Raw genomic sequence first — 286979 nt, forward strand, 5'->3', positions numbered from 1 at the left:
GGCGATTCGGCCGCCCCTGCCTCAACGTTCCGCCGAGGGGTTTCCCGGGCAGTAACCGCACGGGCCGCCGCGAGCGCCCCACCGCGCAGGCGCAACGACGCACCGCACGCCCAACCCCTCGCGCCCCCACGTGACCCAGCGCATTATGACAAAAGGCCCGCGTCACGTGGTGGCGGCAGCTCCGCCCTAAGCTCGCCGGGCGCCCCCTAGCGGGGAGCTGTGACCTGCCGGCGCCCCCGCCGTGCCCCGCGGGCTGCTCCCGGTGCCCCGCCACACCCGCGGCCGGCGCTGTCCTACCGCCGCCGCCCGGGCCCTGGTCACCCAGCGCCTTCATCACCCGGCCTCTCCTCCCGCCAACCCCGGAGCTCTCCCAACAGCCCTGGGCCCATCCCGCCCCGCGCCCTGTCACCCCCGGTGTCCGCTCCTGGCTGCAGCCAGCCGGGACGAGACCCCAGCGGGAGATGGGGCGGGATTTGCTGCCTGGTGCCCGGCTGCCCGCACCTCCAGGCCAGCGAAGGGAGGGACGTGGGTCCCTCCTGCCCTGGCCAGGCTGTGAGGGGCTGCAGCCTCCTGCCCTGGCCAAGCTGTGAGGGGCTGCAGCCTCCTGCCCTGGCCAGGCTGTGAGGGGCTCCGGCCTCCTGCCCTGGCCAAGCTGTGAGGGGCTCCGGCCTCCTGCCCTGGCCAAGCTGTGAGGGGCTCCGGCTTCCTGCCCTGGCCAAGCTGTGAGGGGCTCCGGCCTCCTGCCCTGGCCAAGCTGTGAGGGGCTGCAGCCTCCTGCCCTGGCCAAGCTGTGAGGGGCTCCGGCCTCCTGCCCTGGCTGAAGGAAACAGCAGCAGCGTTTCCCTTATTTCCCGTGCCAGTGACTAAATGGCATGGCAGGGCATGAGGTTTCAATTTCTTCTCAGAAGGGGCTGCACCAAAGCAGCAGTTGGGTGAAGCTCCCGCTGCCAGTCCCCCGGTCAGACGGCTGATTCCCCACGCTGTGCATACTGCTGTCCCACTGAGCTAACCAACAGCACCCACACTGGGAGAAGGACCCAGCGGCGTGGGACAGATCTTGGGGAGCACGTTGGCACTTGTGAACAGGGCCCAGAGAACAAAAATCCCTGAGGAAATGACTGCTATTATACCTTTCTGTCTGCATCTCATCATGGGGGGGGGGGGCTGGTTGGACTCTGGAGGTCCCTTCCAACCCCTACAGTCCTGTGAATCTGTAAATCACGTCCCACCAAACCATAAAAGGCTGAGGTTACAAAGCAGTTAACGCCACTGAACAGGCAGCCGAGCATCATCCCATTATCACAGGCATGTCTGACACGGTGACCAATAAAATAAATAGCAGCAGATTTCAAACGGACTGGGTATGTTCTCTTTTTCCATGGGAAGGATGGTTAGCCTGGCCTACAAATGAGAAAGAAATTTATTAGAACAGGGAATGGAACTTGAGGAGCAGGAATAAGGAAATTAAATGTGTGTAAACAGCAAAATAAACCACATGAGGACAGAAAAATCATGATCGTCTTATAGTTTTTATTTTCCAGGCACTGACTGCAGCTTAAAATATCTATTAATGTTTCATTATGCAGATTATTGCTTTTTAGTAAAGGAGCTATTTGGTTTTTTCCACAGATGTGTGATGCACACGTTACTTTCCAGGCATCCAAGTTTTTTACAAGGCAAAGTAATTTATACTGTGCACATTTCCTCTATGAATCCTCATTTTTCCTTTACCAGCTATTTGCCCACTAATCTCCCACAGAAAATTAAACTATACAATTCATATTAGTCACCTTCTTGTGGACTTTCAAACAGTTTCAAACTCACAGAGTACAACCTTTCAGGGTGAAAGAATTTGTTAGTGGTAGTGCTAACAAATCAAAGACAAGTGCATTTTTAAAGTAAAAACAGTGAAGACTAACAGGTTTGGAAAAAAAATCTGATATCTGAGCCCTACAGATAACCTTTAGGGTCTTTCAGGGGGAAAAAGATCGGCATGAACAAGGGGACCATCAGGTATGTAAGGTCTGCAAACTACATAGGTTCTGGGTAAAACAATTTGTCCCTTTTAGAGGTGGGGAGTAGATAGTCTTTGGCTTAGCTTCCAATACTGAGAGAACATCAGAATACCTAGATGACCATTTTTTAAACCAGCTTCCTCATCAGTACCAGGTCTGTGTGCTATGGATCACCTTCCATATCGATTTCTTTTGCATCAGACATGGGCATGGCCAGGCTGATCCAGATGGCACGCTCCACTCTGCATCTGTGCTGCCCTTTGCCTTTTCCTGGCTGCTGGAAGGCAGATACCTGATCTGTGGGTGAAGTCTGCTGGGACCAACTTACCTCTTCAATAAACTTCAGCACAAATTTGTATCCACAGAGTTTGTGCCAGGTCAGCACATGGCACTGCAGAGTCCCATGATAATGTATCCATGGTGGCCGATGGCTTTACACCTCCCAGCTGTCCAAAGCACTGCCCTGCCCAGGGTTAATCCTTCCCCAGAGCCCAGCAGAACCTGCTCGGTTGCTCCCATGAGTGTTTCAGCCAGAATGGCCTGACCAGGTGATGATACACAACTTAGGTGTATCATCCCCTGAGCTAATCCTGCTCATTGGGACCTAAGGGATGCTTCCCACGAGCATCTGAGCTGTGAGACCTCTGGTGAGAGATTAACAGGAGTTTAACAGCAGCCTGGGCAGCAGGAGGATGTGTGACCAGATCCAGACTGCTGGGGAACACTGCTGTGTCTGTACTTGGACAAATTCATCTCACACACAAGGTTTGACATGACCTAAAATGTATGACTACTTTAGGTCACACTCACACAGTTAAAAAAGAGCAATAAAGATAAGCTATTGACTTTAAAAATGGTTTTGGAGTTTTACCATTACAGATAATTAGAGGATGTGTAGGGAACTTCACCTCATTTACCACTTTACTGGTCCAGAACCCCCTTATCTAGGTACAGTTATGATGCGCTGTACTGAGCACCTTTTGTTGAGCCCAGTTGTCCTTGCCACTTTAATTCTGAAGTTCTGAGGGCTGCCTGAGACAGAATTGTCCCTGAGTGTCTGCAAAGTGCCTGTTGTACAACTGAACTATACAAAAAGAAACACAAAAAGCCTCGCCTCAAATCCAGAAAGGAGAAATTATCCTGCTGGAGCAGGTCTGTTGAAAGGAGCAAATGAGCAGGTTGGCGTGGTGGGAGGGTAGGTATTTGCATTTCCTTCATCAGTTTGTTTGGTCAGGAGCAAAGATTAACATTAGCAGTGAGTTCTATGCACGAGAAGAGGACCTTGCCTTGCCACGAGGACAGAGGGCTGGAGCAATCCAGGAGCCCAAACCACCACCTGCAGAGTCAAGATCCCACACAGCCAGTTTTGCTGGAATAGCCACATTGCTCTCTAAAAAGTTACAAAGCTCAGTGTCATCGCCCCAGCTTCTGAGGCAGCACTGCTGCTGTGAGCAGGCCCTGGTTAAAGCTAAGCCTCAATTAAGAATGACAGTCATTAGGACACTTAAAGACCGAAACCAAACCCAAAACTCTGATTTTTATCAGCTCCTGTCTCTTCTGCTTAGCTCCTCTGTGCTCCATGCACATACACCACAGACACATCAAACATCTCACTGTGAGATGTCACACCAACTTACTGCTGGTGGTAACTTACTACATTTTGAGCACAGTGATCAAAACTTGGAGCCTAGAGGGTGGTAAACGAAGGCATTTCATTAGTCAGGAGGAATATTGTTCAAACATCTGCACTTCTGAAGTGCTGAATAAAGGGAGAAAGCAGATCTTGGAACCAGCATGCCAACATCTGCACGCACTCAGCAAGCACATTAGGGCTGGCAACACATCACATTTACCAAATTTCTGCCTTTTACATCATAAGACAGGAATGGTTTACGTCACACCAATGTACTTCCCAAGCGTGCTGTGCCCACAGGGACTTGAACTCTTTACTCAAATGCTTCTGCCTACTGCATTAGAACTCAGAGCAGTGGGAAAATCTCCACCTCTAAGTGGAGGTGCATGATTTTCCCAAGTCCAGTTTCCTGCACGTGATGAAGACACTTCAAAGACTCCAAAAAAAATTTGGGGCTACTCCTTTCTGAAACCAAATACACTTGGACAGAGTGTTTTGGTCTCCCGTGGGGACGTCCTCACTTGAGCTGTGCCCACCCTTTCCTGGTTCCAGTTCCATATTGTAGCTGTGGGATCTGACCTCTGTACATTTCTGTTGATTTTCCCCTCTCACCCACAAGCTTCAGCCTCTGATGATGCTGGATCTGCTTCAACCTCTGATGATGCTGCATCTAAGGCAGCCTCATGCAGCCAGCATCTCTCTTACGCAGTGGGAATCCCAGCTGCCTGCACAGCACACCCTTCCAGCTAACAAGTAGAAAAGCAAACGGATCTTTCTGGTTTTGGCAGAGGACTTGCTCTGAGCACTGCAGAGCCCTTTATCACCTCCTTGCACTTCATTTGGGCTCCTCTCTGGGTTAGAAAGGAGGTTGGGATTTCCAATGGGTGCTTTTTTAAAGCCATGAGAAATTTTCCAGGAGTTGCTGCCAAAGCTCCCTCTGCCATGTGCCTTGTGACAGCACCCCTAGGCTACCTACCCCTCCAGATGATAGCTCCAAATGGAGCTTTGGGTGCTGCCTGGTGAATAGGTGTGAAATGTGCTGGGCTGACAGCCCAGCCAGGGAGCTGCAAATCCTCCAGTTACCCTCAGAACAGCGCAGAACAACTACAGGATGAAGCAGCAGAACTCTCACATTTTGTGCCCTGCCAACATCCCTAACTGAACCACTGGCCCTTCTCCTGGGAGAGTGAAGGAGGAGCTTGGCTGTGATGTTTGTATCCATGCCTGGAAACTGGAAAAAGCTCCTCTGACCCCTGCATTATAGTACACCATGGCTGCCCAGTGGATTGCCCGAGTTGCCCAAGCCTTGAGTCTAGTGACCCTGATGTGGAACTTGGTTCTGCTGACGTTCCTCAGAGCCTTCTCCCCCCACTGCTGTCTGCCAGCCCACCCATAAACTGGGCTGGCAGGACGATCCATCTGACTCGTTTGTGACGGTCCGTGCTGCACCACCAACCAGCCATCTATAAGCAGAGTGATGGCCCTGCACAGAGCTCCATCAGAGTGCCAGCCGGTCTGCAAGGGGGTCTGTCTGAAAGACACAGGGTCAGGCAGGGCAGCCGGTCTGCAACGCGACCGGTCAGCACGATGGCTGGTCAGGGGGGCGGCCGGTCAGGCAGGCAGCAGGTCAGCAAGGCAGCCAGTCTGCAAGCTGGCCAGTCGTGAAGGTGGGCTGTAAACAAGACAGCCAGTCTGCAAGGCGGCCAGCCTGCAAATCGGGCGGTCAGACAGGTGGGTGTCAGGCGGGCGGCCGGTCAGGCTGGTAGCCGGTCGGCTGGTCAGCGAGGCGGCCGGTCAGGAGGGAGCCTGGTCTGAGATGCGGATGGTCGGTAAGGCGGCTGGTTCAGGCCGGTCTGCAAGTCGGCTGGTCAAGCGAGCTGCCGGTCTGCGAGGCGCCCGTTAGGGGAGGCGGCTCTCGCACCCCCCCCCGCCCTCAGCCGCCCCGAGCCCGAGAGCCAAACGCCCGCTGCCGCACGCCCGCCGCCTCCAGCCCGGCCCCCGAAGGCCCGCCCCGCGATACCGCCTCTTTATCTCTCATTGGCCACCCTCTCCCTCCCCTCGCTGCCCATTGGCCAAGCCCGCTGCCCGCGCGCCCGGGTTTATGACGGCGGAGTCCTGGCGGAGCGTCTCCCGTTGCCAGGCGACGCCCCGCCCCGGGCCCTGCCCGCCTTCAGCCCGGCCCGGACACCGCCCGCAGGGAAGCCCGGCCCGGCCCGGCCCGGCGCCGCCTTCGTCTCCGCTCCCAGGGGTCTGTCCGGAGGGAGCGAAAAGCGGGGTAGTATTTTTACCCGCTTCGGTAAACGTGGCAGCGGGGGAAGGCTGCTGCTGGCAGCGTCACCGCGGAGAGCCGGAGCGCCTCGCCCCTTGCAGACCTGGTGCCCACCTGACTGGGCTCCCGCTTGACCAGCTGCCCGCCTCACCAGCCACCCGTCTGACCGGCAACCTGCCTGACCAGCCACCTTGCCAACCGGCTGCCTTGCCGACCGGCCTCTGCCCGACCCGCTGCCCTACAGACCCGCCGCCCACCTGAACGGCTGCCTTTGTTTCCAAAGCTGTTTTCCGCAGCCATCCTGCAATTTGCTATCCAGTTCAAGTTTCTGATGTCTGTCACCTCCCTTAGGCTTGAGGGACGCAGAGCTGAGGGAAGGGCAGGCTGAGGGGAGACCTTACCGCTGCCTACAATGACCTGAAGGGAGGGTGCAGAGAGGTGGGCGATGGTCTCTTCAGCCAGGGGACAGAGATGGGACAAGGGGAAATGGCCTCAAGCTGTGCCAGGGCAGGGGCAGGGCAGATGTTAGACAAAAATTTTTACTGAAAGAGTTTTCGGGGCCTGGAACAGGCTGCCCAGGGAGGGGGTTGAGTCACCATCCCTGGGTGTGTTTAAAAAAGGGGTAGATGAGGTACTGAGGGATATGGTTTAGCACAGGACAGGAACAGTTGGACTCGATGATCTTAAAGGTCTTTTCCAACCTTGTGATTCTGTGATTCTGATTCTGTGAAACTGCAAAAGCTGTGCCAAAACACAGAAACCAAATCCAGAGACCTTCTTTATGTCTCAGGAAGCAAACAAGCAAGTAAACAAGCAAAAGCCCAGCCTGTAATTACCAAGAGGGCCTGTAGGTCCTGGGAGCTGCTCCCTCCACAGCTCTGTTTACACCCTACAACACGTCACAAACCCTACACACCTGTGTAGAAGACCAGTGGAGCTGCGCTGACTCCATTTCAGTGGATCTCAACACTGGGAAGTCCTGCTGCAGCTGAGGAGTGTGGAGATGCCAACCCCCCAGCAGATGATTCCCTCACTCAGCCCCAGGTACCACCACAGCCATGCTACCCTGTACCCAGACAGTTTTGGGCCAAGCTCACCGAGCCCACACGAACCCTGGGGGGACCACGCTGGTGTGTTCACAGGAATATGAGCATAAAAGCCCTAGATGCAAGCCATGACAAATAGACATAAAATGGTACATCTCTCTGGTGCAAGGGCAAGCAATTTTCAATCTGGGCATCCTTTGTCGTGAATTTACAGGATTGCCTGAACTTATTACTCTTTGTATGTAGTAGAAGAAAAGGCACCCTATCAACTAGTCAGTATTCTGGAGTAAAAGCAGTTTTTTCTGTAACATTTAGAGCTAATGTATTCAAGAAACCATAAAAGCCATGTCAAGCCCTTCACTGGGAAGTTTCCCCCTAACAAGCTTACCCTGGGACCACTGCTGCTCACACCTGAAAGCATGCAAGGCTCACAAGACACTGTGCACCCCACAACAGAGACCACCCTCTCAGGGACTATGCCCTCCCTGGGTGATGATCCCAACTTAAAGTGACATCTTCTCTGCAGAGGTTTGTCCTTTGATCCTGTCCCAAAACGCTGCCATGAGCTGAGCTCACCTCTGGGTCTGGAACTACAGCACAGACCTCTGTGACCCGACCACCAGACAAGAAGCAGAGCAGAGGACCCAGTCTGAAAACAAGCACACTTGCATTTCTTCTGAGGCTGGTGGAGCTCAGCCCTCCTGCCAGCTGGGAATCACGGGTGCAGGGAAGGATCACGCTGCCAGCAGGGACATCTTCCCTTCCTCTGGGGAATCCACTGGCCCTGGGAAGATGCCGGCTCATTACCTCGCCATCACTGACGCTGCTCGACACCACCTCTGAACCTCATCCCTGCTCTCAGGGTGGAGAACACCAGGCATGACCTTGCTGCTTAATGAATTTTTGAGTCACTAATTATTTTGCTCAGTGAAGGAAAAGAGGAAACTAACTCATCATTGCTGAAGGAGCCTTTCAGCAATGGCAGCAGTACAAAATGGCTCTTAGAGCTTGCAGCCCTGTTGAGCCTGGGGCATGGCAGCCCATGGCCAGGAGGAGAGGACCTTCACTTTGGGTCTGCCTCTGCTATAAACTCTGTCAGCAGCAGGGTGGAAGTGTCTCTGGACCCTCCCTGGGCTGGGGTTCGGGGTTTTGCCTGCCTACCTACCTACCTCCTCTGTGCCCTTCTGCCTGTTCCTTGACCCCAGAGTTTTGCCATGGGCCTGATGGAGGGGAAGCCCCACTGGGTGGAAGGTGGTGGAGGAGCCCAAAGGTCAGGTTCTCCCGTAAAGGACCATTACAGGGCAACACTCAGAAGATGAAGACAGCCACCCTGTGTGTCCTCAGTGTGAGCTGGCCAGACCTGCTGTGTTTAGCCTGTAGCCATGGCAGTGACTCAGAGCTCTCCATTTCTGACTGAAAGTTGAGGCTGCTGTGATGTTGGGAAGAGGGACAGGCAAAGGTGTTGGCACTTCAACAGCAATCATGAAGTCAAGCAGAATATCTGTTACACCTCGGGTCAGAGACTGCACTCTTGAGCAGGGCTCTTGCCTGCCTCCCACACAGACAGGGACACTTTGCACCCTGTGGGAGACGGGTGGATGCACCAGAGGAAGGATGGAGCCATGCCTCCCACCATGCTGCTGGTCAGTACCAGCCCTTGTGGCACTTGTGTCGGTGCTGGGATGTGTGGCAGCTGCTCCCATTACCTTATTTTCACCCACATCACAGCAGCTCTGGGCAAGGACTTTTGCAACCACCCAAAGCCAAGTTCAGGGAGCAACCACACAGGCCCTGGAGAAGGTGGTGCCTGTCCACCTCCTCCTCCTCCTCCTGCTGCTGTGCCTGCACCTGCCAGGGGCCTGGCTGGCAGGAGGGAACCCAGAGCACGCTGATGCTACTCGAGCATCACTGAAAGAGCTGTTCTTCACTGAAAGAGTTGTCAGGATGTGGAACAAGCTGCCCAGGGAGGGGGCTGAGTCACCATCCCTGGGTGTGTTTAAAAAAGGGGGTAGATGAGGTACTTAGGGATATGGTTTAGCATAGGATGGGAATGGTTGGACTCGATGATCTTAGAGGCCTTTTCCAACCTTGTGACTGTGATTCCCAGCAGACCAAAGCGCGCCAAAACTCTCCCCCACGAAGCGCCCATCAGTCCGGCGGGCAGCACCCTGCGGAGGCACCGCCACGCGGGGCGACCGAGGAGGAGCCGAGGCCGCGGGGCTGCAATGCCTGCGGCAACGGGACAGCGACGGAGCTGGGGCGGGGGAAGAGGAGGGGGGGGAATTGGGGGGTGGGGGGTTCGCACTCTGCCGTCCGTAAACAGAACCCCAGCAGCCCGAGCCCCGAGCCCGCCCCCGCGCGCCGCTAGGGGTCCTTGCAGCACCGGGAAGGGAGCGGCGGCGGCGGGCGGCGGCTCGGGGCCCCACCGCAGGCGCTCGGCGCCCAGCGAAGCGCCCTTTGCAGCCGCAGAGCCTCCCCCCTCGCCCCCTTCTCCGACTCCCAGTGCGGGTTGGCCGGCTGCTGAGTGACCCCTGTCCTTCTGCACCGCCACCGGGCCCGAGCGCCGGTGCCTCTCCGGGGCAGCCGTCTCCTGCCGGGCCGACCCGGGCGCACCCTCGTTATTACGCGCGGGGACGGCTCGTGGTGGTATCGGGATCGGTAACGCGCCGGGCAGCCCCGCGCCTGGCCCTGCCCGGAGCCCTCCTTCGGGCCGGCACCGGGGACAAGGGAGCCTCTCGGCACGGAGCCGCCGTGGCTTTGCTGCGGCATCAAGAGGCTTCCGAGCAGAGAGCAAATGCTGCTGGGCCACAGCGGACCGGGAAGCGGGCGGCCCCTGCACCGTCCCCCAGTGCCACCGTGCACCTCCAGCTCTCTCCATGACAAGTCCCTTCCGCTCCCGGGTCCTTGCCTCAAACCCTTCCCCTCTCCCCTAATCTCTGCCCCCTGTGCAGGCTCTTGGCCACGTCCACCCACACACATCAAAGCAGCCAGAGCTTTCCTCCTAATTCTCAGCTTCGCAATACATTTTAAATCAGAGTTAATTAGAGGGATCAAAGGCCCCTTCTCTGTATCCTCCTGAGCCCTCCTTTCCCAGCCCCGGCCAGGCCTGGCTGGCTGTGCACGACAGCTATCACAAGATCCAGATGCCAAGTTTCAGGAGATGGAGAGCCAACACGGAGCGCTTTTCCTCTGCAAGCTCCCTGCGTGGCTGTGCTAATCACTCAGGAGACGGTGCTGACTTTGTGGAATTGGCTGATGATGGGTCTGTGGTGGTTGACTTTATCCCTTGGATGCTGCCTTTCTTTGAGTCATCTTAGTTCTGAGTCACCAGCGGCCGTTAATCCCTTAGAGATAACAGCCTCATCCAGCTCTTTCTATGCAGGTACTTTTCCCTCTGCGCTTACACTTCAAAAAGAGAATAAATGTGTGAGCTGAGGTCCTGGTGGGAGCACTCCAGGACATGCTGTGGGGTCACACATCACGCCAGCACTTGTGTCACCTTGTGGAGCCAACACCGCTGGAGCCAGGGCTCCTGGCCACCCCTGCTCTGCAGACTCAGGGGCTTCTGCCCCTGCCCAGCAACTCCTGCCTGTGTGGGACCTGGAATGGGAACAGCCCTGTGGGTAAACCCTGCCTCCTCCCCAGGAAGCACAGGTCTCTTCCCCAGCATGGCTCTGTACTGCCAGAACCAGGACTGCACAAGACCCGTGAGCCTTCCTCACAATTGCTACACCACCCTCAGCAGGGGCAAGCTGGAATCCAGCATTGTTTGTATCCTTCATTTTAAAACCTTCTACGCACCCTTTGGTAAAACGTTCCCTGATTAATTTCAGCCCTTGTTAAAACATGTGCTTTATTTCCAGCTCAAATACATCTCAGCTAAACAACTTGCTATACCACCTATTATCAAAGAACTTCCACACACAGGTACTCAGAGACCACAACCAAGTGATCTTTTAACCCCCTCTTTGACAAGACACACAAGCTCACCTCTTTAATCTCTCTCTGTGGCAGATTTTCAGACCTTGAGCAGCTCTTGTAGCTCCTGTCAGGACTCTGCAGCTTCTTAACACCTTGCTGGGAGCGTGGACATCAGCAGTGGCTGCAGGGCATCACTGGTCATACTGGTGCTGTACAGAGAGAACATCCTCTCTGCAGATACTGCTTTGCTATTTCCCTGCTGGTATCCAGGAATCACATTAACTGCAACATCATGGGGATCCCATGCAGCTGATACCTGTCCCGTGCCCCGGAGCCTTTCACAGAGCCACCCCTTTCCCAAACATGCTCCCTTTTGCCCACCCCCTCTCCTAGACACACACCCTCACCCCTCTGCTGCACAACACAGCCCATGAGGCAGCTCCTGCCTCACACCCAGCACAGGTACAGGCAGCACCAACCCCAGGAAACTCTCTTTGCTTCCCTCCTTTTGTCTTTTTGGTACCTGCAGTTAGAGAGAAGCACCTTTCCAACCTCACTGAAGACCCAGATGCAGGAGAAAAAGCTGCATCCTCTCTTGCAATAAGGCACATCTGAGCCTCGAGCACTGCCTGATCCAAACCCAAACCACCTGTGCTTCCCTCAGCACCTCCGTGGTGCTGCTCTGACAGTCCCCAGCCTCGCTGATCAGCTTGGAGGGTGGGAAATCCTCCGCTGCTGGGGCTGCCCTGCAATGGGCTCCCCGGAGCTCAGTTGGGCTGTGCTGGCCTCACCCATTGCTCAGGGATGGCTCTCTGCCTCTGTGCCATTCTCTGTTACCCAGGGAGCAGAAGCCACATTAGCATGCAGAGTTTAAGAGCAATTAAATTGAATTCCAATTATTGTATATTACATATTAGCAATTTCTACCATGCTAATATTAATTGCTAACAAGATGATAAGACCTATCAGGCAGTCATGATGAAGCACGTGTTTGCTTGCTTGGGAGAGATGGGAGGAAGCAAAGTGTCTGGAGTGAGATGCAGAAGTCACTGCAGACACGGATATCCAACAGCTGGAAGCCATCACTTGGCCTGGAAGCACTGGGGTTTGGCATCAGCCTTCAGCCTTCCCAGGGCTGGAGCTCAAAGCAGGCTGAAACTCGCAGGTCTCAGGCTTGACTCAACAACCAGGAAGGTTTGCAAGGTCACATCGTATGCAGCCATGGTTATGTTGAAGACTTGCATGGCCCTCGTCCCCATCTCGGGGTGTTTGAGGGAATCTTGTTGCCTTGGTGGAAATTCAGTTAAAGAAGCCAATGACCAGTTGGTTCTTGAGATCTTGCTGAGATCTTCGTCTCCCTAATGTCTGTTCGAGAGTTGGTCTCTCAAGCCCTTGAAGAGATGCTCCTCCAGACAGTGACAGGGAAGCAGCAGGATGGGCATAGGGCAGGAGATCGAGCTCTTTGTCCCACTGCCATCATGCCTGTCAGATTCAAGGCAGTCGCTGTAGGGACTGTCACCTCTGCCAGGCTGGTGTCACAATTAAAATGCCACCAGTGGCTGTGGGGATGGAGACAGATGTTCAGCCTCAGGTGTGCAGTGGGGCTTCTGTCCTAGTTTAGCAGGACCTGCTTGGAGGTGCCATGGATGCTCTGGCAGGTTCCAGGCTGTCAGAAAGTCCTCCCCCTGTCACAGCCAACATGTTAAACAACCTTACATCACACAGGAAAAACCAAAGAGATCAAAGCCGAGGCAGCTTGGAACAGCCTCTGTGGATAAGCACATCTCTTTGGAGAGTGATTCAAGGACAGAATGAGCCCAGGCAGCTGTGAAATTAACCCAAACAGAAGTCTTGAAAGGGCCTGTGGGAACAGAGAGCTTTTGGCTTGGAAGGAAACCCTTCCCAAGGAGATGGGCTTGGCTGCTTAGCTGCTGCTGTGAATGCTGGTCCCTCGGTGCCCCTGGCAGTGGCTTGCCCCAGGGCTGGGATCATGGGGGCTTCAGGGAGGAAAGCTGGCCAGCCCGGAGAATGGGGATGTGCCTCATGGCCAGAGCAGCAGCTGTGATAAAATCCTCAGCACGTTTCTGTGCCAGGAGGGAGGAGTAGCTCTGGAGGCAGATGGAGAGGTTTGTTGTGCAGGGGTGGCTGCCAGCACACGCTTGGAGCTGGGGCAAAGCTTGGCAGGCAGAAGGGCATAGGCTCCTCTGAGCATCACCCCCAGGACTTGCATTTCCACCTCCCTCAGCCTGCGCCCCTCCTGCCTTGGGCTGTGGGCAGCTGCCCAGAGGGGTCATCCTCAAGCGAGCTCCATTCACCTGCAACAATAATGATTTAATATCAGTTTCCTTTCAATGAGGTAATTTTGTCCCGGGGGTTATTTATCTGTCTATTGAAATAAAACCAACCCCCTGTGTGACTCAGCCAGTCTGCACTACAAACCCATGATAAATTACATTTGGACATATGCTAAATGACATTTACCAATAAATTTATGCAGATTTCTCCTGTAATCCTTCGTCTCCATCAAAAGTAGTAATACTTTCTCTAATGCAAATGCACTGCCAGAGCCTCACCACATCAAACAGGAGCTGCTGCCGAACTGTTAAGAATCCTAAATGATAATCTTCATTGTGCTCATGAATAATCATTTCCTACAGAGGGTTATTTAACAATGCCTGGGAAGAGCCTGAGGGCTCACGCCTGAGCCTCCTTCGAGGTACGACTGCCCAGGTCCATCAGCTCTGACGAACCCTGCAATCAGATTTCATGCTCATTTCCCTTCTTGCTTCATGCATTAGTTGTGTAGCATAAGATTTAATGGGCTCCACTAATGAGCCTGAAGAGGGAGCAGAGCAGCGTGCCCCGCTCTGCAGTGGTGGATTCACAATCGTGCTGGGTCCTGGGCCAACCCCTTCTCTTCACCCAGCTGCCAAAACCTTCCCTCAGAAACCCAGCCCAGCTTGAGGGGCTCTGCATGGGCTCCATCATGGCATCACACTTAATGAAGACTGGGAGGGTCCAACACCTGGCTTAAAACATAACCACGACGTGATGCCATGTTCTCAACCAAAACTTCTGACTTTGTCTGAAGACCCAGTAGCTCCTGCTGCTTCAGCTTCGAATTCAGTTGTGTTTGTCCATCTGGTTACAAGGAAAGGCTCCTGGTCCCTTCTCAGAGCTGCTTTTCTGCAGAGGGCAGGAGAGAGCAGGTGGAAAGGTCAGGGCACCAGACAAGGTCTGGGGGCTTGGTGACATCTCAAGCATCCAGGGCTGAAAGCAATTACTCCAGAAAGCTACAGGGTGCCTGCAGGTTGGGCAGACCAGAGATGACAGTGAAAACCACAGGGTGCCAGCGGATGGCACGCTGGAAGTGCAAAGCCCTTTGCCACTTCTTATCAGTGGGGTTTATATTTTTTAATCATTTTTAAAGATGATCACATTCTGAGCAGCAATGATCTAAGCTAATGAGCAGCCTGTCACTTTGTGGCTCGGCAGGAAAAGTCATATAGCTGGAGTTGTGGGTTGGGTTTCTCCCCCCCCCTTCAATCCCAAATGCAGACATTATGGAAATAAATTATTTCTTTCCACAGTTATTTCATATAATTTTCTCTGTGCTGGGTTTTATGAGATGCTGCAGTTCATTAAAATAATGACCAGACCTAGGAATAGGACGCAGGCGATGAGCAGCAGCAGCTGCTGCAAGCCCTGTGTATGCTGCGTGGATTATATGGAAAGGCTTTGGCTCTCCTGGTGCTCAGCGCTCCTGTCATCAGAGCACTGCTGACCCTGGAAGTCCTTGGGGTGGGCATGAAGGGGTCCCTGTGTCTGCATGAGGCAGCATGGGGACCAGGGGGAGCAGCCCCAGATGCAGAGCTGGGTTTGTGTGGGACCAGCCCCCTCGCATGCACTGCTGAACATGGGTGTAAGCCCTCTGCCCCACTGGCAGTCCACAGCTCACCCCCCTGCCTCCAGGTCTGATGACAATTAGTGGACAATTAGCTCTTGGAGACTGAAAGAGCACAATAAACTGCTGATCTGTAATGCTGGTGGTGGAAGGAGCCGGGACTCTCCTGTTTCTTTGGTCTCCTTGTCTTGTTTCCCTGGGAGACTGCCCTGTGGAAGAGTCCCAGAGCCCACAGGCAGCACCGTGCTGGATGGAGCTGTGCCCAACCCTGGGGAAAAGCTCTAACCAACCAACGAGTGTAAACCCATGGAAAACATGCGGGCTGCAGCACGGCAGTCAGAGGTACCTGTCTCCAGAGGCACCTGTCTCCAGAGGCCACGGAAACAATGCCAGGGCTGGAGCATCTCTCCTGTGAGGACAGGCTGAGAGAGATGGGGTTCAGCCTGGAGCAGAGAAGGCTCCAGGGAGTCCTTGTTGTGGCCTTTTAATACTTAAAGGAGGTTCATATGAAAGATGGGGACAGACTTTTTAGTAGGGCCTGCAGCGACAGAACAAGGAGTAATGGTTTTAAACTAAAAGGGGTGGATTCAGACTAGAAATAAGGAAGAACTTTTTACCATGATGGTGGTGAAATACTGATGCAGGTTCCCCGTACCCCTAGCAGATGCCCCATCCCTAGAAACCCTCAAAGGCAGGTTGGTCAGGGCTCTGAGCAACCGGATCTAGTTGAAGGTGTCCCTGCTCACTGGGGGCAGGGGGGGGCTGGACTGGATGAGCTTTAAAGTTCCCTTCCAACCCAAACCAGTCTGTGCTTCAGTGATCTCAGGCAATAAACAGTAATTGCTGGCCTTCACCCACAGCTGACCCAGGCTAGACTCACCTTCTTGGGAAGGTCCTCCAGGGCCTCTCTGTGCAACCCCACTGCTCTCCTGGGGCCGGACCAGCTCTCTGCATCTTCTTGATCTCTGCTAGTTTTGTCTCTACACATGAAGACAAATTGTTCTAGGGGCAGAGGCTGTAACCACAATCAATATGGGCTTCCAGAGCGGTGGCTTGGCATTGCTTCTCACCCCAGCATCTGAGCCAAACCCCTGTGCCTCTCTGGTGTGTGTCTTGGGAAGCCGCTGTCATGCCCCGTGGGTGCTGGTCTGCCTGAATCACGTTGTCACTACAGCTAGAGGGGACCCAGGGGGTGAGCGGGTGCAGGCAGCACTCAGCAGAACCCAGTTATCACCCGTTGGGGTGCTGGGGGAGGCTCTGCCACCTCACGCAAGCGAGTTCTCTCATCAGAGCCAGCACAATAGTAAGTCTTCCCAAATTTGCCTTTTCCATTGAATAAACAGCCTAAATGCACTCAGTCTGGGAAATCAATCTCATGCTTTCGGAGCAAGTGAGGTAAGGACATGACAGGACTCACAAACAGCACCCTCCCCCTCCCACTGCAGGCAGAGGCAGACTCCAGCCTGCCCCACACAGCTCCCCTCCTGCTCGCTCCGCCGGCCCGTGGCAGCTTCGGTACCGCTGCTGGCACCGTCCTGCTTGTCAGAACTGTCCTGGCACCCAGGGCATCTCCACTAACCTGGGACAAGGGGCAGCGCCAGCGTCTCAAAGTCCCCTGCAGCTCCAATCAGCAGCGAGGAGCAGGGAGGAATCACAGAATCACAAGGTTGGGAAAGACCTTCGGAGTCCAACTGTTCCTTGTCCTGTGCTAACCCAGATCCCTGAGCACCTCATCTACCCATCTGTTAAACACACCCAGGGATGGTGACTCAACCCCCTCCCTGGGCAGCCTGTTCCAAGCTCCCTCTTTGCCTCCCTGGGTGAGCAAAGATGACCAAAAGGCACCTTTTGTGTCCCGCAGCACCGACTGCTGATCCAACCCGCTGCTCACAGGCTGTTCCCATGTGGAGGAGAACTGGGATTTCCACCTTCCTTGGCCTAAAAAAAACCCAAACCAAAATAAAAACCACGCTTTATACAACACATTTCATCCTTTCTTTTAGGATGTTTAACCAGTGCCAAAGGTGATCCTGTATCCCCAGGCTGCCGGGGTTGAGGGTTTGCAGCTGGCTGTTGGGCTGTCAGGCACTTAAAGACCTCACTGTAGCAAGACAAAGAGTTCCTGCAGGGTTTCGTGATCTGCCAGGTTAAAAGGCACTTGAACCCCCAGCTGAAAGCCTCTGGGACAGTGATTTATAGCTCCTCCACCTGCCCACGGCCAGCTTCCTTCCCTTCTTCTGCTTCTATTTATTTTTCTTCTTAGCACTGTGGAATAAATATGAAGAGGATTTAAAATTCGGACTCGTGCCCCAGACCTGCCTGCTGCAAGGGAAGCCCCAGAGCACGGGCAGGCTCAGGGGGGCTCCGATTTACAGGAGGTATTTTCAGTCAGTTTCTGTCAGATAAGTGCCTGCCTGATGTAACTGGATAAAAAATAAGCTTGGAAACATGGAAAAATACCCCAGGAGGGCTGAGGGCAGGGGTGACCCAGCAGGTATTTGCATTTTCTCAAAGAATTTTGCCAGTTTGGAAACTCAGCTCCCATTCCTGCTCCCAAGGGCTGGGGCTGACATGGCTGTGGGGTGGAGAGGAGCTCATGGTGTCCATCCTGGCCCCATGAGCAGCAGGATGCACGGGCAGGAGGACATCAGCCCCAGCCACTGAGTGATAAGATAGGTGCCTGGGGGCTGATTTCCAGTCCCCTGCCAGCCACAGACAAGGGGTCCCAGTTAAGCTGAGCCTCCCCCGACCCCCCCACCCCAAAGCTGAGTTCCTTGGCTGCAGCATGCTGGGCTCTGCTATGAACTTGGTACTTTTCAACCTTTTCCTGCTGCTCCTCAGGCCTGGGGTGAGTGGTCAGGGCTGTGGTCACCCCCACCCCCTGAGGAAAGCCAACACCAAACCTCAACAGCAGCAAGAGCAGAATAATAACTAAAAAATAATTAAAAAAGCAGCAGCAAGAAAGAAAAAGCCCTGTGAAAGCAGCAAGACAAATCGCTGGCGTGGGGGAGAGGAGCCTCAGTGGATTCGCAGAGGAACAGAGCTGGTACAAATCAAAGCAGCACTCCAAGCATTTCCAACTGGCTGAGATCATACCTCTGGAGTCCAGCCAAGACCTGCTCCCCTGGGAGCTAGGAGGAGAACTGCACCTAACTGGACTGGCCGGGAAGATCTCCCACTGCGGATGTACCGCTGCCCGTGGGGAAACCTTCCCCAGTGTCCCCAGAGCTCCCAGAGCACCCATGGAGCGGGTACCCCTCAGCACCAAGCCCACCACCCAGGGCCAAGCTGCTGGGACATGCTGGTTGCCTGCAGGGGCACTTCCAGTGGCCTCCTGCATCTGGAGGAACATTTGGAGATGTCTCTAGACCCACAGAGGTGGAAGGAAATGTCTGACCCAGAGCACATCCCAGCATTGCCCCAGCTATGGGTTATTTCTTCCTTGAGCAGCATCCAGGCTGCCTTGGCCAGAAGCTGTCCTGGCCATGACTTGACCCTGGGAGGGACTGTGTCCTGGCCTCTGGCATGGCAGCTGACACACAGTGAAGCTCACGGGGCTGCTATGGGTGCTTCAGCCTGCCATGAGCTGCTCTGATGTGCTGGGACACAGTGCCCCACTGTCCCAGGTCCCCAGCAGTGCCCAGAGAGACACAGCTAGTATCTGCCTGCTGACAACACGTGCTACTACTGCCTTCAAAAAGGAAGTTTTTAGAGATGCAGGCTATGAAATCTTGCCCTTTGTATAAACATTTTAATTACAAGTTTCCAGGACTTCTTTCCTAAGACAAACACATTTTAATTGCAAATTGCTTCTGCTGTCTTTAACCATCCCCTAATACTGCGAGCAGCTGTTGTTTTTAATGTTTAATGGCATTGTCTTTGGGATGGGCTGGGATGTGGCAGCAGCCCTGCTCTGCTGGTGCAGGGGGTGGGTACCAGTGTGCCCCCAGACTGCACCGGGTGAGCCGAGGCGACAGTCTGGGGCACAGAAGGGCAGCTCCTTCAGCCTGCAGAGCCATCCATAGCCAGGGAACGACCCTGGCACAAGGTACCTCGCTCTTAGCGTGCAGTAGCTGTGACATGCCCCCAGAAGAAAGGACAGGGTCCCCCTGCAACATGTTGGAGCCCACCCAGAGCAGCTCAGCTCTGCTTGCCTTGCTGAACAGGAGCTCATATGCCCCATGCCCCTCCAGTGCTGGGAAGGTCTTTCCAGCCTGGTATGTGCATGGACTTGGGGACAGAGCGCTGCTGGAAACCTGTCCAGCCTGTGGCAGAGGGCTTGGCTCCAACCCTGACAACCAGCCAGGTGCTGGGGTGCTCTGGGGCAATGGTTCCCCCACAGCTGGGAGCAGTTCATGGACTTCACTTACCTGGAATACCATGTCCAGCTTTGGAGCCCACAGCACAAGGAGGATGTGGACCTGTTGGATTCCATCCAGAGGAAGGCTACAAAAACAATCAAAGGGCTGGAACACCTCTCCTGTGAAGACAGGCTGAGAGAGCTGGGGGTTGTTCAGCCTGGAACAGGTTGGGACCTTATAGCAGCCTTCCAATACCTGAGAGGTGCTATAAGAAAGCTGGGTAAGAACTGGCGTGGAACGATAGGATGAGGGGTAATGGTTTTAAACTAGAAAAGGGTAGATTTAGGTTGGATATTGAGAAGAAATTCTTTAATACGAGGGTGGTAGATCACTGGCACAGGTTGCCCAGAGAGGTAGTAGAGGCCCCATCCCTGGGGACATACAAGGTCAGGCTTGATGAGGCTCTGAGTGACCTGCTCTAGTGAAGATGTGCCTGCCCTCATGCAGGGGGGGGGTGGACTAGATGACCTTTAAAGCTCCCTTCCAACCTACCATACTCTATGAGTCTATGACTTGGCCTTGGCCATGGCCACCCACAGCAGAGGGGCTGGGCTCAGCCACCTCCCTACTTGCTTCTCATTGAGGGGCCTCACAGTGACAACAAAACAGCCATGAGCAGAGGCAACACACCCCCTGTGCCACCCCTGTCCCACGACGAGGAAATGCAATTAGCAGTTAGCATGCAGCATCTCATGTGCTCCTGCTTGTAGGTCAGGTCTCTGTGGTGCAAGGCTCAGCCTGCCAGAGCTGGGCCTTAAGCCTTGTGTCTCACAGCCATCAGATTAGCACAGAAAATTGTTCCGGCAGTGACAAGGGCTGTGCTGGCTTGGGAGGGGAACCACAGGGCTTGGGGGCTGTCAGATGCTGAAGTTTGCTTTTAAGCACTAACCTCTCAGGGCTGAGCAGCCCGTGCCAGAGAGATGCTCCTGGCAGGTGCTCCTCCCCACCTGCACCAGCACTAGTGCCACAGGTTCCTGCCCCCATCCCCTCTGTCCTCTCCTGGCCAGCACTGTGGCTGCTCATCCCCCCTGCTGAGCTGCTCCAGCCATACCCCCAGCCTGCGTGCCCCCAGTACACAGCCCCTCTGGCCCCAAACATCTGAAGGGTGGGGGGCTGCAGACACACGTGGCTAACACCACCACCTTACCCCTGCAGCTCACTCAGCCCTCCCTGGGCAAGTTCTCCGCTGCCTTCAACAGCCCCATTGCACCAGCCATGGGCTTTGCACGTGGTGGGGTGACACCAAACCTCACCCCAAATCCCTGGGGCTGCAGGGTGCTAGGACAGGGATGGGAGTAGGACACATTGAGGCTGTCTCCATGACATGGACAGGGGACATCGCTGTGGTTAGAGCTACAGATGACAAAGGACAGGAAGAAGGTGCTGCCTTTGCAGTGCCACCCAGGCAGTGAGGACTCTGACAGCAATATAAAGTAATTAGCTGGCTGCATATTGCTGACAAGGGGCAGGAAATAGGGGCTAATTAAGACTGGGATGCAAAAGGAAATCACATACCTTCTTTGAGCTCCAGGCTGCACAAGAAAAAAAGCCCCCCATTAAAAACTAAAAAAAAAAAAGCCTGCAGTTTTAAATATTTGCTATTTACTTGGAGGTTAGGGAACACTCGTTACCCTTTTCAATTATTTTTGCCAGTTTGCTGCTAGGTTAACTGGCTTGAAATTCTCTGTGAAGATATACGATGCATTTAAAGAGTCTCTGAAAAGCTCATCTCCACTCCCTGGGGCACCGGCAGAGCTCGCTCCTCATTCATCCCAGCTGGTGAAGACACTGCTCATTGTGCTCCCCCTTTCTCCCTGATTTTATAGGTTCCAATAGCAACCCTTCACCTGCTGCCAATTTCTTTCTGTAAGCCTGGGTGAGTCAGGCTCAGCTGCGTCCCCAACACCAGCAGCACTGGGTGAGCTGGGTGACCTGAGACCAGGGGCTCTCCTGCTCTGGGCACTGGCTCTGCAGGGATGCCTGAGGGGCTGGTCCTGAGGGGATGCAGAAGCTTGATTCCAGCTCAGCCCATGGGGTGGGAGCAGGTCCCACAGCCTCGGCTGTGCTCACTTGTCCCAGACCCCCAGCCCCTCGGAGCAGTCGCAGCCAGTGCGATTATCCCTCTCTCCCTGATGCTGCTTGTGCCAAGGCCTCCTTGGAGAGCCCCTTCTGCTGCAAGGGTGGAGGTCACCCATACCGTGACCGCAGGGCAGGTTCCTGCCATGCTTTGGCTGCTTGGGTGTCCCATCCACAGGCTGTCCCAGGAGCCTGGGAAATGCCCCTGTCCCATGGAGTGTGCTGTCAGTTGGGTACAGGGAAACGCAGCTCTGTTCCCCATGCTGCAGGCAGCTTCCCACATCTCCCACCCCCCTGAGCCCCCTTGGGCCCCCTGACTCCTTGTTCTGGCTGCTGCCTTGTCTCAGGAACAGGCTGAGAGGCCAAAACCTGCCCATCAGCGATGTGCATCTGTCCGGTTGGTCCCAGGGACAGCCCTCCCTGGGGCTGCTGGGACAAGCATTTAGTGAGACAGTCATTAATATAACCAGCACCTGCCCACCAACTGCCCTTCTCCCCAGATGGAGTCAACGTGTGCCTGCCACCACCATCACCACCCCCATCCCCATCCCCATCCCCATCCCCATCCCCATCCCCATCACCATCACCTCGCAGTGCTGGCTGCCCGTCCCCAGGGTTCCCAGAGGCTGCGGGATCGCCACTCAGCTCCCATTCAGCCGCAGAATTTATATGGGAGTGTTGGGATCTCCTGCCAAGCTTCATTACTACATATGCTCTCTTTTAAGGCTGGTAATAAAACACAGCGGTCATAGTTTCCATCGATATGCAGGGGGCATCCCCGTCACACAGAGCTGGCCTCCTGGGGAGGCTCTTCTCAGCTGTTTTATCTGTTCCTCCGTGCTGTTCATGAGTAACTGCAGCTGGAGCCGCTGAGCCAGCGGGATTGCTTTGTCCCTGCAGGCTGCCGATGCGTGCAGAGGGACATGCAGCCTTTACACACTCAGCAGTGCAGCACTGGCTCCCCCCGGCAGCCACAGAAGCACCGTGCTCCCTTAGGGGAATGGGCCATGGGCACTCACACCCCCCCCATTCCCCTGCAAGGCTTGGTGAAGGAGTAGATGAGGCTTTAAAGGCTCAATGGAGTATTTACTCTTGGTTTTAATTGGTGAAAATGGATGAGCTTAAATACAGCGCTGTGTTGGCCTTTATTGCAAGCCTACAGGCTGCGCAGGGATTGCTAGGAGTCACCAGGACAGAGCCAGTGATTAAAGGATAATCACCACTTTCATGTTTATAAATTGTGCCCTTGATAGGGAAGAGGAATATTTTGAGGTTGGGAGTTGGTGCTGCAAGCTCCAGCACAGGAAGGGCACTGCTCCTCCAAAGGGAGCATCCTGCAGCACTTACCCCTTTACCAATGCATGGGAGGGGCTTGGAGCAGGCAGCCCACCCGGCAGCTGCTCCATGAGGTGCTGGTGGCTCCCACTGAGACATCGGGGGCTTGGGCTGCTCTTGCTGGACATCGGGACAGCTCTGGAGTTGCATATCCTGACCCTCAGGATATTCTCACAGGGCAAACCCCCCCAGCACCAGCCCCAGACACCCCACCTGGGAGATGAGAGTGGGACGCACGTGCCAGAGCATCAACTGCCTCTGCTGCATCGCCCGTGTTACAGGAGCACGTGCTGGGTGTTCCCCAGACACAGCATGCAGCCCATTGGTGTGGCTGCTGGAGGTGTTTTGCCCTGCTCAGGCCCTTGGCAGGACACAGAGCATCAGAGCAGGGTTTGGCCCCTGGCACTGCACACTCTGTCTGGAGTGCATGGTCAGTGCTCTGGCCACGCAGGTCCTTCACTGTCTTGCTTCAACCCAAGCTGCACAGCCCCACAGGCACCAGGACCATGACCAGGAAACCTGCAGAACACTCCCGGTGTCTCTGCTCAGAAGGCAGTGGCAGCATCCTGCCTTTCTTTTTTTCTTTTTTTCTTTTCCCTTCCATTTTTTTTCTTCCTCTTCTCTCTTCAAATCTTCCTTTGAAACCCAAACTTCCTGTAGTTTGAAACGGACAATCAGGCCACGCCGGCAGCTGCAGCCCGAGAGCTTCGGCTCTTGGCAATAGGATCAGGACTACAAAACTATTTCTTTGAGGCAAATTATGCATTCATCTAGCTCATTTGAAACAAAATATGATTTGCAATTTAACTTTCCATAATGAGCTCCTGCTATTATACCGTTTCCATAATGGCTGGTTTCATTGGAACAGATTGTTGGTGCACATGGTTTACAAAACATTTTCAATGCAAGCCCCGTTTTTTCTTATTTTAAATAGCAACAGCTGCTAAGCATGATAATTATTGTATTTCATCAAAATAAACTTACCGAGTTGCTTCTTAATGCTACTCATTGCAGTTTTCCAATGGACCTGCGGGTTATTAAAGCAGCTGAAACTTCTGCGAAGAGAGAGTGGCCCCACAGGCATCGACTTGGTGCCTGAAGGGTCAGGGTAGGCAGGAGCCAAGTCCTTCCCGGGAATGGCAGGCTCCCCAGTGAGCCTCTGGTGATCCCCCATCCTCCTGTCCCAGGCCAGCAGGACCTGCTGGCCCTGCAGCATCACCTGCAGCCTCCAGACAAGATCTGCCATCCTTGCTGGGGTTTGCCAGCACTGGCTGGCCCTGCCCACCCCTCGCTGAGCACTTGACTGGGCACCATACCCCAACCCACAGCTCGCTCTCGTGCTTGATGCATACCCCCCATGCAGCGACCACCCCCATCTGCCACTGCACGAGACGGCAACTCGTCATCTCTCACCATGACTCTGGCCCTGGGCTGCTCATCCCCTGCGCCACGAGCTGACACAGCTCAGTCCCTGCACACGTGCTGAGGATGCTCAGGTCCATGATGTCCATCACCAGGGTGCTGGGTGGGCACCCTGAGCTTGTCCTGCCTGCAGTGCTCCCACCCTGGCTGCTGTCACTGCTCTGGTAGCAGCAGCTCTGTTGCTGCTGCAGAGCTAAAGCTCCTTTTTTCCTCTGCTTCTAAATAGCTTCTCAGATCCCAGAAGAGTGGCACAACCCCCCTCTCCCCAGTTTGCTATCACAAGCCAGAGGTCCCTGCCTCTGGGCCAGCAGATAGATCCTCATCTGCAAGCTGCCCCTCTCCTTCCTAAAGACTCTGAAGAAGTCTTAATTAGCTCCTGGCTGCCACTGAGCACTGATGAGACCACAGCCTTCACTGGGCAGCTCCGCCCACCACTGCTGTCATGGTGGGGAGAGACAGGAGACACATATCCATGGGGCCAGAGGCTTTGCAAAGCAGGAGCTGGGGCAACGCTCCTGCAAACACCAGTGACAGACTGGGCAAAAGGCCACTGGATCCCCAGGCTCCTTCCAGAGATGTTACATCTCCTGGTAGTTTTGCAACAAGGCAGATGGGGACGTGCATGCTTGCCCCTCGGCATCTTGGCAGGTTGGTCCATGCAGGGCTGGTGGTGGGTGCCCCTTCAGGGCCTGGCTCTCCTGCTCCCTGCTGCTGGCACCGCCCCAGTTGCTGATGGCTCAGGAGACAGCCAATGCTGTGACAGTGGTGTGAATACTAATGAGGCTGGAAGGAATGAGAGTAACTAAGGAAACAAAAGAGGATGGAAAGAAAGTTGCTTAATAAGAGAGCTACAAGCCGCTGCAAGGGGATCAAAAGAGAGAAGAAAGGTGCAGCCAGTTGGCCTTAGGGTGGAGGTTCATAACGCTGAGGACACAGAGTCTTCTACTCACTTAATTTACTGGTAAATTTGATCCTCTGTTCATTTAGACACAAACTTTGCAAGTCAGGTTGTTTGTACTATATATATAATGTAAATTTTTGTCCTTCCTTGCACTACAGCTCAGTGCGTGGTTGCTTCAGGCTGATGCTCTTAGTAGCTGCTGAGCCTGGAGGCTGCTGAACCGACAGACCATCCAAGAACTGTAACAACAAACTCCCCAAAAGATGGGAGGACAGTTTGTGCAATCCCAGCACTATTTGTTGTCAGCCTTGTCCTGCACTAGGCGGGGTGAGAACAAGCCTGGAATAATTTATATCCTTGGCAGGCTCCTTTTGACCAGTGATGGAAACCAGCTGATCAAGAAAAGGACTCTGCTTGATGGAAACAATATCTCACTGGTATCTATGCAAGGTGGCACCTCGGACAAGTGACACATACAAACGCTTCTGTAAATCTGCTCGCTCATCTTGGGACTTGTCACTAACACCAGTAGCTCCAGTGTGCTGTCACTGCTTTGTGGAATCCCAGCAGAGCGAGATGGGGTTTGACAAGTCCCAGCTGATGGACACCAGCCAATGTGTGGCCAGACTGGTGTTCCCCTCTGGGAGCACACACCCACGCTCACAAGACCCTGAAGGGGTTCCTGCAGCAGCGCTGGTGCCCACAGGCTGCCCAGCAGCATGCAATAGCCACCGGGGGTGGTGCTTTATTTGGGGCTGTTTTCTGAAAGGTTTGACCTCCTGGAAGCTCCCAAGACGTGGACAACCTGCTCAAGGGATGTAGCCCTGTGCAGCAAGAGCTCACTGTAAGCCCTCAGCCCCGGCTTAGGGTTTGCCATAGCTGAGGACTCACAGGTCTACAACAAACATCGGCTGCCTTCCTCAAGCACAGGGGGCTGCCAGCTCAACCCAGGGCTGCAGCCACCCCCATGAGTAGACAATGAGAACTGGCAAGAATTAATTGCTAATTGCACTTACTTGCATCACTGTTGCCCATGTCTTTCCCATGGGACCCATCAGGAAGCACCATGGGGGCACCATCAGCTCACTCCGGGGCAGCTCCAGCGATGCAGCCGCAGGCACACAGCACCCGTCCCTCCACTCCTAAAACACCCCAGCTCCTAATGACCTTCTCTAATACAAACTCAGGTGAGCCAAGGAGCCTTTTTAATTATTTTTTTTTAAATTAATGGCAGAGGGACAAGAGTTCATCCGCAGAGACTACTGGGCAAGCAGGTGGAAGTCTTATTTGTTGAAAATTTTCTGGAGAACTTCTGAGAGCTGGGTTTAGCTGCTGTGGTCAGCCAAAGATTTACAGCTGCACAGGCACTCACGGTGGATGATAACTATGCCAGAGAAGCTATTCCAGCCCCTGAATGAGAGGCTGCCCTTTAAAGCATCTCAGCATTTGGATTTAGATGACATATAGTAATGGCACCAGAGAAGCCATTACTGTCCATCAAGTAAATAATAAACATGCGATATAAATTGCTTGGACTTACCTGGGCTTTCATGAGCTATTGCAAACAGTAAAAAAACCCCAACAAATCAAAGGAAGAAAGGGCAAAGGACAATGCTGGGAAAGGAGCAGCCGAAGAGGAGGCTGCTCTGCGGGAACACGGACTGAGGGAGCTTCCTTTGCAGCAAACTGTGGGGAAGTCTGTGTGCTTCTCCTGATGCAGGTTTGGACTTGGGAAAGAGAGGGTGAAAAGAAAAGGTATCTGCTGCAGAAGTGACCCAGCTGACATCTCCCCTCCGCGGTTCTTTGTGCGAGTGCCCGTTTCCTCAGGCTGACAGCAGGCGGTTCGCCACTGGGCTTCTGTCTGGTATAGCACCAATATGGCAACTAAAAACCTCCCTCGAGAGGTAAATGGGGACAGAAGCCCGTGATGACCAGCAAACGAGAGCCCCAGCAATGACTGGAAAGCCATCCCCAGTTCCCCTCACTATAGCTGAGTCCCTTTGCGTCCAGCACCCATCAGGGCTGCCCCAGCACCCAGCCATGCATCCATCCCCTCACACCCTGGTGAGCTGCAAGTACCCGTGGTGACAGCCACTATTTTACTTGGCACTGAAACACTAGTCACTGACCTTAGCAGACCCGTTGGCTGTGGTACCATAAGTGGATAGATGGTCTTTGTTTTGTCTATCCAGTGAGATTGTTCCAAGGGCAATGACTAAATTACCTGAGGTCTTTTGCTCTGGCCAGACAAGCCTAGAAGCTTGCACTCATTTTGCAGTATTTACAGTGATCACACGATGATCTAAAACTGCATAAAGGCATTGTAGGATAAATATAGAGTCGTTCCTGAGCACTGCAGCACCTTTAAATCAGCCTGCTCAGAAGGAAGTGTAGGATTGGGTTCATTTCTCTGATGTGGGTCTGCTGAGACACAGAGGAGGGGGAGTGGGTACATCTGTGCGTGGCACCCAGCTGCTTCACCACCACCCAGGGCTGTCCTGTCTGCATTGGAAGTGGCCATGGGTGTTGGCATGGGGATCAGTGTCTTGGCTTGCCCTCACCTGTGGGCTGGCACGAGATGGCACGGCTGGTGTCGGGAACAGTGCTGGGCAAGGTGCTGGGAGCCACACAATGACAGTGGGCTATCATACTGTTTATCAAGGTCTGGCGGAAAGAAAACAAGGTAATGGGGCATTTGCTGATTCAATTCATTGAATTTGAACAAATCTTTTTAATCTTCCTCCCTGGAGGATTAGAAAGGTCAGGAAATAGGCAGAATGTGCACTTTCAGGTATTGAAATTAAACTTGTTAAGAAATCCATATTGATTTGCACTTCTCTGAAAAATATTGAAGCCTCCAGATTTAGCCTGGGTATTGATTTTCTCTTCCAGGGGAAAGACATCGGCACGAAGGAAAGATATTACACGTGGCAGTAAACACCTTCAATCACTGGCCACCCGCTCTCCCGTCACAAACAAATAGCCAAGCTTTGCCTGGGGAGGCTGCAGACCCATCCTGGCACTGCAGCACGAGGGCCATCAGGCAGTTCTGGAGCTGCACCCGCCCAGGGCCCACAGAGCTACCAGCCCCACATCAACAGTGACCCTGCAGCTGCTCCCTCCCCTCTCCCCAAGTCAGTGTTTGACACTTTGCCCATCTTGGCCGTGTGCCGTCCTGGAGCAGTTTGAGATGAGCACTGCAGCCCTGGCTGTGTACTGACCAGTCCTTCGGCTCCCTCTGTGCATGATGGTTTTGCAGCCCTTTACCCTGCAGTGCTCCTGCTCCAGGTGCCACAGCCCATAGGTGATGTGGTCCTTGTGCCCATGCTGAGCCCAGGGGAGACAGACTCCCAGTCCCTGCTCCGGAGGCTGGGAGGGACCTGGCACAGGCAGTGCTTCGCTCCGCAGCTCCTCTTGCTCCAGATGCTGCTTTGGGATGGGGATGGCATCCTACAATGACAACCATATCCTTCTGCCCATCAGCCCTCCTGCTGCGGAGACTTTTCCAGACAAGGAGGGTGGTATGGCAAGGCATGGTTATGCCACTCTGCTTCCCAGCCTGGTCCCCATCCCATCCCCTGTGCCCTGAACATCCCCCATCTCAGCCTTCCCCCTGTGCTCCTGGGTCCAATAAGCCCTTTTCCATGCCTGTGTTGGGGATGCCCAGACAAGAGCTGGCCATCTGTCCTGCTCAGTGCTTGCAGTGCAACCTGGACAGTGGCCATCTCTTGGGGACACCTCCTGCCATCACCACCAACACCCCCCTCCCCATGCAGAGCTGGCTCGATTGGAAGGTGTGACTTACAGTCCCCATAGCTGAATGGTTCTGTCCGGGAGCTCCTCACGTGGGTCCTGGACAGGTAGCCCAGCACCACAGCACTGTTGATGCAGAAGCTCTCGAGCTCTTGTCGCTCATCTCACCAGCTCCAGGGGTGCTGTATGCCACCATCACTGCAGCAAGGCAGCTGCAGCACCCAGACAAGTCACAGGGGTTTTAACCAAAGAGCAGAGGCACTAGCAGGAGCAGTGGCTGCAGTTAGGCTGCCTCAGAAACAACAGCTTCAGTTCACAGGTTTAGCCCCAAGTTAAAGCAAACAGTTTGCTGTGTGACTCTCCAGCACCCGCCCGCCTCACAGCACCCGGCAGGACACAGGGGGAGGTGCCAGCCAGCACACGTCCTGGGGCACCTCCTGATTCTTTTTGATGGCTTAGGGGATAACTTGGTTAACTTCAGAAAATCAATCCCCTCCTTGAAATGAAGCAAAATCCTTTCCCAGCTGATCTCCTGCCTCGCTGGCCCTCAAGAAAAACACTGGCATGACAGATTGCCCTGAATAGGACTTTAACAACTCCCAAAGGCACTGAGTGTCCTACGTGTGCACAGGACACAGCACAGCAGCATCCTGGCCCCTGACAAAGAGTTGCTCTGATTTACTGCTGCGATGGCAAGAACTATATAGTGAACGGCAGTACTGATAACGATAACACCACTTTCAGTTATATTATCAGCACTTGCCATGCTGCAGAAGTAAATTTATCTGCCGCTGGTCAGGCACCTTCATGGGAACTACCACAAGCAATGTGAGGAGCCAGCCCTGCCCCAGGACAGGGGCAACCACTCCTCTTGCCAAGAAGGGCTCAAACCATGCTGGGCACTGCACTGCTCTGGGGCAAAGCCCAGAAAGGGCCTTGCTGCGTGGCCAGGGCTTTGTTGCTGCTGTTGTGGGGGCTGGTTTTAATTAAGAAACGCCCCTGTTAACATGCCTTGCTTTGCCTCACCAAGACAAACAGGGCTCCTTACCTGCAGCAGACGGTGACTCAGCCAGAGCTTGCTTTCTGGAGATTTAGTTCTGAAAAACCCCCCCCGTATCTTCCCTTTAAGCCACAAAGCACGTGCGTGTGCAGTCTAGAGGTTAAGGATGCCTCTGCAGCTGGGCAAGGCCATCATGCTGCCGCTGCAGCCAGGCTGTGGACAGGGGCTGCTCGGCACAGTGTCAGAGCTGTCGGAGCAAGGCTCCCACTCGCGGCCCCATAACCCCTCATGGGGTCAGCATGGCTGCAGGGAATGCTGCCAGTGTGGAGGGGTGGCAAATAGAGGTCTCGGCATGGCTTTCAACCTGTGCTTCCGTGATCAGAGTCTCTCGTGACCTGCCTAAAAGCGCTGCTCTGGGAGCATCGATCCCGGCAGCCAGCCCATCAGTTTCCTACCTGAACAATCCTCCATCCCCTTGCCTGGTTGGGAGCTGCCATTCCCGGGCCAGGTTCCCACCACTGCCCTCCTGGGAAGCTGCATGGCATGGGGGCTCTGGCTGGGCACGCAAACCTCCTTGGCAAGATTACTGGATTAAATAATAGTAAGGATTTAGTTTTGGATCTTTATCGAGGACAGTCAGAGCTCTGGGGTGTGCTAACACGTTAATCTGACACTGTGCTCACAGGCAAGGCGCCGGTGAGAGGGGCCATGGGCAGGCGCTGGGCACCAGGCCTGTCCAGGCTGGCAGCCACATGCCAGGGGAGTGACAGTGCAGCTCACTCCGTGTTTTACACAGTCAAGCCTCTCACTACTTTGTTTTTAAATATTTCCGTAAGACCGGAGTGCTATGCTTCCTCAACTGTTTTTAATACATGCAATCAGCAAGGATGGCAATTAAGAGGCCTAATTAGCATCTGAATTGGCTTTCTCATGCAAACCCCCTATGAAATAGGAGCAAATAAACTGCAAGGGAGATGAAGGGCGGCACAGAGGCTGCAGCCCCGTGCAGGCGGGACCTGCTGAGGTGCCCATGGCCCTTACTGGGGTTCTTCGAGGTGCCCGAGAGGGATTTTGTTCCAGCACAGCCCCCATTCCGGGCTTCCCGCAGTGACCTGCCTGTTATTTCCCGGAAGGATTAGGACAGGCCTCGCAACTGGCCATGCTCTGGCTTCGGGCAGGAGACCCAGGGCAGGGCTGCTCAAAGTAATACACACCAGGCACCAGATGTTTCCCTTCTGCAGAGAGCATGAGTAAATGAGAGCTCCGCTGCCCCCAAATTACCTGCGGCTGCCTAATGAGCATGCCCCCCCCCCCCCTCCCCGCCTCCAGGCCTCTGTGGGAATCCATCACCTTTTTTCAGGAGGTTAAATAAGATTTCAATTAAGTGACACGCCAAGTTGTAAGACCAGCTGCTCCGAAACCACCTCCATTTAGAAGAGCTCTGCTCTGGCGAGAGGATGTCCTTCGGCATTTGAAACCAAACCTCTGTCTGCACACATACACCTTGGCATTTAAAGACTGAACCCCTCCCTGCCAGCCCACGCTGTCCATCCCCTGGCTGTCACACCACACTGGCAGCTGCCATGGCCCTGCCAAACAGCCTGGAGGGGACAGATACGTGCCAGCACCCAGCTGGCAAACCTCACCAAGAAAGGAGCTCCCCAAGGAGGATTTGCAACTGGCTCCAAACTCAACACTTCCCTGGGAGACGGGGGGTCTCATCGCAACTGCCCCTGAATGCCTGGCTACTCCCAGAGAAGGGAGATCATCCCACACTGGCACCTTTTGGGGGAAATGGCTGTCTGAGCTGCTCTCCCCACAGCACTCCCCGAGTCGGTGCCCAGGCTCGGGGGGCTGCATGTGCGCACACACCTCGCCCCCACCCTGCAGTGCCCGCGCACCCCACACCCCACCAGCCACCCCGCCACACACACCAGGGCAGCACTGCACAGGACAGGAGAGCAAAGCAGGGACTGTGAGGGGGGGATGCCCCCCCAGACCCTTTGCAGCCCCAGTACCCTGACCCCAAACCCCCCCAATACAGCCACGGGAGAGGTTGAGGCTGCCATGAAACACCCGTGGGACACAGCGCGCGGTTTCCCAGCTGCCTGCAGCAAGGTCAGTGTGACCTATTCAGCCAAGTAACTTGCTTGCCAAACTGGACAATTTTATTGTTATTTTTCTCATCGATCTCCCAGCCATTATAGAATCATACACCATCCGCACGCAGCCTGCGGCCGGCGGCCCAGCCATCAACCCAGCTTCTCCTTCAGTACCACCAGGTCAAGCGTTGCCTCCTTGGTTGTGCCCAGACAGTAATTTGTGACTGTGTGTGTATTAATTTCAGGGAATTAATTCATTTTCTTGCAACATTAGGGGTTAATTAAATGCTGGCTAATTGCTACCAGTCATTGGAGGGATTCTGCTCCTGAGTCCTTTTTCATGGCCTGAATGCACCAAAGGAAGAAAAAAAAGGAAAGAAAGAAGCCCTTTCAAGACCACAGAAAATTGCAAAAAAGATGTTTCTTCCAACCCGACATGACAAAATTGAATTCCAAGCTATTTAATGCATGCACGAAACGCCATAGAGAAACCCAGCCCGAGCGCTCCGTCCGTCGCGACAGGGAAAGAGGGTTCGTAACACGAGCACTCACTACAGCACCAACCCAGTGCTTCAAACTCCAGACTCCCAGGCAGTTTCGCTTAAATGTAGCTACCAGATTAAGGATTCTCACAGACAGGGCTATCGCCAGCATTTCCATGGGACATACAGCTACGGTAACACTGCGGTTATGAGCAACATTAACGATGGAGACCTCGGGAAGCCACTGTCCCAGGTGGTGATGGAAGCCCCACTCAGTCTGCAGGGGCACCGCGGCCAGGGTGACAGTACAGCCCCTGTCTGCACCTCGCCAGGGAGGGAAGAGGGGGTGGGGGTCCGGGTCCCACTGTGGGCACAGCGGCCTGGCCTGGCCAGTGGCAATTCAGGACCGAAAAACCAGCCCCGTGGGAAGGGGCCCGGGGAGCCATCTGGGTTTGTCCTTAAAAACAGGATTTCACAGGTTACACCGTCACGAGGATGATGTCATGCAGCCTGACAAAATGCCCCTGCCCGCCTCAAACCGGCGTGGTTCGTCTGTTGGCCGGGTTGTTGTGCAAAGACTCCTTGAACTCTTTGGGGATGGAGTTATGGACCTGTAAAAAACCGTGGTCCCGCTCCGAGTTAAGCAGCGTCCCCATGGTGACCTTGGAGGGATCCCTGGAGAGGGTGAACATGGAGATGTCGGTGGAGGGGATAGTGCTGAACCCCTTGCTGACGGGTGACATGTCCCGGGACCGGGGCTCGGTGGAGCGGGAGCTGGACCGCCGACGGAAGCGGTACCTGTAGGGAGGGAGGCGGGTGAAGGCCGACTTCTTCAGCAGCTCTGAGTGGGACTTGGCACGGATCTGGCGGTGCTTCTCGATGTACATGTGCACGGCGATCACCCCCACCATCTCAGCGATGATGAAGGACAGCGCTCCGAAGTAGAAGGACCAGCCGTAGGAGTAGCTCTTCTTGGAGTCGCTCTGCCCTGGGTCCCCTGCATTGGCTGAGATGTAGACTATAATCCCGATGATGTTGCTGAGACCTTCAGGGAAAAACAAGAGGGAGAGACACTCGCCTGAGTGGCAGGAGAGGGATGGGGGACAGCAGCACCCCAAATCTCCTCCTGGCAGCAAAGGGAAATGGGCTGAAGGGGCCCGGCCCTTTTCCTGCTCACTGTGACCTGAGGGGTGCCTGGCAGGCAGGGAGGGTGCTGGGGACCGTGGCTGCGTTCCCATGGGGCACCAACCCACCTGCCAGCATACTGAGTCCAGAAAACCTCACAGACCTCTGCTGCTATCCCTGCTACACATCTATAGCCAGATACACACACATACTCATGTACATCTAAAGAGCAGGAGGAACAACCAATATTTTGTTTAGAAAAAGGGACATTTCAGGGGGTGGTTTTGCCTTGCAGAGCTGCTCACTAAGCAAGGGACTGCAGGAACCCAGCTGGTGCCGGGGCTGTGGCCAGAGAGAAGCCACCCCGTGGGACACAGAGAGGATGGATCCCTCTGGCACAAACCCTGGCTTGCCACAGCCCTGGGAGCACAGGGAAGCAGGAATGGCTCCGTATCTTTTAATTTCTGGTGGAGCCCAGAGGCTTTATCTGGGACCAGGGCAGTTTTTGCACCACCAGCACCGTGGCAGGGCTGTGCTGCAGGGCTGGGAGTGGCTGATGTATTCCTGGATTTACTTAATGAATCGATTATGTTCTTTCTGTTGTTTTCTCATCTGCATCAGCAGCTCCTGCCAGCCGAAGGAGGGAGAGTAATTTGTCTCTTTGTGGGGAGAAGAAAAACACAAAATAGAGCAGTTCCTTGAGACAAAGACATTGTCATACGATAATCAGTGGAAGCGTTGGGGAACAGTGCACAGAGAAATGAGTAATCCAGAAGGAACAGCCTCTCAAGAGAGAGCGATTTTCCTTGTAGGACTGCAGCAGCCTCTCTGCCTGCTGCCTGGTCCTTGGGGCTGCCAGCACAGCACCAGCCCTTGCCTGGCCCTGTGACCCACTGCTTGGTGGTGATGGAGGGCAGAGTCCCCCCCAAAACTGCCCTGGGGCTGGGTGCTGGGAGCGAGATGGCCATGCTCTGGCAGCCCCTCCTGGGGACTGGTCAGGGCACAGCAGGGCAGACACTTAAAGTGCTGCCCAGTGTCACGACCACTTGCCAAAAAGCTCTGCTGTTTTTTTCCCCTCCCATGAGGATTTTTCCACCAGGACAGGACAGCTCATGAACCCCAACATCCCACCACACCAACAGCCCGGGAGGACACACAAACCATCTCCATCTCCCCCATATCCTCCCACACTTCCAGCACACTGGGAGAGCCACCCTGCTCCCAACCCTGCCAGGCAGCTCCTACCTGCAGAGACAAAGAAGATGCCGGCGCTGAGGATGACGTTGTGTTTGCTCTTGTAGAACTCGCTGGCTGCCACGCACAGGCCCCCGAAGAACAGCAGACCCACGCTGAGGATGGGGAAGATGCTGGATGCTCTCACTGCGCCTGTGGGACAGGGAGTGGGGCAGGGTCAACCCCTGGCATTGCTCCTGCTGTGGGTGCTGCTGGCATCTCCCGTGCCGATGCCAGTGCCCAGAAAGAACTGTTGCTACACAATGCTCAGTTGCTGCCATGAGGGATAGGGGCAGGCCCAGCATCAGCTCCCCCTGTGCATCCTCAGCTCGTCCCCAGGCTGCTCTGCTCCAAGGTGTCTCTGCAGCCCAGCACCAGCCCTGCAAACCCTGTGATTCAGGCCTCCTGTCACAAAACCAGTTTAAACCCTGAATGTTTTTTTTTCCTCTGTGGCTATTTCAAGGAATTATTTCTTGCAGCCTTGTCACACAGTCAGCACTAGCAATTTACCTTACCATTACCAAACACACCACCCATGGGTTTAGGCTATGGACATCACTCTGGATGATGTCAGAAGCCCCCCGAGACCTAACCAAGCTGGCAGCTGGAAAGGAGCAGCACTGCCAACTGCAAGTGTCAGGACCTCATCCCTTGGGTCCCCAAACTATCATGGCTGCTTCAAGAGTCAAGAATTTACAAACTAACGCACCTGAAGTTCAACAAAAAGTTGTTTTGGTTTTTTTCTGACGTCGGGGAGGAACACTGTCAAAATGGACCAAGAACCCAAGACCCCAAGCCCACCACGTGTGATGCTGTGACCCCAGCGCTGGGCTCCATCCCCAAGGGGGATTAGCTCTGCAGGACCTGTCTCTGCATGTTCAGGAGTCACTGACTGAGAGCTGCACAGAGAAGGTTCTCTTTTACATGGCCTATCAGAAGTTCAGCTTCCAAAATGATGGTAGAGAGTCATTAATGCAGCAAATCACTACCTGCTGCACCGAAAATACACCGTGCCTTGGTTTGGGCTCTCATCCCTCTCTCAGGGCCTTTATTAAAAGCACAGAAATACAGAGAAGCCCCATTAAAATGCCATTCTGGGGGGTTTAAAATAGACTTTTTATTTTGAATGTGGGAGGGGGTGGGAGAAGAATTTAAACGCTAATCTACTAAAATTGCAAACCAATTCCATTAAACACATGCCCCTCCAAGATGGGAGAGCAGAGCTGATGGCTCCCTGCAGAGTCAGAAAACGGGGAGCTCAGAGCAACACCTGGATGAGCAGCACCAGGCAGGGCATCAGGGCTGTGCACAGGGGTAGTGGGTGCTGGGGGCATCGCTTCACCCCCAGAATCCCTCTCAGCCCTACCAGCTCTCACCCCAGAGGTGCCAACAGCTCCGAAGCTGGCAGGTGTCCCTGCTGCCTCGTGTTCTTACTCGTCTGAACACTTGGCTGTTGAAGCAAACCTTTTGTCGTGCAGGCTTTATGGTTGTCACAGACGTAAAGCAAACGTGTGTTTGCTGATGTGCTGATGTCCCTGTTGCTCTGCACATCAGGGTGTGAGCTGTTTCTGCCCAGCCTCCGTTGCCCTGCACCTCAGTGCTTGCTCACACTCATGCCTGCGAGGTACTCAGGGGATGATGCTTCTTCTCCACAGGGCCACCCTCACCCCAGCATCAAGTCTCCCCAGATAACAGCCCCACAGTGCTGCCCAGGCTCTGCTGGCCCCTCACACAGGAGGACCCCGCTTTTCCCAGCAGAGCCCCCAGCTCCATTTTCACTGGCTCCCTGCACTGGGCAGCTGGCAGACCGTGTGGCAGATGCTCATCGTGCTTTCCTGGTGAGCACCAGCAAACCCAGCCTGGCGCAGAGACTTGGGGAACACAGAGAGTGGCACTAACACGGCACCCCTGTGGTGCTGTGCCAGGGATCAGCGGGGTCTGTGTCCCTGCAGCCCTCACACTCCAACAAGCTCAGGCTGTCCAGCAGCTGCTGGGACAGGGTGCAGGGACAGCAAGTGCCAGACAAACGCACCATTAATGCTGCTACTGCGGCGTGACGTGGCCACGCACAGGCAAACCTGGAGGGTCACTGCTGCCATGCACAGGGAGCCTGGGGGGCTGCGACCCATCGGCCACCTGCCAGCTATGGGAGGGACCTGCTGGGTGTTGGGGATGGGAATGGGGGTACCAGGGCAGCAGGGGGACCCCCGGGAAGCGCACACAGCCCGGACGCACACAGGAAAGCAGACTCACGGAGCAGATACTCGGCCGTGTCTTGCTCATAATCCGCATCCTCGGGGAAGTGGTCGATTTTCTTGCACACGCCTCGGAAGGTTCCTGGGGAGACACAAGCCAGGAAACCTTCAAATCCCCCAGCACTGGCAGGAGCGCTGCTGGATGTGCTGCACAGCGCTGGCACGGCAGCAGCCCCCACTGCTCAGCCAGAGGCTGGCAGCAACCCCAAACACTGCCCTTGGCCCCCGGCATGGTTTGCTCCCTGTATCCTCCCAAGTACTACTGATTCCCTCTAATAGCTCAGAGTCCCATCATTAACATCACGGCTGAGCTGGGAGGAGATGCCCAATCTGGGAGGAGATGCTGGAGCTGCCATGCTCCCCCTGCAGCCATGGGCAGAGCCTCTCCAAGGTGCAGCTCCCATTCCTCACCCCGGCTGTGCAGCAGTTCAAGGACCTGCCAGGAGCTCAGCACAGCACTGTCTGTGTCCAGTTACAGCTGAGCTTTCCCAACTCCTCCAGTTCACCCATGGATGCAGCAAGGCCGGCACAGCCCCCCTTTTCTCCAGGGGAAGTGAAGCGAAGCAGGGCAGGCACTCGCTGGCTCCCAACACCCACCCGCCCAGGCAAACTCTTCATCTGTTTTGACAGAGAATCGATGCAGCTGTAAATAAACTTTCCCAGCCTTCACGTGTGAGCAACACCTTATCTGGGTGCACCAGGGACACTGCTCCACAGCTGCAGTGCAGGGCTCACTCTGGGGTACCGGCATCGTTGGCTTTCACATCAGATTCCTACTGGGGAGATGACAACAGCACTGGGGTCAGATCCGCTGCTTGAGCAAAGCCCTTGCCCCAGAACCACGCAGCTCAGAGCCTGGTCCTCCCAGCTGGGCTTCTCTGCCCCGGCCCCTCGGCGTGTGGAAGGGCAGCTCTGATGTACTGTGGTGAATGCAGGGCACAGGCTGCTGTGCACACAAGGATCCCCAGTGCCTTTGCAAAAGTAACATCTGGCCCACAGCTCAGCTTCGGAGATGTGGGGTTTTTGGAGGCACAGAGGAGTTCATTTAAACAACTACAGAACGTGTCTAGCCTGCTGACCCTTGCCTGCCACTTCCCTGACTCATGCCCAGGACCCAGGCGGAGGGGGCAGAGGCTGGAGGAGACAGAGTCACCAAGACGACCCGTCTGTACCCCGTTTCAGGCTGCTCTCACAGGGCCCCTCAGCACGCACACGTGTGTGCACCCACTCAGCATCGTGGATAAGCACCCAGCACCCTGGGTGGGCATCGCAGCTGAGCTTGGCACAGTCCCACCAGGACCCCCAACTGCTCCGCACGTGCCACCTTTCCCCTCCTGCTTGTGAGTCCCCAGGGAGCGGGGGTGAGATCAGCCCCACCATGGTGGGCACCAGCAGTGCTGCCTGGAAGGCCTGGGGAAGGAGGCAGATGCTCTGGCATCTGCTGGCCTCCCACTTAGCATTTGGGAAAAAAAGGCTCTTTTTCTGTGGCTTTCTGTTTTGTTTCCTTCCTGCCTCTGAAGCAAACCAAATGCAGTTCTCCTTTAAACGCCTGCCTGTTTACTTTGGCTTTCTCCTCGCTGTGCACTTGGCCTCAGCTCTCTCCTGTGCAATTGTGCCATGAGAGGAAAAAGCCAAGGACGAGTCAGGCTCCAGCAGGTGATGTACTGGGAACTCAGTTACATGCCACAGGATGTGGGGTGAGAGCGGGACGGCACAGCCATGTCCACGGTGGGGGATGCTTATGGGACAGCCTGAAGAAGGGACTGGCTGTGAACAGGCTCTTGCCTCTTCTGCTCATCCATCCACCAGTCCCAAGAGCCTGGCCCATGTGCTACCAATACACAGGCAGAGAGAAATTAAATGCATTAAAAAATAATAAAAGAACCCTGGCTATGCCCAGTTGCACTTATAGATTTGTTGTGATGGATGCAGCCCCGCTGCCTCCTGTGGATGCTGCGAGCCTGCTGCTCGTGGCAGCGCACCAAAATGCTCCATGTCTGCTGGGGACAGCTCAGAGCTCTGCTCGTGCCACGGTGCTGAACGGGAACATGGCTCCTCAGGGCAGCAGCAGCCACCTCTGTCTGCAGGATTCAGAGCCGTCTTCTCCAAAGCAAGCAGAAAGGGCTAATGCAAGAGTAGGCACGATACTTCCTCTGCAATGCTCACAAATGCTGTCCTTGATGTTACAAATAGGGAAACTGAGGCACAGATGGTGACTTCTCTGGAGTGGCAAGGGGCAGGGCGAGGTGGGAGGAATTCCATCCCCCATCCCTCTCCCTGGAAGGAGGACAGTCCCCTCATGAAACCAGTGCTGAAGAACATGGTCAGGTCATGCTGGCTCTGTCCCCTCTCCCATGGGACCAGAAAGGACATGTGGCCAAGGGACAGGGCTCCAGGCAAGAGAAACCAACCCCACAGTGTCCCACATAGCCGAACACTGTCAGTCTGCGCTCTGGCTACGGGCTCGGGGGAGCTGAGCATCGTGACAGGCATCAATTAAAGCCTGGAGATGAAGCTCTGGAGGTGGCAAGCTGTCATCCAAGCGGGAGACATGGCATCTGAGGGAGAACCGCCTGCTCCCGTTGCTTTGGGAACTGCGGGCAAAGGGGAGGCTGAGAACGGGTGCCATGAACGGGGCTGGGGAAGCACTGGGCATGGCGAGGACAGCAGCTGCACAGCCCCCATCCTCCTCCTCCTCTCAGCTTTTGGGCTTCCACCCACCTTCTCTGACCTTCCCCCTGTACCTGCCAGCAGGGCTCTGCCCCACACACCCCAGAGCCGCACCCCACATTTGTCCCTTTGCTCTCCAGCTATCAGACACACGCAGCCAGAGGCAGACCACCCCAAACCACAGCACCCCAAAACACCCCTAACACCCTGATGGACCCAGAAGGATGCATAGAGCCAGCACACACCTGCATGTCTCCAGTCTCACCCCGTACAGGGCTGTCCTGGGACAGTGCTGAGGTTGGTGTTTCCAGCTGGTCTGTAAATGCCCTGTCCTTGTTCTGCCTCAGGGACCCAAAGCCACAACCTGCTCTGGATGGACAGATCTGCCCTCTCTGACTGTCACTGGCTGCAAAGCTGGTGTCAGCAAGGGATGCCGTGCAGCACGCAGGACTTTGCAAGAGCTTCTCCAGAGGCACCGGCTCCTGGGCAGTGCAGGAACATCTCCCTCACAGCCACCTCCCAGGTAGGTTGTAGGACCAGCATTCATCATCTGATTAGCGAGAGGAAACTTTCCCTTGATGCCATGTGGGAAACGAGTTAAGAGACTGAGTCAGCCCATCAGCACAGCATGCAAATGAGTACTCATTTCCTTTGGCTCAACCACTTTGCAGTTCTGCTGAGTCCCCACCGAAAACCAGGACCAGCACCCCCACCGTGCTGAGCAGTGGCTGGGTGAGCCAGGGCACCCGGGAGCCTTAAATCCATGATGTGAAGGACACAGCAAGCCTCGGAGCAGGAGATACCTGCAAGCACAGGGATGCCCTGTTTGGATGCAGACACCCACCCTCTGTGCTGGCAAGGCCAGGGCATGGGGCTTACCTGGGGTGTAAAACACTTGTCTGTCTTTCGACCCAGCCATCCCCCTGCAGCAGCCAGGACCACAGGGATGCTGAGCTGCATCTGCTCTGCCCCACTGGGATCCCCAACGTAACATCCCTGCTACCCCCAAGCCCTGCCTATCCCACCCAGACTCCTCCTTCCCAACAGAAATGGGATGAAGTAAACTGAAACAGAAAAAATGAAGAGACTCTCAGGGCAGGGCAGAGCCTTGCTCAGTGTCACTGCTGCAGCACCAGCTCCCTCCCGCTGCCCACAGCAGAGGGAAGGGCTGAGCAGCCCTGGCAGGCACGGCCAAGCGGCAGGAGTGGGAAATCACGGCGGCATCACTAATACTTGCTGATTGCTCCAACACTGGAGGAGGCAGGGCATTGGGTCCCTGCAGGCAGCCAGTCAGGCAGGCAGTGGGGCTCCAGATGCCCAGTGCCAAGGGATAAGGACAGCTCAGAGATGCCCTGGCAAGGCTGGGGGCTGCACATTTCATGGTGACGCAGCCGGGGCTCATCATGTTCCTCACTCACTGGCCCTTTGCCCTACACCTTGCAGGTGTTTAAACAAAATCTGCCCCCCCTGAAGGCAAAGGAAGCCCCAGCCCGACCAGGCACAGGCAGGGCAGCACCACTGACCACCCCACACAAGGAGGGGGCAGGCAGGAGAGGGCAGCAGGAACTCCACTGCATCTATTTCATGCTCTGACATTTATTTTGGCTCCTTTACTCCCTCTGTTCATTAACCGATGCTCGTCACCATGGCGACCGCTGAGTCACCTGACACACAACTTCCCAGCCTCCAAACAAATACCACTACGAGGCTTAAATCCCCAAAAGCCCCCTTGACCCCCAAAACTCTCCCTGGGGATGGAGCCCTGTCTCAGTGGGGGATGTGGCTGGAAAGGGCTGTGGGGAAGGAGTGGGTGGCCCCCTCAGCCCTGGCCAGGGTCTCGTTCCCCCAGCAGCCAGGCTGCTCACACTCACACCCCACAGCACAGCCTGAGCCCCCAGCACCCAGCCATGGCAGTTGCAAGTCCAAGTTTCCTCTCCAGCCTTTATAGCTGGGCCTGGTGCATTACAACATCACGAGCAATAAGGGCACCTGGTTTTGTCAGTCCTGAACCTCTGGAGCCTCCTTCCCTGCAGAAACCAGACAGGAAGGACTGGCCAGAGCAGGACTCATCGAGACACTGCCCCAGCTCAGCCACTTGCTCCAGGCACCCACAGCCCCCACTGACACCCCTCCTGGGGGGCACCATGCCCCTTGCCAGTATCTGCCTGAGAGCCTGTGCATGGCTCCCAGAGCAGCTTGTGCCATATGAATGGGCAGGTCAGGGGGGTGCTGCCTCCCCCCACAACCACCAGTCCTTTTAGCTGGTGGTTGGGCTCCTCTCACTTCAGAGGAGGAAGGGGAGAGCTGCCAGCCAGGAGCACCCTGGGCTGCTGGTTTCAGCACATTCCAGCTTGCCTGCGAGTAATTTCCCCAGCTGATGCCCATGCTTGCGACGCGACTCCGCGCTGCGTGTATGAGTCACACCACCTTGGGTTTAATTCATCTGCTGTCCGGGAGAGAGAGCACCAGCAAAGGCAGCGTGCTGCTGCGGTTATTCATCCCCTGCTCAGCTGGCTCTGTGGTAGAGGTGGGTAATTTTCTCCCCCTATTAGTGTGAATCCTGGTTAGCCAACCTCGCTTATCGCTGCGCTTCCCTGCCCAGAGCCCGATGTGGCAGCAGCCAGCTCTGCTTACAGCATCTTGTGCTCTGGAGCCTTCTGGCTGGCAGGTGGGCAGTGCCAGGGAGCTGGTGCTGCATCCCCTTGCCTGCCCCAGCACCAGCCAGATTCTCCCTTCACCCTTTTCTGCACTGAGGAACCAGAGCTGCCCGTCCCCTCCTCCAGCAGGGTCCTGCTCAGGAAGATGTGGGATGTACCCACAGTGCAGGGCTGCCAGCGAGCGCAACCTCCCCACCCAAGCACACACCCTGGGCCACCCCCAGATGCACAAGCACGCAGGGACAGCACCCAGCCAACAGGCACCAGCAAGGAGACACAGAAACAAGGGTTTGAAGCAGCTGGACAAGCGCCAGCCGCAAAGCCTGCAAGATAATCCTTTGTCACATTACATGGTCCTCTCATTCCGCTTTCCTCCCCTTCCCTGGGGAGCATTTGTGGCTGCACAACCAGCTGCCACCTCAGTCCCCTCCAGCAGCCAACACTGCTGCCAGCCCCAGAGGCAGGGAGCTCGGGGTACAGCAGCACGGCAGTGCAGACCCCCGGCAGTGGGAAATGCTCCTGCTGTGCCCAGAGGGGGAAGGCACAGCCCCCCAGGGCTGCTCAGTGGAAGTCTGATAAGTCAGCCAACAGCAGTAACATCGACCCGTGTAAGAGCCTGGATGGAGAGGGTGGGAAGCGGGAGCGCTGGGGACAAGCCATGCCTGCCACGGGCAAGGCATCAGTGGTGGTGTGGGGCTGGCCAGGACAAGTGTGTCCTTCAAACACTTGGCTGGGCAGCATGGCACTGCATTCCCTGTGGGTGCTGGATTAAAACCTCCACCGTATCGCTGAGCACTGAGCAGCTCCCAACCCTGCTGCAGCCCAGGCACTTCCAGACTGTGTGGAGGAACAGCCAGGGCTGTGGGACAGCAGCTGGAGGGGCAGCAGCTGGAGGGGCCCAGCCAGGACATGAGCTGGGGGACAGGCAGCTCCTATCCCAGTGCTTGGTCACGATGGACCCACTGGCGTAGGCAGCAGCATGCAGAGTTGCTGGTCCCCACACCCCATGTCCCTCTGCAGTGAGTTAGCTGCAAAAGCAGATCCAGTACCAGAGTCCTGGAGCTCAGGGCACCACTGTCTGAGTCCCACAAGAAGCCTCTTCCTGGCCCTCCCGCCTTGGAGGTGCCAAGGGCAGCCTGCCACGGTAATGGCAGCATGAGTGACCCCAGCTCTGCTGTCGGTTAAGTGTGACCTCTCCTCAGGTGCCTGCTCCCCCCTCATTCCTCATAGCCAACACGAAGCCCCTGGCCAGCAGCACACAAGCATCCATCCACACACTGCTCCAGTTTCACCCAGCTCCGGGTCAAGCTCTTGATTTATGGGTCCCACTTTAATCCAGGGACCACCCTGTGGCAAGTGGCTGGCCCAGGGGCACCCTGAGCACCCTCAGGCACTGCAGGAAAGTCCTCCCCACTCAGCAAATCTTCCTGGGCATGTTCCACATGTAAGCACTGTGCCTGGCAATGGGATCATCAGCCATGGGGCACCTGGGGGGTACCCCTGCCCGGCAGCTCCAGGCTCGCTGCAGCAAGCCCTGCCTTTTAGGTAGCATTGGATTTAATTCGGAAGAGATGAACTCATATAACACATCTTGCATTTCCTGGTTTTGCAAAGGCATCCCTTCCCCTCCCGCAGGGCTGTTTTTCATCCCGTGCTCTGCATGATTCTTCGATCCCTCTCATCCCCACCAGATCAGAGCATCCTCGAGCTGCACATTAAATAACGTGACTAACGCCTGCCTCCTGCAAGTCACCCCTTCTCCCCCAGACAAGGGCTGCCTTACACAGGGCAACATTTCATTTCAGCAGGGTTTTGTCACCGCTGCTTCAGTTCATTTGTATTTCGGTGTACACACTCTGCGCTGCATTTATTGGAGAATGCAAAGGCAATTAATTGATTTGATCTCAGGTCTTTTTCCTCTCAAAGCCCTTTTCCCCAGGGAGGGCTGTGGGGGGTGGGGAGGGGGTTGTGAGGGAAGTACAGTTCTCCTGATGGTAGAAACACAGCTAAGAATATCAATCCCAAACCAGAGAGCCAGAAGACTAAAGAGCTCTAGTTATGGTTTTAAAATCTCGTTACTTTTCATCCTGTGGAACTGGGACTATTCTGGTTGTTACTGCTCAGTGTGCAAGCAGACTGGGGCTGAGAGGATGAGCTAACACTGTTCTCAAATGAGAACAAAATTCCTCTCGCCCTCCACATTGGTTGGCTCAGCCAGGAGGGAGAGAAGTCCTGGGGCAAGGTCACACTGCAGCCCTCAGCTCTCCGCACCTTCTGGTAAATTTGAGTTCTCTCCTGAGTTGTGGTTCACAGTAATGGCCTTCCCAAAGACACCTCATCACACCAAATCCGTTTGGAGGAAGTGGTGGGGTCATTGTGGTTTAAGTTCTTTGAACATGAACATTGGGTGAAGAATCAGAGGTCCAAGCTTAGCTGGCAGTGCTGGGGTACTAGCCTGCGGCACATCCTCAGAGATGCTCAGGCTCTGCACTCCCTTGAGTAACAAGAGCAAGATACCTAAATATCTCCGAGGAATTAAAACTTCAGGGCTCATCTTTTTTTACCTCCCACCCACCTCCCAGATGCTTGGAGAGATGGAAAGAAATTCATCCTTATTCCTTCCCTTCCCCAGCTTCATGCTCTGCAAGGGATCCTGAGGCTCTTTGCATAAGGTCCCTGGTGTGAGATCCCAAAGCTCTGGGGTTTCAGGTCCATGGTTGGCCTGGCCATCACCCAAACACCAGTGGCCACCACATAGGGCTCAGCTCAGCTCTGGAGTGCTGGCACCGAGTGCCTCCTGTGCAGCAGCAGCTCTATCCTGTGTCTCCAAGGTGGTCTCCAGGAAGGGAGACCCCCACAGCTGTGGTCCCAACTGCCCCCCAGCATCTTGATCGCCTCTAACATCACAAAATCTTCGACATCCCAGTTTCAAAGACAACTCAAGCAGCTTAGAAAAGCAACAAGGAGCAGTGGGATGGCTATGGGCACCACAGACCCATGGCTCAGAGCAACCCAGATGGAAGAGCTGCTCGAGCCAAGGACACTGCCAAATCCACCCATTGCTCCTCCCAAAGCCCAGGACGCCTCGAGGAGTCAGGTGAGAGACCTGTCCCGACCATCAAATCTGGTTTGTGACTCCTCAGACCATCAGCCATCACTGCTTTACACACACATCTATTTGCTTAAACTCCACTCAAGAACAGCTAAGTTAAGGCAAAACCTCTGCGTTGGTTTAAACTGCCCCCTCTGCTCCATGTCACTCTCTAGCAGCAGGTCTCTCCCTACTGGGGTGGACGCTGGCAGGATGAATCCTCCTCCCAAGGATAGTGTTCTCCCCCCTGGCACATCCCCACTGCCCCAGCAGACCCACATCAGCTTCCCACCAGGGTACTGCTGTAATCTGGCTCGGTCTCTACTTCACACTCTCTCCCCCTCTCTGCGGTGGTGGTTTGTGTCTGAGCAGAGTCACCTACACAGATATGCCTTTTCTGAAGGGTTTTTTTCCTGTTGGAAAAAAAACCCTTCCACCAAACCCAACCCTAAACCAGTGGAAAAAACCCAAGTGAAATGAAACAAATGCAAGAGTGAGGAGGTGGCAGAGGTGGGCTCTGCAGTGCCAGCACGGGCTGGACGCTGAGGCCAGAGCAAACACATACTCAGCAGTGCAAGAACTGAGTCCTCCACACACATCCCCAACAGCTCAACGAGGTTTGGGGAGCAGCACCCAGCTCTGTGCTGCCCATGATGGGCATCCCTGCTGGGGATGCACCGGGGAGGTTGTGGGTCCAACCTAGGCACTCACACCCATGGGTGGACTGGGAGCTCCTGCCAGTTTTAGGCTGTGAGGTGCCAGTGATCGGCGTGTGTCACAGAGACTTTACTCCCTCAGCATTGCTAAAAGGGAAAAAAAAAAATAAAAAATTTAAAAATTCTACATTTTGACAGTGACTCATCATCTCCCATTCTGGAATCTGTGGGGTTGTTGCAACCTACACAAGGCAGTTCAGAAAAGCAAAACAATTCTGAATAATAGAGGAGGAAAAAAAGTTTGAAAATGATGGGTAATTTCTAGCACTCTGCTTCAAGGGTTTAGCTTTGTTTTTCTCATTATAAAAGTAATCAGGTAATGCACCAGAGCTGCCTTCCAGGGTCTCCCCCCCGCGCTCCCCAGGGTTTCCTTCCTCGCTCCATCCTTCCACATCAGTGGAGCTCATGGCAGGGAAACGCCCTGCCACTAATCTGGCTCCTGGGAAGACACCAGGCTTTCCCAGCCTGCAGGACGGGGTAGGGGGCTGCTGCCAGTGCAGGGGCCCAGCCCAGCCCCTTCCCTGCAGGGTGACCAACATGCTGCCATCCCCTCTGTGGCACCCCGAGGGTGATGGGCAGCTGGCCACCAACACTGGGAGCCCTGGGATCAGGCTGGGAAAGGAGAACGCTCATCAACATGTCTAAGGAAACCATTCCATGTTTTATCTTTAACAGTGAATAAACATTGATTTTTATTTTAAAAGGTAATTGACATTCCTATGATCATGAAATGAGTGCTGGAGCTGCCAGAATCAGTGTAAATAAGCCATGTGCTGGAAATTAATGAGCTTCGCTGATTGAGTTTATCCATTTAAATTAATACAATTCCACCAATTAAACCTCCCCAATAATTTTTTGTTTGTTTGCCTGCTCAGAGAAGTTGATGGTAAGAGATGGGGCAGGAGCAGGAGCCCTGGCTGAGCATCCCCTCGCCCGAGGCACCGGGACCTCCCTCTGCGCAGACGCAGTCCGGGCAGAATCCCGCTCTCCTTTGTTTAATGAGCATTTTAAATCCACTTGGGTGAACTGATGAGCTTCGGGAAAGCGTTTGCCTTCCAGCCTTGTCTTTGGTTGTTGGTAACAGGGGCACCCAGCTCAGCCCCGGGAGATTCCTGGATCGCAAAGCTTTTCACGACCAGGAAAACGTGTGTGTCCTGCAGCGTGGAGCTCTGTGCCCATTTGGGGAAGGAGGGCTTGGAATCCCTGGAAGAATCCCTGTCCTGCATTTCTCTATCCCATCACTGCTGAGAACTGGCACACACAAAAGCTCTCCACAGGGATATCTGTTTCCTCAGGTAAGTGTTTTCCTGCCCATATGCATCCACCTGTCCTCGTCCGCAGCAACCACCACTGGCACTTTACCTCCAGCCAGGCTGCCCAGCAGTCCCTGCCACAGGCTTTGCTGAGTAACCTGGTCCTCTGCTAGCCCTGGGCTACTCAACAGGGCTTGAGAGCATTTTGGGCAGAGCACAGGGGGGCCCTGCTGGCACCTCCTGCCAGAGCCAAGTGGGTAAGTCCAGTTCCCAGCTTTGTTCTCCTGTGAAACTCAGTTTCACACATCTGGAGGCACAGCAATGTCACCTTGAGAAGAGCAACATGGACCCAAGTCTCTTCTGTCACCTTCCCAAACCTCACTTTTCCTGCCCACAGAAGGGTCTAGCAACCCCCACACAGGAGGAGAACCCCCCATTTTCCCCACAGGAAGCCACTGCTCCCCAAGCCACAGCAACCGGGGACGTGTCTGGGAGTAAAGATTTCATTATTGCTTCTTATGTCTGCAGCAAGTTGTCCTTCAAGATCATTCCTGCCTGCCTTACAACAGCTCTTCATTTAACTCGTCAAAACTCATGCCCTTTTTCATTTCTCTTATTTGGACACAGCTTCCATGCACCAAAGGTCTTTTTCTCTCCTTTGTTCTTTCATGATAACAGGTTGGGGGATTATTTGTGTTGCCATCACCACTGGTTTACCCCTAGTCTGGCACCATCACGTTCACAGCCACCACACCCCACTCTGGTCACTGAATAACCTCATGGACACAGCATGCAGAGACCAAGACCTGTGCCCCTTGCCAGACTGCTGATCAGCTCCTCCAAAAAGCATCATTCAGTGTCTGTAACGTCCCTTTCTGCGTCACACTCAGGGTGCTGGTTCTGCGGTCTGGGGAACAACCGAAGTTTCCCATTAACAGGGTCTCTCTCTCACTTCCATGGCCTCTCCCACACAGCACCGTGTTTTGTGTCAGCAGGGACTCACACACGGCTGCAAGACCACCCCAAGAAGGCTGGAGGTCACCGGTCCCATGGTGACAGCTTTCCCCTGCAGCAGCCAGGCAACGTGGAGGCATTAGACCAGTGGAAAAAGAGGAGGGAGGAACCAGGGAACAGTCAAGGATGACATCAAGATGGTGAGAACAAAACTCCTTGAGAAAGCAAAAGGCAGCCCTGCAGATACCCCAGCTGGGCGAGCGAAGTGGGGGGATCCAGACTTGCTCTTTGTTGGAGTGAGTCTGACCCTCCTGGCACTTCTGAGCCCTGTGGAGTGACCTGTACAGCCACGACGCAAACTCGATGGTGAAACCTGCCTGGAAGGGACCAGGAAGGGAAGACGAGGGTCAAGAGCATAAAATCCTGGGATCCTCTGTGTGAGCCACCAGCACCTTGTTCAACCAAAGATAATCTCTAGATACGGATGCTCTAGAACCTGCTTCAAACCCCGAGCTGTGCAGAGGGCCACATCATACCAGCGGCTGCGTAAGCACCGTATTTATAATAAGTAGGAGAGAAAGCTGCATTATGATGGGAAGCTGAAGGTTTCACTTTGCTGGTATTAAAATGTCCTCTGAATTTCTAAAAACCTATAAATGACAATTTCATAGCTCTGAAGCGTGGCATCTAGCACAGGGGAGTGCTATTTTAGAGTCTATGTTGACAGCTGAAGGGGAATGGATCGCAGAATTAAAAACTAGTTGCTGCTCAAGTCCAAGCAATCACGACTTGATTACGCTTCTTATGGGCAAACAGAGGCAAGTCCGAGGCACTGGCATATATTCTTGGTGCTTGGAAAGGTCAATTCACGGCGCGGAAAATGATTATAAGCCAAATCAGTTAGGAGAATGGATTTAAGCATAAAGCATGACTGTGAATAGAGAATGATTTAGGAGTGTTTTACCCCAAAACTCATAACCGAGACAGGAGTTTGCATCAGTTTAAAAACCGCCTGGCTAATATGTAAACAGCTATAAAAATAAAAACATGCCCAACAAAAAGAAGAAAGGAGATATTCATAACTCTGAATATAAATCAGCAGCTAGAAATTGTAGAGCACTGATAAAGGACGCAAACAAACAGCAGAAAAACCATCAAAACATCTTTCCCCCGATGCATTAGTATGAACAACAACAACAGAAAGGAGCAATGCTATCGCCCGTTACCAAACACAAATGGCAGAAGCGTTAGTCACAGGACTGAGAAATGTTAAATAACTGTTATTACAACTGCAACATTTCACATTCAGCATATTCACATCCCGGAGCTTAAAGAGACGCGCTGAAGGAGCTGACTGAGCAATTAACAGTGATGCTTAATGCCAAGAAGTTGTGAGGACTGTGAGGCTGGAGATGCTCGCAGGGCAGCAGCGTGGCTGCCTGCTGCTGCCCACCCTGCCCGGGCTCTGGCACAGCAATGAGTGGTGTCGCTGAATTCCTTGGAGTGCTCCAGGCGCTGGTACCTGATGGCACAAGTGGGGATGAGGGGACGTGCCATGGATATGGAGGGACAAGGCTTCTGGTTACCAAGTTTGCTTTGGTGTGACTAAAGGCAGGCTGTGGGAGTGCCAGTGTGTAGGGTCCGTGCCAGTGAACACAGCCCCCTGAGCTTGGGCTGCCTCACAAGCTACAGTGACCAGAACAGCCAGAAGAGCTAACCTGGTGATGCCCGGCGCTTCGGACTAACAGCTTCAAAGCTCCATTCCCTCTTTCAAGGTGAAGCAGCTGCTCAAATTTGTGACTAATACCATGGTCCATTTTCCAAGGAGGATGTTGATAAAACCAGGGAGGGTTCAGAGAGGTGGAAAGCTTGGAAAGTGTGCTGCACGGTGCCCAACCAGCACGCAAGCAAATCCCTCCGTGCCCTCCACACAGCCCAAGCTCAGCCCAGCGCTGCAGATGCCGAATTGCATCGAGGGCTGCAAAAAGCAAATCACTTTCCAAAGGAGCCCCACAGTGCAGAATATCAAGGCTAAAAATATGTAAATCGCCATGGAAAGCGCTGTCAGAGCTTCAGCAAGGCTCCCAACTTGCCAAAAGGCAATTTCAAATTTCCAAGCTCGCTGCACGAGGCATTAAAAAGGTCACTATTTCTGAAATAAGGATCTTTACAAATAAACACATTTGCTGAGGACTGGGTGAGTCATGCTGGAGCGGAGCACAGAGCATTTCCAACCTAATGCTTCTGACAGGCCACGAGCAGGGTGATCTTTTCATGTTTACAGTTCATCAATAGTTTTTACAGCTGCACAGTCAAACTTTAAAGCACATTTAGCCTGGGAGGAGGCTCGGCACGTTGTTTTCCTTGCGAAAGTGATATTAAATTTATATTTTTTTTTCTTCCTCTCATAGCATTGATTTGAAGGTAAGTATTTGAACTTCAAATAGAGGACTGCCACTCAAGCACCTGCTTTTTAAAAAAGAAAAAAATATATATACTTCTGTCACATCTCCCTAACGATATAAATATTTGAAGTTTTCAGCTGATGCGCTAAAAGGGACTCTATCCATCAAAGAGTATTTATTTCAGGGAATTCAGTGGGCACCGTGCTGCATGTTTGCTGGTGCGGGAGGGTGCTGGGAGGCTGCAGCTGAGGGCTGCCTGCTTTCCCCTTCTCCGACTGGCACCAGGCTGGCTCCGCTCAGTGTAACCCAGGGTCAGGGTCTGGGCCAGCCCCGTTCCCTATCACAGGTACCCGAGTACATCCAGCACCGACGGATTTAGCTCGCTGCCTGCCAGGAGGCAGAGCCGCCTCCTCACCATCTGCGGGAGGGGAAGAGAGCCCCAGGAAGCCGGCTCCAACGCCCCAGATGGGGAAAAGCAATATTCAAGAGCAGCACCAGAGTTTCACTCCTGGCTTTTTTTTTTTTTGGTGAACAAGAAGGGACTATCCTACAGACCAAGCATTAGGAGAGAACTTTGCTGGAGAACGAGGGAAGTCTACCTCCCCCTCTGAGAAACACGAGATGCCAACCCACAGCCTGGTAAGCTTCCCAGAGCTCAGAGCAGTTTCCACAGCACAGCACTCGCTCTGCCCTGCTGCTTTCGGTGGGCCTTTGCCACCTGAAACTTCTTGACCTGCTGTACAGGCAGCGTGCTCCCTGCCTGGGGCAGCAGTGAGGACAGCTACAGGGGGATGGCACATCCTGTCCATCATCCATCACTTTGGGATTTCATGGCACCAAGAGGCTCCAGCATATTGCAGCCAGCTTCCCCAGGCCCCTGAAATGCTCTCCTGCCCACAGGCGGGATGTGGGACTCCCCTGTTTTAAGGGTCTCACTTCTCCTGCCCACTTTGTAACCCTGGCACTGCAGGCTCTGCATTCAGACAACATCGGGGCAGGGAACTGGACTGTGCTGCCAGCCACAGACCTGCTCTGCTTTCACATGGGTCACAGCAAGACAAACTGCCCCTCAGCTGCCCAGACCCTCACACCATTACCTTAGCCATAAACTGGCCTCACCTTCCCCCAGCTTTTCAAATCAGAGCTGAAGTACAAAACACTTTGCTAGAATAACTCTGGGGCTTTGAAATGACCCCAGCTGCCAGGCAGCTCTGCCCTTCCAGGAGGCAGCAGCAGCCAAACAGAGATCTGAAGGCAGAAAGGAGGAAGACTTAAAGGCCCCAGAGATGGATGGGCAAGCAGAGAGCTTCGCAGCTCGTGCCAATGCTTTCCATCTCCTTCCTGTTTTGCATTAAATCACACAGACAATCCCATCCTGCTGCTGTTGAAGCCAGGTGATGTTTGCTATTGGCTTCAAGGACAGCAAGGCTGTGCTCCAACATTCAAGCACAGCCAGCCAGAGGGGCTGTGCCTGCCAGAGGCATGACCCTCCCTAAGCATGCAGGATGCCCCCCAGGACACACACTGCTATACCTGCACAGCACCGGCTGCCGGTGCTACCCTGGTTCTGCCCACACCAGACCCCCCCCATCCCCACAGCACTCACCTGGTGCTGCTCCCGTGGGCACGTCCCCCCATTTTCAGCTCAGGCACACGGTGCATTGCTTTCCCCTAGGCACTGTGGGTCCCTACAAGGAGCTCAGTGCCCCACTGCAGCCCTTTTAATGGGTCTGCCCCAGCTGCAGCTCAGCATCCAGCATTGTTAATGCTCATGTCACACACCTGCCTTCACACTTGATGATGCACCTAAGGATGTGGGTAAAGGACATGATGACAAATGCTCTGCCAAGGGCAGGGCTGTGGGATGGGGTATCTGTGCATCTTGGTGCCAGCTCCCGTGTATGCTGGGTTACCAGTACCGACCACGCTATTGCTCCCCACCCCTCGCCTGCTCCCACCTCTTCCAGTTCGCTCAGGGCATGGTGATTTCTGTCAGATCCCTGTTCATCATTGGTCCCAGCCTCACTCCCCTCCCTGCTGCACGGAGGGAGCTATTCCCCCACATCCCTCAGCTCCCGCTCCGGCAGCGCGGGACAGTCTCCTCCGGCTCCCATGCTGTGATGGGGCAGGGGGCGTTATCCCTGATTTACAGACGGGGAGCGGAGGACTGGAGAGATGCAGATCAGACGTGTCTGCTCATTCTGGGTGCTCAGCTGGAGCTGCATGCAGCCTGGGATTTCACAGCCCTCAGCTCAGCCCTGGAAATAGGCTCTGTGCGGGAGGTGACGGCGCTGCCGCCCGGTGCGCCGAAAGCGCTGCCAGAGCCTGTGCTGTGAGCAGGGTGAAGTACGATGGAGCCCAGACCCTGAGGAGCGAAGCGCCTGGGCGCTGATGGGACGTTCTGCTTCTCCTGTCTTCTGGAAGACTCTTCCCCACCCTGGGCGAGGGGGGATCTCTCCACAGTGACAACGCAAATGATTTCTAAACGAGTGGCTGAACCCGTGTACCCTGCAAAGCCCTTGTGTAAAACACGGGGCTGCTTCTGAGATCCTCTGGTGTGCAGCGCAGACACAACCCCCAAGGCACACGCTGTGACAGAATCACAGAATCACACAATTGTAGGGGGTGGAAGGGACCTCAAGAGATCATCGGGTCCAACCCCCAGTCCTACGTATGCAGCGCTCATGCAGGGGATGGAGACCGGCTGACATGTACCAAGCGCCTGCGACACACGTGGCCACTGCATGTTCATACAGATGGAGAGAGGGCTGGCCTGTCGCTGCTGCCCCAGCGTGCTGTACCGTGCTGTACAGCCCTGTACCATCCTGCTTGCTCGCCGGGCCGTACCGCGCTCGCTGCCTGCAGACGGGCTGTGCGGCTCAGGGGTGGAGGCGCTGACACGTCTGTCTCTCACTTCAGCCGTGAGCCAGCTAGGACAAACAGGAACGCCGTACGGCACATGTCGGCAGGGATGGAGGGGAGCTCAGCCAGGAGGGTGCCTCTACCCTGAGGGGACAAACCCTGGAGCAAGGACCTGCCCTTCTGCTGCTGGTTGAGGCTGGAGGCAGCAGCACCTCTTGTCCTTCCGGCAGCAGTGGGAATCGGAGCAGGTTGGGGTGATATGCAGAGCAGAGCTTATTTTAAAACTATTGTTGTTTTAAATTATTTCAGACATGCACACCTGGCCCCAATGCCACCCTGGTGCCCTCGCTGGAGCACATTTCGACTGCTTGGTGAGGGAAGCAGAAGACCCAGTTCCTGCTTCTCCCTCAGCTGAGAGGTTTCACACCCTGGGCTGCAGCTTTCCTGCTTCCTCTGGAGGGCCTGATCCCTCTCGTCCTTCCTCAGCTTCTCATGTGGGAGCCAAGGCCAAAGACTAATGTACAGAAAACACTTCCATCCTCGGCTGAAACGTACTAAGGAATGACAAGAGATTCTCCCAGCACGGAGGGAGTAGGAACCTCAGGGCTGCAAGAGGCTTCCAGACCTGCTGCAGGCTTGCACCGTGGGCTGGCAGGGGGGGAGCAGCAGGTCCCTGCCTGGAGGGGACCCTGCTCTGCTACCTCACCGCGGCCCTGTTTCCCCAGCCCGCTCTGCGGCAGCGTCACCGGCTGCTCAGCAGTGAAGTCGTGCGGCACAGCTGCTGCGCTGCGATAAGGTTTGCTCAGCTGAGCGAGGCTGTTAAGGCAAATGGAGGATTTGGCAAGGATGCTGCGCAGCCTGGCAGAAAGGACTTGCCGCGGCTGGCTGGTACGGCAGAGCCGGAGCCGCTGCACGCTCAGGACGGCTGGGAAAGTCGACGTGAGAACACAGCCTGCCCCACCAAGTGACAGTGACCTTTCCCAGCTGGGCAAGCGGCCCTGGGGTTGGGTAGGAGGCAGTCCAGGGTGGGGGGAAAGCAGCTGCGGGCTCTCACAGCCCTTTGCAGTTGTTCATGCGATGACGTCATGTGATGCAACTGATGATGCTGATGCATCAAAGCACTCTGACAGTTGCAAAAAATAGTTCTAAGTTGGTCTTTAACATCCGTCTGAGCATCAGCCAGCCTGTCCTGAGGGGTTCCTGCTCCCCTGCTCAGAGAGAACAGAGGTGCAGGATATGCCTGCACTGATTTTAAGGAGCTAAAACCAGGAACACTTAAAGTGTAGTAGACTACTACCAGGTAGTCACTTGTTGGCAGCCTCTTTGGGGTTTGTTTCCCCTCCCTTTGCAATTCTAGGTGTGAACTGAGAGCAAAGGTACAATTAAGGGACAATTATCACCAATGAAATACGACTGATGCTTGCGAGGCACAAACGTCACCCTCAAATGTTCCCCCTTTTGTCACTGCTCCCCACTGCCTGAGTCCCATGGGGTGTACTGCCAATGCCAACATGCCCACAGGCTCCCAGCAGCCCCCTGAAAGGCTGGAGGGGGTTCACATGTCCATCCCCGCTCCCTTCGGGGTCCTCTCCCAGCCCAATACAAACCCCTTGGCACAAAAAGCAAACACAGGATGCTGTCGGTGAGGGTGGTGGGATGGCAGCGAGGTGTTTCTCCTGCCCCCACCCTGCCCTCTGCCTTCCCCTGCCTGCCTTATCATTTCTGTGTGACTCTGTTCGTCTCTGCACGATAAAACAACACGGTTCCTAATAATCTGACGTGGGAACAGCTAAACCATCCCCTGCAGCCCAGCAGCTCCAGGTTTGTCTATACAGATGGTGGTGTCAGGAGATAAGAAACAGGCAATATCTGAGAAAATCATCATGCAATATCACCCGTCCAGCAGCCACAATCATTTCTCCTGCCTCTCCACACGATGACTATGAAAAACCCTGATGCTTTCAAGCCTGTCAAACGCAGTCACTCACCCGGTGTGCGAGTGATTTCTGCAGGGGTTAGGGAGACATGCATAACCCAGGTGTCCCACCACACAAGGGAGCAAAATCCTGTCATGAGAAGTCCTTTCGACCCCTTTTCCTTTGGGTGAGTAAGCCAGGGGATGGCAGCAGCCCCCTGCAAAGGGGGCAGCAACAAGAGCACAGGCAAAGCAACGAGGAATGGCATTAACATCCTTGTAAAGATGAGACTGAGACTGTGCTTAAATGATGGCAAATCAGCCCTGCTGCTGAGGCTGCCTGCCACAGAGTGCCTTGAAGATGGGAAATCCTTAGCACGACCGGAGCAGGTGCAGCACTGCCCATCGCTGTTGGACACCATCACTGGGTGTCCCCCCCCCACCCAGTGATGGCTGCAGCCCCAGCCACATGCTTATCTCAGCTGCAGCGTTTGCCTGGCTCCGGGTTACCAACAGGATGCAACTGAATGCAAAGCATCGAGTTGCCATAAGAGCAAGTCAATTAAAATCTGGCCCCTTTTCTGGCACCGTCCCAGAGGCAGCGATGCTAAGGGAGGCTGGACAGGGTTTGCTGGTCCTGCCAAAGGCAGCTGGCTCTCCTCTCATTTGGACTGTAAGCTGCCTTGAATGCAGAAATCCCCCTTTGCCCTCACGCTTCTCTGGAGACCACGGAGCAAGCAGACCTTTGTTTGTGCCAGCTCTCCTCCAGCGACCTCTGCTCGGTGTCCCTCCCCACCTCAGGCAAGTGAGGGATGGGATCAGCAAGCGAAGCCGCCGCTCAGCAGCTCCTGTTAGGAGAGCCCATGGCCAGGCAGGGGTGTGCTGCTCACCACGCAGTGTGCCTCCGGTCCAGAGAGCCACTGTGGGAAGTCAACGGGCCCGTGTCTCTGACAGAGTCACTCCAAAGCACATCCAGCATTTTAAAGCACAGAGCACACCCCGGCCAGAACTTTTCATTTCAGAGACCAATGTTAAATGCCTGACACAAACAAGATAGTTAAGAGGTAACACAGATAAGAAAACTTCAGAAAGCCTCTCCACGTCCCCAGGGCTGACCCACCAGCCCTCGACACAAGTGGTGTTTTACACCAGGGGTTGTGTAACGGATCTGCAGCCCGTTGCTCCTCCTCAGCACAGGCTGTGGAACTTCTCCTCCCCAGAGCCGCTGCAGAGCTGTCAGCGTGCACAAGCCGAGGGAGAAGACACCAGTTGTCACCCCGGCACTGTCATTCTTTATCACAGCAGGTGTCTTCTTAATCAAAGACATATCTGGAGATGCCCGCTGCTGCGGTGTCCCTGAGCGAGCCACGGCTCATTACAGCCTGAGCAGTGGGACGGCGCAGAGCGAGCGGCAATGGATGTGTCCTCAGGGTGCCTCACCCCAGGGAAAAGCTACAGCAAACCTCGGGTGCTGAGCCCAAAGTGTCAGCCAGAGCGAACCCACCCATGAATCCTTGGGAAGGGATGTGAAACCCTCCTCTCTGAACCGCGCACTAACCCAAAGTGCCGTCGCACACCAGCTTCAAGGACTCTGCTGCCAAGCGGCACGTAAAAAATTAAAGGGAGTTTTAGATGTTGTGGCACAGTTGCAGCCCTTCCTGACAGGGAGGCAGGGCAGCGAGCGCACAGGAGCTCTCACAGCCTCACGGAGCGCACGGCCCTGCTCGCACGCCGCAGTGCTTCCCCGCTCGCTCCTCGTCTCCCCGCGGGCGCTTCGGAGTGACTCAGTGAATGGGGTGGGCACCTCAGATGTCTTCAACTGCCTCACCCTCAGCACCTATCAGTGCTGATGTGCATTAATGACAGAGGATGTCTTGCATCTGTACCCGCCAGTGCAGAGCTGTGACTCAGCCAGAGACACTCGGTGGGCAAGGTGAGCCAGGGATTAAACCCCCTGCCCAGCAGGACCCCCCCAATGCTTATGGGTTAGTGCATTTATATAATGTTAAGAGCAATTTTGATTTCCCTGAAGGAGGAGGTTAATGTCTATTCATGAGGCACACACCGTGTTCATTAAAAATCCATGGTGAAATCCATGTGAAAAGTAACCACTGAGATGCCAGAAAAACTGAGCAAGTTTAATACCTTGGCTGTCTCACCTCATCTCATCCCAAACAGCACAGGGAATTGAAGTGTGTCGCAGGTCTCCATGCCTGGGATGGTACCCTCACCTCTAAGAGGTGGCCTGTGGTGCCCAAGAGCATCATGTGGTCTGTGCAGGCTGTGCCAGTGGCCTGGGGAGGGTCTGTAGCCTATGGACCAGCAACAACAAGCACTGTGTGCCAGGAGCTGTGTAATAGACAAACACTAATGAATCCACCCAACCCCACACTGCAAAGAGCAAAAAACCCCGTGCAGAGAGAAGTGATTTACCAAAGGCCCGTAACTCAGCAGCAGAGCCAAGCACCACACCCTGCTCCCTGGCCACTCTCAGCAAACATCATCCTCTGGCACCTCCCTGCCAGCCCACACCAGCACCCCACTTCCTCGGGGACCGGGAAGAGGAGTATCCAGTACCAATCCATAGGGCATCCTCCCTTGGGGCACTGCTACTCTCCCAGCCACCAGCCCCAGCCCTGGGCTTGCAGCCTTCATTAGCCATCCCTAATTATTTACAGCCATAATGGAGATAGTGACCTTGCATGGGAAAAAAACCCACTTGAGCCTCATTCAAATTCAGACTTCCACCTCTATTAAACAGTAACAGCTCTTGAGATGACAGACTCTGCACCACGCCTATGCAGCAATAAAATGCCTGTTTCTGAGCTGTTCACAGCATACATTTTATTCATCACGTGCTGCTCACAGGCAATGTGGGAACCAGCTCTCTACACCACCCCAGAAGATGGGATTTTTGTCCAGATAAATGCTGCAGCATCCCAGGAGGTTAAATTCTGCACCCCCTGTTCGAAGCGCTGGCTTCTCAAAGCAGAGCTGGTGGCAGTGAGCTGAGGCACAGCTCCTCTCCGGACACCTCCCAAACAGCAGCAAGGTTCTGGCTGCCTGGATGTGCAGCCCTGGCTGGTAGTGGCCAGGACCCCCTCTCAGCCCAGAGGGATTGTTATGCCTCTTGGCATTTGGCCATGTACCACAAAAACACATGTCTGGAGCAGCCCAAGGTCCAGCTAGCCTAATTTCCATCCCTATCAGAGGAGAGCAATTAATTCTAATTCAATACATCGTCCACCCAGGCAAGATTCTGGGATTTCCCAAGCCAGAGGTTATGCCTGGGCATCATCTGGACACCCTGCAGAGCCCCATGATTGAGGCATCTGTTCCATCCTGGTTTGTCCCTAATGCTGGGCACATGTTCTGTCCCTCCGCAGTGCAGAACCAGTGGAGAGGCTTGCTGGGATTGGGGGGGAAGGGTTGGTACACCTGCAGCATGGTAATTATATCAGATATTCTCAAATGGGTAACTGGTCCCTCTTTGCCTTCACCCATTGCATCGCTCTTATATGCCTCCATTGTCTCCTTTCCACCACACAAGTTGATGCTTCCCAGCTCCTGGTGCAAATACCCCTTCGCTGCTCATCATCTCCCCACACCTCCCATGCTGTCCCATCTCCCTCCTGGCCCCATCACGTCCAGCCCATGCTGATGGTCCCTATCCGTGCAGTCCCTCTCCGCATGGCTCTCATCCCAGGGCTCCCCTCATCGGCAGTGCCAGAGCTGGCCGGCATCCCTGGGACAGAGCCATGGGCAGTGGCATTGGTGCGGGCACTGGGCTGCGGCTGCCAGGTCAGCGGAATGGAGCAGCTGCCTGGCAGGGAGGTCGGCATGGCTGTGTGTGGAGATCTTGGGAGCCGCAGGACAAACCACCGTCACCAGCGCTGGCAGCACTGGCAGCGCCGCGGAGCTGGACCAAGCACGCCGCGGAGAAGTGTTCTGTTGCAGGGTGGGTTGTTGATGAGAATCTATTACAGACACCAACCAGACAGAGGAACAGGATGAGCAGCTCCTTAAATACCTACCTATAATGAGTAGCGAGGAAAAGTGCTCTATCACGGCTGATTGCAATCTCAGGGACATTTGCTTGGCGCTTTTAAAAATTAAAGATAATAACTTTCTAACAGAAACAATATTGCTGTCACCTTGGGGAAATTCTCTGCTTGGCCTCGCTCAGAAGGACTGCGAGGAGCTGGTGGCTGGCCAGGGGCAGCTGCTTCCAGCCCAATTTAACGCCTTCGGTGCGAATCAGCTCGACTCTGCACAGCCAAAAGCAACCACAGACAAAACCAAAGTGGGGGGGAAAAGATAAGTGCAGAAGCAGTAGTGCTACTCAGGAGCAAGAGCAGTGCGCTTCCCTGGCACCCCACAGCCTGCCAAAAGGGGAATTGAGAATTGCAACTAAAAAAAAACCTCACAAAACCCCCTAAAAATGAGGGCTGTTGAAGAAAGGCCACGCTGACGGGATCAGTTAAAATAAATCTGCCACCCAAAGGTTTACGCAAAACGGGGAGGCATCCTTTAGTTAGGAGAAAGGAGCTTTACTGCCGACGTAAATCACTACCAGATCATGACAGCGCAACTGTCAGTCATGAAGCAGAAGTGACACACAATTATTTATTCATCAGATACTTCTGTTCTCTACTTGGAGACAAATAGGCTCCTGTACTCCTCCAGGAATTAGGGAGGATGCTAAACAGCGACAATTAGGTGTAAACACGAAACTGGCAGGACTAGAGAACTTTCTCCCAAGAGCGTTCAGAGAACAGGCTGAGAAGTTTTCTGAAGATCTAAAATGGATTTTAATAAACCATGGCATTCTGGTGAATTTCCGGAAGACAGGAAAAGCTGGTTAAATGCCACGAGTGACGGGCAACGGTAGGAGCTGCATCCCCCAGCATCGCCTGTGGGTTAGCTGAGGTGGGCAGCACCAGGGAGGAACCAGGGGATGAGATAAATGTCAAACAGCTTTGGAGAAAACAGATTTATCAAACTCCACGAGCTCCTCTTGATATGGTTACAAACTTGGTTGATAAAGGAAATCAGTAACATAATACGTTTAGAGTTCCGCTGGGTATTTGATTTAGCTCTCCTGACAAAGTAGAAGACCAATATTATGCAGAATCAACAGCGCTTTATTAAAGGCATGGGGAGGCAGATTGCAGCCATGGTACGCTGTCATCCGATGGGATATTTCTACATGGGATCGCCCGCTACCAGCACAGTGTTGAGCTTTACCAACAGTATTAAAAGAAAACACGAAATAACTGTGGGTAAAAGAGGAAGCAGGAGGGATTATTTCTTAAGTGCAAAGGAAGCTTGAGGGGTTCATTTCTTTTCCCAGCACAGCAGCTGGCCAAGGGCCCTGGCAAATTCACCCTCAGCTCCAGTCTCCAGACTGAGCAGCTATCTAAAGCACCCCAGGAGCCAAGCAGGTGTTGAAGGTCAGGTGTTGAAATGGCTCGGCAGGGTCCCATGGGCTGTAGGGGTTAGCGTTCAATACTCACAGTATTAGGTTTTAACGGAGACAGGATCCCCCCAACGAAGGCCCAAAGCCCCAACGAGTTCTAGGGGCTTGGCAGGGAGGGATCACCCGCTTGGCAAAGGCTGCGTTGATGCTGCTGTGGAGGACACTGGAGTAGAGGGACCAGGGCAGGTCAGAGCAAGACAGCTCAGCTGAGGAACAGCTCCAGGTCCCTACGTCCTTGCACAGACACATCCTCTGCAAACCACCCCGTGTCCTGCCGCAGCTGAGGACACCCTCGAGGGACGGCAGGACACTGTCCATCCTTGGAAAGGGATGCAGGCAGAGCAATGCTTGTGGTCCTCCAGAAATAACCGAGCACCTTATTCTGATGAGGGAAACAAAGGAGGAAGAGTACCACGCTGCCTGAAAATACAGCATTTCAAGCAGCCTTGGCCAATCCTCCTGCTACTTCTCTGCCTGTTTCAGATCCACATAATACCACAGAGCCAGTCCCAATCTATACCACACAGCAGGGAGGACAAGGAGGCTCCCTGCGCTTAATGACGCTGGATTCAATTAAATTTGATGAAAACCAAAGTTCTTTTACTTTCCTAATACCAACACGAGCCTGAGCAGCTATTTCTCAACTTCAGCTTCCTCCCTGAAGCGCCGCGCGTCTCCCTACCTTTCAGATTAACAAGAAGTCACGGAGGGAAACAAGTGACAATAAACAACCCCAGGGGACACCCACCGAGAAGCGCTGGTCACGTTAGAGCGGGAAGAACAAGAAGATACCTACTAAGTACCCCCACGTCGTAAAAGCGATAATGAGAATTCAAAAGCTGCAATTTAAAGGAGAGGCTATCCTAGCACAGCAGCCTGGGGAACGCCTGCCTGGGCTCCAGATATTGAGTCAACCACTAATTTGTGTTTTCCAGCGTGGGTGTCTCTACATAGGTCTGCGGCGGCTTCATTCAAGATTTATCCGCTCTCGTCTATGGGCTTTTGATGCTCACGTGGTGCGAGCGGCTCCCACGCAAGCGCTGCGCGTGTGTGACTGACATGGATTTAAAGAGCATCTGCGACGGAGCGCGCACCCAGCGCTCACGCCGGTCATTTTAAGCATCTGCCACGCACTCCCAGCCGGCCGAGCAACCAGAGCTTAATTCCTCTGCGGTTACACACATTAAAGCCCCATTAGCAGGGGAAAGTTCAAGGCCAAGGTGCTTCCCGCCAGGCAGAGCGCACTGCTCGGTGCTAAAAGCGTCTTCTGCACCATGGGAGGACCAGCCCTTTCCACTGACCACGTTCATTCCTAACGCAGGATGAGAAAGCGCAACCTCAGTGAATTTTTCAAGCCAGATAGAATGAGTGCACAGAAATTAGAGGCAGAGCAGGGCCCTGCCAGCAGGAATCAGAGGAGACCTGCTGCATGTAGAAGTGCTGGGTGCTGGGGCTCAGCACCCAGTACTCTGGTGGCACAGGGCACACTGGTGGAGAAGACAGCCAAGCAGCCATGGCAGTGATCCACAGCTCTGAGGGAACTCAGTCCCTGCTGCAGCACTGTCCTCCCTCCGCTCGGGAACATGTGTGAGCTCGGCCCAGCCTGGCTGGGGGAAGTTTTCCTTTCCCAGCATCGCATCAGTTCACAGCCTGAGACACCAGTGCAGTTCTCCAGCAAATTTAGGGGGGTGATGAGCAGCACCGCTGCATCCCCCCAGCACCACTGCAGCCCCACGGAGCACTGGCTGGGACCCTCCCCACCCGGCTGCCGACTCGGAGCTGTATCCCCCCTATTCCCCAAGCCCCACTGCCCACCCACACTCTCACACACACACAAGGGAAGCCAGAGCCTGTGCCCAGCGTAAGGCCTCGATTGTGCCATGGGCATGGCTGAGCAGCACCGTCACAGCACTGTGCAGGGCCACCGCACTCCTGCTCCCGTCCTGTCAGCCATGGGAGCACCAGCCCATGGGGAAGATGGGCAGTGGGGAGTGGGTACCTGTGGCAAGCAGGTACCTTGCTGGTCCCAGCCCCACGCCTGGGCTCAGACCGATGGACTGTGATTCAGCTCTGAGCTCTGGCATGGCACTGGTAAGTCCTTTCCTGAGCGTGCTGTGCCCAGGAGACTGGGGCCTCACCGGCTCCTTCCAAAGCAGTGATTTATCGCAGTGAGGGAAACATAAAACATTCGCTGAAAAAAAAAATACAGCCAGCAAAAACAAGAATTTTGGAAATTACTCATGCCTCCAGTGATCCCATCTTTCACAGCCGTGGCTGCTGCCTCCTCGGCTCCCTCAGCCCAAGAGGGGAGACAGATTATCTCAAATTATTTATTATGGAATTAGAGCACGATCCAAACCCTCCTTGAATCAGTAAGAAACCTCCGATTGACTTCACTGGGTTTAGGACCAAGCACCTGGAACAGACAGGGCATTCTGCATCGGTGGCCGTGAGTCACCGAGAACTTTCCAATGTGGAGGGCGCAGCTCAGTCGACACGGCTCGCTTGCCCCCACCGTCAGAGGCATTGCTCCCAGACTGGAGGGAGCTTAATGCCCCCGGGGGCCACACAGGACAAGGCAGATTCCCCCCCACACACTAAACAGGACACCAACTGCTGCTGCTAATTATAAAAGTTATGGCCCAGTGAGATTCCATCAGCTGTTTTTTTGCTGCAGAGGTACTAGTACCTGGCTCGGCTCAAGCTCATGTTTAAACACACAGCCTGTTGTTGATCATATAAATCTCAACCAGTAGCTTTAGGTCAAAACCGCCCCCAAAGCGTGTCCTGTGCTGCAAGGAGGGCAGCAGCTGCCGTGGCTTCTCAGCCAAGCGTTGCTGCAGGAGCGAAGCAACGGGGCGAAGCAACGAGGCCGGGCAGGCAGGAACCCAGCTGTGGGGCAGCCACGGCAAAGCAGCCCAGCTGCGGGCCAGGCCGTGGGGTGCAGTCCCCCAGGGACTGAGAAGGGACACGCCGCAGATGGGGCAGCAGCACATCTTGCCCCACTCTGCTGTCCAGAGGGGAAGGGCTGGCACCAGTGGTGGGGATCAGCTATAAAGATGCTGGGTGCAATAGGGCTCCCCGTGACAGGGACACAGTGCCTGCGGAGCCCGGGAGAGGGGCAGAGGCTGAGGGGCTTTTCTCGCTGAGCAGTTCACACTAACACAGACCCCGGGGCCGGGAGACGGACCTGTGGCCTCTCAGCCTGACGCTCCCCGGCAGCGGGCACACGCACTTCGCTGCCGGGAGGATGCTCTGCTCGGCTACCCACGGACAGCGCCGGTCCCCGGGCACGGAGACCAGCATCCCGCAGCCGCACCCGGACCCCCGCTCCACCCGGACCCCGCGTCCTGCGTGCAGGAGTCACCCGCGAAGTTTCACCCTCGCCCGCGGCGGTGCCATAGCGAAAGCGCCGTCTCCGTGCCCGGGGAGGGGAGGGCGGCAGCCGGGGAGGTGGCGGGGGGGAGCCGCGCAGCGGGTCCGCCGAGCAGCCCGGCCGGGAGGGATGCTCCGCTCGCCGGCCGCGGGCGACAGGGCTCGCGGGGGACTCGGCTATGGGGTGAGGGGGTCCCGGGGCTCCCCTGCCCTCCCCCGAACTTTTGGTCAGGGTCCCCCCGCGAGGCCGGGGAAGGCGGGTGGGGGGGGGGGGGGGGGGGGTGGCGGCAAGTCGCCCCGGCGGGGCGGTCTGTACCTTCCAGGCAGCACGTCCTCCAGAGCCCCGAGTGGGTCATCACCTCCTCGTTCTTGCGGCTCGTATCGTTGTCGCTCGTGGACTTAGTCCTGCACACGCCGCGCGAGTAGAGCCAGTAGTCGGTGCCCACGGCGATGGTCATCAGGCTGAAGGCTGCGAAGGCTCCCACCGTGGTGATGAGCATCTGGACGCCTCTGTCACACATCCTCATGCTGCTTCATCCTACGGCGGCGGCTCGCAGGGGAAGGGCCGGCGCCGCCGCCCGCCGCCGCCGTGCTCCGCGCTCGGCGCCTCATGCCCCCGCGGCCCGCGGCGAGCCGGGCCCCCGCGGCGGCGCTGCACGGGGCCGCCGAGCCCCCGGGCGCCCGGCCGGCATGGCCCGAGCGGCGGCGCGGGGCGCGGAGAGGCTCCGCCGTGCGCCCGTGGCGGGAGCGCGGCGCCTCTCCCGGCGCCTCCCCCGCGCCGCCCGGCCAAGGCATCCGCGGGGGGCGGCGGGGGCGGGGGGCAGCGGAGGGCGGGCCGCGGGTGGGGGGGGCCCGCGCCGCGCCGCCCGGAAACCGCCCCCCACCCGGCCGGCGGTTGGGGCACCGCCCGGAGATGGGGACCGTCCCGTGGGGGGGGGACGACATCGGAGACCGGGAAGAGGACCCCACCCCGGGATGTCGGGGACTGGCCCGGGGCGGGGGGCACGATACGGATGACGGGGACCGGGCGGAGGACCCCAGGGTGCTAAGGACAGGGACTTCCCCGGGGGACAGAGACTCGTCTGGGGAGCCCGCCCTGGGGAGACACCCACCCCCCGGTACGGGGCAGCTCCCGGAGCCCCGGAGCCCGGTCTGCCCGGTCACTGGAGCTGCTGCCCCGGTACTGGGCACCGAGCACCCGCAGGGTGCCTGGGGCTCGGGATTGCGCACTGACACAGTCCCGTGCACCCGCAGACCCCGGGGGGGAGCACAGCAAAAGCAGCTCGGGGGATACCCCAGCACCTGCCCACGGTGACACAGAGCCTGCCCCCCGGAGACCAGTTCCTATCACCTGCCCAAGTGCCGGGACAGACCAAAGCCACTGCCTGTACCTTGGGGTGTTTCCCACATCACACTCCTTAATTGTTCGCCACCAGTTAAATCCTCACTCTCTCTCTGTGCCTCTCTGCTGTCTCCTCATCTCTCTCAAACATTTTTGCAGCCAGTTGGATGAGCTTATGACTCATGCGACCTTTCAAATAAGCTCTATAATATACCCACCTCTTAAATTAATAGTCTTTTAAGGGCCACGGGTGAGACAGGAAAGCATACCACTTACCTGACAGCACGTACTTCCACAGTTTGCATTGGGATGCGCTCACATGTAAACACTAGGTAGTTACTCCCAAAAGGCAAACAGAAAATTATGAAGGTTGCCAAAAACTCAGGTACTGAGGAATTAAGTGTGGAAACTAAGTAGCCTCCTCAACCTTAAATCACCTTCTTCCTGCATGCTCATTAGGCAGGGTGCTAATTGCACTCCCTCCTCCCAGCTGTGGATCACCCCGGTTTATTCCCCTGCTTCCTTGTGGGCCCTTTGCCTCATTTATTTACCAGCTTGGCTCAAAGCTCAGGCTGGAGGTGGTGGTTGGTCTGCCCAGGCTCTCCCATAGCACCAATTCCTGTTGTTCCAGTGCTTCCACCCCGAGAGCTGCAGTCCCCAGTGGGCTGGGGGCCGACAGTGTGCTCTGATGAGGGTGAGGATGGAGTCTCAGGGACTGTGGTCAGAAGCATCCACCCAAGCTGAATCACCGAGCTTCTTTCTGGGTAGTGTTTTGAGGAGGGGTTATAGTTGCCCAGTTTCTGTGACTGGCTTTGGCAGCAGCACCTGATGGTCACAGGTCACACCTTGGTGTCACAGGCTGGACACCGATTTGAGTCTCACGCATGGCTGCCCTGGGAGCCTTTCCTGAGTGATCCTGATCCGTCCCACGAAGAAAGCTCGGAGCAAGGTGCATGGAGACTGCATGGAGACCCGTGCGCTGCTCCTCCAGGACAGCAGCCTCAGATGTGGCATTACGCTCCCCCATCCTGCCACCCCCACCGCTCCCACGCCTGTCACCCAGCTCCCGCAGTGCGTGGGGCAGCGCCTGACGCCAGCACCCTGCCCGGCCCCCATCCTGCACAGAGGCAGGCGTCCCAGGGAGGAGGCAGCAAAATATCTCACACCTACAGCGAAGGGGCTGCAAATTGCATTCCGAGTGGGGGATTTTTGCAGCCTTAATTGTGTTATTTTAACATAGTGTGTGTAGGTGTGTGCAGAGTGCACATGTACCGTTCCCCAGGCTTGAAACAAAGCAAGCTCAAACAGAATCAAAGTCCATGCTGGATCTTGTTGGCCCTTGTTATGGGTTGGTGGCAGGGGGCATCCCTCCCCAAGCCCTGCACCCCTCTTACAGCTCGCTGCATGAAGTGGCCAGTCCCAGGAGTGAGCTTGGAGCTCTGGCTGGAGCAGCCAACCCAGGGGATGTGCAGGGGGTACACCAAGATTTACAGCCAACAAGAATTTGGGGACCTTGCTGTCCCACTTTGTGGCTCAGACTCTGGCAGGCACTGTGGGCCAGTGGTCACAGCCTGGCACCCTGCGCTGTGCAGCCTGGGCTTCTCCAGCTCCAGCTCCTCCCATCACCCCTTGCTTGTCACCGTCTTATCCATCATCATCAACCTGCTCACGGACTTGGACCCTTCTGAGTCGGGCGAAGTAGAAACTGATAACAAAATCCAGCTCATGCTGCAAAGATTGTACAAGTTGTGTAAAAAAAAAGCTGTCCTTGCAGGCAAAAATGTCCTAAACCAAGATCTGTTAGGCTTTGTCCTTCCAAATCCAGCGATGAAAGCTCTGCTGCATTTAAATTGGCAAAGTGACAGAAAGTAAGTAGTCAGAAATAATCCCTAGCTGGATTAGGTTTTTCCTTGAAGGAAGAGAGGCTCTGATACAAGGCGAGTTTAGGTCATTAGCAATGCAGTGAGACGCTGAGCTCCAGCCTTGCCTGGTCTTCACTTCATTTCCCTGCTCCCGGGGGCTGCAAGGGGATAAGGACTCCAGAGCCTTTGGCACACGTGTTCATCCTTCCCCACTCCTACGAGGGGATTATTTATATCTGCACATGCTTTGGAAATGCTGGTTGCAATCCACTGGCTCCAACAGGACTCCAGTGGCGGGGCTGCTGTGTCCTTAGGAGATGTGCTACTGAGTTCAGGGAGGTTCTCCTACGTGTGATAATGAGCGAGCCATGCCATACATGCCATCAACCCAAGTGCTTGTGGCACGAGCTGGCTGTCCCAGTGCGAGCTTGTGCCGTTGCCTACCAGCTCCTCAGCTCCCTGCCGGACTTCCGACAGTTTAGTAGCAATAAAAATAGCAGGGGGGAGAAACAGAAATCCGTTCTTATTAAGCCTCCTTACGCTGGGAGGACACAGAGGGAGTGCAGGGGTGGCTGTGCGTGGGCTAGCAAGCAGCGTGCAGCCTCTCAGGAGACCCAGGTGGATGCACTTGGAGTAGCTGCGTGCTGAAGTCCGCCTCACCTTGCCTACACTTCTGCTTCCAAGGGCACCAGCTGCATGCTCTGGTGTGCCCGTCCATCACATCTGCCTTTTTTTTTCCCCCTCTCTACTGATATCCCAGGTAGACAAAACAAGTCCAGGAGAGGGATGGGAATGACGGGGACAGCAAACATCACACCACTGCTAGAGGGTTCCCCCAGCTGCTCTGCGACAGCACTGAGGTTACAGGGATCTGTGTGCAGTTCAGCAGCTCCCCATCTCAGCAGCCATGCCAGGGACAGCCCAGAACCCGTCTCAGGATGCAGGGGGGAAAGGTGAGGGAATCCCTTCCCCAAGGTCATAGAAAGACCAACCTCTATATGGAACACATCTGCATGGGATGGGTGGGAAAGGAGGAAGATTATCAAAGAGTTTCTATGAGGCGGTGGTACCACAGAAGTAATAAAAGAACAAATAGCAGGAGATTAAAAGATATTTTGTAGCCTGAGTCCAGCTGGACCATGTTGAGCCACCATAAAAGGTTTGCTGCTGCTGCGACCCACTGCAATTTAATAGATTTGATTTAAATTCTTTGAAGAAGAAGTGGATAACGGATAATGAGGCAAACAGGATTGTAATGCAAATGAAAGAGATGAAAGATGGCTTCAGGGAGACGGCTCTTGAAGGTCAGAGTCTAACGCAAAGCTGCTTCTGGTCACTCATTCAAACATTAATGAGGCTGTGTTCCTCCCGATGCCTTTGATGGATGGAGGGGCGGCTCGGGAGGCAAACGCTGTGCTGATGTCTGGCCTTTATTCTCCTCGCTCCAAGCAGATCACCCCCTCACAGCAGTGGGAAGGATTTCACCTGGCATGTTGTGGGGACCTGGGTTTTTGCTGCCCGTGTTACACTGGGTAAGCAGACTTCTTAATCAGGCTTCTCCAGATACTCCGATGGAGGCTCTAACTTCAGAATTAATTAACTTCACTATCAAAAGCTGACTCATTTGTCACAATGGTTTTGTCATTAGCTACCATAATTAAGGAAAGTGTCACAAAACCAAATGTTTCACTTACACAAGCCAGGACAACTGAAGCTCAGAAGCATTTCCGACATGCGGAGAACGGGCATGTCAGCGAGGCTGGGGAGGGGCTCAACTGGCCACCCCGAAACCCTGCACCTTCCCAGCACAGCCCCGCAGCCTGCCCCATCCTGCAGCTCACCCTGCTCTAACCGAGGGGCTGCAGGGGATCAGTGGGGAGGCAACAGCGGGGGCTACTGCTCAGGGAGTGGGGGGACAGACCAGGATTGTCCAGCCTGGAGGAAAGATGCCAGAGATACATGGGCAGTACCCTGCAGTTTTCCCACCCTCAACACAAATTGGGGTGGTCCCCAGCGACCACCATCCACACCAGGCGGGAGAGACAAGGACATCTTTTTGCTGAAGGCTTACCTGAAATCCCCACAGGGAGAAGGGAATGCCCTTCCTACCAGCCTCCCCAGCTTCCACAAGGGTGCTTCCTGAAAAAGCAAAGCTCCTCCACGGAGAAGAGCAGGTACACGCTGTGCAGCTCTCCATGCAGGCCAGCAGAAAGCTGCTTAACAGTGTGCCCACCCAGAAAACCCTCCATGGCCTCAGGAGCACGTGCAGGCATTGGGGGATTCACAGGCCCTCTGAGCCTGCTGCTCCCCTGCCCTCGGTGCAGTGGCAGGGCAAGGCCATGCAAGAGTGCCCACAGAGGGTCTGCCTGGCACCCAACCACCCCAGCATCAGCCAGTGCCCCCCTGCCCTGCAGCCCTGTGTGAGTTATAGGGACTGGGAAGCAGAGTTCATAGGGTGGTGGGAAGAGCATCTGCAATGGCGTTAATTAACTCATCTTAATTAGCAATTAACCGAGGACACAAACAACCTTCCTTCCCCATTGGTCTATATGTGTCTTTAAGCGCAGCCACAGCTGCAGGGCTCCAGTTTGGGACCGCTGCTCAGGCAGGCTCCATTTGCCAATATTCTCTCTCTGTGCAGACATGCATCCTTCACACAGAAAAGCTGCAACATCTCAGTCTTTGCTGCTGTGTCAGGGCTCATCAGGGCCCCTCCAGGTGACCACACAGGCAGCCAACAGCTGCTGATCTCCAGGATCCCATGGCATGGCCTGCCCACTCTCCCTGGCACGCCACCGGAGTCTCCAAGGCAAAGGAAGTCAAGCTCTCAGGGTTTCTTTAAAATTATATATTTTATTTTTTTTCTCATACATGCAGCAAATAGAATAAAGAGTATATGCCCATCTAAAAGGAGGTCTTTATGAGAATCTTTTGACAACACGCAGCAGGTAGTCTAGGATGTAGAAAAGTCATCAAATACTTGCAGGTGAAATCAAATTCACAAACACAAACTGTTCAACAATAAACATTGTCTCTGGTTGTTTTTTTTTTTTTCTTTTTTTTCTTTTTTTTCCCCCTTTAATTGCCACTTTGAATGTGATCAGAAATAAACAGCTGGGATGACACTTCCATGCATGGAGCAAGACACTCGTCGCTTCTTGTTGCTGTTGCAGGCTCGGCGGCTCACCTGCTTCTGCAACAGCAGAGAAGCTGCAGCGCTTGTCAGTACGAGTTAGTTCCACCCTCCAGAGGTAAGCCCTACCTTCTGCACAGCTGGATCCTTGCACTCCCCACTAGAAACCACCCCAGTTCTTCACCTGAATTGCAGCTCCTGGGATTCACCATTGTCAGAGACCAGAGCGCTCGCTCCCCTTCCCATCCTTGAGACAACCTACGTGGGTTGGCTGCTCCGCAACCTTGTGTTCATTGAATGGTTTCAGTGGATCAGTAACTCCTCTGGTGATGGCTCTCTCATCAAAAGAAGGCCACTCAGATTTCCAGCCAGGGGAGACAACAGGTCCCCCTTACCACGTGCCATTGGCATCGCACTGCCCACCCAACCCCCCCGCCATGTCTAGGCTGCAGAGCAGTGCTGGCAGCCCTGGCACAGACTAGTCCTGAACATGTAAGGGCCAGGTTGGCACCTGCTGTGTCACAAAAAGCCACATGCAGCCACAGGGCAGCAGATTTAGAGCGGCTCAGGGTTTCCAAGCCTGCCTACATCCTTGCAGCCCTCAGCACGCTGCCAGGGCCAGGAATTCCCCAGGCTGAGCCCGAGCAGACAGCCCGGGCACTGCCCTGACTTCAGGCTGCTCCCTGCCCTGGCTCCCATCCATTCCCTTTGCTCTTCCACTGTCTCTGCATGCCACACAAGCTCTCCAGCAGCACCCCACTGCTGCAGACAACCAGCTCAGGCTGGGTTGTGCTTTACACCAGGAATGCTGAAGGGTTGGACAGGCAGATGCAGTCCCCTCTCTACTTTTCTTTGGCAAAACATCCAAGAAAGACTAGGGCATGCTGAGGGAGCACCAGCACTTACAGCCCCAACATTCCCATGAGCAGGAATGGGAATCGCTTCTGTGCCAAGGTACTGCAATCAATGCATTTCCAAATGACAGCCCTGGGAAGGAAATTCTTAGCCAGTGGGTAAATGCAAGCAGTTATTTCTTTGCCTTCAGGAGCCTCAGCCTTCCCACCCCATGACTTCTTCACACAGCGTGCAACCTCCTTTGCAAAGCCCATGCTGCCGATCAGCCCCGCTGCTGGGTGTAGGAGCTGCACAGGTTCTGCTGCCTGGAGCAGCCACCGCAGCCCTGGCTGAAGCCAACAACCAGCAGCAAAGGGCCCAACACAGTGTCTAACCCAGCCTGCCCCACCGGGAACCACCTGGGGAGCCTGAACCCCACTTACCTGCAGCCTTCAGGTGCCACCTAGCCTGGGGGGAAACAGTCAGGTCCTGCCCCAGTCCCTCCTCCTGCCTCACCTGGGGAGGTGTGCAGGGCTCCGAGTCCCTCCCTGCCACCGCTGGACCCCACTGCCCATCCCATCACACCCAGGCTGCTCAGCGTGGGACACCCTTGCAGCCAAACTCCCCATGGCATGCAGGTGAGTGGTCAGGGAGCACTCTGCAAGCCCCTGGGGTGTGTGTGTTTCTTTTCTCCATAGCTGCAGGCTCAGATGTCTCCTCAGCCCCTCAAAGCATCCTTCTCCTGCCTCACCCACTGCTGGCTCATGCTGTGCCCTTGTCCCTGGGCCCTGCACTGCTGCACACAGGTATGGTCTTACTGGGCTCTCTCAGTGCATCAGAGCACCTGGGGACTGACTAACGAGGCTCTCCTGAAGCCTCTCAGCATCTTCCTGAAGGACTGCTTTCCCTATCCAATAGCGAAGATTAAATCATCGAATTACAGCACACGGTGAGTCAACCACTGTCACTCTGCCCTTCCTTGGACATTTGTACGAATCTCAACATCCGTGCAGGGCTGGGCATAGCCCACTTTACATTTCTCCACAGAAGAAACAGGTCACCTGGAAACAAGCCCTGGAAGAAGAGTTTGGCAAATAGCAGAACGGGCGACATCAGAAACACTCAAGGTACGAGCCCTGCAGACAGGACAGCCTTTGCTAAGCCCTCCCAGGAGCACAGCTCTTAACCCTGCAGATCCTGAAGATGCTGCTGAAGCTGCATGGCAGCAGAGCTGGGCATGGCCATATGCTGGCCTGGCTTCCCCACGGGGCCCCATCTGAGGCTGCCCAGCTTGCTTGGCAGCTCAGCACCGCCTGCTCCATGCAGAAGTGTCACCCCAACACACGTACACAGAAGTCCCAAACAGAAAAAAAAGACATTAACTCCCCCCACAGCAGCCCCTGCGTGTCACCACGGCCCCGGGGTGCCCCTTGGCACAGGAGACCTTACAGCAGCATCCTGGACAGACCCTGGGAGCGGCTTCAGAGCTGAAGATACGGAAATTAAAAACATTCACCACTGAAGTAATACTGATTCTGCAGCGACAGGTTTGAGAGTTACAGTAACGTACATGCTCTGAACATCAACTGTGGTCTGCAGAGGATGGCAAGACGTCTTCTGAAACGTGTGCTGGAGTTATGAGAACCCTCATCAGGAACCAGCCCACACGTGAGGCTTCCCTGGGCTGCCTGATGCAGAGCGTCTCATAAAACCCTCTCGTCAATCTGGCACAATTTGCAGTTTTTCTGGGTTTGCTTTTGTTTCCTCCAGCCCAGGTCGGTACCCGAGCCCATGGACCCACAGCTCGCACCCCTGGCACGCACAGGGCACTGCCTGCCTGCAATTTAATAATGGGGTGAGGACACCCGGCTGCGGGACATTGGCTTTAGCTTCTAGCAGCCTTTTTTTCTCCTCAAGGAATCATTACAAGAAGAAAATAATTTCAAAAGGTAGAGTTTGAGGTTTATAAAAGATCTACAAACCAGAATTTCCTTTATAGGATTCCTCACGATTCATAAAATCCCCCCCCCCCCCCCCATAGGCATGGAGTAATGTGTATTTACATTAGAACTGCTAGCGGTTCGGAAAAATATACATATGGGTTGGGTTATTTTCTGCAAACCAATCCAACCAGGGTGTTAATAAGAGAGGACCAACAGCCAGCTACTCAAAGGATGCTCATGCTCAGGGTGAACCCAACAGCGAGTGAGAGCTGCCCCTGCCCTCCCGCCCAGCGCTGCTGCAGCTCTGCCCTGCCAACAGCCGCTGGAATTGTCTCCGCCTGTTTTCAGTTTTTGAAATGATGCAGGTGGTCCTGGGCTACTGAATAAAACCCCCAGGAATTTTGGCTGAACTCAGGGTAAACCAAGGCGCCTGTAAAATTCGTGGGGTTTGAGCCTTGAAGGTAAGAGCAGAGGGTGCAAAGTAGAAAAGTTACCTTTAGAAATAGCCCTCAGTACAGCCCTTTTGCAGCGGGCGTATTTTCAGTTGGTAAATTGTAAACCGAGAATATAAACGTGCTTTGTTTTGGTAGAATATTAATACCCTTTTTACAGAGCTGTTAAATTTTGACTGTGTCTGTGAAAAAAAAAACCAAACCCCAAAAACAACCCAGGAGAAAGATTTATGAGAGCGCTGACAGAGTGTATCAAAACTGCAAACTGTTCCAGATGTTTTTAAAAAGAAATAAATAAAACAAATCCCACCTTTCACTTAGAAAAAGATTTGCTCTGATTTACAAGGACTGGCATGGAATTCGTTTGGAGTCTTAATGCCTGAGTGTAGGAAAGGCCGTATGGCGAGGTGCAGGCGAGGTGAGGGAGGAAGACGGCTTCGGCGAGCCAGGCTGACGGTATATACAATGCATTTAAAAATATATGTCTATAAGCAGACTTTTCCACACTGACCAAATGTATCCATGTCTTGAACAAAAGGCTCCTCTAAGACAAGCTCACAGTCATCGCAAGCTTCAGCACAACGGGTTTAAGATATCAACCATGCTTAGCATTCAACAGAAACGCTTTGTGAGTTAGCTAGGGTCACTGGAATCTCAGCATCCGATTTCAAAAATTACAAAGACTGTAGCAATTTGGTATATTTCCGTTTAAAAACTCTATTAGTCACCACCAACTATAGTTCCTAGAAGTATTACTGACTGTTAACTCGAACCCCAAACATCTCCAGCTAGGGAAACCAAGCTAGCAAGTGACACAGACATAGAAAGGCCTCCTAAAACAAGCGGTCGGCGTGTTTCGCATGAGGGTATGTATGTCTGCACTGCTAATCCCGGAAGACTAGTGTCGGTATGTACAAGGCGATCTGGAGTTTCGGAACTGCGAGGAGAAGGGAGGGCGGCGGCGGCGGCGCCGCGACTACACGTTAATGACAAACTCGGGGTTAGTGTAGGAGAATCCAGCAAACTCGTTCTGGTCCAAGTTCATGATGAAGAGTTTGTCCGTGGGCGTGAGCTCCACCGGCTGCCGGGTGAACTCTTTGTCGAAGTTGGAAGTGTCGCGCTTGTCTTTCTGTTGGACGGAAAGCACAGAGTTAAAGGCGGAAAAGCGGGGGAGCAAGGGAGCCATGGGAGCCCTGCCACAGGGCGTGTGGCTGGGGAGGGAGGCATTGTGCTGTCCCCAGGCTTCGTGCCCAGCACTCGAAATCTCCATCCTGGTTTCTAAAGCCAACGCCGAGGAGGAACACACACACGTCCAGGCAGGCAGCAGCAGCCTCTGTACAATAGAAGTAACCCCCACGCTATGGGCAAGAAGAACACCGGTTTAACACCCTGAAACGCACAACCAGAGGGTAAAGGGACAGAAGGAGAGCACAGGGTGCTGGAGAGGGCTGTGGTGCTCCCAGGCTGAGCATCCTTCCTCTCCTGGGCGCTGCGGGAGAGAGCGACAGAGCGGTTTCTCAGCATGCAAAGCCATCACTGCAAACAGTCACAACACACAGGAGGAAAGGGCCTGGAGGAAGCAACATGCCTTGAAATGGAAGGAAACATTCAATACGATTTTGAAATTTGCACAAAATAATTAGCTGTAGGAGCTCCTTTTGCTGTAAGCTTGACTCTTTTTTTTTTTTCAAATTATGCTGTGATATGGTATTGACCAATGAAGTTTTTTATTGAATTGAGGATGTGATTTGCTCCAGGGTTGTATACAGACACCATACAGTAGTTCAAAACCTCAGAGAATGAAAATTCCACCTATGACACCTCTTATCATTTTAGTATTCCATGAAGAACAACTTTGCAGCTACATCCAAGCCAAAAAAGAAGGGAAAAAAGCAAGTTAGTCTTGGTTAGTGCTGGTAACCTGCTATTGGCACTGCAGAGCCTATCAGTTGGGAACATCTGGGCTGCTGTTATAAATGTGTGTATATCAGAGATAGCCCGGTTAAGGTACATTCTGGCTGCGGGAGGTTACGGTGCTTTGGCTGAATGGGAAGCCAAAGCACTGGAGATACAATATAAGCACCCAGGATTCTTCCTTAGTAAAGCAAGCTGGTGGAGGGATGTCCCGCTCCTGGCAGCACAGCAGCAGCAGTGGGGCAGCCCGTGGGCTGCAGACCCACTCTGCTCCATCTCCTGCTCAGAGCACGCAGGGACAAAAGACTTTCCCCATCTCTTCTGCTGTGTCTCTATGTAGGAGCTTAAATTCACAGTCCTCTCCCAGCATTTCAAACGGCCTGCAAAGGCTGTGTGCAGGCTGGGGTGCTGCGGGGTGTGATGGGTGGGAGACCCATTGCATCGCCCCAGGGCTGGACCAGCCTCGCCCTAGAGCACCCCGTTTTCCACCGCTTCTCCTTTGCCCTGGCAGGCACGGCCACCCCCACGATCTGACTCCATGCTGGAGATGAACTAGAACTATTTTGTTGCCTTGTTGCAGAGGGGCCTGAGGGGCAATTGCAGGGGTCCTCACCATGTCACAGCTCTGCTGCTCCATCCCCAGCCATGTGTGCCATCAGCTGCAGGAGGGACCATGGGGGACCAGTCTGCGCCTCCACCTAGCTCCCTCTCACCATGACCATCCTCCTCGCTCTGTAATGCCTGACAGGAGGCATGGCATGTCCCCACTGCAGCGCCTCTCAGCCCACCAGCTGTCACTGTCCAGGGATGCTGGGGCAGAGCCATCGGCACCTTCGCACCTCAAGCAGGAGTCAGGTCCCCCAGCTCTCCTCTGGCCAGCCCAGGCACAGCCACATTGAACCTCTGTAGATGAGCCCCAATGCCAGCAGTGGACCAGGACCTCCGTGGCTGCTTGGAGACTCCTCTCGCTGCAGGAGGCATCCCATCTAGGTGGTGTCAGCCTTGTTGGGAAGAAAACCAGAGAGCAGAGAGCCAAGGGCAGCTGAGAAGAGACGAGGCAGGAAGAAATATGGGGCTTGAGTTCAAGGAGCAAAGAGAGAAAAGCCGGGAGAAGAGCCAGGAGACATCCGTGCCATCAAGACAGTGAGGCTTTGAGCACACAGTGGTGCTCAGGGCATCAGTATCCCAGCCTGCCGGTGCCTGCAGGTCCCAGTCTATCCCCAAGCAGGAGCTGGGTCTCTGCCTTCACTTCTGGACAAGTGACAATTGGAGCCAGCGCAGTGTCCCTGCAGGGCTCCTCTCCCCAACAGCAGGAAGGAAGAAGGTTTGGAGGCACAGAGCAGGAGTGAGGAAGGCCAGACGAGGTAAAGGAGCTGACTTCAGGTTCAGAGTTCTGCCAGGCAAAGGGTGAAGCAGTTGAAATGCAAGTGTAAGCCCACCTTGATGGACCCTCTAGACTGAGGGGCCGTCTTGGAGCAGAGGCACTATCCTTCGCTGTGAGGAGGCTGTTTTGAGGCCGTTGCACCGGGTCTCTCTCTTGCACCCTGGCATGTGAAGAAGGAAGGACTGACGATGGCACCAGGCTCCTGCCCCACTCCTGCAGGGATGCTGAGCTGACCAAATGGTTCCTGCAGGCCACATCTACCCACACAAACACACGCCAAGACAACACTGTCCAAATGAGCCAGAAGCTTCTCCCTGGCTGGAACGCTGTGGGATGCTGCAGAGGGGAATGAAATGTCCACATTTGCCACTGGTGCAAATTGCCACCACAGTCCCCAGCCCTTTGGAGTGGCCTCTGCTGATGGCACCAGAGAAGGCGAGTGCTCAGTCTGGGAGCCTTTGCATGAGCAAAACCTCCTCTGCCAAAGGCTGTGATGTGCCTGGGAGGGGAGTCAGGGCAGCCTGCCTCCCCCTGTACCATGTCCTCTGGCAGCTCCCCCCACCCCACTCCTCCAGAGGCTCAGCCGGAAAGTACAGCATGAGCAGGGCCTGGCTGTGAGCGCATGGAAGTGGGGTTTGCTGATTTCTTACCTTGAATTTTGTCTGGAATTGGTGGCAATTTGGCCTCTGTCAAAGATGATGAATAGCCTGGAAGAGGTAGGGAACCGCTACGTGGGTCTGGTGAGCAGAGAAGGGAAGGCAGGGGAAATTCAAGGCTGAAAATGCCTCCAGCAAAAAGCTAATTGACTCTGGGAGATGAGGAGGAACACAGGAGGGATGCCATGGCAGAGACCCCGTGTGTCCACGTGCTCCGGACAGCATACCTGGCCCAGAACAGCAGGATAGACATCCTCCCTGGCTACCGCTGCCTCTGAGCCCCTTCCCCCGGCAGAGCTCCGAGGCTGCACGGGCAGAGGAAGCCGGTGCTGCTGTCAGCACTGCCGTTCAGTGCCTTTCCGAGAATCCCACAGAGTTCAGAGCCGCAGCAATTCAGCAGAAGTGGGTTTCCAAAGCCAGAAGGGGAATTCTGCACGCGCTCAGAAGGGAGGTTAACAGGAACCTGTAATCCCTCTTTAGCTCAAACTGCCAATTGCTTTTAACAGCTGCCCCTCTGAGAGCGCAGGGGCAGGGCGATGAGTCACCGGCACACGCGCTGCCTTTGCGGAGAGCCTTGCCTCTGCAGCCTCCAGAAATCCCAAGTACATACCGCACTTCAGGGCATTTAAAGCGATCCCCCAGCGACAGAGCTCCACTCGCCTCGGCTGTGCCCCACGGGAGGGCCATCCCGAAACCTTGGATCATCCTTCCTCCACAGGACAGCCGAGAGAAACTCCATTCCCTGTCCATGTTTGAGCACGAGGGTGCCAGCTCTGCAGCATGACCGGGCACGGAGGACGCGAGGACACGCAGGCATTTACTCTCCGCTTGGAAGATGCTTCCAGAACATCACACCTGGGCTTGGGAACAGACGCTGCAGACAATGAACAGGCCACGGCTCTGCAGGTGATGTGGGAGGTTGTGTTGTGATGCTCGCTGCCGCCTGCGTTGCTCTCCGGGGCAGCTGGAAGGACCCACTGCAGCCTCCAGCCGACATCCGCAGCAACCCGGGCAGATTCCAGCCCTTGGCATGGTGCAGCCCCAACTCTGGGCTCTCCTGGCACCTCTCTGAGCCCAGAGCTGTAGAAACTCAGTATTGCCAAACACATGCAGGTTTCTTTGACATTATTTCTCGCTTTTTATTTTATAATCAGTATTGGGAATAAAACCAACAATAATTGGCACATTACAACTTAAAGCGGATGGATACAGTGACAGCCCACAAACATCTGCAGAACAGTATAAAAGGAAGCCAAATGACTGGGATTGTTTCAGGAGAAATCAGTCCTTCCTGAAACTTTTTTCTTTGATGCCAGAAAGAAAACTTAGGCTGTTTAAATATCTAGCTGCATGTTTTTTAAAGTAGGACTATCAGTTGAAACATGTTTCTTTACAAGCTTCATATCAGGGTTCACAATACTGTTTGAAGTTAAATAGCATCCTGTTGTGCTAATACCATTTTTTGACACATTTAAAGCGTGGGTAACAAACTCCATCGATTGCTTTGGCATTTAAAAAAAAAAAGAAAAAGGTTTTGCTATGAGAACCAACGTTGTGTGGTATTTACTAGGGTGACCATGGATTCAAAAGCATCTGCCCCAGCTCCTTCAAAGTTGCTGTTTACAACTGGGCATGTTTCTTTTCATTAAAAAAAAAAAAAATGCCCCTTAGAAACTGCACAATCAGGAGAAATCTTCCCAAACAGCAGGCCTGGCTTCCCTAATAATTTATCACTGCTGCTGAAGACCCAGCGTGGAGAACCACGCCTGCTCGCACCCACCACGCGTACGAGCCTAAGGCAAAAAGGGATGCTGCGGTGGGTTTGAACAAAGAGCAGGACAGAACTACAAAAGGAGCCAGAATTGGCATTTCAGCTCTCTGGAACAACTGCTCAGTTTTGGGAGGAGCTGCGAGGCTCAGCCAGCAGCACCCTGCTGCGTGTTCACATCATTAAAAACATTTAGTCGCCACTAAGGTTAAATATTAAATTTTCATGATCAAAAGGCTAGGAAAAGGGAAGAGCAGGGACCACGTGCTTGAGAGACTTCTCCTAATCGCCACGGCTTACACCTCTCGTTTTTACCTCTGCAAGCCAATGAACTTTTTTCATTTTCTACAAATAAAAGGTCATAAAAGCGTGTCTGCAGTGCTCGCTGCCCGACAGCCACCCTCCAGGCACGCCCCACGTTACGCAGAGACACTTCTGGCTTTGAAATATGGTCACTCTAGTAGTAGTACTAAAGAAAAACCATGAAGGCGAGCTTTTGCAATGGAAAATGTCACCACAACAGCAGTTGGGACTGGGTGATAGAGATGCAGAAATGAGATCTACGCAGCTACTTAGCTCTTGGCTTGAGGTTTAAAAAACTCAGAGTTAACAAAGGAAAATCCTTCGAATTCTGACTGGTCAATGTTCCTGATGACTTCCTGGTCAGGAGGTGTTAAGACGGGTGGATGGCGAGTGAAAAACCGGTCGAAGTTTTCAGCATTGCGTCCGCACTATGAGAGGGGAAGAAAAGAACGTTTGGTGGGTGGAGAAGGAAGCGGTGGGACGCGGCGGCAGCCACCCGCCCAGCCGCGCCGCGCGCCGCCGCTTGTCTCGGGGCAGCGATGGCAGAACAGAAAAAGGTGGGAAACACGTATGAGCTTTGTTAGTCGCAAGGTGACGTTATCTCATGGCACAGCCAGGGGCTGGGAAAGCCCTCCGGCTGTGCCATGGCAAGTAATTGCAGGAGAGGAATGAGATGGGAGCGCAATTACTTGCTGTCGTTCCCTGCCTGCACACGGCACCGTACCTTCTCTCTCAGGCTATGCCACGCACAAGGCAGCTTCTTTCAAAAGACCCCCCACAGCTTCACCTGCTCAGTCACCCCTCTGTCCCTGAGAGGGAAGTTTCCATCACACCTAGACTGCTTAAGAGGCTTCTCCTTGCTCCTGCCCAAGGAGAGGCCTTCTCACCTTCTGCAGAGCTCTTGTAAACTGCTGCTAGGTGAATGCTTAATGCAGGCACTTGTGCCTGGGCATTTCAGGGCTGCTCTGTCCCCTCCTGATGTGCCCATCAGACCCTGGCTCTTTGTGCCGCTGCCACTCAGCTTAGGCAGGCAGCAACCAGGATGTTGCTGGCTGCTGGCGTTCGGCTGCGTGGCAGCCAGGGTCTCTGCTCACGGCATCTCCAGAGCTCTCAACCACCACTGGACAAGGCTAGCTATCCCTAAAACCCCTGATCTGGGGACATTCTTCTCAGGCAGCTAATGCAACCTCTACTTCAGGCAGGGCAGGAGTCCAAGAGCACCAGCGAGCTCCCTGCAGCCACCAAAGCCACACAAGAAGAAGCCAAAAACTATCAAGTCTGGGCCACCACCATCCTGACTGGCACAGGGGACTGGAAAGCATCCGAGAGTGCCAGGCCCTCACAGGGAGTGGCTCAGCATCCATCGCTCCCGGGCAGCAGCAGATGATCCGGCTGGCTGCCCAGCAGTCTCTGCAGCGCAACGGGGAGGTCGGGAGCAGGGAGACATGCCAAACGCCTTATTTAATTTCCTCAGCAATCAAAACAAAGGTCCTGCAACTTCCCATGCTGCAAGTCATGATTTAATATAATAATAACAGCAGCAGCTAATAACAGGTGGATGCCGGGTCACTGCCACCGCTACAAATTGTGCTCAATTACCACCTATCACACGCGTGTCACGTCCCTGTGAACTGCACTTGATGACTTGGCTCTAATGGGTGGTGAATTCTCCCTGCTATCGGAGCCATCACACAACCAACACTCTCTGGGCCTCTTTCCACCAAAGAGATGCAGAGGCCAGTGCCTCTCGGTCCCTCAGTTCTCTCCTTCTGTATCCCCATGGAGAACACACGCTCCGAGTGCTGGGACAATTTTTCCTGGCATTTTAACTTTCATTTGCTAAGGGAAGAGATTTACATTTTTAATAAACATCAGACTAAATATAATAAAATATTAAAGACAAATGCATGTAAGCTTCAACATTTCTCAGTTCCTTCCTCTGCCAGAGAGGAGGTTTCAGGGAAGACAACGCTAACATCCATCAGCCTCCAATGGCACGTTCCTTTGGCAGCTCTTAAATGTTCTTACAGCACCAAGTGAGACATCTCTTATCCCCAAGCCTCTAAAAAAGCTCAATGGGTAACATCTGAGTTGATTTAACTCCAGTTGCAGCCGTGTTGAATGCCCGCCCCTCCAGACTCTGAGCCCATCCTTCCACACCACTGTGGCTCTTGTATTTTGTAAGGTCACCTCTTAATCTACAGCATCTTTCTAGTCTGGATTTGTCAAGCTTCTGCTCCCAAACACATCTCCTGTCCATGACCACGGGCTTGGCAGGTTTGTCAGGAGTTAGGCAAAAAAAATCCAAATAAATTAAAAAAATCCAAAGAAACACCCTCCACACCAAACATGCAAACACAGCATGGACCAGTTCCCTGGGAGGGTACTGAAGATGAGGACTTCCCAAAATGAGCCTGAGAAGCCTTTTCATGGAGCCTATGAAGAGCATGGCATTGGTGGATGAGAACCTGTCCTGGCTGCCCTTGGCCGTGGTCCCAGCACATCACCTCCAGGAACAACTTCTTGGAAATCCCTGATTTCAAGCACAAAGACCCAGATGGCAAACAACCTCCCAAAGAAAGGGTTTGGGTCTCTTCACCTGAAAACATTGAGTCCAGGACAAACTAACAACAGAAACCCAGTAAAGAGATGGATAACAATGACACAAGCACAGCGAGCAGACTGGCACACAAAGGGCTTGTTAGCTGTTCCTTGTGAAAAGCTCAAGTTCTTGTACCTTGACGACCCCTGACTGCTGTATGGACCCCATCCCGAGGCAATTCTCTGCATCTTTTCTTCTCTCCCAGCACCTTATTCCTGAAAGCAGCAGGTGGGTGCAAACTGAGACATGCCCATCTCCTGGGCAGGTGGAAGCTCTCCATCACATGAAGAAGCAGCCAAACAGCAATGTTGTGTTTTCCTTCCCCTCTGGGTCCCTCCAGCTGTACGTGCACTCCCCACTGCAGCTCATGTCCATCTGATCCCAGCCTGCTGTCTCTGCAGAGACCAGGAGCGGTGGGAAAGCAGCACCTCAGCTGTGCTCGGGCAGCGAAGCCCCTGGGGCAGCGCTCCCAGGGGCTGCTTAGACCAGGAACTGTATCACCAGAGGACTCAACACTGACCCATACCCCGTCTCCAGCGCAGCAGGACAGCAGTGAGGTTTGTAGGTGCACAGAAATGAATGGAGAGCTTATGTCCTGATGAGCTGACAGTTCCCACCATGAGGAATTTCAACAAGAGCTGTCACAGCTCCACGTTGATTGGGAAAGAGCTGGTCACTGCTCCAGACCATGAAGTCAAGCACAGCTTTATAGAGTCTTGCAGAAGTATGTTTTAGATGTTTGACAAGTCACCAACAGCCAAATGCCTTCCCGAAAGCCACCACATTAACATCAAAATAGAAAATAAATTCCCAGAATTGAAGTTGCCGGTTCCCCAAAGCTCAAGTCATGAAACAGAGAGACAGGGGCTTTTCTAGCCCATGCTGTCACTGGTGGGCACCGAGATAAAACAAACCATGAGCACGATTACCTGTAAAGTCTGCAGTGCTTCAGGTTCTCAGTGTGGTAACACAGACCATCGTGGGGTTTACCTGCTAATAAGCCGCTCACCTGCGGGTTCTATCAACTCCTGCTAGACAGTGAAAGCTTTACAGTGCTTTGGAAGTACAGCTGTCATTGCCTGTCAGCTTCACACCATCGTGGTGGAGACAAACACAAGGCACATCTCGTGAAACAGATGACAGCACTAGGCCTTCTTCTTGCTGAAAAGAAAGGGGCTGCCTCTCAAAAACATAAACCCAACAAGAGCGACTCCATCAAAAAGTTAAGAGCTGAACCCTGTGAAATGCTTCTGGATATTGGGAGAGAAAAAACAATATAATACAATGTGTGTGCTGGCAAGGAATAATTTGCATCATAAGGCACTAAGGCAGGAACGTGGGGATGGAGCATTTTAGAAGTTGCAGCGATCCGTAAGGATTCCACACCCAGCTCAAGTCTGCTCTGGTTCCTGCAGACTTTCTGTCCAGATGCTTAACAACACGCCCTGGTCGGCAAACTGAAGAGCACATCGTCCTCTCTGGGAGCTTTTACATGGATAAAATAAACCCTTTAAGGCTGGAAATTTGGTTTATGGAAGCCATGTCCAAGCTCAAGCTCAAACTCTGAAGGCTGTGACCACCCCTGTGCTGTCCCTGCACACTGCAGCCCAAGCCACCACGACACAGGCAGCCACTTGGCGCTTGAGAATGCAACTGGTTTCATTGCAGTGGCCAAAGCCCAGCAGTGCTGGAGCTTCAGACACGAGGTCTGGCCCACAGGCACAGTAGGAGAGGGTGGGAAGGATCCTTGCTGCTCTGGACTGCACACGGTCACTATTCGTAGAAGCGCCGTCTTCAAAGCTTCCAAAATTAAGATGCTCATTAAGGGCTGGGAGACACACTATGAATTCCTAGATTTCTCTAAAGCCACCTTGTGAAAAACCTGCCTCATTTCAGTGCTGTATTAATGTACAGGCATCACTCCATCCTGAATGGAGAAAGGGGGAGGGTGGGAATTTATCTTACATAAATCCCCAACGTGTCCTGTCTAATATTTATAGCCAGCATAGAATGACTTTTTTTTCCTAGCTGCAGAAATAAAACTGTCAGCTTAGAAGATAGCCTTTTTATTTTATCAGTTTCTAGCTTGATTTCAAATAGAGACAAAAGGCATAATAAAATATTTTCCATTGATCCCTGAGATGCAATCAAAGACCATAAAAAGCTGAGGACGGCTGCTCTCCTGCTGCGACGGAGCCTTTGCTCCTAGCACCAAGGAGAAGCAGTGGGCTGAATACACACTTGATTTCCCAGTTTTTTTTGGCTTGGACCAGTGGTACAGCCCAAATCCCAGCCTTTAAGGCATCTCTTAGGTAAGCCTGGCCTTCCTGGTGCTGCTCCGAGTTAGAAACCTGTCTCCTTGCCACCCCAGGGTGGATCTGGGCTCTCAGACACTTCTGGCAATAGATGCATCACATTTGTGGGAATTTGGATCACAGCATGAACCTGGGGCCACATGCCAGGGCCCCTTGGCACTGGTTAGGGGGAACAACGGTGCTTCTCCTTTGTGTCTGGCTAACAACCCCAGCCCCCAGCTCAGGATGCTCCAGTGTCATGTTCATCCTTGCTGCAGGCAAAGGCTGGAAGCATTCGCTTCGAGGGTTCTGTGATGTAGGACCCTGGCTTTCATCTCTGCCCTGTGAACAAAGCCAAGTTTCTGCCTGATATGCTGAAAATATTGGCTGAATGATCCGAGGGGAATTGCAGAGAAAGCCTTTACAGGACCCTGAGGCTACCAGAGCAAACCGTGTCTCGATTAGGAGAAGGGATGTTTAGCCTCAACATTAGTCTGCCTCCCCACTGCTCACTCCCGCCCACCGTTGGCCCCCTCAATCCTTAAATCTCATCTAATTAGGAAATTACTTAGGCAAACATCTGAACTCACCTCGTAAGGGCTGAAAACAAGGCTACAGAAACACATGTGCAGGGGAAACGGAGCTGTTACACAGCCGGGTCTATAAATGGCATTTTGATATTAATTAATTCAATGCAGTTAGAGGAAAATTAATACATGCAATTAAAAATTATTAGATTAAAAGCAATTTTTTTAAACTACTGTCCTGTTGTGAGCAATCCTGTGCTCTGCTGTGTGATTTCAATGCTTTCGAAACGAGGAGACTTTTCAAATCACTAGGCTTTATGTAAAGTAAAGGAGTAATTAGATACCAAAAACAATAATTATCTCAATGAGAGACAGAGAAAGCAGGCAAGTGTAAATACAGTTCCCAGGGTAAATGCAGACCCACGAAAGGAATTGTTATGCACAAGCCAAACCACAGAGCAGCCAAGCACAGCCCCACGTCAAAACTGCCGTGTTTCTGCACACCCAAGACAACCCAGACCCTGATCTGTCTCGTTACCAGCGCTGTGATAAAGGTTAATCAAGCACAAAGCAGGAAGCAACACATGAGCTCTTGGGAATTTATTTTCAGCTCTGGGTATGTAACATCCAAGCCAGACAGGGCTGAAGGGGCTGTTTTCCCTGTTGGTGTAAAACAATGCTGGTTTCTGGGGAGTGACGTGATGCCCTTCCCAGCAAGCAGGCATGGGGAAGGCAAGGAGCACCCTCCCTTGTACCCAGCCTCACTGCCTGCACAAATTTGGACTCAGTACCCACAAAATGTGCTGACATGATGCTAAAGGCAGTTCGTAGCAGGATCTGCTCACCCCTGACTTGTGTTCAACGGGGCTGAAGGGCTCGGGCACTACTCGGTGCTGGGGCGCAGAAGGCCGTGAGCACTTGTGATGGGTACCAAGCCCACATTGACACATCATTCTGTATTTTGAAACTCTGGCTCACAGGCAGTCTCTGCAACCTTACTTTTATAGGAGCTAATTAAAAAACAAAAGAAAAGAGAAAAGAAAAATAGACCTAAGCCACTGCAAAGAGCCAGGCTCCAATCCCCCTCCCCAGCAGGAGCCAAACCCCTGCGTGAAGGGCTGAAGGTCAGCAGCAGTGAGCAACGTCTTTCCTCATGATCCACCCAAAGACATTGTGCAGGTGCCCAAACCCGGATTTCCATTTCTGTGCAGCTCTGATCCACGCTCACAGCTGGCATGAAAGGAGCAGCTTTTCCCGGCACAGATGCACTGCGCTTGAAATATCAGCTATCAGCAGGTACCTGAGTTGTATTAATCCTACCTAAATCCTAAATCAACTGTGCCTACCTTTCTGCTAATCTTCCCGTCCTATCAAATGGTGAATTTTCCCAGCGCCAGCTGTTAGGTGGGAAGCGACAGCCAGCGGCTTACTGTCCCCCTTCTGAGGTCCAGTGTCAAAAGGATTTTGAAAGAAATAAGATATTTAAACCAGGACAAAATTTGTGCTTTTTCAAATATGAAAAAGAAAGCCAGTGCTTTTGACAGAATTCAGTTGTTTCGAGCCATAAACCACCAAATCATTACACCATTCCACAGCCCAAGGCAAACAGCGTCACCTGGGCTCTGCTCAGGAAGGAAGGGCAGGTGTAGAGGAGGGATGCAGCAACAGCTTCATTAGCAAATGAACACAGAGGTAGGAAACAGCAGGAGTTACAGGTTTCAGGAGAAAGGCTCTTGCAGATTAACACCCCTGATGCACCAGTGCTGGCTCAGCCCTCCCAACTGGCTCCAGGTGCCAAGCAGCATCCCTCCCGCCACAGCTGGAGCTCACGGACCACCCTGACCACCCTGCTAGTCTTTCAGCATCCTTTACACAAAGGTTGGGTCCCACCCTAAGCCATAAAATGTAAGTAAAACACGCCGTGCTGAGTGCATACAGGGCATCACCGGCTGACCCAGGGTGAGGAGCCGGCGTCCCCAGGCGGCAGCAGCTCCCACATCAATCCCAGGAGGGCGATGAGGTGCAGAGGCTCCTGCCAGGCCCAGCTGATGGGCATTCTATTCATATTTGATCAGCCAAGCAAAGAGCCAGAGAAGGTAAGAGGCTGCTAGGGCAGAGTAACATCTAGGTGGAGGAGAGCTAGACAGTTAAACCCACTACAAAGGGACTCCAAGTCCACGTTTGCCCTGAAAGCAGAGATTTTCCAAGCACTGGAAGGGTGCCTTCAAAACAACAGGTTTACTGTAAAGCAGAGGAAAAAGGTTGTTAAGGGTGGAGGAGTGGAGTAAGGCTCAGTTAAATACACGGAGCGTCTCCGTGTAATGACGATTAAGAGAGCGTGCAACGTCCCCACCCCCATCGCTGGCAGAAGCATTGGTCTGTATCAGCCATGTAAATGAGATTTAACTGGAATCAGAGTTTTCTCCAAAACACCAGGGCCCAACTAGGGCACAGCAGCTAAGAGGCATGCAGGAGGTGGAAACATATGAATAAACCCATGCCTTGAAGGCCTGGACCACCGCAGAGAGACTCAGACACAGCTGTGACCCTGCCCGTCCCAACAGTGGCACGGAGAAAGAGAGAAATCCAGGGAGAGATGTCCTTGTCCTCAAGCCTACGTGGTCACTGCTGCCAGGGGACCCTCTCTTGGGAAGGGCAGAGACCCCACAGACAGACACACAGCAAACCAACGTGCCTGGGGGCATACAGAGTAGCCCGAGCACCGCAGCTTGCTGACCTGTGCCCCCACACTGCTCCAGCACAAACCCTGGATGCAGCAGGTGATGAAACCTGTGCCATGGGTCGAGCAGTCTCGTCTTTTTTGACAAACAGCTTCCAGATCACTCATGCCCCCAACCTCAGTTTCACTGCTGGCAGCTTATCCCTGCCACCACAGCCACGTGCTTCGTGAGCCTCATGCTCCCAGCACACACAGCATCCCTCTTGCTACTACAGCCCATCTTAAAGCAAAGAGATGAGAAAGCAGCCAGGTTCTCCTCACTGCAGAGCTTCTCTCCGCCCGCAAGCCAGGCTCCAGCCTTCCACCACTTTACCTTGGAGAGAAACTGTTGAGTGAAATACAGACAGACTACGGTGCTCAGCTAGATGTTGAAATAAAGTTTAGATTAAAAAAGTATATATAATAATATGAGAGACCTGTTCAGTGTAAGGAAGAAGGAGGAAAAGAGCCAACACAAGGACCAACCTCTGGGATAACAAAGAGACAGTACTGCAATGCAATTAAACCCGTGAGCTGAAAGTGTGGGGTTTGTGCCCCTGCAAGTCAGAGTGAGACAAAGTGTCCGAGAGTTATCCTGTCGCAGCAGTGGTTTGACATGTGCCAAATCTGAGGAGACGCCGTCTGCTAAGGAGCCAGAGAAATGGTACCCCCAGGCTGCGGGCAGGGCGAGCGGTGCCCGCGTGTACGCTGGTGCACCTGCACCCACCTGCACGAGTGGGAGAGTCTGTGCAAGAGAGAACCGGCGTGTGAGAGAGTGGGAGGGGAGAAACACGCTGAACGCAGCCACACTTACAGCCTTTGGCTTGAAGGGAGGCTGGATCTCCTTGCGCTCCAGTTTATCCCAGTCGATGTAGCGGAAGAATGCGTGCTCCTTGATGTCCCGCTCCCCTTCCGGACCGCATCCCAGTCTCTTGGCAGGGTGCTTGGTCATCAGCTTGGGGAGAGGAAAAGAAGAAACAGTCACTCACAGTATCCAACTGCTTTCCCAAAATGTCCATTTTTGAGAAGCCCCCAGGGTGCTGCGATGCCCAGTTCAGCAGCCTGCACTGTGTGGCTGCTGCCCTGGAATGGGTTCTCACCTCCTCTGCCAGCTTTCAGTGCTCGAAGCAGAGGACACAGGGAGAAGCAGGAGCTGCCCCAGGGACTGGGAAGGTTGGCAGTGGCATATGACTGCAGATTAAACAGGTCCACAAGCACTGGCTGGGATGAACACATCCTACTCCCCTCTAGGAATAAATTCTGTCCATCAAGAAATAATGTCGAGGTGCCAGTAGAGCTCCCCACACCACTGCAGTCCTGCCAGCCCACTACAACAGGGGCAGCAGGATGTATGTGAAGCTGCTTGGCAGTCCTTCTGCTTGGTAGCAAACTTCTCAGCATCTGCATAACTAATTTTAAAAGGCCACTGCCCATTTAAGATAAACAAGCTGCCCTCAAAAGCTTTTCATTAGTCCTAAAAGCAGCACCCCCACTTCTCCGGAGCAGTGGCACCGCAGACAAGAAGCACATTTTTGAGAGAGCCAGTTGGGAGGAAGAAAGTGCAAGCAGTCCATTAACGCTGTTTGTCATCTAAACTTCTCCTCTTCACTGGCTCAATAAGGGAAGTGAAACGGGCCAGGGGAATTAAGGGCAGCTGTACAAACATTAATATCCTGGGGGCATTGTTGGAGCTGTGCTGGGAGATCAGATGGAGATTCCAGAGATTTGTAAGACGTTGATAAGCACAGAGAATATGAGCCGTACACCTGCAACAAAAGGACTACTTTATTAAAGGCAAGGCAAAACCAATCCCAGAGCTGTGCAGAGGGTGCAACAAGCCTGACTACGTGGGGGGTGTGGGTCCACGAGAGACCCCAGCTGCCTCCCTATGAACCCGCCAGCAGCGACAGGGCATCTGTGCGGGGAGATGCTAATGCTCCAGCCAGAGACAGATACCTCCCCACCTTTCTGGTGAGACCTGACCACCCCAAAAGACGGGTTTTATAAGCATCTTCTGGCAAAAATAAACACATCAGCCCAAGCACCCCAGGAATCAGCAAGCAGCCCGCAGTGCCACGGGGAGCTAACGAGCCTCCGCCGGTCCCACATCCCGGCAGAGCTCTGCTGCCCCAAGGTGTGTTTTGACACAAGTCAGCCCTGCGTGACTGCACAGAGCAAGCTTGCTCAGGGAAGCTGATCTTTACAAGTGGTGCTACAATAGGGAGCTGAAAGGAAGGTAAAGTCTACCAAAAAAAAAAAGAAAATAGTCCCAAAATAAAATGAAAAAAACCCCTACAAGTGTGAAGCATGAGTGGAGCTGCTAACAACCCAGCTAGGAAATGGCCCTACATCCATGGTTAGCCAGCTGCAAAGGCAACCTGCAGCTGAAAGACTGATGGAGTGAGGCTTCTGCAAAACAGCATCACCCCCTGGAAAGCCCATTGGCACACAGTAAAGGTCCTCCAGGCTTTGCAAGCCGGACAAGTGATTTACCAGCTGGTGAGACCTGCTTCTCCTTGGAATGAGGGTGCGACCCTCATTCCAAGGAGAAGGCATCAGCACCCACCTTGCGATGCCCATCGCTGTCTGGAGTCGCTGCCAGTGGGCTGCAGAGGGAGGGCCATGGGGATCCAAGGTGGCAGCAAAGTCAGAAGCAAGATTTTTTTTCCTAACTTGTGCTTTGCTTTTTTGGGGGGTAAATGATACAGTTTCCTTCAGTATTGCAGCATGCAGATCATTATGATAATAAGAAGACAAGGTGGAAGGTGTTATGTGCCTCTGTCTCTTGAACGAGCATGGCAGAGCAAGGGCAGGCGGGGGCTGGACCTGGTGCTGCTGTCCCACTCCAGAAGAGTGAGCAAGCAAGTGGCCCCAGCAGGCAGAGAGCCTACTGCAGGCTTATGGTCCTCTGGCTGCCAGGGCAACACAGCTTTCACATCACCCTTGGCACACAGACAGTCACCCATCTGCCCCAGCAGCGGGCAGGGCGATGCTGTGCCCTGCTGAACTTTGCCATCCCTTGGCTTTCACTACATCCACTTCAAGCTGATTGGGGTTCAGCTAAACAAGAGGATCTTTGCATCTCCTCAGCAGGCTCCGGACAGCATCCTGACAATTCAATCAGGCTCTGCTTAGCTGTGCTAAAGCAGGAGAATAAAAAGCATCCTGTGACTCAATAAGGTTTTCCTACAGCAAGTATCTGACAACAATGTGAGAGCCTGCAATGTGCTAATAAACTGATTTAGCGATTTGGCTGGCGCATCAGCGAGCTTCGTTTGCATTCAGCAAACAGGAAAAGAAATCTGTTCGTGGGTCTTTGCTGTTCTGTGCACACACTGACCTACCTCTAGTGTTTACTGCCAGAGATCATTTGGGGCAAGGAGGGAAAGCAGGGCTGAGCCTGGGGGATCCGTGCCTCTGCTGACACTAAAGCTCGCAGATGCCTGTGCATGAAAGTCCACTGCGAGATGCACGGCACTTGTCTGCAAAGCAGGTGTCAGCCATGGGGTATGGTGCTGGAGGCTCTGGAGGTCGTTGGTGTGGGTGGGCAGGCAGCTTGCTGCCCCATCCCCATATGCCACAGCATCTTCTTCCCACCTCTGGCTCCCCTCCAGATGCTGACACAGCCGTTGAGTCTGCAGGGGGCTGCCCCGGTGTGGACCCTTCCCTGTGGGATAGTCCAATTCCCCCACATGCACCCAGAGAAAACATCTACAACTCCACTCACACCTGCTGAGCCTCAGCCACCACGCTGCCCTGCAGAAACTTCCCACACCCCCTAAATCCAGGCTGGGTCCAGCCCCACTGCCTCGCACTGGAAGCTCTGCTACACATGCTGCCCTGCAAACAGCCACATTGTCAGTAAGCCCCCCACTCCCTAACACAAAGGCACACCACATTCTGAGTGGCTCAGACAACTAGTGAATCATCAAAGACTTTTCTACTTCATGTACCTGCCCGTACTCTGGCACAGTTATTCAGTATTTTCAGAATATGCATCCAGAAATTAAATTTTCTTGTGTTCCTATTGTGCTTTTACTCACGTGAGCACAAATTACCATCTGTTATTGATATATAGGGCCCCATAAACATGCAGATTGATTCTCCTGGCTTCCGTAGGATAATCATTTAGCTTTGTTTGTATTAAACAGGAACAAGTTGATTTAATCCCCACACCCAACGCAATGAAAACCCCTCAGGTTTTTGCAGATAAGGAAGGATGCTTCAGCCCAAGTCACCTCTAATGGTACATATGATGCTCACAGCTCAGGTCCAAAGCCAGACTCAATTGCTTTGCTAAACTGCAGCTTGAGCTTTTGTCTCTGTAAGGCAAGCAGATGCTGCATGTTCATGGGCTTCACTGAAGAACAACACCTTTTGCACCACTTTTGTACTGACCCAGATGATCTTTGACCACGTTTGATGATACTGCAAGCTTTATGGGCAGCAGCCACCACTTGGGTCCATCCCCAACCCTGGCACAACCCTGAGGTGCTGCCCAGCTCCATCCCAACCACAGCCTGGTGTTTTGGCCAGATTCAGGCAGCAAACCCCTCGGCCACCCAGGGATGCTCATGGTGCATGGCCCCAAAACACACCCACCCACCCCTTTCCTACCCACAGGCACAGTGACACAGGCACACCCGCACCTCTGAGAGGGATGCAACACAGCACTAGGCAGCTGCTTTGTGTTTTTCCCAGGCAGCACCTCCACTGGAAATACCACTCAAAATACCTGGAAACTTTACTGCAGGAAACATGGCATTTTATGCCTTTGCTACCAGGCGGAGATTAAAGAGGGAGCTTATACTCACAGGCAATCTGTTCACCTGGAAAGGGCTGCTTTGCTCAGGCACAGTCAAACCCCTCCATATGGGATGGAAAACGGCTGACGGTTTGTGCCAGTGCCCATGTGCGCGCACAGGCACGCTGCTCCGCGGGTCTGAAACGGGAGCCTGGCTCCCAACAACCAAACCAGAGCTGGAGAGAGCCAAGCTGAGCTACCTGCACCACAGAAACAGCAGCTCCCACATCAGCCTTCAGGAAAAAAAAAAATCCCAGTTGACAGGAGAGGAGGGAAATGCTCCATTTGATCTGCTAATTGATGCTGACTGTCGAGTCAAGGAGCTGTGTTCTGGTTAACTCTCCATTTTGCTTCCCAGCCAACTATCTCTGATTAACGCTTGTTTCTTGGCTCAGGCCGCTACAAGGCTTTCAGGATCAAATGCTTTTCATCTCCGAGCTGTGCAACAGTAAGTGATGACTGGCACCAGCACGCCGGAGTGAAACCGCGTGGGAACAACAGAATTTGTTTGGGAGAGCGTGGCAGTGAAACACCAAACCCTTTGCATTTAGGAGTAGAGGCTTCTCCAATTGCTTGTTCTCTGGACTGATACAGGGTTGGGTTTGTGCCCACCTGGAAGACTGACCGTGTACCAACACAAACTGCGTGGCCTGGATGCTCCTCTGCAGTTAATCGAGACATAGTTTACTATACTGCAGGGGAAAGCATACATACTTTGTTCCCTGCTTGTTGATGATTCCTAAATTCCCCACCTATTTTTAATTAAACTTTCTGGTGTAGCAGTTTGGTGGTGGCAAAGGATGTCAGGAGCCCCGGTTGCACTCCCCTGAAACAACACCTGTACAAAGGGAACCGCCACTTCACTGCAAAAAAAAAAACAAACCCCAACCACCCCCCACAAGATTTTATGAAGAACCAAGCTCTCCACGCACGGCTGAACGTCCTCCCATGCAGCCTCGCATTTCCAAATGTGAGAAAAGCCATTACAGCTACACCCAGCAGACGTTTCAGTCATGGTCCCTTCTCATCTATTTACAGCAGCCACATTTTGACTGATGCAACAGCAAACAAAGCTGACAGGGAGATTCGTCCCAGTTCCAGCCTCCTCTCCCCCTTGCAAGCGCCATCCCCTCGGGCACCGTGGAGATAACCATGTTCAGTGTCACAAAGCATCTTCCCTCCCTCCTGCCCGGCCAGGAACACATCAGACTTTCCCCTTATGCCCCAATTAAAACAACAAGGAGAACGAAAGAGGGTGAGAAAAGTAAGTGGAAATTCCCCCTCCCATCACCAGCGTGGTTTCTGAATTAAGGACTCAGTTTTACTATGTTCTGCTGAAGGGAAGCGCCAAGGGGCCCACAGCATCCCCTGCCTGTGCCCGTTCCAGGTGGTGAACGCCTGCAGCAGCTTTTCCCCGTGGGACAAGCAACTACTCCTCTTTAACACCAGCTCTGAATCCTGGCAACACTGGGAAGAGGCTTTGAAATGCCGCAGTGGGAGCGTTAAGTGCAAGATGTGTCATTGGTAGATAGAAACACTATTTTGAGGTATAGAACATTCAGATATTTTAAATATTGACTATTAAAAGCAAATTGTTTTTTTTTAAAATTCCTACACAAACACATATTTATATCCCTGTTTGACACCGGCTGGCTGAGATGAGGCTTAGTCTCCAGCAATATCTGTACACACAGCATCAGGACCTGGCCAGCCTTTATTCATCACAACCCAAATTAATTGAGGTTACGCTCAAGTCTTGCCTAGGCCCAGTCCATAGAGAGCTCAGGACACTAGACAGTGCAGAGCTCCACTGCAATTTAAGAGACAGGATAATGAAAATACTGCTCTGACCCAACAGAGATGCACACCAGCACTGACCTTCAGCTGTCCCTAAAGGGCAACTCACCGCAGCTAAAGGGAAACCTCAGCAGGACAAAGGCTTTGATTCTGATCTTAGGAAAATGACTTAGAAACCATGTTCATTTTCTCCAGGCATCATTCTTCTTTTCAGTCAGCGATGCATAAAGCTCCCCTGTTGTTACCTAACAAGGGAGGATGGTCTGTGGGCAGATGCCCTCAACTCCCACATCCCATCCAATGCTCCAATTGTCTCCTGACCTTCCCCTGAGCAAGGACAGGCCAGCCCTCAAGTCCTACCGGTGTTTCTGCTCCACGTAGCATAACGGCCCAGAAAGGACCTAGCTGTTATTTTTAACCGTTTTTAGTAAATACGCACAAAAGTAGAGCAAATCGTGGTTCTAGGAGCAGAGAACACAGGTACCAGAACAGGACTGGGTTTTTAGGGGAGGTCTGTAGCCCAAACCAGGGCAAGGAGGGGCTCGGGTCCCCCGTGTGAGTAGGTGTGCAGCCAGCACTTCTCCCTCCTCCCAGAAATCAAAGGCCAGCCCTTACCCCTTTGCAGATTGCAACTGCCTCCTTGGACATGGACTTGGGGTAGGCTACATTGTGCTCCATGATGGACTGGAAGAGCTCATCTTCATCTTCACCTTCAAAGGGAGCCTACAGCAAAGCAAACAGAGGTTCAGTGGCCTTTCCCGATCTCAGAGCTTCCATCTGCTGCTCCGATCCTCAGACATGAAACCGGCTCCAGCTGCGCTGAACAGTGTCTCAGCATCGCAGTCGCCGGGGCAGCATCCACGGCGTCATCTCCACCAAGGAGGTGGCTCTCCCCAGCCACGTGCCAGCAACACAACAAATTACACATCAGCGTATCCTCACAATGGAATTTAACACAATCCCATTGGAATCAATTAAAATTCAATTACCTGGCCGGCTAACATTTCATAGAGCAGGACTCCGAATGCCCACCAATCCACAGACTTCCCATAGGGCTGATAAGCAATTATCTGAAAACAACACAAGCAGTGGGATTATGCTCCTGTTTTTAACCTGGTGGCACAACACAAACTCATTTCAAGCTGGAGCCCAAGTCAAAAGGACAAGGTTATTTACTGAGACACCGCTCCCTGAGCAGTGGGGAGCTGCAATTATAACCTGAATACAGGATAGGCAAACAGTTCAGTAACTTTAAAAAAAAATCATCAGCCCCCAAATGTGCACTAAATATTAGGAAAAAATCCCCTGTGCTTTGAGAGAGATTCATTGGGATTCAGATGAAACTTCACCGTATTTGTTGTGCTCTTGCAGCCTGGCCCATTGGAGCTGGGGCAGCCACTGTTCTTGCTTACCTGGATGCACTTTGGGATAGTCTTCCCCCCTCATGGACTTCAGTGCAGTTGGTTTGAAATAACAACACAGAGTGTGGCCCTCAAGGACAGTACGTAGCCCCTTACAACAGACTCACAGCATATGGGTAGTCAAACCCTCTGTATTCTGGCTGCCAGTTTCCCTTCTATTATTTATCGCAGAACATCCCTCAGGAAATAACCTAATCACCAACAGCCCTACCCTTACCTGAGCAACGTGGTTGTTTCAGAGTCAAGATATAACTTCAGTTTTTTGCACATTTGTTTGGGGTTTTTTTTTAGATTTAAAAATATCAACATTTATTTTGGGTAAGGCACAAGCCCATGAATTTTTGTGCTTTCCCATGATTTACCCTGCAAAGTGAGAAATACCTTACATCTGACATGCAGAGGAGCCCACAGCAAAGCCACCCAGCTAACCTGCCTCTGTCGAGCAGGTGACCATGCGTGTTGGTGGTTTGGGGTACCTACAGCTGGATGCAGTGAGGGGTCAGTCCCTCGCAAGCCAGACCCCGCAAACAAGACAAGCAGCTGATGGAGAAACAGACTCAGCCCTGAGTGAGTCCCACGACCCCTCTGCCACTCAGCTCTCTGTGTCCCTGGGCTCAGGTGCATGTCAGGACCTAGGGTCTGCACCCCTGGTTTCTGCAGCAGCACCCTCCTTCCTTCCCCATGTCCCCCACCCCCCAGCAAGCCTGGGCTGCAGCAAAAGGCTGAAAGGGAGCAGTGCCAGGTCCGACCCAGGGACTGCAGCAGAAGCCAGGCTCCCACAGGCACTTGTCTGCTTTGAAGGGTCTTTGGAGCTCTGGTTTATTTGCTGGGTTGCTGCTGATGGGTGTCATTGCAGCGTTTGGGGTTTGACAGGCCTTGGGCTTTGCCATCTGTTACTTAATGCAAAACAATGACACAATTTATTCATCCTCATTACAGAATTGTATCCTGCAAAGATTCCAATACTAAAGTGCAAATGCAAATTGTATGCTAATCATAGGGGAATGTACACAGCAATCCAACCTGAGAGGTCTGCTCCTGCTGTTGCTACCCCTGCTGCCACACAGGTCCCACTGCTCCATGGCTGTGGGCAATGCCTGCAACACCTCATGCCTCCTTTGCCCTAGCAGAAGACCTCTGCAGCATTCAAAGGGATCCAGCCAGGAGATACATCAAGATGCTGGTCAGGTGCTGCCACCACCTCTAAGAAAGGATCAGTTCCATCCTGTGAAAGTGTCAGCATCAGAGCAAGAGCAGAGAACAAGACCAATGCCAATCTTCTCTTCTGTGGAGTCCTGGGCCCTGGTCCAGCCACACATATGATCATAGCAGTGCTTTGAAGGCATCCTGCGGTTGGGCAGTCGTGGGCTGACCCTTCTGGCTGAGATCACCAGAGTTTCAGCTCTGAAATCCCAGAACAAGCACACTTGAAGTTTCTCCCACTTGTTTTTCAGATGATTTACGAGTGGTCTGGGAAATTTAGGTGTGAAGTGTTCACACCACAATGGCCTTTAAAAGAAAAATAGCACTTAGAAGAAATCCTTGCAGAAAAGCTGTCTGTAAAGGGACTGCACGTTAGGGAAGGTCAAGCTCCAACAGCCAACAAACAGGTTTTGTGTGGAGGAACTAACACTCCCAGGGCCGGTTGTGCTCACTCCCTGTCAACCTTGGCACACAGAACTGTATCTTAGAATAGAAAAAGCCCTAAAGATGGGTCAAGCTAATCACAGGACATTTTTTGCCCTGAAGATGTTGGCTCAAGATCAGAGCAGCTTCCTAATGGGAGGAAATATGGTCCACTGGAAGGGCCCTGGGATGGAGCTACACACAAGGACCACGCAGCAGGAGACCACACCAGAACTGTATGGCCCCTCTTTCTGCTTACAATGCTGGGGTTGTGTGTGTTCACTCCTTTGAACCCCACTGGTAGCAGCTTAGACACCCTTCCTGGGTACATAGGGATTTCTATCCTATTCTCCATTTCCTGTTTTCCTTTTGGGGAAAAAAGAAGAAGGAATTAAAAAAAAAAGTAGAGCAAGTAGGAGAAAATGAGAGTTTAAGTGATAACATTTGGGCAAATACCAAGAGATCTGGTCATTTGTCCTGCTTTGAAAGAGTATTAATCACACACAGGAGCTGAGCTGTGTACCAACAGGACACCAATATTAATCTTGGTAGGATGAGGATATGTAATACATATTTGAACGAGTAATTAAAAACCTCTCTGGCTGCAGCAAAACAGAATGTAGTTTAGTGTACAAGCACATCCAGCTATGCCCTAGCAAAGAGGATCTCTGTCTCTAAAATACCTAATATCTCAGAGTGAGAAGATCTCAGAGCCATGTCTTTATGTTACAGGAACAGGCACTGGGGAGTGATTACCTACCCGAATTTCACAGGTCTGACATTAAATGGCACCTATACAGCGCTTCATGGAAGTGTTTTATGTGACCCCATCATGTAACGACAACCAAATGCACAATAACATTCAAGTGATCCAGAGCTGTATACAGGGAGCGTCTCCTCACCAGACACACAGCCCTAATCCAAAGATTTCCACTTCACATGGAAGTATTACCCACTAATAATTCAGTTTTTTCCCCACCGGTGATGTTGTGCTGGGAGCAGCTGTCACAGGCAGCGAGGAGCAAAGCCAGGCTCCTGGGCTTCAGCTTTTCCAGGAGCAAGGAAGCGTGTGAGGAGCAGCCCTTGGTGGGTTTGAGCGTGCCAAGGATCAGACAGGCACTGGGATACCAGTGGCACAGATGTGGGAAAAACACGCAGGGAGGAAAAATACTGCAGGGACACAAATACAAAGGATTTTCTGGGCTTTGAGGCAGAAGCAGGACATGGAGCCAGATGCAGAGCCAACACCGCCGCTTCCTTAAAGGCAGCTGTGGGGTGATGCCTTTGGGGGGATGGACAGTGTCACCCCAGGCTGAAAACTCACTAATGTCCCTGTTTCAACCATAAAGCCACCCAAAGCAGTCATCCCATGGAAAAGAACATCAGCCAGGCTGCTGTAACACATCTAGAGCATCTACTGCCTTTCTGCATCCCCTACCTCAGGTGCAATGTAGTCTGGAGTGCCACAGAAGGTCTTGGTGGTCACCCCGTCCCAGATGTTCTCCTTGCACATGCCGAAGTCTGCGATCTTTATGTGCCCTTCACTATCCAGCATCACATTGTCCAGCTTTAGGTCTCTACGAAGAGAAAGCAACACAATGACACAAAAGACCACAGGCAAAGCCACCCAGCAAAGACACAAGTTTCCTGACTCCAGGCACTCTCCTGTGAGTGAGCTCTGGCTTCATCTCACACCCAGACTCTTTGTGGGATAATGTTTGGAGAAATGAGTACAAGTCACTCAGAGATCTGTCAGGGTGAAGTGTTTAGCTCACTTGTAGCCCACAGGAACTCCATGCTGGGCAAATCACTTTGAAGTGTGTGATGGAAAACACTCTCCTATAGCAGGGAGACACATTTGATAGATTTATTATGGGGGTTTTGTGCCTGTGCAAATCAAAGTGTACTTGAAGCTCACCAGCGATGAAGAAGTACCCATGCAGCAGAAGTGCCTGCATCTCCTCCCCCCTTAAAAAACCCCACCCAAACCAACCATGTTTCTCTGATACCTGTCCACAGAGCATCCCTTCGTTATCCCCAACCCTACAGGAGCTCTGCTCTTTAGCACAGATTGTAGAGACAGGTTCAGCTGCAGAGGCCTTGAATCTACTCCTGACCAGTCTCTCCTGAGGTGGGTGTTCCATCCAGCCTGAAGGACAGCTTTCCAGCAAACACTCAGTATTTCTGGGGCAATGTTTATAGATTACCGTGCAGTCCCATGGTCTGTGCCCTTCTTAGTTCATGCTCTGGACAGCAAAGCATTACTCAGAGGTCTCTGTTTCAATATCGGAGCACGTCTGCAAGATTTCCCTTGCAAAAGGGTGACATTAAGTGACAAGGCAGGTGACAAAGCAGCACACTGGTGCCAGCACAAGCAGTGCCCTGCCCACCTATCAGTGCTGCTGGCCAGGTCTCTGTGTGAGCCCTCTTCTTAGAGACCAGCAGCCAATAGCAGATGGAGGAGAGCCTGGATTTGGAGGAAGGAGAGAAGAAGGAGCACTGGGACCAGCAGACCTAGAAACTCTCTGTAGCAGCTGATGGCAGAAAACATCCCTCACATCAGGTCTGCTCCACTTCTTTCATCTTTGCAAGTCTTCAGCATCTCATAACTTCAGCAGCACAGCTGGCATTTCTTTTTGCAAAGCAGTTAATGGTATTTGACATTCATTAGGATGCTCTGCTCTACCCTGGGGTCTGGGAATACTCCCAAGCAGGGAAGAGCAGTGGTACACCGGTTCCAGTGCTTAACCAGCAGCCCCAGAGCTGTAACCTAGCTAACTCTGGGTGCTCCAGTCCTACTGCAAATGGAGACGTTTTAGTATCTCAACTGGAAGTGACAGACTTGTGCTGCAGACCTCAGAATAAGCCATTCATAAGCACCTACCGCAGCGTGAGCGATAAGAAAATAGTGCCCTGCAGCAGTGTGTGGTTCAGAATCCATCCTTACTGCCCATGAACAGATGTGTTGTATGGAGAGAAACACATGACCCAGAGGTGAGAGAGGAACCAAAGCTGCCTTCCCATAAAACGGGGACAAAACCAAGAACCCTCTCAAACACCAGTGACAAAGCTCACAGCTCCATTTCGGGTTTGCATGCCCAGCAGGCAGCTGCCAGGCCCTGTCTGTGGCACCAGCAGAGCATCACCATCATTACGCTGCTCTGGCTGCAGCTGGAGTTCTTGGAGGAGGAGAGGAAGGAGGAACTCGCTCACCTACCGATAAATGATGCCTTTGCTCTGCAGGAAGAAGAGGCCGATGGCTATTTCTGCTGCGTAGAACCTGAAATGAAAGATTGAAGAGGAAGACCGATAATTAAAGGAGATGAATCACAAATGGAAACCTTTCCAATCCAATGGCGCTGAAGGGAAGGCGCTGGGCATACATGACCAAAGGATACAGGCAGCCACGACATGAAACTACCAGACAAGCATCACCTGAGAACGACACAGCCCACCCTGCCGGGTAGGGGTGCGATCAGGTTGCTGTGGGCTGGCAGGGGGCTGTCGCTTCTCGTTACACAAATCCTCGTTAAGCGAGAGCTGGGATCTAGGGCTGTTCGTTACTGTGCGCTGGCAACGCGGCTGGAAAAGCTACCTGTCATCTCAGGGAGGCCAAGGAGATAACACACACTGCCACTGCTTGCTTTAAAGGACATTCTGGGTCTTGGAGGACTACCCAGAGTGAGAAACACCAGCTCAGGCCCATCCAGGCTCCGCTCACTGTGTTTTTTATTTAAGGATATGAATGCTTTCACAAACATGTTGTGCTCTGTCCGGATTACAGGGAGCAGGAACCAAAAGTCACCAGTTAACACTCAGGTTGGTAACCTCAGTAGAGGAGCCAAAGACCCAACGTCCCTTTTATATCCTGGGGAAGGCATGGGGCAGAACTGAGGCATGCTGGCAGCACAGCAGCTGGCAGCTCCTTACCAAACCTTCCTGCCTGGTGCTTTTATGCAGGTCAATTATTTACCCACCAACAACTGCAATGTATCTCAAAGGTGAGCTGGATGCACCGGCACACTTGGCACTAGCCAAAGAATCATCCTGCATCTTCTGATACCTGCTGTCCTTCCTTTCTCTTCCCTTTCTGCCTGTAACTTGCACCAAGTCTGTGGCTTGGACTGTATTTCACAGAATTACAGGGTTGGAAAAGACCTTTAAGATCATCAAGTTCAACTGTTCCTGTCCTGGGCTAAACCATATCCCTAGAGTACCTCATCTACCTGTCTGTTAAACACACCCAGGGATGGTGACTCAACCATTTCCATCTATATGACAGAGGTACATCCAATGCCCACCCGAAAGGTGCCAAACTAGGGCTATGGAACTTACACAGCATGCGGCTCTTTAAACCTCCCAACCTGCTGGATCTGGTACATTAAGTCCCCACCGTTCACATATTCCATCACAAAATACAAGCGATCCTAAAGGGGAAAAATAAAGGAAACAATTATCAGCAGAATTATCAGAGCAGGGGACGTGCAGGGGTCAGAGATCAGGACCAAGGCAACTGACAGCCCCAGTCCATGTTTGTCATGGCAATACAATTACCATCACTACACTCCCTGAAGGGGTGCAGGTGGAACTCATGCACACATAGACTCCAGAAGACCTGTGTACGAATCACTTTGCAACACTCTGGACTTAAGCTCGACACCTCAGCAAATAGATCTGATGGAGAAGGCAACTGGAGGAATTCCTAAGCCAGAGGTTTTGCCTTTCCCATCAATAAATTTGCTCTCATTCTTTACTGAAGCCATTTTGCAGGGTGTCTGATCAGACAGCTCCTTGCTGGTGTTTCCCCAGGCACTGCAGAGCTTCAATCAAGAGATGCACATGGGACGTGAGCGGTTCCTACTGGGACCAGTCTGCACGCGCAGGCAATGATGGGTATGATTTGGCCAAGCACAGGGAAGGACGTGCGACATTCCCAGCTTACAACTCTCTCCCATTCCCAGGGACCAGCCTGGGGAAGGGCTGGGATGCAAATGCCTGCAGGGAACCCAGCAGCCCCCCCCCACAGTGAAACCGGGAAGGCAGGAGGGGGCTGCATCACACCCCTCTTCCAGCAGCTACAGCACATCCTCACTCCTCCCAGGCTGGTCTGAGGGCACACTTAATGTTCACACCCAGCTAATTAATTCATTGTTGAGAGTAGAACAAATAGGTCAGTCAGTGACTTTGAATCAATTAAAATACCTACTAGTAGGTGTGATCACAACCACCTGTAAGCACGCACTGCCTTTGCTTCTTGTAATAGAGCTAATGAAAGCAAAGCACAGGCTCCAGATTAAAGCACCCCTCCCCTTCCACAGTGTGGCAGCCACGCAGGTACAGACCTCAGAAATTCCCAAGTAAGCTTGGGAAGTGATGTGCTTTTCTCTGCACGATGATGTCCCCAGGGAAAGCCAAGCTGTTTGCAGAGGCTGGCCTGACCTTGCACCGTGCACTGCCCTGGAGCTGTGGTGGCTGCAGAGAGCTGGTGAGGGGCTCATACACACAGCATGGGTCCTGCATTCACTGCTAGATGTGACCCAGTCCTCTAAACATTGCCTAAAATTTGTGAAAGCATGTGCCATGGCCAGCACCGAGGGGAGCTATCAGGCAAAAACCAAAACCTGAGCCTTTCCACAAAGCTCAGAAGTGCAGATTGATAAAACAAAAGCAGCTGGATCTTATGTACCATGTCTCAAACAGAGCTCTAGCACAAGCCCTTGCAAGTCAATGGAGGCAGAGGAGACTTTGGGCAAGCAGGAGCTTCCCACCAGTGACACCTTTACCCTAGGGAATTTGCGCCCTTGAAATTGCACTTCCCTCTAATGTCTCACAGCTCTTCTACTGAATGGGAAATGGCTGTGAGGAAAATCATGCAAGACCTAGACTAAAACCATCACAGGATGCTTTTGGGAGAAGGAAAAGTCTGGGCCACCGGACTGCAGGCAGGAGTGGGGGACAGGCTGTCGTCCAAGTGGGTCCTCCCTGCCAGCAGACATCTGTGCTCCAACCCATGTGTGTGTCAGCGAGGGATGAGAACAGCAAAGCGCTGCGCAATGCCAGGCCTGAGTCACCCTTTTTGCAACAAACAACCTTCTACAGCCTTCAAACACCAGTCGTGGGGCCTCGATGCACCGGAGCCCAAAGACATCCCTGGGCTCACCCCAGCCCCGCACCACGGGAAGATGCCAAGGCTGGAGCCCTGCGGGAGCTTCAGGTTTGCAGTCTTTCCCATTCCTCATTTCCTCCTTAAATAAACCACGCCCTGCTTTTAAGACAGTAAGGACAAGGAACCTGTAACATATGCAGATGTGAGAGTTACCATAATAAGGGCTATGGAGTTAACTCAGGTAATCAGCTCCTCCACCCTGTGTGGGCACCCCATCCCTAACCGTGATTCAATCCGGTACCCACGGGGCAATCAGGCTACGTGAAACATGTGGCACGGATGGGACATAAAAGAGATTCCAGCTTATCAGATGAGTGGGGATTTTGGAGCATACCCCTCTGGCAAGGCATCAATCCAGTTCAGCAGTGAGGCACAGGGCAGGCAAAGTCACCTTCAGCAGCCACTGTCACTCTAGCCATCCTGCGATGGCAACTGGAACGCGAAGCAGCGCTGTGCTCGCCTGCAGCTGTTTCCTAAATATATCGATCAGCTTCAAGAAGGAAGAATATTAAAGGGAAGAGATGGTCTCTTGAAACAGCCAGCTGAGCTTAAAAGCAGGATCTGAGCTTTCCTCATTTGGGTGGAGAACAGAATGCTGGTGCTTCAGCAAAAAAATAAAAAACCCATGGTGAATAAAGCAGCCAGATGGCTGGCCGGCCTACGGGCTGCAGAGAGGGATGGGCACAGAAAGCTGTCCTGGCTCTGGTCTATGGCAGAAAAGGATGGGGTCTGTCCAAGTCTGGAGCATCTGAACTCACTGAGCAACAGCAAGTTACAGAGACAGATATACCCCCCTGCAGAGACTTGCGGTGGGGGTGTGGTGAAACACATGTCCCCTTCCTTGGGCAGTCAAGGCACAATTCCTGGGGCTTCTTCCCATGCCTGCCCTCTAATTATCCACTCGTTGGGTCCTCCTCCTGCCTGACTCCACGCTGTGGAACAAGTCAGAGCTAGGACAAGTTCCACATCCACCCACTATTTATCTTTTCTGTGTCACTCCTGCTGCTGAGCCTGGAGGGAAGGCATGGCTCACCCCAGGACACGGGCTCACCCCACCTCCCAGCAGCTAAAGCTCAGATCCAGGACCTCTTTGCAGCAGAGCACACCAGGACCTAAGTTCTAAGGCTAAGGGGCTAGGCTTCTCCCATTGTTCTGGTCCAGGCAGGAGCTCTCCCATCACTCATCTCCACTTACTCCTTAAAATGCAGATTTAGGGCTTTTCTCTCTCCCACAAGTCACTGAACTAATATCCCTGGCTGAGAAGCGTGCTCTGGACTGTGCTCCCAGAAATCAAAGCGCTTTGTGCCAGCATTTGATAATACACCCTGCTATACATTTTGATTACATTACAAATATGATTACTATTAAGCTACTATAGGTCTGCCAGGAATAATCCTGCGCTGACTCACTTCAGATGCCAGAGAGATGCTGTGTGAAATAGCTTCTCCTGCCACATTCTGATTACCGTGCTGCAAAGCTGGTCCACAGGCTTTAAATACACCAAATGTGTTTGGTAAATGAAATTTCTGGGACATATTAAAATGTAATCCTCCTGGATAGCATTGTCATTGTTCTAAAGGACTCTGCTGATTCCCTCTCCCTGCTCCTGCTGACACGTACCTGGACATTGCCATTCACAGGTTGCTCGATGGGCTGGCCAGAGATTGCTTTAAAAGTGCCCTGTCCCCTTCCCTGCTCCCCCTCCCCACTTCTGATTTGTGCAAACTCAGTTGTGTGTGTGTTTCAAACTGCACTCCCTGCACTCTGCATTGGAATCATAGGATGGTCTGGGGTTGGACGGGACCCCAAGGATCACAGAACTCCAACCCCCCTGCCACAGGCAGGGCCAGCAACCTTCAGGTCTGGAGCTGCACAAGGTTGCCCAGGGCTCCATCCAACCTGGCCTTGAACACCCCCAGGGACAGGGCATCCACCACCTCTCTGGGCAGCCCAGAGAAGTTCCAGCACCTCACCATTCTCTCTGTAAAGAGCTTCCCCCTAATATCTAATCTAGAGTATTAGGTTTCACTCTCTACTCAATGTACACTGAGGAGAAGCACAGCACGTTGTTACTGAATCATAAAGGACATCATGGGTTGGGGGGTCACCTGAGGGGCTGGGAAATCACGTCTAATGTCATCAAGAGCTCCCCAATGAAAAATTCTCAGGGGTGCACATATTGTACCTTACCACCTGCGATTGAACAAACCCCCTTTTTGTTTGTGGGGGCACTTCTGCAAGCTAATTGGACAAGTTGTGAGGCTCCCAAGGCAGAAAATGCTTTTGCAAGCATAGTAACGTATATCCAAAAAGAAACCTGAATAAAAGCAAAGGTATGTTTTAGAAAGCTAAAATACGTGACCAGGGCAGAGGTCCCGACAGCTCCATCTACACAGCTCCCAGGTACCCTGCAGCCACCAGAAGGGCACTGGTCACGAATAACTGGTGACACTGGGTCTCTAGAAGAGGGTTTCTGCTCACAAACTCACCAGTGAAGCCAAGTGACTAATATCCATTTTGTGAAGAGTCAGACTCCCCCTGCCCAGTGTCCAGAGGGGTCCCCAGTCCGCTCTGCCCTTTACCCAGGGACAGGCTGTGGCACCAGCACTTACCATCGTCTGGAAGCAGGAGTGGAGCTGGGTCAGGAATGGAGGCTTCCCAGAGAGAGCCAGGACGCGTTTCTCAACCATTGTGCACTCTACATCATCATCCTGGATAACAACATCTTTTTTCAAGATCTTCACAGCGTAGAGCTCGTCCGTGCCCTTCCTCTCTGCCAGCATCACCTGCACAAGGGAGAGGACACACGCAGGATAAAGGAAAAGGTGGATCTGCAAAGCCTTCAGCTTGCTGTTACTAGCAGTTAAAAGTAAGGGCTTGCCCCTCATCCTGTGGTTCCCACTGTAACCCTGAAAGGAGACTCAGGTGCCAAACTGTGCAGAAAGCTGTGAGTGGTTATTTCCAGAAGTATTTAGGAACCCAAAGTCTAACAAGTAACTTCCTTGCACCTAATGGCCTCAAAGAACCCTGTGCAGGGGATTTACTGGCACCTGAGCCACAGATCACCCTTCATCACTTTTCAGCCCTAAGCTGGGCCCTGGTTTGGCACCCTCAGGGCGCAAGCAGCATCCGGGGCAGGCTTGAAGTTCAAGGGCTTGAACACAGAGTCCATTAAATTATGAAGTGGTAAGAACTTCTGTTGGAAAAGAGTCAGTATATAAGTAAGAATGAAGCAGCAAGATTTTTCTCTGCCTCGTGCACCCCGTCTGCAACACACACAATGATCAAAACCCAATTACGTGCTGATCCATCACCCAGCCAAAGCTCCTCTCACGCAGAAGAATCCATTCGGCCTCCCACTTGAAAGCAGTTTCACCCGTTTGTGGATTTATTTATTACAATAAGTGGGATGCACTGCTGCTGCTGGTGCAAATTTCCCTCATTAATCCCATCAGCCCCAGTGAGGATTCCCAAACCATTCCATCATGCTCCATCAGCGTAAGCTGCTCCTCGGGCTGCCAGCAAAATAAACGGACTCTAAACCCACACTTTGCTTCCCATTTTTCCTCCTTGCACTCTCTCATCACGTTAGATCCGAGCACTCGGTGGAAATGAATTGCTTTCCATTTGAAAGGGTCTGCAGAAATCCTCCAGTCACTTCAGGAACTGGAGTTTGGATGTTTTGAAAATAAATTACGAGAAGGCGACATCAATACGGCGGAACTGAAATGTAGTTCAGGCTGCAGCAGATTGGCAGAGGAAATGCAAGCGGGTCTCACAAACGACTTTTGAAATGCTAAGGATGGTGTAATTAACCCTCCTCACTGCAACGTGTCCTGTTCTTCCATGGAGCTGGGGCAGAGCTCTTTGGAGTTTGGGGAGAAGGCAACAGCGTGCCAGCCCTGGGGTGGCAAGGCAGGGGACGCAGCCTGAGGACTGGGGATCAGGCAGGGGACATAGCCCAAAGACTGGGAACTGGGCAGGGGACACAGCCTGAGGACTGGGGACCAGGTAAGGGGACACAGCCCAAGGATTGGGGTCTGTGCTGCCCACCCACTTGTTAGAGTAAAAACCAACAGTATGGTGGGAGAAAGCGCATTTTGAGAGCTCGTGGCTCTGGCTCGTTCCAGGCGCTGGAAAGGCTGCCTGTCCTTGACACACGGCTTGTCAGGATTAGCCAGGAAAGGCATCAGGGCTCCTCAGCGCCAAGTGCTCTGGAAATCCACCAGAGATTTACATTCTCATCAGCGGGGCCGGGACTGCAGCAGCCGCACGCCGCACTCATCCGTCGGCAGGGCTGGAAAGCGGACTGACAGCGTGTCACTGACTTCAGGGACTGACTTATTTACTCACTGATGTTGGAAGAAAGTTGGGAGCCTGGAGCAGCTGGGCGTGCTGCAGTGACGCAAGGCACGAGGACCAGATTCGTGCTTCATCCTTTCCTGCCACCAGCTCCCCAGGGTGTAGCGTGGGAGCCCTTTGCTCCGAAGGGAGGAGCTGGGCTCGCAGCAGTCCAGGAGTGTGGCCAGACCTGTGCCCTGCCTGCTGCCAGGGCAGCAGGCACAGCAGCTTCACGTGCTGCCCACACCTCTGCCCTCCCTCGCCATTCTGCACAAACCAAACAGTTTCGGTTCATCACTTCCACTTGTCTTCACCGTTTTTACACAAGTGGAGATTTACAAGCTGCCACGGGCAGGGGCTGTAAAACAGGGATGACTTGTAAGTGATAAAAGCAGATGGGCTTCAGCAGTCCAAAGTTGGTGAAAAAGAGAAGCAACGGCTCCGAGACCGGAGTCCGTGGGAAGATGAAGCCCATTACCTGGGAGTAAGCACACTGTACTCACCATCAGTTACACACAGACTATCCAGAGCCCTTCCAGAGAAATAGCAACTAAACCAGGGAACCCCTGAACCTGGCATCTGCTGCTGACCTGAAGGGGCTGCACAGGAGCTGGGGTGGTGGCAGAAGTCCCCCTCGGAAGCAGAGATTGCTGTGCTCAGAAAGCATCCTGGTGCTTCTCCGGACATCCTCCTTGGATAGTCTTAGGGGAAAGAGGACTGTTTCTGGCAACTGTGGATGGGGATAAATGCACCAGGAGACTTCTCAGGGACACGCTGATGTAACAGTAAAATCATGGGCTGGCAAACAGGGTTTGAATGTATCTAATTCAGCTGTAGGGGGGCTGAACTCTGCCAGGGTGGTCAGAGCCTGTCCTGCACACAAGAAAACCCTGGAAAAAGCAGCAGGTGCAATGGAGACACCAACACACAACTCCCACCTGACCAGGGACGTGGCTACCACCACCCCAGTGTGCCCAGCTGCTGCAGCACAGCGAGAGGCAGAGGCTGGCTGCTGCACCACGTTAAATGCAAAAAATTGCTCCGGGGCATATAGGGAGTGTGAATGTTTCAACGACACGGCCATCCCCAGCCACAGCTGAGCCAGCCAGCCCTGCTCTACCCAAACGTGAAAGGCAAAAGGTCTTTGTGGCTGCCTAAAACTCAGCTGAGAGGCTGTGTGAGTGCAGAGTGCCTGGCCGAGCGCAGAGGGATGCTGAAACCTCCCCCTCACTACATTCCCCTCTCTCACATCTGGGCTGGCAGAAGTGCACATCAAGACTAACGCTGTCCAGGATGCTGTAATCACTCAATTTGCATATGCAGAAGAGAGCGCTGGCTCTGGTCTATGGCCAATTGAGAAAATACCTCTGGCACTTCTGAGAGGCACAAATTCTGCACCGACACAAGCACCCATGGCTGAGCAGCAGACAGGGCTGCTCGCTGCCTGGGGGAGCTTATGTGACCATGCCGGGCTCTGTCTCGCTCTGATGCTGCCTGCAGCAGCTCGGTGGTTTGGTGTCAGTGTGCCAGCTTGCAGCGTGGGGCTGCAGCCTGTCCAGCTGTGCAGAGGAGCCTGCTCCAAGCCTGGTACTCTCCTGTGTGATGGGCTGGCTCAGAGCGGGCTGCAGCACGCTGCCACCCCAGTTCCTATGGTGACTGCAGCACGGGTACAGCTCAGAGCCTGGGAGAGCTGCCACTGCCAATGAACGGGCTTCAGCAGCGGCTGGAATGACACAGTGAGTAAAGGGAAAGATTGGGACCTACTGCACCGACAAGACACACGCTGGTGCATGTACCTCACTGCATGCCATGGGGCTACAGCACAGCTCTGCAAGTCCAAGACCCAGTCCTGGCCCCAGTGTGCCAACTACAAGCCCTTCTGCTACGAGTCGTATCAAGAGAGGAGAGGAAAGCATTTTACAGCTTGAAGATTATCGTTGGACATGAACATGATCTCCCATCACTCTCTAACTCGTAACCATAGAGGCAAAAGAATCAGCCCCACTCAGAAAACCACCATAAAACCCCCAGGAAAGACTGACAGTTTGATAACACAACAGATTGATTAGCTGCAAAAATATGAGCAAGCCACATAATTTAACTTCCCTCTATTTATATTACAGCTAAGCAAACCCAGGGTGGGCTGTGCCAAGCGCTGCCTCCTCCCGTCAGGAACATCTCCCTTCCCCTCACCAGCCCAATTACAGCCCCCAGGGGCTCCCACGGCCCCACAGCCCAGGTGGGCAGCAGCAGGGGCCAGCCCAAGAAGACCCAAGACCACCAAGGACATCTGAGGGTCACTTTACATCCCAGGGCTGAATGTGCCAAGCCAGGACCATGCCTTCCTGAGCCCCTGTGCTATTTTCCAAGCCAGGGCTATTTTGCATCCCCTGAACCGTGACGCCTGGCTCTGTGGGGACCTCCATCTGCCAGCTCACTCTCTGGAAAAGTAGACTGCATTCTTTCCTTCTTTTTTTGTGCAGAAAAAGCTGATATTTAAACTTGATTTATTCTTGTAATATAGAGTGTTTGTTTGGGAACAGTCCAGCATAATAAGTAGAGATACTCTGATGCTGAATGTAGGGGAAGCAAGTTTATTACACTCCACTGAGGCCAGCACATAGATAGATACTCCTGACCCTGGGCAGCCGTAGTGGAAGACAGAGAAAAATAACTAGCAGGAAAACTGAGCAGCTGATGCCAAAGGGTTAACACACGCCTGAGACAAAAACTCCCTGAAAAACTGTGTGATTAGCCTCAGAGAGCTCTCCCAGCAGCACGGCTGGGGAGGAGGGAGGCTGGCAGCACACAGCCAAGCACGGAGCAGGTGGTGACAGCCCTGCACGAGGACACCGCTGCCACCGACACGACTGGCTGCTCGGCACGCCAAGGGCAGGGACCTGCTGGGAACGGAGAGCAGAGTGCCAGGCTCCTCTCCCCACTGGCACACACCTCTGCACATCTCCTTCGGAAACATCCCGCACCTCCCTGCGAGGGCAAACCCAGCAGGTCCAAAGCATCACTTGCAGCCAGGCACCCTCTGCCGTGCCACCTCAGTGTCCCCATGCTGGGTGGGGACACACACACACTGTCAGGATGCCAGGGAGGCAGGAGGGGAGCCGTGGGGGAGCACTCCCCAGCAAGGCGCAGGCACACGTGAGGGTGAGGCTGCATCTAACCAGAGAAACCAACGTGCTGTTTTAATAAGCACTAATTAGCATATTTATAACATTCTGTTCCAGGGAACAGTTTCTGTCACACATTCCCTTATATAAGCCGTGATGCCGACTGAAGAGTTTGCTAATGTTTCTCAAATTAAAAGAAAGAAGAAGGAGGTGTGGGGGGGGGGAACACAACTACAGAGTTTCCAGATGCCAAGCACAGACTTTAAAGGAATTTAGAGGGAGAGAAAAAGGGGCAAAAGCGATGCAGAACCAGGGATATGTATGTGTCACTGTGTGAGAGCAGCATGGGCAGGATGCACGGGGCTTTCCTGCTCCCCCACGCTGCCAACCCTCAGCAAAGGTGTAAAACACAGAGTAACAGCATCCTCCTCCCTGCGGCATCACCTGCACAGGGGAAGCACAGGCTGATGGGTGCTTGGGACCATCAGGAGCTCCCCATTCTCCTCCTCCCACACACGTTTCAGTGGATCTCTAAGCTCTCCACCTCCAGAAAGGGAACAAACACCCATCTAGAGAAGGCTACGACCTCCCAGAGCTCAAATGCCAGCAACAAAAAGGCAGGTTCACCCCTTGTACTCAGCAGGTGATGGGTGAGCATCACTCCCTTGGCATTCCCTCCTTAACTATTCTGCCCACCCAAGAGCTGTGCGCCCAAAGGCAGAGCAATATGCCCTGCAATTAAGGGAATTCACTAATTGGAGCAGCATCAGGCTACCCATCACACCTGGAAACACCACACCACGCCAGTGCACAGCATGAGCAGCCCACCTTCCTGCCCGCTCCAGGCTGCCAAGTCTGAGCAGCTACCCAAGCACTGGAATTTCTAATGGAAGCTAGACAAAGTTGGCAAGAGCCCAAGAAAAATGAAGGCTCCAAGCCACATAATTACTCGTAGAATGAAATTCCGTTACCACTCATAATCGGTCTGGAAAGTTAATTAAAATGTTCACGTATATTGGTAATTATTAGAGGAAAAAAATGGCCAAATAAAAGACAGCCTTAAAGGCACAGTATACACCCTGCTTCCTAAAAGAGAGCTGCTGATTTTTGTGATCTGACCAGACATCTCAGGTCTTCCTCACTATGACACAGTCCAGAAGGGAGCCAAGAAACTGGGCTCCTGCTACCATGACACCAGTGCTCTCAGGCAGGGCAAGGGGACATCGAATTGGAGAAGCCACATGGCTGCAACTCAGAAATGCTAGAAACGTGTTAAACACAGAAAGTACAGAGGCACATGTTGTACCACACCTTCCCAAAGCTTCCTTTGCCCAGCACCATCAGGAAATTGAAATCCGAAAGCTTCATCCGATCTCTGCTCCCGTTGTTGTCGAATTTAGAAATGGCATTTGTTGTCTTCTCGTCCACAGCCTTGGACCCTGTCCCAATCTTGGCTCTCTGCAAAGATGGAGATGGGATGGGGAGAAAAGGGGAAAGAATTACTGAGAACAGCGTGGAGAAACATCATTACAAAACCAGCAAGTGCTCCTGAAATCCCACATTAATCAGCTCTTTTCAGGTCAAACGCTACCCTGAGCTACAGGAACCTTTTCTAGAAGCACGACAGGGACAGCCTCTTCCTGATGCTGCCCAGAGAAGTTATCAGCCCCTACACATTGCACCATCTGGCTGGTTCCCAGTTAATCTCTGCAAGAGCAACTGGGAAACACTTCTGCCCGTGGTCCCTCTCTGCACAGCCAGCAGGACACAGCAGGCAGTGAGGCTGGAGAGCTACCCTGTATCACACTCTAGCTCATCCGAAGTATAGAACAGAGGCTTGTTTTTTTTTCCTCAAAGCTGGCTTCTGTCTGCCACCTCACCAGAAGAGGACAGGTGAATATAAATATATTAGGGTAAAACACAGCGTGCTTTATCCAGCTCCACCTCCGTTACTATCTGATACTGATGAGAATTGTGCTCCCGTGCCAGCCCGGCCTCAACGTAGGAAGCTACAAACCCATTTTGAACAAACCAGAATAGAAAGCACTCCTCCTGCATCCCCAAGCAATCACAGGAGCTGCTGCAGTCACAATTGCTTATTAAGGAGCTTCACATCCCCACCCCATCCCCCCCAAAAATTTTAAACACAAAATCTCATCGGTTGCTCAGCACCTCCTCATTGGTCCAGGGGCTATCTAATCTGCTGAACCAGTTTGTAAAAGCTATCTCACAATTTATTCTGTTTTAATTTTTAGAAATATGCAACAGTGTGAGGCTTGCACTGAGCTCAGTCTAGCATGAAATTCCATTAACTCGATTCCAGCAGTTCAATTTGGCTGCTGCTCGCAGCTCCTCCAGATAGGAGCTTCACAAGTAATCTCCAAGCCTTTGCTGCTGCTAATTGGTTCTTGCAAGGTTCCTCGTGCTGTACAATTCTCCATTCAAGGTCACCTGCAGCACCTACAACCATCTGAAAAACTCCAGCACTGAAAACTAAAGGAACAGTCTCCAGGATTTGCAAACATCAGAACTGCTAATGCAGCTCTGCCCCGGGGAGGATGCTGAGATCATCCAACAGCCACTGGTACCTGCTACAGCCGGGAGCTGAGCCACACACATGGCAAGCTGGCTTTCCAGGGGGAAAAGGGACATACACTGAAAAGTCCCCTCTCCTGAAGTACAAGGGGTTTCCTCATTGTAATGGTTAGGGTTTTGTACTGTCCCCCAAAGAGGGAGATACCCAGGCAGAGTATTGTGCTTCAGACCAGCTCAGATGACAACAGCAGTCTCTGCCAGTTTGATGCTCGCCCTACCATGAGGAGCTCCACTGGGCATGGCATGGTGCACTGAGGGTGAAATGATGACCATGCCAGGTGGTACAGTGGTGCAACCTCCAAAACCTTACCCAAGTAAAAAATGCCAGCACCTCTGGCCAGAAGAGTGCATGGCCTTGGGCACTCGACACTTCACCCTTCATCATTCATGAAGCCAAAGCCTTTAAGCTCTGGCACTGACTAAAAGATACGTGTTGATCTTGGCCAAGGAGGGACCCAAATGTGGGCAACTGAGCGAGAGCAGCTCTGTGTCTCCATGAAGCCAATCCTGTGTTGTGGAACTCTGCCTTCAGCAGTCCTCACCCTCTTGGATTTCAAAGGTAGCTCCAAAAGAAACCAGCAAGCAAAATAGTCTATGGGATCAAATGTGACACCAAATTAACCTCTGTGAGAACAAGCTGCATTAAAATCCAAGGACAACATTGTGTTTCCATTCAATAACACCCAAAAGCGTGCCTCTGTTTCGGAGGAGTCCAGAATCTCCCACACCTCCACAGCCTGGCAACACCAGGGCTGGCCATGGGGCACCCTGAACCCCTGACCAAAGCAGGAGGCGGCTTTCAGTCCCCAGGCAGAGCAGAAAAGAGCAATATGAAGAGGGTGGAAGGAAGAGGATTTTTCATTCGTTTCACCCCAGCAAACCACCCAGCTTCAGGCCCAGCAGCACCAGCGGATGCCCAGGTGAGCACCCAGGGGTGAGAGCGACTTCAAGCCCCTCCTGCTGCCTACAACTGCTCCCGAGGCTGTGTTTGAAGAGGGGCTGCTTCAATCACAGTCAGTCTCGCACTTGACCTGAATTTGCAGCATCACAGTATGTTCACAGGAGACGAGATGAGGATATAAACACAACGTGACTTCCCTGATAAAACAGGCTCAGTGTGTAGCTTGGCCAGGAGAGAGAAAGTTCTTTCCCAAAAAGAGCCCAAAATAAGAGTCAGGGATATGTAAAGATTTTCATCCCCGAATGAAACTTCTTACCTTTGCTATTGAGTGTCTCTAATGTCCATCTTGGACTACAAAAGCCCTTTAACCTGTTTTTAATATACTCCTGGTGCTTAATACACTCCTGATGCTCACACAATCTTGAGACCTGTTTAAGGCTTACAACTGAAGCGTGCCAAATACTGCTCACCATTAAAAAAAAAACCCAACTTGACCTTCGTTATCCAACTCCATTTGTCACAGTTAATTTACTACATCTGAATTTATGCAATAGCAGCTGACGTTTGCATCTATCAAGCTGTCCCAGCAGCAGCTGATAAAGACCGAGCAGAATTAGCAGGGGATGTAGTGCAAGGCTTCACGCTGTGCTTTTGTCTTGGGATGATTTCTTGTCAAGCCCAGGAGCTGCCCACTGTGGACAGAAGGCTGCAGGGAGAGCAGCAGCAGGACCTTGTCCAGGAACAGCACTGTGGGCTGCCAGGAAGGGGCATTGCTCCAGCATCCACACATCTTCTGCACTGTCCAGGCTGGCACCTTGGTGCTTCCAGCTGGGTGCCTGTACAGTGTTAAGTCCACTCAGAACACAGACCTGTCACATGCATCCCAACTTTGTCCTGTCGATTTGCGCTGCCCAGGAACAGGCAGGATCAAGCAGCACTAATGCAGATGGATTGAAGGATTCTTTTTGGTCCTTGCCATCTGAAATGTTGGGACAGCACCCTGGCTGCTGCGTAACAACCAGGCTCCAGTGCCGTCCTTGCCTCTTGGGATGCCAGTCTGAGCCAGCACTCGGCTGGCCAGGGATTTCTTTCCTTCTAACACTGACTTGCTCACAAAGGAGGATGGACTAGGGGAAGATGAAGGAAGGTGAGGGTACAGATGTGCTCTGGCATAGTGAAATGACACCTCTGGACAATCTATCTTCTAATCTGTAGACAGGTCATCATCTGACTTCCCACCTATGTAACAATTAAAACCTCTGGAACATCATGAAATGCAACAAAAGCAGGTGGGTAGTTCTTTATCGAGCTGACAGTGGTTGGTTGTATGCCAACTGTTGTATTAGGACTGTCTTGTTTTCTTGGAGATTCGGGCAAGTTATATATAAATGAGATAAACATGAGATTAAAAAAAGACAGAAGAAAAGGGAAGTAACTCTCCAGTGCTGCGCTACACTTACAGAGTTCACGCTGACAACCATAAGGACAACTGTTTTATTTTATGTATGGCTCGTTTCATGTAAGTCTCCAGACATCCCACATTCGTTTGTAGGGTTCTGGGATGAGTTTTTGCTACGCTGAAAAATGGCAAAGACCTATTAATTCAGTAATGCCTGGATCAATCATTCAGCAAGATCTTCCATGGCCTATTGAGTAGTAAATAGACATTTCTCCTTAAAGCCTCTTTAGGGAGCTGGACCCAAGCATCACTGAAATCTATCAGAGGCTGGCACAGAAATCTCAGCAGCTTCAGTTCCCCCCCCATGCAGATCCCTGATGCTGTCAGTGCAAAGTCCTGATGGTCTCTGAAGCTGACAGCAGCTTAGCTGGGGCAGTTCCTGGGAGAGCCTAGGCACAGTAAGGCTCTGCAGAGACCTTCTGGCTCCCTGAAATCCCAGATCCACATTCATACAGAAGAGCCCACTGCTTTTAAGCCCTTTGCTTTTCACAGGCACCGCCAGTGCTTTCCCCAGGCAAATATTTGGCACGTTCACCTGGACGGCCAGAGCTGGCAGCAACACCAAACCCTCACACCACGCTGCTCCCTCTGAGCGCTTGGGCTGGTGCTGCCAGCTTTCCCCTCAGCTATGGGCTCTCTTCAGCAAGGCACCCACACTCATCCCACCTTCGCTGCCACTTGGCTGTGTCAATGAGCCCCTGGTTCAGTTAGCACAGACTCCACTCTCAGTTCATCAGGTTCCCCCCACTACCCAGGCTGAGCTATACACACTGCTGGAAGGATGGATTACCTCCCCTATGGAAAACTGCCCATAGGCATTGCCCCAGTGTTCAGCATTACACCTCTGGCAGCCTTTCTGTCCAGAATGCCTCCGTGCAAAGCACAGTCAGGGATGGCAGACACTCCGTGCCAGCTCATCCAGCCATCACCCTCTTAAAAACCCAGCCTGGTCTCAGTGCACATGGCAGGGTAAAGAGGCTGCTGTGACGTTTACCAGCTAACAAAAGGTTTCTTTCTGAGATTAGCTCCAAATCCAATTATATTAATATCTTAATTTATCTTAGTTAATTGTATTAATTCATAATCAGCAGCATGACAGAAAAAACAGATGAACAAATCCTATTATGGCACCTCAGAATGAGGGTACGAGTGCTGAACCAACACATGCATGTGCTGACTTCAGGTCATCCTAGGACATCCAGGATCTTCACCCCTCTTTAGCTGGCATATAGCATTGCAAATACATGACCTGAAATACCTCCTCTTCCAACTACGCTGTGCTCGCTTTGGCAAACACAAATTGTGAACTGTGTAATCCTAAAAAAAGACAGACCTGGTCTGAAACACCACCAACTGAAGGGGGATGAGTGCTGCACTGCTTTCCTTGCAGTAAAAAGAAACGGCTTCTTAGAAACGATGGGATTTGGGACTCCTTCCTACTCTTGGGTAGCAGAGACGCAGGATCAAGCACGCTCTCAGCAGAGCACAAGGCACCTAGCAAACATTACACAAAACTCTGCACTGTGCAATACTTTCTGTTGTATTTTCAACCTGACACGAGTGCCAAAGAATAATTTTCCCACCTCTCAACTCCTCATCCACCAGAAATGACCGTCCCCTTCCCCAGCGACTCCGCTGCCTGCTCCTGCCACACGCAAAGCCAGAGACACACGTGCACAGGGAGGTCACTGCACTTTGAAATGGGAAGAGGCGATCCCAAAAGGGAGAGATGGATGGCTCACTCTTTGTGCTGCAGTTAAAACCCATCCTGGCAATCCCATCAGAAAATCACATGTGAATGAGACCCACGCTTCCAGCTCCCGGTGTATCCAAATCCTTTTGCTCTAACTCGCTCTTCTGCAAACCCCTACAAAATGACTTTGGCCCATCTGTTCCAGCTCCCTGTCATTCCCCAGACTGCTGTGTAGCTGCTCCTGGCCTCTCTGTGCGCCTCATGCTGGAGAAGCCATGGAGCTGCAGGGAGCATGAATCCAAGGAGCGACCAGACCCCTGCTCAAAGCACCCACAGGCTCTCCAGCCTCTGCTACCCCAGAGAACCACCCTGACTGGGTGACAAGACCCAGCACTGCACCAGCGAGGCAGGAACCCCTTTCAGATGCACCACAAATCTCTTGTTCCTGAACTGAGTCAGCAATATCCCTGGATATTATTTAACACAGCCAAACCATTGCTGGAAAGCTTCAGATCTTCTGAGTGACTTTTTTTCTTTTTAATGCAGCTGAACAACTTACCTTCTGGGAGCACTGCTCAAAGCCTGTGCTCTGGAGCCAGGCGTGCCCTGGAGAGCCTTGGGAAGGACTGGCCAAGGGCACAGGCCTGCCAGGAGCAGGTGCAAAGTGGGGAGAGGGAGCAGTGATGGGCCTTACCCTGCTCCACGTTCCCCACATTGCCAGGGAAAGAAGTGGCAGGGAAAGCCCCTTGCTGAGGGCACTGGCGGGCAGCGAGGAGACCCCCCCGAGTTCCCAGGAAAAATCAATTCACCTCAAATTTCTGTCTCAGTTCCTCGTTTCCTTCTTCTCCCTCAGGAGGCACCGGGACGTTGAAATACTCCCCCTCCTCCTGGCTCAGCAGCTTAAACCTGGAGGGACACAGGAGAGCATCAGGTCAGAATGGCAGGCAGGACCACGGGCAGGTAGGACCACCCCTCCTGCTCCAAGTATAGCTCTGTCTCCAGATGACCCTTCCCAAGGTGAGAAGACCCCCCCCAAACTGTCCCACTCAGCAAGCTCCCAGACACAGTCTCTGGGGTCCCTTGCTGTCCTGAGGACCCCAGCCACTGCAACCCAGAAAGCACACCCACTACCAGCTGCAGCAGATGCCACAAAGTCTCTTCCAAGACACAAGTCTGACCCAAACATCCATGGACAAAGCACATCTTCCTTGTGACCGCCACGGGCATGCAGGTGAGCAAGGTGCTGCCCCAGGTGCCGAGGGAGGCTGGGTTCCTTGGGGAGAGCATACAGAGCCTGACAGTGCTGGGCTTGAGCCAACAACCCCGAGCATGAAACCAAGACACACACCAAAGGAAGGAGAAAAAGCTTAAGCAGCAATTATCAGAAATCATGGAGACGTCATCCAGATCTGAGACGTTTCACACAGCCACAGGCAAAGCCTTGGCTCCATCAGCCAAGTCCTCCCTGCAGCTGGAGGGCGGTTATCAGCTGGGTGTTACCAAACTGAACCAACAAAGTGCTATTTGCATGACATGGGGACAGACTCTTCCTTGGAGCTTGTTTTCTCCATTAAGCGCAGTTGTTTAGATATGAAATATACATCAGAGCTCCTGCTAGAGTTTATTCCAGCCAAACACAGTGACAAGGAAAATTACTTAGATCTCCACTTACACGGTTTTTAAAAGGCTGGGAAAAGGATCAGACTTCGGGCTGTGCACCAACCCCAGCTGACACACATGCATCCTTACAGATGACTAGAAATTTGGGGGGAAATGGCAATTTTCCTCTTTTTTTTTTTTCCAGAAAGAAGCCGTTTCTTAGGGTCTGGATGGTGGCAAAAGAGGCTCGCAGGCTGAGCCCTGCCTCCACACTAGAACACAGCCTGACTCTGCCTGTAACCCCATGACAGTGGGTTTTCCTGTGAGGTGAGGGGTGGGGATGGCACACACTGCCTGCCTGACTGTGGGACCCCATCATGGAGCACCCCAAGCTCTCCCCTGACTGTGCTAGGGAGGCGGTGGGTACCATCCCTCCATCCCACTTCCCCGCAAGGGACATACACAACCTGGCTCTGTATCTCCGTAACTCCCCCTCCCTCTCAAGTTCCCAGCTCTAAGTGAGACACAGACAGCTTCTACTGTGGAAAAGAGAGTCCAGGGTGTTTGCTCAACTCATGGAATGCAAATTAACAGCATCTGGGGTTTGGTTTCCAAAAGACATATAATATCTGCTTTCAATTATTACCCTTCACCTGGAAAGGTAACACAGCTCTCAGGCATCAGTGGCTGGGGAAAAGGGAAAAAAAATGGGGAATAAGGCAGCATGTGTCCTGCTGGGGGAGATAAAATGGAAATGAAGAGAGCCATTCAGCACGGGTGTTATGGACCCACTGCGTTCATCTTTCGTATGGTAACGAGCAGCAGTAATTACACACTTTAGTAGCATCCCTCCTGTTACTGAGCAGTGCTCCTCAGCACCACTTCTGACCAGGCACAGCTGACCCGGACACAAATCATGGTCCAAAGCATGTCCCTCCACCCCTTCTCCCACTCACAGCCTTGCTCTCCTGCATGCCTGATGAGTCACATCACCTCCCTGCTACAGAAACTAAGGGAATCCAACCAGGAAATGCTGGGAAATGCTCTCCTGGCAGGCAGTGCCCTCCCGTCCTGAAGCCTGCACAGGGACAGCACAGGGAGCACTGGGAATGCCATGCACCCCTCCACATGCCCGTGGGAGGGAACAGCCTTCTGAGCTACCCTGCAAGGGGCAGGAGGACACAGGAGGTGATGCACAGGAACCCACGTGGGCCACTCGGACACTGTCCTGGGACACCCACAGCACCAGTGATGCTGAGAGGTGGACTGGCACCTTACCCGGCAGCCACAGCGGCTGGTGGTCCCCAAGCAGAGGGATGCTGGCTCAGTACCACGGGTTGCTACATCTTCCACCGCACACACCAGGATCAGGACCGCTTTTTGCCCGTAGTCTTTTTAAAAATAATTGAGCTCTTACCATCCATCGACTCCCGACTTCTGCAGCTCAGAAATCCCAAAGGACAAGGAGCCCATGAAATCATTCCTGCTAGTCAGATCCCAGTCCCAAATCTCCACAGACAACCGCCTGTCCTTGTCTGCCTCTTTCAGTTGGCTGGAAGAGAAGGAAAAGAAGTAAAAGGGATGGTTTTATTCTGGAAGCTGTTGTTACACCACCACGCTCCATAAGAGCACAGACACAAATGAAGGGCTGATCAGCAGTGGCGGTTCAGGTCTCGAATATTTAATTTCCCAACCACATCTGCTTCAAGCAGAGAACGCAGAATTCCTGCCCTGAACGGCTCAGCTTTGATCAGGGGTCAGGGCAGAGGTTGGAGTATTTCTGAGTCACACTTACAGGACCAAAAAAGAATTATTTCTCAGTTGAATCAGCTTAATGCCTCTGAATAATTAAATCAGAGCAAAAATACAATCACGTTCATTCTGAGGGGTGAGAAAAAGTACTTTACAAGTTTAAACATTTTCCTTGAACTTACAATTTAAATGTTTCATTCCACTCCGGATTCAGGGAGCACTTGATAGTTTTGGTCTTCTGTTTGCTTTCGTTTTTGGGGTCAGGGATTAGTTTAAGCTTCACGTAGGGATCTGACAGGCCATTAGGATCCATAGGAACTAGGTTTTTAGCATCTCTTACTGGGGAAGAGAAAAAAGGATTCAATTCAGTATTCAAACTATAAAAATACCCATCAATTGACAACTTCCCCGCGTGCCAAGAGTAAGTGTGAAAATAGTGATTAAAAGCAGAATTAAAACTGAGTGCACACAGACAGTACACAAGAAACGACACAGAGTTATCAATGCAAAGCAAACACGGGCATGGGAGGCTGAAGGATCAGCTCCAGACATTATTTTCACTTTCTGATAGGCTGATTTGTTGTTTGCTCTCAGTTTTAAACAGTTTAAAGCTGCTTTTTCTTTTCCCCTCCTGCGCCTTGGTAAGCAGAATTGCACTGATTTGCATCTTTCTTTTGGGAGAGGTGGGAGCATGGGGACAGCAGTTTCCAGAGAGGGTGGAAATATAAAGGAAACAGCCACGAACCGGGGAGAGCAGGCACCAGAAAGCACCAGCACAGAGGCTGTATATCTTTAGGGTAACCTTGTGCTCAGGTGCTGTGGCCCCAAAGACCAGAGGATGCCCACAGGGAGCAGTGTGGGTATCGGGCTTGGCAGCATCACCCTGGCTCCAGGAGCCAGAGCATCTCCTCCAGGAAGCAGGAGGAGAACAAGGAGCAGAAGAGGAGAGAGCAAACCTGTGGGTGACCTCAATCACTTGTAATTGGATTGCAGCTTTGACAAATTAAATACAATCAGGCTGTTCTGAGTCTCTTTCCCCAGATTAAGTCAAAAAAGGTCTGCTTTCTGGGAGAAGGGTCTTATCTTCCCTTCAGCTCAAGCAAAGATAACAGAGATGGAAAGTCTGATGGGACATGATGGCGCACAGCTGTAACCAGGGGAAAAGCTGCTTGCAAGAAAGGCCAGAGGAGAAACTTCCCCTTCCCTGCGCTGCAGCCAGCAGACACAGCTCCAATGTTTGCTTTCACAGACTCTCCTGCCCAAACCACCCCATCCTGAGCAGGCAGCTCTGCCCAGCTGGCAGTGGAGACGCTCCCTGCCAAAGCACTGTGGTTACGGAGCCCCAGCCCCTCCTCAGCAGCTGGCACGGTGCCTGCCAGCAGCCCCCTCAGCACAGCACGCTGACACCCCTCCAGGCCCAGTGCACCCGCTGGGGTCAGGCATGGAGGGTTGTGCCATGCTCAGAAGGGGGAACTCAGCACTGCCTGCCATGCCATCAGATCGTGCTGCCAGCTCTGCCATGAGGGTCAGAGGGGCACCGCTTCGCCCCACACACCTGACTCCTGAGAAAGAGAGGACCCCAGCTGCATGTGCAGTGCTGTGGGATGTTAGGAGGGACGTTGAGAATCAGCAAGAGTCAAAACAGTTCCCAAATCACCAGTAAGGCATTTCTGACGTGGGGCTGGGAGCCAGATAGTTTTGAGAAGTGCATTAACGATCCAAAATCTGCAATCTACTGCTGTCCTCCTGAAGCATCGCCCAATTTCCGGCTCCACAGAATAAAACTTGTAGCCAAAATTCAAATCTGCATTTATAAACTAGCTCATTTATCAAACGTGACACCCCTGACAGCAGCTTGTGAGACAGAGAGAGAGGCAAGCCTGCTGGGAATCACCTGCTGCCCCATTACTGCTGCCCAGGCAGCCCTATCGATTCGGCAGCACTAGATTCTCCTCAGGCTCCTGAGACAAGGCAGCCACGGGAGCCAGAGCTGCCTCCTGCCCCTCTGGCAGGAAAGGAAAGAATGACTTCATTACCCACAGCCCCAGAAGCAGCGATACACAGTGACCTTGCTGCCGATGCCGTCATGCCCAGGACAGGTCGGATCTCTTTGCCAGGGGGTTGAGCAGTCAGGGTCAGGGATGCGGATGCTCAGCACTGATGTTTACACACAGTTTTCTCTGCTCGTGAGCAAGAAGGGCTTCGCTGTTTGGAAGGAGGGGGGATGACACTCACGTGGCAAGGCTCTGCTCCCTGGGGCAGTCCTCTCCCATTTTCCCAGTGGGAATGCACACTCTGCAGGACCCGGGCACCCTGCAGACTGCACTTTCCCCAGGGAAGGTGCTGAGGGGAGTTGGAACCCCAAAACTTCCTAAAAGCACTTGTGAGAAGATGCCCAAGGAGGAGCATTCACCCTTTCTGTACCAGAGAAGACCAAGACTCAACATTTCTTTAAACAGACAGTAGGTATCTCCAGAGGACAGCACAGCATCACACCCAAGCAGCTTTCAAACTTCTCCAGTTATTGCCAACTCATTAGGCATTGCACAGGCTGCTCTCCCAGTTAGGTCCAGCCTTGCATGGGCCACCCCTCCACAGACCCCACACGGGTATAAATCCACAGCAGTGCCAGTGCCGGTGAGGCAACAGCACCTGATGTGCACAACCTGCTCTGCAACAGCCTCGTCCACGTAACAAACCTGTGCAGCTCCCCCCTGCTTTGAGAGCAGCCCAACAGTCACGTCCCCTTCTGCCTGAAACTGCTTGCAGTGACACAGGCAGCAAGGCTTCATTTCAGTAACATCCTGACAATTATCTTCATGTGCCATTTAATTGCTTTTTTTTTTGTCTTTGTTTTTAAAGTTTGGATATAAACACCAGCTCTGCCCTTCAGAGGATGCACAGTAGTTATTCCGTGGCTTAATTTGGACTCTCAGTCAAAATCTTCTGTGGAAAGCTTTGTACCATCCAAGCAAAAAGGCTTGCAATCTGCTGGGTAAAACCTTCAAACAATGAGGCTAATTTCCATGGGCCCCACCAAGGCTCTGCATTGATACAGCCAGAATGCTTTCCTCTCCCTCACCCCTTATCAGAGGGGAGGAGTACGTGTTTTCTCATCACCCTTATAAGCTTTTATCTGTCTTCTTGAGAGGAAGAAAGGCAATCTTTATAACCCTGTTCTTGGATTATAGAACACAAAAGTATATTAAAGTCCCACGATAGGTCCTGCCCAGGCACTACCTGCCCAGCAACGAGCCCGGGGGGAAGCAGTCTGCACGGGGTTTGTAAATAAACAGCAGGAATGGCTTTTGCTGCCTGCAGACGTAGGAAGTACCTTGTATGGGGAGCTCAGTGCCCCCCAGCCAGGCATCCCCCATCCTGTACCCTTGCACGGCTCCATCCTCACTCCTTAGTTGGTCCAACTGCAGGTCTGACTTCCAGAGCGCAAGGGACCAGGAGTCCCTGCCTGCCACAGCACTGTGAACGATGCTCCCAAGCACCCTGCTGAACCACAGCCTCTTAATACCCTCCTCTTGCAACTCTGCCTTTAGAATTATGACAAGACCATATTTTCAATGACCCCGACCATCTGCAGCACAGGGAGATGTCAGAGCCTTGGGGGGAAGGTCTCATCTCCACACCGAAAGCCAACAGCCCACTGCCACTCACTGTTGTGAAGGGCCACTCAAACCAGGGGTGTCACAGTACTGAGCACTGACCCGTGCCTGCTCCAGCCTCAGTGTAGGTCCCACACCAAGCATACGGGGCAGGAGAGAGGGCATGGTCCACCCTGGTGACCATTGCTTTTCACCTTCCCCAGGAGTCTGAAATCCCTGGGGAACTCCTCACCCACTTCAAGACAGATGGCAACAGCTCCTGTGTGAGCAGCAGGACTAACCCAGGAGCTGGAAGGAGCCGCTCGCTCTCTGGACTCAGACCAGATGACGTCCCCTTACAGAGAGAGGATGCAAAATTACATCACACTGAATCAATGCTTTGCTTCACTTTTCACAGACCAAATGGCCAGCATAACGTCCTCCAGAGACAAACGAAGCAGCCTTCATCATTTACCAGGCCACTGTTCACTTCTTTAAGGAACAGGAAAAATAATTCCTGACCCTCATAGTCAATCAGTTTATGCCCTGAAGCATGAGATTTGATTACCTCATGTTATTATCTCAGCATGCAGACCTAAAAATTTCATTAATGGGAAGAATTTTATCTATTCATTAAAAAAAAAAAAACACCAAAACCCAAATGCTTCTGCTTGACCTTAAGTAGCTTTCTGACTTTTCAAGCAGAAATTAACAATCAAGTGAAAGAAAAATAAAAACCTCAAGAAGTGTAGTAGTGATTCCCTGGGTCGGGAGAAAGGTGCCAGGCTCCACCGTTTATGACATGCCATTGACAGTTAAATTTGATGTAAAGTAGTTTTACATCTGTCATATTCTGACAGTTTTGTGCATCATTAAGAAGTAGTAACATCATTATTAGTAGTGATGAGTAAGAATATTATGATCCCATTTAAAGCAGCCGGTCTTAAATCACTTTGGGTACCAAGCCTGGCCACGGCAGAGAGAAGCCTAGTCCTAGTCAGGAAGAGGCATTGGTAAGTCTTGGACTTCAGAGGATTTGGGGGGGGGAATTGGGATGGGGGCAGTGCTGGCAGTGCCCACACCCCCCTCCGCACGCTCACGCTCGGAGGTGGTGGGTGTGCATGTGCTTGGAACAGGCTGTGGCTTTCCTGGCGCTCAGCAGCACCCTCCAGGTCCCTTCCCAGGCACCCATGGCACCGCGGCACAAGGAGCATCACCACACTGCCAACATCATTAATGCACACCAAGGCTGGCCCAGGCTCCCTGGAGGAATAATCCTGATTTTACACCAGATCCTTCCTCTTCTGCCCCTGCAGATGCATCTGCAGAACATCCCATCCCATCCCATCCCATCCCATCCCATCCCATCCCATCCCATCCCATCCCATCCCATCCCATCCCATCCCATCCCATCCACTAGCTGCTCGGCCAAGGCTCTGCAAGGGCAGCAACAATGCTCAGGGGGTATTTCTGGAGGAGAACCTCCCCCCTGCCTGGGGACACTGCAGGAGGTGTGGTCCTGGCCTGGGGACACCGCTCCATCATCATGGGAATGAGATGTCACTCATTCTGCCCGGTAAGGCCAGGGCAGGTGAAGCTCGTTGAATGGCATTTGAATAATTTATTCTACAAAATTTGCAATAGTTTCCAAATAAATTATTCAGGCATCTTTTAATTACTCAGCCAGCTGCAACCGCAGGAACAGGCTGGGGAAGAGACACTTATTGCAGACACCCACATCTCCAACAGAAAGCATGGGGAGAAATATCACTGTAACAAATGCCCAAAGCAGGAGGGAACAGCCTTTTGGGCAGCTTGCTCTGATCTGAGAGGTCATGGCCAGTTCACAGTGCCTATGAGCACAGGGCAAGGCCCTTCCTCCAGCTCCAGCAAGAGTTGTACACGGGGAGGTGGGCCAGGCAGCTCTGGAGCAGCCAAATGCTGCAGGAGGGATGCAGTGCTCAGGGGTGCATCGAATCCCCGCATCCCAGTGATGGAGAGGACTCCCGCAGGTCTCCACTAGCAATGCCCACCTGGAGGCTACTGCACCTCATTGCACGGCCCTCCTGAGCTGTGTCAGGCACAAGAGGATGGTTTCTGACACTCTGCTCCCAGGACTGGAGCCCTGCTCCAAGGAAAGGGGGCTGGTGCCCATCAGCAGCTCCGCAGGCAAGCCAGACCACAGCCCAACCCCGGGAGGTCTGCTCCCCACCTCTGACACTGCCCCCTTGCACTCCAGCCCACCTTGCCCTGCACCTGGAGATGCTGCACAGCCCAAAACAAAGGGCTGCAGCCAGCCCCATCACCGGCCTGGGGTTGTGTGTTCACGGCTGGGACCCAGGTTTCCATGGGAAGGCAAGATTAATATGCTGGATAAATAAAGACCAGAAAGTTCTTTGCTAAATATGCAGTGCCATATGGGGGTTCGCTTTTGTGTTAAAAAAAAATCTTACAACAAAACCCACTCCTACCCCGCTCTTAAAGACAGCTTACACTGGCTGCCAAATCCTTCACCTCCATCTCTGTGGAAGCAGAGCCATTCCAACACAGCGCAGACAGTCCTGCTCCCCACTGCCCACCACAGGGAGAAACCCCTCCAAAAGCCCTGCTCACTGCAAGGGCAGGTCAGAGCTCAACCACCTCAGTCCAGCCATCACCTCATCACAGCCTTGGCCAGCAGAATGCCTCTCCAGTGGCATCCCCTGTTTCACCCCTCTTGGACAGGATTCTGGGGAGGAGAAGGCTCTGGGGTTGACCTGCAGCACCCATCTCCATCCCTCCAGCACTCATCTCCCTCCTTCCATCACCATGCACCATCCCTGGCCAGTGGCATTCCAGCAAGCACCCAGCACTTGATTAACACCCTCGTGCATTAAAACATTTAATTAATGCTCCACACAAGAATATATTTGCACATACTTATACAATAGAAAAGGCACAGGACTCATTACAGCTGCATCTTCCTGGGCCGGTGATTATTAATTAACACACTTCCAGCTCGTTTATCTAATCACAGCGTAATTGGTTTCAGTTTTGGTCAATGTTTTACTTCATCAGCTCAGTAAATAGCAAGGCTCCAGTCCCAGCAGCCTCTGCCAGTGCTGCCAGCATAACAGGGGTACTGGCTGTGAGCTGGAGCTGGTGCTGTGTTCCCATGGGTCCCTCAGGGGGGTCTCAGCTTTGCCGGAGCCACCTGGGACATTGGCACATTCCTGAGACTCCCAAGAGAGCAGAGGGAACTCAACCATGCCCCAGCAGCCCTCACACGAGGACAGGGCACACTCTGCTTTCACACCTAAGCGTGCAGAACAGTTGCCATCTCTCCTGTAGATCATGGAATCTGGGGCACAACCCTACCATGTTTCTCCAGCATTTTACTCCCTGTAGACCACTGTTACTCTGGGATAAGTGATGAACTGCCTGACCCTCAGCTTGGGGTTGGGAACTCCCTACTGGGACACACTGGCACACGATGGGACACGCAACAGACTGCAACTCCTGCCTGGACAGAAGAGCCAGCTCTTGGCAGCAGGAGAGGAGCAGTGCACAACAAGAGTCCTCCACCAACTCAGCTCTTAGTCCTGCCATCTTGGAGAAGCAATAGATTCAACAGACTCCAAGCCCAGCCTTCAAATTCTCCCCTGTTTCCCAAATTCAAATATTCCCATCTCTTAATATGACAGGCTCAGAATAATCTGCACTGAGAAGCTTTTCTATTATGGGAGCAAAAATGTGCAACGCCTTGATGACATTTTAATTTGCTACAATTTCCTACTTTATTCAGCAGTCTTTTCCCACTAATAAGATACTTGATCAAAGCCCAGACCAGCACACAGACTGTGAACACACGCTTGCTTTCGTCCAGCATCAGCCAAGCGATGCCCTGTCACACTGTCACACTCCATCCCATCCACCTCCCACACGAGGCGGTTCAGAAACACCCCCCCCCACATCGGTCCCACTCCACAGCATCCTCGTGCCGCATCCCAGGCGGATCTGACACACGTGTGGGTGCGGATGTGCCAGCCCACGTGCTGGGATTGCTGTTACATTCACAAGTCTCTCTCTTCTTGTTTCCTTCACAAGAAATTGGTTGTTACAGCTGGCTCCTGGGTCAGGGGAGAGTGGCACCATCCTCGCCCCATTGCTGCCCTTTGGAGCCAGCAGGACCCGACTTGTGGACAGCAATCCAACACCAACTGGCTTTGGGAAATTCTCTCTCTCTATTTAAGGAAAAGCCAAGAATTGTAACAGCAATGGAGCAGAGAATAATAGCGGATTGCTGGGTGTGAAGGACCCAGTGACTGGGCTATAAACTGGCCAAATCATTAAGTGTATTTCAGTAGCACCCCAATGGGATTAAGACCCTTTGTCAATCTAACCCATGTCAGAGCACTGCTGGGTACCCAAGTTTTGTTTACCGATCAAAAGATGACTTTTCTTTTGTCAAGAAGCTCAAACTAAATAACCCAGCCCATGCTGCCTACTTAGTGTGACAAAGCCCAGAGGAGGAGCTTGCCATGCTTTACTGCTGGGTGAGAGAAGCAGCCATCTCACTTAGAAGCGATGGAGCTGTCCCTGGGTGGGCTGCCCTTGCTCCCCAGCCCACTGCCACAGCCAGCACCGGCTGACTCTCCAGCCGCTCTACAGCACTGCTCAGCTCAGTCAGCCTCCAAAGCTTCTGATGGAAAACACCACACTGCCTGTACCCATCCTTTACAGAAGTGTGAGACTCCAAATACTGTACTATGGAGATCACAGTCTTGATGTAAGGAAGCCAAAGAGCTGAAGGGACTCTTCCCCTCCCTGAATGGCTTCCCAGGAGGCTGAGCCCACAGCAGCTCAGGTCTCTCACTTCCAGGACACTCAGGACCTGCTCCTGGCAGTGCCAAGCACAGCACCGATCACTAAGATGCTTTCTTGTGATTTAAAGTAGTGCATTTAGCAAGCAGAGCTGCTAACACCACCAGCCACGTCTAGCCAGCTACTCAAGGCTTTCCAGCCTCATGCACTCCTTTCTTGGGTCAGGTCTGCTCAGCGCTGGAGGTATGTGCTTGGAACTCCAGCCAGCCCAAAGACACAGAAATGCTGGACATCAAACATATTCTTCCTGCTGTTCAAGTCAATTTTGGCTAATTAGGCCCTGAGCCAAAGCCCACATCCTACAAGGATGCTATGCAGGACAGCCACCAGCCAAACCAGCTCCACAGAAGGAGCATACCCCAGGCAGGGATGTCTCCTGCTGCTGGTTGTCCTCTTGGACAAAGCAAAACACCAAGTGTCCCAGAGGGGAGGCAGCAAAGAGGTCGGGGCTGTCCCAGCCTGCTGCATCTTGGGGACCTCATTCACACCCCTGGGTTTTCAATCCAAGCTTGGGGTTGCTGATCACACAGTCCCCACACAGTCCCCACACAGCTTGTGCAGATGCTTCTAAAGAAAAGCGCTTGCCAAGAGCACATATCAAAGTGCTTTGCTGGATGCAACACAGATTGTTTTGCACCCTAATTAACAAGGACCTCAGAAGCCTTCTGTGTTTTGCAGGCCATCTTTGCCTGATGGAGCTCCAAGCCCCATCCTCAGCATGGAGCTGGGGGACACACTCCACAGCCTCACTGCACCAAGCCAAGGGCACAAAGCCACAGGTATTAGGAAGGTGTCACTTATTTGTCCAGCTGCCCTATTATTAGTCAAAGCTGGGCACTTTTAATCACTGGGAACACCAATAAACCCCAGTGCTTCAGCAACCTCCAAGCAGCAGCAGACAATAGTGATGCAGGGCTGTGATTGCAGCATGTGAGGCTGCGCTCCTGGGTGTGCTCATTATCCAATTACATCCAATGTATAGCTGAAAGGAGCTGCAACAGAGACACTCTCTGAACATAATGGAGCCATTAACACCACAGACCCAAGAGCTGGAAAACTAATTAGGAGGGGCAGCTCTACAGGTTCCCATTGCTGCTACTGCACTGGGCACGGCCCTGCAGACCAGCAAAGCTCATTCTGCACTGGATCCCAGCCCTGGTTGCTCCTGGTCCAGCGGTCCAGTCATGAGCAGCTGGTCCCTGCTCTCTGAGTGAGCATCAGCCAGGGACAACGCTGCTGGCTTATTAAATCACATGCAGCCAATGGAAGTCAACCTCATTGAGAGCCAGCCAGGGCTATTCCGTGCACATTTTGTAGATTTTGAGAAATCCAGGGGTTTGGCTGCTAAATTTCAATCCCCTGCCTCCACAGAGGCCACTGCCCAAAGCCTCACTGACTCCCCAGGAACTAATACAGATACTCTCACCAGTCAGATGTTCTCACCAGTCTCCTATCCTACAGCTCTGAGGCTCATCCTGGTGCTTCAGAACTAAGAATGGGTTAAAAATATTGAAACGTGGATCTTTCTCATCTTATTATTATAATTTTTACAGTCTTAGTACCTGGCAGACAGTGCTGGAGGCAGGCCTGTACCGTGCCAAGTGCTGTGAAAAAGCAAAGCCTGGGCACAGCCTGCAGACAGCTCCTGCCCTACGCCACCACAAGCTTTCGTGTTGAAACAGCACCTCGTGGCAGGGATGCTCAGAGGGTGATTGGCGCTGCGTTTCGACACGTCCCCTTTATCGACTTCCATTCTGTGAGCTGTGGACTGGGAGCAGCAGCGTCTCCTACCTGCTGCTGTCACGCAGGGGAGGTCCCAGATGAGACGGAGGGCAGCTCACAGTCAGCTTCAAAGCCGGGGATGCAAATAGACGCGCTCTGTCGGGCTGCCGGCTGTCCGAACAAGTCATTCTAAGTCAAACAAGGCACTTTGCTTAACCAAAGCTAGGCTTTGGGGTTCTTCTTCCCTCCCCTCCCCGGGGTACGAGGCTGTCTTGACAAAGAAAACCCAAACCCTAAGTGAACAGCCTCAGCGAGGGGCCGGAGCCGCTGCCGGGCGGTGCCGCCGCCGCCCGTCGCCGCCGTGGCCGTGCCCGTGCTGCCACCTGCAGGCACCGCGCCCGGCGCTCAGCACCCGCTCCCGGCCGAGCTGCGGGGATCTCCCCGCAACACCGGATCCTGCGCTGTGCCACGCAGCCGGGACGGGAGGAAAGCCCTTGGCAGAGGATCCCCGGGCTTCACTACCCCAAAACCCCTCTACAGCATCCAGCGCCGCCTGCTTAAACCGCCATCCCTGAGCGCAGCTGGGAACCCAGCCGTGAAACCTCTGTCCCCCAGCCAGGTGATGTCCATCTTCAAGCTGGTTTCTGTCCCGCAGCTCAGACCTGATCCCCTTGTGTGGCAGAAACCTCCCCCTCACCCCTTAACCTCTGTGCTCGTTTGGGCTTGGACAATCAGTTGCCGTAGTCCTTCTCCACCCCAAACAGCTTCCAACCCCCCAGCACCTGCTGGAAGGGTGGGTGGGTGAGCAACCGGGCTCCCACTTGCAACCCTAAGGCCCCTAAGCCCAAGCACCACGGTGGTGGGGCTCAGCCCCCCAGGCAGTGCTGCCTCCCTGTAGCTTTGATGGCAATCCACACCCTGCCCACCCCACACTCAAACTGCTGCAGAAAATGCGTAAGGGGCATTTTCCACCAGAAATCTGTTCCAGCAGAAGCCTGCCCACCAGCACAGCCCACAGCCTCCCCACTGGGTCCCTGAAGGAGCCGCAGCTTAAGGGACAATTTTTCAGCATCTGGCCTCTCCCTGCCAAAAACCTGGCAATATCTGAGTCATTATTTGAGGGCTTTGCTTTTTGTGAAGCAAACAGTTGTTGGGGGGCCAGAGATCTCTGTTGACCTACCGTCGAGGAGCCAAAACTAGGAGTCAACCACAGCACCCAGCCTGTGGTCTGCATGGCACATGACTCCTGCATCTCCCAAAGGCTGGGTGCCCACATCTGCTTTGGGTCCCAGCAGACCTTTCCATCTCCTCTCTGAGTTCCAGAGCAAAATCCTGAGCCCCTCACCTGCCCAGAGGGGCAGGAAGGAAGGTAGGGCTCCACACCTCGGCAGCCAGTGCAGTCTCTCCTCTCTCAAAGTGCTCCCACTCCTTCATTAGTGATGCAGCAGAGCTGGAGAGCACAGTACGTTTCCCTGCCTTTCTGGAAAAGCCAACAGATGACATGTTTTCACCAACACCTCCATAAAGGGCCAGAAATAAAACAGTCTTTCAAACCCAGCTGAAAAAAAAAAGACAATCCAGCTGCACAGAAAGGGGCCGGGGGAGTTTCTCCCCTGCCATGGGAACACAGCTTTGGTGCCAGCAGGAGGGTGAGGAGTTCTGTGCCCCATCGGCTTCTGATGGGAGACTGGGTACCAGTCCTGGAGGGAAGGCACCTGGGAAGCAGAACTTCTACCAAAGAGAGTTCTTTGTGATTCACTGAAGCTCTCCTTTGAGGACACACACAACACCACACAAATAACACCCCCCTCCCCCAACTTTTTTCAAATTTTCATTAAAGTTTTCAGTAACTTGGTATTTTTCTTTAAAACATTCCTGACAGCTCTCTTGGCCAAAAAGGCTCCTGGCTCTTCTCTGCACTCCTGGATGACACCTGAGCATTTTCTTACACGTGGCTGAGGTCACCTGTGCCACCCCCTGCCCACCCTTTGACACCTCCACGAGGCATGGGAGCTGCTGTGCCCATCACGGACCAACACTCCCCTCACTCATCCATCAGGCTGGGGGGGCTGGCTCGGGTCACCCCTCCCCTAATCAGAGAAGCAGCAGGAAAGGCTGGTTGGGGAGGGCTGGAGCCCCCCCCTGCTGGGCTTGCACACATTGCAGCTGTCTCTGTCCGGATCCGCTCTGCTGAGCTTGCCCTCCCAAGCAAGGAGGTGTCAGCCCAGAGCAGTGAGACCTCGACAGCCCCACAGCCTTGAATTCTCCCTGGGGAATGAAGTAAGAGGTCCATGAGCACAGCAGGATGCTCTGAGGCCCCATCGCACTGAAGCAAACCTTGCGGATGCCAGGGCATCTCCTGCTGCCAGCCCAGCCACCCTGCAGGGTGCTGGAAACCAGACTTCTCCAGGAGGAGCCAGCCAGTACTGGTGGGCTGATGGAGAAGGAGCCAGTCCTCCTTATCAGTGTCATCAGCCTGGTACCCCCCGGGCCCACTCAGAGGGGTGGCTGACCTTTGCAGCGTGGGCAGGTAGGTGGCATTTTACACCCCACGGTCTTAACTCATCCTGTGAATAACCGTGAACAGCTCGGCAGCCCCCTGCAGAGACCGTAACCGCCTGGAGCTGCCTGGTAACCCAGCGTGGGCAGAAACCTCCTTCCCCGGCTCAGCACTGGGCTCAGCCTTCACGAAACAAAGCCCAGCTCTTCCGCAAGCCGCCTGCCTCGCCTGCCAGAGAGCTCTCCGTGCCTCCTACTCCCTGCCGGCACCCGCACCACGAGACGTCGGTCACCGGCACCCGATGGAGAGAGTCACATCTTCTAGTCTGATCTACCCCACGCAGGGGACAAGAGATTCTGCAAGAGTACAGCTTGTGTTTCGTGACAGGCTCGCAGGTCACGGGGGAAGCAGTGCCTTCAGCAACAAAAAACCTGGTGCCAAAAGCCTTTAGAGACGGGATAATCCTGTTTCCTGCCACAAACCGAGGACGGAGGAGTGCCAGGACAGAGGAAACCGGGATGGGGGATGAGGGTTTTCCCCATGGGTGGCTTTCGGGTCCCTGGGACACTCAGCGCAGGGCAGGGGTCTCTGCTGAGCGCGGCGCTGCCTGGCTGCCTGCCGCCTCCGCGAGATGGCACTGCCAGTCTGCACCTCCCCTGCGGGCTGCCTCCTGCCCACCACCCATCACCGGGGTGGTGGGACCCATGCAGCCCACGGATCCATGCCAGCCCCGCTCTGGGTGCCCTGCAGAGCTGCAGCAGCCTGCCCTGCCAGCACTATGGCGTGCTCCAGCTCTCCAGCAGGGCTGGGAACAGCAAGGAAACTGAAAAACAACGGTTACCTTCACCTGAGGAGCGCAGGGGTGAGGGCTGACATCCCTCTGTGCCCTGTGGGGTACAGCCACACCTCAGGGACAGCCTGCATCAGCAACCCCAAATAGGAAGGCAGCACAGGCCTTTGGTGGAAGAAGCTTGCAAAGCTCTGGTCAGATAAAAGGACAACCAGAAATGCCCACCAGGAGCTGTACAGGCTCAGGTACCATTACAGGCACAGGAAAAACATCGGGAAATAGATGCTCATGACACAGACAGCACAGTACAAACAGCAAGCCTTGTCACACAGCACAGCTGAGTGGAGGAACTATCTGCCACCCCTTCCCAGGATGCTGCGGATGCTAAAGTTTTACATGATTCAAAAAGCAGCTTGACAAGTCTGTAACTGGAACAGCTGTTTAATACAGATATCCCCTGAAGTCCCAGCCAGTGCTTGCCAGAGGGCAGTAGCAGGCCTGGAGAAGGCTCAAAGCTTTGTCCTGCTTTGCCAGGTGCCTGCCCCTGGCCACTCAGATGCTGGGCACTGAGCTGGCCTGGACCACTCAGACACTGGGCACTGCACTCCCTGGACATGCCACGACTGGCACTGCCATTGGCATGGCACACACCAGCAGCAAGGGGCATGTGTAGGGCTCATATCTGGGTTGCACACCTACCTACAACGGTGAGCACATCCTTCTCGATGTCAGCCCTGATGTATATCCGACCCCGACGCTCAGTGTGGTCCGTCCCACACAGGCTGGGGACGTTCATCACACAGCGCTTGTGCACGTTCATCATACAGGCTGCAGGACGGAGAGAAAGAAAGGGATGCTCAGCACTCCTGTCACTTGTCCTAAATGGGGATGTTTGTGAGGGATTCTGGAATAAACATGCAGCAAATGGACTTTCAAACACAGCTGGAGACTCTGGCAGAGCCCTGCCTGGAAACGGGGACTTGCAACCACCAGTGGTTCTGGGTCTTGCCTACAGAGATTACAGGGTTTTCATCCCTTACCCTAATTACTTGAGTTTTTCTGATTTACCAAACTTTTGTTGTGCACCTTATGTTGTATACACCTACATACACGTACACATGTATACGTTTTTATACCTGTATATTAAATATATATAAAATTAGAGTGAAATTAATTTCCACTTGGTCACATTTTAAAGGCAATAATGAATCCAGCGTTCCTACAACAGTCAGCAAGCTGCTGTATTTAGGAGAAAGGCAGCACATGGTGAGCAGCAGAGTGTGCTGCTCCCCGCCGACAGCGAGCGCCTGTAAGCACACGCTGTGTATTCACAGTCCTTCTAAACAGGACTGCGCAAGATTAACTTGGAGAGCTGAACCCTCTTCTCCATCCTCTCCTTGTTCTTCCATCCCCCCGTTTCCCCCTCTCCGTGCGGTAACCCCCCCGTGTTCTCGTGTGCCCGGGGCTGTGCAGAGCAGGCGCTGTGCGGGCTGTGTCCCCGCAGCAGCCACCGCCGCGGCCGCAGGGTGTCAGTCGGGGCCGGCGCTGCACAGCCGAGGACTCAGATGATGCTGCAAAGGGAGGGAGGGATGCTGCAAGGGGGGGCTGGGTGCGGGGGAAATTCTGCAACGGGGATTGGGAAGATGCTGCAAGGGGGGGGACCGGGGAGAGGAGGATGCTGCAAGGGGGTTGAGGGAGATGCTGGGACGAGGGAGATGCTGCAAGGGGGGACTGGTGTGTGCTGCAAGGGGAGGATGCTGCAAGGCTTGGGAGGGGGTGGGGGGTGTGGAATTCTTCAATAGGGACAGTGGATGCTGCAAGGGAGGACCAGGGTGGGGGATAATGCTGTAAGGAGGGACCAGGGTCAGGAGAAAGATGCTGCAAGGGGCACCCAGCTAGGATCCCCCAGCCAGATGCCTTTCCCTCCCCTCACCCTGCAGCACTCACAGGGGCTCCCCACAAGGAACAAGGTGCCCACTTGTGCCCAGCCCCTTGGACCCCAGCAGTGTGTTCCACACCAGTGGCAGAGGGGACAGGCTCTCAGCCACAGCTCAAGCAGGCTGGGACCCCCTGCAAGGACCTTGGGATGCCAGAGCCCCCCCCCCCCCCCCCCCCGCAACCCTGCAACCACAGCCATCAGTTACGTCACTTACTGTCACATTTCATCCCTTGGTGAATGAGCCCGTACAGCAACGACCCACAGTGGTCACAGAAGGTGGGGCTGGAGTACGTGTGGATTTTAAATTTGTGTTTGCTCCGGGGATCCTAGGAGGAAAATAAAAGATAAAGATTATAAACTTGCATCAAATATTGGCAAGGCACCACCACGCTCTGCATGTCACACAGCCAGCTGGCTTCAGAGGTGCCAGTAATGGACTTCAGTCAACTGCCACCGACCGATGTGGACCTCTTCCAACAGTCACCAAGATCCAGCTTTATTACTCTTTCTGTGTGTTGCCATAACAATGAGAAAGCAATGCATTGGCTTGTCTGGGGATTTATTGTTTTTAAATAACTTGGTCTTAGCATAGAAACCACCAGGTGAAATTAGTACATGAAAACCAACATAAGGGCTGGACACTGCTCAACTTCCACATCAACCCAGTGTGGGGTAAAGCAGAAAAAACCCCACCCATGATTTCCATCTATATTAAGACTACACAGCAAACATCTTTGTGCTCTGGTGCAAACCCCTCCCCAGCACGCTCCTAGGGAATCAAGCTGCTTAGGGGTATATTTCAGTATTCTGAGCTTTCTTAGAACCACCTGCAGATCTTTCTGCAACGGCAAAGCACGCAAACCTAGGGGAGTCTGCTTTATCCCAGGCACTGTTTGTAGTCTTGCACGGGCACCTTGCAAACAGGGCTCCCAGGATCCAGCAAGAGCCTACAGAAGTGAAAGCCAAACAAATTCAAATGTGAAACAACTTCTTAACAGGGAGAATGGATCAATCACTTGGGCACACGCTCCAAGGATTTGGTATTTCTTGCTGTCTTCCATGGAAAACAAGACAGTTCTGGAAGCCCCGATCAAATTGCAGGTATTGAGCTTAATGCAAAGGAACTTTAAGACAACTCAGAGTTATGCAGGAGACAGGACTGAGCAAGAGAATGTGCCCAGCTGTCCCCAAAGCAGCACGGACAGCACTGGTTTCAGTTGCTGTGGTTACTGGAGAAGCTGGGGCAGCAAACACAGAGCCCCAGTAGCAGCCTGACTCTCACTACCCTGTCCTGGGAGCTGGAGAAACCTCAGTGCCAGTGATGGGACCATGCGGGGGCCAAGGCCGATGCTGATCCCGATCCCAGGGTAGGCAGCACTGATCCCGTAAGGAGCACCCAGAGCAGCACGGCTTGGCAGAGGAGGGTGCTGGGGCAACCTGCCCAGGCACACAGGCAAGGGGGAAGATGATGGCAAGTGGCAGCAGGCTTAATTTCATCTCAGGTTAATTGTTCAGGGGTTAGGGATGAGGCATAGCTCCTGGCTCGGTCATTTGAGCTGCCTGGCTTTTTAATCGCCTGGAAGGGTGCCCAGGCAGCAGGAAAGACGCCTTTTCAGGGCACTGTAAGCTAAGTAAATAAATAAAGAGCAGAGTCAGAACCAAGCTATAACACAGCTGCCAATACATTACCTCCACCTGAAATTAATTCTCCTATTGCTATTACGCTGAAGCTTCCAGTTGCCTTCATCCCTGATGTCATGTGTTCCTTCACAGCATCACCGATAACTAGAGTGACACCAGAAGGGTAGACAAGTAACAGAGCTGGAGGAGTGGGTGGAATTTCCTGTGCCATGAAAGCTTGGGGCAGGCAGACAACAGGCTGCTGGGGCTTGAGCCAGGTGGCTGATGGTGAGAGCGATGCTGCAGGCAGGGCAACACTGCCCAAAGCACGGATGGACACCAAGAGAAACCCACACACCTTCTAAAGAGGCTTACAGGTTTAGTCCGATCCCTCCACCGGACATGCTGTAAACCCTTAAACAACTTGCCCTGCTTGATTTTATAACCTGAGCTCTGTTTGTACAGCAGCTCTGGATCATCTCCGTAAGCAGCTTTGCCTGTACAACAACAAGCTCTTTAATTGGCATGAACCAACTCCCTGGACCTCCCAGGGACCTTCCCTGGCAGCTGGATGCCCAGGCACAGGGGCAGTGCCCACAAGCCCACCAGTACACATGGGGAAACAACCTGTGCTGACTCCCTGGAGATGAAAAGGAAATAAAGACCTTTCTTTTGCCACCATCCCAGGAGAAAGGAGGTCTCTGCCCAACCAGTTGGACACTGAATGGTGCATCCAACAGAGCCCCCCCACCCAAACACAGCACCCATGCCCTCCCAGCTGCACCACACTGCGGAAGAGGGCAATCCCAAGGATGCTCAGACATGCCCAGCACCGCTGACCCTCCATCTGCAGCAGCACCAAGGCATTGGCAGAGCACAGGGTGAGCTCCTGCAGAAGGCACGTGCCAGTCAAACCCCAGCATGTGACACGGGGAGGAATCGCCCCCGAGTGCTCCAGTTTCTGTGTTCCCTTCTAGAAACAGATATTCCTGTTTAGGCAAATTAAAGCTTTAGTCATTCATAAAAAAACACAAGCTCAATGCGAAATGAGACAATTTCCACTTCATGCGAAGGATTTTTAATTCCCACTGGGAGTTCAAAAAAAAAAAGCCAGAGCTAGAAAAGCAAAGCATCCACCAAGCAGCACTGCAGCAGCAGGAGCATGCCAGCACGGGTTTCCAAACTGCTCCCTCCACATCCCAGCCCCACGAGTGGGGACCCTGCACTCAGGGGGAGCTGGATCCCCCGCGGGGGCATTTCAAGCCTCACCTTCTGCTCCCACCCCAGAGGGGCTGTTTTGGGAAAATCCAGCACCCAGAGTGACAGAGCTTAGTGGGTGCGAGGGCGACAGAGGCAGCTGGGTGTGGGCAGGCAGAGCTGCACAGGGCCCATTTCACCTTGACCGCTGCTTTAGAAGGTGCCAGAAACTGGCAATTCTGGGTATCATTTCCGAACAAGGCTGAAGTCGTTCTACAAAGAGACTATTTTTGTGCTGCAGAGACAGGGATGACGAGATCACTGCATATGCAGATGCTGAGAGACTTAAAACAAGAATGGGTAAAAAGAAGTTTGCCAAGAAAAGGAAAGGCGCTCCTCCTCCGCCGCCCTACCAGCACAGAGCTGTCCCTGAAGAACAGGGCAGAAAAAGCTTTCTTTGAAGCAGAACTGAAGAACACCATCAGGGGTGAGTTACTGCACTGAAGGGGTCTGACCTTTCTAATCAGCCCCACCACAGATTCACCATCCTCTGAGAGGAGGGGTGCGCACGCTCCGGGGATGTGAGCCGAGCCATGGGGGTCAAAGCGTGAGCCAGGGAAGGAGAGGAGCAGCTCTTGGCTTTAGCCTGGTACCCTGCAAGCACCAACCCACTGGAGGCAGCCAGCTTCTGCTTCTCAACTTGACAGCAGAGGTTTCTGGTCTGAAACAAGCCCGTCAGGCAATAGCACATCCCTGATTTCCTGTATCCTGACTTGCAGAGCAAAGCTCCCAGACCTGGTTCCCCCTCAGCACCACACACCCCTCAGCAGGCACAGGCACCTGTGGGTCTGTGGGCCAGGGTGGCCAGGCCAACGGCAGCCTGAGCCCTCCTGCTCTCCCAGGAACACAACTGATTGATGAGTAATCAACTCGAGGCCTTCAAGGCGCTCAGAGCACAGCCTGTCCAGACCCTTACTCAGGCTCAGCAACCACCTGTGCCTTCCTTCAAGGTCATACCCACCACTGAGCTCACTGAATGGCCACCCCAGCGTGACATGTTGCTTTCCCTCTGCACCCCAACGGCACGGCGGATGCAGGGACCACCACGTACCGATCACACACAGGCAGGCAGCTGGTGGCATCGATCAGATTGACAGCTTCCCAACTGCTCACAGCACCCAGGAGCCTGTTTGCTCTCTTGCAGCAGTCCAGCAAGATGGCACTGGGCTGGGCCTCGGCAGGCAGCAGCATCCCACGGCACGAGGGCAGAGCAGGATGAGCAGCACAGCCACTGGCGAGCAAAGGCGTTTTGCTTCAGCCATTTCTCATGCAAAATCCGTGCCCTGGAAAGGGCAGGAGCTCTGCTGCACCCAGAGTTGTAAGCACTGTGTTAGATGCTGTCTGGGCTTTTATTTACTTCTGCACTAAATTCAGCTTTGCCTGGCTCAGAGGGAGCGCAGGCATCACCTCTCCTGGGCCACACAGGAGGTGGGAGGCAGAGGAAGGACCAGACCCTTCCTCTGGCCCAGTGGTTTGAGCCATAAACCATTTCTAAAACACATCCAGCTCTCTAGAATACATCACACATGAAGGGCACTTTGGTTTCCTCTGTGGGTCCCATCACCCCCTCACAGAGCACCACACCATGTGCCCTTCAGCAGAGCCCATCCACCCTGCTCTCCCTGGGGCAGTGGGCTGCCCAGACCAACATCCATGGCTGATGCCATTTTATTCCTTCATGCTGTCAAAATTTCCTGGACTCCACAAAACAGCCTCAGAGGTTTGAGGCAAGATTATGCAGTCCTGCTTTCCCCTCCTCACTGCAGAGAAAGCTTTAAATTATCTCTTCTGAAGAATTAACAAAGTTCATGCAAAGAGACTATTTTAATGTGAATTTCATAGCAAATTAAGCAGCGTAGAGCAGAGCAAATAGAAGATGGTGACAGCTTACTGCCTGCACCTAGTGAAACCCAGACAGTGGAAGTAAAACCAAAAACCTCACACTTTGTTCCCTCATTTTCCCTGGGGAAAACCCCTCCGGGTAGAGAGGGAACAATTCACAGCAGAGACAGAAGTGGCCAAACAGTGACTCTAAAGGTGACACTGGAGAGAAAAGCCTGTTGTTCCCTCCAGGGAATCACAGAATCACAGACTGGTCTGGGTTGGAAAAGACCTTAAATATCACCTAGTTCCAACCCCATGCCATGGGCAGGGACATGCTCTAAAGTTTGTATGAGGTTGGGTCAGGTATGTGAATGAGACAGCTCTGGGCAGCATCCTCTTACTGCTCAATGTCTTGTTACTCACACCAGGAGGTGGTGGGCGATGATCTCAGCAGCCACCAGAGACAGGGACCTCCTGCTTTGGGCAAGAACTGGCTTTCAGCAGAGCTTGTCTGCCCTGAACCTGTTTGGGACCTGCAGCAGGGAACTGTTGCCCTGGGGATGCACCTCCCGCATCTTCCCATCTGCTTGTACAGGGCTGGAAAAACACCTTTGGTGTGACACAGCTCCAAATCCCAGCAAAACCCAAGCAAGGAAGTTAAGGAACAACTGAACAAGAGCGATGGATCTTTGTTTCAAAGCAGAGAGCAGTGATAAACCACATGGAAAGAAGGTTACATGTAGAAGGAAAGCACAGGTCCTGTTCAAGACAAGATGGCAAAGTTTTGGGGCATCTATTCTACCAACGCCATGACCCCTCAGAAGCCCACGTCAGCATGCCACACTGCAAGGATAATTTGACACTGCTGCACCAGTAAGTTATACTGAAACTATTTTTCTATCAGTTACAGCATTACAGCCACAGACTACCTCATACAGAGCAGAGCCTGAGGGCACAGTGGTGCTGGCAGCAAGATGCAGGCAGGTCCTCTGCCTGGGCAGCTCAGCAGTCCCTGAGCACAGTCAGCAACGCACCAGCAGTTAACATGTCTGCGGGCACGAGCACCGTGGCTTGGGCTGCTTCCATGTCAAACACAGAGCCACAGATAAAACCTGCCCTTGACAGCTTTCCTTGACAGCTTCCAGCAAGTTAATACATTTTTATTGACAAAAGATCTCATCCACTAGTCAGGCAACTGCAGAGGGATATGGATGACAGTTATTCTTCTCTCGCTGCTGCCAACACCAAATAAAATACACTCCCTTATCGAGCAGCAAAAAAATAAAAAGCCAAACTCAGCTTTTTTTCCCAAGCAGCGTTAGCATCTCAACATCATTTGGAGATGTTTGTTATCTTTCACGTGCCTTGAGAGTCACTTTATTACAGCGTAAGCTCTCCAGGAGAACAGGGCTCCCAGGGCACTTTCCCTGCACTCTGCAGCCTCTGGGTTGCCCAAAGCAGCACTGAGACCCTGAAACCCCTCCTGTCTGCAGGATGCTGCGTGCCTAGACACCCTCCAACAGTGCCACCCGGGTGGGCACAGGCTGCACCACCCACCCCATGGGGCCTCCCGACAGCCATGCTCTGCACAAGCCCAACTCAGACCCAGTCACGTCATCTCCAGAGCGGCAGGCAGGGCACAGACCCAACTGCCCTCTCCAATCCTCTCTGCCAACCAGGGCAGCTGCAATCTTAACAGGCCTAACCAGACACACGTGTGCCAAGAGAATGAGAGAAGAGCTTTTCAATTACAGGGCTGAAGACGTGTGTGGGCTGGCAGGGGAAAGAGTTGGGCTCCAGCAGAGCCAGGGAAGCACCAGAAGGTGCTGGGAGGGGGCGAGGCAGATACATCTTCATCCCATGGGAACTGTCACGGGCTGCCCGCGCCGGCAGGAGCAGGGAACATGTGCCCTCATGCCAGGGGCAGATGGCATACCCTGAGAGCTGGAGAAGTTAATTAGCAAGACAAAAGCAAGCAGCAAGTTGCAGCAAGGCTGTGAAGATCTGCTGAGGCATCAGACCTGAGGCATCCCAGTGAGGAGAGATCAGGGTCCCTTCTTTCTAAGGCAGAGCCTGTCCAAAGGGTGCTTGGTACCTTCAGGTACTGGCCTGACCAGCACATCTGGCTGCACAGCACACCTCCACCCTCCAACAGGCAGTGCCTGCTGATAAATCCATGATGCTATCTCTCTGCAGAGGGACCCAGAAAGGAGAAACCTGACAGTGTTGCTAATCTTCAGGTAGCACAGGTGGCATCCTCCTTTGGTGTGGTGCCAGAGCATCACTGCTACCTGTTGTCAGCCCCCTCGTGCCCAAACGCTCCAGGGAATAAACCAAACTTGGGCAAGCAGAGACACCCTTTTCACACCCTGCTTAGGATCTGGGGATGCTGTGTGTGAAGGGCTAACGACCACACTGTGAAGACAGCTTCTGACACTAACACTACCAGTATGACCCACACCCCGTGAAGTTCCCCTCATGCTCTGAAAGAGAGCAGCAGCAATACTTTCATCAGTGCAAACACAACTCTGGAGCTTTTTCAAGAAAGGAGGAGCCCAAGCCAAAGATGAAATGATTCTGCCTCCAGCAAACAAGACACGGAGAGACCGAAGGCGCCGTGGTGACAGCATCACAGGAACCCTCTCCCAACACTGCAAATGGCAGAAAAATTAAATGCAGAATGAAAATGAAGCTACATTGGCCTGTTACCTTCCTACAGCAACTCTGACAGCTATTAATGCATCCTGATTAGATGACCTTTAACAAGATAATGCAAAGAAGGTCATTTTAATGATTATTTTGTCTACAATTTAAATAATTATGCATTCTACTAATAGCTCCGACTATAATTAGGTTTGCCAACTGCATTACATTACACATGCCTGACTTCAGCTCCTGAAGACCTTGCCACATTTCAGAAAACTTCAGCTTGACCAGCCATGCCAGCTCTGGCTCCTGGCAGCAGGAGAGCACAGGAGTGTCAGAGGTGTAAGGAGAAACAGCAGGGATCACCGCTGGCGTCGGTGGGTTTGGGGTTGGGATCTTCTCCACAAGAGCTCACCGGTTTTAACTTTGGGAATGGAGGGGAGAGACCCCAGTCTGGGAGCACATCTGTGTGAGAGCCAGGGTGAAGCTAGGACCTTTTGGAGGATGCACACCCTGGCAGCCATGGAAGCCTGGCCTGGCCGTGCAGCACAGGTAGAGAGCAGAGCCCACACCACCAGCACGGCTGAGCTCAGCAGAGCACGTGTCTGGACCAAGTCAGAGAAGTAAACTGTAAAAATGCCAAAGCCAGCCCAGTGCTGTGTAACAGACACCCCATCCTCAGCGGTGTGGCTGCCCAAAACAGAGCCCCACCAGCACATCCCCAGCCATCAAAAAAATAATCCTGCCACGACCTAAGAACAAACTAGCATGAAAGGAGCCCTGGTGTCTTCCATGCTGGCATTTATAGCTCCAGCTTCCTTCTCTACTGCAAGAAGCAATTAATTTCTTGTTTTAACTCAGAGGCCCTATCATCACTGTATAATTAGTCCTCCTTGCCTCCATGGAAGATTGATACTCTGTGAGCTCTGCAAGGTTAAACACACACACACAGGCGCTCGCTCTCTCCTCGAGGAGGTTCACACACAACCAGATCAAACAGAAAACTGCTCCAGAGCAGGACTAGTCAACGGTAACGGAGAGACTTTGACATTTCACTGCTCCCCAGTTGTTCAGTTATGCTCCAAAACGTGTTAAATGCCAGCCTCCCCCCAGGGTTATCAGCTCAGCACATGCACGAGCCACCATCCCAGAAGGTACTTAAGCACATACTTAAATTTAAACAGAAGAGTAATTTCCAGAAGAGAATTACAATTTAAGTAACCAGTGTTACTCAGGTGCTTACAATTAAGCACCCATATATACCACCAGCAATTTACAGGATGCATGATGTTTTTCTCCTTGATTCCCACGTAACTATAGAGCATTAAAAGATGCAGAGATCAAGGAGCAAAGTTAGAATTATTTTTTTTCCTTTTCATTTTTTTTCTCCCTTCCTGGGCTCCATGACTAGTGTGCTAAAATAGAGCAGCTCTGGGGATGAGAACCAGCAGCCAGCTGGCATTAAAAACTCCAGCCCAGGCTGGGATCTGGCTGGAACTGCAGCATCTTTCATTCGCATCCCCAGCCAGAGCAGCCTCTTCCAGCCACCGCTCTGCACTGCCCCTGCAGATGCCATCTCACTGAACGCCTCTCTTCCTTCTCCAGCTCAGAGGAAAATCATCACGTGGCCCAGCTAACGACCAACACTCTGCAAGGTTTAAACAAATGCAATCAATTCAACTCATTCTTCCAGCAAGATTTCCTTGGGTATTAATATTTGTGAAAGGAAAGACCAGATTGCTGCACCGACTGGATAAAAAAAAAAGGCGTAGCTATAATCATTACAACCTAGATGCTTCCCATGCCTGACATAATTATAGGTCGCTCTGGATTCGTGCCATGGTTATTAGCAGCGACAGAGAGGAGGAAAACTCGGAGCTTTGCATCACTTCAAAATGAAGCCCCTGTCCTCGGCTCGTTCCTGAAGTAAGCAGGGTATTACTGGTTGGTGAAACTGCTTTCTGTCTCCTGATTCAAAGCTTGTTAAGGATTATATTGCTGCGAGAAGCCTGACTGCCAGTGCAGAAGGGACAAGTTTGCCCTCCATGCACCCCCCCCAGTTATGCCCTGGCTGTCCAGGGGTACAAACTAGAGGGTCTCGCAGAGGGCTGGGGCTCAGCACCCAAAACTGCAGCTACAAAGGGCCATTTTTGCTCCCTGCTTTCAGTCCCAAGCATCTGAATCCCTCTCTTTGTTTTCAGAAATAACATATTAAAAATTAACTAACACCAACTGGGCAGCTTTTACCCGTCTGCTCGATGAGCCGCAGCAGCAACTCTCCCCCAGCAGTAAGAGCAGGCAATGGAGAATCTGACCAGGGCCTTTATGTGTGCCCCAGTATCAAGTGGCACCTCTTAAAAACATGAGAGATTAGAGTTAATTTAGACCTCCCCCTTCTCAGGCAGAGGCTGCCCACAGTAACCTGCAGCCGCAGGGTGGGAGAGGACACGTGTGGTCCAGGGCCAAGGGTCCTGGAGTAACACCAGGATGTCTTCCTGGTCCTCCTGTCCTCCTTGCTCACCCTTGAACAGAGCTGGCAGGGAGAAAAAGAAAAGCACTGCATCCACCTTCAGCCAAAACTCTGCACAGAAACAGGAGAAACATCTCCCCAGTACCTGCTGCCTTTCCTGCCTGCTGCGAGCTGCTATCCAGATGATGAGCAAGGATGAGAAAAGCAGCGCCTGGGCAGGCAGGCTGCCCAATGCCTGAGCAAAGCTCCAGAGGTGGCATCTGGATCACAGCCGTCCCTGCTCTCCCACTGCCAAACCTCATTTTCCTTCAGCAAGGTTAAGTGGTTTCAGCATTTCCATCTCCCTCTGCCCCGCTGGCACCTTCCTGCTGGTTTTGTACCCAACCAGGAGAGGGTTTCCAGCTCTGCCACCAGAGAGGTGCCTGCAGCACTCACCCAGACACCCCGGGGCCACACAGAGCCATGGGGACAGCAGCCCCTTGCCCACAGACATCACCTCATCTGGGTATTTTTGGCTACATGACACAGACCTCTCCAGCCCGGATTAGGTCTGCCAGGCACTAGGCTTGCAAGTGGGGTTTGCTGCTGCTTTTATCACGTGTTTCAGATGACAGAGAAGAGAGGGGAGAAAGCGTGTCAGAGTACACACATGGCCAGAAGGAATCTCCCAGCGTGACATTACTTAGCAGCAAAGGTCACTGTCAAACCTCCAGCACCGCTGGCTACGTGACAGAGGCAGCTTGACACACGCCTGGCAGCACCGGGCAAGCAGCGCCGGTACCAAGGGCTCTGCCACACTACCCACACCCTGAGCTCTGCTGCTGTGTGGAGTGACCTGGACACATTCATGCAAGTCTGTTAGAGAGGAGTTTGGCCATCCAGGCAAGCTAAGGGAAGGGCAGAAAGTGGATGTCTATCATCCTCACCTCTCTTCCCCGTGCCGTCTCCAGCTCTCCTCACCCTGTTACAGCAGGTATGCACTGTGCAGGGGTGGCAGCAAAGGCAGTGAGGGGAATTGCCCTGATAGTCTGCTGGAACAGACCATGTGGAGGTGTATCCTGGTTTCAGCTGGGATAGAGTTAAATCGTCTTCCTAGTAACTGATGCAGTGCTGCATCTGGGATTCAGGATGAGAGCAATGTCGATAACATGCTGATGTTTTCAGTTGTTGCCCAGCAATCAAGGACTTTTCAGCTTCTCATCCTGTCTTGCCAATGAGAAGGTGAGGGGCACCCAAGCAGCTGGGAGAGGATACAGCCAGGACAGCTGACCCCAACTGCCCAAAGGGATATTCCATACCATATGATGTCATGGTCTGTATAAAAGTGGGGGTGGCTGGAAGCCAGTGTGGCTCAGAAAGAAGCCAAGCATCAGTTCCCAGGGGTGAGCAATTGCTCTGAGCATCACTTGATTTGTATATTCTTGTATCCCCATGATTATTATTCTTTTCCTTGCCTGTCCCATTAACCTGTCTTTATCTCAAGCCACAAGTTTCACATTTTTCTTTTCGATTCTCACCCCCATCCCACTGGGCTGGGGGAACAAGCAGAGAGCTGTGTGGTGGTTGTAGCTGCCTGCCAGGCTGAACTACAGCACTGCATCAGTCTCTCTTGGGTTGGCATCTCCTCTGCATTTCCTTTTCCCCTCCACTAGTTAATTTTTAAGGTTCGGTAATTACCAATACACTGCAATTAGCAGTAGCCTCTATTGAGAGGAAAGCCTTCAGTGAGGAAAGAGATAGTCACGCAGAGTGCCCAGGGATGGGGGGGATTTAAAAAAACCCCATGTAATACCTTGACTAATTGTCTGTTGGGAAGTGGAAATAAAGCCAGGCTTACTGAACTGTGCACAAGCCAAGTCTGAAAGCAGCTGCTCCCAGGGCAGCATCCCAGCAGCACACTGGAGCGGGACCTCAGCCACTGCAGCACTGACCTGGGGGAGCCAGAAGACACCTACCAGGGTACCTCAGTCTGTGGGAAACAGCCAAAAGCTTCACCATCAGCTCGTTAGAATTAACACTCTGCCAGGCACGTGCTCTGGAGGTGGAGGAGCACTGTCAGGTAGGCTTCAGCACACTGGAGGGCTGCAAGTACACGTGCCCTGAGAAATCCAACATCAGGATCAAACCAGGATTTCACACAGGCAGGTCCCTCCACAGGTCACAGACCAAGCTGGGCACAGGCATAAAGCCAGCACTTTGTAGAGCCAGAGCAACGACCAAGTTCAAGGGCAGCTCTGGGGATGTGGGATGTCAGTACCATCCAACACGGTCCAGTCCCCTGCATGGGGTCCCTGGCAGCAGGAGCTGCCCAGCAAATTCCTTAGGACCAGAGCCCAGACAGGTCTCAGATCCAAACCACAGCTGTCCCACCACTCACACAGGAGGAGAAATCAGACAATCAGGCACCAGCCTGCCCTCTGGTTTGGCTGGGACATGAACACAGTTCTGGGGAAGGATGCAGGATCTCTGTGACCCACGCTCAGCCCTTCCCCGCCACATTCCCCTGCAGTCTCTCCCTGCGGCATCTGCCCGAGGAGCACAGGCAGCCCCTGCACACAGCTCCCTGCCCAACACAATACCCAAAGGGGCTGACCCCCAGCTCTGCCCCGCTCCAAGCTGTCACGGGCCCCTCCCTGCCAGCCTCACCCCCATCCCTAAAAATCTCCCATTGATCACCACCACGGCACTCAGCCCCATTCCAGGCAGGGCGACTGACAACGTGTGTTGAGCCTCCACCTTCCGCTGCCTGTTACACCGCCTGCTCCCACCGGTTCTATTTTTAAGGGTGAGAGTTGTGGTGCACTGCCGTTTCCCCAATTCGAGCTCTTTTCTCCTCGCAGTTCCCCAAATTAGCCAGTTTCCACGGTAAAACACAAGAACTGCCAGACAGACCTGAAAGGCGCTGGCAGAACTGCACCCAGCAGCCAAAGCCAGCTCTGCTCCACTGCTCCAGCTCTCCCACTCGCCCCCGAAAGCCCGGGGATTCACCAGGAAATTAAGTCCTTGTGAAAATAGGGATGGGGATTTAGTGGGCATTTGCAGGGGTGGGGTGTCGTGGGGAGGTTCTGGCTTTTAAATACTGTTTCAGATATTGTTTTGCAGAAGTCATGCATAAACTGGTGTTTTCCCAGTAATTTTGTTGTCCTTGGTGATGCTGCCCAGTCAGTTCTGAGTTTCCTGGGGGGGCTGGAGGATTCACAGCAACACTGACCACACAGATCGCAAGCCAGCAAGCACAGTTGCCAGTTTGGGCTTTCTTCCTTGAGAAAACCAAGCACATGTCCTGATTTAATTAAACCTGATACAAAACAAGACTTGGAAAAACCTTTTAGGCAAGAACTGCCCCGGGGTGAGGAGCGGGGATGCTGCAGGCTGAGAGCCCCGACTCCAGGTAACTCTGAACAACCGCAGGGCAACACAGGACCAACGCTGAAATAATGATGCAGGACAGCAATGGCTTTGGAAAAAGTAATGAACTGAGGAGGAACAAGGACAGGAACGTTCCCTGAGGCTAACTATAGTCTAGCGACATGATAGGCATCTGCTAAATGACAGATCATTCTTTTGGGTATTTCCCTTAGGGCAAAAGGAATTGATCAAGACATTGAACCAGCTAAGAGAAGGGTTATCTCCAGCTCAGGGCACACTTGCCAGAGTCTGCTGCTGGAAGATTAAAACAGGTTTTATGGACTTGGTGCTTCACGTGTGTTAATGAACCCCAAATCTAAAACCTCAGTTCAGGCAGCAGAGCCTGGAAACAGCATGTTACTGATGGGGAAACTGAGGCTGCAACTCAGGGGCAAAAGGGAGACTCAGCCCCAAATGGAAACATCTCTGCGGTCTCATACGTTCTCCCTGCTCTGCTGAGAGCACGTTATCGGATGATTTGGAAGTGGTTCTCATGTCTCAAAAATACACAAGATCCCACACATCCCACACAACTACGAGCAACAGCGAATTAGAGACGCCCATGACAAAAGGGTGCACAAGTGTCGTCAGCCAAGAGAGGTGGAAAAGCACCACTGCGACACATGGTGACCCACTGAGCTCTGTGCTGTGCCTCCACTCGAGCTGCCGGGGCAGGAGCAGGTACTTACATCCGAGGCAGGGCCTTTGTCAGCACCGGGGCAGGAGAAGGTAACGAACTCATGGCACCGCTTGTGCACGACGAAGCAGCAAACTGCAAGGAGAAGAGAGAGAGGCAGGGTAAGTGGCTGGCACCACGCGAGCCCAGAGCTTACAAAAGCAAGAGCTATTAATAGCCAATTTCTGAGAAGATGCTATTTCTATTTAAGTGAACCTGTGGCAGATTTTTAAACCTTATTGGATATTGTCAACTGGACCAGGCTTTCCAGTAAAACCGAGCTGAAGCAAAACGTGGAGTGAACGTCAAAAGAAGGCTGAGAACCCTTATGTTCGCTTCGAGCTCAGTCACTCACTGCATATGCTCTGAGGTCACCACCGTGTATAAAAAGAGGGAGAATCTGGCATTTGTGGGTATCTGAGCTGAAAAGTGCATGTGTCCAAAAATGGAAGATTGTACCGATGGGAACAGGTGGGCAATCTTCCTCCCACAGCTCTGCTTTTCTTCGGCAACTCCACAGCCTTCGTTTGCCAGACCAGAAGACACGTACGTCTTCCTCTCCTCACGCACACATGTCGATGACAAAAATCACCCTTCTGGGAACAGCACAGGAATATTAATCCCAACATGCCACTACCCAGACTTTTGAGCATAAGTATCCAGAGCTAAATCCACATCCTTAAAACCACCGAACCCTTATAGCACATGCTAATCTGAAGCTGCCAGCAGTATTTTTGCAGTCTGTGTGATCAAAGTGCTGTAGTCTAAGGCTAATTTTTGCCCTAAATGCCACATAAGCACCTTACTTTCAGGGATAGACCTTAAAAAAGCAACTTGGGACAGCAGATAACTTCAACTTACGGACCAGGTCCTTCCCCAAGGGTGTCAGCCCACCTCACCCTGCAGCTGGAGGCAGCACTACCGCTTTGGGACCACCTTGCGCTCCACATCACCTCCTCCCGGGTGCCAGCCCCAGCAGGTCCAACCTCTCTCTGCACTGCATCCATACTGTGCCTCATCACCACATCTGCACCACAACCCATCCTGAGGGATGGGATCTCAGCACTGAGGTGCCACCCCCCCACAAAGGGAGCTCATTCAGGAACAGCACCGAGGGAATGAGTGCCAATTCTCTTTTCTCAAGAGCCTGTAGCCACACAAAATGAAAGAGCAACTGGAAGATGAGACGCAGCCCACCAGCTTTCAGAGAAACCGAGCACATAAATTGAGCAGTGCAAAAACAAAGCAGGTTTCAGTTGCATCAATATTGGACCTTTCCTAAGGAACAAGGAAAAAGCAAGTGATGTTTGCCATTAAACTCACAATCCCCTTATTGTGCCCTGCCACCTCCAGCTTGAAATCCATTTTCCTTTTTACATTTTTCATTGTCGGGGAGAAAAAAAAAAACCCCAAACCCAGAAGGTTTGAGAGGCACAACAGCTGCCAAGAACTCTCTCCTCGTAGGACCTCTACAATTCTATTAGTACAGATTCGTCCTGAAGTGTGTGTACAAACTCAATAAGGCTCCACAACGCTGGAGTGCAGGTGCTGTCGGGAGGCTGAACGCTGATGCCAACATCGAGGCTGCAGTGAAAGGTTCCCAGTGGAGCCAGAATGATTTCAGTTCAACACAAGAAACAAGATTGCTGCTGGGCTGAATGTCCTAATGCCATTCCTCCATGCCGTACATAAAAAGGCTGATGGATGCAAACCTGATGCTGAAGAGTAGGTACAAGAAGGAAAAGCAGGTCCTTTAGTGCTTTCCCAGCTCCTGAGAAGCTTTTGCACTTTGTGGACAGTTCTATTTGTTCCTGGTTGGGGAAAACAGCCTTCCTGCCTTTGGAGTGACAGAAACTGGAGAAGGAAAAAAGCAGGAGCTGTGCGTGCTGGACTTCCCACCCATGACGGCTGACCCACCAGCCACAGCAGGCACAGGAGAGCATCTGGTTCTATTTTGCACAGCATGAACTGTGTGCTAACAGCACCTGCCCTCCCACCCCTCACCTGACACTAAGCATCCCCAGGCTCTGCCCATCCTGGAGCCTTCCTCTGGCTGGATGCATTCAGTGAGCCCACAGCACCTGGATCAGGCTCTGCTCTACCAGGCTTTGGAGAGCAAAGACAAAGACATCACCACACAAAAGCCAACGGACCTGCCTCTTCCATTCCACCACCACAACCTGCCTGGCATTCCCACAGATGCCCTCACCAAGCTCTTCCCATCTCCCAAGGACCCCTTCCAACACGGTGGGCTGTGTTTGCTGAGCTGGCCCCTGCAGCAGTGCTGTGGAAAGCCCTTCTGAACACAGGGCAGCTATGGCAGCAGCACCCATCTGGCTGAGCCCACCCCACCTTGGCACCGCTGGGCATGCTGACAAATTTCCTGCCATTCAGGAGCAGGCAGAGGAAAGCAGCCACCCCAAACATGGCTACCAGCACACGGACCGCCCACGGTATGATGGGGATTATAAAAAAAAGGTTAGTTTCTGTCCCTTGTAGCAGCTTCACCACCTCAGCTATTTCCATGTGCGCTCGCCGCTTCACTTTCCACACGCGCCTCCCCTGAGCAGGGCAAGGCACACTGTCAGCTTGGCTGTATATGAAGTCAGAAATCTGACCTTTCTATTTTTGCTCTCACAGACAGCCATGGTGCTGCGCTCCTGGATCCCCCCTGCACCAGAAGACTGGGGCCCTGCTCTGTTCGTGCATTCACAGGGATTTATCACTCCCCAGGCTCTGCGTTGCGCAGCCAGGAGACGTGGCACGGCAGCAGAGCTGTGGGTTTCAGATGCATCTGATTTAAAAATAAAAATAAAAACCAAAATCTTAAGTTCTGTTGCGCAAAAGAACCTGCAGCGGCTCTCTGCTTGCAATGCATTTCATTTGACAGGCAGAACTTGGGCAGTAAGGAGGAACAAAAAGAGAATTTGAAGCAGCAAGGAAAAGGAGAACACGGAGCCAAGTGATTGATCCTCACAGATGTGTGAGGGGATGACTGGAGCAAGCAAAGCCCGTGTGTGTGTGTGTATCAACCCTGGGCGAGCCGCTCGCTCCTGCCCCTCCAAGGACCCCCTGAAAGCACACCATGCTCTTCTTACATCTCCACTTGCACAAACAGAAGAGGCGAAACGCCTGTTTCCAGTGGCAAGAGAGACTAGGAAGCCAACATCCAAGAAAGTCAAAACCATCCCAGATTTTTACTGCAGCCTCTCCCCCATATCCTTTTAAGGTTTCATTGATGATTTTAATAATTAAGGCGACATTAAGTACATAGGCACATGGTAATACCTCCTGCCCTTAGAGGAAAGAGCTAAGGAATAAGCTAGAAACACAGTATTTTCAAGTGGAAAAATGACTGCCACGCATTCCATACATCCACGTTACAGTTCAATTAAGCAGATGATGTCCAAGTCACTGGAAGCCACCCTTGTGGTGTATGAATACTAAGCAAGAGTAGCAGGTTCTCCAGCAATCAACGCTGATGTAGAATGTAAGGACAATCCACTGGAAAAATGGGGAAGTGTTCAGACTTCCTGATGCATCCCAAGCAAACCAGAGGCTTTGTGTTGATTGCTTTGCACACCACGCTCCAGAGGAAGTGCCACAAGCCTTGGACTGATCCATTCAAACACTTCACACATGCAGAGGTGACCAGCCAGCCCATGCAAAGAAACTGTCTGATAGAATTAATGGGGTACAGGAGCTTACACCACTGATCCTGCCATAACACCTCAACACGTGTCCTACCCAACAGACACAAGAAGATTTGATAGATCTTTCCTCCCATGACTGATCCGGTCCATCACACAGGGGATGTCGTTGGCTTTTCACCCTGCCAAGCAGGAGCCAGGCTCTGGCTCTCCCAACCGCAGCACCACGAGGCAGCTGGGTCCCTGTCTGCTGCCGTGACACTCCTGCTTTCATCACACTTCAGGGGTTTAAGCCTCTATCTTTGTCAGTTTAGAAACTACAGGACAAGCAGCAGCTTTCACAGGACGCTGATCAGACAGCGATTTGTAAATCATATTACGTGGATAATAATGTTACCAAATCCTGCTACTGAGATACAAACATCCCAAGTCACTTATGTACAACAAAAATGAAACATTAACCTTTACCGCTTGTTATAGTGTAATACAAGGATGCCAACCAGCCCTAAATTCTTCCTTAGATGTATCTCCATCGCAGGCATCTGGGGAGACATCTCTGTCTTGGGGATAAGCAGAGGCTGCAAAACCCAAGATGAGAGAGAGCCCCAGAGCTCAGGGACTCCACAGACTTATAAAAATTGCTAAAATGCACATTTCTAATAGCAGCTCCAGCAGTTTCTCTGATCTGGGGAGACTCTGTGCCAAAGCATCAGGGCAGCATCACACATTACCACTCCTTGTGATCCAGACACAGTTGCAGGAAGAAAGGTCTGCTAGAAGGTTGGTTTTCAGAGCTAAGAAAACACAATGGTGACGAGGCAAACCCTAAGAACTAGCCTTATTTTGAAGCACAAAAAGAGAGAACAGGTTAACAGTGTTGCTTAAATACATACATACATGCACACACACTCCCCAAAGGCTTCTTGGCCTAATCAACTGCTCAAAAATCCTCAAGAAAAACCATAAAGCACTTTCCCAAATTGATCACAGAACCTGCCAACTAGAAAAAAACCTCATCAAAATGCATTCCAAGAGCACGAACACTGGAGAACACGTGTCCAGCTGCACCTCCAGCACGGGAAGGGACCTCCTGGGGACGCGAGGGCTGCTAGCACAGCTCAGCAGTAGGAGGAACATCCATCAGCTCCAGGCTGCTGACAGCCAGCCAAACAGGGATGCTGAATGCAGGGAGACAGGCCAGCAAATTAAAGCTTTATCCAACAGCATGCGGTTGGGAGCAGTTGTACGTTTGCATGTTTGGGAAGAATGCTGCAAATCACCGCAGCAGACAAAGGGCTCTGGTAAGTCCTCAGCAACGGCAGCAGAACCCAGCACTTGACTGCACTGCATGGAAATATCACTGCAAGAAGCCAGGTAGAAGTCCTCTGACTGCTGAGGACTTTGACACCCCAGACCTACGGTCAGTGACCAAAATGAGGTGCAAGCTGAGCGCTGACTTTGGAGATGACACCACCCCCCACACACCAGTCCTGCCTGCTTCACAGTTGCTGTGTGCACCCTGCTGTGGGGCAGGGTCTCACCCCATGCCTGGACTCCAGCAGTTGTCCAGAGTCAACAGGACAGAGCGAATAACAAAATCCTTAGTGAAAGCAAAAAGAATAAGTGGGGACAGATCTCAGCATCAGCCAGAGCATGGTTAGAGAAGAGCAGGTGCTTTCAGTACAGTGAAGCACTTGGGGGCAGCCGGGTAGGTTCCAAGGTATTCACTCGATGCTGGGGAGAGCTGAGGGGAGCAGCCAGTTCCCACTGCTCAGAGAGCCATGCAGGGCTCCAACACACCAAGTTATCAGCCAAGGGCTGCTCAACACTTCATGCTGACAGACACCCACCAGGGACACCCAGGTTAGCAAGGCACCAGGCAGAGTTACTAGTAAGGGATCTCCTCGCAGCCACTGCAGCTTGTCATGATGGTATAGCTGGTCCTGCAGGAACAGAGTCCCCTTGTCCCTCCAACACTCCCAGTAAAAGCAGCAAAACCCTCTTTGTCAGCAGGGATGGGGAGACATGCTGCATCCTGAAAAGGCCACTTTTATGCCACTGATGGCTTGCCAGGACAGGCTGAGAAGCTGGCAGCCCTGGGCTGGGGGATGCATCCATCCAGCCTGCACTTTTGGGGACTGCAAAGGAACATGGTGTTGCCCCCTGTTCCTGTCCACCCAGCAGAGACAGCAGCTCCAGCCCACAAGGGCTGAAGCCCACCCAATCAAGGGGCTCCCACAGCTGGTAGCCCAGGGCTTGGCTCTTCTCCCACACAGCAGCCCAGGGAGGTGCAGGGACACCCTTGGCCATGCCCTCCTCCCCTGGTGAGGAACAATGCAGGTTTTGCCACCTGTCTCACCAGGTTTGGGCATCAGTAACCCAGAGCTTGCTTGACGAGCATCTCCTGCATGCACACCTTCCCTCTACTTCAGAGTATTTTCTTTTCTTCTGTTTACAAAGTGTAAACAAATGCAAAAGAGTTTCCCCACCATATGCACCACAGCTCACCTCGCATGCTCCGACTCCATTCAGATGCTTTCCCAAAAGCAGACAGTTGGGCAGTTTGCCCAAAGATACAACAATGCTGAAATATTTGCTCTTAGAATACAAAAATCCTTCCCAGTCCGGTGGCTCCTACCCAGGAAAAGCTCTTTATCAAAGCTTTAAGCTCCTTATACTGGCATTCAGGCTGCCCAAGAGCCAGCAAAACATGAGCACAGCTACTCCCAGGAATATGAAAGCCCAGAAAGACTTGAGGTTAGCGGGGTTTCTTTGCAAGCATCTCCAAATGCCTGAGACTGCTGAGTTGCCCTGGACAGCAGCAGCAGACCCAGGGCTGGAGCTCTGTGACTCTGCCCATGCTGTTACTGCCAGCACATGTTTGTCCAAGGCAGTGTCCAGCCCTGCACAGAGCTGGTCTTTTGGGGTATTTTAGGGCTCTATTTCTCCAGCATACTTTGACCTTGCTCTAGACTGTACGTTTGGGGGACTAGAAGCCAGGTAAAACAGCTTTGCCCAGCACCCTGGCCAGGCTGCACAGATCTCTGTGCAAGGAGCCAGATGACCACAAAGGGTCACAGATGCTGGAGGGTGAACAGGGCGACCAGCAGCGTTGTGCCTTCCAAAGCACTGCATCTCCACACAGCCCAGGAAAGCCAGGAGAGCCCCAAACCTGCCTCCAAGTTGCAGCAACCCTGACACCAGCTCTCAGCCATGGGCACGGGGCCCTGGCACCAGCCCGCAGGAGAGCACAGCCCTGCAACGCACCTGGCAAGAGGAGCAAGGCTGGCTTGAGATAAATCATTTCCTGACCCCTGCATGCTATCGGCTTGGAGCCTGCCACATAAGATCTGATTAGCCTCATCTCCCATACGAAACGTCGTTAGCTGGCAGGAAGGTATCCAGCCCTCTTCAAAAACCCAGACGCTGTGACAAATGGCTTCCTGCAGGAATGAACCCTGCCTAGCAACTCCATGCTGCATACAGCAGCGCTGCCTTTTATTTGATCTCCATTTGCTGCTCTAATCTCATTGCATGAACTCCTTGTCCTGATGTTCTGAAGAAGGGGCTAATCAATTTTCCTCCAGTACCTCATGAAACGCGTAATCCAAGGGAAGTCACCTCCAGTGCCTCCTCCTGAGTACATCCCTTCCCAGAACACACATTCCTTCTGAAGGGAAGCCCTTTGTCCACCTCCGCTGGGCAAGGGAGAGGTGTGGAGGCACCAAGACCCATCTCAGGAATGGTGTGTCAAATAAGGCAGACAGATGGAGAGTTAAGAGAGCCAGAAGAAGGATCAAGCAAGATTCATCTACGAATCAAACCCAGGGAGGAGTTAAAACCTCCCCAGGGAGCTGACAGAGCTGTGATTTAGCAGATGGTTCTAATATCATGAAGCTTGAAGATTATTTCAAGCGTATCTCAGTGCGTAGCTGCTCCCTTAAAAAGTGTGGAAATTCTCATTTGGATAACATTTCCACTTCCTAAATAACACAAGATTCAGGAAACAGCTTGGAATTCAGATTATCAAAACTGAGGGGGGGGGGGGAAATAAACAAAGAAAGATTTTTTTTAAGTGAGCTTTGTGTTGATCCACCTACGCTGGGCAAACCCAGGGGGTCAGATGCATTAGCCTGGCTCTGCCCCGATGATGTACCAAAATGCACCCCCAGCCAGCAGTTGCCCACAATTTTCCATTCCCACATTAAAAAAATATGACTTGCTACATCAAACAAAGTCAGTCAAGCATGGTAATCATAAAATAAGGGGAAAGAAGGTTTCCAGGAGGGGAAGTCCTGAATTTCTGACAGCGCTTTACAGCTTTTAATCACTTACAGCACACAGAGAGAAGCTGAGCTAAAATTTGTGCTATTTGGATTTAATCCCTAGCTTTGGTTAAAAGCTTTCTGGAGTTCTTACAACACAACAAATATCTTCGGCTCCCCATCAGACTTCAGCTGTTTCCCCCTTGGCAGCTCCAGAGACACACAGACCATGCTTTGGGATTTTTGAACTGCAATTCTCCTCCACTGAAACCTATCCAGAAACAGCTCTGGGGATTGGGATGATGGGAAGTTACAGGGAGTTCAGGATGATGCTCTGGGTCTCTGTGTGTTACCTTGTTCGGTGGACCCAAGTGATGCAAAATTCTTTACTCACTGGGTCCACAGCTGCTTCCACCTTGGGATGGCAACCCCAAGGAGCCAGGGGCAACTTTTATCCCCTGAAACATGTTGGGGTTGTGCCGATTCATACCATCGGGTGCCAAGGGGATCCTGGAGTCAGGATGAGCAGGAAGGTTAACAGAGGGGACAGAGATCCCTGGGGAACACAGACAGAGAGGAGAGGGGGAGATGCTGCTCATTCAATCAAAAGATAAAGAGGTGTGAGGAGGTAAAAAGAGTGTGGAAAGGCATTTTGGTACCACTTGGGTTTCTTACAGAAAAGGAGAGCTGTTTTTCTTAAGGAAGAAGGGGAAAAGGAGGGCACATGGCAGCAGCTGCTCTTCTCTGAGGTCTCACACCAGCCTCACTGCTCTAGGAGACCACGCTTGCCTGAACTGCTACAAAGATTTTCAACCCAAGAGAGCAATTCTTATTCAAACCAGTTAATTCTGCTCTAATGGTACAAGGAAGCCTTCATTACTGGTTTGAAGAGGCCCAGCCTTGCAAATTAGTGCTGAGAAAGCTGTCATTCAGTGCCAGGAAGATAAAAGTGCATTTCCTAGTATTTCTGAAGTAAAAGTGGCAGGATACATTTTGTTAAAGCTACACAACCCTCCAGCCATTACAGAAACGACTGGCACTGTCCATCGTGCTCTCAAGCAGATCCCACTAAAGCAGGGACCATACAAGACCCTGTGCCACTGGCAGGGCTTTCACCCATCGTTTCTCATCCCAGCCTGGGCTCTGGAAAGGGCTGGAGCAGACACAAACACATGCAGAACCAGGGCCATGCCATAGGCTCCATGAGCCACCGCCTTGGCCAAAATTGTTTCCCCTTTTTTCAGGTAATGGAAGATGCTCCTGCTTCTCCTGGCCCCCTGAGGCCCTTCCCCCAGAGCTATGGGAAGGGCTGAGCCTTCCAGGCGAGGAGCTCAGGGATGAGGATTACATGCCTGAAGAGCAGGAGTCTTCTGTGCAAATCCTTTTTCAGGAGAGGGCAGAGTGAAACATCCCCATTTATTTTGGCTGCTTGTCTGGCCAAACACTCGGCACCAGCTCCGGGAGTTTTGCTCACATCTCCCATTTACTGCAGGGAGAGCTCCCAGCTCTCCAAGAACAGCAACCCCTTCCCCTCTTCCCTTCCTTGCCCTTTGGGAGGGAAGAGGGGCAACATTAGCTTTTGAACAAGGCTGGGTCTGAAGAGACCCAGGATCCAGCAGGAAAAGCCTCTCACCAGTGCCCATCTCCCAAAGCCTGCAGTGCCAACCGGCCAGCGGCGCCCACACCACGACTGGCAGCTATTTCCAGAGACACAAGGACATTAATTTTACATTAGAGAGCCTCATCCCAGCTCAGAATTTAAATACTTCATCAGCACATCTCCCGTACCGAGCTGTAACAGAGATTCACTTTCAGGCTGAATAATTCAGCCCCGGGCGCGCTCCCGGCCAGCGTGATGCACCAAGCGGCGGCCACAGACCTGCGGGCAGGAGCCAGCAGTGCCCACAGCAGCTCAGCGAGCCCCACCGAGCCCCCCCAGCCCTGCCCACACAGCCAGAGTCAGGGGCAACTTGGGGAGGGGGTGCTTCCCAATGGGGCACTGGGCTCCAGCGCAGGACTTTCTATAACCTCCAAAGCCAGGCAGGAGCTGAGGCTGTGTTAGCCCAGTGTTGCCCCCTCCCCAATTCCTCCATGAATTGTAAGTCTCAGCAGGACTTCCCAGGAATGTTCCTGGGCTACTGATGCCCCAGGATGGGGGCTAAAATGCAGAGGGGTTTTGTGGGCAGGGTCTGGGCTGCTCCTTGTGCTGCCTCAGGCTGGTTATTTTGGGAAGGCTCCTGTAGACACCCTCATCTCCTCCTGCCCTTTCTCCTCGGTCAGTTCATGGATGACTGAGCTTTCCAGCTTGTGCTGTCTCCACACTCTGGTGCTCACCCACATTTCACCATCATCTCCCACCCAGGGAGCACCCACTTAATTCCCAAAACCAGGCTGGAAGGGATGCAGCCACCGAGCCCTTCCCCACCTCCAGCAGACAAGACTTTCTGCTGCCCGTGCCCCTCACCACACCACCGCCCACACTGCCAAAACACAGGCAGGATGCCCCAGAGACCTCTCAACACATCCCGGCAGCAGCGTAAGTACCCCCATCCCTCCCACGTACCCCATGCTCACGGCACGGCTATCAGTTATCTGTGTCCTTTCCTTGTAAGCCAGTTATGACTGGTTTGCTCTTTGAGCTGCTCTGCTTTCTCATGGTGCTTCTCATGCTGCAGGGCCAAACTCAGCAGGTCCCAACGTTAGTCTTGCCAGTGACTGGGGAACATCACCCCCAAACACCAAGCTGCAGCAGCAGCGTTGGGATGCTAAGGCTGGGGAGGGGTTCAAGTGGTCTTTGTGGCTTCTCAGGATAAGACCTTGTCAACAAAAAATAAGCAAATCCAGTGCTGGCAGTGTCCAACGTGCAGAAGCAGGCCACAGTAGCTGTGATGAAGAGCAGGGGGAGGAAGGCTACTCTGCTGTTCACTTCTAAGATGTCTTTAAAAACAAAAAAACCCAAGAATATTAAAGGGGTTAAATATTTTGAGCCCAGCCATGCACTTTCAGAGCTATCTGAGTACATATGAACAAAACATTCAAAAAAGTCCATAGCTTTTACATGAAATACCAGTAATGAATTGACAACATCCTCTGCATGACAATGAAGGTATTGAAGCCAAGCAGGATGGGGAACATCAATCATCCATGGCAATAGAATAGGTGTGGGCAGGGAAGGGGACGATGAACGCATTTGAGCTCAGATCAGGGAAAAGATCTTCGTTCTCCCACTGCATGTGCCAGAGTAACACCCAAAGGTACATGCAGGCTGCAAGGGATGGGGGCTGCCCATGCAGCTCCAGGGTGCAGCATGGCTGATGCTGCTGGCCTGGCTTCTGCAGCTCTCCTCGGCACAGGGCTCACCAGACATGGCAGAGTGGTTCTCTCCAGTCAGGACATGGCAAAAGTCCAGCTTCTTGCTTCCTTGCTGAATTGGTCAGGCCAAAAAAAGCTGCTTGGGCGCAGCAAGCAGGGCACCCCAGCAGCCTCATCACCAGCATCCAAAGACACCCTGTGGGAACTGCTCCTTTCTGCCCCCACCACGTGCCTGCACCCCAGCTGCGCAGGCAAGGATGGTTGTGCAGGTACGTGGCCAAGTGCCACCACAAAACACGCTATTAACAGACCAACAAAAGCCCCTGGCAGAACAGCTTGCCTGCAGGAACCTTTACAGAGGGGCTGTTAGCAAGCGGAGCCATGCGCCCCAGTGCTTAAATGGGGGCGGCCACGCAGACAACGCATCGCGCCGGCACCAGGCACCACGCAGCACCGCTCAGCCGCTCTCCAAACCCAGCTGCCCCCCAGGACGCAGCCAGGGCCAGCAGAGAAGCTCAAAGCAATGAGAAGGAAGCTGCCAGTATGTTTCCCTGCATGAAGTGCCCAGGAATCACAGACACCTTTCTTCTCCGCTCCTCTTCCCTGTGCCAGGTGCTGCTGCCCAGACCCACACACAGAACCAGGGGGCACAGCACCAGCCATGAAACTGCCCACACCCCCGTCCTGACAGATGCCCTGGATGAACAGGAGGGACCTGTACTATTCCCCAATCTTTAATCATAGCCAGGTGACATGATGCAGCAGGGCTAACAGGTAATTTTTCAAGTTGGAATTTGTTTCTTTCCATGTTAACATCCCCTCTAACCTGTTTCTTAAAAGCCCAAATTACGAGCCTTGCAGCATTACATGCAGAGGAGTTTGTCATGGCCTCGGGCAGGGAGAAGGATGGTGCTGGGCTGGAGCAGGACAGCCCCAGCTCCTGGACTGCAGAGCATCCCGTGGCAGTCAGGGCAAGCGGTGATGCTGACCTTTCCACAGCTCCCCTGGAGATCACAGGCATCAGAGGGAGAGCAGCTGGGTGCTGGCCAAGGCAGGTGAGAGGCTTCTCAAGATGATGGACAAACTCAGTTCCTCCCTTAGGCAAACAGGACAGGCAGCAGAGGGAACTGCTGAAGCCCCCTCTGAGCCCAGTCCCTTTTCAAGGGGATGGGGGTACATCCCTGGGGACACCCCAGCATCTGTGGCCAGTTCTGCTCATGCACCCCCACTTAACAGCTTCAGGACCCATCTCAGCCTCTCAACACCACCTTCAGCACCTCCACCAGCGAGAGATGGAAAATAAGTACTCTGTGATTAATTGAGGCCCCGAGGGACCAGCTTAAACAGTCTTGGCAATTAGTTCTGGATTTCTTAGGAAGGTGCTAGAAGACAGTGGAAAGCTGCTGCAGTCCCCGGAGGATGAACACCGAGTCCTCTTAAAACACAGCCTCTCCTGCACCAGTTACACAACTCACCGCTCGCTCGCTCCTCGGGCTCGCTGCTGTGATGTGTTAAACTACAGATGGTCTCAATTAAAAGTGCAGAGATGGAAAGGAGGCTTGGAAAAAAAAAAAACCCAAACCAAAACCCATCCCTGCACATGACAAGAAAGAGAAGATCATTAAAAACTTGGCAGCCTACTTTAACTCTGGTGACCTGGTAATTTAATATTGTAATTGAAACTTCGGGTCAGCCTCTGGAGAGGAGGTAGAAATATGGAAAGGTATCCCTGCAGGATCCGTCCTGCCCAGAGAACAAGTCAAACATTAAGAAGAGGTCAGTCCCAGGTGCAGAGAACCCAATGCCATCCCAATTATTATACTCACATCTCGGAGCTCTAGAAGATGGCTGCTGGCTTTAGAGACACATTACTTTTTGTAACAGCACATTAATCCTACTTGAAGGAGATAAAAACCCAGTCCCCAAAGTGCTAATAATGTAAGTCAGTTAAAGCTGAATTTTGCCACTCATCTCCAAAATAGAGAGGGGAACTTCACTCCTGTTTTCTTCCTCACATCATCCCCCTTTAACATTAATATTCTGAACATTGTCTTATTAAAAAAAAAAATAATAATAAAATACCCAAAACCACAGACCAATGCAAGGATTAAGTAGCAACACTCAGATAACACTGCCTTCACCTCCAAATAAACCAGGGAGGCTTTAGGGACACCAGGCTGGTGAAGGATCCTGAAGCATTTAAACATTTCACAGCACACGTGTCACCCCCTGGCACATCACTGCTGCCTCACCACCATGTCCCACCCCATCCCTATTCCAGCTTTGCCTGAAGAACCTGTCCAGCTATCCTGATGCTGTTGGGCACAGCTGTGCAGCTTATCCTGCACCTCTGGCAGCCCATCCAGCACCACTCCCTCTGCCTGCAGTAAGCACCATCACAACCTTTGCAGCATCAAGCGAAACGCCACCCTGATCCCTTTACCTGCTGCCACCTGCCCTCCATTCCACCACTTCTCTGCCCCAGGTCAAGCTCATCCTTATTTTATACTCCCTGCACACTTGACCCCAGTGTTGGATTTTGCCTCGCTGCCCCACCAGTGTTTGAACGGGTGCACCCCAGCAGCAGCTTTGGGAGGCTCATTTGCCACACCCAGGGTAACCTCCAGCAGTGCTTTTGCAGATGGGATATAACAATCCCCGGCAGCTTCGCCAAAAGGTGCCTTTCAAACGCTACAGACCCGGGATGAGCCTCTAGGGAGTGCCAAGGTGTCAGACTGTGCAGACAGGAGGCTCCACAGCTGCTGGAGGGAGATGTGAGCTGGCTCCTGTAAGCTTCCTTTGTGAACCTCAGCAGGATCTCCAGCTGCTAACTCAGTGTCAGACAAAGGCAACAGGATCTGTATAGATCTGTTTTTGGGATCGTTATGGTTTCATTTGCATAGAAGTGTCTCATACACCTCGGTGGCACATCAGAAGCCACAGGTGAGCAGCCTTACAGGTGGCTCCAGCCTGGGAGCAGGAACACCTTGCCAAAACAAGTGGAATAAGGAGCCTTACCTACAAACAGCAAGCATCAACTCATGGACTTTGCACACATTCAAAGCATCCCAGGGATGAGGTATCAGACCCACGCTTGAGATGAGGTTTTAGTCAGTGACCTGTAGCCAGCCTCTCTCCCTGGTGTCCCTCCCCACCACAACAACTGCCCCAAGGGGCTGCAGACTGCCTTCCCCTGAACCCCACAGCTAGAGGTCAAAGGACAGCAGAATTTCACCGTGCCTCTGGCTAAGAGGCTTCATAATTCTGATCCCAAAATTCATTTTCCATGGCACTGGGGATCCAGAGAGAGAGAGACAGAGCTGCTGTTTGTTCCTGAAGACTACAGCAAGAGGAATTTATGCCGAGCACACATTGCAAGATAAACTATCTAAAGGAAATGAGTGTGTTATTTAGGGTACAGAGCTAAGCCCATACACGGGTGAGAAATTTCTCAAGTCCCCTTGGCCAGAAGCGTCACTTGGTCTTTGCGAGTTACGTTACTCTCCAGAAACTTGTCACCAGGTGGGTGAAGGGCTGGAGTTCAGAACTAGCCCTACAAACAGGAAGAATTTAAAGTCTTCAACCAAGACAATATCCAGAGTAGACCAAGAAGACAGAGCTAGCACAGAGCCAAGTTTGGGAGGCATTTATATACCTCTGAAACGACAGCATCGCCTGGCATCTTCTCCTCTGCGTCCCTGGGCATTTGTAAAAAGCACAATCTAAATACTTCAGACTGATCCAAATTGGGGGAGACTGTTAAAGCAAATCTACCCAGAACAATAGCGGGGTGCAGGTGTTTATTTCTCACCTCATCTAAGGAGCTAATTTTCTATGTATTAATCACATACACCACTGAGCATCCAGATCTGACACTTTCATGGTTCGCAGCAGGGCTCACTCTACCAGAGCCGCCCCTCGCTCAGCCACGTGCCCATCACACCACCCCATCGCCAGCCCCACCAAGTGCAGGAGAGGCTTGGACCAGCTGGGATGTGCTTTACACCTGCACAGGGCTCAGCACAGCACGGGTAGGAGGTACCAGTACTGCTGTGCAGGCGAGTTCCTGTGCCAGCCACCTAACCCTGCAACGTTGGTAACTCTGTGGCGAGGCAGCCGGTGACCCCAGTGATTCGTGCTGAAGCACCAGAGATGCCACATGGTCCCTTTGCTTTTCAGGAAGTACAGAGAAAAAGAAAGAAAAGAAAACAGCAAATATGACAGCAACGTTTTTTGTTCCCTCCATGGGGAGTAACAACTTCCCTGCTGGCGCCTCTGGCTTATTTTGAGCACCCTGCACCTTGGGAGTTCTCATTCTTTGCATTCAAAGTGATGTTTGAAGGGTTTCTTGAACACCCAGAAACAGTAACAGAACAATTTCAGTACAACAGAAAGCAGCAGCTCACCAGGGTCCTCATAAGGTGAAGCTTCCTACGTAGGATTTATTCATGTCGCCGTTGTGTCGCATAACTGCTGGTCCAGGGTTTCCTACCAGGCGCTTCTCTGCTGCGCTGCCCACCCCCAGCAAGGCCATTTCCTGGGTAAGCCAGCGCTCCCAACACCAGCCTGCAGCTGAGGGCAGACCCCCAGGCACACATTCGCCCTGGCAGCACCATTAATCACTGGCACAAGCTGCTCCCGACATTAACACACCTCCCACGCACGCCACCTATCAAACGCTGCCAGGAGCGTCCAAGACAATTTCAAGACACCTTCCAGTTCATCTCTGGCCTTTGTCTCCCACAGACTGTTGCATGCCACGGTCTGACCCTCCACGGCTACCTAAAGAACAGGCAGGTCTGCCCACCAACGCATCCAGACCAGTGTTACCCAGCATGTTTTGGAGCTTGCAGGCCCAGGGACAGCCACAGGACCTGCCAGATGGCAGGAGATGAAGCTCCATCTCTGCTCCTGCATGGTGGGATCCAGAAACTGCTCCTGCAAGTCCAATCTGCTCCATCAGCATGGCTGGTTGGGGCCAGGCAAAGTCTCAGAGCCCCCCAGGGAATGTGGGATCGTGCTGCTCCTCCACCTCCTGTACCCCTGCCTGAGGAGGGCAGCCAACTGGACTCGATCTTGTTATTTCAACCACTTCCTCCTGCAACACACCAGCAGAAAGCAGGCTCATCTTCAACAGCTCTGAAACAGGGTAGGGGTTTCCTTTAGGATTTGATTCTCCCAGGCTCTCCCATATGACTGTACATCCCAAACCTCTGCAGCTAATGGCAAAGAAAGGTCCAGAGGAAGGGGTCCAGGGGGGCTGAGGTCCGAGCAGGGCAGCACCTCCTACCCTCTGTGCCACAGAGCCAAAGCAGCGTTATCGCTGCAGCAGCTCCATGCACGGGCAGCTGCTGACTCATATTTCCCCCCACACTCTATCCCGTCCCCCCAACACTCTGCACCTTCCTACACCACCACCAAAGCACCAGCACCCAGCCAGCGAGGAGGGGCTGCAGCTGCCAGCCATCCCCTACAAGCAACATACTTATCAAGAACTTCCATGTTCACTAGTTGTTAGAGAATTGGGAAAGCTCAAGCATTACTTGGTCCTCACTGTCTCTCTGCTTTAAAAAGCTCACTGTTACCACAGCCAGGAGCACCCAGTGCCCCAGGAAGCCACAGGCAAAGCCAGGGCATCCTGTGGTGGCAGGGATGCTGCTCACCACCAGCAGCTACTACTGAAAGACCTCCCCAAACTGCCAAAAAACAGCTATTCCCCCCCCTCACTGCGATCATCCCCAGACAGGCAGATAATTGACCATCCTCAAGTACAGGCAGCTCCAGGAGATGTTTGGTCCCCAGGAGGAAAGCAGTAGCACTTTGTGCCGTGGCAGAGGGAGGAATGCCAGGCAGACTCCCAGGCACTCGCAGGCAGCTGTCCCTCTGGGGAGAAGCATCTGTTGATGCAATACTTGTTGTGCTGACACAAGGGTGTCCCCACCAAGGTGTCTCTCTGCAGATGCACCAGACCAATGCACGATTGCAGACTGCCAGCCCAGGCCAGAGGACACATGCTCCTGCCGCATGTCAGGGGCCAGGCTGGTGGTGAGCAAAGGAGAGAGCACTGAAGCGCTGCACAGCAGCTGGCAGCTCCCATCACCCATCAATTAGCAACTGCCTTATTAAGGCTAACAAGCAGGCTAGGCTGTAGCTACTCCACCTGCAGCAAGTGAAAGCAACACGGTGCACTGAGAGGACACAGCAAGGAAGAGGAACATGCAAGCTCTGCAGCTTCATTTCACTTTTACTTGCCATCACGCCTAACCTGCTCTCCCCCAGCAGATGCTACTCATCTGATGAGCTTCATTCTTCAAGGCTGTTTTCAATCCCTCTCTTGTGCTCCAGGGAAGCAGGCAGAGAGAGCAAACCCTGCAACAAATGCTGGACAAGGTGGCAGAGCAGGGAACCCAGCCCAGGCTCATCTGGCACAGCCATGTCCATGCAGTGTGTAGTCAACCAGGTGCTTGAGACAGGACCCTACTTCCAGTCCTCTCATGTTCTCCATGCACAGAAGAGTTCATACTTGCATTTGAGTCCCCCCTCCCACCCATCACCATCCCTTGGGACTGCCGCTGCTCCCTCCATGGGGAATCTCCTCAGAGTGGGCAGTGGAGCCCTGGGTCTGGTCAATGGGTCAGGTTATGATCAGCAAATGTGGCAGGACAGCCACACCCAGAGCCTCCAGCAGCACAAGAGGCCCTGCTATGCACACAGGAGGCTGCCCATCTTGTCAGTGTGCTGTGCATGTCTGTCAGTCTGGAGACAGTTTGTCTGAAGCTACATGTGGCCAAGGGACAAAGTTTGTCTGTCCTGGTGCTACAGTCCAGCTGCAGAAGAACCCTGCAGAGAGCAGAGGCACACTCGCTGTTCAGAATCTGCTGGGGCATCATTGTGCATGGGAAGCTCGTTAGCAACAAGTTCTTATTTCCTAAAACCAGTTCAAACCAACAGCTGCTGTCAAACCTGCCCATCAAGTCCGCTGTGCCCTTAGACCCACGATGCACCAGACAGGCATGTGCACAGCATCCTCTGTCCCAGGGAGCCCTCTGCCAGCCTGGGCTCAGCTCCCAGCCCCGTACCACAAACATTACCCATGAGCTGGGAGGGGACAGCACAAAGGTACATGGCCACCAGCAGCACCCCAAAAAAGGGTTGCTGCTGAACTTCAGGCCTCTCTGAGGCAGTGAGCATCTCTATGTTAGACACACAAACTGGACGTTAACAAGAAAGGACAATCTGGGGGATGTGACACTGTGGAGGAGGTGCCCACAAAATGGCTCTTCTCCTGCCAAACCCTTTGGAGTCACAGCCTGTCACAGGACAGGACAGCGTCCCTGGCACAGCAAGTCACAGTCAGACTGCTTGCAGGGGAAGTTTGCTGTTCTGGAAGTGAGGGGCACCCTGTTAACCCCACACCACATGGGGCTGATTCTTCAGCGCATGTGCCAGGCTGCCAGGGAAGATGAGTGAGGGAAGGGACCCCAGCTACTCCCAGCCTCACAGGCTTCCAGCCTCCAGCTGACCCCTCATCCCAGAGGAGAAAGCCCCCCAGAACCACCGGGCTGGAAAATGCTTCACACACTCATCAAAACCACATTCGCCTCATTTGCCCATAGAAATGGGAAACACAGAGCTCAGCACAGAGCTACAAAACCCCAGTTTTTCTCCAGTAACTACCTCACCCTTCCTGCTGTCAGACCTCTCCAGAACACAGCCCCTGCTCAGGCACTCTCACCAAGAGCTGCAGAGGGCAGAGACCCACGGATGCACCCCAGTGCATCCGCTCTCCACCTTATTTCAAGCCTGCTCAGTCCTCAACTCCACAGGGGAATTTTGGGAGGTCTCGCAGGCTTCCTGCTCTGTGTGCTGCTGACGGAGACACGCTGATAAGAAATCCAGCCACTTCCTCTGCAGAAAAAATAAACAGCTGTAGTGAACGGAGAGCAAGAGCACAGCAACACCAGGGGCACTCAGCAGGATGCTCAGCCCCGGCTCCTGCCAAGGCTGCAGCTCTCCTTGGTACCACTCGTGCTTGTCCTGCAAGCAAGGCAGATCCCAGCTGAGCTGGGGCAGCAGGGACTGGCACAGCAGGAGAGGGTTAACACTGCTTTGGGGTCCAGCCAGGCCCTTTACCCATCTCCGTGGGGCTTTGGGAGCACCTGGCACCTTGTAACACAGAGCGTGAAGGCATCTTGCCCAAGGGAGGATGCTCGCCACAGTACTGAGTGCTTTGCTAGGCTTGCCTTGACTGCAGCCAGGAGATGAATGTTCACTTCTTAGGGGAGGCTTGCCAGCAGCACTGCAAACAGCAAAACCCCTCGGTGCTGACCCTCGCAAGACAAGTGCTACCACACTCCAGCCCCCACATGCCACAGCTACGCTGCTGCAGGAAAGGATGTAGATTACACTGTTTCTCGTTGTTTTTCTTCCCTTGAAAACAGGCCATTATCTCATGACAGTTTGGAGCACTGTATGTTATTATACAGCAACATTACTGCCTTTAAGACATTCAAAGGGCTGCAGCTGGCAAGATCTCTAGTGTACTTGGCACTCCTTTTGATGCTACATGGATAAGATATTAAAACAACATTTCCAACATGTAGATTTACTGTGTCTGCTCACTCCTCTCTCTCCAGCCAAAGCCATTTCGAACAAGATTTTTACTGATGCTGCAAGACAGGAGGTGCACAGTGCCACACAGGCTAGAGGAGTCACCTTGCTAGGGGGTGGGGGGAGCAGAACAGCTCCATCCCAGGGATCCATCCATCCCTGCCCCAGGTCTTCCAGAGGGAAGGTCTGGGACTCAGCACCAGGTAGGATGCACTCAGAAACATGTTTGCCACAATGGCTGTAGAAACCTGGCAGCAGAGAGGGGCACCAGCACTCGAGCAAGGTCAGCAGAGAAAGTGAACATCAGACACCTGCAGTATCCTATTGAGGGAAGCAGTTTAAAACACATCAGAGGGATAAAGCAATCAGACCTGCTTTAGTGGCTTGGGTTTCTGGGGTGTTTTCTTGAAGTAATTCTCGTTTAGGTGAGCTTTGCTTTAGCCCTAAGCAGCCAGTATTCTTGGCTTCTGCTTCCCTCACAAAACTTCATCAAGCCATAAATTAAATTTGCCTTTCTTGGGCAACAGTCCTGTACAATTACACGCCACTGTGCTCAACTAAAACATTACCTAGGCTGCCAGTTTCAGAGGAGGAGAAGAGAAGAGTCGTTTTATTTACATGGAGCTCTGCAAAGAGCTTTCTTGGCTCACTTTCCACATCCACGTCCCTGCTGGCCAATATGACTTTATTAATGTTTACGATATGGCCTACTTTTTAATGCGACTCCGTCCCAGTGAAAGAATCCATTTGCATTTTTAATGAAATTTGGATAAGCAATTTAGCCTATCCCCCAGCACACCAGCCTCCATAACCCTCACACAAGCCTGTGCTCTGCCAGCCTCTGGAAGAGGGCTGCCACGGCTTGTCTTACGAAGTCCAGATGCTTTGCAGAGCGATCTCTTTGCTGAGGGGTGTCATTTTATACAGAGTCTGTGCTGCTGCAGCTGGCACAGCATCCACACCGTCCTCAGCACGATAAATGCAGGCTATCACCAACTAGCCCAGAGGCAGCTTTACATTCAGTTCGTTTTAATAAAGCAACGAAAGGGAAAAAAAGCCATACATAACATACTAAATGGAACAGTAGAAGTCTTTAAGCTCGCCTGGCGTTTCTCCCAGCTGTTATGTAGTACTTCATACATGAAATAGGGAAAATTTCAGGAATACTGGGCTGAGGTTTGCTCAGGTATCCCTGGCAAATCTCTCCAGTTCCCACTGGCCTCTTCTGCTTTCCTTTTGCTACACAGGTTAAAAAGGGAGAAGGCTCGTTGCTGAGCTGGAAGATGATGTTGGGAGAATGAACAGAAGCTTCTAGTAACTCACTGAGAGTGGCAGCACTGGCTCACGCAGGAAGCAGCAGCCCCCAGCCTGCGTGCCCACCTTTGCCAGCCTGACAGGCACACGCCGGCTCCTCAGCCAGCACTTCCACAACTGCACACCAAGACCTGCCATACAGTCCTCCAGGCTGATTTTTGGAGTAAAAACCCAGTCCTTCAGCAGAAGGGATGCTCAACCCTTTACCTGCAGCATGCTAACACACTACGGGGCCAGGCCATCACACCAGGGGAGGAAAATGAGCTCTGGGCAATCTCCCCTTCTTGCAGGAGACTGGTGCAGCATCATTGCAGCATCACACCTCCCCAGGCATCTCAGATGTGCTGCAACACCTCCCAGCACCTGCAGAGCCCACAGAAAGTCACAGACATGCCCCAAAATTGCTTTGTACAGCAGTCTCTTGCAAACCCCAGAAGGAAGAATAATGTACCTGTGAGCTTAAAGGCTGCCCAGGACATTCGGTGCCGGAGGAGGAGGCACACACTCAGGTCTGTCACTGCTCTGGCATGGAGCAGTGGGCAGAGACGTGGTTAAGTGGATGGAGCTGCTGCACATGGCCCCACAGCCAAGGGATGCTGCCCTTCTGCATTGCCTTTGAAGCTCTCCACAAACCCACCCAAATGCTACTCTAACACAAATCTGCACCTGTTTGAAGAGTATGGGGCAAGACAACCCCTCAAAGACCTGCTTTTCCAGCCCCTCCTTATTTTAACCCCCCCTTCACATTGCCTTCCAGCCTCCCCCTCACACCTGTGCCATGCCCAACTCTTCCAAAGGGCCTCACTGTGCCACCCTGCACCCCAGCAGCCTGTGAGGCCAGGTTGGAGGAGCACCCACAGCCCCAATGGGTTTGGGCTCAGCACCAGCTGCTCCCCGGGGCAGCGCTGGCTCCTGCCCTGCCATGTCAACCACATCTCAGCTTCTGCCTCATTTGAGATTGGCAGCTGCCTGGGGGCGGCTTTCCATTTCTGAACGCACAGCACCCGCTCCTCAGCACATGATATAGTAATAAATATTTGGAAAGATTTGTTATTTTTATATAAACAGTAACAACATATTGCAGAGGCTCGGTTAAAGAGCCTGCTCCTCGCTGCGAAGCTCTCTGGGCATCCACCACACTGTTCCAAGCCCTGCCAGCCCCAGGAGTCACCTGCTGCCTCTGTCCCACTGGCCCCAGCCACCCTAGACACAGGACTCACTCATCCCAAGCTGCAGAGGCTCCTAGTTCTTCACTCTGGGTCTCCAAGCTGTGAGCAGCCTCTCTGAAGCCTTCCCCAAGGTTTTGGGCAAGCACACTTCCCCCATCACATCTCCCAGCCTGCCTCCTCATGGGAGATGATGAGTTGCAGGGGACCTCAGGCTCATCTCACCTTCTCCTCCTGCATCCCTGACTGCTCCCACCACCAAACACAGGGCAGCATGCTAAATTTGTAAAAAGTCCCTGAGACACCCCAGCACACAGCCCTTCGAGCTAAAATAAATAGTGTCCCTCAAAAAACACACTGCATGCAGGCAGGTTATTTATCTTGGATTTATGGAGACTGGAGCTACGGAAGAGGAAGCAGGTTCAGCCTAGGACAGCAAACTCATTTGCCAGCCGCCCCCAGGGAAGCACTTCTCTGCCCTTCAGACTCCGGGAACATCAAACGCACACCCACAAAAAGGTGTTTCCCAAAAAAATTCATCTTTTTTACACCCTGACAGGATTCTAACCCACTGCAAATGTTGTTCCCAGAGTGTATTTAGACAGTCGAGTCCCATTCTTTATTGCACGTCTTCCTGTGTTCATCCTTCCTCCTTTAGCAGCTCAGAATCTTCCTCCCCCCCTTCCATCACCACTGGGGCACTGCTGCTCAGCCGTGGCCCAACATGACACTTGCCTGCCTGCGTCAGCCCTATTCCAACTTTAGTGCCATTAATAATAATTACATTATAATTCTATTTCATTATAATATTATTTTGGATGGCAAAGGCTGAACCCAGCATATTCACATTGCTAATGGAATTACCTCTCCTCCCGCAGCCCCGAGCGCCTGAGGAGAGGGCAGGCAGGCGAGCAGGAGCTGCGTGCTCCTCTGGTGCAAGAGAAGCTCGACCTGGGGAATGAGAGACAGCAGGCTCCAGAGATTCTGCCTTTGCTGAGCTCCTAGCTATTCCCACCCGCATCGGATCGCTCCGGGCTCCTGCCTTCAACCTGCAGACAGGCCCCCTCGTGCCACGCTCCTCTCGTGCCATCGCCCCTCTGCAGCAGGGCAGTCCCCATGTTGGTCCCGTTGCACAAGCCAAGCTCACAGCAGCGTGCCTGAAGCTACCTAGCACACATTTATCCAGCCACTAATGCCCCTGGTAGACAGCCTACAGCTGTAGGGAGCTACAGGCTCACACAACCGACCACCCAGCAGTACCCAAAAGTAAAAGAGGTGGCTACAATACAGCTTTGATGCTGCCTGAGCCTTTTCTCCTCTGAGGTCAGTGCTCACCTGCCCACAGCCAGACCTCCCAGCCCTACAGCCCCACGTGGCTCTTACTGCTGTCCCAGCTTCCATCCCGGGATGTGACACAAGGATCAACATGCAGAGACTGTCACTGCGGGGAAGCTCTTTGCTATGAAGTTACAGCTCATCAAACACACTTTTCACTGCTGTGGAATTCCCAAAGCAGTCAGAGCAAGGGACTAAGCCCTGCCAAGCACAGAGGGACTTGGGGCAGGGTTCTAGAGCTGCAGTCCCAACACACATGGGATTTTCATCACCTCCAAAATGAGCTACTACCTCTAAGAGAGGTTTAGAAAAAAAATGAGGGGAAAGCCAGCTCCCAGGAGTGGAGCAAAACAACTTCCCAGGACTAAAGACTAATGCCCCTTGAGGTCTTCCTCTTCTAAAGTCGTAGTGCTTGCTCACGTGTGCCAAGCTTAAGAAGGGGCCAGATTGTTTTCAGTCAGGCTGATATAAGTGAGGAACAACCCCTCTGAAGCTGCCTGCTCTATTACAAGAGCAGGATTTGGCCTCCCTAAAATCCCATCACTCCTTGAGCCAGCTGCTGAAGTACCTCTAGCGAGAAAGGAACATTCTGGGCAGCGGTTGTTAAAAAGCCCCAAAGGTACAGGAATAGGTGAGAGTTTTGATCGTCGCCTCCATCCCACAAATTACAGGCCTTGCTAAAGCCCTCCCCTTCTGTACCTGCCACCGCTGCACCTCACAAAGACAGCGCTCCCAGCCCTTGCCGTTTTAAAGAAAAATATCCCAAATATCAATTGATGCAATACTGGAAGGCAAACTACTCTCTATGGCAACCTGGAAGGTCTTAATTATCCATGCAGGTGGCATAGCAAGAGGCCCTGAGGCACATGGGGCTTGTAAACTTTGCTTTTGATAGTAGGTATTGAGGAGGGGGGGGTGGGTGGGGAAATAAACCCCATTCAATCCCTTGAGAGTTGGGGCAGCTCTTTCATTAGCAAAAGATATTCTCGAACTCCCTTGCACAACCTGAAGAACTATTATATTCGCAACTTAAAAATCCATCTGAGTGTCTTAACTAGCAGGGAGCGGTGAGGAAAAGAACGAATTCACTCAGGTTTCTAACCCAAGAATGCCCGTTCCCGTAGCAACGGCAGCGTTCGCCGTGGCTCCGGCAGAGCACGGGCGGATGGGTATGCCGCATGCAGATTTCTGCTAATAACCCAGCACCCAGAGGGCCTGAGAAGCCACCCTGATGGGGATGCTGGGACTGGCAGCAGTGGTGTGCACTGTACCACCCCAGCACAGCCAGCGCTGCACCCTGGGGTTTGTGGGGGGGGTCAGGTGTTAGCAGAAGTCTCCAAGAAGCAGCACAGTCTGGTCTTGAAGGAATTTCAGTCTACAAACAAGCTAGTTTTTAAAGATGTGGCCTGATGTCTCAGAATAAACAGAGGGGCTGCTGGCATCTGCAAAGAGAAGAAAGTGTTTAACCACCACCAAACTGGGAGTTTTCTCTTGGGGAAAAGCATCCAGGTGGGCACACAAGAAGCAAGAGTCACCGGCGTATGAACGTCCCCTCTGGGGAATCACCGACTCTCCGGTGAATTCCTGACCAGCCAGTAAGACAACGCTTAGTATTTCTACCTATACAAAAAAAGTAAGAGCCTTCATCTTCAGCAGGATCAGCCCTAACACAGCTTTCAGGGCAAACGTTCTAGGTGAGTCTGAAGTGGGAAAAGCTCCTTTTTAATCCAAAAGTAATCATGATAGTGAAACACAACCCTCGAGTCTCACCACTCCTCTTAGCTTTAGGTATTACATTTTCCCACCAACTCAATACCAAGAGTGACCCAACATCATCACACAACAACCCTGAGAAAACCAACAAACACAGTCCCACCACCCTCACTTTTTCACACAAATACATGACTCTGGCTGATTTCTCTCTCAGTTGTATGGAACGGGTCTGTTAAAACCACCAAAAAGCTGCTGGCAGAGTTAAGAGCAAGGAGCTGGTCTGTCCTCATACAATAAGGGCTGACTGCTTTAAGGGTTTACAGCAGCATCCATATGGCACAGGGGAGTTATGTGCACCAGAAGACAGGCTGCTGCACATGCAACGAGGGCATGAGCTTGCCGTAATTTTAGCACGTGCTTCTCAAACGCGGTCACGAGAGCTTCACCTCCACATGGCTACAGAGCTAGAGCCACATCAGCAACACCAGCCCCAAGCTGGAGCCTGGCCACACCAACGGCCGCACCAGAGTGATGTGCTGACATCCCCGTGGAGTCGCCTGCATAGGAAACACCAAGTGCCACCGGTGATGCGATGTCTAAGGGCAGCTTACTGTAGCACCCTGGTCCTTGCAAATGTTTTCCACACAAGCATGGCCAAAGCTCACTGAAAAAGATGCAGAGTTTGTGCTGTGTTTGGGTTCAGCACATCTGGTAGAGAAGTGACAGGAGCTGAGCTCTGCTGTGCTACCTGCAGCTCTGTGAAGACAAGACACCCTGGGGAGACAACACCTCACCATCCACCCTCAGCTGCAAAAGAGGCCACTGAAACCTTGCCTCAAGGATCAGCTTGAGCAGGTTTGGGACTCAAGGTTCATACAAAAGCAAGAGAGCTCCCATCAGCTCAGCGTGCTTGACAGGAAAGACGCAGCAGAATTTAAAAGCTACAGGCAGGTTCACCAATGCTGATTTTTTGAAAGGACTGACCCAGCTCCTACAAGCAGTGACATCACATTAATGTTGGCACAACCTTCAGCTGCCTCAATAGAAACGTTCCTTCTGCAGGAGAGCCAGTGCACAGCGAGAGATGAGCCTGTGGAAAGCCCTCACTCCACCAGACCCATCTCTGGGATATGACAAGCCTCAGTGCGAGCGAACCCAACCTGGGCTTTGCACGATGCTACACAGCCCTGAACCATTGCCTCCAAGAACCCCAAGTTTCCATCTCAAAGCCCAGCCCCAGAACTGCAGCACAAGAGGCTTTATGCAGCCCCAGACCACGCAGAGCCACTCACACAGATGAAGGGAGCTCTTCCTGCACACCCCCACACCTTCTACTATAAAAACCTTCTGCACGTTTTATTACCAGTTTCTAGTAGCAAGTCTGGAGCAAGGGCTTCTGGAGGAAAAAAATAAATTAAATTAAATTTAGAAAAAAAAAGTACTTGAAAGAGCAAGCAGTAGTGAAAGCTGCCTTCCTTCTGGGGGCTGCAGCAGAAACTTCCCCTCGAGGGCAGCATTTTGACCTTCCTTGCCTAAAAAGGGCTCACCACAAACTAGTGCCGCCCAGCTGACACGCAGCAGCTCTAGAAAACAAACTTCTCTCGCCGATGAGCGCGTACCCTTATCTCAGCCTCAACACTCGAAACTTCGGCTGCTACATCAGATTTTCACTTGAGACCTCGAGTCTCGTGGGAACAGAGGCACACAGCAGCCTGTGCACCCACCCCCAGCCCACGCGCAGACCCCCGGCGGGAGGGGGGAGAGTGGGGGGTGCAGCCCAGCCTCCCGCACGGGCAAGCAGAGGGACCTGATGCTCAGGGACCGAGTCCCGCTCCTCCACCATCGTGCTGCTCATCAGCGCCCATAGGAACAGCCCCGAGCGCCTCTCGCCCCCACTCAGGGGGTTTCAGTGCCGCCCTTGCATCCTCCACCGTATCAAAAGGCAGATGGATCACTCTCACGTCAAAGGAGAGACGGACTGAGTCAAAACAGAGCAGGAAGCCTTTTAAATTGACCGATTGCGGGGAGGGTCCCGGTGCAGCTGCTGGGGATGACAGAAACAGGCAGCGTCCCCAGGGATGCAGCTCAAGACAGCTTTTTGCTCGCTCGAGTACAGAAGTGGGAGAGCAATTAGGAGGAACAGCAACGAGCTTCTCCCCCTTCCAGCCTACCCACTCGCGAGCACCTTCTGCAGTGCTGGAGAACATCTCCTCACCACTGCAGGGCTCCCTGGACCCCTCCAGCAGCACAGCCCTGACCCATCACAGCAACCACAGCTTGGGGGGCCCTGCTCCTTGGAGCATCACAAGAGAAAGGATCGTTGACAAGGTTGCAGAAGGTCTGGGGATGGAGCTGCTGCCCGGTCTCACCAGTAGCCAGAGACAGGCTATTCAAAAGCTCTTGTTGTGCTAGCACAAGAGCTGCACAGCAACAAGCAGTCCCCCAGCCTTGGCTGCAAGCCGGGGGTCTGCGTTGCAAATGTCACCTTGTAGAGCGGCACAATGAGATGGAAGAAGAGCCTGGCATGGGGCAGGTGGAGACATAAGTCTTGGCTTATGAATCCTGAAGTGCTCTCATGGGAAATTTTATCACAACAGCACAAGTCTGATTTGTTCCCAGTGCCCCAGTTCAGAAAGCAGAGGAGGTATCGATGGGGAGGATGTGAGAGAGCAGCATTTCAACACAGAAAGAAGAAGAGAGACAATTCAGAGCCAAAAACCGCACGTGGCAGCAAGGAAATGCTGAGCACAGCACTGAAGTCCTCTGCAAAGGGAAGGATCCTGACAGCTTGCCAGGGGAATCACTAAGGGAATAACCTCAGACGGCCACCAAAGAGCAAGTGTATGCCAGCCACTTCCCTCTTACTGCAGGATTTCCAGGAGCAAGACCATTGAGCAGCCGTTTGACACCTCGCCTGTGACCGCCAGCACAGCCACTACTTCTGCCCCCTAAAACTCCTTGGAGCAAAGGAAGCACAGGACCCTGCACAGGATGCGCTGTCACACCACAGCATTAGTACCCGAGCTGTGCCAGACACGAAGCAAGACTATAAAGTTCAAGCGGGTTAGTGAGAACCTCCAGGCTTCAGAAATAGCTTTGGGGAAGCGATACTACAGACTACGCTTCAGAGCACACACGGGGACTTCTCGGGGCGCAGTGCCTGGCACTGCTGGGCTGCGGCAGCTTCCTGCTCTCCCACGGGCGCTGGCAGGACCGGGGCCGGCAGCTCACACGCTCCACAGGCAGCTCGGCTCCCAGAGCGCTTGCCAAGCCGCAGTGCTGTGTTTCTCCCCAGGGACCAGGGGGAACCAAGAGCAAACTGAATGCTGCACTTCTGGACCACATGGAGACCAGAGGTGTCTTCTCCATCACTCTTAAGTCTAGGGAGCAAACACCTGCTGTTGCTGGCTCTCCTTCACCTCATCAGGTTCCCCTTCCCCTCTGCCCTAAGTACTGCCTGACCTTGGCTTCCCCAAAACCAAGCCTGCCCCAAGCCTGTGCACTGCCATCTTCCCTTGCTTTAATTTCTATCCTTCTGCCTTGATATGAAGTCATGTGTTGAAGTTATCAGAGCTGGAAGTGAGTCAGCACAGTAAACCACAGCCTAAGAATGTAACTAATTAAAACTATTCACTCAAGCCAGCATGTTCCAACGTACTCAAGACCCTAAACAAAGCCAATTGCATCAGTGGGACGCAGCACACAACCCCAGCGCTTTGGCTCCTGTCTTCTGCAGCAGATTGTACAAAGAACGAGTCGTGTACCAACACAAACCAGTCAGGGCTTCACTATCAGGGACTGGGATTCCTCAACAGAGATCAGGAGATGAGTTTTGAGCGCGTTACTCCAGCCTCAGAGACTGCAGATGTCATGCATGGGTTGAGAGAAGACCTGAAGCCATTGCTGACCCACATCATGGGGTGGAGGGCAAAGAGCAGCGTTTGTACAAGACCTAACAAATGTGACTTGGAGACAGCAAGTCAAACGAGCAACAGAAGCAAAGCATAACCCATCCCCAGTCCATGCAGGATGACCAAGGAGTAGTAGGTCAGCCAAATACCTCCCTAGCTTTAATGAATTTACCCTCCCCTTCTCCTCTGTAGAGGTAGGAGCGTCGTTGCTCAGCAAGACTAGGAGACCCTCAGGTCACAAAGACATCATACGACACATGGGGAATCGGAGCCTGCAGTGTTTCCCACGTCCAAAAGCATCAGCTTAACCAGGTCTGCCACAACTCCCAGTGACCAGAGGGGACCTAAATGCTTCACTGTCACTGAGTGGCACTGCGGGTGTTCTGGAAATGTGATGCAAATAAATGCTGGGACATCCATTTGCAGAGTGATACCCACAGGGACAGGTCTGAAAAGCTAGAAAGAGTGGGTTGTTGTAAGTGTTCACAGGCATCCCACATGCACAGCAGCTTCCCATGGACAGATAAAGCAGGGAGACACCCTCCCCACTGAGAACATCACAGAGTAAGTGGAGAAGGCACCTTCTGTACATCCACACAGGCTGCCAAGCAATTCTAGTGACTCCTTATACACCAAACCCACCTGTTACAGAGCAAGACAGAACAAAAAGCATTTTAATCACCAGTTTACAGGAATAAAAAGCATTTAGTTAAAGACCTCTCCACTGCAGAGAATGTTTCCTTTACGCAATTGAGATGGAGTAGGAGAGCATGAAACCAAATCCAGTAAGTGCAATGGAGACACAGCAGGCGAGGAGGGCGGCAGAGCCTGCCAGCATCAGCTGCAGCAGGTCCCCAGCACAGCCTCCCCAGGACAGAGATGCTATCTGAACCCACCAGTGCACACACAGTAAAGGGGTGGGAGAAGCACAGAAGACAAGATTTATGAGGGTTCTGTAGGATCTCTGTATTTCAGCACCAGAGCAATGCCGAGTGCTCTGCGGCACCACTTGTCTCCCTCCCAACCAAGATGAAACACAGATCCAAGACCCTATAACAGATCTATTCTTTAGTAAATACAAGGTATGCAATAAAACTTGGCTTATGCCAACAAACGTTGTCTGAAGATAACTAACCATCCAGCTATGAGCACTGCAAGAATAATATCAGACAATTAAACGGCACTTCTAAAAATAGACTACCTGACCTGCTACTGCTTCTGACTATCAATCCAGCTTTCCCTGCAGAGGAGCTGCTGAAGTTGAGTCAAACCTCAAAACACTACCTCAAAATAGTTGTTCTTGCATCTGAAACGGTGCTGTGTCTGCAAGCGATCCACCCCTTCCTCAATTTAGATCGCTCAGAAGCCTTCACAGAAAGGAAGAAATCACTACGTGTCACGGCAGAAGCAGAGAGACAGATATTGATTGCAGTAACAACAAAAGCTGTGGGAAAGGTTGCAAAAATGGGTCTGCAGCCAGCTGGAACTACACAGCGAGATGCACTCGCATCTTGAGAAGTCAGTGATGGAGCGGGCAGCGCTTAGGTACCAACACAGGGCTGCTGGGGAGCTCAAGCCGTCTGTCAGGTGGTTTGCTAAGAAATGTGGAGCTTAAAGGCTTTGAAGTTCATCCGTTGGTGCTTTCCATGACTTTTTGTCAGCCCAACAAACCCCCTCACTGCCTGTGCAGGTAAGCAGGGCTTTGCCTGTGCCCACCCCACAGCCTCCCCCTTGGCTCTGCTGATTTCCAGCTCTTTAACGGCAGCGCTGGGTTTCACACCGATGACTTGCACAGCTCTGGCTCCACAAGATCATGGAATCATAACTCATCAAGGTTGGAAAAGACCATCATCAAGTCCAACTGTCAGCTCCACACCACTGTAACCTCTAAATCATCTCCCAAAGCACCACATCTACCCATTTTTTGTCCAGTTCCAGGGACGGCGATTCCACCACCTCTCATGGCAGCTCTGTGCCTCCACGCAACAGCTGAGGTTTTGCAATTTCTGTGCCACATTGCTTCAGCCAAAAGACTGCACACATCTCCCATTGTCTGTCCAATTCCATGGAAAGGAAGGGGAAGGCCATGCCCGAAGAAGTACACATGCTCCTGGGTTCGGAAGGACTGAGGGCAGCGTGGTCATACTGAGCAGGACTGCCTGCCACAAACAACATTCCTGCAGGAAGGCAGGGCAGCCTGTGGAAGTGAACTAAGCCACGCAGGAAAAGGTTTTATCTGGGTATGACAAGGCCAGACAGGCTGGGTGTCACAGCACACAGATGGATTACCCCCCTGCCCTAACTGGCCACCCAACAGCGCAGGCTGCTGGGTCAGCAGCAGACATGCAATTAAACGTAAAAAAAACAATGTCCATTTCACACACATAACATGCAAACACCCGACACACGTGGTTTGTCTATTTAAGTCTTTAGGCAGAGGTGGTTTTCCCCAAAAAGGCTGCTCTAAAACCTAACAGGTGAAGAATGAAAGTGAAAACTCCAGTTCTTGATTTGCTGGGGAATGTAACACTGGAGGGAGCAAGGGCTGCACAGCCAGCCCTCCAGCCACCACAGCCCAGGGACAAGGTTCAGAGGCTCCCAGGTCACCTGCCACACAGACAAGCACTGTGCATCAGAGGATGCCCTGAAATGCCCAGCCATGGTCATGGAACCATGACACAGGGTTCTGCTCAGCCACCTGGCACACCTGTACCATCAGGACAAGAGCATGGTCCCTGCCGCACCCAAAACCAGAGAGAACTGCTGACAAGGAAGTATTTTGCTAGTGCATCCCAGAATCAAAGTGTTTGTGACATCCTCCCACTGGCACCCTGGGAGCCATGCACAGCAGTGCCACTTCTCCTGGAGTCTGGGGCTCTGAGGACCCATCCAAAGCACACCAACACTGCTCAGAGGGGAGCAGGGGTGACACGGTGACCAGGCAAACTACACTAGAGACACCCAAACTCTGCAGAGGCTTTTTGGCAGCCGAAAGCCACTTCAGCGCTCTCGAATCCAAAAGCTCTCCCAGATCCTGTTCTTTAACCTTTTTGCTTATAATATTCATTCCCCTGCCAGTGAAAGTCATTTACAGGAAGTTACTCTACCGTTTCCGCATTACTTCAGCAGAACCCTACTTACGAAAGCTCTGCTTGGGCCAGGGCAGTCTAAGACGCTCGTTGGGAAGAAACCAACACCAATAAAATAGTCCTGCTAGGATCTGCCATCTCCTGTCCAGCTCACCAGTGGCTGGCGTGGAGTGGGGTAGGGCTGGCAGCTTCAAAAGGACAGGCAGCGTTACAGCAGCGCAGGAGCCAGAGGCTTTAGAGAAGAGCAGCATCCTGAACTGCTCATCCACATGAAACAGGGTAATTATCATGTCCTTCCTTCCCCCTCTGAGAACAGTTATAAGACAGTGGTGGGATGTTATTTGACAGCGCAGCTGAGCGCTGCTCGTCGGGAAGAGACATCACGGGAACAGCATCACAGCGCGCAGCACCCAGCATCAGCCACAGAGCCCCTGTTTGGCCATGCAGGAGGGGGACAAGAGGTTCCAGCCACGCTTCGCTATCATTGAACACGAAGCAAACACGGGGGTTTTAGATGTGTAAGCAGATTCCATCAACAGATCCAACTGTCCTTCCAGAGCGTCAGCCCCACCACAGGCTGCTGCACTTGTTCCCACCCAGAGCTCATCCCCTCCAGCACCTACTTCCTTCTGCTACTGTGGAGAGACGGCTGCTAGCCACATGCCCCAAACAAACATTAAGAGCTTCAATAACAAAGGAAATTTGAGGGGTTTTTTTCAGGACATACTGCTGCTTTCCTCATATTTCAGCACAGCTTTGTTACAGTCCCATTGGGCACAAGCTCTGCTCCCTGGTCTAGCAGCAGCGCACATGCTGCTACTTGGATGCTCCCAGCTGGCTTTGCTGGAGGACACGCATGGCTCCTGCTCCCACCGACATGATCAGCGATGCTGAGCCACAGGCCTTCGCAATTAAGCTGCTCATTTTGGTGTAATGGCTTGGCAGGCAGGGCCTGGACAGCAAATAAAACCTGAACAGGACAAGACCTGAATGTGCAATAACCCGATCAAAGGGGAACAGCAGCCACCTCCAGAATGCCACTGCAGAGCAATTAGGAGCCCACTGGTCTCCACAGCAGTGGAAAGATGAGATACAGAGTTCTTTATTAAGACATTCACTGGCCCTCACTTGTTAGAGGAAAAGCACATCAAAACAAATAGCCAACAAACAGGAATTTAAATGCAAGCAGCAGGGATCCATTTACAGGCACCTCTGTTACTAAAAAAGCCAGGCAATTACGCAGCAACTGCCCCAGCATCTCCAGCACACAGGCACACATTTGTGAGTGCTTCCACGTTTCAGGGTCACATACCTGCCCCAGAAATTTTATCAATAAAAGTGCTAAAAGATGCCGTTTGATCCCAGATCTCCTGAAAATTCTGGTTTGACCTTGTAATGAATGGATGGGTAACAACAGCTCCTCGAAAGTCACGGGAGACTTTAACAGCCAGGAGACTGTGGGTCCTGAGAGTGACTTGTCTCCAAACACACGCCCTGCACGGCCAAGCTACACACACCTTGGGTCTGGCTGGAGCCCACCAGCATTTTCCTTTGCTAACTGTCGTTATAAAGCCAAAAGCTTTAGCACCCCATACAAGTCAGCAGTGAGCTGACAGCTATTATTTTAGGAGTCTCCATATGGACCCATTGCAGCATCTTGCAGCTCTAATTTAGGGCACAGACTGACTTGGAGTGGATGGTTGTTCCCACCCCCCCAGGTCTGCTGAACAATGGAACATTTCCCAGCCAGCTTCACCGCCTGGTGCTGTGACAGCTCTGGACCCTGCTCGCATCATTTGTGAGATGCAAGTGACTATGGGGGGAAGAGATGAAGAGAAGAATTCTGTCCAATAATGTCCATCCCAAAAGATTACTCAAGGAGTTAGTTTCTTTAGAGAGCGGGAAAACCAGCTTCCCCCATGCTGCCAAGGACTGAGGGGACTCTTACAGGGAGCTTGCCTTCAGTGCAGCAGGGGCCACAGCATCCTTTCAGAGGGAGACAGTGCTTCTTGCTCCTATGTGACACACAGTTTGTCATCACACACACCCCAGATGTGAGAAGGGGACGAGAACGGGCACTGCACAAATGTTGGCTGTAGAGTGGAAGTGTCCCCTCCCACATCCCTGGGGGTGGGTTCCTTGGGGACAGCAGCCTCCGTGCCCCCCCTGCAGCCATGCCCATGCAGAGGGAGAAGCACCACAAGCAGAGTTTGGAGCCCACCATGTACCCGAGGAGGCTGAGGAGCTCTTGGCATCAAACCCAGGAGACACCCAACAGCACTGCTGTGCCCCACTGCAGCAGTGCTGAGCACCAAGCCATGCAAACTGGTCCCATTGTCCCGGTGGGAAGACCAGGTCCAGCCCTTGTTGTCACCACACCAGTCAGCGTGTTGGTGGGTTCCTCAGGGACAGCAGCCTCTGTACTCCAGCTCCAGCGCTGCTTTCCATGCTGTGCAGCTGCAGCCAGCACTGGGCCCGCTGCACTTCCCAGAGCATCCCAGTGCAGGGACGAGGCCAGTGGCACAGCCTGATGGTGGCAGGACCCTGCTTCCCCCTTCTGAAGTGACCAGATCCACCAGGCTATTTTGAACTCCACATGCTGACACACCACTGCTTACTCACATGATTTTCCTCTTGCTTTTTCAAGAAGTATTCTTGTTTCGCTCTGACATGGAAGAAAAAAATGACAGCCCAGCAGGCAGCGATAAGGGAGGAACTTGCAGCAGGGCCGCAGAGTCTGAAGCACCCAGACACCCGATCCAGCAGCAAGATAAGTTGCTGTGCCCCACGGCTCGGAAGGGGCCCCCGCTGCTGCCAGACAGCCCTGGGCTGTGCTGGGGGGATGCAGGGAGGCCTCTCCACCCACAGCAGGAAAGGCTTGCTGCCCTCAAACCCCCACGGAGCAGGACAAGGCAAGACAAGTGCAATTACTGAGCTGCTCACATGTGGGGAATGACTGAGTGGGCTGCAGCCCCACAAACCCCAAGGTGGGACAGATGATGCAGCACAGCCTAAAGCCTACAAAATCCCAGCTGTCATTGCAGGGGTGAGGACCAACTGTTCTGCCTCTTGCAGGGCTAAAGGCTCTCAAATGAAGGCAGCAAGAGCAAGGGCAAAAGCAAGAGAGGGTTGTTGTTCGGGCCGTGGGACAGTGGAGAGCACCTGACTTGTGCAGGTTACCCCTGCAACCCCCAGATCCAGTAAGTAGCAGGGTCACAGCACAAGCACCACCAAGCCACCAAAGCACAAAGCACAACATTCATTTGGGTGGCTCTGAAGCAGAGCATCTGAGAGGCAATTCACAGGTACCTGCTGGATTTGGTATTCCTTTACAAGAATCACAGCCTTATAATTTCTGCAATTAGAAAGGGAGTTCTTCTACCGTGATCTAAAATAGAAGATTTTGTCACAAATTACTAGCTTTCAGTCCCCTCATACCTGAGCTTAAACCGAAACTTAAATGGAAATTTACAGGAGAATGAGAAAGTGAGTCAGTCTGCCCTTCCCAACAGTCATTTATTTTCATCCTCCTGGACTCAGTTAATAGTAACACCAGAGAAATGAAGTTTCTTCCAAATTTACAGAACCCAGATCGGGGGAGGTGGTTTTGGAAGGGAACTCCGACACACCACAGACCATCAGCAGCACTGGGATTTGATGCTGGCCAGGGATGCTGTGCCTTGGTTTCTGTCCCCATCCAGGCAGAGAGGGCTCCCTGCTCCATCCCACCTCCTGCAAGACCTGGCCCCCACCACCCCGACGGCGGCAGGTACAGGCAGCACAATGTGTCACAGGGCTGTTATCCCATTTTTCCTACCCACGCAAGCGACTCTCACAGCAGCTTGGGGAAACAGCTAAAACCGATCTAACCGCTAAGCCTCTCACCTAGCAATTCACTGCCCAGCCAAAGTGCAGCCAGGTGAAGGCAGAAAGAACTTTGTCTTCGGGAGCACAGCACACTGAGGCCACAATAGCTGGAGATTCCTAACTTGTGTTTGGGAAAGGAACAGTAACAAGTTGCAGCAAAGCCTTAAATCAAAGAAAAGCAGTCCTCCAGTGATGCAGACCATGCAGAAAGCCTCCCCACGAGCTGCTCCACAGCGCAGGTCAGGGTCCAGGGGACAGCCTGCGACTCTCCTGCCTGCTTCTGCTGCTCTCCTGAGAGCGAGCAGCACATTGCAGGAGAGGCAGCTGCTTCTGGTGATGGAGCCACTGCCTTCAAACACCAACCAGTGAAAGTCAGCCTCTCTCCTCAGCTCTTGGGCAATACAGACCGGAGCAACAGCCAGTCCAAGGTTAGAGGTTTGTTCTCTTTTTTGTACCAGCAATGCTCAGGATCGTCTTGTGCAAGCAGACAATGCAGGCAGAAACATTAAAAGTTTCCAGAATGTATTTCTAAGCACCTTATTTTCAAGTAGCAGCAGAGCTGAGATTCAGAAAACAAGCTGCAAAGCTTCCTACCCCAGTACGAGTCTCCTGAGTATTCAGGTCAACAGAGGGACTGCTGTTAGAGGGGGGAAAAAAAAAATCCTTTTAGGTATATAATAAGGGAGAATTTAATTCTGTTCCAAGGTTGAGAGAAGCAACCCATTTGTCATGCGGTATTTGATGACAGTACTTGTCCACAGCCCAGGCAAACATTCCCTTCCCATACAGCAGAGCAGGAGCAGCAAACAAAGGAATTCAAACTCCAAACTGTTTGGCACCAAGACAGATACTGATACAGCTTCAGAGAAGGAAGAAATTTCAAGTGTAGTTTAAAGCTATTTTAGAAGAATTCTCTATGAGGGTTTAGTACTCAACCAACATGCAAATCACCATCATGGTTTCCTAAGCAAATGAGCTATTGTTACATTTTTTCCAGTCCAGCAGCATCTTGCTCTGAAGATCTAATAGCAGCCCTACTGAGCAGCAGCTAATTAAAGCCTTTCCTCCTGCCAAAACCCCAGATTCAGAGTCTCTAAATGACCCAGTAAGTGAGACTTTTTCCACCTCAGAAGCCCTAGGAGACTCTCGGTCAGAAGCTCTGATCTTACACCACCACAGCTGTGCATCTGCCGTGTCCTACCTAGATGGTGTCTAGGGCAGAAGCAGCGTGGACTGATGCCCAGCTCCCCTTCCTGCTGCTCCTAGCCACGTGGTGGAGCAGCACGGGTTCAAAGACATCTCCCCAACCAGCATCCCACCTTCTGCAGCTTTTCCTACAAGGCTAGTAAAGGCTGCGGACAGAAGGGACACCTCTCCCCAGTGCAGACCTTGCCACTGGCACAGCTCACCCCGTTGTGTATGGACCTCACCATAGGGCCACCACCTTCCCACGTTGCCTGCAGGCCACCTCTGCCTGCAATGCAGACCCAGCTCTCCTTCCCCAGCCATCCATACAGCCACAGGCCCCAGCATCAGCCCTCTGGACACACTCAGGCTGACCGGCATCCTTCATGCCACCACCCACATGGCAGCACAGAGCAGCTCCAGGCATCTGGAGAGATTTGGAGGATCAGGGGCAGCCCCAGGAGACTTCATGATGAAGCACAAACTTCACCCTTTCAGCACAAAGTTTGGCTTCCAGCAGGAAGCCACCATGGCACCCGCTCTCCTCCTTTGACTGGGAGGAGATGGCACCAAGGAGGTGACACAGCAGTAGAAGGCTTCAGGGACCTGTCAGTCTCTGAAGAGGTCATCTCACTGCCAAGCCACAAGCATGTAGATACACAGGGAAAACCCCCAGAAGCAAACTCTGAAATCAGCTTCTCTGCTGCCACGAAGGTCATTTTGTTTTACCCAGGAGAATAACTCGCTGCTGTTACAGACCTACAAGCCTCATTTCCAGAAGACTTTGGCCCTGAGGCACCTCTCCATCAAAGACAAACGAATAAGACAAATTTGGAAGTTAATGGACTGAGCTACTGGAGACTGAGCATGATCACACAGATGTGAATCAGTTCAGTTTTACAGCCATTCCCGGGGCTGCAAGCTGAAAGCAGCCGACTCTGCCGTGGCAGACTGGGGGGAGCAAGGACTGGAGGACACAACGGACAGACAGACAGCAAAGGTGTCCTGCTCAGCCCTTCTCATCCCTTGCATGCAGAGATGGCCCCTGTTGCCCGCTCTACCATCCTCAGAAACTCTCTCCACTAGCAATTGCACGAGAGGGCACTTTGCTCTGATCAGCCCCCCCAAAAAGCAAGTTATCCCATCAGACTCTTCAGAAACTGAGCGAATGTGGAGAATTTGAGTCTCTCCCTTCAATTCTATTTACCCAAAGCAGCCTGTAAGGCAACAAGAAATGAAGCCTGTCCCAAAGCTGATCTCCCGTCACGACGCTATGGCAAAGGTTGCTCCACAGCAGACTGTACCAAGCTCCAGAGTCTATAAATAACCATTTGGGGGATTACCTCAAGCTGTGTGTAAATCTTCCATCAGTACAGGAGAGGTGACAACACGCTGACTTCTCCTGAGCGATAGCGACAGACCAGCCCCAGCACCGTGACCTGGGCTGAGAGCAGCAAACACCGCAGAGACCACACTGGCACGACTCAGCCAGACCTGCCGCTGCTTCATGGGGAAGCTGCACCCATCTCAGGGACCAGGGACACAGGTTGCACCATCTGTACCGCTAAGGGAATCTTTCTCCTCTCAACTACCGTAGGTTAGTGGCGGCTTACAGAATAATCCCAAACATTTTTTCCCTACATCAAGCTAAAGCAGAAGTAGTTAGGGTAATGAATGCAAAGGAAGGAAAAAAAAGAAACCCAAAAACATATTACTCAGCCCCTTGGGGTAGGCACAATATTAACAGTCTTGACGAGCACCATCATTTTGCTTACAAGGCAAGTGTTAACAGTCCCCGCCAAGCAGAACAGGGAGATGTAATGATCTCTGAATCAGCCTCTCCCCAAACCATGCACCGATAAAGGCAGATCTGGAGACACGGTAAATAATGACTTTGCACTGCGTCAGGAGCTAATCCACTCAGTGATGCAAATTAAATTCGTGGGCCACTTCCCCCTCACTCCAGCTTCTTACTGATATTACAAAACAATCTTCATACTGACTCCTGACTTCATAACTATGTCACCGAGCAGAGTTGCATGAAGCCATTCAGGAGAGCCAAGGCGACTTTCACTCCTCTTCACAACCTCCCTTTCTCATTCTTCTGCTATAATTGGAAATCATGAAAATGCATTTGTTCATGTGCTGGGAGTGTCAACTATTAAATGTGCTTGCTGTTCAGGCCGTAAGAATAAAGGTATTCAGCTGTTCTCTTCAAAGGTGAAGCTATTACTGTTGCATCATTTCTCATGGCAACAGAAGATGGGGAGGAATCTACCAATATGATGAACTAAAATGTACCAGCGTCACAGCATGAGGAAGAGGAGCAGCAGCTGAATGCTGAGACTGAGGCATCAGAATCTTTTTTAGCTTCCCCGCTGCTGACTAAATATCAAATGTAGGAAGACCAGAGGAGAACTAGAGGAGGGTGGAGATTTTAAACATGACCCCAACTGACAGCAGAGGCAGCCACCCCAAGCAGCCAGCTGTTGCCTTGGGAGCACATGTACCCCCTAAATCACCCTGCCCCTCATACACATCCCCCTGTACCTGCTGGCTCCAGCAACCACACACCCTGCTGAAGCCCAGCTCCTCCCAAGAGCTCCCTGCAGAGTCACTAACCATCCCCCTTTTTCCACAACCAGCTCCCAAAAAAGTTTCACTGTGTTTTTTCTCTCCCGCTTGGAGCTAGAATGATTTCCTTGCTCCCAAGGTTCCTGAGGAGTGAGGACTCCCACCCGAAGAGGAAAGCTCACGCTAGACTGGCTGGAAAAACACAGATTTGTCTGGATGCAAAAGGGACAGTTCAAGGCGAGCTGCCTCATGTTCACAAGCCCAGTAACTCGCATGTGCTGGAGCCCGTTAACACCGGGCCTTTTGGCAGGCATCGCCTGTCCAGCTAGGATTAATCACGAGTATATTCTGCTTGTCATACTTAAACAAGATGCATAAATCTGGCACAAAAGCAAGACCAAATAAGGAAGCAAATTATTTAAACTGACAAGATGTAACTCAAATTTGTTAAGATACTCAACAACCAATGCACTTCAAGCTGAGGCAGGAAGATCTCTGCTCCTGTGCTACAGGAGTTAAACTCTGAAAGCAAGAGGCTAACGAGGTTACAGTGCTCATCCTGAGCACTTGCTGATCCAGGTATCACACTAGAACTGGGTTGGCTTTGCTGGGGGGGTTGTTGGGGTTGTTTTTCCACGTGATGGGAAGAGCAGGACAGCTACGAACAGCTGAGGAAGTCAGCCCAAATCCCTCAAAAGCAAACAGCTTGAGCAGAGCCGCAATTACGCCTCAGGTCAACGATGAGCCACGAAGAGTTGGCCAGCCAACGTGCCTGGTTCCCGACTGCACATGCCATCCCCATCAGCCCGCAAGCATCCCCCCTCTCAGCTGACACACGCCAGCAGATACACTGTGCAGGCAACTCAGGCGTGCTGGAGAATCAGCAAGGGAAAGAATTACATCTTCATCTAAACAGCATTTATCAGCACCCAACAGCAGAGAAACGATCGCCACAGCCCAGGTCTGCCCAGCCTTGGAAAGCTTCCAGTGGAGAGGCACTTTGCAAGCAAGAAGAAAAAGTAACTGGCTTCCAGTAAGGTCTTTGCAGGAAGATGACAACGAGCCTTATTCCAGCTTGCACCGAGCGCTACAGTGCGGATGACACGGCTGCTGGGGAGCCGTCCTGAAGCGATTTACGCGCTGCAGATCAGCGTGCGGCCAGCAGACAATGCCCATCGCTGCCAGCAGATGCTGAGCTGAACAACAGTGGCAGCACGCAGCTTCATCTGCACTGTGATGCTGCAGGAGCAGAGCTGTCGTGTTCCCTGAAACACGTTCCTTTTCACCAGGGTCCGCTGTCGGAAGCTATGGTGAGGGCTGACTTACTGTACCAAGTGGGACCCAGTAAGGCCTCGTCTTGCTTCCCCCCTTTATCAACAAGGAGTCCAATAATCCTAAAAAGGAAAGAGGAGGACTGCTGCTTGCAATTTATCATTTTAATTATACAGAATTCAGGTGGCCTACTCACACGGAGAAGGTTTTAATTTATGTTTCCAGTGGACACTGTTCTAAGACAGGATGGATAAATCACTCACAGCCTCTATTAGGACAATCAGAGCAGAGAACAGGGCATCGCTAACACAAAACAGCCATGAACCATGGAGATCCCCCTCTCCTCAAGGCACAGCTCACATCAGCCCCTGCAGCTGCACCACACCAGGGCCCTGCACCAGCCTGGCCCCACACCATGCCAGGCTTCCTGCTGCTCCCCAAAAGAGAGAAGGTGTTTGCTCATCTCCTTCTCCTCCCCTGCAGAAAACCCTGAAAAGCCAAAGCAGCTGCTTGGCTGGAGCCATCCCTTGTTTCGGTTGAGCCTTGACAAGTGCACCAAGCAGAGCAAGGGAGTGAGTGCTTGGGGTCTGCAGCACAGGCAGCTTCCCCCACTCAACTTGACAGCCGCCCCTGGAAGCTGCCATGGTAGCTCATGGCTACAAAGCTGTTTGCTGCCCCTCAGCTCCTTGGGATGAGACACAGTGAGGGGACAGAGCAATCCCCTGGGAGAGACCCCACAGTTACTGCTCCGCAGGGTGCCCCCAGGAATCCCCAGCACCCCGGTAAAGCGAGCTGAGTGCTCGGCTGCTTCTGGCCCTGCACAGCATCAGGCACAGCTCTCACCAGGAGCAGCTCGTGGCTGGGAACACTGCCTTCCCAAGAAGAGTTACAGCCAGCACAGCCACTTCTCGGAACTGCTTCTGCTTAATACAAAGCATTTGGCTGCTACCAAGCACCACATAACTGGAGCTTTATTCTCATCTCCCCACCCTGCCTATGGCTTTTGTGAAAAAACCTGACTTCTTGGTGACACTGCTCCAGGCTGGCAGGACAGGGCCAGCCAGAGTTAAGTCCCTCCCAGTGAGAGCCCCTTCCTTCTCTGCTGGGGCAATCGCCCCATGCTTGGGAAGCATCCCTTAGCACTCACCCTGGTGGGCTGAAAAGCTTGGAAGAGGTTTTAATCTTCACCCTTTGGGTTGCTGCCTGGAGGACTACAGCATTTACTGCATCCATGTCACAGCTCGTCCACTACCATCACCCCTCTGGTTCAAGGGACTCCTGGTCAAGGCACAGTGGTCACTGACACCAACCCAGGCTGGATCGCAGGATGGGGAAAGCAGCCTCAAGCTGACATACCTGCCTTTAGAGGAGGCAAACCCTGCACAGCAGAACAGCCCTCCTTTCTACTGGCCCTGTGCCTCTGTCTAGGTAGACTCCAGCACAACACCTCACTCCAGGGAGCCTTTGCAGGCATCCATCCTGCTCCAAGGAATGCAGTGGCTCCAGCTCCAGTAGGAGTTTCTGCTAAAGCTCAAGGTACAGGGCAATGACAACCCATGGGGTGAACAAGTCCCCTGCTGCACTTTGTCTTCTACAGCATCATTTGAAAAGCCTGGAGGGTCTGTGGAGCACTCACCACTCTCTCCTCCCTCTTCCCCTTGCCCAGCTCTCACGGACAGCACACACGTCAGTCATCAGCAGGGTGAAGGGCATTTGTGCCAGGAATACAGGAGGCAGGATGAGAACACAGCAATGGAAACCCAAGGCTGCATCCAGGATCACTGCATGAGGGCTCCTGCTTTTTTGGTGTTGTTTCATTTGCCTTTTTCACAGGGCTTGTTCTCAGTGATCTGTTTTCGGTCGCAGCCCTTGAGGAGCGCGAGGAACGCGCTGCCCGGAAGACCTGCAGTTACCCCTCTCCTACAGGGAGCCTGTTACTCACCTTTTCTAAATGGCACTAATTTACGGCCTTTCAGAGCAGTGATTCATGAAGCCCTGCTAGAGGAATTAACAACACCGCAAACGCCCTCCACCGCTGCTCCGTGCTGTCCCTCGTGCTGGAGCCTTACCACACATATATAAAGGCGACCAACCCACAGTCGGACTCTGGCAGGTCCACAGCTCCGTTTGTGTTCCTGTGCAGCACTAATCCTCTGCACAGCTGGCTTCTGCAGGAGGGGGGGGAAAAAATCCACCCAAACATTTCTCTTGGGCAAAATCCCATCCCACCCACCACTATAAGCATCCCTTCTTGTTACCACACACATTCGATTCAGACCAGGGGACGGCACTTTTCCCCTTCCCCTTCTGATTGTACACTTCATAATGACATGCTCCAAGCAGTTCCTGCCCTGAACTAAATTACAGGCACAGCTAGAAGTTAATTTCTTAGTCACTGTGATCATGCGACTTATTTGCTGATAAATCCCAAGGGGACTGGATGCCATTGTCGAGCGGCTCAACCATTTGTAGGATTTTTTTTTTACCTTTTCAAACACAGTCAGAAGAATGAGGAGCTGGGCTTGCTGGCTGGCTGGGAGGGCAGCAGCCCACGAGAAGAGCTTGCGCAACTCCTCTACCTCGAGTTTCTAAACAAAACCCCATCAGTTAACAGAATTCACACCAAGTTCTGAGAGGAGATTCAACCCCACCTCCTGTTCTACATACACCAGATACCAAACTCTCACGGGCTTGCTCTGTTTTGCAGCCCCAGCGTCTTCTGCTATTTCAGAGACAGGTGAACGTCCTCCCACAACTTACTGCTAGTGCAAGGATGCTCTACATGCCCTTCCAGGAGCCCGTGGCCCATAGGAATTTGTAGGCTCAAAAAACCCCACCTATACCATTTGCCCAGAAGTCACAATAAAGACAGCCCAGGCATTAAATTCCTCTTAACACTCGATATCTGGAGAATAAACATGGCAGAGGCTCGTCTACCAGGGCTGTTTGAACTCCACAGCAGAGTCTCAGCTGAAAGACACCAGCTAGACACAGTGCAAACCCTCCTGCTGACCCCAAAGCACAAAACCCACCCCAGCGCCAGCTCCGAGACCCTCTGCCCAGCTCCCTGTTGCTGGTCAACAACAGATACCCTGGGAAGGTAACAGGCCATGGTGTTATCAAAAGTCTAAGATCATTTCAGGATGACAGCTATCTCAGGAGGTAAGAAAGAATCTACCATGCTGACTGCAAAGGGGGAGGGAAAAAGAGAAACTACTTCCACCAAGAAGCTCAAACGAGCCCTTCTGCACTGAAAGGAGATGTTGGTGGGGCTTTGCAGCTGAAGCGATCCCTGCCGAACCCGACAGTGACAGACTTGGTCCCACAAGAGGCTTCAGAGAGCCCAGATTTCCTTCCAAAACAGATCCCCTTCCCCAGCTGCTCTTCTGGGCTTCAGGTATCCAGCACAGGGGAAGGGCAGGATTAAGGACACCAGCTCAGCCCACAGCCTTTAAAACCAGTCTTTGAATGAGACTCGATCCTTCGACCGAGATCTGCCAGGGCACATCTTCCCATTTTCCCTGTCACTCTGTTGTTATTTGCAGTTCTGCAGAAGCACAGACCATCTGGTGCAGCACGGGGGACCGCACTGACTTCCCCTTTCTATTTCTACCTGCTCCAAACACGCTGTCCCAGCGGCCGGAGAACCAGGCTCGGGCTGCAAGAGCTGAGAATTGTTATACCACCACAAGGCACACACACACACATACACAAAAAAAAACCAACCCTCCAAAAAATTATGTTTCCAATTTCTGCTGCATTATATAATTAGCATCGTTTGTGTTGCAAAAGTAATTGCAGTAACATTTTTAATTAGTCTATTTGAATACTAACATTTCTCCAGTGTGCATAATATGTTGACACGAAATTACTGGGTTTGAGGCAACTCTGAATGATTGGAGTTTGTTTTGCTTTTGTTTCTCACTTGCTTAATCCAGTCAATAAAAGCACACGACTGAACGCTGGCGTGAAGTTAGTGGTGACAAACAAAAACCCTTAGCAGCAGCAGCCCGAGCTGCAGTTAAGACCAGAGCTGTTATGGGTTTCACTTCCGTCTGGAGGGCAGCAAAGAGGTGGGGGGAAGGAAGGGTGGGTTTTGAAGGCAGATAGCAAGAGAGAAATACTTCACTTGAAAGGTAAGGCCCGGCCGACATTTTCCAGCTGCTCAGTTTTTATATCAAAGGTTGAGTCGTTGAGAGCACAAAACGAGAGCGCTGGATGTGGAGGACAGGGAGAGGGGAAGAAAAGCTGAAGGAAGGAATTATATTTGGTGTGAAGTCTGGAAGGAGATTAAATCTGAAGAGTATCTTTGCTTACTGAGTCATACCCAAGGAAAAGAAGTCATCGTTTTCCCAGAAAAGTTACTGCATGAGATCCAAGCATCCATTGCTAAATGATGCTTTTTTTTCTTCCCTTCTCCTCTTAAGGATCCAAGATTGTTCTTTCCAAGATCTTTTCTGCTCTGTAGATGTGAAAGCAGTAACAGATGCAGGTTATTTTTTGCTCCTAAGTGAGAATCACGTTACATGGCTCTTCACCTCTACGTGAACACCTCAACCTCATCCCAAGTCTCCAGGGTGGGAGCACAGCCCAACCGCTGCAATGGTGATTCCAGCTTTAAACAAACCCAGCTCTCAGTGAGGTATCCCTCACAAAACCTCCAATGCAAGCAGTGCCCTGATCTGCTGAGGGACCGAGCTGCTTGGACAAGAGGAGAGAGATACCCCACGGATGGAAAGGGCAGAACATGAGCAGAAAGGTGGAGACAAAGCTGCCGGTTCCCCAAAGCAGCACATTTGAGAATGAGATCAAGCTTTTCACTCTCAACAGCTTTCAAACCAGTTCCATTTGCCACCCTCAAAGCACTACTTTAAGTTCAGAGAACTGAGACAGCAAAGCCATCGGTTTCAACTCAGCCACACGACATTCCTTCACCAAGGGAGCCTGCAGAAGAGATGCTGCTCTCTCCCTCCTCATATATTCCCTTGTAGTGGGGTTTTGGACAGCTGGATCTTGAAACCTGGGAAGGGGAGAACATGCAAACCTGCTTCTCTTTGTTAAGAGAGCATGCACACTTTCCAGCTAGAACAGAACATCACAGCAGAGGCAGAAAGCCCCCCTGCACCACAGGCTTACACATACACAGGGCTGCAGGTGCACACTGAGCTTCCCCCAGAAAGAGTTCATCTTTCTGGCAGCTCCAGGCACATCCACGGCACTTCAGTCTTCCGACCCCCACAGTACCTTGCTATTTTTTGTTAACCTGTAAGAACCAGCCCTGCTGCCTGTGCACAGACCTCCTGCTGCCCGCTGCCTGGCTCTGAAGCAAGCCGTTAGCCCAGGAAGTCTGAAGATACATATAAGGATAAGAAGGAGATTGTCTAGCAGGATAAGAAGCAGATTAGTAAGCAATTAAGTGGCATTTGTGGCATCCATTAGTATTTCAAGCTACAAAGAGTCAGTTTCTGCTAACTTCCTGCCAAAAGTCACAAGTAATGAGCTAATTAACTATCTAATTATTGCAAATGCCCTAGAAAGAAATCAGGGCACAGGTGAAAGCCTACTTAACACAGGCATGGCAATAGGAAACAGCTCAGTAACAAGGCAGGCGTGTGCCTTAGCTACATTTCTAGCCATCCCCACTAAATGGCAGGATAAAATAGTCAGGGAAGTTGTTAAAACTGAATTAAAGCTGCGTTCAATAAAGGGAGAACTAGCCACTACAATCAAAGCTCACTGCAAGCCCCATAGAGCCAAAGAAAAAGACCCTCTAAACAGAAGCTAGCCCCCAAGGATTCTTTTTTCTTCCACGTAAATACAACTGATTTACTGAGCTCAACAGCAGCTGCAGCACAACGCATGGGGCACAGTCCCAAAGCCTAGTGCCTCTTGCCAAGTGCAGCCATACCCAGCATCACCTGGCACAATCACAGCTCTGGTGTAACCGCTTGACCTGCTCTGGGGGCAGGAGCGGTGTGTGGTGCCAGCCCGAAGTCATCCTCCCGACGCAGAAGGACCGCTCTCCCTCCTGGAGCCTCCTGGGGTGGCTGTGATTTCCAAACAGGTGGCAGGCAGCTCAGCGACTTCCAGCTCGTGCTTGGCTTCCCCACCTTGGAAGCGTTCTGCACGGAGACGGAGCGTGCCCTCCATCACGGGGCACCAACCCCGTGTGCTTTCACCCAGGGTCCTCAGAACCTCACAGAAGGGAACACCTGCAGAAAGCCACACGGCTCACTGACTTTGGGAAGGTGTTCGGGGTAAAGCCTGGCCTGTTCTGTGCACTGCGGTCTACAAAATTTCCTAGGGCGATACACACACTGATGCTGTTCTCACATCTCTCACACCAGAGTAACCAGGAAAGCAGCTTCTTAAGGCAAGGAGGAACGTTATAAGCCAGTCGTGCACCTTTGGAGGTGTCGCTGCATGCTGCTGGGAATCCCACTGGTGTGGCTGCTGCCTCCCAAGCTCTCCTGCTCCAGGACCCACAGGGCAGGGCTGTGCTGTGTAGCATCTACTAGCAGGGGCGGGGGGGAGGGAGGGAAGGTCTCCCCAATCAAAGGCAGGTTGCTACACTTTAGCAAGTCTGAGACCACCTTCATGAGTCCCATTTACTGACCTCACACCAATGATCAATTTAATACTGGTTAGAAACAATTTAAGGATAAACCTGAAGCAAACGCACAATTACAGGCTTGGGCAGTAGTTGTAACAGCTGGGAAAGACACTTGAAAACACTCAAATTTTCCAATACTGAGCAAAGCACTAGAAAGGATACAGGAAAACCCCTGCCCCCCCCCACCACCACATGATCCCCACTAGCTTTTCCAGCACACTTCACATTTCAGGGGCGTTGGGTTTGCACAAATACGCCTGGCGTGACACTGCCTGCACCGCAAGGGAAGTCAGAGACTTAATGGTTGGGTAAACCTAGGAAAACCCACAGCAAGCTGCACAAAACTCCTCTCACTAATGTGACTTAACTGCCCATGTATGAAACCTCAGGTACCAGGGGAAGCTGTGACCTTGAGTAACACTACTAGGACATGGTTTAGTCTCCCCACCTGCTTTCCTCTGCTTGCCAGCACCAGCCCAGGCCTTTCGGTGGGGGTCTGAGAGGTGGCTTTTGGTATTTTAAGGTCATGCTTCTAAGGCAGGTGTTAAGGATCAGCAGCAGCACTGTTTAGATTGGGCTAGACTTAAACCATTTATATGAGCATCTGCAGAGATGCTCCCAAGAGCACCCAAGACAAAGCCCTCCTGCCTGCAGCTGCCACACAGGCAGAGCTGCCGTCCCAGGCTTGGACCCACTTTAGCACCTCACATTCGATTCTGCGCCGCACCATAACCCAGGGGAGGCTGTTTTCTGCTTCAGACACAGTGAAGGCTGCCAAGATGAGCTGTCTGTGAGATATTAGAGCTATACAGAGGTTTCATTCTCATGCAAAATACCTCAGCTTGGGAATTCAGCCACCAGCCAAAATAAAACTCTGCCCAAATGTTCATGAGCAAAATTTCACTGCCAGCAACTAACTGCAAGCACCAGCCCTGTTTGAATCCCAAGCCCAGACCTTAACCTCATGCAGGTGTGACCCACACCATCACAGCCAGGATTAGCGAGGCTATGGGCGAGCATGAGCAACCTGCAGTTAGGCGAGCTAAAAGAGCACCAAGCAACCAGATAAAGCCCAGTTAATTCATCCTAATTTCCTGAGGGGACATCATAAATCCCCAAAGAGCTCCTCCAGAATCCCAGCATTATCAGAACAAAGAATTCTGATTGTAGTAATCCAGAAGCTACTGCAACATATTTTGTTATAAAGCCTCATTTTTTCCCCAGCAACACAACTAAGCCATTCAAGTTCTTCCAGGCTGCATAGTTACGGCATCACACTGCCGCCACCGAGCCGGCGCGCAGCCTGTTTGCCATTAAAACACATGTTTTCGTGGTAAGTACGTTAAAAACAATAAACTTCCCACTGCCTTTTTTTTTTTCGGGGGGATTTAGCTGAAGTCTTGGGTGCTTATCTCTGATAACAAAACCCAACCGGCTTAAAAGCACCGACCAGTTGCTCGGTTGATTAAAAAAAAAAATGACTAAGCTGCTTCCCCGGCCTGGCCACGGCGGTTCCCGCGGGGATGCTGCCCGCCAGCCCCAGCAGAGATGCTCCGCGGGCGGCTTCGCGGCGGGGCCGGTCCCGGGGGTGGGTGGTTGTGCCTGTCGAGCCCCCTCCCCCGCGACAGCGCGACACTCACCTTGACACTGGAAGCCCTGCTTGCCGAAGCCCCTGCGGAGAGAGAGGCGGTGTGAGAAACCGGCACCGCAGCGCAACGACCGAGCCCGGTGCCGCCGGCGGGAAGGGGCGGGGGCCCGGGGGACACCTTGGGGAGGGGGATGGCTGAGGGGAGCCGGGCCAGGACGGGGTGCCCGGAGGATGCTAAGGGGGAGTCGCGGCGGGCTGGGCGCTGCGGGGCTGCGTGAGAAGGGATCCCGCCGGGCGTCCCGGAACGGGCGAGGGAGGGTCCCGCCGAGCCGGGTCGGGCGTTCCGAGGGCGGCAGTGCCGGCCGGCGCGTCCCGGGAGGTCGCTCACCAGATGAAGTCGGTGCAGTGGCTGCAGAAGGTGGGCTGCTTGAAGAAGCGCGCCGTGAACTTGTGGTTCTTCACCTCATGTACGTTCTTCTGCCGCAGGGCTCCCTTGCGAGCGAAGCGCACCGGGCCCTCCTCGCCCTCGGGGCCCGGCGCCGCCGGCGGCTCGGCCATGCTCTGCGAGGGCTGCCGGCCGCCGGCTCAGCTCGGTCCGCTCCGGTCCTGCCCGCCGCGGTCCACCCGCTGCAGCTGGGGCCGGGGCTCGGCTGCGCTCGGCACCTCTGGACGCAGCTGGCTGGAGGCACCGACACACACCCGGCGGCGCCCCGCCCCCTCATCTACATAACGCTTCCGCCCAGCCCCCTCATCTGCATAGAGAGCCGGGGCAAGCCCCGCCCCCCCGCTCCGTGCTGATTTGCATATGCCGCCGCGAGGTGGGGGCGGGGAGGGCCCCCCTCGCCCCGACGGGTTTGGCGTGGGCGGTGCCGGGAGAGGCTCCGCCCACGCGTCTCATTTGCATACGCCACCTGCATCCCTGCGCTGATGCTGCCCCGACCCCGCGGGGGTCCCCGGCTGCGGCACCGCGGATGGGGACATCGCCCTCTCCCGCTGCCACTGCTGCCCGGGCAGGCAGGGTGAGGGATGAGCAGGACTCGGTGGGAGGTGGGTAAGTAATAATAACGATAATCGTCGTGGTAAAAACACCCCAAAACCCAGGGAAATCGTCCCCTCAAGTCAGCTGCGGGGGACACCTGTGCTCACCGGCGGTGAGAACGATGGCTTTTCCCAAACCCCCTTAGGAGGCCAAGGTTTTCCAGAGTCAAGGCCAGAATTAATTACCCGATTTTCCGCACAACACGGGGCAGCAGTGAGAGGAGTAAGTTTAGAGGAGGGGCATGGCCCCATGCCTGGCTGGGGGAGTGCAGCAGGGCCACCCTCCAGAGGCAGGCTGGGGCTCACACAGGGCACAAGGGATGCAAAGCCAACCAGCTCCGAGGTCCTCTCAGAATGTCGGGGGGTTTTTTAAACTTACAGTTCAAATACCTGCAGACCTTCTTTTACCCAACTCACTGAAAACACCTCAGCTGAGTAGTGTGGAGGAGTTTTCACACCACGTTTGCCATTCATCTTTCTTGCTACCTGCCAGCATTCATGGTCACTGAAAATTAGATCTGTCAGCCTCCTCCTCGGTGTCCCACTCTGATGTCCAGGTCTCCCTGTGCCAGCCCGACGCTGTATCATGCCTGGCTTGGGAGCCGAGGCAATGCGAATTGAAATCAAAACAGGAGACAACTTTAATTGAAACATAATCACATGAAAATTTCTGTGAACAACAAGTCTTTCCAAGTTCTCATTTGTGGGATTTAATTCTGGCTCTGCAGCCATGTGATCATTTTCCTTCTGTGGACCAAGGCGGTTCCCGCTCCGCTCCGATCCAGCCCTCCATCCTACAAGCTCTTTCTCTGAAGAATACCCCTCCAGCTCTGTGGAATTAAACGCCCAGGAGGCTTACCAGAAATAGGCACTGAGCTGTTATTATGCGGTTGCTTTAAAAGGTTCATTACAATAATAAAACGTAGCTGACCTGTCCTGCTGATGTCGTGGTTCCATAAACAGACAGGCTTGTTACTAACACCCAGCACCATGTGATTTTAATGCTAAGGAGGAGAAATAAATTGTAGGCATCCCTCCTCTCACTGAGTTTGTGTCATGTGGAAATGAAGGGGAACCTTCCCGAGGCCTCCCGTGGTGTGCTGGAGAAAGCAGGGGAGGAAGGTGGTGCTTTTTCTCCCCATCATCGTGCCAGCCTGTGCTGCAGGGTGTCTTCTGCCTTGGGTGTGAGGCCCTATTCACCGCCGGTTTGCACATAGAAATCTTCACAACAGCAATAATTCCTTCTGCGTGCAAAGGAATGGGAGCAGTAATGACAATAATAACGGGTCATTTCGCTTCCTTTCCTGTGTACTTTCGTGAAAGAAAGTGCTGTATTACCCTAAGTGCATGCTGCACTTAACACGTGGCCACGCTAGGCTGAATTCCTCTCATTTTAATTCTAAACTCTGGGCTCTGCTTGTTTCTTCTTTGTTGTTCTTTTACCGTATGTGCCCATTTTCCAAACACAACCCGCGAAGCTGCTGCATGTGAAACTCAGCAGCAGCAGGAACCACTGGGAACACGTCTTTGACTCCCCCCTGGAAGCCCTGATAACCGTGTCAGCGTTCATGCTTGAGCAGCACAAAAGGCAGGTACAGTTCCCACTCTTGGGGAGTCGCCTTCTTTTTTCCTTACTTGGCTGTTCTCAGTGTTTAGCACGCTTGGAGTCGTACCCTATTAAAGGCAGGATTTTTCAGGACAGCGCTGATTTTCATGGGAGCTGGGTACCCACATCCCCTCAGCGCTTTGAAATGTCGGGATGAACATCCCAGCAGCTCCTTCCTCTCCGGAAATTGTCCTAGCAAGTAAAGTCCCCACAGGTGTGGTGAGAGGGCTAACACACAAACAACTCTGAACCAGTGCTCCCAGGGGAGCACGGTACATGGAGCAGAGGGAAATTGGCTCAATTCATTCCCATTTCCATAAAAGTGCAGGTTCTGTGCCACATTTTCCCCTCCTTTGGCTCCAGTCGTGAGATAGAACTGGGTACCAAAACCCAACCAGCGACATGGGCAGATGGGGTCTCCTTTCCTTGCCTGCCAGCACGGCACTGTAAAACCCAAGCTTGCCTTACCCATGGGCTCTGTGGCCTCCCTCCACTGCCAGGGGGTGGGAGCAGCCCCACAGCCACAGGAGATGCAGAGACAACGGGCACAGAAGCAGGCTCCTGTAGAGACATGATTCACATCCTGAGGAAGGGACCTCATCCTCCCACCAGGCAACTGAAGAGCTGCTTTGTGGAAGGGAAAATGCTGAGCACACCACAGGGCTGCCACTCGCTCTGGGAAACGTGAGCAGAGAGCCTGGCATGAGGCTGAGACGTTGGGCTTGCAGGAGGCAAGTAACAGAAGCCCTTTCCAAGAAAAACCCTCAACTGCAACTAACAACTGTCAGGAGTTCAGGCCAGAAACCCGCTGCAATGGCACAGCCCAGTGTGTCACACCAAGACCCTGCAACAGCTCCAGCCCTGCCGTGTACTAGTGTGGGGAGGGTGGGAGAGCCAGTCCCAAAGTTCAGTGGAGAAACAGCATCCCAAAAGACAAAGTAAGTTCTCCCCTTTCCCTCAGCCAGCTCTGTCTCCACACGTGCAGGAGCCCCTCACGCTGCTGGTGCAGCCAGGACATGTGCAGGAGCTGCCGTCCCGGAGCAGTGGCTTGCGTGGGAGTGGAGGTGAGCTCCTGGCAAATCCGTGCTGCAGCCTCCAGCCTTGCATGGATGTAGGGATGCTGCTCCCTCGGTGCCCACATTGGATTTCTCTAAACAACTTGGAGAAGCTGGAGAACAGATTTTTCTCTTCTTTCCCCCCTCCCACCCCCCCCCCCCCCACACACCCCAGCATGTGTTTCTTAGGGACCTAAATCTATGACAGGAAACAGGTGGAGGAAGAGTCAAACTCTAATTAAATATAAAGGTGTCTCAGCAGTGCTCAGAGGCCTCCCCCTGTATTTGAGGATGTCTTCTCACCCACTCCACCCCTAGCATGTTGGGAGGGCTGAGGCAGGGATGGAGGATGCTGGAGCAAGGACGGGGGACCCTGGAGCAGGGACCTATTGCACCCTCCCTGCGGGTGCAGCCCAGTGGCAATCACTCTGTGAGCAGCAAAGTCTTAGCTCTGGCTCTCATGCCACACATCAACTCCTGCCTCCTTGCAGCTCTGTGGAGCTCAAATGAAGCTTTCTGAGGACACGCTCACGGGAGCAGGAGGCTGGATGCAGGCTGGCAGGGTCCTGGGAGGGCTCATCCAGGGTTTAGGGATGCATGTTGAGGCAGCATCACAGCTTCTTTGTGCCTGGGAGATAAAACTAAAGTTTTAAAAGCTTTCACCCAAAATGTTTGCTGGAGACACAGGCTGGGGCACCCCCCACCATGGCGCTGCCCTGGGTGGCACTGACCGCACTGGTCACCCGCTGTCTGTGGGAGCACTGGGAACGGAGGCGGTGGCAGGCAGGGCCCCCCTCCCCCCCCCCCACCCCCAGCAGGGCGACATCAGCAGCGCTGGTTTTTCCCTTCCTGCTTCCCCAGTCTTTGCATGTTTCACGTCCTCCGTGCAAAGAGGACGGAGCAAGAGAGAAGCCGCGTTCATGTGAGGAGAGAGACCTAGTTACCCACCCACTGGAGGCAAGAGCATCCTTCGCAGCCAGCCGCTGTGTGAAAACAAAGCAGCCCAAACGTTAGCGCCTGAGCCTTACATAAACCCTCACGAGCGGCCGGCGGCGGGGAGAGCAGTGGGGAGAGCTGTGGAGGCACGGCCAGGCGGCGATGCTCAGCTGGAGCAGCTGCTGCCCCCATCTCAGCCGCAAAAAGCAATCGCATTGCATTTACTTCCACCCGGGGTTTTTTTAGCAGCCTTGTTTTGATCCGGCAGCGCGGATGCCGAAGGGATGTCTGCTCAGAGGCTGCATGGAATCTGCCAGGGCTGTCACCGAGGGGCATCGGGACTGTCGCCTGCAGTGGGGGGGATGCTGGGGATGCTGGGGGCTCCAGCCGGCCGTGGACCCTGCAGAGCACCTCTGCTCTCACAAGAGAGGGTTCCATCGCGGTCATTGGTTATTCAAAAGTGGTTTGGGGGCTGGCAGAGAGCTGGTACATGCTGCTCCTCCACACGAGCAAGTGAGGGGGCTGCTATAAAACCCGGCTCTTAACACAGGGCTCTGACCACCCCAAGTCCATCGCAGCGTCTGCCCACCACACCAGAGAACACAATTCCCTGAGGAAGCAGAGCTCTTGCCCCATTTCCAGGCTCTTCCAGCTGGTCTGTGCTCCTCTGCCCAGGACTCACAGGCACCCAAAGTGCATGACGGGACATGGTGACAGCTTGGAGGGTGCAGGTCCCAGCAGGAAGCTGCCAGGCTGCACAGGGAAGTACCAGAGGAGCAAGCGGGTGCCTGGCCTGGTGTTCACAGCTCACATAAGCACAGTGCTGCTTCTCAGGCCCACCAGTCCCTCCTCAAGGCAAAGCACACCACAGGTGAATAAACAAGACAAGGAGCCTGTGGTCAAAAACCTGCAGAAGCCAAGAGCTCCAAGCTTGTATGCATGGAAAGCAGAGTCTCAGGGCGGGCACTCACATGGTTCAGCACATCACAAACATGGTTAGGCTATTTAAATATTTCATATTCCTGTCTGCTGGCTTTCAGGGAGAACGAATTAATTCTGTTTCATGTCCCCAGAAATGGCCCACATCAAGCCTCCTTCCTGCACAGTTGGTTAAACAAAGTTAGTGGTAAAATCCTTGGGGCTTTGCTGCTTGTTTCCAAAGCCATTTGATCAATAAGTGGCTTTCATGTCCCACGACTCCAAGGTAGGAAGTGGTCATTATTTGTTGCTATTGATCCAAACCAACGGGGATTTCACGCTGCCTTCCAAGCTGGGCTGGAGCACAAGTGAATTCAGTGGGGTGGCAGGAGCCCGAGTGACAGGGATGTCTCTGCACAGGGATGCGGGGCAGCAGCACTCAGAGTTAAGGGCAGCATCACGTTTTTCCCCTGGATTATAAAAGCCAGACCCAAACTGAACAGCAACAAGACCAAGGTGTTAGGGATGGGCTCAAGCTGATGCACAGCCACTTTCCCATCCAGCTGCACGAATGCACTCCCAGCACCCACACAGGCACCCCTGGGTGCCTGGCATGCTCCCACTTTCTTAGGATCAGTCTTGTCCAGGGACTGAGCCCAGCTCTAGAGGCAGAGCCGAGGGGAGCAGAAGCACACTCACCAGTGCCAGCAGTGCCACGCAGCCCCTGCAATCCTCTCCCATCTCCCAGGCTGGGGCAGCAGCACCTGCCTCCTCCGGCAGGCAAAATAATTCTGCTGGTGCCGCAGCAAATTCCAGCTGCCATCCCCGAGGACCCAGATCTCTCTGCAGCACTCCTCCTTCTAAGGGATGGCTGGTTTTAAGTACTGGTTCATCACACTGCTCAGGAAAAAAAACCCGTCTGATGGTGAAGTTATTCACCCAGCCCTGCGAGGAGCTCCATTTAAATAACAATGAGGCTCAGTTACAGGCGGCGGGCTGATCCGGTGCACAATGACTTCTTCATTACCTTCGCCTGGGAGGGCTTCCCTCACAACTGAGCCATTAACCTCTTCCCTCACTGCCACTGCCTCTGCGCCAGCAAACCCTCAGCCCACGGAGCCCAGATTAGTCCTGCTGCGGGTCAGGGGTGCACTGGGGATGCTTCAGAGCTTCTTGCTTCAAGAATACTATCACTTGGGTGCCTTAAATCCCAGAGACAGAAATCCTGAGATAGACGTTCCTACAACAGCTTTGGCCTTTGTCCACCCCCAGCTTAGCCTGGCATTGCTGCCAGGGCGCCCTGAGCACGTAAATCCCTTCACACAGATGCTTCACAGAAAACCGGATGGCTCTTCCCAGCTTGTTTGCTCCGAGTGAGCACAGGTCTTATCTGCCTTATACTGCTGAAGCATCGTGCTCATCCTCTGCTCCCTGTACCCCAGCAGCTCTGCTCCTGGGCCACTGTGTCTCCAGCTGGTCGGGTCATTTCCCAGCAAAAAAAAAAAAGCCTGAGATAAAAGCACAGATGTCCTGTTAGTGCAGGGTGGGAACTGCCTTTTCTCATCACTTTTATCTTGTGTTTTTTCCACTGGAGATTATTCCAGCTTGAAGCAAGCACACAGGCAAGAGTTGCTGGCTAAGCATGCTGGGGTCCTGCTTCCCTGTCCCCCAATGTCTGGGCAGTTGCCCTCCCTGACCCTGCAGCTGGCAGAAGTGTGCCCGGACACCATGGTGGAGCTGGTGGGGGAAGAGGCTTGTGGAGGATTTGCAGTCAGAAACATGGGTTTCCTTCCTCATTCTTGTCCATGACACTCTGGTGTTTCTGCCTTCTCAGCGGCCTCACCCTCCCAAGCCCCACACAGATACCAACCCATGTGAATTCCCAGCACAAAGGCTGTGAGTGCCACTGCTCAGACGCCACCACCCCCTTCCCTGGGTGCTGTGCCTGCCAGGGTGGGGAAGCCTGGCCAAGCCCACCCCAGATGACACATCCCCCCTGCTGCTGGTGGCCATCAGGCTCCGTATCCTTATGCCCAGGTTTGTGTTACCAGAGCATCACTGATGGGCTGCGATAGCTATGGCCAAGGTGTCTCACCTTCCCTCCCAGGACCGGTGACCACGGGAGCCTGTCTGCAGCTTCACCACCAACATTGCTGCCATCTTCAGCTGTGGCATCATGTCTCTGCAGTTCGGTTCCATCTCTCCAGCCCAGCTCCCTCCAGCAGCGCTCAAGCAGGAGAGTGAGCTGCTGGCTGTGATGGCTTTGGGACTCCAGCGCTGCAGACAAGCTGGTTTGCTCTGCACAGCGTGGAGCATCGTGGGACCTCCTGGTAACACTCAGACCTCAAAGATTTAAAGTCAAAAAAAGCTGGGTCAGAAAAGCAATAAAACCCAAGAATTAAAACCAGAGAATAACCTGCCTGTTGGTGAATTTCCAGAAATATTTGAAAAGGTTTTGTCAAGAAAAACTGAAAAGAAAAAAAATCCCCCAGCAAGACTTGTGCTTTACTAATTTAGAAATCAAAAGGATTTTTGAATGGAAAATAATCTGCATGAGGTTTTTCACTGCTCTCTAATGAAATGACTCGGCACTGGTTATGGAGAGCAGCATCTCAGTTGCTGTTGGGTTGGGTTTAGCACAAGGGCATCCCCCCAGGTGGCAGATTGGAGGGATGCCCCGCTGTGGCCCCTGGGGCATCCCTGGGGTCCTGCCCCAGCACCCACAACACCCACCCCAGCACAGGGAAGGGGAGGGAGCTCAGCACTGCCCAAGGGGGATTTTTTTTTACTGTAAATCATGGCAGGTTGCTTTACTCCACGAGCTGTGAGGTTTATTTATCCCCCCTTACGCTTGCTCATCTGTTTTGTTAGCCAGATCGTACCGGTTGCCATCTGGAGGAAGCTGTAAATTGTTTTCTGGTTTTTCCCCACTGACTACAGCTCCTCTGGCTCCTTCCTGCCCCTCTCCCTGCCAGGAGCCCCAAAGCACCCAGGCAGATGTCAGTCCTGCAGCCCATCACCCATCCCCTGCTTGCGGGCACTCCAAGGGCCATGGAGACTCAGGAGCAACAAGTTAGGGGGCACAAAGCATCACAGAAGCTCCTGTCTTCAGGGTCTTTTTTACTTCTTTCTGTGTGTGGACATCAGGCCGTGGCCAGTGCACCCCCTGCACGCAGCCTGGGAGCTGCTGTGGTGTGCTGCGGTGACAATAACCCGCATCGCTCGCGGTGGTCACGTTTGCAGTGACACAGGAGGGTCTGTGCTCCACCAGCAGCCCTGGAGCCAGCCACCTGCCCCCGTGCTCCCTCTGTATTCCTCCTCCCAACCTCTCCACGATATCCAGGTGCTTCTGAAACGCTGGGGCCTGAGGACAACCCGCAAGATGTCACCTGGGCTTTCCCAGGCATCCTCCCTGCTCCAGGGCTGCCGGTTCCTGGAACAAGTGGAAGGTGATATCCTTAGCCCCCCCCAGCTCAGTCTGGCCTGTATCCACCCGGGTCCTGCTGGCTCCTTTCTAAATGAGCATGTGGCATATTAAGGACCATCCGGCCTCTTCTCCCCCTCCCTGATTCACTGGAGCAGGAATCTCTCCTCCTCCCGAAATGACTTGCTGGACTGTCAGCAGGTACCTGAACATAATTAAATCCCGCTGCTTTTTCAGATGTCCTTGGGAACCTTCTGCCTGACCCATTTCTGATGCATCCCAACGACGACAGCACCCACAGGGTGCCCTGCCTGTCCTGCAACCCCCCCAGCCCCGGGGAAGCATGCTGTGACTTTTGGGGGGGCAGCGTGGCTGGTCTTGGGTTTAATGATCAAACCGGGAAAGCTGCTGACACGGGCTGTAATTAGTTAATTAGTGCGGCGAAGGGGAAAGGCAGCACTGGCGGCTGGGGACTCAGGACAGGAAGGATGGGGGAGGATGGGAATTGGGCGCTGACCCTGGCCCCGCCACTGCCTGTGGAGGGAGCGATCCCCGGGGGAGCCTCCCCCCCAAATCCCCCCACCCCGGGAGTCCCCAGTCGTGTCCGGGGCACCCCGGGCAGACACGGGCTCCCTCCGCACCGCCCGGCAGCTCCGCCCGGCTCAGGATGTCACCGTTCCCATGGCAACGGGAGCGCTGCCAAAAAAAATTATTTAAAAAAAAAAAGGGGGGGGAAAGGAGCTGAGGAGAACGCGGGGGGAGGGGAAAGAAGGGCAGTCGGGGGTGGGGGTGACGTCGTACCCAAAGGCCACCCGACCACCTCAAGCCCGCGGACCGCGGCCGGGCCGGGGGATGCTCACCGGTGCGCGGACCGCGGCGGGGGGGGGGGACCCAGGCAACCCGGCGCTGCCCTGCGCCCACTCGCCCCGACCCAGGTGCGGGGGGGGGTTCCGCAGGCTGGGCTCACCGGGGAGAGGGGGTCCCGGCCCCCGGCACCCACCCAAACCGGCAGCATCACCGGGGCTGGGCACAGCCACCTCCCCGTGTTCCAGAGGGATTCTCTCCAGGTCTCCATTCTTCACTGAAATCAAGGCTGAGTCCCCAATCATCACATGACCCCAGGACCTGGAGCTTGGGAAATAACACCAAGCGATGGGCTAGAGTTAGCTCCTGGCTGGTGGTGGCAGCAGGCAGGACAGACAGACATGGCCTGGAGAAAGATGCATGTGAAAGGCGTTTTGCAGCTCAGCATCCTCTACCCAACCTTCACTGTCTCCTCTTCTTGCAGGGGCCAAGCTGATGAAGAGTCCTGTCCCCACCCACCACAGGCCTGTGTGGTTTTGGCAGGGACCCCAGTGCAGAGACCACTACCCCAGCTCACCCCAGCACCGTGGAGTCTGGGGAAACCCTCTACCATCCCTTGCACAACGGTTGCAAAGAAGAAGAGGAAGCCACACCAGCACCAAGGTGCCAATTACGCCTTCATTAGCAGCCAATGTATTTCTTTATCAGCCCTGTGCTTCTCTGTACAATGTTGATCATTTTGATGGAGCATTTGTTTTAATTTCCCAAATGAGGAAGCAATCTTGTAAATATTGTGCAGTAATTAAAATGGCTATTTATTGTGCAGCATTCTGGCTGCTGCCAGCACAGAACCTGATTAGCATTCCCCTTCCGCTGAGCCTTTGCTGCCTGTCCTGCTGCTCCAGGGAGCTCCTTCTGCCCTCCCACCCCTCACTGCCAGGCCGGCACAGCCAGCTGCAGGCAGCTGAAGCACCTCCATGCCTGCAAGCCCCACCGCTCTGATTCCTCGCTGCTAAAAGCCAAATGGGGGTTTGGTACCCTCTAAAAGCTGAGAAACCCAGCAAAGAGTGATGGAAACTCATGATTCGGAAGCAAAACCCGCTCCTTGGGCTCTTGCTGGTGGCATTAGGATCTGCTGCTTCTGGCAAATCTCCGTGCTGGGGCAATGGAATAACATGGGGTCTGGAGGAGAGGGGCTGTGCCCTGTGGCAGTTGGCCCTTTGCCAGCTTTGACTTTGGGTTAGGGGTTCCAGCCCGATCTCTGCTTGGCCTGGAGAGGAGGGTGCATGCCTGAAGGCTTGTGGTGGTCCTGCAGTGCAGGGATGGCAGGTGCCCCCTGACCAGCCCCATCATATCACCACCTGTAAGGTAAGTGCACATCCAGGTGGGAGTCCTAGGAAGGGACCAAAGCATCCCACAGAAGGGGTGACAACCCTCCTGGGAGCTGCCCTTCTGCTTGGGCTTCTGGCCACAGGACCAGGAGGCAGCTTTAGCCCATTTCCAGAGCTCACATCTGTGTCTCAGCCAGGGGATGCTGTCCCCAGGCTGACACGTGGCACGACCATGGTGGGCTCCATGCTGCTCACTCCCAGCAGAGTGACCTCCGTCATGGCTGAGCTTGGAGGCAAATGGGGACAGGGACAGGAACAAGGCATGTGGTCATGCGTGGGGCTGGGCAGCAAGAAGCTGCTGCCCAGAAAAAGAACAGGCTGTGCATGGCTGGGGGGCGGAGGGGGGGGCACAAATTTCTCAAAGATATTTCAAAATCCTCCTCCCAGGTCTCCATGGTGACCAGGAGCCTGAGCGGGCTCAAGCACTGGGTGCAGGGGTGGAGGGCATGCGATGGCCACACTGGCAGCTCTCCCACCTGGGACCACAGGATGCTGAAGACACATCATGGTGTGGAGGGGGGCCCCATGGCCCAGGGAGTGGGACCATAGGCTGCTCACACACCTCCACCCCCGATGCTCACACCAAACTGGACAGCGGGGGTCAGGAGTTACGTGGCCAAACCTGGACACCTCATCACGTTTTCAAGAGCACAAATTACTTACCTAAGGCTTTGCCCTCTGTGCTTCCTGTTTATAATTTCCTCTCCACAAACATTCAAACTGGAAAAAGCTGAAAAAAAAAAAACCAACCCCAAACCCAAAACCCCAACTTGGAAATAAACATCTCTCCAAATCCATCTTAAAACCCCTTTAAAATGTAAATCCCTCCAGCTCGAGAGTTGCCAGTTAAAGAAACACTTCAGTGCTGGGGGAAGCGAAGCTGAGTGTCGCCGAGTGTGCAGAGAGGAGATGCAGCCCCCGCTGCCGCGAGTGGCTCCGCTCCCCCACCAGCTGGGGGGGGAAGAAGGGCTCTGGGGGTCCCAGGCCCCCGCGCCGCCCTGTCCCCTGGGATCCTTCCCAGGAGGAATCTTTCTGTGCCGGCTCCTCCCTGGGGAGCACAAGTGGGCTGCCAGTGACAGCAGAACGAAATTAAAGATCAATCAAACGACGAGTGGAGCAGAAAGGGGGTGGGAAGTGGAAGGATAAGCCCCTCTTCCCTGGTTTCCCTTGCACCAGTCTTGCTCCGGGGCCTCACCCGCTCTGCAATAGTGTCAGCTCTGGGACCACCTGGCCGAGCCCCCAAAGCTGAGCTGGGGACATCCTTGCCTCCCCTCTGTGAAACACCCTCATGGCTCCGGCTGTCATCGTCTGCAGAAGCCCCTGCCCAGAGCTTTGCATGTGGTGGGGTTGCTTATTAGTGCTCTTTGCATATACGCTAATGGGCAGGGAAGCTGCTCTGGCATTTGTGCCTTGTTACCGGCTGCAGAGTAAATACAGCAGCGAAGGCTGGCACAGCGCTCCGGGGCGGCACGGCGACGGCGCAGGAGGTACAGCGCAGCGGCGAGGGATGCTGCGCGGTCTCGGGGCGCCTACCCCAGCCCCACGGGCGCCGTCCAAGCACAGGAGGGCACCAGCCTGTCCTCGCACCACCCGGACCTCGCTAATGGCAGGGCTTTAAAAGCTTCCCCAGAATACATTTAGACTCCCACTCCCTTTGCCAGCGCCTCGCTCCCCGTCTCCTACATACAGATGCCAGCTCACGCGCGGCACCAGCTCCGCGCGTCATCGCCCACCTCCGCTGTCCCTCGCACCCCCGTGCCGGTGCCCACGCAGCCACCACCACGCTTCCACCTGGGGCACCCCAGCAGGGCTGTGAGCACCCATGGGAGCTCCTGGTGGCACCGGCACCCAGGGCGGCAAGCAGGGTGCTCCGTGTGCTTGCACAGACACCCGGGAGGTAAGGATGGGGTAGGCTGGAAGAGACGTGCCAGCCAAATGATGAGCTGCCTTGGATGTCTTGGGGTGCAGCGACCACCTGGCATGCTCCCTTGGGGCTGCAGAAGCTGTGCTGCTCCCCACTCCCACGCAGCCCCTCTCTGGGGCTGCTGCTGCCAGGGCCCGTGGGCTGCTCCCTCCTCTGCAAGGTTCATGTAACACCCAGGAGCACCAGAGAGGTCTGGGAGCTGCACACCCCTTGGCTTTTTCAGAAAACATCTGCAACCCACTCCCAGGCCTGTGCTGGTGCTGCCGCTGTCCTGCCAGTGATGGGATCTTAGGGTAGTTCCTGAGTTTTTAAAATTTCCTTTTCACAGAGACTGGGCCCAGTGTCCCCCAGTTTGCTCTCACAGGCAGGAGGGAGCTGGGAGGTGCTGGGCAGTGGAAGAGCCAGTCGGTGCCGTGGGAACAGGTCCAGCCTTGACTGATGGGCACTGGTGAGGGGCAGAACATCCCATCACCTGCAGTGGTCCCTGCTCATTGCTGTGCCTGCCCTCTGCAACCACGGTGGTTCTGCCCGGTGGACAAAATGAGCTGAAGGAATTCAACCACCTTTTATTTTTAAGGCTGTAATTTTTCCAGCTGTAGATGGGCAAAGAAAACCTTTACAGAAGAGCAAAGTGAGAATTCCCAGATGCTCTCATGGGGCACGTTCCAAAAAGCATTCATCCATCATACCTCGCCGCAGCCACACCCTTGGCATCTTGATGAACTGCCTCTGCTCAGGGATGCTGCTATTTTAAGAGGAGGCTTTGGAGGAGGGGGCTACACTGCCAGACACCCCTGATCCTCCTGAGGGGAGAATTTGGAAGGAAAAACCCTGGAGGCCCCTCCTTTCCCGGACTGCGGGGTGAGAGGCGGCAGGCGAGTGGGCGGAGGGGAACAGCGAGGGGTTGTTCTGCCCACAGATGAAAAGCCCTTTGTGAGCCTGGTGTGGGATGAAACATCCCCTGGTGAGACTCCACCACCCAGCAAATACCCACACAGGGCCAGCACCACTCGGCGCCGTGCTGAGCTCGCAGCCCTGGTGATTTCTCCTTGTTACGAGCGCTGCCGTCTGATTATTGCCAACATGCAGAGTTATTGCTGCTTCGGCCAGTTTTTTGACTACCACCTGGACTGTCCCTCTCCTGGAGACAAGCTCTGGGTGCTCAGGGATGGAGCTGGGTCTCCTGCGATAAGGGACCACTGGCACCCCCGGGGAGATGACAGATGAACCAGCTGGAAGTGAGCTGCTGCCTCCCAGCAGGGACTGGACTGCTGAGGCAGGGCTGTGTGTCTGGCTGTGGCCACACACGACCAAGGACGTGGGACATTCCTGGGCAGAACACAGGACTTCATCCCATCTCAGCTCTTCATAACAGCAGGAGGACAGGGAAACCCCCCAGACCAGCCATGACCCGGTATCACGGAGATCAGGGATGAGTTGTGCTGCCCCATGCACGGGCACTGCCTGCTGAGCATCCTGTGCCACATCTCACTGCCACCCCGGCTCCCCATCACAGCACAGTGACCAGCCACGAGCTCCCTGCTCCCGGGGAGGCTGCAGGGCAGAGAGCTGGGCAGGTCTGTGAGTCGGGGAAGGAGAGAGACTCTGCTGAATTAACTGACTCATTAATTCGCTCATTTGCACGCTGCGTATCAGCTATTCCCAGCGTGATGCTGCTGCCAGCAGCTGCGTCCCACGCAGCCACCAGCCAGGGTGGGCAGAGCCACCCCCGACAGGGACCAGAGGACTGGCCACAGGTCAGGGCGCTGGGCAAGGCGTGAAACATGGGAAGAGATTGTGAGTGGCCACGGGCTCCATGCAGGGGCCCAGCTTGAATTTGGGCTGCAATTTAAGGTCCGAGCTCCTCCACTGCTGGATGTGGGCTGTGAGCATCCCGGATCAGTCCCTGTCCCTTGGCACTCAGGGCTTGGGTGGGAGCCTCCTGCCTTGGATAAACGTGTGTCTGTTCCCTGTGGTGGGCTGGCACGGGGAAGCCTGACCACAGGCAGCAGCGTGATTTCTTCCCTCAGTCAATATTTAACCAGGGTGTTTATCCAGAGTGAAAGAGCTGCAGTGCGAGGGCAGGAGGGGCTGAGGCAGGGACAAATGTCCTTCTGATGCTATTCCCAGAGCACACTCTTGATTTTTGACCCCTATCCCCACAGTGCTCACACCAGCCAGGACCAATAGCATCCAGGCAAGCACGTGTGCTGTGTCTGCAGAGCCCTTGGTGGCTCTTGCAGCTCAGGTGGTACCTGTGCTCCCCACAGGCTTTTCATCATGCAGAGGTGTGAGCACACACGTCCGCTCCATCCCAATGGGCACAGAGTACCAGGGAAGCACCAGGCTGGGTCTGTATGTCCATATACCAGCAAAACCAAGGTGCAGACCCATGGTCAGGCCTGATGCAAATGAAATTGAAAGGGAATGAGATGTATTTTATGTCCTTAAAGCACATGAAGTGCTTGGAAGTTAATTGGTATTTAATTAGCATAAATTAAGCTCTTCAAATAATACTCAGGGAAAAACAACACAGTATTGTGGACACTTCATTAAAAGTCACCCTGACAAATTAGACAGGAACATACTGAACACACAACAGTGAAAGAGGGAAGCACAAGCAGCCGTGCATGGACCATCCCCCACCTCCTGCCTCCGAGCACAAGCAGTTGTCAGCATCACCAGCACCCCATGGAACTGCAGCCCCTTGTCTGTGCCCACCAGGAGAAGGGTCCTGGAGCCGGGGGGTGCAGGGGGGAGCCGGCCCTGCGCAGAGGCAGCTGCAGCCAGAAGCGTGTTTCCTGCGGCGTGGCGGGGCCGCGCTTCCTCTCAAAAGGGGAAGGTGGGTGCCTGTAGCGCCTGAGCGTGGCAGCTGCCTGTGGGAGAGAGGTCTGCACCCCGAGCAGGGGCCAGGGCAGGTTGGGGGGCCCCATGGTGGCTCTGCACAGCCCTGTGGCTCCCACCAGAACCCACTCTCAGGGTCCCTCTGGGGAAGAAGCATCGACTTTGCCTTTGGTTTGGCTTTTTTTCTCTTTTTTTTTTTTTGGTGGTGTTGCCATGACAACCGTCCTAGTGACATCTTCATGCTATTTGTCTCCTTCTGTGGGTTGAATCATTTTCCTTCCTGAATGAGCGGCTGTCTGTGCCCCAGCTCACCTGGGCTCTGTGCTGCCCACCCACAGGGTCCCACATCCCCCCTGCCCAGCCCCGGGAGAGCTGCCTGGGGGAGGGGGTGAAGGCAAACATGCACTCCCCGAGTCAGGGATGCTTTAATTCTGGCATTCCCTCACTTCAGCATCTCCCCAGCCTTGTCCTTTCTAAAAAAGGATACAGCTTTGTGTACGTGTGCGTGCGTGTGCGGTCACCTCCTGGGCTGGAAAAAAAGAAAGCAAGCTGAAAATAGAGAGGTGACATTGTGCAGGGCTCTGCCAGCCCCCCGGGGACATCAGAAAGCCAGGAACATTCTCCCTGCCCCAGCAACAGCTTTTCTGCCTCTGCCTGGAGCAGCCCAGGATGGCAGGAAGGATTTGTTTTGCCCAGGGTTCTCCTCTGGACTTGCTGGCAGCCAGAGCCCTGTGTGGATGCTATTGCTCTCACAGCATCCTGGAGCTTTCCCACTCCCATCTCCCCCTGCCCTCCAGCCCCAGTTGCAGACTGGTGGCCTGGCACTGGGAAGGGGAAGCAGGAGGGAGTATGGCCCTTCTCCAGGGCCAGCCCAGGGGCACCTCAGTGTCACACAGGTAGGGGCTGGGCAAATGATGGACATTGCCAAAGTTAAGTCCACAAAATTAGGAGTGACTCACTTGTGTGCCTGTTTACCCCTCACCAAGCCCTCCGAGCAGCAGGGGTGGGGTCCCTGTGAGTCCCCTCAATGAGGGATATTGGGGCTCTGCACAGTGCTGCTGCAGGGGATGGCTACCCAGCTGACGTAAAGCTGCTGCGCTGGTTCCTCTCCCTGTGCCCACACAGCTCCATCGCTCTCCTGCCAACTCCTCCTGCTTATGGCAGCAGCTCCCTCCACCAAGGCAGCCCCCTCCCCTCGCCCCTCAGCACTCATCCTCTTCCAGGGGCCAGACAGACACACTCCAAGCTCTCCATGGGTGCTGCACCCCCTGGCCCTCAAGATGCTGAGAGGGAACAAAACTCAGGCTGCCACCAAAGCTCCCTTCTTCTGTCACCCTCCCCTACAAGGAAGGGAGCTGTTTGGCATCACCCTGGACCTGCATGGGGACAGGAGCTGTCCCATGGCACAAGCTGGAGAGTGGGCTCCCATGGAGGAGCATCCTGCCATGGTGTAACAAGGGCTCCCCACAAGATGCTTAAACAGGAGACAGGTGCAGGAGCCAGCCTAGGGCAGGGCCTGGAGCCTCGCAGCACCCACAGCCACATTTGGGGCTGGGGAGCTCCCACAGGCAGGTGCCAGGGCTGAGGACACCAGCTGCAGCAGTCCTCAGGATTAACATCGTCACAAAGAATTTCAGAAGCGATCAGTCATAAGGGATTTGGGAACCAGCAGCTCCCACCATCCACCCTGGGAAGCTCCTGGAGAGCAGCCCAGCAGCAGGCTGCCAGCCACAGCCACACACACCCCCTGGACTGGCTGAGTGGGGGAGAGTGGTGTCCACCCCAGAGGGCACAGGGTTCCTGGCACTGCACAGCCCTGCTGGGACAGGTGCTGTGCACAGCCAGTGCCAGGGGATGCTGGGACTTTGTGGGTGCTGGTGTGGGTCAGAGGATGCTCCTGGGAAGCCGGGTCCCTCAGCCACAGCACAGGCTGGCAGAGACCAGGGTGGGAGTGGTGGTGCCTGGCTCTGCCACCAGCACGGGGCTGCCTGGTCCAGCCGGGCTGCCCTTCATTGTCCCTGCAATGTCAAGTGAACCATCTCCCAAGCACAGGCTGCCTGGGGGCTGTGGAGGGGCGGTGGGACGGTGAGGAGCTGGGGCAGCAGGTTTCACACTGGCTGTGCTAAGCTGCGCCGGCCGCCCGCAGCAGGTCAGCGATGACAGCACACGTGTGGCCCCGTGCCCAGCATCACTTCAGGAACAGGCGGGTGGTTTGGTCGCCGATCAAGAACCTTTGGGGAGGTGGAAGAGAGAAATTCAGGGTTAGTGGGGTTTTTGCCACCGCAAACATGCTTCAGAAACCCAGCAACCATGAGAGCCCAGCACCAGCCTGGGCCCGAATTCGCCCCTCAAGAAGACACAGACAGAGCAAACATGCAGGTTTGGAGACAGGATCTGTGCTGTCACCCCATCCTCATGAAAAGGTAGGGTCTCCAGCACCTGGAAAAGCAGCTGGGCAGCACCCCTGGGAAGACAGCAGGGTAGGAAAGGGGGGGGGTCAGCCCACAAGGCTCCACTCGCCACTGCCAGCATTACGTACCTCACCAGCACGCCAACAAGGAGGGCAGCGATCATGGGCCCTACCCAGTAAACCCAGTGATAGTCCCAGTAGTTTGCTACCACAGCTGGTCCAAAGGCTCTGGCCGGATTCATGCAGGCTCCGGACACGCCGCCTCTGAAAGAGGAACCAACCAGCTGCATCAGTCCCCTGGCCTCGGCGGGAAAACCCAGCACGTAGGGAGGAAGCACGAGCACAGAGTCTGCTTTGGGGCTTACTGGGAGATGGACTTTTAAACAGGGAAAGCTCTGTGCCACGTGTAGGTAGCAGAGCAGGCCAGGAGAGACAACAGACAGCGCTGACAGGCTAAAGGAAACGGCAGCAGGTCAATATTTGCAGGCGTGTTTTGTGCAGTGTTTAAATAAGAGCTCTGAATCCCGCTAGAGGGGGCACTGCCTTAACTAAACAGCCCATTAACATTCATAATTGCATGCGCTCGTTATCTGATCACAGTGGCACAGGACCCAGGCTGCTCGCCCGGAACGCCTGCCCGTGCCGAGGCTGAGCTTGGCAGCGCTTCCAGCAGCCACCAAGACGGAATGGCTCCAGATAAACACTTTCCTGTTTGCTCAGGGCTTCCTACAACAAACATCACCTGCATGGCCCTCTGGTTTTATCAGCCTGTAACAGGTACCTGTAAACGCTGCTTTGGCTCAAGTGCCACGCGCTGGGCTCAAGCCGCTGCCTCTCCTGCACCCAGCCAGGCTGCACCCTGTGTCTCTCCCCGAAAATGTCAGAGGGGGTGGGGAGGTCATTGGCCAGCTCCTGTGGTGTGTGGCGAGGGGGTCATCCCATCCCATCCCATCCCATCCCATCCCATCCCATCCCATCCCATCCCATCCCATCCCATCCCATCCCATCCCATCCCATCCCATCCCATCCCATCTCCCCTCCCTGGTGCAGGATGCAACAGCAGTGGTGCCAGCTGGGAAGGGAGCAGGGGAGCCCTGATGCGGTGAGCCAGTGCGTAGAGCTGCTCCCTGGGCTTTGCTTAACCACACTGCAGGGAGCTCTGAGCACCAGCTCCATCCCCACTGCCTGCGGTCCCATCCTGACACCTGCCCAAGCACCCTGTCTGGCGACAGCAGCTGCCAGCCAGTGGGAACACACACAGGGAGAAGACTCACAAACTCACCCTGCCAGGATGTCGACCGTGACCGTGAGGCCGATGCAGAAAGGTGCCAGAGGGGTTTTGGTCTTCCCATTGACAGCGCCCATGCAGACCGCGAGGACCAGGAAGGTGGTCATGACGATCTCACCCACCAGGACGGATGGGATCTGCTCGTCAGCTGCGATGCCGCTGAAGGCTCCTCCGCTGGCATTCGCGTACCGCTCGCCTGCCGCCACGGCCTGCGCGGGGGGAGCCCTGTTTATGCCATCCACACTCCATATTGTGGGCTTTAACGGGCATATGTGCTCGCTGTCAGGGCAGCGTGGGCGAGCGTAGCATCAGGTTAAAGAGGAGCTAATCTCATCACTTTCCTCCTGAAAGCCAGCCCTAAGCGCCTGGCAAATATAAACTCATTAGCGAAGGCTCTTAGCGTGTCTCCCGAGATAATGAGCCAGCCACCAGCCCTGTGAGCGGGATGAGCCTCACCCAGCTGCTCAAGGGTTTGCAGCAGCCAAATGGCACCAGCCGCTGGGTACCGGCTGCCTGGGTGCCTGGAGCAGGCAGCACCAAACATAAATGAACCTTACAGCGCAGTGCTGCAAGCAGCGGCACCGGCAAACACCCTGCGGGAGCTGGAGAGGTACCCACCACACATCGCTCTGTACCAACCTTGGGAGAGCAGCTGCAGCCAGGAATTAACCAGCCAGGTCCCGGAGTGCCGTGCAGAGGTGGCACCCCCACATTTAGGGAATCTGCTTTGGCAGGGGGTTGGACTTGATCTCTGGAGGTCCCTTCCGACCTCTATAATTCTGTGTATCTACACAGAATTATCCACACAGCACTGCTGGACCTGAGCCTATGGTGGGGGCAGGGGGGGACACTGTCTGCATCTTGCAGCCAGACCGTGAAAGACCCGGGATGGGAAACTGGGCACCCTGACCCTGAGTGCCAGACAAGCCCCATGCCCACGCAGCAAACCCCTGAGCCATAGTGAGAAATCAGTGCTTCTAATTACATGTGGAACCAATGCACCACATCCCCCTCGCCGCCCCCCACATCCTGCAGGTGGCTGCTGGAGACCCCAGGGGTGCACAGCAGGTCGAGGCTGGCCAGGACAGCTCTGGCAGAGCAGGGGGAGTCCCTGCACCCCAGCCCTGGTTAAAGAGACCCCACAGGTGTCTGTACCTTTGCCAGGCCGGCTCCTATCATCCCCCCGCAGAGCTGGGAGACCCAGTAAGGAATGATCATCGTGATGTTCAGCCCACCGACCAGCCAGACGCCCAAGGACACGGCAGGGTTGAAGTGGCCTCCACTGCAGAAGAGACAGAAGCATCAGTGAGGGCTTCATCCCCAGCATGGGGTTCATCCGCAGCATGGGATTTGCTCCTGGGGGCTTGAGCACTGCTTTTGCTTCAGTCCCTGAAGCAGCAGCACCTTCACGCTGGATACCCAACCCCTCCCTACAGCACTGGAGGTGGGAGGGACCTGCTGTGGGCTGTTTGAGGGATGGGTCTCCAGGGACCCACAGATTTTTCCAGAAGCTGCCACAGCACGGCCAGGGAAAGCGTGGGGAGAAGGGGGTCTCTCCTGGGTGTGGGGTGCACCAAAGCCCTGCCCAAGGCTCTGGTAAGGAGGGGGTTACACCGTTGCCCTCCCACCCCCACATCCCCCAGCAAGAGGTTTGTCTGGGGCAGCAGCACAGCCCAGCCCAGCCCAGCCCCCAGCACTCTCTGGAAGTGGCTCCTCCAAGGGCAAAGGCTTGGGCAGGGAGGAAAGTCCTCCTCCCTTACCCCCACCCCTGCTGCTAGGACAGGAGAGGCACTGACAGACCCTGTACCCAGCTGGGCAAGACACAAGTCCCTGGGGAAGAACCAGACAAGCGCTGTCAAGCAGGGCTGAGGCCAACTCCTGCCCACACCAGCACTCACTGGGCTCTACTGGGATTCTTGGGGTTTATCTCCCTCTGCTCAATGCAAACACAAAGGCAGAGGGGTCTCCCCTCACCCCTGCCTGCTGCCCACCACCACCACCCGGGCAGGGCTGGCAGCTGCTGGCACTCGCCTTGCCACAGGACCTAAATCATTCATTGTGAAGACCACATGCAAGACAAGCTCAAGCTACCTTCTAATTAAAACAGATTACCACGGGACACGCATTAATGAACAAGTTTCATAACCAATCAGCCCTAATAATAATTGCTGGTGAAGGCAATGAGTCAGAGTGTCTAGGAACTATAATTATATCTTATTCTTCAGCTGTAATTAAGGACCCATCATACGAGAGCAAGAGGTTGTGCTGTTTAGGCTAGAAAGTGTCTCAGCTGGACAGGGCTCTGGCTGCAAACAGCCCTGAGAAGGTGGGAGCCTGGGAGCTGAGGGAGGACCCATCTGCAGCTGAATGCCAGCCCACAGCATGGGGAGAGCCAGGCTCCTCTCCAGCCTCTCCGGACACAAATCTCCCAAAATCTGACTTCACACTGAGATATCTCCCTGACCAAGATCCTGAGCCAGGTCCTCTTGGCTTCAGAGCTAATGGGAAACCCCTGGCACCCCCAAAAACACCTCTACAGCAACTCCCCCATCACAAAGCCCCCCCATGCTGCTGCCCTGGTCCATGGCTTTGCTATGCTGAGGTCTTGGAGTGCGGTGGGTGCCTGGCTCAGCCGACACATGTGCCCCGGGTCACTGAGTCCCAATTACACAAGCCTCACCCCTGGCATTTTTCCTCCTAATCAGGCACTGATAATTTATCAGCCAGTTTGCTTTGGACTCCAGGGCTCACATGTGAGCCCAGCTGAGCCACCCTCCCCAGCCTGCATGGGGGGTGGGGAGGACAGAGCAGGGGGAACAAGGGACAGCCTGGAGCCAATCCAGCCCTGGAGCTGATTGGAGAGAAGGGAATCAAACTCCACAGGGACTGTTTCAGCTTCTCCCTTCAGGACAAATCACTCTCTCAGTATCAAGTGACACCGTTTTCAACAAGCAGGTCTGTCTAAGTGTTGCTTTTGAGGAATTGAAACCATTTGTAAGTGGAATCCAAACTTTTCACTCAAAAACACACAGGGAAGTACCACACTTGGGTCAAAATGCTTCGTTCTGACATACCTTTAAAAGGAAACATCTCAGCTTTGGCTGCTTTTGTTAAAATAGACTAAAAATAAACCGTTGCAGCCAAGTGCACTCCCCAGGCCCGAGGCGTGACGGATGGGCACCACCTAAGAGGCTGTGCTCTTAACTGAGAGGCTCAGTGGCAGCTGGGCACTGCTGCACCCACCAAGTTTTGGGCAGGAAAGATCCTAAAGGCAGCATGTGAGGAGGAGACATGAGCATCTCCTCCTGTCCACACACAGAATCCCTGCAGCAGCGACCACACTGTACCCTGTGAGGGGCGCGGAAGAGGTGTGGGGGTGGGCAGGGGAATGTGCAGCCCTGGGGTGCCAGCCCCCTCTTACCTGATGTCTCCCAGGATGGCAATGGTGAGCCCCAGGGCCAGCCCATGTGCCAGGGCGGGTTGCAGCCTCCCTGTGCCCTCCACATTCTCAACCACGGAGAGGCAGCCGATGAAGATGAAGAGCGCGCTGCCCAGCAGCTCGGCCACGCAAGGCTGGATGTAACGCTCATACCAGTGAGGTCGTGAGGACTTGGGCTTCATGTCCATGTCCATGTCCAGCCTTGACTCCTTTTCCAGGGGGTGACCATGCTCGGAAGGAGCCATGAGTAGGGCTGGAACGAAGCAGGCAGAGCCCTGGCAGCAGCTGGCCCCGCAGGCAGGATGGAGGAGATGCTGTGGAGCAGAGTGCTGGAGAAACTGGAGATCTCAGGTCTCTGAGGGGTCCTCGTGCATAGGTGAGGACCTCCAAGGTGCACCCAACTTGTCAGTCTGGAAGGCTGGCAGGCTCTTCTTGACCTGTATGAAGAGGCAGCAGGTGGGAGGCTCTAAAAAGATGGATTGAATTTGCATTGCTAAAAAAAAAAAAAGAAAAAAAAGGGCAATAAAAGCTGCTGGGCCAACCCCCAGGAATATAAAAGCTCTTTATCACTCCTGCTCCTTGGTTCAAGGTTTTGGGGTTAGTTTTTTTTTCCTCCATGATGGTTTTTTGTGTGTGCATGTGTTACTGTGTTAGGGTTCCCTGCCAAGTCTCAGGACGTGATCGCTTTCGTGTAGATACCTGGCTAGATACCTGCAGATACCTTTGTGCTGGTACCTGTGTGCAGCCCAGCTAGCCCACTTGGCTGGGCAGCTTCTACCTGCTGGTGCTGCCAAAAGGTAGCACGTGCTGAAGGACCACTGTATCGCATGCACAGAGCCAGGAGCCCTGTGAAAGACTGATGTAGCTCCAGGGAGGGAAAAACCCCAGCTGGACCAGGCTTAGCTATCTCTAAGAAAATAAATTCTGAGCCCAGGTGTCACACCAGAGATTGGTGCCTGGCACAGTACAGACTGAGAGCCCCAAAACGTGTGCAGAAGGGGATGCACAAGGAGGAAGGGGGGAGGCTGTGCCCTGGGAAAGGAAATCCAGTGGCTCTGTGCTGACATGGGGGGGGGGGGGGGGAGGCAAACGAAGCCCCTTGGAGCTAGCCCAGGACTCAGGGCATTGTCTGAGGTTAGATGTGGAGAGCAGATGCCTCCTTCTAAAGCTGCTGTACAGCGGTACCCCTCGTGCCTGGCAAACATAGGATTTACTTTGTGTTATTGCAGTAACACCTAAAGGGCTTTAAAACCTTAAAGTCAGGATGGGCATGGAGACATCTGTCATCAAGCCTCTTCCTACAGACCCCAGACAGCCAGTACAGTGACTGATTTACCTGGACTTACCAAGGGAGCCTGCCTGAGCTCTCATCAAAGCCTCTAACCCTCAGCTCCCATCCCGCCCAGAGCTCCTGAAGCAGGACCAGCCAGCTCTGACCATCTGTATCCCCTTCACATTGTTCTCCAATAAAAAAAAAAATGCTGGTGAGAGCTTTGGAAGTTGTTATTATTGACCCCAATACTTAATCCAAAACCTCCCCAAACCCCACTGCAGCCCGTTAGGGATCACTGAGCAGAAAGCCAGGTAAAAGGCACAGCAGGCAGGGGTGATGCTCAGGTCTCTGCAGCACAGCTTGCACTGAGCAGCAGCTGTGCAGCCCACCTACTGCAGCGTTGCACCTCCTTGAGCAATCGCCAGCAGCACGTCATGTTTGTGGTGGGTGATTAAGGATTGGGGTTTATAGATTATCCCCCCCCCCCATCCCCTCTTAAGCAAGGGTAAAGAACACCACAGATGGTTTATGATGTTTTCACAAGATGCTGGGATGGGAAGGAAATTTCCACTTGCCTGCCCAAGGGAAGGCTGCTGCTGGCCACCCACCAGAGAAGGGTCAGGCTGAAGGGACCAGGGAATCCCAGTTCAGGCACCTCTAAATGAGGCTGTCAACTCATTTCCCATCCCAAGAGCTTATTTCTTACAAACAAAGGGTCTTAGCTGCAGGTTATGGAATCCCTGTAATATGGGAGTGGTGGGGTCACCTGGTCCCTGGGGCTCCTCTCCAAACCCCTGCACAGACCTGGAGCCTAGGAAAATACCCGACTCCATCTCATCAGCTGGCAGAGCACAGTCACCCCGAGCCAGTTTCCAACGGGTACATCGAATCTATCCATCACCACACCTCCCAGTGCACCCAGACGAGGGTTTTACTGGGAGGGATTGTAACTCGTGCAAAAGGAATCCAGATTTTGTTTATTTTTGGGGGGATTTATCATGAGAGATCAGTGTAACGCATCATCTGGTGCTTCTTACCAGCAGCTCTCAAAGCGCCTCACAAGCAATGCTGGCAGCACATGGGCGCACTGGGAGCTGCCCCAGATCTCTGCTAGCACCAGGCAGCAGAGTTGGGCAGCCAGCTTATGGCTCTGCTCCTCCTTGGCCAGGCCAGAGGCAGCACATTGGCCCCTGTACAGCACAGCAATGCTATCACACCCACACCACGGCCGTACAGGCGGCTGCCAATGTCTCCCAGAGCACCAACAGCTCCAGAGCACTGGAAGGTTCCAACCCAAAAGTGAAGATTAACCCCGTGTCCTTGGCTTTTAAACATTTACCATTGTTGTTTGGGGAGGGGGGATGTTTGCCAGAGCCTTCTAGAGGAAATGCTCTGCGTTCAGGCAACAAAGGAATTAATTATTACTGAGCACAGGGCTGCAACAACAGAACAGAAGTGGGATCTTGAGGGAACACGTTTCCCCTGTCAGCAGGAGCTCCAGCTGAGCGGCTCTGCACCAACTGCCAGACAGCACTGCCCAGGCATCCCATGTCTGCCACGCAGGACTGGCCACAAAGGGAGTCGCTGGAGGAAAGCAGCTCGGGAGATTTCAGCACTGGGAAACACTGACTGATTTGTTTTGCTGTGTTAGGAGAAGGAAGAAGGGATTTGCAGGGCCACAACTGATGTGCCACTACATGAACAGTTCAGATGGCAGTTTGCTGCCTTTCTTCTTTAAGACAGGGATCTCCTGGAGAGAGCCCAGTGTAGGGCTACAAAGAGGATTAAGGTCCTGGAGCATCTCCCCTACAAGGAAAGGCAGCATGAGCTGGGGCTGTTCAGTCTCAAGAAAAGAAGCCCGAGAGGGGATCTTATTAATGTTTATAAATATCTGAAGTGTGGGACACAGGGGAAATGGGCAGCCCCTTCTCAGTGTCTGTGGGGACAGGACAAGGGGCGATGGCCTCAAGTTGGAGCACGGGAAGTTCCACACCAACATGTGGAAGAACTTCTTCATGGTGAGGGTGACAGAGCCCTGGGACAGGCTGCCCAGGGGGTGTGGAGTCTCCTTCTCTGGAGAGATTCCAGACCCACCTGGACACCGACCTGTGTGACCTGTCCTAGGGACCCTGCTTTGGCAGGGGGGTTGGACTCGATCTCTGGAGGTCCCTTCCAACCCCTACAATTCTGTGACTCCCCAAGTCCAGGGAACACTACTGTTCTCTAACTACTGTTGTTCTCCAAGCACTGCCTCAGCATAAGGATGGTTACAAGGGAAGGTAACACTCCCCACACACAATCCAAGCTAACCTTAAAACCAGGGGCAAAACCCAACAACGATTTTTTCAGCACCAGTCAGCTGTAGACCCTAAAGCACTCTGGAACACACAAATCCTACCTCAGCCTCCTGACTAGTCACTGAGGACAAGCAGTCACTTGGCTCATCCCCAGATCACATCTGGCTCCACACCACAGCACAGACAGCAAAGGGGCAGAACCGAACTGGGCAGGGTGGAAGAGGTGGGCAGAACGCAAACCAGTCATGTAGGAGCCATCAGCCAAGCCACACTGAGGAGTGCCAGAAGAGCATGCAAGACAGAGGGATGGAGGCGTGTTGAACACAGTCAGACAAATCACACCACTGGCATGATGATTGAGGGCAAAGAGAAGAACTCTGGACCAAGGTATCTGCCAAGGCTCAAAGGGAAGAGCAGCACCTCAGGGGCTGCCAGGACTCTCCCGTGCAGGCACTGCTTTGCAGCAGCAGTAAGAGTGATCTGCGTTTATCACTGTGAATTGGCAGAGGTGGTGTTGGGTTTCTCTTAGGTTTTCCCTGAACTGTGACTTTCTGCACTTAGAGCTTTGAGCATGATACATTTTCTGTGACACACAATAAACAATTGCTGCAGACCCAACTCAAGCTACATCTCGATCTGATGTCACCCCCCGCCAGTCTGAGAAGGGGCTACTCCAGAACCTGTCTTTTCTTTAGAGATGCCAGTAAGAAAACAACCCTGCTCCTACCTAGCACCCTTTGCCCCTCACAGATAAGATTAAATACTTGGCACTCAGGTTTGCTCAGTATGCTTGATAGAAACTAGGCTGGTGGGAAAGGCGTGGGGACGAGAACAGATAAATCTGTTCCTATTAGCAGAGGCTTATTTTTGTCCTTGTTTGTGCTTGCACCAATTTGTTAAACAAGTGACAACAGCAACTGTGTCAATTAGTACAGGAAACGGTGGTACAAAACAAGCAACAGCTCTGGAAGATCCTTTTTAGGAACTGCAGCAAACATTTCCCATCTCCACCTTCCTGGACAGAGAAGTCAGAACAGCTCCGTTTTATCCAGCAGCCTCTCCAAGCATTTCGTTCTGCTTCTTCCTACTTCATCACATGGATGTTCCACCTTTTGTTTGCTTTTCTGTACAAACCATCACGCCCTGACTCAAACCACCTCCAAAAAAAAAGCACTTAAGCAGACTCTTAAGGACATGCTCAAGTGCCATTAACATCTACCAACGCTTAAGTGGAGGACTTGAGCATAGGCACTGTCTCTGTTGCATCAGTGCTGGTACATTTTATAGGACACACTTCCAACTGTGTGCTTATTAAAAAAAAAGTTATCAAAGTATTTTGATACTGCAGGGTGGTATTGCTGCAAGGAAAGATCCCAGCATGGCCAGCATCCATGGTCAGCTCTTTCAAAGAGCAATAAAGAAGGCAAAGGCAACTCATTTGACACTGCCTTATCTTTACAGTATTTATCTTGGAGACTGATAGCCCTAATGATTACACAACTGTTACTGAATGAGAACTTGCAGAGTTATTTGCAGCTCGTAGCAGTAACCCAGGTTAGCTGACCTCTGCCCCTTTATGGATCCTGTATTGCATAACAGCTTTGCCTCAACTTGCTACCGTAAGGCTCGAGCGCTGGTGGAAATTTCCAGGGTTCTTAGTACAGACTTACTGCTGTGTCTTGGAAAACAGGGACAGATCTGGGTCAGTTCTGCATATGCAGAGCAGAGCGGGTTTTGAGAAGGGAAAATCACCAGGAGATGAAGTCACACTTGGATGTTAATTCCAGTATTTAACAATAAAATTCACCAGGCTCTCAGAGAAGGGACTGATGCTCCTAGTCCCACCCAGCATTCACACGTGCTATCTTCTGCTCTGCAATTACCAAATGCATGGCTCCCCACAACTATCCTGTAAGGCCAACTACAATGGAGCATTTCTGTCCTCAACAGCTACGTTTCCCTGTGCCCCAGAAGCACAGAGACACAAAAAAATCTTGTAAACCCAAAATGAGGAACCGCCAACTCTGTAGAGCAGCTTCAAATGCTACATGCTAAGATAACAGCTGCTTTTCAGTCAGCTCCTAGAGCTGGATAATCCCTGTAAGGAACTGAATCATTTCATTTTCTAGGAGGAGACTTCTTTTATCCATCTTTTAAGAGCATGTAGGCAATGCTCAGGCATAGGTCACTTGGCTGGAAGACAGGCACAGGAAAGTGTAATCACCTAAACTGAGGTTGAAGCTTGGACAGAGCGAGGATCAACATCCAAGACTCAGCACGGATTTTCTTGTACCTGTCGGGAACAATTTGTGACAAGGACCTCAAAAAGGCAGGCCAGGGCCACGCGCTCTCAGTTTGCCATGGCAACTGGACTTAGCATCCTCATTGTGCAAATGCTTCACAGTCACAGACACAGGGAGCAGCAGCGAGGATTAACACACCTTGATTCCAGAAGAGCGAGCGTGACCAGACACAATTGCTCTGGTCACCCATTCCTGCTACCCACATTCCCTGCTACCCACATTCCCTGCTACCCACATTCCCTGCTACAGCTCATTTGGCAGCACCTTCACCCCCATGTACCCTCAACCCCAGGGCTGCCCGGCCAGTCTCCCTTCAAAGCCCCAGCTAGGGTCACAGCCAGCCTGTCTGTCGTCTTCAGTGGATATCCCTCATCACCCACCCTCTCCTGACACAGCACACGAGAGGGACAGCCCAGGTACCCACCTTGTAGTCGAAACAGAGCAGGAGGACTCAGCAGGAGATGCAACTTTCCAGGTGCTCCACAAACCATTAGCAACAGTGAGGAACAACATTACAGGCTCCAGGCTGCAGGAGACTTGCATGAGAACTTTTCCTATTGATGACATCAAGTCTTCTGCTGTTACTATGCTTACAGATGTAGAAACTATATTCAGTAGGCAAGAGGAAACTCTATCAAGTGCTTTTAAGTGATCCTCAACAGAATGACACAGGTTTGTCTATGGCACAGAGACCAGAGCTCAAGTCAGGGCTGGTGTGAGATAACCCAGTGGCAAAGATGCCACTGAAGTGCCCTTACCTATGGGCAGGTACCAGCCAGGTCTGGCTCCCAGCCTCTTCATCCAGCACTGAGTTGCTGGCAGCAGCTTCCCCTCAGACACCAGCCAGTGAGCTCCTGCATAGCAGGGCCCAGGCAGGAGGGTGCAGAGGGAACAATAGAGCTCCTACACCAAAGTTAGCAGGCTGGGGCAATGCAGCTGGCTTTCACCTTGCAGCTCACTCAAGCTCAAATTATTACTTTTCTTTTTCCTTTAAACAAACCAATTGCAGGGATGAATTCAGAATTCTGTTGTGCTGTCAGTACCAATAACCCAGGCAAAAAGGCTGGGAGTAATGAAAAAAAAGAAGAAAATCAGCAGAGATTCACCACACAGCTCAAGGGAGCTGCTGCTAAGTGGAGCCACACAACCACAGCAAGCAGCAGCAGAAGGCAAAGACCATCTCTCCTGGCTGGAAAACGTGTCTCCGATCTTGTCCAGCCAGTAGCTTTCCAGCAAAGTAACTGTTGTTTCAGCAGCGCCAGGCACCCTCCAAACCCAAATATTCCCTGAAGAGAGGTGAAAGATTTTTTTAGTTAGCAGAATCATGAGAGCCAGACTGCCCACACCCATCCTCCCCCCACCAGCTCCCAAGGAATCACAGACTCCTTTGATCCTGTTGTAACCCTGAAGCACAAGGTGACCTACTTTCCTCACCACTGTTGACAGCCAAGCTAGAAGAGTCTCTAGAAGAGCTCTTGCAGGAATGATTTCCCCTTTTCCTAGCTGGATGCCAAAGCATTTCACGGAACAGCTCCAAGATGGAGAGTCAGACTCATCCAGAGGAAGAGCGGGCAGAGCATCGCCGTGCCGCCTTTCATCCCACGGCACCAGCTCTACTCCTCTGCTGCATTCCTCAGTGCTTCCCTCAGATGAACAGATTATACAGGGACCTAAAATAGAATTGATGAGCAGAAATTCCACCAATATCTGCCTCATGGTAGCAGAGACATCATTCCCAAACACAGAAAGGATTAAACTATGACAAAGACGAGGACAAAAATAGACTGACTGATGGAGCACAAGACTGTCTCCTGTAGAGAGCCACATTCAAAGACCATTGGTATGAAAATTTCAACAGCTCAGTGGCTGGATCTTGGATGTGGACTAGTTCAAAGGGAACAGATTTGTTTGTTCCAGAGCAGGTAAGACCTCAGCTTGGCTCCCATTCAAAGACTGGGCCTGTGTCAAAAGACTCAAGGAAGAGGCTCTTGAAAGGGGTTTTGCCAAAATTAAGCTGGTAGTAGAGATGGGGGTTTTATGCTACCAGCTACTTGCTCATTTTGTTCAGAAGAAATCAGCAGGGTAGTCTTGTTGGCACACTCAAGCATTAGTCACTGCATGAGACTCCTGCGGCACAGAGGGTGTCAAAGGGCTTTTGGCTTGTTGGTGGGTTGTGGTTTTTTAATCCCTGATTGTTACTAACAGATATTAGCTGTCAGGTAACCTGTCAAACTTAACATGTAGTGTCACAAATCTGTTCAGAGCTGTCTCCTTTACACCATCTTGACATTTCAGCACCTTTGACTCAGCTATTTCAGATACTTTTTGCATGTTAATTCAAATCGAGGGTTTTTTCAGGACAGACACCATCTCTCACCGGGTGCTTGCACAGCACCCAACACAGGCAGTGCTGATGCAGCAAGTCAGATCAGAGCCCTTTATGGACAGAGATCAAGGAGAACAACATCAAAGAGTACTGCAAGCAGAATCGGTATCTTATCAAAGCTGTAACGAGCAGTCTCCCATACCAAGAGGTTAAGTCATCCATTAGTAAGTTCTTACTCCAAACCACAAAGAAAATTACATTACTATGAATAAACAAGAAAATAGGAACCAGCTTTTACGTACATTAGAACGAGAGTTTTGAAAGATCAGAGAGATGCAAGGACAGCCAGGTCGGTGAGATCCAACTCCCATCTGGACAGCAATGGCATGGTGGTCACCACTGGGCTTTCTTCCCCATCCAAATGATGTAACCTACAGTAGGGCTATTGCACACTGAGGACAGAGCAGGTATATGCCTGCTCCCAAAACACAATGAACCTGTCAAGTAAAAAACCCATCAAATTCTATTATCACAGTTCCCCTGAAGCAAAGAGGAATCTCCAACATAGCACCAGCTGGTAGAACAAGGGGGAACATGGATGAACTGGGACCCAAGTGCCACAGTCCACTCTGCATACTGAAGCAGCAAAACATTTACTGTTGCCCATCTCAGGGGCACCTCACTTTTTCTTTGGAATGGAACCAAGCCAACAGAGTACCCAACCTCTGGTCATGCTTTTTCACATCCATTGATCTAGCAAATGAGTTTGGAAGACAGCACACAGCTCACAGGAGCAAAGCTCCCACCCAAATCAGTGTGTCTGTAGGTGGGATGCCCTCGTATACTCACTGCTCGGTAAAAGCAAGACAAGCAACTTAATGGACCACAGCACGATCCGTGGTGCAGCACTGATGAACTCCAAAAAAGTCTGAAGATGGCAGCATCCAAATAAAAGATTTACAAGAATTTAGACTTGGGAAAATAGCTCCTGGGTAAAGGAAAAGGGCTGGGTGGAGGTGAAGGAGCACGAAGGCAGGACAAGCACCTCAGAATCCCAACTTAAATATGTAGCTGTAACACAGCAGTTCTTCTAGAAAGTCCTTTCATTTCTCCTCCAATGAAAAATAAACAAACAAACCAAACTCCAACAACAACCCGGCCCAAACCAACTGACAGTGAAGAGAGATCATATTACAAAGGCATCACAATTTCAGATGTCTCAAGGCCTGGATTAGCAAAGAAGTCATGAAGAGCACAGTTAAATATCATTTCAGAGTAAGCGTGCCTTAGGTATCTACACCAAGCTTCTGGGCAGCGTGGAACCACGTTAGCAGAACTGAGAAGTAAACATTTATTGGACTGTGGCTCAGCCAGTAGAACCAACAAAACACAGGCTGGTTTCACAGACCACAGAGCCATAATAAAAAAAGCTGCTGCTCCAACTTGTAGTGACTAACAGCAAGAGAGGAGAGAAAACAGCACTGCAAATACAGCAAAACTGAGTGAGATTCTTGAGGTCCTTTCACCTTTTCTCAAGCCCTGAGAAAAGTTGTCAGTGTCACATTAAGTTCACAAGCCCTTTCAGCTGCCAACTCCACCTCCCAAACTAAACCAGGATGGTACAAAGGGAGGACAAATGTGCTTTTCTACCAGGAACATTTTCCATTTTTACCCTCAGAGTAGGAACTGCAGATATAAATCAGCGCTGGCAGTTTCAAATGAAGTTTTATCCAGATAATTTTGCTCTTGTGACCCTGATACTCTTGCCTTCCAGTGGTTATCAGAGAGTTGGTTTTACTCAAACTTAAATCCCCAGTACTTACTTGCAGGTCTTCAGAGTTGAGTTTCTTGCACTGACCTTCTGAAGGGCCAGACACCAGGAAAGTAGTTGCATACTCCTCTTTATGCCAGATAAGTATATACTCTTTACACTGCTACACAGACTAACTCAGGAGAAACTGCACATTGAAGACAAGAAAGGAGGTGCAATGCTTTTTGTCTTCTTCCAGGTCTTTGGCATAAATGCTGTTTAGCCAGGCAGTCAGTCCAGAGGACTCTTGAGGTCTAGTTAAGACAGATTGTAGATCCTTGTTGAGTTTTGGTCTCTGGATTCACATTAGGGTAAGACTGAGCTATTGCACAGTAGGAATGAAAAAAATATTCAAAACCACTAAGTAACAACAGCATGAAACTGCAAAACCCAGAAGCTGTGGGCCATTAAAGGTGGGAGAGTAACTGCCTCACTTCCTGAGAGGCAGAGAGGCTCATCAGCAAGTCTACTTATCCATCCAGAGCACAGGCAACTGCTATGGTAAACTACTTAGTAGAAAACCCTCCAGTCCCTGGCTACAGCTGCTGTGCTCAAGAAGAGACTTGGATGGTAGGTGGCAAAATGAGACAGACCCTTCTGGTCTCCTCCATCTGCAGAGAGAAGGGGTCAATGCTGATGCAGACACAGCTTGCGCATGCCCCAGCGGAAAAAAGGGGGGTTGGATCAGCTCCAACACCTAAAACGTGCAGGCACAGGCATCCCATTGATACTGTTATCTAGGAAGCAAAGGTTATAAGCTCCTCTCATAATTGCACAGAGAGTCCATCCCTTCCCTTGGGGGCAGAGAGTTTATGTGAACCTGTTACAAAGACTGAGCAGAGCATTACTCAAATACTCTATTTCTGTGCCTCCTCATATAAGAAATCAGCTGGACACAAACCTAAAGAGGTGGCCCATAGCTACCAGTGACTACAGTCAGTGACAAGGAGAGGAGGGCAGGGAAGGGAAGGCCATTTCTTTTCACTACTTCTTTTCCTCAGAAACAATGAATGTCACTTCTAAGAACTGTTGACTTTTGCTGGTATCTCAATCTCCTTCCCTACATCTCCAGTCCAAGCCCACATCCACTACTCCCAAAGCCAGGCACTCTCACAGCAGAGTCACATATGCTACAGAACATGGTTGCTTGTGCCTACAAATGCTTTAAAAAAATACTCTTGGCAAGGCATTTGGTGAGAAAGGAAAAGTGTAGTCACTAAATCAGATATAAATAGGTAATTTCTAATGAGTAAGACACTAGTCAAATTATAAATACTAAACATTTATTTTTCTCATAGGAAGGTTGCAAGATTCAATTTCAAACAATAGAGCAAAAGCCTTTTGCTGCTGTTGGGATTTCATTTTGTTTCTTTTAAGGGGAAAGAAAGAAGAATGAGCAACTGGTGTACAGATACTACCAGTATCAGTGCAAATTTAGATTTTCTTACCTTTACCACCCCAGTGCTGAACTGCCAAGCTAAGCCCTTCCCAGTTAAGTAAAGTCTGCTTTAACAGCATCCAGTTTCTTGTACATCACCGAAAAAGAATCAGGGCCCTCCTCCTTTCACCCTTCCCCTACAAGAACACACCTAATATTGTGACAGCCTTGTAGCAAAAGTAAAAGCCAGGGGAAAGCTAAGATGGTGATATTCCATAGAATTTACCTTGATCTGAATGAAAATTAACCAAGTTCAACCTTTGTAATCAGCTGTGGGCAGAGATACCCAACAACACAGCTCACCAGCATCGTTTAGCCAGCTGCCTGTCACAAATACATTTTACACATCCACAAAGAGACAAGAGGGAGATCATATAATCCAAGAACACTTTACTTTCAGTTTTAAGCTAAGGAAGGCGAGCTTTTAAACAAGAATTAGTGACATCTCACAAGAGTCCATCGTTACATATCTGGGGACAGGAGGCAAGTCTCACCTCATAACAACAGTTCACAACGGGCAAGAAATACTTGTTAAAACTACCAAAAGCCAACAGGACAGGCGACACCAGCAGCACCTGTCGCTTCCTGTACCGGTGCCGCTCACACAGACGCACAGACTGAAGGTGGCACATGCAAAGTCCCATCGTTTCTGTGACCTTGTCTCAAGGAGAAGGCAGTTTCTGGGGTTTCTGGGCCCACAGCTTCCCTCCAGTTAGAATGTGATGCTTGCAAGTCCTATTTGAAAAGAAAAGGGGGAGAAACAAGTGTTTATTCTTCTACCACCTGAACTTCGCTACTATCAGGACACTTAGACATGTTAAGGAGGATGCTTTTTAATCTTTTAATGGAAAGGATTTGGTGGTAGGAAAGGAAATTAGGAAGCATGTTGGTCTGAACTTTTTTTAACCCTTTTTTTGATTGTGATACGGTAATTAAGTTGAGTAAGGCAATCTGAAGGAGTACTGAAGTTATTCATGGCAGAAGGAAGAACAGAGAGGCTGCTGATGAACTAAGGATCTGCCCACACAATTAAAAAGAGAAAGCTGAGGAAAGTACCATTAACAAAGGCAGCAAATTGACTCTGGATAAAGAAAAAACTGCTTCATATTAAGCCATATCCATGCATTAGACATTTGATTATCTCCTTTGGGATTTGTCTTTTTTAACTTCTAAGATGTGCTGCATCACTTAACCTCAGCACTGCAAACAGTCCTAAAGACTTCTTTAACCACAGCAAAGAATAATGCTGGAGATCCCTGGAAAACCGGTTGCAGTGAACGGGTGAACTTTCTGGCCTTAGCTCCTTTGGAAATAATTCTGTATTACAGCCATCACTTCTTAGCTGTGAGAAATCAAGTGGAAAACATCTATTTCTGCAGCTGAAAAACTGTCAAAGCCATAGGATTCAGGTTAGCAGACACCACGCACTAGCATCTCTGCCACAGCAGCAACTGGGTATTGAAGATCAAGTTTTACCAGCTGTATTAGATGCTTTGCTACTCAGTCTGGCCAAGCTGTATGCACAACTTCAGCAGAGATTCCAGCTATGCACATTTGCTAAGGACAGCAAGTAAAATTTGTTCTGGAATGCTACTTTGTCAGGAACAAGAGAAGGGCAGAGAACAAGGGGAAGAATACAGACTACCAACCAGAGCTTTCTGGAAAGACTAAGGTCACTGAAATTGCAGACAGAAGTAGAGATAAACTGTGTCTGCAACAGAGTTGCCTTTCTAATTTGGATAAATAATGACTGTAGGTATCTATCCTTCACCCAAACAATGATTCTTCTTATTTTATTATTTCTTAATCAGCACCAACATACATAATGCTACATGAAGCACACATCAAGTCTCTGTTTCAAAGAAAATCCAGTCTAGGAGAGACAGAACTTTAAGAACAAAAGGAGAATTAAAGAGTTAACTTCAGAAGGAATATTTTTCCCCCCAGGAAAAAAAGCAGTGTGGAAAACTTAAGTCTCAGATGGATGTAAATGGGGACAGAACAAGACTGGGCTAAGTAATACAAATTTATTTTTATATTGTCAGGACATTGTGATTTCATATACTGTGTGCCCATATGGCACTTTACATGCATAGGATTTCTAAACCTTTAAATTAGCACTGATAGTATAAAGCAGTCAGTTATTTAAAGTAACCCATACGGCATCTTTTGGTGTAAGAATTTTAACTCCCCTGTACTGGACAGGCTGCCTCTTGGGCAATTCAGATGCCCACACAAACCTTCAACAGGCTGTGGAGAAACAGTCACGAGACACCACTTGGGAGATGCTCACAGCCCCAATGACAGTGAAGCAGACCCACTGCTGCTGCAGGATACTTCTGTTGTACACCAATGTGAGAGGTCACCTCCTAGATGTTGAGGAACATTACCTAGATTGCTGCCATCCTTTGAAGCCCAGCAGATGCAGTAGTGCTGCATTAGTTGTTCAAAAAGTTCCTTCTCATCTAGGAATTCAAGTCCTTCTATTCTGTAGGAATAAAATAAAAATTGTGATTCAATCTAGAGTCTCAGTACAGTTTTTAATGTGTTCTTCCTCACTCCATAGGAGTGAAAAAAATGCAGCCAATAAGGCAGTACCTTCCTAGTAGATTAATACAGGTATTTGTTCATAATGAAGGTATCACCACTAATCCCAGCCTTTGCTGTCAAAACATGAAACACAAGATGTTTTCAACTTCTCATCCCCAGAATTTCATGTTCCAGGACTATCTAAATAACATCTCACAAATACCTGTATTTCTCTTCTAACCCCTTGTACAGCATGTATCTGGTCTTGCTGGATTTAAGTATAAACAACAGTGTGGCCTAATGGAAGGAGATTTATCTTTATCAAAGGATTACAGCAAATAGTTGAAGATTATATTTTCTCCAGACAATCACAACAAGTCCATATTATGTCTTGGAAGAGTGATGGGTACACCAGTGCAGCTTCTAACAACTCTCCCACATGAGCTCATGATGAAGCACAAACCAAATGCTACATATAAGATCTGAGGATTTTTTTTTCCAAAAATGGTTCCTACCTAGGGTTTTTGAATGTCTTCCACTGAACAAATAGGAGAACTTCTCCCAAGCTGTGCTTGCTTTAAAAAGTTTAAGCTGGCATATTCCTCTTCTTGAATATCAGAGTGTTTATTTTCCATGCTAAATATTTGAAAGGGCTTCTACTGCAGATCAAGAGGCTGAGGGGCAAAAGTTTGTTAAATACACTCACAGATGTGCAAGTGCTGCAGAAGAATACTTTTTATAAAGACTTTTATAAATAAAAAGCATTATTTGCCTCATTAATACTGAAGGATGGAATTTATGTAACCTATTTCTTGGCATTTGGAACAAGTGGAAGGAGCTGAACAGATCTAAGGTAGTAAAAAATGCTGTAAAAAAAGTAAAAGCTATGCCTCCCCACAAGTGCCATATGCTACAGTTACACAGTCAATATCCCTATTTAAACAACCTATGATTTTCACTCTCACCTGTTCAGTTCCACAGTTTGAGAAATCCCCATCTGTGAACACTTATTTTGACCAAGTTAACTTGTTCAGCTAATTCAAACTATAGTTCATGAATGGCTCGCAGCAAGTCACACTTCCCAATAGATACCCAAGAAGTCACTCATTAAAGTTTCCCCCCTTTTTAGCTTTTCTTTAGGGCAAAAAAAATTAACAAAATCCACAGACTACTGGCTGTTACAAGAGCCTTTAGTTACTACATGCTAAGCTCTGTCTACAGACCCAGCAGTCTAACTCATGATGAACGGAAGATGCAATCAATCTGTTGAGAGACAGTCAGATCACACTGTTGGGCACACCTCTCTTTCTCTGCACAGTACGTTAGGTCATAGCACTAAACTACTGCCCTGCCTTGGCTCATTACCCAAATATGCTGCCAGGGAAGAAGGGAGGGTCATTTTCCACCCATTTGTAGTGAAAAACCAAATGGATAAGTAACCTTACCTAGGCCTACATGACTGGAGCAACAAACACCAGGATGTCAATTCCCTCAGGGACATGAAAAGCACATGCCTGTTCTGAGTGGATTTTAGGACTCCACCCATCTAGCACTGTGGAGGCTGGATGTTCACATCTCAGGTACTGTGAAAACTCAGCAGTTCTGCAGCATCTTTTATCTGCAAATCTCTGTCGCGAGATGCTTTATATCGCACCCAAATAAGTCATCAGTACTGCCAGTCTACTTCTGGCAGCAATAACCCTCTGGATCATTAGTGTTGCTCCAGGCATTATCCTTAAGGCTCTGCAGAGCTTCAGACTCAGACATATTCTGTCTACCCAGCTAACATCTGCACACAGACTCCTCTCTGCTATACTAGGGCATCCCACGCTACGTATTGATGTGAGCTACCTTGGAAATGGCACCTGAAGATGACTTTTGGCTGCAAGCAAGCTATCAGTAATACCTTTTGACATCAGCCTGTGGCAAAAAGCTGTAGACTTTCATCATATCAATGGCACGTGCAGCTTCCCAGCCATTTAACAGCAATCGTTCCCGCTGTAAAATAAACAAGCAGCACAGTGTTCAGAGGACTAGAGCTGAAATACCAGAGAACAGTTTTCTCCCCTAAGGACTGTGTAAGGCCATCTGTTTGACCTATTCTTTGAAGGGCTCTGTAACACTTCTCTAAGCATCTGCTGCTAACCTCTGTGCAGAGAGGACAGCGGGCTAGACAGAGCTATACTCTGATCTACTGCAGGTTTTATACAACTACCAAAACTAAGTGAGAGTGAACAAGCATGGCATTGATAACAGGGAACCCATAACACAGATGAGAAAGGGATTCAGCTGGGAGCAGCTGCTCCACCCCAAACCTGCTTTGGTCACTGCTCACAGAGCACATAGAGAGGCAGAACTTGTAGACAGATTAATTAAGTTTAATATCAAACACACCCAGAGCTCTGTGCTCCTTTACCTGAGAGTCTAAGGATCTGCAAACTTCCACTCCAGCCAGGTTACACTGTCGTCTCTGCAAGTTCTCAATCATGATCTGACCGAACCGGTCCGTCATATTCACCTCAGGTAGAGAAGGAGACAAAAGTGTTCCCCCTTCCGAAAAGAACGTAATCGCAGTGAAAAGCAGTAACTTGGTTAAACTCTTGAATTGTCTATGTCAGAAAAGTAAGTTTCACATATTCTTACACCATATCTCCTTCCCCACTGCCACAACCTCCTCCGCTACCTCACATTTATAAGCCAAGTGCCAGTTTACTGGTGACAACGCTACTGCCTTTGCAGACACAATGACCCCACACTGGGCACCAACTGTTTTCAGCTGTCAGCAACTTGGTCCAGCTCTCTAGCAGTGATTTACAGCTTGAAAGATCCTGTTACTAACTCCTGGAGCCACCTAGTTCCCCCAAGGCAGCATTTTGCTTCCCTAAAGAGAAGCTACGTTAATGCTGATGTGATTTTTGCTTCACTTTACATACCTCCCATTGCTCTTCGGCAATGACTGTTATACACTCATATCCAACATTCAGCATAATTTCCGTTTCCTCTGTCTTATTTAAGCCAATATTCTATGGTTTTGTCCCCATATGGGTTAAACCTCTGTTCTTTTGGTTTAATATAGTGCAGGAACTGTCTTTCAGAACAGCTATATAATCTTCACAAGCTAACAGATCTACAGCCGTTCAGCAGAAACTGCTGCCTGTACAAAAGGATATGGCCCACTCTTCTTTTACAAGCAGAATTCCCACTTTTGAAAGCAATTTTCGTGCCAATAACGCCTGTCTAAAAATGCCATTTTTGTTTTACCTGCTCATAATTTATAAACATGGCCACTGGAAAAGTGTTTGCTGCCCACTTCAAGAGATTTGAAGATTGCTGCGGTGTCATGTAAACCAGCACACACTCAGCTACCAGAAGCGTTGGCAACCTAAAACAAACATACAAAAGAGAACTTTTTTTAGCAAGAGAACATGAAAAAAAAAATCTATAAAGAATTAGCAGCAAGCAATTTCACATCCTCAAAATCTTTCAAAATGCCTCCACTTTTGATTTAACTAGACATTGAAGACTGAATGAAATCACTTCACTTCATCAAGCTGACTAGACCTGGGTTTTCTGGCAGCGGACAGGGGACTCCCATGGATACAAAACAGAGATATTAGGAAACAACCTCTCCTAAGTCAGCTTGAACACAGAATAATGTATATTCTCTAAGTCTACTCTGAACTGTGATAGCAGGAACAGCATGCTAAAATTCATTCTGCCAAAGAACTGCACCCTATATACACAATTCACACTTCCAGAGATCAGTAAAAATAGGAATACAAATTGAAAAAAGTGTTTTCTCTTTCAAAAAGTTCTAAGAATTTTAATTAGACAAATTTGTTCAGTATCTATCATATATTATCTAACAAAATGCAACCTATAGTTTGCACACTGCCTCTTCCTCCTTCATCCATAAAAAACCCCAAAAATAGACATCTACACAAGTAATTTTCCTTAGAACTATGAGTTTTAATTGCTAGATTGAACAGGAAAAAAGAAAAAGTCACTAGAAGCAGGAGAAATTCCACAAGGAGCAGCAATGTAGGCAAGCAAGGGAAGATTTCAGAAGATGAAAGTGTAAAGATTTAAATGGCAATTTGATGCATTCTGCTTACCCATATGCTCTCTCCCACCCAGCCAGATAGCCGCTATTTATATATCTTATATTTGAAAGGTATGTCCATCATCCACTCTAAAAACTTAAATCCTGCCCCTCCAGAAGCCTAACGCTTGAACAATAAAGCCCCAGATATTTGCTGCCAGAGTTAAGTTCTCAAAGGACTCCATGGCAATCACTTTACCAAGAAGTCCAGGGAACAATAGAGATTTTAAGTGGAGACAATAGAAAAGAATCACAGAGATAAAACTCAGAAATAATTTAACATTGACAGGATTATCATTCACTTTTGCCAAGTAAGGTCCCAGAAATCTTCACTTACAGAACTATTACATTAGGGTTGGAAGGTGTTCACTGATCTAGGTCCTGCCCATCAGTCAGCATTAAACTAAACTCAACTGAACGCACAATTCATGACATTTCAATACATCTTCAAGCTAGAGATTCCCCCGGAATAACTTGTGATTCTATTAACTAAATTTCAACCCAATTCAAGCAAGGGATAAGTCTTTTAGAAATCTCTAAAAGAGTTAAATTCATGGAGAAAGAAAACTAGTACAAGATGAGGCAGAAAATGGCTGCTGTGGGAGCTCATCCCCTCCAGGGCAAGGGATGGGGAGAAGTGAGAAGGAATTACAGTGCCTGCCCTGCAACAAGAGCTTTAACTCACACCCCCCAAAGAGAACCAACCACCAGAAATGTATCCACAGAAAGCCAGTTTTCATTCTGCTCAGCATTTTAAGAAGCAGCAGCAAGTAGTTCTGTAAAGTCTGATCTCAGGAAGGAAGAAAATGCAGTTTACAGAATAGACTATACAATGAACAACCTTGCTTCAGACTTGGAACTATCAAGCAGTCACAGGCAATGCCAGCCTGCTCTGCTCAGTGAGGCTGCATGAGGTGTCTGAACAATTCCTTCTGCTCAAAGGGCTCAGGAAAAGGTAACCATGGAAATAGCATAATGAGCACTGGATGCAGATACTGTATGCCCAAAAGCCTGACTTCAGTCTCACCAGTATGTTTCCATAAGCCCTCATCAATTAAAAAAAAATTATAAAAATCTTACTGTATATCCAGGTTATGTTTCTTTAGCTTTTCCTCCAGATCTGATGAGAAACGGAGATCTGCTCCTACTAGGGAATACCGACTGGAGTCTAGGCTGTGAGAATCTGCAAGTTTAAAATTGAGACTAACAGTTACAAATAAGAGGGCTACTGAAATTCAAAACTAAACAAAGCTACCAAACAAACCCCCCAAAAATCAGGGACATGTTCATTTCAAGTCAAAGTTTGATCTGTAATGCCTAACAATTAACAGCAACTCTTCTTGAAACATTAATTTCCCTTATACATGATTGCTGTGGTTTCCAGATGGTGATACATCAGCAGCAGACTCTGCAACAAGTCTGATCTTTCCCTCCGCTGCCACTATAATGCGGATAGGTTACCCCATCCGTTACCATGGTTTCAAGGAATGCAGAGAGAAGAAAAATGTGAAGATCAGAGGCAAGGGTTTTGTGTTGTTGATAGCCTTTTTAGATGACCCAGCATGTGTATATGAGAAACTACATAAAAAAAAGAGTGTACATCAATTTTTGAAAAGTTGAGCAGGACAACATTCCAAATATCAACAATAAGTATAGCTATATAAATTAAAAATACATATTGCTGTATCATATATATGGGTATCTCACATGGATTCAGGGTCCAAAAAAGTTATCATTTAGCCTTTTCATAGGATCTGGTGATGGTATTTAAGTGTGGAGTCAAATTAGAAGAGGTATTCTGAGAAACAAGTAATCACTCTGGGATACAACAGGCAGCAAGCTCCTGTAAATGCTTTCCAACATGAAGGAGGAACTAATACTGAAATCAAAAGACACCCTGTCATCCTAGCAAACCTGTAAAGAAGCCAGCAGCAGTGTGAGCATCTCACTGTCGATAATTCTGACAACCAGTTGCAATTAATTCAACCAGATGAGCCCAGTCCCCATAGAAAGCACTCTGCAAGTGCAGTATCAAAACCACTTAAAGACAAAGTTCTGCAGGGATATATATCAGCTTGCTCTTTCATGACTTGGCTTTACTTGAGTAAGGTCATTAGGATGGACTAGCACATAATTATCTCCCCATTGCCAGGGGTGCAAGAGAGCAAGCAGTAAAATAACCAAGTGAAAAAAAAACCCCAGAGTGAGAGTTTAAAGTGGTCTCATAAAGGCCAGTCAGCATCCCCTGCAGTAGCAAGCTCTGGCACAGCTCCACTTGGGATCCTGCTGCAGACAGACACAGCCCCAGAACAGTAACACGGGAGCCGATGCCAAGAGGGAAGAGAGACAGAGAAACCAAGTGGCTGTAGAGACAGGATGAAAGGGGTTTTCCATTTCAGGAGAGGAACAAAAATCCTGGGGGGGTGGGAGGGAAGGCAATTTATCAAATTAAGCAGTGCTTCAAATGTTCTGGAAGATGTACCTCCATTTAGTTTTCAAGTGACAGCAACTGTCTTTCCACCAACATTTCTGAACAGATAGAGAAACCAGAACAGTTCACACAGAGTTACAGGAGAAAAAAAAATAAGGAAAAAGGGGAAAAAAAAGGGAAAAAAGAAAGTTGTGCAGCAAATGATTCAACATTTTGAGTCAAGGCTTTTTTCCATGTGCATGTTCTGTAATAGCTTTACTACTTCCCACACCCTTCTATTTAAGTTATTATATCAAGGCCATGATAATGGTATCCAAAAAAGCCACACAAAAAAACCCCACCACACAGAGGAAAGTATTTATATAGTGATTGGTTTGCTGTCCGGAGATACAGCACAGTAAGCGTCAGTCACCATAATTAGCACAAAATTAATGCAATCTTCTTGTCCAGCTTCATTGACTTGGACATACTAGCACATTAATTATGACCAGAAATAAGCTACCAAAATTTTTAAGTGATCCAGTAATGGAAGCAATACAAACACTTCAGAGGTGGAAGCAAATGTCTCTTGCTCACAGCATATTGATTCAAGCAATTTTATCACTGAAGAACAGGAAAGGATAAAATATCTCAAAATTCAGGTTAGAAACCTGCCCTTCAAAACGGTTCAAACTTCAGAAAAATTGTTTTTAAGAAGCCTGTATGCACATGAACAAACCCCACAGAACTTCTGTGGTGGGAGAGGGGATGGCCAAAGGAAGCAACCTGGGAGATTGTCAAGAGATACAGGCTGTGGAAAAGTGAAAATGAGCAGCCATGTAATCATCATGTGGTTATTTGAAGTTAAATACTGGGAAGAAAAAAATCAAACTGACCAAAAAACCCACTAAACCAGAATAGGTTTTTTAGGGGTGACTTGGTTCAGTGGAAATATTCTTTAAACCTTAAAGCCAAGTATACTTCATGGCTTAATACAGGACTCCTTGCAGGAGAAGCTTTTAAAAGACAAAGAAAGCTGATGAGGAATGGATCGTCTTCCTCACTCCAAAAGCCTTTTACTCCAAATGCAATCACTTTACTTCCATTTCCAGCATGAGGGCTGCCTGGTTCTCCTTCTCCAGTCCATTCAAACAGAATGTACTTGTTCCTCCACACATTTTCCTGCCAACTTCCCTCAAGTCCCCATTGACGGCTGTTGGCAAACACAACCACGGGTAGTACAGAGGCAGAGCTGCACACACATTATACACAAGCTGATACAATTGCTAAAAAGTCTACATTTTAAACATATCTGAAAGTACTTCATTAAATACCTCCATAATTCATGTACCTGAAGGAAATCTTGGGGAAAAAGATAAAGTTCACACTATTCAATTTTAAAATGCAAGAAAAAAGGGGCAGCAGGAAAAGCAGAAGGCAGTAATTTAAGCTCAGCCTCTTCCAAAGTTCCTTGTTAGATTTTTCTGCTAGCCTCCACCTTTGGCCTATATATAAACCCAAAGAGATACAGAGATCATACCTAACTAAGCAAACAACATCAAGATTCTAAAATCAGACAGACAACTGCTCCATCACTTTGTTCTTAGATAGCAGGCACTCACTTATTGCAAGGCAAAGGCAGCTGACGACAGCTGGCATTGTCATTGTTCCCAGCCTGGAGGCTAAAAGTCAAAGTATGGCCATAAACAGCCCAGAAAATAACTCACTACTAGATCATGGTCTGACCCCAATTCTTACTTTATTGTGGAGTTTGATACCCTAAGTATGGAAATTTGCAAATATGCTGCCACCCTGACTGAGCAGCCTTGGTGCAAGAGCATTTTACAATCTCTATCTACAGAGCAGCTAAAAAGCTGCAGCACGTTTCAGCTTGGTAGGACAGTCACACAGTCTCTGCTGATATCTTCGTATCAACAAGAAGTTTCTTTTAACTGAATCAATTTCTTTGGGGTTTAAAACCCCTAGGATTTGTGGGTTGTTCAGGGGTTTTCCTGGCTGGTTGTTTTTCTTACTGTAACATCACCCTTCTGAAGGTGTCTCCACAATGATCTCCCCACAGAGGAGAGCCCTGCGTGCTCCATCAGATCTCTGCTGCTGCCTTCCCTCCCGGCCAGGCTGGAGAACACCACACACACTGCACTAGCACAAGTCAGTGACAGTTTTCACATCAACAGGGCTACCTTCTTGTGACTCAGGCCCACTGCCCTCGTGCTGGCACAACCAGCAGCACTTGGTGTCTCAATCCATTGAAAATCCCACATTCCAAGCACTTGTCCCTAACCAGGCACCAATACTTCACGCTGGCTGTCAGCTAAGAGGTTCAGTCATGATGTTTTCTAGAGGATGGAGCTACCTTATGGCTTTTAGTGATACTCACACTCAGCACCTTCAGTTATGTACAAAGTTTCTCTCTTGTACTCGTCTGAAATGAAGTTTTGAGACGTGCCAGATTCAGATTTCATTTGACAAATACAAAGGAGGGGAGAGCAAAGGAGAGAAAAAAAAATGAGCCCCACCCCTCCAGCCCACCCACCTACCCAACACAGGCTCTCTCAGCCTGGGCATATGCTTTTTACCCGTGCAGAAGGCAGCAAAGAACATTTTGTTCTCATCATACCACTTACATGCATAGTTTCCATGACTTTTGGCACAGAAGTGACAATACAAGGGGTTAGAATATAGACAGCATTGCAGTAACTCAACAGTAGCAGGAGTTGCCTATAGATGCCTTTTGACCTCACTGCAATAAATGTTTTCTTCACAGAAACACACTCCCAGCAGGTACATGCTCTGTTTTATGGTGCCCCCCAGGCACCCACCCACCACCTGAATCTGTCTGCTGAAGCAGCATTACAGAATCACAGGCACACAAAGCACAGTGTTTCCTCTGCTACAAGAACTCAGTTTTCTTTTCTTACTCTCAAGATTAGTGAAACAATTTCCTGGAGGTTTTCCAAGAGACAGCATGCAGGATACTATTGACTCAAACTGATTTCATTAGGATTCTCATCCTAAGGTATCTCTGGCAGCTTTACAACCAACCAGCCCATACAACCTATTCTGCAGGCACAAAACAACCAACCTGAGACCAATGCCATAAGCTACAACATCAGAACAGGGTACATGTCAAAACACAGAGGGATTTAGTTTCTCTTGCAAAAGTAAGATCATCCCCAACACAAGGCAAACAAGTCACCAAGACAACACCACCCCTGAGATCTGCACTGGGTCACAAGGAAGTTTGGCAATGTAGGGAAAAGGAAGTTAAACCAGCTCCCAAAGCTGGACTAGACAGGGGCAGAAAGTGTAGAAGTGGCAGAGAGAGGCAGCCAGTTCACTGAAGTGTAATGTGTGCTCCACGAGGCAGCAAAGGTGGAGTTCTACCTTCCCAACATTAGCAACTGCATCATAAAAAACAAGATAGTGCCACTGAACTTTGAAAACAATTTAATCTGCTATTGCCACAGCAATGTCAAATTACTGCACGGATTCCCTGCCTTCCCCTGGAGATCCAACATTCCCTGGGAAGCGACTAAGCTGTTCCATGATGAGTGTCATCTTGCTGCATTCAAGGGCAGAGGCCACAAATATCTATACTTGAATTGCAAGCCATGCTGTCACTGGTTTGTCTAAAGGGCAAGGAGAAAGCAGATGTTCCCCTGAAGCCAATAAAGTTGTCTATTAGCACTAGCTTCATGGAAAGAAATCATTTAGTGTGGTAAGAAAAACAGTAAGAGAACAAGAGTCACGTCAAATAATATTGTAACATCTTAAAAATAAAATGCAAAAACACCTGAACAAATTATTCCTGGTACACACGAGTCATTTCCACACTACTGACTTGGTGGATGGGCAGGACAGGACATCCTCCCACCCAAGATTTAAAATCCCAGTCCATATCCCCACCCCAAAACCCACAAAAACGAGTAACATTTCCCTACCTGGAAATGCTGCTTCTGAGGTCCCCCTACACTCCCTATGACAGGTCATTCCCAGAACATTGCATCAGTCTAACAGCTGTATCAGGCCAGACCAAAGCTCTCCCTAGTATGGTATCCTGCCTCCCTCAGATGCCAACAGCAGCTACCTAGGGAAAAGACAAAAGAAGGCTATACAATCCCAAGGCTGTATTAGTATACTACCAGTACTGGCATCTATGTTGTTTTCTATCTTTTTTCTAAGAATCCTTAAATTTTATTTGGATTTATGGACCATTACTGAGCCAATGTTTTCATAAATCTATTTATTTTAATGCCCAGATCTTGTACCCAGGCAGCAATAAGCAGCCAGCAGCCTATCATTTACATCTGAAGCAGAAACTATTTTTTCCACTCATGTGCATCACTTTATATTAGTCCACATTGAATTTATCACCAAGTCACTAATTTCACAAGATTCTTCTACAGTTCTTTACCACTCTGAAGAGTTTGGACTTGCCAAGAAGCTGCCACTTACTAATCACTCTATTTTCCCAATCATTTCTTAGTGTTGAACAACAACATATCCTTAAGCACAGATCTCACTCTCACTTCATAATGAAAGTTAACAACATATGCCTACCCCTCCATCCCCAGTTCTTTATCCATATGAGAACCATTCCTTACCCCACAACAACTGTGCAAATTCTCTGTTATGCTTTGGTTGGGGACGCTAATAAAACATATTTTTTTTAATTCAAGCACTATATTAACTCAATGTCCTTTTCCAATATATCATTTGTCTTCTATGGAGAAGTCGAATGGGTTTGAGAGGCATAAGTTTCCTTTACAAAAGCCATGTTGACTCTTTCTCAACACATACTATTCCTGCCTTCCACTAAGCCTGTCTGTTAAGAGTTTCTACTAATCCATCCAGTAGAGCCTTCAGTCCCACTGGCTTGTAGTTCCCTGACCCTCTCATGGAGCCCATGAGTCACAGCCACCACCCTCCAATTCTCAGGTACTAAGACAGTTTTTAAATGACAAGGCAGATACCAGTTAGTAGCTGAGCACATTGTCAAATCCCTTCAGATGTGCAAAAAATCTCTATTAATCTGTTTGTCTACTTAGTCCACAACCTCTTCTGGTGGCACTTCCACATGAAACAGCTCCATTAATGTGCCCTTAAATAAGAGTTCCCATATGGATTTCACTCAAACTGACCTCTGGTTATCAAGCCCCAGCTCAAACTGGAATTCTACAACAGACTTCCATCACCTCCAAGTATATGGACATTACCTCCTGAAGACCTCAGTGTAGTAAAACCTACATCAGCTGGGTCACAGTAAAATTGCTACTCAAGTATTTAAAACCCAGCGCTGAGAAAGAAGAGCAACAGCTTTAGAGAAATAAGCCACTCCAACACATTCAAACAGTGATACACTAATTGCTGACTGCTGTGACTTAAAATTAGTAGCTTTTGATTACAATACACCACTGCAACTTGGTAACTCTGCAGCTGTTTTGCTGTACCAGGGCTACGTACAGCTGTTCAGGAACACAAATCCTGACAAACCCTTCTGATCCACCTTGCATTAATGCCTCTGGCAGGGCAGTGTATGTCACTGTATTTAAGAGAGATGTTATGAGAAGGTCTCCTAGCTGGAACACTCAGGAGCCCTTTTTCTGAGATGGGGAAATGGGCTTTCATCTTCTGAGACCTGAATGTACGACACAGAATTCTGCCACTCAAATGACACCTAAAAGGTTGGTGAGTTAAGACCCTCTAAGATACAGGAATAAAATGTGCATAACATACATAAATATCATGATCAGGTAGGTGCACAGCAGTGCTTTGATCCCAGTCAAAGCACTAAAGAGCCTTGGGGTGAAGGACCTGCGCCTTGCCACTGACAGTACAAGCACAGCTCTGCACCCTTTGTAGTCTCCTTCACTCCTTGGAGGGCTCTTTCAAGCCCTCCAGACCCTTAACTAGAATTGTGCTTATAAAAAGCACCTGGTACACAAACCACATTAGGGAACAGAAAACACTGCTAACACTGTTTCAGGGTCACATTTGCTAATATAAATTAGCTGGTATCATAGATGCAGATAACTATTGTTCCTCCTAGAGGGTCCAGAGCAGCCACCACAGTGTCATATCTGTTATTCAGGCACCAAAAACATTACTGAACACATCCCAAGGTTTTTTCCCCCCACACATAAAGAGGTTTTCAAGTTCCAACCCTGACACCAAAGTAACAAGGCTATTAGCCAAGACAGTGCAGCCCCATGACACCACCTTCACTCTAACAGCCTCTTAATACAAAAATCTAACAAGTGGCACTGGCTCCTCAGAATAGACTTTGCAGGCTGCATTTCTTCTGCAAAGACTCTGCTAAACGTAAAGATTTGTGCTCCTAATGAGATATGAAGATGATTAAGAGGTAAATGCTCAATAGATATTTTAATCCAGTACACATGACTATCAGTAGCCTTTTTCTCTTTCTGTGACAGAAAATGTAACATAAGCTACATGTGAGAGAAAAAGAGAAAAAAAATCCAACAACTTCTTGGCAGAATAAAAGCACTTTAAGAGAAGACACTTCTAACATAGCACAGAACAAATGGGCAGGAGTCTTGAAGAGAAGAAAAAAAAAAAGCTTCTTTTCCCTCCCAATTCTCTGTCCAAACAGCATTTCAAACATTAAAAGCCTGCCCACATAGCAGAACAAAATGATCAGAAAAAGTTTTAAAAGTGCTGCAGTACACTGCTGACTTATTTTTAAGATGACTCACCTATTAGAAGAGAGTCCCCTGAATGAGATTCCATAATTGGTTTTGACAGGGGAGGTTTTGATCTGTGGGAAGAAGGAAGAAGCATCTCTGAGCAGTTAAGCTTGTTTAACAGTGTGCTTACTTTTTTTTTAAAACATATATATATATATATATGTATGTGTGTGTGTGTTTAACAGACCAGAGAATACCTCTGCCCTCTACTGGAAATAAAAACTTCTGCAAGTTAGACTTATAATAAGTTGCAGCAGAGTTTTATACCCAACGACTCTTAAGTTTTAAGGTAATCTTTCAAGAAAAATCCAGACACTCTCTACAGATATCCTCCATAAACTGTAGTGTGTTCATTCAAACAGTATATTCACATGTAATACCAGCTAGCCTACCTCCAACTGAACACACAAGTCTTCCTACTGTCTTCAATAGTGAAGGAAGACGACTTAATCACCCCTAACTATCATGAGGCTTTCCACTGCCCATTGTGTTTTTCTATGTAACTAAAACTAAAGTCAGCTTGTCTCCCTAAAGCTTCCACTTATCAACTCCTCCAATTTGAAACAGCTTCTGCAGAGTCACTCACAGGACTTGTCTGCATAACAAAGCCTTTATTCTAAATCCTAGAGCATGAAGAGTTTCTCAGAAGAGACATGAAATAATTGTAGCTTGCAATTCATGACATTTTGCCGAATTACATTCAGTTTCACATAGAGAAACACAGGGATTATACTTACTTGATATTATGTATTTTTCTTGCAACTATCATTGGAAAATCCACTTCAAAATATTTTCTAGGGAGGAGATTTTCATCCTGAGAATTGGAGGAAGACTCAAGGATTAGGGACATTCAAGTCTCACGTGCACGTGACACAAAGATATAACCTTAAGTTCTAAGCAGTTTTGGTTTAGTTTACACTGCAATTTGGAACAGTAATATAACTTAGCGTGCCACAGTTTAAAAGAGAGCCTGAGGAATCCACATCCCCCCAAAAAAATACCCCAGTTGAGAGACATCAAGTTGTCCTTTAGGCATTAAAGACATTATTTAACATTTTATGTACTGCAGCAGTCCCAGACACTAAATCCCTGCCATGTATATTCCAACAACAATATTATCAGGCTCTAGAAGAGCACAGCAACAGGAAACTATTACAAGTTTACCATGCATCTTCAATGTACTCTTCCAAGAAAGAAATCAGGAAAGTTTTGCACAGGCTTACTCAGAAGGTACTCAGAATGTGACCACATTCCCAAGTTAGCCCCAAAACCAACAGCCAGACTACAAGTGCATCAGTATTCCCATACTACAAAAAAAGGGGAAAACCTCTCCATTTCACCTTGTCACTATTTGACACCCTGATAGATAAGCTGTACCAAGTTTCTCCCTATGCAGCAATCCTTTTGTGATGGGTATGTACTGCCAGTTGTGGCTTGTCAGCCTCCTGAATTTCTGAGCAGTAGATTCAATCAGTAGTCAGAACACCAAAGCACTCAATTAACTGGGTCCCATCTTCTGTATGTTAATTTTACTGCACCTGCTCTTTAGAAGGATAAAGATTTGGAATTACAGGTCCCACTATCTTTTAAAATCAGTTACAGCAAAGTTCATGAAAATGTGTACTGACACAGTTTTCACAGGCATACAGATAAGAAGAGAGTTTTACAACTCAGCAAAAAAACCCCCACAAAACCCATTATTTTTCCTTTCCACTAACTGAAATACAATTAATTGTGACCAAGTAAAATGCAACTGGTTGCCTCTTGGGCTTTCTTCCAACCCCCAAATTTACAAATGCCAATGCTAGTGAGAAGACAAGATGACTCAGAGGTGTGTTCACACAGAATGACACTATCCTGTAATACCTGAATAATCTGAATTTTTGTGAGTTATCTACATGGATACAGACACATATATTTACAGATATAAACTCACATTTCTATAAATAATTCATAAACACATAGAGTCTGTACAATCCTGTACTTTGGTACCTTATTCCTGCTTCAATATAGGATAAAATATGAAATCTGAAGGCTTAAAGACAGCAAAACGTGGAGCTCGAGCTCTGTTTCTGAAAGTCCACTAGAGGTCAGGTTCGTGTCACACTTTTTGCAGCCCCCTCCCGCTAACCGAGGTTTCAAAGCACTGAAAGTAATTCTAAGCCAGGTGAGACCTGAGGCAGGCCAGCCAGGGCAGCCTGCTGCAGTACTCGTCCTTGCTGCACACCTCCACGTTGTACCACAGGATGCAGGAACACCAAACCCTCACAGGACTGTGCTTCAAATGGCTGAAGATACAGATCTGCGTGGACAAGTCTGGTACTCCCAGTTATCATTACCTTTAGTCTCCAGAACAGGGTATCCATGCCAGCACCAAGATTAACAATTTGACAGTTGCATTCAGTCTTCTTTAGAAAAGCTTTAATCAGATAACTGACTCCATGAACACGAGCATAATAGCCTATTAACAAATAGACAAGTTTATTTCATTAGTTTCATATAATACTTCATGTTAAATACTCACTAAAACTTCTAGGTAACTTTATAAACTCTGTCTATCAAAAAAAAAAGGTGTTTTGTAGGAAGAACTATGCACTTAAGTTACCTAGAGGGTTTGTTTTTATTACTAATAAAATCTGATGCACTGATAAAACAGGATTCCTTGGGTAAATAAAAGCTTTAGTCAAGCTCCACATCAAACCAAGCAGAATAATTCTAACTGGCATGTATAATTCTGCAGCGACCAGAGATAACATACCCAGCTCCCCTGGGTCAAATTAACATTTTTGATTGCTTTGTAGAGACTACTGCACATGAGATTTCAACCAGAATACAGAAAGCAAGGGATAAAAGTTTGATTTGAATATTTTAAAGACCAGATACATTATGGACATATTACTGTGAACAAAACTTTTCTCTCCTATTCTGCATTTCCTATGCCCCATAATACCCAGTATATAGAGGTTCCCTCAGGTGCTCACCAAGACCAGTTAAGAACTCATGTGCACTGCTTTCATTCATGCTCACATGTCAACTTGCCTCTATTGATTTCAGGTGCTTTTCTTTCTTTGGCTTGTCGCACAAAATACTGGATGTAAGGGTCCTTCCAGTAGCCAACACTCACAGCAAACCTGTCCGGTGGAGGGGAAAACGTTTATGAAACAAGACTGCCAAGATTTACTCTAAAAGACACACAGACTGAAATGGTCACACTCACACCTGGATGTGTACATGCAGCCAAGGTTTAAAACCCCTGTTGATTGAGAGGAATTATTTCAATTAAGTTATAATGGGAAAAAAAAGAAAAAGTAGCCCTTGCCATATCTAACAAGCATCTTTTTAAAGGCCTGTACATGATTTGATGGACTTCTGTGAGCAAAGACCCTAATTCTTAAGTATTTCTTCCTTGAGGACCCAGCAAACAAAGGAACTGCTTGTCTGAAGTTCCTCAGACTACACACAAAGGCTGCTTTACTCCTACACAGTGTTATGCTGTGAGCTGTTTGCACTCGCTCCAGAACTTCTACATATCCCTAGCACAGGCATGGGCGCTATCCTGTTGTAACAGGGCTTGCTAGCTTTACAACCAATAGGAACAAGTAAAACTCTGAAAGTCATAGAATCCTAGAATCATAGGGGTTGGAAGGGACCTCAAGAGATCATCGGGTCCAACCCCCTGCCAAAGCAGCTCCCCAGCTCATATCACTCAGGCATCCAGACAGGTCTTGAATCTCTCCAGTGATGGAGACTCCACCACCCCCCTGGGCAGCCTGTCCCAGGGCTCCCTCACCCTCACTGTGAAAAAGTTTTTCCACATGTTGGTGTGGAACTTCCTGTGCTCCAGCTTGCAGCCATTGCCCCTTGTCCTATCCCCACAGACACTGAGAAGGGGCTGGCTGATTCCCCCTGCATCCCCTGCTTAAGATAATTATAGACTTAAAGTCAAACCAAACTACCTAATAATTAGCTGCTACACCAGTAACAGAGGACAGAACAAAAAGGCAGCACTAACAGGAGTGAAATCCACACCCACAGACAAAAGGGCAACAAAACTCATCACCTGCCCAGCACCCACCCTCCTGAGGGGGAGTAAAGACTTCAGGAAGACATCAAGTCTCAAATTCCAGCTCTGTAGGTACAGTTCTAGCTATGGCGGCTTAGAAACGAGCCCTAGAGCAGAACCTGGGCAGGTGTTTAGAGCCAGGCTCATGGCACAGCTGAGGCTGTCGCTGCAAGGGCGCAGCCTCCCCCCACCTTCTGAGGCCCGTTCCCGCGCCCAGCTCAGCTCGCTCCACAGCTCCGCCTCTGCTGCCCCGGCCGGCCGGCCCCGGCAGCGGGTCGCGCTCTCGGCTCGGGCACACACCAAGGCCACCGGCACCCCCGGGCACAGCGGCACCCGCGGGCTGCTGGAGCGCTCTCTCACTCCTCTTCCAGCCCAGCTTCCCAGGGGCCGGTAGGTGCTTTGCTGCCTGCTTGCCCTCGCCTCCACCAGCACAGCCCCGGGGCGGCGGCCCGGGGTGGGGTGGGCGGCGGAGGAACCCAGCCCAGCCCGGCCCGGCCCGGTCCGGCCCAGCCCAGCCCACCCCAGCCCCACCACCCGCTCCCCCCAGGCCGCCAGTACCGCTTGCAGACGGACGCGTCCTCACACGTCCCCCGCACCGCCTCATCCGCCTCGTCGAGGCGGGCGGCGGAGAGGGGGTCGCGGGTAGCAGTCGCCATGGAAGGTGCGAGGGCCGGGCCCGGGGAGCGAGCGAACGACCGAACCTCAGCCGCCCGCCGCTACTGCCGCCACCACCCCTAGAGCCCGCCCCCCTCTGCTTCTCATAGGACAGCCCCCGCAGACCGGCCCGCTGAAGTAGGGAAGCGCGCCACAGCGATTGGTTTATAGGCTCATCTCTTCCTGCAGCAGCCAATGAGAGACGACGCATTGTACCGCCCCGTTCAGGAACCAGCTGCCGCGCCGCAAAGGAAGTTGGGAGCGGTAGTCCTGAGGCACGGTAATCAACAAGCACCGCGGGACGGAGCTGGGCCTGGGGCTGCCCTCCGAGGGAGGGGCGGCCCCTGCGCACCGAGCCAGTCCAGCCGCCCCTGACACAGCAGCCGCCGGGAGCATCCCTCGCTCCCGCCATCCATCCAGGCCTCGGGCGGGACTTCCCGGTTTCCGGCTGTCCCGCCCCTCCCGGGGACCCGGCTGTGGCTCCGAGGGCACGGGGAGGGGCCGGAAGCGGCCGTGGGTTCCGGTGCGGCCAGAGCGGGGGGGGGCGGTGCCGCTGCGAGCGCGGAGGAGGCGGCGGCGGCGGCGGCAGGGGCAGGGGGCCGGGGCGGGTGCGGCGCGGTGGTGGAACAGCGGGTGCCCGGCGGGAGCCCGGGGGGAGGACGGCGCCGCCATGAAGAAGCAGTTTAACCGTATGAAGCAGCTGGCCAACCAGACCGTCGGCAGGTGGGTGGCGGGGTCGGGGTCCCGCGGGCGGCCCTGCCTGGCTGCGCCGGGCTGCCGCCGGCTCTCGGGCGGCGGCTCCGCTGGGGTTTCCCGCGCGGAGCGGCTGTGCCGGGGAGCGGGCGGAGGCCGTCCGCAATCTCGGCTGCGCGCCGGGGGCGGGGAGGGAGCGCGCCGGGGCTTCCCGCGGCTGCTGAGCGGGGCCTGAGGGGGAAGAAGAACTTCTGTCAGCTCGGGCAGATACCGGAGGGGGCGGAAACCCGATATTGCTCGAAAAGCGGGGGGAAAAAAACCCCACAAACCCGAATGTTGTGGCTCTCGGCTGTGCGCCGGGCGGGTGTCGGTCTCCGCTGGCACCGCGGTCCCGTCCCGCCTGTTGGCAGGCGTTGTCAGCCCCGAGGGGAGCCGTGAGGTGCCTCGGGCCGGCACCCGCAGCCCGCGTCCGGCGGGGCAGCGCTCGGTTGCTCCCCCCCGCCCCCCGCCCCCGTGTCGGGTCTTGTGTCGCGTTTCAGGCCACAGAGCGGGGATCCCCTCGGGGCTGGGGATCCGGGGAGCGAAGGAGGGGGCTCTCCAGAGGGTCGCCTTAGCCCCCCGACCCCCACAGAGCTGCTTGCGTTGTGTGCTTCCCGCTTGGGCTTGTGTGCCTTTCGTTTCCTTTACAGTTTTCTTTACAATTACAGCTGAATATCGAGTTATTTGCTCTCTTTCTCGTTCTTTATTCCTTAACCAAACCTTCGAGGGCACATCCCTCCTCCGTGACTGGCTTTTTACGAAGCCAGCAGAAGCCACGCAGCTCTGATGGGTGTCGATCTCCAGGTGTCAGAGCCTTGGGAAGCCTTCACTGTGATTCTCTGGAAACAAATCTGTGCACAAGCACGGGACCGTACACCTGCAGCTCCTCTTGTCTGCTGAAAATGCAAATATAACTCTCTCTGCCTTTCTGGTAGAGTTCTCTTATTTCCCCCCACCCCCTCTAGAAACTGTTCTCTCCTTTTAGGTGGAAACTCAAGCTTGAAAGTATGTACTTATGCTGAAAGTATAAACTTCCATATCTGAGTTTATACTTTCATGGCTTCCGCCCCAATAACTCCCTTAACACAGGGTTTGTTTTCTTTGGGGCCTACGTACCTGTATAAAACAGGTCAAGTGTGTCAGCTAATAGGGGCTGAGTAGTAGATTTTTAATAGGGTGCTTGTTTTGCTGTGAAAGAGAGCATGACTTCCCAACCCATCTTCTCTCCTTTTATTGTCACTTTGTAGGAATTAATTAGTTTTTCTTTTTAATATTGTCAAGAGTGATGATCAGCGTTCCCTTGTTGCCTGTGTTGGGCCCACAGCTCCAAATCCCAAGTGGAATTCCAAGTAATCTGCATTGGACTAAGAGTAGGATAAACCTCTTGGGCTGCTTTCTGCTTCAAGGGGGGAAAAAATCTGAATTAAATCTGGAGAAGTGTTTATAGTCTTGTAAGGGTTGGGAGGTTCCTAACGACCTTTGACTAAAGGCAGCTGAACCCCCGTGGAAGCTGCGGCTATCGGTTGTTTCACAACGGAGGTTCTTGGGGTGTGGTTGTCTGCCTGCACCACTATTACTCATACTTCTCCTCCAGGTAGTTGTCTGGTGCCTTAGCAGCCTGAGTCTGGAATAGTGAAGTTTCCTAGTTTTATTAAAATACAGACAAGTGCCTGTAATTGTTCTTTGTTTAAAAACTACCTAAAATGGCACTGACTCATTTGGGTTTACAAGCTGAATGCAAACAGTTTAAACTCTCTTTTTCTTTCCTGTTTTAGTTGGTATTAAATACAAGCACATCCCTCTTACTTCTGCAGTTTGCTTTTAATAATAAACTGAAGTTAGTTATATGGATGCTTTACCCAAGGACGTACAGTCTTTTCTTTTAATTGAGTGGGGGTGAGAAGCCTCTGCAGACTGAGGGGAAAAGTCAAGTCTTGACCAGTGCTTGTGACCTTTTTCGTGTATAAATGATATCCTTGTGTTTGTAAGTGCATTGAATCAACCAAACTGCCCCTTCTGGGGGTTTGTCTGTCCTGTTGCCACAAGGTGGGACTTCTTTTTGTTGCTGACCCTAATATTTGTCACATTCCAAGTCAAAGAAAAACATTTATGTAATTGAAATCACTTTCATCGCTGTAAATCTGCATTAATTCTGATGAAACTCAGGGAACTTATACACGTGATTTGGGGATGCAGAGGGAGAGAAACTAAAGTCAAGAAGTTTATGTTGGCTTCTGCAAAGTATGGTCACCTCAAAGTATAGGAGCTGCAGCAGTGGAGACACAGTGAAGGTACTTCTGTGTTTCCCAGAGTGCAGTGCCAAGCACTGCTTTTCTCCCAGTTTCTTTGATTCATGCTTTTATCTGGCTTTCAAGATACCCTGTTGTCTGTAGAGAGGTTGAAATTAATCATTTGGGGTAGATATTCCCTTAGGTACAAACAGTGTTTGAAACAGTAGCTGCCTTCAAGGCCTGTCAAAGCCCACAGTCTAGAGAAGGTGGTGATTTGATAGAGATAATTTCTGGAAATGCTTCTGCATGTCCTCCAGTTGGGGAGGTGGGAGCGTTGGCAAGGCCTTGCAGCATCAAGCAGGATTGGACTGGTTGCTGTACAAAGAAGAAGAAATGGTTCACTTTATGGCTTTAACAAAAGTTCACTTGAGAAGTGTTTTGTTTGGGGGGGTATCAAATGTGCTATTAACATTAATTGGTTAATAGGTAATATTGCTAACCTTACATTTCATGTACTAGCCAAGCCTGTAGATAGTTACCAGAGACCTACTTAATTTCCCAGAGTAAAATCACTTCGTGGTGTAAGGTCTGTGACTGGTTTCACTTGCAAATACCAGGGCTTGGGTTTTCAAATTCTGGGCAGTGCTGTATTCAGTGGTTTTGATAAGTGCTGCAGAACTCGTGGCAGACGTGGGAAATGTGACAGCTGTTCAGTACTGTCTTGTAGGCAGAATTAGTAGAAACAAGTGTGTTTGGCACTGGGCACCAGAACCAGGAGTGAGACGCTTCAATTTTCCGACACTCAAGAAAAAAGAGGAATAAAGAAGCCCCAAGCTGCAGTGTGTGTTCCCTCTGGTACTGCCACAGCTTGCTGCTTCCTGGGATGGGTTTATACTGAGTTGGTGTAACTCATTAATTAGCTTTTTGTGCTTGGACAGAATGAGGAGACTAAAGGGCTGTCTTGAAGAGGTGAAGGGGCCAGTGTTTCACAACCCTGTATGCCATTGGGAGATGTAGCAGGTAAATAAGATACCCCATGAGAGAAGTAGTACTTGGAAGAGCAGTTTGGGCATCTGTGCTGAGGGGTCACATCACCCCACATCAGCTGTGTCACCTGGGGATGTTGTGGGCACTACCTACTCCCATTTACCTTCCCTGGGGCATCTATCCTTTTATGTAATATTCTGCTCCTTAGTGTGAGCTGTTTTTCCTGGCGTTGCATTAGAAAGGGGTATTTTTCTCCTGCTTTTTCACTCACTCTGAGCTTTTTTTCACCATAATTGAGGAGTGAGGGGGTGGGGAAGAAAGGCATGTTATCATGAGGTCAGCAAACCTTGGCTACGCATCAGTGATGTGTCTTACCATGGTTTTGCTCTCTGTAATAGAGGGATGTTTGACCCTAAAAAGGTCCAGGATTTATCCCACTGAGCTTGCCATAGACGTGAATGATTCCTCCTTTCTTAGAGCTGGGTTCTGAAGGTTGGCTTCCTTGGCCTTGTACCACGAACACGTGGTTGAGGATCACAGAAGTAACACCTTAGCATGAAAAATAAGCAAAGTTAGGCAAGGGCTCCATTAACATAGAGGAATGGCATTAATGGGAGGCCTGTGGGTCTGCACGGATGCTATTACGTAGAATTATGAAATATATGTAGGAAACTAATTAAAGAGGGGATTAGCTGAGTGGAACAGGATTCCACAATAATTAATAGATGTGTTAAATATTTTGCAGCAATTACCTTTTGGTTGTTGTTAGATGCCTTAAATACTCAATCTGCCACTGAGGGCTTTATTTTTTTTCTGTATTGGGCAGGTTTGTTGTAAGTGGTGCCAGTGTGCAGGCAGGAGGGGAGCAGCTCAAGCTCTGGTTACCCCCTGAAGTAAAATACCACTTATTTGTCTATATACACCTGGAGGAAAGGAGGAATCAAAACACTATGTTTTTGCAGTTCATTGCAAAGTAGCAGTTCCAGCACTGCTCCCTCTCCTTATGCTGGCTGCTTCAGAGAGGCTGTCTGAGGCTGTCCAAGGTGATAGTGAGACAACCTCTGGTGGGAACTTTCGCAGAGCAACAAAAGGGGGGGACCTTATTAATGTTTAATGCTTATAATGTTTTAATGTGTTAATGTTTATAAATACCTTAAGCATGGGATGCAGGGGGAAATGGCCAGCCCCTTCTCAGTGTCTGTGGGGACAGGACAAGGGGCAATGGCTGCAAGTTGGAGCACAGGAAGTTCCACACCAACATGGGAAGAACTTTTACACAGTGAGGGTGACAGAGCCCTGGGACAGGCTGCCCAGGGGGTGTGGAGTCTCCATCTCTGGGATATTCAAGACCCATCTGGACATCTGTCTGTGCAATATGAGCTGTGGAGCTGCTTTGGCAGGGGGTTGGACCCGATGATCTTTCAAGCCCTGTGATTCTGTGTGTCGGTTCTCATGTCATCAGGAAGGATCTTCCATCTCCTCAGAGATAATCACAAGGCTGCAGGGGAGCAGAGGCATGGCTTACCAGGACATCACTAGTTCCACCTGAGCTGAATTAAGGCATCAGAATAAACTGGTATCTTGATTGTGACAAGTGTGCAGTTAATCACACAAAATAACAAGATCGAACCTGACTTTATTTTGAGCTACATCCAAACTCCAGCATAAACATTTGGAAACAGGTTGAAACTTTGTTAGGCTTAAAAAAATGAGGGGGGAGGGGAGTAGAGAAGAATAACCTTCATTCTCTGATACTTTAGAGGCTGTGTGCTGAGATGGCTTTTGATGGATTTTATGTATTAATTCCTCTAAACCTTCATCTGTTTGAGGACCCAGGCTTGAGCCACTGAGAACACAGGAAGGGGGTTTGTTCCACATGCATGTTTTGTGTGCCCTGTGTCTGGGCAGAGTGCCTTGTGACATGGAAGCCATGGAATACGTTTTGTTACTTGCTGTCTCATGAATTTGAAGAGGTGGGGTACTGCCTTCCTGGTGTGCTTGTACTTTTTCCTGGGGTTGCTGCACAAGCAGATCGGGCAGGTCAGCTGTGTGTTAGGTTCAGAAATTACAAGGACCTTACTGTATATGACATCAACAAAGGTAATTTCTTCAGATATGAGTGCTTGCCTTATAGTTTACATACCCTGTCATAAATTGCAGAGAGACAGGCTTTGATTAGAAGCTCAGGAAGTATTCTACTTTATAGTTGCAGTCGTCTCTAATGAAAATAAAATGTGCAGAGGTATTGTCATTAAAGGCTTTCAAATGGTGCACTAATAAGCATTTGAACTGCAGAGCAAAGTAATTCATGTGAGGAATGAGTCCACAGAGGTGTTTGTATCACTTTGTTTACAGAAAAGCAGGTTGGTAATTAATGACACTCGTTAGAGTGTCTTTTATGCAAGTTAGGCTTTCCTGCCTCTGGGGACACGACTATTAATGTTTGTTCCCATCAATTTCTTCTTTTTTTTTTATTTGTTAAATCTTTTCAGTGCAATCAGCAGAGTACCATGCAGATTAAACATTATTCTAGCCATCTGGTCAGGAAAGTTTGTCTGGTGAAGTCATTTAAGATCAAAACTGATAGTTTGATGGATACAGGAGAGATACTCTGTCTGCCCTTAGGCTGTGACAGTAATTTAAACCAGGGGCGAGCAGATCTGGGTAATTAGAAATCTGGAAAAGACCACGAACCACCTTAGAGAAGTCTTTTTTTTATTATTTAATGCAAGAAGTTAACTTACAATAGGTTATTTACTAGTTCTGTGCTGTTTAAATACGACATCTTGTACATGAGTAGGTTTTCCAGGCCCTGTACGTGTGGTATTACTGTGACTCAACAGGAGTATTTGAACATCTCTTTTAATAGCTCATGCCCTGCCTGAAAGTTACTCTACTAAACTATATTTAGTGCTGCTTCAAGCCACTCAGCAGCCTGGAAGTTGTAAGTTGGAAATGTTACATTATTATATTAAAGCAATATGTTGTTGTTATGTTATTCTATTAAAGCAACTCATGTTAAAATGGCTGTGACTGTGTGCAGTAAGGAGCTACCCCTGTTTGATTTGTATGGGGAAGACCAGCTGGAAAGGGATACTTTATTTTTTATTAATACTTCCCAGAAAAAATGGATGCTGAAGTAATTATCTTTATTCCCGTTGAACTGTTATCCATTTTTTTTCTACCTAGTCCTTTCCAGGATTGTGCTGTGAATTGTTACTTAAGGAAGTTCTCTTACTTCTTCATCTTTTGTTGATAGTAGTTTGCAAAGTAGCTTTTACAACCATCCAGGCTGGTAAAACAAGTGTGCCCTCATCTCTGTTAATTCCCAAACAATTGAATTAAAATAACATGAAACCTGCAATTCTATTTAGTGCCAAATAAATGCTGCTTATGCAAGGAGAAGAATTGAGTGTGACTCCAGTATTTGAAAACTTCTGGCTCGCCCAAACATGACTTTAAAAAAAAAAAAAGTCAAATAATAAGTGTTATTTACTTGGGGTGCTTGTTGCTGTTGGTAAAGATACTTAAATAACACTGAAATAAATTTGTATTTGGGGGCAGTGGGAGAATCTGCTTTGGTTTGGTCTTTTAGGTTGGCACTGGTCTACACCAGAGTACTCAAACCCAAAAATCTCGTTCCAGTGTTTATAATTGTAATCTTAAACATTTCCTGTTTATCTCCAAATGAAGCTGGAGGTTTCTTTAATTAGAAAACGGACTGGATGGAAGACTAATTCAGTGACAGCTCTAAAGAGTTCGAGCCGATTGAATTGGGGAAGCTGTGTTTCCCTGGACGGGTGCAGACTTCTGGACTTCACGTAACTGTCAAGGCCTGATTAAAATAAAACCTGTGAGAAGGCTGGAGCACTGGGGCACTAATAGCCAAGGGAATGCGTTATCTAAACATCTGCATGTCAGTGCTGCTGCTGAACGGAGGCAGCAAGCTTTGCATTGACTGGGACGCTGGGCTTGGCAGGCGGCTGGTAAACCATTCATTACCTCCTTGCCCCTCGCAGGCAAACGCCTGGGCTCTGCAGCAGCACAGGGCTCTGCGAAATGGTGTCTGGGAGCAAGCAGAGCAGTAATGGTTGCCCTTTAACACTGCCTCTCCGTCCAAGCAGTATCAACAGCCTTTCTTGGTATCTGTGTATTTATCTATTTCCTGCACCCTTTGGGGAAAACTGACACAATGTAATGCGTTGTGCAGCTCAGGAATCTGATTTTTCTAACAGTACAAACTTCCAATTATAGAAAAACATGCAGCTATTATGTTTTCAGTTTAGGGCTGCTTCTTGTGGTAAGACTTGGCAGTCGGCAGCGGATTTGCAATTGCCATTAGCGCAGCGACAAATGGAATAGCTGGTGGATATAAACTGTGTTCGAGCTGTAGTCTAGATTCAGCTTTGTGAGCGTGTCTGTTAATCCCGTTTACCCTTCGTGTACCCTTTCAAAGTGGATTGCTAAACTCAAAGGAAAAATGACCTGAATTTACTTAAGTTGCAGACTTTGTAGTGACTTTCTTCAATTGAACTATGTCAGTAGAGCCGAGCCAGTGAGTTCTGTTAAGGCTGAATGCCTGCTGCTGCTGGGAAGCTGTATGGCTGTACTGGATCCCCTGTGAAGAAGAGAGGTTTTGTCTTGTGAACAGATGGCCGGAAAACAAAGGAGTGTATTCTGACCTGCTTTTGGGTGCTCCAAGTTTTATAAAGGCAACTAGTGTATCTCAGTATCTCTTAATTCCGCAGGGACCAAGGTGAGCTGGTGTGGTTTAAAGTCTGGGTCATTAGGAATCCTTAAGATTAGAAACTCTTAAGAAATTAAGTTGTGTTTTTAAGAACTGTGCTTATCTGCAGAAGCTGGCTGTGTCTAATGCTGAGCCCTTACTGCAGTGCACAAAACCACTGCAATAAACTTTCTAGATGCAGATGCCACACAAAGTAGTACTCTTCAATGAGTAAGTATTTTCTCAGCCTTCAGTTTAAAAAGCCTCATTACTTGTGATCTGACTCCAGACCACATGAAAACCTTGCCCCCTGCGTCCAGTGGCCAGAAGCAGATGCCGCGGGAAGGGTGCAAGGCTCAGATATCCCGTGGTATTTCCCACGCATGTTCTCACGGCAGCAGCCGGCTGTGTCTGTCTCAGGAGCTTCCTGAGCCAGAGGTGACCTCTGCCTGGCTGGTGTCTGATCACGCCAGGCTGGTTGTGGTGTGTGCATTGACTGCACCATCGTTCCTAGTGCCGAGCTCAACCTTGCCGAACAGCTGAAGAGTGTTTGAAAGCTATGGTCTGCTCCCCTGCTTCTCACAAAGTACAAATTTTGAGAGTTTGAGTTACTGGTGTTCACTTGTGTAGAAAAGAAACATATTTCTCTCTGCCTGAAGTGTGTAAGAATGAGCTCCTGGGTGTATTATCTTATTTTCTGAACTGAGGGTGCTTCCAGGGCAGGTAAAACTTCAGTTATTTTGCTTCCCCTTGATAGATGCAGGAAATGCCTTTCAAACTTAGATAAAAATTTCTGGTATTCAGTAGTGAAGAATGACTTGGTTTAGTTGTGCCAAACTTTGTTGACTTGAAGATCACAGAATTACAACGTTGGAAAAGACCTTTAAGATCATCGAGTCCAACCATTCCTGTCCTATGCTAAATCATATCCCTAAGTACCTCATCTACCCTGTTTTTTGAAACACATCCAGGGATGGTGACTCAACCCCCTCCCTGGGCAAGATGCCTTAATAAAATGTTACGCTTTCTAGTAGAGAACTGACTAACCTGCTGGTTAGTGCAGCTTTGTGCTGGCCACTGAGTGGGCAGCGTGTAAAATACTTGAGATTTTTGTTGCAGAAAAAGATACTTTAAAACCTCCAAACTTAAGGATTGGGGAAATACTAATTGCCCTCTTGCATGCATGTCCTCTTCTTTGGCTCTGTTCATCATACTGCTGCTTGATGAAACAGATCAGTGGACTGATAAAATATTCACAACAGACAGAGATACCGTAGGATCTGTTGTAGCCAGATCATCTTGGGCTTCCTGTTTTGCCTGGGGGTCAGGACTGCACAGCAAGGGCGAAGGGAGCATCTGCCTCAGGAAAGCGGAGTCTTGTGTTGCCTTAAAATGATGAATAAAGGGCTATTTTTCTGTGCAGGGATTTCTCAGATGGTTTCGCAAAGTTTTGAATGGTCTTGAGCAGCGATGATGATTGTGCAGAGCTGGCGTGCTGGGCTTGTGTCACAGGACATAACCAGAGCCTGAGTCCCAGCCTGACCCGTGTGGCTGTCCACACGAAGCAGAGAGGAGGCTGAATGAGTAAGGGAGGATATGTTGTCCAGGGGTGTTAGGTGCACCCAAGGTGGAGGATTTGCTATCTGACATCACAGCAGAGTAGTGAAGGTAAAAATATACTTGAATCTGCTTTAATGACAGCTGCTCAGCTCTGCACCTGCACTCTGGAGGTGGAGCTCTGCTCTTCTGAAATTTATTCATATAAACAAAATAATCTTGGTGTTACCCTCTTTGTGGCTGAAGCTGTGACTCCCTGATTCTAACTCATCTGGTGGTGGTTCTTTAGATGAAGTAATTTTAATACCGGGTTACGTCCAGAGTCAAAATTTTAAAATAGTGATGATTTCAGCTGCTAAAATAACTAGAAGTGACCTAACAGGCTGCTTCAGCCTGATGCTGTAATGTGATACACTGGGAATTTATGAAAGCAAATGTACTTCTTAGATACTTGCACAGTATTTTTAGGTTGTGATAATAGACCTGTGACCAGAACTGCTCTTTGGAGGTCATTGTGTTAGCAAATGATGAAATGCCAAATAGAGGTGATCTTTCAGGGATGTGGTTAAATGAGAAGTGTCTTAGCGTGTTAGAAATGCTTTCAGATATTCTGCATGGCTTCCAGAAAGAAAGGTTGCATAATGGAAAAGAAGTAGCTCCATTTTTTGAGGTGTGTTTTAGGAGGACCTCCAGCCCACTGTGGTGGGTCTTAAATTAAGGCAGCAATCAGCTGTCTCCATTTCCCATGGCACAGATCTGATCTGAAACCTATGGGTGTTTAATAAAGCAAATTAAGTTAATTAAGGGACAGCTGATCACTGGTAATACAGAACCAAGTAGGTTTGCAGCAGTTGGTGGTGGCATACTAAGTGATTTTACAGATCAGTGTGCTTGGTTACCTTCTTTTTTCAGGGCTGCTTAATTGCTGTAGGTACCAGTCTTGAAAGGAAGGCTAAATTTGGTCCTCACCAACACTACCGTGCTTGAAGCAGCACTTGATGTCTAGACAAGAAAAAAATAGGGAGCTTTGGAGTATCTGCAGCATTGCTTTATTGACTGAATTAGAACATTTTGGTTGAAACTTACTCCTTAGAAACCAAATAGCCTTAAAAGCTTGGAGTTTGTAATCGTTGCTGATAAAAGCATGTCAGAAGAGTCGTGCATCTTATGCTTGGACAATCCTGCTGTCTCAACAGGAAACGAGCTTTCATAAATACACGCCAGCTGGGTGAGGTCACAAGTTCTTCTCCTAAGTGAGGTGGAGCCTTTTTTCCTTGACACAGATTGTTTTCTTGTGAAGTTAATTGCATTGCAAAATGACAGGAACATCCTGGAGTGACTGGAGCGGAGTGAATCAACGAGCCTGGGGATATGCAGAAATTAGTATGCAGAATATCTAAATCAGTGTTAGGTGAGATAGACCAATAAAGGATGAATCTTGGTCTTACAAGTTGTCCTGTGCCAGGAATTATTGGACTCAGATTTTTGTGTAAATATACTTGTTGGCTCTGTTGCATATTTCTCAAGATCCAAATGGCACCTCCAGACTGAAAATTAATAAAAGGAGAACTGGCAACCTGTACAGCTGAGCCTGGTAGAGAGAAGGTAGGTTGTTGCTGGGGGCAGTGAAGGCTGCTGGAGCATGATGGAGCTTCTGGCATGCATGTACACTCAAACCCTGTGACAGGCTACCAAAAAATCTGCTTTAGCCAGCGACACAACAATTAAGGTGTAAGGTTGGATGGGGCTAATGGAGGGTGTCCCTGCCCATGGCAGGGGGTTAGAACTAGAGGGGCTTAAAGGTCCTTTCCAACCGGCACCACTCTGGGATTCCGTGATAAGGTAAATTGCCCTGCATGCAGATTGGAAGGTTGTGGCTGTGATATGGCTTTGAGAGGTACATCAGTTTATTCAAATGCCAACATTTCTTGGCTTCTATGAACCTGTTATCAAGCAATCGGTGGAAGGAAATATTAATCCACCTGATTAAAAATTCTAATTTTTGTAGAAAATGAAAGGAAAATAACATTTTCATACAGAAAAATGGGAACTAAGCTGTTGCAGCTTCTGTTTCAGTTGAACATTTGACTGGTTTGTCTTGCTGTAAGCCGATTTAATACGCAGATTAAGTGTTCTGATCTGATATTTTTGTGGGAATGGAACAGTGGGATAAAGTAATCCTGATTTTGTAATAGCAGGCCTGAATGTGTGTTGGAGTGCAGTGCAGGTTAACCATGGGTAGGCTCTTAGTCTGAGACTCTTGTTTCCTTCTCAGAACCCTGGTGATGGAGTTAACTTTCAGTTTCATGCTGCAACAGCAAAAAGCATCATGTGTGACACATGGTGGGGTGGTGATGGTGTAGTTCTCTGCATGTTATACACATTAAGATGGTCTTGTGTACACTGTATCTAAGCAACATGAAAACATATGTCTATATCCAGTGCTGTAAAACCCGGTAATTGGATGAGTCGTCTCAATTGCAGGCTAATTGTCAGACTCAGCTCAGAAACTCGCTTTCCTGTTGGTGAAATGTAATAAAGGGTTCAGGCGTTAATTGTTAATCTTGATCACTGATCAGAAAATCAGTGCAAAGGCCTCATTGTGAAGTAGGAAGCATGAAGAATAATCCCTGTTTTGTCGTTAGCCTGTTAGCTGATTTTATATAACCTCGGTCCCTGCATTCCCTTATGTATATTTTCATACTGTTGTTTCAGAGCTTTCAACTACTTTTTACTTTCTTAGTTTCTATTCCTACTTCATTGTTCTGCCTTTTCTGTGTTTCCTTGTTTTCCTTTCTGTGTTGATTCTGTTTGGTTCCTTTTCAGAGGCTTTCTCTTGCCAGCTTTGTGAATCCCCAAACTTAAAATAGCCCTGTCTGGACTGTATATTAAATTAAGAACAGTCTTACCTTTGGCAAAATGCTCATTTGTGGATTGGAGTTTTTTGACACCTTCTGCAAGGTAATAAGCTGAAATGTCCTGTGAAAGTGCCAAAAAGCAAATGAATATGCAAAAAAACCCAGGGTGTTTTTTTTTTTTAGCAGTTCAGTGTATTTTTCTCATTTCTGTCTTGCATATTTTTCCTATGCACACATGTCTGCGCTGGGAAAGGTTTGCCTTTGCAAAAGGCAGTGCTGCTTCTGAGGGTTTTTTCCAGTGATTGACAGTGCAGGGCTTCTGATAAAGCACAAAATTTAAGAACTTATTGAACTAGTGGGCAGTCCACCTGTTTTGTGGCTAATTGGAAAGCAGCGTTCAGGATGTGCTTGAGATTTTTTTCTTGGTGGGTTTTACCAAAGGGGTTCTCATGGCAGCAGGTGGTTTGGCAAGGGGATTGGTCCTTGCCTAAAACTAAAAACATCCAAACCCACATGTAGGAAATCCATGTGCTGTTCTCTTATCCAGAAGCATCAGCTGCTGCCTTAACTCTGGGGTCCGGAGGTAGAACCACATCATGCTATGCAGCAGGGCCCTTTCTGCTCAGCCTCCGTCCCCTGCCTGCCCCTGTGTTCATTCCCACCCTTTCTTTGTGCTTGCACATGTGACCTTGCAGTTAAGCTGACTGAGAAATGGGTTTTCTTCCAGCTAGATTAGTTTTCAGCCAGATCAGTCCATTGAGTTGTTGACCAGTGGAGATGTTTGTGCTGGGTGCAGGGAGATGCAAGCGGCCAAGGATGGTGGGAGGCAGGGAGGACACAGTTTTGTCAGCAGCTCTGCCAGCTGATGTCACCTCCGTGTTAATGAAATATTGGCCCCAGGGTGCAGTTTTGTCATCGGTTTAAGCTGATTTTAAGTAGCTGCTGTTGCTAACAGGGACAGATTTCCCCTTTCCATGCCCAGCCTGGGCTGGTGTCAACTCCCTTCCGCGGGGATGGGCAATGGTGCAGCCTTGAGGTGGCACTGGGAGGGGGACAATACAGCTGGAAACCAGTAATGCCCTTTATTGGCCATAATTCCAGTCTAGCGACCTGCGCCTGCTACTGATGCTGGGGAGATGCAAGGACCAAGAATCTCTACCTGGAGTTTGGGGGACTGCTTCAGGCAGGGCTCTTAAAAGGAGAAACACTGGGAAGTGTGTGTGGCAGGAATCCCATGGTAGCTTCCTGTCCTTGGTTTGATTTGGTGGGGACTCCAGCTGGCATAAATGTCCCTGTGGAGGAGGGACAAGGTGAGCAGCTCTGGAGAGCCAGACAGGGAAGGGAGGTGGCTGCAGGTTGATTTATTGCGATGGTTTGGCCAGGTTAATTTTCAACTAGACCTGGTGTGACTCTGGTTGTGAGTGCTGCTCGAGCAAAGGCAGGGCAGGGGGTATTCCTGTTTTGGCAGCAGCAGCGTTTATGTTGGCATACAGGAATTGTAAAATTGTGCTTAGGATTAAGGAATACCAAATTCAGTAATTTAGCTTGTTTTCTTGTCTCTGATATCAAAATTGGACCCAGCTAACTTTAGATAAAATTATTCTATATAAGCAGGTTGTTGCTTGATTGGGAAGTGTCTTCGTGAAAATAAACTTCTTAATGTAAATAAATACTGGGCAGTTAAACATTCAAAGCAGCTCTCTACCAAGATACTATATAAGAGTTTGTATAATTTATATATATATAAGTTTAGAAAGTTGCTTGTGTAGTTTAGCTTTGTCTCGGATTCCTTGGGTTTTTATCACTAATTTTGATGGATTGATGTAGTTTTTACCTTGGTAGAGAACATGACTGCTGCTGGGTTTCATCCTGATTGGATTTAAGCATTTAGAAGTTTAATCCCCTACAGCAGCATTTTGTGTTTCCTTCCTTCTGAAGGTATTAATACTTCCACTGTTTGGTTGGGGTTTGTTTTTAATCAAAAAGAATACAGGGAAAGCTGAAACTTTGTGATATAAAATAGTAGGCTAGCAGTATTTGATTTGCTGGAGCTGTAGCCAACTGGAAGCACTTGATTGTATTTTTTTATTTGTATCCAGGAGTTTAAAAGCTATCAGACTCATCAAAGACCACTCACTGAAGGATCACTTCCTCCTTCAAAAAAAATTGCTTTAAATCTGGCTCTGCATTTAAACCACAATTGTATTTTTGCCATGTAGAAAGTTCATCTCTCATTCATGCCTAATTTGCACTGCATGTGGCCTAAAATTACCTACCTAGTTTTGTTGCATAGACTTCATTGTTTGAATAATTAGGGTTTTTTTTCAAACTGCACCATATTTGGTTTAATCCTCACTATCTAATATTACAAGCAAATGTGTATCTTATCAGGCAGGGGTTGAAGTTCTGAAGGGCAGCACAGGGCCTCTCTGCAGCGACCGAACCTCTGAGAGCAGCCCTAAAATAGGGCTTGAGCCATGGCTGCTCTAAACAGCTAAATTTACTGCCTCACTTGGGAGAGGAGCCTTGGATCCATTTCACTTAATGAAGGAATTTCTGATCCCCTAATGCGAACAGTCTGCCATGGGTTTCCCTGCAACTGCAAAGCAACAGGCTGCTTGCTTTCCAAGATGATTATCTTGCCAAAGCCTGGTCTGCCTTTAATTAGAGCAGGCAGGCTTCATTCTTCAACATCAGGTGGCTGAGATTAGAAAAAGAGATCAAAGTTGCAGCTTTTAGATTGAGCCACAGAGCAAAGTTTGATGGAGGAATGCGATGGAGAAAGCAAGACAAAGGAGCAGAAGCCTTCATCCATTTATCGAGGCCTGAATTGTAGTTCTGCACCTCCTGGGATTTTGAAGATGCAGCGTGATCAATGAAATATTTTAGTGCTGTGGAGGTGGTGAACTACTTAATTCACTTCCTGCATGGGGTAAAACTGCTGAGCTGAGTATCACTTCAGTTTGAAAACTGGTTCTGCACCGAGGACCTTGTGTCTTGGTGGGTTATCTCCTCCAAGTGATTGCTTCTGCTACCACTAAAGCATCAGTGGTCAGCAAAGTTATGGTGAAAGCGATTTGAATACTTGTGCAGAAGTTTATATTGTTAATTTGGGTGGAAAAAAAACAGGAATAGAAGGCAAATTTGAAATTTAACTCGTGACTGGTGGTGAGAAGCGTTCACTCAATACTAAGTAGATACTGAAAATGATGCCTGTCATCTGACAGTCGTTCTGAAGTAATTTTTAAATGTTCAAAAATAACTCCCAAGTGTTGCTGTGTACCTTGAGTCATGCTGGTTTCTTTGGAAAAAAAAAATCCAACCACACTGAGGATCCCAATACTTCACCTTTCAGTATGAGTACTGGGGGCGGGTTATGCTGTAGCATCAAAGCAGAATTAACTCTGGGCTTGTGTGACATAATGCACTTGGGTTTTGTGGTGAGGCATATACTTGGCTGAACACGTTTCTGCTCTGGCTTGTCTTCAAAATGCTGTGCAGGTGAAACCAAACTCCTACAGTATGTCCAGAAAGCTGAGTATTGCTGCAGGCTGCCAAAGGAAGCAAAATAAATCCTTTGTAATAAAGTGGGTTTGAAAAGTGACCTTTTAATATATGCCTTTATGAAGGCCACAGTTGTAGGATTTTGCTCTCTAGTCACATGGAAAGATCCTTTAGTGTGTTAAAAGATCTCAGCTTCTGGAAAGCATATAGAAATGCAGAATATGGGAGTGGGAAATGTCTGTGTTTCAATCTGTATTTTAAAATCTGGCTTGAGTGAGGAGGCTTTGTGTGAGCCTGATTGCTGGGAGGAGGAACAGACAGCAAAAACCTTGTCCTGTTCTTCTGAGCTGGGAAACAAGATGTTCCCTGCATCACCTTGATTTCTTGAAGTTAAAAACCAAGTGAAAATGAAGCAAGATGCTGCTATAAACAATGCTTTATTTCACAGTTGGATGCTGACAGCAGCGGTCGCTTTGAGCATGTAGTAAGTGGCAATCAGGAGCTGCTTCTCCTGCATCCTTATTGAAAAGGCATCATTGAGTTTGTCTCTGGTCAGCTGTTTCAGCTCTCTCTTCATATTGAAATTCTGATTTAGTTTTAAAAGTATTTAATGTTTTAATAATTATTATTGATACTAGTTTTAAAGTTATTAAACACAATAAATTCCATAAATGTGGATTATGAAGTAATAGAGCTCAACCAGGTTACAAGGGAAGCCTGTGCCTGGAATTCAGCACAATATCAAGTGGGTAGAAATCAGCTGGTGTAATCCTTTAAACTGCGTTTTCTGTCAAGTCTGTCTTACTGACTGCTAAAAAAGCAAACCTTTCAGAAGGGAAATCATCATCTAATTCTGGATTCCTTGTTTTGGAACGGAGCTGCTGATTCTTTCATTTTTCCTGGCAACAGATCCCACCTATTGTATGTGGAAAGCAGGCAGGATGTGCTGCCAGCCCAGCAAAGGTACTCTGAAGTGTTAACTCGCCTGCGAAGCTGATCTGGTTACTCACGGTAACAAACAAACGCTTTGTGTAAGGAAAATCAAACAGCAGGGCAGGCCAGTTTTAGTTTTGTCTGGTGTTTTGGGTGGGTGTCTCCTCGCTTCCGCTGAAATCTTTCCAGAGTTCAGGAACGTGGACCTGTCGTGTCATCGCGAAGCCAGCTGCCCTCCCGAGGCATCACCTACCGCCAGCTCCACCTCCCATCCGCAGGGCGTGAGTCAAGGTTTCTGTTTCCACTTTGACATTTGAACTGAGTCACTTGTTCTGGTGTGAATGTCCAAGTTTTTATGGTTCTTCGTGTTAGGATCCGTCTTGTTCCTTCTTCCTTAGCCATTCAGGGGTGTAAATTTCCACTGGTTTTTGTGGCTTTGGCTTTTGGAGATCACCCCCCGGGTCGGGAACGATGCCCTGGTTATGGACAGGACCCTGCTGTGAATGCAAGATGATGACAAATGCTATTTACATGAAGCTTGCTTTTTTTTAGTATCTCCAGTGCTGTTTCACAGAAGCTCTGAATTTTATACGTAGAAATGTAAATTCTTTCCCTGTGGAAGATAAACACTTTTATCTCAGGAATTCACATCTGCTCTTTCCACTTGCACAGAGAAGACTTTTTGCCTGGAAGTGTGAAGGAGCTGTAAAATGAAAAAGTGAAGGGACCACTTCTAAAAATGGGGTGGGGGCTGTTCTGCCCGCAGCAGAGCCAGGCAGTAGGTGGAGCAGAGCCTGGCAGGACAAGCTGCTGTTCAGGCTGGGCTATGCAGAAGGAAAGAAATACACTGTCAAACACTTGGAGAGGAGGCCGACCGGGGGCACATGTCACAGCAAGCTAAGGTGTTGTAATTAGCTTGTCTACAATAAAAAATAACAATCTTTCCACTCTCAAACCCTTTGCTTTTTGCCTTGAGTGAGTTAAGGCGATTACTTCTGGCTGTGCCATCTGCAAATAGAAAATGACACCAACATTTATGTGGCATGTCATATTTCGTGTTAAGCACGCTATTTGCTGTCTTTTAAAAAAGTAATGACACTTGAAGAGTGGATTTGGCAACAAGTATTTGTTGAACAATTACAGTTTCTCAGTGCTACAGTATCATAAAATGAGAAGCCAGCTCTGCTCAGGCTTTTGTGTCTTTGTTGTATGGCATATTCTTTATATATTGTTCTTCTGAGATGTACTCAGAGCTTAAGTTTCGCTGCCTGTTCCCACCCTGCAGCTGTGTCAGCAAGGTTATTTGTCTGAAGGGTGAATCTGGGGTGCTGATTTGGCTGAAGAGTAACTGTTTCTGCCAGATTATTTTTGGTTGGCTTGGCTACCCCAGCTGGTTTACGCCTCGGCTGAACCACATGTTGTGTCAGTGGAGGTGAGGGATGCTGAAGAAGTGAGGAGCTGCTTTTGGAGCTGCTGCCACTCCCAGCAGCTCATGGAGCTCTATGCTTGGTATGTTTATGGCAAGAAAATGTAGTGCTGAGTCAGTGTGTGTGGGGGGAAAGTTTGAAAGTAGCATTTTTAGGAAATTCAGTAGTTTTATCCTCTTTATTCATTAAAGGGGTGATCATAGCTGTTCAGTTTTGTTTTTGCAGATGATCTCTTTTAATGCACTCCTGAATTTTAGTTGAAAAAACTTAGTAACAGCTGATTGATGTAAAGGCTCTGGCATAGCAGGGATCCTGCGTAGGGTTGTAGCAGAGAAACTTCACCTTCAGTTCTCAGAAGCTGTCCTTTCCCAGAGGACCAGCTCCGTTCCTGCTTCCCGTGGACTGCTGCCAACCTAGCAGCAATTTCACATTTAGGCAACTGAGCAGCCGCTGCTGTGGTGGGGTGTGATGCCAAGCCCTGTGTGCAGAGTCCAGCGTCCCTCGGGCTGCTGCTCGTGCTGTGCTCTCTTCCTGGTGCACAGAGAAGGTGTCGAGAGGCTCCTGGCTGGGCAGGTCCCCATTTCCATGCCGTGTGCCAGTGGATCCTGCTGTCCAGAAGTGCAGGGATGGCTCCTGCACAAGCAGCTCCATCACAAACCAGCGTGTCTGGGGCCCCCGGCATGCAGGAGGGGCTCTGACGGCAGGGCGTGCTTTCCCCATTAGTAATGGCTTGGAGGGACCTCGTTATGCAACGGAGAATTAACTGTTTGGACTGTGTTGAGTGTAGCTGCTGGGAATGTAAACAGCCCCAGTTGCTGTGGTCTGGGCCTCCCAAACTCCATTTGGGACAGGCTGTGTTCGTGATGGCCCATGGGGGGAAACTTGCCGTGGAGGGTCTCCAGGCTGGAGGCCAGCTACCAGTGCTGCTGGGCTTGATAGAGCCCTTGGGGATGCTCTCTGCAACCGAGTTTTCCAACTCTTAATCAGTTCTTGATTCCAGAAGGATTTCTTCATTGCTTCATGCTACCAACCAGATAAGATAGAAGTATGAGGGATGAGCACAGTACTCTACTTAGAGAAAAAGAATGTGCAATGTATAAATGCAATTCTATGATTCTATGATTCTGTAATTTTAAGTTTTCTAATTCTCTACCTAGTTGGCAGAAATGTCCCATGAAGCTGCAGTTAGATTTAAACTTTAAGTGAGTAGTACCTGTTACTCAGAGAGAGATGGAGGTGCCCTTGGTCTGCTGCTGTCCCCCTGCTTGGTAAGGAGAGAGGTTGCACTGCTGTCACAGGCCTGCACTCTCTGATTCATGGCTGTGACCCCCGAAAATCAGTATTATTTAGTGGCTCTTTCTTGGCTTCCTTATTAAAGGTGGAATGTGGGCCTGCAGGAAGGGTGAGGTCTTCCCTCTTGTGTTTCTGAACCTGACATCATCATCAGCGGCTTTTCTAAATCGGCACTGGCCTGGGGACACTGTCCTGCTGCCACCGATGACTGGGGGAAGCACCCCTGACTTCAGAGGTAGAGATCTGGATTTTCGAGCTGTGATTTTATATCCCTGATAAACCAGTTACATGTGTACAAAGAGTGTTTTGGATAAATATATGAAAATTGTTTTGTGCTTCGCATAATGACCTCTAGTCTGGGGGTAACCATGTTGTAAATGGAAACAAACTTCTTCTAGTGTGTTACTGAGCAGTCCTTGCTTTTAACTCAAATATAGTTTCCTAGGAAGAAGAAAGAGGATGGAAAAATCAAACTTGATAAATCAAAGTTGTTTGGAACTTCCATGCTATTTGATGTTTTTTAATTTACGTTGTGGCTAAAGCCGTTCAAAAGCATCCAGTAACTTCATAGCAGCATTATGAAAGCTTCTATTGAACACAAGTATGGAATAATACTAGAAGGGACATTGTTTCCTTTGAAGATAATTTCTATTGATGATTCCCAATAGCTAAAAGTGAATTTACAAAATTTTACAGTACTTTGATGATTGCTACATGGGTGGGAAAGAAAATTAAGTCTGTGAACTCTTGGTCAATCGTTATTCTTGGTATTGCCAGCGCTCCAGTGGTTTTAATGATGTGTACATAGCCTGTTTTAAGTGCCCTAAATGTTTTGAATTATGCTACTTGAGGTGGCTGTTTTATTTCCTAAAACTGCTGAATGGGTTGAGGTTGTATGTGCTTCTCTGGCACGTCAGATCTCTGCTTCTGTGGTGCCTGTTTGGTATCATGTCGATATGTGTGTCAGCATCCAGGGTGAATGAACTGCTGAAAGGCTTTGGCCACTCTTTCTCTTACACTGAGCCAAATGAAGGACTAGAGATACGCAAGGGAGTCTGTGGGACCTTCAGTTGCGTAATGCTGATGTAGGAAGCAGTTGTGTTTCTTAAACAGATTTCTAGGCAAAAGAAGGAAACAGACCTGGATATATGGGAAGGGGGAGAAGGTGGCTGCTCTCCCATTACTTCTGCCATAGTCTGTTACACCTAGTGAACCTCTGTATGCCACGTTGTTGGTGCTGCTGCTGCTGTGCTGTTTTTCCAAGTTACCCTGGAAGGATGGAGTCCACCAGCAGTCCAGCTGTTGCCATGCTAATTGATCTCTTGCTGAATGCTGATTGCTTCCACCAGAAAATCTGAGCATGGTTGAAACTGCCAATAGCTCTTCTTAAAGATCAAAATTAAATCATTTCGGGCAGGCTGATTTATTTATCAGCAGCTGCATCTGTTGCTGAAAGAAGTCTGTTTTTACATAAGACACCTTGAGCTGGATTGTTTAATGAGCTTATGGCAGGTGAACACAGTCTGCGCCGCACACCTCCTCCTCCCCTGGGGCTGCACACTGTTGATCCTGGCATACCATGTGCCACCTTGATCCAGACGGGATCTTACCTGACACGTATTGAATTGGTGCCTCTTTCTGTGCATTGCTTAGGCTGGCTGGGTGTTTAAGGTGAGCCTTTGCTGAGATGTGTGTGATGTCCAAAGGTAAGGCGATATACCACTTGGTACCATCATACAGATTCTTCAAAGGAGAGTGGAATTTAACTTCTTGAAAGCTGTTTCTGAAAACCATCCATAAACTTGTGCAAAACAGGGCTGAGAAGAAAATGGTATTTGAAACCAAAGGCTGTATTAGCCCCTTCATGAAAGCTGTGTGCACTACTAAATTCAGTTTTAGAAAGAGAGGTGACTTACCTCTTGTGCAGTCTGTTAAAGAACAAAACCTCTGCTTGCTTGAGAAGCTTGTGCAGAGCCACTGTCATGCACAGCACTGTACTCCTACAAAACCATTTAGTACCTCTGTATTCTACCAAATCAGTTAGCTGACGTGTGTAGTAGTTTCCATTTAAGAGTAAATTAAAATGTGTTTAAGAATGTGTGGCTGTGACTGGGGTATTTTTACACTGTTGATTTTGTAAGACTAAAAATAAAATTGAAATAATTGCTCTCCAGCAGGATGCAATTTCGGTCAGACAGAGTATTTCTGTTTGTGTGCTGTGAAAGTTTATCAATCTGTTTGTTTATCAATGAATGTGTTTTCCTAAACAAATAAATACTGCAGTGCTTGCAGCTTATATTGCTGTCAGAGTATTTAAGTAACTTTTGTCTTGGTCTTATTGAGGTTTAGAGCGTTACTGTATTCTGGTATTTAATTATTAAACCCCTTATGGTTTGCAGATAGTTCAAGCAGATAACATGCCCTGAAATTCAAGTCAAATACCTTAAAGTATTAAGAATCCAAATAAAACAAAGCCCAAATGTAGAGTGAATCAACATTGTCTTTGGAGGTGTTTCACACCTTCAGCTGATGAAGCCTGATCCAGAAAACAAATGTTCTGTGCATGACTAGGTTATTAAATGCAATTTAGGATCAGAAGGAAGTCGGTGCAGCAGTGGGCAGTGGGGAGAACTCTGAACAGGAAAATAAAGTACTGGAGCACCTCAGAGTCCTCTGTGCCAACAGAGATGCATAGTCACAGTGACCAGTGAAGTAGAAGAGATCACATGTTAACTCAATTTATCTTTATTTTATAGATCTATCAAAGGCAAGGTAAAGCAATGTCATAGCAAATGAATCAACACCAAATAAATCTGTGTCAACATTTAACAATGCAAACTTTATGTAAACTGGGATTGGAAGTCAGTGTGTAGGATTGTGTGTGCAGTGTTTGTAACAGCAGTTAGTGCTTTGTCTGGAAGTGCATGCAAGTGTTCAGGGATTTTTATGTTGAGGGTCGACCTTTACTGGGATTACCATTACTTCTGATGATGTTTTTAAGTAATAAATCTTTTCTTGTAGTAACTGCGTGGAATTCAGTGAAATGAGCTAATGGGAGATTTCTGATGGAGGTTGTGTGTATGTGGGGTTAGGGGAAGGTGTTCTGGCTACCATTTCCACAGATGGATAAAGCTTTGCAGTGGTGAAATACAAAAAGATGGAGTTCACTGTCCAACTCTTCTCATGTCCTTAAGTTCCATTACATTCCAGTGCATCACTAACATTGCCTAGTTAACAACAAGGAATCAAAGTCAAGTTCCTCAGTACATCTTTGCATTTAAATGATGTGATTCAAGATTTCATGTTGCTTTGTGTTAAAACCACTGTACAGTCTGAATTATGAGAGCTTGGTGTGGTGGATTCGTGCTGTGGGCTGGGAATTCCAGGAAGGTCAGTCTTTCCCAAGCACCCTGTGCTGGGTGAGCCACGTGCCTTCACTCACAGGCTGGGAGCCAGCTCGACGTGTGCCATCATGGACACGGTGGTGTTTGCAGCAGTGGTAGCAATGGCATTATAACTTGAAACTGAACGGGTTTTGTTGGAAGGGTTGTAGCAATCTTTGACCCTGAACATGCTAATTAGTCTCACAATGGACTTTTTTTTTTTCTCCCCTCCCTTAGGGCTGAGAAAACGGAAGTACTTAGTGAAGACCTGTTGCAGGTACTGTAATGCCATATACATAAGTATTTCTTTTAAATGCTCTTTATGAACTTTGAGCCTTCCAAGTTTTGTGGAGTACCTGATGTGGGAGAAAAGAAATACAGAGATGAAACCAAAGACATCTTTGGCTGACTTCTCAGCACGAGAAAACTTAACACAATTTGAGTGGAAAAGCTCAGGAACTTCTGTTTCTGAATCTGATCATATGGCTTGATACAGTGAAGGAGGAAGTGTTTTTGCTTTTAATTAGATGAACTAGCTTGCTAAGCTTACGAACCATTAGCACTAATGACTTGCCAGTCTGGTGGAAGATGACGAGCTGGGAAGAAACTATGACAGCTGGTTTCTGTCTTTGTTTCTGTTTCTCTTGAAGAGGTCAACTTGGGCCTTAAGAGAAGTGGCAAAACCCATGCCAACTGCTTGCTAATAGATAATGTCAATTTGTTCTGAAAGCCTGGAATTTCTCTAAATAAACGTACAAATGCTTCTTGTTTAGCTTGTGACACTTGTTCTCAAATTTGTCACACTGACATTTGATTTGTTTGCAGACTTGTCATGTTTTTAAAAGCATGCCACCTAATCAAGCACTGCTTTCATGGCTGATTTTTAATTGGAACTATTAGATTAACAGGGTTGATTACATGGAATAAATTTGACTACAGACTTGTTCTATGTACTTTTCTTCCTCTGATTAGTTTGTTGAAAGACTTTTTTAAAATGGCAGAGCATAAGTTGGCAAGGGAAGTCGGGCAGCTCTGTGGGACCTGGAGGGTGATGGTTATTTCAGATTTGATTACAAAGCATCTTACTATGCTTAAGTTCAGGACCTGTGTATGAAACATGGAAGCCAAACAAATGATGCAACTACTTCTATTTCCAAGCTCTCCAGCTGTTCAGCGTAAAGTAGAAGACAAGAGAATATATCAGCTTTAAAACTTCATTTCAGTACATGTACATGAAATCATCTTGAGTATAACAGTGAAGTGAGCTGTGAAAGGTTTCACTCTGCTTTTCCATGGGCAGCTTTACTGGAACCACAGATCCCTTAACAGTTTGACAATCACTTTATTTTTTTTAATTTCTAAAGAGAGATGTACAATTAAATGACATAAATGATGTTAAAACACCTTGATAGCCTTCAAAGGCCCCATCTGTTTTCTTGGTCAGCTGCAGAATAGTAACAAGAAGTGAAAGCCAAAAATACTGCTGCTTGTTGCCAAAAAAATTTTGCAAGCAAGGCTTTCCCAGGCACAAGAGCAGACTGGCTACACCCAAATGGAAGAATTTACTCACTTGTTTGTTTGCTCTTGGGGGCTTGTGGAGGGGAGGGAGGCTCTTATCTAACTAAAGAGCTTAAAAGCATGGTACTGTTCACTTTAGAAACATGTTTCACAGTGTTCTTTTTTATATTTAGCTCAAGCTTTGACATAGGATTGCCATAGTTTGGGGTTTATTTTTCCTGTTTTCTGAAGTGTAATACTCCATTTCAAGTATCTCTTAAATGTGTTCCTGTCTGAAGACAAGGAATATAATTCAGTCCTGGAAAGGCTTCTACAATAGACCCACTTTCTGGCATGGCCTTGTAGCATATAATAAAGCAATTGTGTGATGTTTTGTACACTGAAGATGCCCAGTGGGTACAGACAGCGTGGCCTGTAGGTCACATTTTCAGTTCAAAGGTAGCTTAATGGAGATTAATGTCCTTTGTGATTTTCCTGACATCTTTGAACTAAAAAGCAGATCAGAGGGGAGAACAGACTATCATGAATTTTTGGGGTCACATTCCTCTTATCAGTCTTCTGTCTTTTGAGTGTGACATTCAGACTGCCTGGAAAGAGGCTGTTGGGAATATATGTGCTCCAGAGCTTTTCTAAGGAGTGTAAGCCACCCTGCATGGTTGGCAAGGGCTGTGTTAGTCTGCTGGGATCTGTAAGATGGCTCAGTTATAGGATGCCACCACTTTCCGGTGTGGAAAAAAGCCCAGTGCTCAGTATTTTAAGAAGTCTGAAGTATTTTGACCAAATAAAAAGAAATGCTTTCACAAATAGTGTGTGGTTTTGAATGTGGTAGTGCTACTTAATTTTGAAGAAACTAGAAATAAATTCCTAGCTGCAACAGTAGACCACAAGCAGTAGCACCTTCGTGCTCATGTACCTTCACGTGGTCTGGGGTTTTTTTTGGATTGGACTTAATTTTGAGCTTGTTGATCCATGCTGTGTAAATGAAAGGCAGTGCCTTGTGCCTGCAGAGCAGTCCTTGTGGGCAGTTTCTCTGCTCCTTACTCTAACACAATATATTTTTAGGAAGCTTTTTGAGCACCTCAGCTCAGCTGAGAGCTTTTAGTTCCTTTAGTGCCTCGTGTAGCCAGTGAAACTTCAGTCTTTCTACACTGGTCCTTCAGCTCACCAGCCCCTGTATACTGTTTTTTTCACCTTCCCTTTGGCACAGCAGCCCCAAGGCCCAGCTTTGTGTGCTCTTCCAGACCACCTTTTAGCAGAACTGCTGCTCCCTCTTTCTGAAGGGAAACAGGCAGCCCTGTCCTGCTCTTGCTCACGCAATCAGGACAGGGCTCCCTTGTCCAACAGCAGTGATTCTATGCTGATCCTCACCAAATCCTTGCCTGTCCACCTTCCACTGGCATCTTCTTCCTCGCAGCTTCTCCCAGCACACACCTCTGAAGGCTCCTCCTCTGCTGGATCTGCAGTCCTTTTCAGTAGCTGTAATTTTTACTGGCTACTCTTGTTGGGACCTAATTACATCTTCCAACTGCAAGTACTTTAAGGATATACATATCCCATCATAGTAGTGCCAGATAAACCTGTGGGGAAGTTAAAAACACAATGTTCTTACCTGGATGGGTAACATTGTAAATGAGAATTTAAAGCTTGTCATGTTCATGAGAACATAGTCTGCTTCCTTAGGATAGGGGGAACCCATCTCTCCTGCTTGAAATGCAGGTACAGGACCCTTAACAGGAGCTAACACAGGCCATAACACTAAAATTACTACTGTCATGTAAGTTGTATTGATGATTGATAGGAAAGCTGAGGAGCATTATTGCCCCCAGTTTAATAGGAGCAATTTGATCTGTACCAAAACTGGAGTCTGTTCAGATTATTTCTACAGATTAAATCTATTGGGTTGGGTTTTTTCCTTGCTTTTTAAATAGAAGCCATTCCAAAGGGCGTCCTTTTATTCTTGGTGACTCACCAAAATGCAGATAAACAGCATTCTTATGGTGCTGTGTGTAGAGAGCTCAGTCCCATAAGCAGTTCTGTCCCAGTGCTCATCACTTTGTTTGCTTTTGGTATTATTAGAAATAAATTAGTTGAAATTTCTTATTAAATCCCTTAAAAGAACAGTTAATTAATGTATATATTTATCATATTCACAGTCTCTATATTAAGCAGTGTTTCAAATATACTGTGGTAAACAGAGTTCTTGTGCACTGACACATTTTTCATTCTACATTGCTTTTGAATCCCATTAATTTCTCCCTGAAAGTATTATTTTGCTTAGCATGTAGGAACTTGGACCGTGCTTTTAATGGGCAGAGAAGGAAATGCAACAGAAAGCTGAAAAAAAAATGGTTTTCTTCCCCTTCCACTCTAGTCTTGGGACCATTGCAAGCTCCAACTGAATTGACAGTGAATTTCTGTGCCACTGAGGGGTGGAAAAGCCATTTAAATATATTTGCTGTCAGGCACTTCTGCTGAGCATCTGACCTTCTTGTGAGCTGTAGGACTTGAGAAATATGCAACCCAGAACTAAGTGTGGTATAGGAGGAAGATTTTTTTTTGCTGAGGCCAGGGGAATAACTTCTGTTTTTTGTTTTTTCTCTTTTTTCCTCTGTTCCCCTTGTGTCAACTAGATCGAGAGGCGTCTTGACACTGTGAGATCTGTTTGCCACATTGCACAGAAGCGATTAATCGCGTGTTTTCAGGGCCAGCATGGGACAGATCCTGATAAGAGACATGTAAGTACAGTTGTCCTTTGGCTTGCTCTGAGACCAGTCTGAATGCAGTCAGGCCTTCTAAATACTGGCCAGCTGCCCTGCCTGACATGATCCATGAGAAAAAACTCTGGAAAGTCATCTCACATGTTGATGTTGTTTGGTGAAGTGGTAGCTGTAATTCCCCATCCAGATATAGTGACACAACCTTGGAGAATATCTCAGTTAGTATCAGGACACTTGATTCTGCAAAGTGCTGCATAATTGGAGCTTTCATGAGACCTGACTGAGAAGAGAAGATCCTCTGCAACTCTGAGCAAACTTTTCATGTTTAGAATTACCTTTCTATGCTGACGTCTCCAATTAACTGTAAACATTTTTCCATACACCTTTGATTTCTGCCCCCCTTTAGCAAAGCCATAGGTAGGTTTTATTAAAGTGTTAGCACCAGAAATAATGAATATTCAAGTTTTGTCCTTTTACTGAATGATAGAGATCTCCTGTAAATCAGGGGTTTCCCAGAACAAACCTCTGTGGGGAGGTAGTTGCTTGGATCTCAAGTTTACTGGTCTTTGACAGTAGCTGAGATGTGTTTTGGGCCAGTCACTCCAACTGAGACTGAGAAGAAAGTGCTTTTCACAGTGTCTGGGCACAGGAGCCTTGATGCTTTTTGTGACTTGGCATTTTCTTAGTCAAAAAACGAGCTGCATATGTGTACAACAGAACCGTATGCAAGAAGGGGAAAAGTCTTATGGGGGGATACCATGAAAGCTGGAAGGGGTGAATAACACTTGAGCACTGTTCTGTCTGTTCCACAGAAAAAACTTCCTCTAACAGCTCTTGCTCAAAATATGCAAGAAGGATCTGTCCAGCTAAGTGATGAAACTCTGTTGGGGTAAGTATTTGGCTTTATAAGTTACAACCTGTCACTTTATTGCCTGCAAGGCTCCAATTAGAGACTTTATGTATGTAAAGGCTATTTTCAATCTAATGTAGATCCCTTCTCTAATGGAAAGGAGAAGTGAGCAAGCATTTCTTCCTGCGTGATTCTGGGGTTCACTTTGAATTGCATTCCAGGGGTTTCTGATGCTCTGCTATCTTAAAAACCTTTGAAAATGGCTTTCCTCAGTGTGTGTTATTAAAATTATCATCTTCATTTAAAATCTAGTGTAAATACTGCATTCTGCAGTTTTGTGTTGCTGACTTAATGCCAATTTGTGTTAAGGGCTTCTAGTTTAAAATAATGCCAGTTTCCTTGTCCTGGCAAAGTGCATATTTGCAACTTACAGGAAAGTGGCTGAAACAAATGAATGTCAATACACTGAATTCCTAGAGCAAATGTGTTTCCTCGTTGCTGATGGGAGTTCTAATGGACACAGTGTAGAATGACCTTAAAAACCTTTGTGTGCATTTTTTGAGCTGTTGCAGGAGATTTAAACATGGATAAAAATCTTAGAGAACAGGGGTTTTCCTTAAGACAAGCTTAAAACAAAGGTCAAATCATGGGCTTGGAACCTGAGACTGCAGCATATGTGATTGCTTAGCATTATGGTGTTAAGAGTTTTTCACATTAAAGGGGCTTAGGAGAAAATTAAATACAGCATTGAGCAATATTCCTGCAGCTGGTGAGGTGGAAGGGATGGGCTTTGAAATAAATACTAACTTCTCTTTCCTTAAGGCCAGTATTATCGCTTAGATGACTTAGAGCCTCCAAAAATGTTGTAATGGCTAAGGAATTTTAGGAAACAAAGGTTTAATAACACTCCTTGCCTATCCCAAATTTGCTCATGATGGCATAGAGCATCTTGGTTTTATGCCATTGAGTGATGCTTTGCTTTATACGTCAGAGAGCTTTCAGAAAGGGCAGCATAGGACAAGGGACCACCGCAGTTTCATTTTGAATCTTTTTTCTTCAGTCAATAGTAACTCACATTGCAACTTCTTACGCTTCTTAAAGGAAAATGCTAGATACATGTGGCGATGCAGAGAATAAACTGGCAATGGAGCTCTCCCAGCACGAAGTACAGATTGAAAAAGAAGTTTTAGACCCACTGTGTCAGCTAACAGAGGTAAGTCACTTCAGCCTGGCTGGAGAAATAAATCTGGATTTCTGTGTAAACTGAGCAAAAAAAGAATGTATCTCGTTGCTAATAATAAAACTGTTTTTAAGTGGGTATGAAATCAACAAAATGTAATTTATTACAATACACAATTTAAAAATAAAAATAAACCTTGAATTCTCATTTTAGACAGAGATCCCAAACATTCAGAAGCAGAGGAAACAGCTTGCAAAGCTGGTGTTGGACTGGGATTCTGCAAGAGGAAGGTAAGAAATAATTGTAATTACTAGGCCCTTTTCTACTAATGTGAACTTCTTATTGGTATCTCATCCGAAGCTTGTACTTCTGAAATGCTGCTGTACACAGGTTGATACTTTACCAAAAGAAGACAAACATTTAAGTATTTGAAGACAGTACTAATGACTACTAGATCCAAACAGAATCAAGATTTTTGGAGCTTTTAATTGCCTATATATAACTGGAAAAATGCTGAAAAATCATCTTTCCAGTTCACTTAAGCTGTCAACTTAAGGAATAGGAGTCCAATTTTTGTAAGCATGCCCAGTGCTTCAGTATATTGAACCATCTCTTTGGTAGGGTCCTGGGTTGTTCAATTTACCTTAAGTCCCTTTCAACAGTCTCAAACTGTGTGCTAACATCTGTGGCATTTTCTGGGATTAGTAGTTCTAACACATTATACACCCGTGTTGCAGGCTGGAGAATGCAGGATTTCTTGGGGATTTTTGTTGTTGTTTAGCTGTTTGTGAGCTATGCCAGCATGTCATTAATGTGTGTTGTGAACACCTTCCTTAGATTCGTTGGAAAACCTCTGAAACCATTGGGTTTGTTTCCTATCAAGAGACCTGTTTCAAGAGAGCCATAAATGCAGATTCTTGTTTTTTAGTTTTCACCAAATAACCAAAGCTTTTCTTCCACAGATACAACCAAGCCCACAAGACTTCAGGAACAAATTTTCAAATGCATCCTTCAAAAATAGACTCTCTTAAGGAAGAAATGGATGAAGCTGGAAATAAAGTAGAACAGTGCAAGGTATGACAAGATGAGTCTTTCTCTTTTCAGTGTCTCATTAGCATCAATAGCAATCAGGATATGGCTGCTTCTGTAAGCCTTGCAGGTGGAGCTGGCTGCGATTACTGCCAGACCAAATCATGTGGCTGTTAAACCATATATCTTAAAGGTATTTTAACACTGAATTGCTTTAATTTAATGAGAAACTTTTTGTGGCATTTTACATGTTTCAGTCTGAGACAGTTATGAGAAGGAACTATGTCTTAACTGTAACTAAAGTGTTCAAGGTGCCTGTGTGCTTCGAGCCACTGAGCAGCTGGGCAATGGGAGCTACCTGCATGAAATTCAAGCTGCTGACATAAAAGGACTGTCTGAGCAGTTCACATCCAGTTTCACTTCTCAGTTGTCAAATACAGCATTATGCCGCAGTGGAGCTGAGCACTGAAACCCTTTTAGCAGTACTCCTCTTTGTATGCAGAGATTGGCTGTAAATAATGCATTGCCATACAATCCAATGTGGACTTAAGTGGGCAGCTGCTTTGCTGTATAAAACAAAGTTAGGCACTTAGAATGAATTTTGCTTGGAAGGATACATGTAGCTGAGTAGGCAGATTACTGGCTTCCTGTACTGCCTGGATCGATAGTTCTGACTTAGTGCAGGCAAAATACACATACATACTTCTGTCTTCCCTTGTAAATTGAAATGCCCCTGTAAATTTGATGTACTACTCTGCATCCTTTTCTTTTTCTAAGGATCAACTAGCAGCAGACATGTATAACTTTGTGTCCAAAGAAGGGGAATACGCTAGATGTTTTGTTATGGTGAGTATCTTTTCAGTATGTCTTCGATTGCAGCACATAAGTGTGTAGACACTCAGTTCTCAAAGATACATTTTGTGTGCTAAACCTTCTAGTCTTGTAATATCTGTTTATCAGAAGCTAACGCTCTTTTTGTTTTTAAAATGTGGCTTCTGTTCTCAGTTATTAGAAGCACAAGCAGATTACCATAGAAAAGCATTAGCA

General features: G+C 51.2%; 5 protein-coding genes across 8 annotated transcripts in view; 1 reads left to right on the forward strand and 4 right to left on the reverse strand.

Annotated features, from left to right (window-relative positions):
- Positions 1–32753: 32753 nt before the first annotated feature.
- Positions 32754–64737, reverse strand: CACNG3 (calcium voltage-gated channel auxiliary subunit gamma 3; the record flags this gene model as incomplete). Its single annotated transcript, XM_084271310.1, has 4 exons — positions 32754–33265; positions 34591–34731; positions 36832–36915; positions 64527–64737. The coding sequence occupies 4 exons, from the start codon at positions 64735–64737 to the stop codon at positions 32754–32756; spliced, it is 948 nt and encodes a 315-aa protein (XP_084127436.1).
- A 10015-nt stretch (positions 64738–74752) lies between these two features.
- On the reverse strand, positions 74753–200555 carry PRKCB (protein kinase C beta; the record flags this gene model as incomplete). Of its 2 annotated transcripts, none has more annotated exons than XM_084271228.1 (17): positions 74753–74905; positions 88758–88898; positions 95160–95267; positions 95534–95614; positions 99030–99168; positions 100809–100871; positions 101927–102018; positions 106370–106543; positions 112535–112681; positions 118681–118777; positions 120888–121022; positions 121405–121561; positions 135393–135521; positions 136847–136958; positions 150547–150629; positions 200050–200081; positions 200386–200555. In XM_084271228.1, the coding sequence occupies 17 exons, from the start codon at positions 200553–200555 to the stop codon at positions 74753–74755; spliced, it is 2013 nt and encodes a 670-aa protein (XP_084127354.1). The 2 variants fall into 2 exon arrangements, with proteins under 2 accessions (XP_084127354.1, XP_084127353.1); XM_084271227.1 differs by lacking the exon at positions 74753–74905 and adding an exon at positions 80036–80229.
- A 17570-nt stretch (positions 200556–218125) lies between these two features.
- AQP8 (aquaporin 8) lies at positions 218126–223319 on the reverse strand (the record flags this gene model as incomplete). Its single annotated transcript, XM_084270864.1, has 5 exons — positions 218126–218168; positions 218477–218611; positions 219630–219844; positions 220791–220917; positions 223057–223319. 5 exons carry the CDS (start codon positions 223317–223319, stop codon positions 218126–218128), a joined length of 783 nt encoding a protein of 260 aa, XP_084126990.1.
- An 11478-nt stretch (positions 223320–234797) lies between these two features.
- Positions 234798–255009, reverse strand: LCMT1 (leucine carboxyl methyltransferase 1; the record flags this gene model as incomplete). The annotated part of the gene is made up of 11 exons (XM_084270817.1): positions 234798–235256; positions 236912–237009; positions 238957–239048; positions 239467–239568; positions 240312–240432; positions 242233–242335; positions 250300–250361; positions 251028–251104; positions 252630–252751; positions 253318–253421; positions 254912–255009. The coding sequence occupies 11 exons, from the start codon at positions 255007–255009 to the stop codon at positions 235234–235236; spliced, it is 1002 nt and encodes a 333-aa protein (XP_084126943.1). The 3' UTR covers positions 234798–235233.
- Positions 255010–255641: 632 nt separating this feature from the next.
- The window catches only part of ARHGAP17 (Rho GTPase activating protein 17), a 46701-nt gene continuing 15363 nt past the window's right edge, over positions 255642–286979 (forward strand). For all 3 annotated transcript variants that reach the window (XM_084270808.1, XM_084270806.1, XM_084270807.1), the window contains exons 1-9: positions 255642–255730; positions 278876–278915; positions 282787–282891; positions 283686–283762; positions 284825–284936; positions 285117–285193; positions 285866–285977; positions 286710–286778; positions 286938–286979. The exon at positions 286938–286979 is cut by the window's right edge and continues 40 nt beyond it. In XM_084270808.1, coding sequence (XP_084126934.1) covers positions 255678–255730; positions 278876–278915; positions 282787–282891; positions 283686–283762; positions 284825–284936; positions 285117–285193; positions 285866–285977; positions 286710–286778; positions 286938–286979 — 687 coding nt within the window. In that variant the 5' untranslated portion in view covers positions 255642–255677. The remainder of the gene's footprint in view (positions 255731–278875; positions 278916–282786; positions 282892–283685; positions 283763–284824; positions 284937–285116; positions 285194–285865; positions 285978–286709; positions 286779–286937) is intronic.

This window comes from Gallinula chloropus (assembly GCF_964237585.1).
Source record: "Gallinula chloropus genome assembly, chromosome: 15".
NCBI classification, from domain to species: domain Eukaryota; kingdom Metazoa; phylum Chordata; class Aves; order Gruiformes; family Rallidae; genus Gallinula; species Gallinula chloropus.